Source organism: Coregonus lavaretus (assembly GCF_964263955.1).
Source record: "Coregonus lavaretus genome assembly, chromosome: 37".
Taxonomy (NCBI): Eukaryota; Metazoa; Chordata; class Actinopteri; order Salmoniformes; family Salmonidae; genus Coregonus; species Coregonus lavaretus.
Genome location: NC_140024.1, coordinates 23,421,211 through 23,693,211, shown reverse-complemented (window position 1 = coordinate 23,693,211; position 272,001 = coordinate 23,421,211). Strand labels below are relative to the sequence as shown.

Genomic DNA, 272,001 nt, shown 5'->3' with positions numbered 1-272,001 from the left:
ACACCCGGAGTGGGTCCTACTGTATGTGCACGAATAAACAAACAAACACAAACCAGACTGAATACACACACATGCGCACACACACTCGCACACTGAACACACACACACTAACACACACACATACACAAATTGAACCCACATAGGCTGCACCCATGCATACTGTGCATGGTAGCATATCCAGGTGTTGTTCTTCTCTCACACATTCACATAAGAAATTGTTAAAGCGGTTAACAAGGATTTCTAAGGAAATGCTCACGATAAGCCTAACGGATAACAGTGTCTGTCTTGTGAAACAGAGAGGTTACATGGTACACACTTAATAAGTGGAGAAAGCTCTCTCTCTCTCTCTCTCTCTCTCTCTCTCTCTCTCTCCTCTCTCTCTCTCTCTCTCTCTCTCTCTCTCTCTCTCTCTGCTCTCTCTCCTCTCTCTCTCTCTCTCTCTCTCTCTCTCTCTCTCTCTCTCATCTCTCTCTCTCTCTCTTTTCTCTCTCTCTCTCTCTCTCTCTCTCTCTCTCTCTCTCTCTCTCTCTCTCTCTCTCTCACGAGCCTCGCACTCACCATCCTTAGCTGAACCCCCATCTGAAATGTTAATGTGGTCTGTTTGAAGGCAAGCATTATGACTAATCCCTACTTAATATGCTCCCCTCCAACATTGTTTTTCTTTTTTACACAAGTACACAGAGACCTCCGGGAAGAAATACTAGTCAGGTAGTGACTCTTTTACCTCAGAGTAAGGAGTTGGTGAAATGGTGCTGCCAGCAGTAGAGAAAATATACAGACAGAATATAGACAGATATATACCATCTCGTCTTGGATCAAAACACTACTTGAACCCAGTAGGCTTAAATGATAGTGACCCTGAGAGTTTCCCGATGTGGGTTTCTGTACATGATACAATGACCTTATCAAAAGGGGGAGAAAAAAATACAATAAATACTACTGAAGCAAAGTACTTTTAGCATATGTTTTCGTTTCAGTCTCCTCCATCTTCTCTAACCAAAGCTAATTGTATGGATTTATTTTCTATTGATAATGTAAAATTAACCGGCGTACAGAAAGACTCAAGTGAAGGCGAAATTACAGAGGGATTATCAAGGTATTAGAAATCCAGGGCTTAAAAACAAAGGTGTCATTGTACACTGATGATTCATGTTTTCTCTTAAATCCACAATTTGGATCCCTCCACAGCCTCATTGAGGATCTAGATACATTTTCTAACCTCTCTGGATTACAACCAAATTATGATGTGTACAATATTGCGTATTGGATCACTAAAAAATACAACTTTTACATTACCGTGTAGTTTACCAATAAAATGGTCTGATGGTGATGTGTATATACTCGGTATACATATCCCGAAATAAATAAATGATCTCATTCCAATTTTTTTTTATAGAAAGTTAGCAAGAATTTAGTAATATCCCAGTTTACCTATTTGCTTTTGGTCTTGCCTACATTTACATTTTACATTTTAGTCATTTAGCAGACGCTCTTATCCAGAGCGACTTACAGTTAGTGAATGCATACATGTATTTATTTATTTTATTTTTTATTTTTTTATACTGGCCCCCGTGGGAAACGAACCCACATCCCTACCGGCCAAACCATCCCTACCTTGGACGACGCTGGACCAATTGTGCGCCTACACCTAGTGAACAGTTTTTTAAATTATATGAGAAAAAAATATTCAATTTTATTTGGAACGGCAAGCCAGACAAAATTAAACAGTTGCAATTTCAATTTAATCCACCAGAAATTACAGAACAAATAATGCAACAAATATTGTGGTTAAACTCAAATATACTAACTGATAAAAAAAAACATCATGTTTTGAAAACTTTTTTTAAAAAGGTATGATCTTTGTAAATTATATCATAGGTAGGACTGGTGGAGTTACAGTGGGGAAAAAAGTATTTAGTCAGCCACCAATTGTGCAAGTTCTCCCACTTGATGAGAGAGGCCTGTAATTTTCATCATAGGTACACGTCAACTATGACAGACAAATTGAGAAAAAATAATCCAGAAAATCACATTGTAGGATTTTTTATGAATTAATTTGCAAATTATGGTGGAAAATAAGTATTTGGTCACTTACAAACAAGCAAGATTTCTGGTTCTCACAGACCTGTAACTTCTTCTTTAAGAGGCTCCTCTGTCCTCCACTCGTTACCTGTATTAATGGCACCTGTTTGAACTTGTTATCAGTATAAAAGACACCTGTCCACAACCTCAAACAGTCACACTCCAAACTCCACTATGGCCAAGACCAAAGAGCTGTCAAAGGACACCAGAAACAAAATTGTAGACCTGCACCAGGCTGGAAAGACTGAATCTGCAATAGGTAAGCAGCTTGGTTTGAAGAAATCAACTGTGGGAGCAATTATTAGGAAATGGAAGACATACAAGACCACTGATAATCTCCCTCGATCTGGGGCTCCACGCAAGATCTCACCCCATGGGGTCAAAATGATCACAAGAACGGTGAACAAAAATCCCAGAACCACACGGGGGGACCTAGTGAATGACCTGCAGAGAGCTGGGACCAAAGTAACAAAGCCTACCATCAGTAACACACTATGCCGCCAGGGACTCAAATCCTGCAGTGCAAGACGTGTCCCCCTGCTTAAGCCAGTACATGTCCAGGCCCGTCTGAAGTTTGCTAGAGTGCATTTAGATGATCCAGAAGAGGATTGGGAGAATGTCATATGGTCAGATGAAACCATATGACCAGTAAGAATTCCGGCTCTCACAGAACTGTTAGTTTTTCTTTAAGAAGCCCTCCTGTTCTCCACTCATTACCTGTATTAACTGCACCTGTTTGAACTCATTACCTGTATAAAAGACACCTGTCCACACACTCAATCAAACAGACTCCAACCTCTCCACAATGGCCAAGACCAGAGAGCTATGTAAGGACATCAGGGATAAAAGTGTAGACCTGCACAAGGCTGGGAGAGGTTGGAGTCTGTTTGATTGAGTGTGTGGACAGGTGTCTTTTATACATGTAACGAGTTCAAACAGGTGCAGTTAAAACAGGTAATGAGTGGAGAACAGGAGGGCTTCTTAAAGAAAAACTAACAGTTCTGTGAGAGCCGGAATTCTTACTGGTTGGTAGGTGATCAAATACTTATGTCATGCAATAAAATGCAAATTAATTACTTAAAAATCATACAATGTGATTTTCTGGATTTTTGTTTTAGATTCCGTCTCTCACAGTTGAAGTGTACCTATGATAAAAATTACAGACCTCTACATGCTTTGTAAGTAGGAAAACCTGCAAAATCGGCAGTGTATCAAATACTTGTTCTCCCCACTGTATATATATATACAGTACCAGTCAAAGGTTTGGACACACCTACTCATTCAAGTGTTTTTCTTTATTTTTACTATTTTCTACATTGTAAAATAATAGTGAAGACATCAAAACTATGAAATAACACATATGGCATCATATAGTAACCAAAAAAGTGTTAAACAAAATATATATATATATATTTGAGATTCTTCATAGTAGCCACCCTTTGCCTTGATGACAGCTTTGCACACTCTTGGCATTCTCTCAACCAGCTTCATGAATTAGTCACCTGGAATGCATTTCAATTAACAGGTGTGCCTTGTTAAAAGTTAATTTGTGGAATTTCTTTCCTTCTTAATGCGTTTGAGACAACCAGTTGAGTTGTGACAAGGTAGGGGTGGTATACAGAAGATAGCCCTATTTGGTAAAAGACCAAGTCCATATTATGGCAAGAACAGCTCAAATAAGCAAATAGAAACGACAGTCCATCATTACCTTAAGACATGAAGGTCAGTCAATACCGAAAATGTGCAGTTGCAAAAACCATCAAGCGCTGTGATGAAACTGGCTCTCATGAGGACTGCCACAGGAAAGGAAGACCAAGAGTTACCTTTGCTGCAGAGGATAAGTTCATTAGAGTTAACTGCACCTCAGATTGCAGCCCAAATAAATGCTTCACAGAGTTCAAGTAACAGACACATCTCAACATCAACTGTTCAGAGGAGACTGCATGAATCAGGCCTTCATGGTTGAATTGCTGCAGAGAAACCACTACTAAAGGACACCAATAAGAAGAAGAGACTTGCTTGGGCCAAGAAACACAAGCAATGGAAATTAAACCAGTGGAAATTTGTCCTTTGGGTCTGATGAGTCCAAATTTTAGATTTTTGGTTCCAACCGCCATGTCTTTGTGAGATGCAGAGTAGGTGAATGGATGATCTCTGCATGTGTGGTTTCCACCATGAAGAATGGAGGAGGAGGTGTGGGTGCTTTGCTGGTGACACTGTCTGTGATTTATTTAGAATTCAAGGCACACTTAACCAGCATGGCTACCACAGCATTCTGCAGCGATGTGCCATCCCATCTGGTTTGCGCTTGGTGGGACTATCATTTGTTTTTCAACAGGACAATGACCCAACACACCTCCAGGCTTTGTAAGGGCTATTTGACCAAGAAGGAGAGTGATGGAGTGCTGCATCAGATGGCCTTCACAATCACCCAACCTCAACCCAATTTAGGTGTTTTGGGATGAGTTGGACCGCAGAGTGAAGGAAAAGCAGCCAACATGTGCTCAGCATATGTGAGAACTCCTTCAAGACTGTTGGAAAAGCATTCCAGGTGAAGCAAAACAATATATGGGGGATTGGAAGTGATGCAGACAATTACATTGATGGAAGCTCCAATCTATCTGCAATATAAAAATATAAAAATAAAAATATACTACTATTCCACTATAAGTGAGACCAAGTAAGCTCAAGGAACTATAAATGCCACAGTCAAGTTGAGGCCTAAAGACATAAGCCTCCTCTTCAGCCTCCTTGTTCCTCTCACCCAACACTACACGTCTCCATTAGACCAGACCTGTCCTGGCCTCTCACCATCCCTCCTGATCAACACAGCCATCTGCAATCAGTCATGGCAGACACAAGCTGTTCAGAGCCCCCACACCGCATCATCTCATCCCAGCACAACTGCATGCAAAGCAGGGACCCAGTGTTGTGGCTAGCTGCCAATGGAAGTATATGGACAGTAGTGGCCCAAGACTCCTGTTGTCCTGTGTGGCTCAGTTGTTAAGAGATTGTGAGTTAAATTCCCGCAGGGATCACATTTGTGTACTACAAAGTCACACAGCAGAAAAGCTCAGAAGAATACTTTATATACATGCATGCAGTATATAGGACTCACTCTAATACAATGGAAAAAGCCATGGCACTCTGCAGAGGTTATGTGTGCTATTCAGTGGGAAAGACAAGTAGAGTCTCCCTTGGGGCATTGGGACACATGCACACAGCCTGCCCCTTCAGCCAAATGATGGAATTAGAAGTGTTATGGGCAAGGTAGAAAAGGCCATTATTCATGTTGCATAATTGGCAGTACACTGACCATACAGAAGGTCATGCAACTCAGAGCAACTACAAGGAAGATCATCGCACCACTTGCTATGTACCGTTGTTTGTGTAAGTTGGACAGACACATCAGTGTTTCATACAGTGGAGGCTGCTGAGGGGAGGACGGCTCATAATAATGACTGGAACGGAGCAAATGGAATGGCATCAAACATATGGAAACCATGTGTTTGATGTATTTGATACCATTCCACTAATTCCGCTCCAACCCTTACCACGAGCCCGTCCTCCCCAATTAAGGTGCCACCAACCTCCTGTGGTTTCATAATCCAGAAAAGCAACACCAATCCATATTCTACCGTACTTGGTTTGGTTGGACTAGGCTATGTCCTTAAAGTACCCAGGCTGTGGAAAGCTCTGCAGAGCTAAACACACCCAACCTGGCCAAGTACAAAAAAATGAAGAAGCAGCAGTCTGATTCTAACCACCAGCTGCTGCGGAGAACATTGGAGAAGCTAGCCATCAACATGAGTTAGTGTTAAAGGCTCCACCATATCTAACAGTGTGTTCCAGCTGTACAGCATCTCTAGATACTTGATGTACATCTCACTCCATCCATCCCATGTACATGCACACTCCACTCCATTCAACCCACCCACAAAGACACACAAATCTGCTTCCTAAACCTTCCTTCACCTCTTCCTCTTAGGCTTTGTCTTGATGCCTTTCCTAATATTACAGTATTTGCTAGCCTATGGGTACACTCCATCAGCCTTGACTTTTTCCAGGAAATCTCCATAATGATAAATGAGTCTGGGTTTCAGGAAGCTGTAGGCATGGCATGTTTCAGACAGGCACCGTGTGACCAGTCTCATCTGACCTTTACAGATACCAGGACTGGGAGACACACTGATGATGAGAGACCCTCCGAGAGCTGCTGTGCTGTACTGTCAGCAGAGGAAAGGTCTCGGCTCTTTACAGTCGGACTAAACTGTGGTGTGTTTGAGGTTAACTGAGGCAGTAAACTAAAGAGTGCATAGAAAAATGATTAGTGAAATGGGAATGGGCTGTATTATGATATAGAAAATACACACATACAGTACGTGTCTCTTGATTTGTAATATGTTAAACGATATAACTTCCAGAAAGGATTTTCTAGGTATAAAATCATCAGGAATGAAAGAAAGTACAGTTTCAGTCCAGACATTTGCAAAAATGCCAACCACCTATGAAATAGCACCCTCTTCACAACAACAACAAAAACGAATTGTTCGGGCTACTAAACCTAGATGCATGTAATGGAGATTTCTAACAGATTCCTTGTTATCTTCTGTAATAGATGTAGTCTAATAGATCAACTGACCCAAGCATCCATCCATCCCTGTGTTCCTGTTCTGCTTTGAAAATACCCAACTACAGGAATATGACCCTGCTCAGACAGACACCATGTGCTTGTCAACCTCAGCATGCTGAACAACAGAGGCAGAGCCCTCCAACCTCCCCACCCTCCTGTTGGCATTGAATAAACAACAGGGTAAACAGCGACATGGAGAGAAAGATGAATGGTGCTGTCCTGCAACGAGAACCCGGAATCTTAAACAACTGAGCCCAAAGATAGGCTACAGCCCTACTCCACTAACTGAGCAAGACAGAGTGACAGAATAGAATTGGACCGACAGGGCACAGAATAAATCCATTCCCCTGGCTGGCTGTCACACTGACGGACAGAGAACAGTGAAGGAGAACTTTTCATGTACCATTAATTTTTTACGCATTTGGATAATGAGCATGGCTAGTTACATACAGCCTGCTGAAGACTAATAATTAAGTCACTGCATCAGCAATTGTTAATTAGTCTGGTATGTTTCTGCAAGGAAATGTTGAACTATCTTGTTTCTATCTCTTTATCACTCTCTCTCTCACACACACACATAGAGTGGGGAAAAATAGTATCTAGTCAGCCACCAATTGTGCAAGTTCTCCCACTTAAAAAGATGAGAGAGGCCTGTAATTTTCATCATAGGTACACGTCAACTATGACAGACAAATTGAGAATATTTTTTCCAGAAAATCACATTGTAGGATTTTTTATGAATTTATTTGCATATTATGGTGGAAAATAAGTATTTGGTCACCTACAAACAAGCAAGATTTCTGGCTCTCACAGACCTGTAACTTCTTCTTTAAGAGGCTCCTCTGTCCTCCACTCGTTACCTGTATTAATGGCACCTGTTTGAACTTGTTATCAGTATAAAAGACACCTGTCCACAACCTCAAACAGTCACACTCCAAACTCCGCTATGGCCAATATCAAAGAGCTGTCAAAGGACACCAGAAACAAAATTGTAGACCTGCACCAGGCTGGGAAGACTGAATCTGCAATAGGTAAGCAGCTTGGTTTGAAGAAATCAACTGTGGGAGCAATTATTAGGAAATGGAAGACATACAAGACCACTGATAATCTCCCTCGATCTGGGGCTCCACGCAAGATCTCACCCCGTGGGGTCAAAAGGATCACAAGAACGAACGGTGAGCAAAAATCCCAGAACCACACGGGGGGACCTAGTGAATGACCTGCAGAGAGCTGGGACCAAAGTAACAAAGCCTACCATCAGTAACACACTACGCCGCCAGGGACTCAAATCCTGCAGTGCCAGACGTGTCCCCCTGCTTAAGGCAGTACATGTCCAGGCCCGTCTGAAGTTTGCTAGAGTGCATTTGGATGATCCAGAAGAGGATTGGGAGAATGTCATATGGTCAGATGAAACCAAAATAGAACTTTTTGGTAAAAACTCAACTCGTCGTGTTTGGAGGACAAAGAATGCTGAGTTGCATCCAAAGAACACCATACCTACTGTGAAGCATGGGGGTGGAAACATCATGCTTTGGGGCTGTTTTTCTGCAAAGGGACCAGGACGACTGATCCGTGTAAAGGAAAGAATGAATGGGGCCATGTATCGTGAGATTTTGAGTGAAAACCTCCTTCCATCAGCAAGGGCATTGAAGATGAAATGTGGCTGGGTCTTTCAGCATGACAATGATCCCAAACACACCGCCCGGGCAACGAAGGAGTGGCTTCGTAAGAAGCATTTCAAGGTCCTGGAGTGGCCTAGCCAGTCTCCAGATCTCAACCCCATAGAAAATCTTTGGAGGGAGTTGAAAGTCCGTGTTGCCCAGCGACAGCCCCAAAACATCACTGCTCTAGAGGAGATCTGCATGGAGGAATGGGCCAAAATACCAGCAACAGTGTGTGAAAACCTTGTGAAGACTTACAGAAAACGTTTGACATGTGTCATTGCCAACAAAGGGTATATAACAAAGTATTGAGAAACTTTTGTTATTGACCAAATACTTATTTTCCACCATAATTTGCAAATAAATTCATTAAAAATCCTACAATGTGATTTTCTGGAGAAAAAAAATCTCATTTTGTCTGTCATAGTTGACGTGTACCTATGATGAAAATTACAGGCCTCTCTCATCTTTTTAAGTGGGTGAACTTGCACAATTGGTGGCTGACTAAATACTTTTTTCCCCACTGTTGGAATCATTAAAACTCGTTTTTCAACCACTCCACAAATTTCTTGTTAACAAACTATAGTTTTGGCAAGTCGGTTAGGACATCTACTTTGTGCATGACACAAGTCATTTTTCCAACAATTGTTTACAGACAGATTATTTCACTTATAATTCACTGTTTCACAATTCCAGTTGGTCAGAAGTTTATATACACTAAGTTGACTGTGCCTTTAAACAGATTGGAAAATTCCAGAAAATGATGTAATGGCTTTAGAAGCTTCTGATAGGCTAATTGACATAATTTTTGTCATTTGGAAGTGTACCTGTGGATGTATTTCAAGGCCTACCTTCAAACTCAGTGCGTCTTTGCTTAACATCATGGGAAAATCAAAATAAATCAGCCAAGACCTCAGAAAAAAATGTGTAGACCTCCACAAGTCTGGTTCATCATTGGGAGCAATTTCCAAACACCTGAAGGTACCACGTTCATCTGTACAAACAATAGTACGCAAGTATAAACACCATGGGACCACGCAGCCGCCATACCACTCAGGAAGGAGACGCATTCTGCTCCTAGAGATGAACGTACTTTCGTGTGAAAAGTGCAAATCAATCCCAGAACAACAGCAAAGGACCTTGTGAAGATGCTGGAGAAAACAGGAACAAAAGTATCTATATCCACAGTAAAACGAGTCCTATATCAACATAACCTGAAAGGCCGCTCAGCAAGGAAGAAGTCACTGCTCCAAAACCGCCATAAAAAAGCCAGTCTACGGTTTGCAACTGCACATGGGGACAAAGATCGTACTTTTTGGAGAACTGTCCTCTGGTCTGATGAAACAAAAATAGAACTGTTTGGCCATAATTACCATCGTTATGTTTGGAGGAAAAAGGGGAAAGCTTGCAAGACGAAGAACACCATCCCAACCGTGAAGCACGGGGGTGGCAGCATCATGCTGTGGGGGTGCTTTGCTGCAGGAGGGACTTGTGCACTTCACAAAATAGATCATGGCATCATGAGGAAGGGAAATTATGTGGATATATTGAAGCATCATCTCAAGACATCAGTCAGGAAGTTAAAGCTTGGTCGCAAATGGGTCTTCCAAATGGACAATGACCCCAAGCATACTTCCAAAGTTGTGGCAAAATGGCTTAAGGACAACAAAGTCAAGGTATTGGAGTGGCCATCACAAAGCCCCGACCTCAATTCTATAGAAAATGTGTGGGCAGAACTGAAAAAGCGTTTGCGAGCAAGGAGGCCTACAAACCTGACTCAGTTACACCAGCTCTGTCAGGAGGAATGGGCCAAAATTCACCCAACTTATTGTAGGAAGCTTGTGGAAGGCTACCCGAAACGTTTGACCCAAGTTAAACAATTTAAAGGCAATGCTACCAAATACTAATTGAGTGTATGTCAACTTCTGACCCACTGGGAATGTGATGAAATAAATAAAAGCTGAAATAAATCATTCTCTATACTATTATTCTGACATTTCACATTCCTAAAATAAAGTGGTGATCCTAACTGACCTAATACAGGGACTTTTTACTAGGATTAAATGTCAGGAATTGTGAAAAACTGAGTTTAAATGTATTTGGCTAAGGTGTATGTAAACTTCCGATTTCAACTGTACGCACACACTGGCACACACACACACATTCTCTCTCACACACTCTCATCAATAAATCAACCAATCAAAAGACTTGAGGATAGCAAGAAAAAATGGCAAGGTAAGAGGAATTTGTGAAAGAGTGGTGAGACTGTGCAATTCCAAATGAGCTGACCGATGAGGTGTCCCTCTGCAATATCATTGAGCTCTGCCTCTGTCTGTAACATGGCCGCTGTCGTTTTCTCTCTCTCTCTCTTTCTCTCTCTCTCTCTCTATCTCCCTCTCTTACTCTCCCTCTCTCTCTCACTCTCTCTCCCTCTATCTCCCTCTCTCTCTCTCTCTCTTTCTTTCTTTCTCTCTCTCTCTCTCTCTCTCTCGCTCTCTTTCTTTATTTCTCTCTCTCTTTCTTTCTCTCTCTCTCTCTCTCACTTTCTTTCTGTGTGTGTGTCTGTCTGTGTGTGTGTGTGTGTGTGTGTGTGCGTGTGTGTGTCAGTGTGTTTGCGTGCGTGTGTGTACAATACCATATTTGTTATTCAGGAAGAGAGGTGACAGGAGGTCAGAGAAGTCTGTGGGAGACGTCTTACTGAGCACAGATCATGTTCTTGGGGAGAGAGAGATCTTACTGAGCATAGGTCATGTTCTAGGGGGAGGGAGATCTTACTGAGCACAGGTCATGTTCTGGGGGGGAGATCTTACTGAGCACATGTCATGTTCTGGGGGGGAGATCTTACTGAGCACAGGTCATGTTCTGGGGGGGGGGGGGGGGGGGGGGAGAGGAGATACACACACACACTGGGTGGTGTAATGTACTATACTTACTGCGGGTTAGCCATGTTGGTGGATGGTTAAGGAGAGAGGAAGAGGAGGAGGTTATGATCTTCACTGAGTTCTCAGTCAGGCTATGCCTCTCTTAGCTCCTGAGTTCACCACACCAGATAGACTCTGCTGGACTCATGTTGAACCTGGGGATTGCATTAAATATCAATTACACCTGACATGTATTACAACCATATTACATCCTTATTACACTAAGATGTTTATGAGTTCAGTAAAACATTGTATAATGGCACCAGTATAATGGCACCAGAAACAGTATGGGGATACTGACACAATTAATAACTATAATTGTAGCTTGAAGAGTAACCTACAGCGGCAATTCTTCAAAGTAAAAGATGATTTATTCTATGTCTATGGTAAGAGCACATCACCTGCACGTCTGGTGGATAATACTCATGAAGAGCTGCTCTCACCATAGAATGAGTCCATTGTTGAGTTATTTCTGTGAAAATCCATTACGCTCGACACAGGACATGCATGAGTGAAAACCTACCCAGGTGCTCGGTCTTTATTTAGATATGATTGTTGACAGACAGTGACACATTATTATGGCAACCCCCTGAGAGTATGGTAGGCTATGTATGAGTCATTCAATAACACTTTAAATGCAAGACATACACTACAGCACCAATACTTTTAAATGGAGAAGATGTGAGAGACATTACAGGTCAAATCTTTCTGTGTTGCATCTCATTACATTTCAGATGGTGCTGGTGAGAAGGTATATTGAGAGACTTCTTCTAAAGACTACAACAACTGAAGGTTGTCAGCACATCCCAACTTACTGTATTAAGGGTTATGTTGAGCAAATTCTCTTGAATACCCTTTTTCGACCACTGCGTTTGAATGTTGAGAGTTCATAGACTGTGCTTTGCCTGATCAGCACAAAATATCAAGTAGAGATCTGTCCACTGGTCTCTGCATGACCTTAATAAGCTACAGTAGCCTATCAGTTCAGATCCATCTCTCCTCTGATCTTCTGTGGGAATGCTTCTCACATAGCACCCTACTTACTATATAGTGCACTACGTTTAAGTGACCCTATGTACGCCATTTGGAACATGCCCTGGGTCTCACACAGTTCATTGAATTGTAAAGTAGGCTAACGGCCCCCTTACTTCATAATTTAGCTTCATTTTACAAGGCTTTTCTGTTACATCAAATTCAAAGCACAACTCAGCCCCATATCCACGTCAAAACCAAACTGACAGGTAGCCTGACATGCAAATCTTTCCCTCCCTCTTCGGGAACTAATAATAATGTAATCCTACTGGAAATAGTAATTGAAACGGACTAAGCCAAGCATTAATCCACGTTAGGACTATACTTAGTCGCTGTAGTACCTGAATATAGAAGCAGACTGGAGAGACTATAGTAGCCTAGTGCGTAAAGCAGGGTTGTCCCCGTTGTAGTCTACACCCGAGGAGAGCCCCGGCAATGTACAACTAATCTATTATTCAGTTGAACCAAAGAATAACCTTCCTACCTGTCTTGATTTACATTGTTGACAGTCTAATCGAGCCTCCCGTTGGCCGCGTGCTCGTTATAATGTCTCCCTCGGTGATGATCAGCGTGAGTGAGGCTCGTGCTCCAAGCTCGTGGCGATGTGTAGGCTGCTGCCTTCCTGAGCACTTTTACATTGGACAAGCACCCCTGCCGCCGCTGCTGCTTAGAATCCTGAGCAAAACGAAAAGACTGGAGCCGAAATGCAAGCACTATCGTCATTCAGCAAAATCATATTAAGTGTCCCTGACTGACCATCAAATAACCAGCTAACAGCATCATTAGAGAGAGGAGGAAGAAAGGTCAGAACGTTGTGTGTGTTGTGTTGGCTACACCGCTCCAGATTTACTAGTGAGGGTTGAGGGCTTCCCCCGCGATCGCAGAAGGGACTCCTTGCTGCGGAAGGAGCTGTCCAGGTGCTGAAAACGTGATTAACCTCCGGCTTCTCTAGTGCCGCGCTGGGATACCTGGCTCTCTCTCCCTCGCAAAACCGAGAATAGTAGCCTAATCCTCGCGAAACGACGTCAAAAACATTGCCGTTTGTTTTCATGCCGAATAGTGGCAGTATCTTAGGCTATAACAGTGTCATTGCTTGCTTCGGTCACGACTCACATGTTTGCTCTCCGTGGATTCTGAAAGGGGGGTTCTAGTTCCAAATCCTGATGATAACCGAATGAAAACTGAGGTTCAGTCACCTCTCTTGAATTGTAGGCCTATAGCTTTATGCCTGGGTTGCCTTTCTCAATCTACATAGGCTTTAGGTTTTTTATCGTTTTCTACATTCAAGATACTATGGGAATATAAATGATCTTTCTACCAATTGGCTTAACAGTTTGTCATTCACCAGGAATGGCCAGTCGATGGTTAGAGCGCACATCAATCAATCTTATAGAGCCTTCGCAGCCTTTTATCAAACACGCCTGCTTGTCAAGGAGCTTAGGCTTTCGGAAATGAAGGAAATGGTCGATATGAAATAATTGTAGTTGTAGTATATTAAAATTATAAATAACCTACACTACATAGTCTATGATAGAGCAATTCTGAACAATTGGGCCTGTTATATAAGAAGACTATATATACATGGGAGGCTTACTATTCTATTAATCTTTCATTTAAATGTTAATATCAGTACATGGATACCTAAACCTGAAGAGTCCACGTATGTGACTCTTGTGCTGGGGTTAGAGAGAGAGAAAGCAAGAGAGCAATGAGACATTTCAATGGCAGTCATTTATTGAATTTGAAATAAATCAAACATATATAATTTGGCACACATACAGTTGAAAAGTGCTTGTAACCTTAAACATTTTGCTCATCATATTAAAGACAGAGAAAACTATTTAAATAACCATTTTAAAAGAATCCCATTAGCTCTACACAGAATGGTTGTGTGGTAACATTAGGTGATATACAGTGCCTTGCAAAAGTATTCATCCCCCTTGGCGTTTTTCCTATATTGTTGCATTACAACCTGTAATTTAAATGGATTTTTATTTGGATTTCATGTAATGGACATACACAAAATAGTCCAAATTGGTGTAGTGAAATGAAAAAAATTACTTGTGCGTGCATATGTATTCACCCCCTTTGCTATGAAGCCCCTAAATAAGATATGGTGCAACCAATTACCTTCAGAAGTCACATAATTACTTAAATAGAGTCCACCTGTGTGCAATCTAAGTGTCACATGATCCATCACATGATCTCAGTCTATATACACCTGTTCTGAAAGGCCCCAGAGTGCAACACCACTAAGCAAGGGGCACCACCAAGCAAGCGGCACCATGAAGACCAGGGAGCTCTCCAAACAGGTCAGGGCCAAAGTTGTGGAGAAGTACAGATCAGGGTTGGGTTATAAAAAAGATCTGAAACTTTGAACATCCCACGGAGCACCATTAAATCCATTATTAAAAAATGGAAAGAATATGGCACCACAACAAACCTGCCAAGATCGGGCCACCCACCAAAACTCACGGACCAGACAAGGAGGGCATTAATCAGAGGCAACAAAGAGACCAAAGATAACCCTGAAGGAGCTGCAAAGCTCCACAGCGGAGATTGGAGTATCTGTCCATAGGACCACTTTAAGCCGTACACTCCACAGAGCTGGGCTTTATGGAAGAGTGGCTAGAAAAAAAGCCATTGCTTAAAGAAAAAAAGAAGCAAACACGTTTGGTGTTCGCCAAAAGCCATGTGGGAGACTCCCCAAACATATGGAAGAAGGTACTCTGGTCAGATGAGACTAAAATTGAGCTTTTTGGCCATCAAGGAAAAAGCTATGTCTGGCGCAAACCCAACACCTCTCATCACCCCGAGAACACCATCCCCACAGTGAAGCATGGTGGTGGCAGCATCATGCTGTGGGGATGTTTTTCATCGGCAAGGACTGGGAAACTGGTTAGAATTGAAGGAATGATGGATGGCACTAAATACAGGGACATTCTTGAGGGAAACCTGTTTCAGTCTTCCAGAGATTTGAGACTGGGACGGAGGTTCACCTTCCAGCGGGACAATGACCCTAAGCATACTGCTAAATCAACACTTGAGTGGTTTAAGGGGAAACATTTAAATGTCTTGGAATGGCCTAGTCAAAGCCCAGACCTCAATCCAATTGAGAATCTGTGGTATGACTTAAAGATCGCTGTACACCAGCAGAACCCATCCAACTTGAAGGAGCTGGAGCAGTTTTGCCTTGAAGAATGGGCAAAAATCCCAGTGGCTAGATGTGCCAAGCTTATAGAGACATACCCCAAGAGACTTGCAGCTGTAATTGCTGCAAAAGGTGACTCTACAAAGTATTGCCTTTGGGGGGGGTGAATAGTTATGCACGCTCAAGTTTTGTTTTTTTGTCTTGTTTCTTGTTTGTTTCACAAGAAAATATATTTTGCATCTTCAAAGTGGTAGGCATGTTGTGTAAAACAAATGATCCAAACCCCCCAAATTGCAGGTTGTAAGGCAACAAAATAGGAAAAATGCCAAGGGGGGTGAATACTTTCGCAAGCCACTGTATACTGAACTGTGTTGTCTAATGAACATAATGAAAGTGTATAAGGTGACAATGTTCCTAAAATATCTGCTATAAAGCAAAGTTAGTTATCCAGATGAAAACCTTAGCAGAGTGTATAGTATTATTTGGGAAAAGTTAGGTCACAGAAAACTATGAACAGTGATCTTCCATTTCCCCCATTAAAGAGTATCAGGAGAATAGCCTGTATGCTATGCTGCAAAGTTCTACCTTACCATAGCTTATTCTAAACAAAAAAAAGAAGTAAGCAATCAAACCCATTTAGCCAAACACATAGGTTGGTAAAATTGCACATTCATCTCCAAAGAACTGTTTTGAACTTCCACATCTTTTTTCATATGTTCATACCTTCAGAAAACAAAACAAATACTGTCATAAGGAATGTCTTCAGAATTATAATATGTTCGTAAATTCAATGAATGAAGCAGAATATTGTACAGAATCCCGACTACAAAACTATGTTTGTACACACAAATCATATAATAGCGGGAATACCCTGTTGGAGAGTGGAACACGTAAAATAATAACATGAATTTTAAAACCATCAGTTCCAATGAAGCAAGAAATATGACCTTACAAGGTAGTATGAACGACACAGCAGAGAGAAAGATTCTGTCTAAACCACGGAATCCATTTGAGTAAATAGAACTAGTGAGGCAATTCCACGTTAACAGAATGACAGCACCAACAGCACAAAGCCTCTTTCTGTTACCAAACTTTGCATCTGCACTGTTCTTCAAGTATATGTTTTTGTAAAATTTTCTGTGGAATTTGTCAAAAGTCATCCTTGTGCATAGAGTTGTATGGTTTGTTAAACTTTGCAATCATTGGTTTTTGTTTGACATACATTTTCAAGTGAAACATCTGAGTCTCAGCATCACTCTATTACCATGGAATTGCCCAGTGTGTGAAATAGTCTTCTAAAAGGTAGTAGGAACAGGCCTTGATTTAATTGCATTTCAAAAAGGTTTTCTCCATATCTAACACTAAAAGAGGGGCATGTGTCAAAGCACATACAGGAGAAAACATTGAAATCAAGACAAACTAAATTTTTCTCAAAGGTTCAAAACATGTTCCTTTCCTTATCTTCCTAAATAAAAAGTGCCTGATCGGTATTCTCAACAATTATTTATAATAATTAATAACAATTATATTTGTTAATTGGGTAACAAAAGTGTTGGTAACTTTTCACCACAAGGTATAAGAAACCATCTGGTCAAGATTATTAGTTAGTTTCAGTTATATGTTTTGAATATGTGCATAACATTTGGGGAGTAATGTTTTACATGGGGAAGTCCACTGTATTATTTTGTAACAGAGGACTGAGATGAATGGACAGTATTTTCTTCTCTGATTCCCATCAGCACCTTGTTAAACTCACTAACATATCAGCAATATTTCCTATTCAAGTTTCAAACTGATCAATGCATGATCAAGTAAGTATTTGCTTCTATCGCAGCAGATAAAACATTGCATTTCCCCCCCAAAATTGACAAACTTAAAACTTTACATTGGGAAAAGTTGAACACAACTGAAAGAAAGACATCTACATGCTGTAATCCACTTCAAACACCATCACATACCACCATCGCTGAGAGATAACAAGAATGTTGTTGATCCTGATCGCTAGTCTGACCTAGACACCAGGGTTGTATTCATTAGGGCGCACAGTTTCAAAACATTTTGTGACGTAAAACGGGTGTTTCTTATTGGGCCAGTTAAGATAGTACCTCTCCGCTTCATACGGTTTTCTTCTGTGTCGTACCTAATCAATAGGAACCTGAAGTGAACAAAACAAACTGCAGTTTGAATGTAAATACGACCATCGACTCCTCAGCCAAGGTGAACTAGGGTCATAACAGTGGTGTATCCATGCTGCAGACTGTCCGTATCCGTGTCACACAGAGTATAGTCCTCCTTCACGATACGATCACACCCGATCTCCCCGTTACCAAAGAAGCCAAACAGTGGGATGTTGGGGAACACCTTGCGGAATGTGTCAGCCTCCACGTTACGCTGGTTGTTGTAATAGTTGTGTCCGCGGCCCACGCAGGCGAACATGAAGCCCAGGGTGTTCCTCTCTGGGAGGTTGGCGGCTTTCAGCCTCCGGATGGTGGCCTCGGCTTCCTTGGGGCTGCTCACGTCCTGCTCCAGGAGAACACTGGCCCCCTGGACCCTGGGACCGCTCAGAGCCAGACCCACCACGCCGTACGACCCCTGGCCACAGCTACAGAGAAAGACAGACCACAGTCACATAGCTGTATAGTAATACACTGAGCTAAACCCTAACCCTGGGACCGCTCAGGGCCAGACCTACCCCGTCACACGTTCCCCAGCAACAGTTACAGAGAAAGACGGAGGGACAGACAAAAACAAAGTCACAGCTGCATAGTAAGAGTAGGGATTCCCAAACGTTTCATGTCGAGGCCCTCTGAATATGATGAGCATCCGGCTGAGGACCCCCACCACCTTAAAAAATATGTTTTGCCGCTGGGTAGATTACTAGGAGGTCGCAATAAAATGACCCCCTGTTTGGGAACTCCTGACCTTTCTCAGCATTGAAAAGAACAGTTGCAGATCACTCAGGTACTCACCACTCTCTTTCAGGGGAGAAGACATTCTCCACATGGCCCCCAGCGATGAGAGCCTTGCTGCGTGCCAAAGGCTCCAGGACCTGGTTGAGGAAGCGGGCCGCTCCAGGTTTGTAGGCCTCATAGCCAAACAGCAGCACCACACGCAGATCAGGGTTATTCACCAGCCCTGAGGGGACAGGATGACAACAAAGAGAGTTCAGAGAGATAATCATATTATGGTGGACGGTTGGCTAGAGCCAAGGATGTGTTTAGCATACTGTAGACATGTTTGTTGCCATCTCTTTTCTGTAAATATTGGTATTTATCACTCACACTCATACACTAATCCTAGTATCAACTTTACACTGCAGGGTTTGTATTGGGCTAGAACAAGACCTGCACTGACACTTGAAAATACAAGACAGTACTGACCAGCTTAATGGTTGACTGTGGTACCCTTATGTGGGAGAGCGGAGCAAGGTATATTTCTGAACTGGTCATCATAACTTCAACTCCCAGTCGGTCACACCAACCTGCTTCCTCCAGGTGTGACTCTGAGATGGTGCGCTTGCAGAAGTGAAAGGGGCGGATGTCCACTCCCTCCATCCTAGGGAACATGATAGCGTAGCCAGCCTCTCCTTCTTGGAACTCCTTCGGTGGACCCGAGTGGGAGCCACTGGGGGTTACTGTGGGGGAAGATGAAAAGACACTCAGCAACTCTTGGGAGGAATAAAAAATATCTATGTTTTATGGTTAAAACCAACACGTTTTGGTAAATGCCTTCTTCAGGGTTACTGTGGGAAAAGGTAAACGGACAAATCATACTGTCAACCAATGTCCTATTTCCTTATATTGGTAATTTATCACTTGTATGATGTACATTTAAAGTAGTTAGCTAGCTAACCTTAATGCATTTTAACATATTGCATTGCTTTCCACCTATCTGGTTCTCTGAGCACTCAATCTATGTGACTAAACACCATTTAACAAATAACAAATCAATATTACCAAGCTAGATTTTTAGTTCACGAGCAGAGATACTATCTGCATACTTGGTTGATGAAGTGTCACTTCTCTCTAGGTTAGTGAATATATAGAGGAATACAGAGCACAGATCCTGTTGTCAGTCCTGGAAGACTAGGCTATCGATCGACATAAGAGTCCCCATGCTTCCCTTCCTAGCTCCAAAGCAGAGCAGAGCACCTTATGCTAATAAGGCAGGGGGAGATTAATGTGGACCATCCCCTGTTGACAGGTGACGCATTCATCTGTGATATTATTAATCTGTGAATTATGGCTAGCTATCGGAGGTTAGTGTTGAAGGAAAATGACGTGTTATAACATATTATAATACATGAAGTAGTTACCACACAGTGTTCTGGTTATTAGGGATTAGGAAGGGAAATATGAAAATACTGTGGTTCTTACAGACGACGCCAGGAGTAGCGATGCCCATGATGTCACATCCATTGGGGAACAGCCTGTTCAGTTCCTCCACTGAGTCTGGACTGTGGTGGGTCTTGCGTGCTGCAAGAGGGGATACAGGTCAAAACATGCCTTACATTTAGATTGTTACTGACCGAGTCTCTAGTATAAGCAGCAGGTTTCACAACTTGGCCTACAACTTTTAACAACTTACAAGTGTTTAGTAACATAAACTAAATGGAAGTTAGCTAGTAGATAAGAGGCCACTGTACTTTTTACTTCTCGGACCTGGATTAATACAGTGTGCTTTATTACAGAGTAGTAAATGTAACGTCTTACCCTTTTTCTGCTTGTAACAAGAGTCTTGTCCACTGACGGTCTCGCTGTCCACCATAACCAAGACTGTTTTGGGCAGCAGGTATACATTCTGCAAACATTAAGAGAGAAGTGTTTCTACAGTGTTCAATAATGTCTGACTCCACATACTGCACACAGACTGTCTTCCACTGTTACACTGTAGGTGCCAGGCTATAACTTTACTGTGTTCTACTAGCCTACTTGTAGGACTGTAGCAACAGCATACAGAAAGATATGCATTATGTAGAACAAACATGCCTCTGGCTAATCTCGGTTAACCCAGAACTAAAGTCTTGCCTAATTGGTCAGATGCTCGATTAAGTTCTGGGTCTGTACATGTTAAGAGAAGAGATGCTAGAACGAGGAGTGGAACCGGATTGAGGAGATCCACCCTCTCTCTTTGCAAGTTACGTGCAAATATATGGGCCAAATGTCCCCTCCCCTTCCAAAATTAGAAGAATGCTAACACCTGCGAAATCTTGATTTGTCCAAATATAAAACCAGTGAGGAAAAACCCAAGCACCGGAACTATTGCTGCTCGTTATCAATCAGTGCTCATAGTATAATGACAGATCTACGGTACCATTTACAGTTGAAGTCTAAGTTTACATACACCTTAGCCAAGTACATTTAAACTCAGTTTTTCACAATTCCAATGACAGATCTACGTACCATTTATGTTTATGTAGTCTGTACACGAGAGATTACTCTCTGGCATGCAATCATGTCTGTTCTATTCATGACACTTCTATCAATAACTTATGAATGTCCTCCTGAAAGAGACCCTGTTGTAATGTCTTGTGTATTTTCAGTAGTCAAACTGACCTCCACTTCTTCAGCCAGGCTGTGGCAGAGAGCATGGCCGTCATAGTTGGACGGTCCAGAGGCAGACACCCACGTCAACTTCTGCTGGACCCTCAGTACTCTCCGTGCACAGTTCATCCACAGTCTGCAAACACTGCACAATAAGGAAGACAGTCGTCGTTAGCTCTCACTCATCCTGGCATGACAAGGAAGTTGGCTAAAGAACATGATACCTACGACCAGTCTAGGGATAACTAGCTAACGTTAGCTAGATTCCAAGCTTTCTTAGGTTAGCTAATTTAGCTAATTTATCAGTCAGACACTAATCTGTAATACAATAATTATTACTAACATAAACTGTTGTGCTACATGTTAGCTAACTAGCGTTTGCTAGTCTCACATGGCTGCACGCCTATTTTGCAAGCAAAGCGTATACAGTTGACATACACATTTAGTGTAGATTGCTAGTTAGCTACATATCTTCAGCTCCAGTCCTGTTTAGAACTTGAAACGTGCATTGTTGATAAAACACTGTGCTGGCTAACGTTAGCTAGCTAGCTGACTGTGGCTAATCGGTCAGTGTTAATAGGAATCCTTGGGACGTCCCTACCCTAAACCCTAAAAGGGGGGATATGGACGTCCCAATGATTCCAGATAGCACACACCGTGGCTAATCTAGCTAGCTAACTATCTAACGTTAGCTAGCTAGCTAGTCACTTACCACGCAATTTGGAGCAGCGATTTGGTTGGTACAAACGTCAAAATTCTCTCCACTACTTCTGCCACATTACTGAGTATATATTCTGCCGTGCTTTCATCTGAAACGCCAGAAAAATCTGTATTTCCATCCATATTTCCTTCTCAAGATCTTGGCAGCTAGCTACGGACTTGTCTTTTGACCTTTCGCTAATGTAAATTGCATAGCTAAATATCGAAAGCAGTTTTCGGGAGAAAATACACTATTACTGCCACCTAGTGGTGAGTACACTTTATCTGCCTAGAATATACATAGTATATATCTATATTTTGTGCCATATATTCATGGCTTAAATTGTCAGTACATTGGCATTTGAGCAATAATTGTCCTCATAATAACCAACACTTTATTTCTCCAAAGAAGGTTTTTGCAGTTTCTTTATCACAGCAAAATAACACAAAAATAGTAGGCTAAGCATGGCCCTGGAAATATCCGGGGGGGGGGGGGGGTTTCTTCTTAAATTAATTGATTCAAGGAGGTACTGCATTGGTTGATTATAATGATTATATGCATTGAAAGTAGTATTAGCCTGTGTTTACACACGCAGCCCATTTCTGATTTTTTGGGCAAAAGAGCTGATCTAATTGGCCAAAAGACCAATTAGTGGAAAAAGGTCAGAAATGGGTTGCCTGTGTAAACGCAGCCTAAGAGAGCGAGATAATGACCATGGTGCAGCAGCATCACACCAACACTAGAGTGTAGTCTTCACACTCTACATCTGCTTCCAGATCTTTCTAAAGGGCATTTAGAAGTCACATACATTTCAACAAAATCACAGTTGACTTAGTGGAGAGTGTACTGTGATTCTGACTGTACCCCTTATCTACAAGTGTAATCACTGTAAAATAATAGCACAGATTACAGATGTCAGCATGTTTGTGGGTTTTTATTTATGTATTACTTTTGCATGGTATATTACATTCACATAATAAAATGAACAAGAGACACCATCAAATCAAACATGTATGCTATTTGACAAAAAAACATTCCCGCAGCGATGACATTGGACATGAAATGATCTAGGTTGATCTACTTGAGATTAAATGAACACACTGTACCTTCCTCCTCGCTAAACATTATGTCAGTGTACATATTGCACATGCTTACTTTCTTTTAAATATAAGTACTGTATATCACTGAGGCACCAGCACATACATATGAAGAATGTACATAAAGAAACATGGACAATAAATAACTCAAGAACAAGTTACAAAAGCAGAATAAAAAAGTACCCGTTTTAAACCTTGGCTTCGGTTATGGCTTAATTAGTCAACAGTGATCCTGTCCATTATTATAGCTTTAATAAATCAAGTGCACATTTTGTCAACTAAATCTCACTTTAACATGCAAAAATAAATGGTATATGAGTCAAGTGACAGCTCAGCCATATTATGTCTGCTTTGTTTTCTAGCTAACATCCAGTTCAAGTCCATTGTGTTTGTTTTCTCAGCCCTTCTGAGAGCTGAGAAAACAGTCAAGCCCCAGAGAGGGCAGGGAGGGGCCCTCCATGGCAACGGCAGGTAAGTGTTGGTGTGATCATGGTGTGATGCTGGACCAGGTCAGAGCAGGTGAGTAGTGCAGGTTTGTGTGATGATGGACCATGTTGTTACATTATATTGAGGTCCATGAGTGTCTGATCCAACATTTGACTCATGCCAAAGTTCTCATCATTAGCCTGATAGAGTTTGTCTGTCAATATACAGTACCATGAAACATGTTAAATTCATCACTATGTGTGTAACATAAAAAGGAAGCCTGCAGACCATTTATAACATTTGACCACAATGAAATGACTTAATTAACCAAGAGTTTCACAGACCCAATAATATTGAATGAAGATTGTTATAGCTAAAAAGGTAAAAGGTGGTCCCTGTGTATATCCTTAGTCAACCACAATCAGTAGATATTGTAATAATGCACACTCATATCAAGCCTTATCATACATTGTGGGTCAGTTTCACAGACCCAGATTATGCCCAGAATTACTCCTGTACAATGGACAATCTTTCAGTCATAGACTTACAGTGGGGAAAAAAAGTATTTAGTCAGCCACCAATTGTGCAAGTTCTCCCACTTAAAAAGATGAGAGAGGCCTGTAATTTTCATCATAGGTACACGTCAACTATGACAGACAAAACGAGAAAAAAAATCCTGAAAATCACATTGTAGGATTTTTAATGAATTTATTTGCAAATGATGGTGGAAAATAAGTATTTGGTCAATAACAAAAGTTTCTCAATACTTTGTTATATACCCTGTGTTGGCAATGACACAGGTCAAACGTTTTCTGTAAGTCTTCACAAGGTTTTCACACACTGTTGCTGGTATTTTGGCCCATTCCTCCATGCAGATCTCCTCTAGAGCAGTGATGTTTTGGGGCTGTCGCTGGGCAACACGGACTTTCAACTCCCTCCAAAGATTTTCTATGGGGTTGAGATCTGGAGACTGGCTAGGCCACTCCAGGACCTTGAAATGCTACTTACGAAGCCACTCCTTCGTTGCCCGGGCGGTGTGTTTGGGATCATTGTCATGCTGAAAGACCCAGCCACGTTTCATCTTCAATGCCCTTGCTGATGGAAGGAGGTTTTCACTCAAAATCTCACGATACATGGCCCCATTCATTCTTTCCTTTACACGGATCAGTCGTCCTGGTCCCTTTGCAGAAAAACAGCCCCAAAGCATGATGTTTCCACCCCCATGCTTCACAGTAGGTATGGTGTCCTTTGGATGTAACTCAGCATTCTTTGTCCTCCAAACACGACGAGTTGAGTTTTTACCAAAAAGTTATATTTTGGTTTCATCTGACCATATGACATTCTCCCAATCCTCTTCTGGATCATCCAAATGCACTCTAGCAAACTTCAGACAGGCCTGGACATGTACTGGCTTAAGCAGGGGGACACATCTGGCACTGCAGGATTTGAGTCCCTGGCGGCGTAGTGTGTTACTGATGGTAGGCTTTGTTACTTTGGTCCCAGCTCTCTGCAGGTCATTCACTAGGTCCCCCGTGTGGTTCTGGGATTTTTGCTCACCGTTCTTGTGATCATTTTGACCCCACGGGGTGAGATCTTGCGTGGAGCCCCAGATCGAGGGAGATTATCAGTGGTCTTGTATGTCTTCCATTTCCTAATAATTGCTCCCACAGTTGATTTCTTCAAACCAAGCTGCTTACCTATTGCAGATTCAGTCTTCCCAGCCTGGTGCAGGTCTACAATTTTGTTTCTGGTGTCCTTTGACAGCTCTTTGGTCTTGGCCATAGTGGAGTTTGGAGTGTGACTGTTTGAGGTTGTGGACAGGTGTCTTTTATACTGATAACAAGTTCAAACAGGTGCCATTAATACAGGTAACGAGTGGAGGACAGAGGAGCCTCTTAAAGAAGAAGTTACAGGTCTGTGAGAGCCAGAAATCTTGCTTGTTTGTAGGTGACCAAATACTTATTTTCCACCATAATTTGCAAATAAATTCATTAAAAATCCTACAATGGATTTTTTTTTCTCAATTTGTCTGTCATAGTTGACTTGTACCTATGATGAAAATTACAGGCCTCTCTCATCTTTTTAAGTGGGAGAACTTGCACAATTGGTGGCTGACTAAATTATTTTTTCCCCCACTGTATAGACAGTGATCCAGTTTATGTTATCTAAATCGAATTGCTGTTTATTAAATAACAATTCCAGATGTTGGTTAACTAAACTAAAATAGGCCTACTCTTAAATCCATCTGTAAGTCTGTGAAACCTGCCCTCTTTACCTGCAATGTGAGCATGCATTTCATTATGTGAACATGCATTTCATTTCTCTGATGCTCCGCATTAACTACAGTCCAATTATTTCTTCCTGATAAATATTATCCAGTATTTATTTATTTTGGTCTTTGCCTAACTCTTAGGTTTGTGTCAGAGACACACATTCGCCTATATTTCCATCACAGCATCAGACAAATGTCTATGGCCAATGACATGCCAAGACAATAAAAGCATTTAAATTTTGCACCACAAAGGAAGAGCGCCTTGTTTTTTTTATTTATTGAGCACAGTGCTAAATTCACAACACATCCAGTAATAGTTTAATCCTGATTTAACACCACTCTCAGTTCATTGGAAAGAAGACGGTTTTTCTCAAGCTGCCGGTACAGAGGGTCTTTGCAGTCAGAAAGCAGGTTAAGAGAAAATAGAAAAGAATAGAGAGAAGAAAGTGTGTTAGGACAGAAAGATAGAGACTTGTGTCATTCTACAGTGAGGGAAAAAAGTATTTGATCCTTTGCTGATTTTGTACGTTTGCCCACTGACAAAGAAATGATCAGTCTATAATTTTAATGGTAGGTTTATTTGAACAGTGAGAGACAGAATAACAACAAAAAAATCCAGAAAAACACATGTCAAAAATGTTATAAATTGATTTGCATTTTAATGAGGGAAATAAGTACAGCGATTTTCTATTGGGTTCAGGTTTGGAGACTGGCTAGGCCACTCCAGGACCTTGAGATGCTTCTTACGGAGCCACTCCTTAGTTGCCCTGGCTGTGTGTTTCGGGTCGTTATCATGCTGGAAGACCCAGCCACGACCCATCTTCAATGCTCTTACTGAGGGAAGGAGGTTGTTGGCCAAGATCTCGCGATACATGGCCCCATCCATCCTCCCCTCAATACGGTGCAGTCGTCCTGTCCCCTTTGCAGAAAAGCATCCCCAAAGAATGATGTTTCCACCTCCATGCTTCACGGTTGGGATGGTGTTCTTGGGGTTGTACTCATCCTTCTTCTTCCTCCAAACACGGCGAGTGGAGTTTAGACCAAAAAGCTCTATTTTTGTCTCATCAGACCACATGACCTTCTCCCATTCCTCCTCTGGATCATCCAGATGGTCATTGGCAAACTTCAGACGGGCCTGGACATGCACTGGCTTGAGCAGGGGGACCTTGCGTGCGCTGCAGAATTTTAATCCATGACGGCGTAGTGTGTTACTAATGGTTTTCTTTGAGACTGTGGTCCCAGCTCTCTTCAGGTCATTGACCAGGTCCTGCCATGTAGTTCTGGGCTGATCCCTCACCTTCCTCATGATCATTGATGCCCCACGAGGTGAGATCTTGCATGGAGCCCCAGACCGAGGGTGATTGACCGTCATCTTGAACTTCTTCCATTTTCTAATAATTGCGCCAACAGTTGTTGCCTTCTCACCAAGCTGCTTGCCTATTGTCCTGTAGCCCATCCCAGCCTTGTGCAGGTCTACAATTTTATCCCTGATGTCCTTACACAGCTCTCTGGTCTTGGCCATTGTGGAGAGGTTGGAGTCTGTTTGATTGAGTGTGTGGACAGGTGTCTTTTATACAGGTAACGAGTTCAAACAGGCGCAGTTAATACAGGTAATGAGTGGAGAACAGGAGGGCTTCTTAAAGAAAAACTAACAGGTCTGTGAGAGCCGGAATTCTTACTGGTTGGTAGGTGATCAAATACTTATGTCATGCAATAAAATGCAAATTAATTACTTAAAAATCATACAATGTGATTTTCTGGATTTTTGTTTTAGATTCCGTCTCACACAGTTGAAGTGTACCTATTATAAAAATTACAGACCTCTACATGCTTTGTAAGTAGGAAAACCTGCAAAATCGGCAGTGTATCAAATACTTGTTCTCCCCACTATATATATATATATATATATATATATATATATATATATATATATATATATATACATAAAAACATGGGGGATTGGAAGTGATGCAGACAATTACATTGATGGAAGTTACAATCTATCTGCAATATTAAGCTGATCTACCCCCCCCACCCCCCCCAAAAAAAAAAAGAAACGGCTCCCTCACCTCAATGTGGAGATGGTGTGACTGTGAAATGACTGAATTATATGTTTACAGAATATCCCCAATGTTACACAAGTCACAATTATCTTTTTGGCTTTGAACATTAAGCTAAGTGTGACCTCGGGACTACTGTGTTTTTCCGTTCTGAATTTTCTTGAAGCAGGGAATGCTGAGGATGCTGAAACAGGTCAATTTTCTGTTTCAGATCAATCCATGTAATTGAACTCAACTGGTTAAAGAAGTTGAAAGCATGCCTGAGGTTGTTCGAGAGGTTATGGCCGCCGCCCTCTGGACTTCTACAATCCACTGCCTGAGTGGGGTCAAATCCCTGTCCCACTGCACTTCTACACAATATATTTATCTATCACTCTCCCTCTTAATTTCTTGTCTATCCCTGTCAATAAACATTTTGATACTTTTTTTTTTTTAAGAAGAAGCTCTGTGGATGTGCTTTTGTCCAAATGTAAGCACATTTTAAGCTAATACTACTACCATAGTACCATAATGCCAACCAAAGTCTAATCAAAGACAAAAAAAACATAGGTTTGTGAAGAGGAGCTTTCGGTTTTATTCAAAGCTGCTCAATAATAAATTAAACACAGAGAAACATTTAAAGACAGGAAATGAAATTAAGAACTACAGAGTAGAAGGGTAAGGATGGCTGACATGGATGGATGGAAAGTTTATTTTACAGAAAGCCAAATGAGTCAGGGTTCTGTACAAAAGCTGGTCTATAGGACGGCAGCGGCAGCAGAGGCCCAACGCACGGTGGTGCTGTGGTAAAGAAGAGACGTGGAGACATAGGGGACAGGATGTTGGGCGATACTGCCATATAGTTGTAGTAGAGAGAGGCCTCTCAACCAGCGGGTGGCGTCTGTGATGGTTGTGAGATGATGTAAACAATTTAACTGGAAAAGAATGAGGGGAGAAACATAACGTGTTGGAGGGACAAATAATAGAAAGGCAGGTGACTGATATGACATGCAGGATGGAAACCACAGCATACAGAAGAGAAAGCAGAGCCAGGTACTCAAAAAGGGTTGAGAGATACACTATTCTGAGGGGTCAATTTAGATGTTTCTAAAAGCTTACAAAAAGGGATTGTGATTGTACAACTTTAATTGTACAATGCGTGTTAGGTTGAGAAAACTATATAGAATCTAACTAAAAAGGCACTAGCAAACTACAAAGGCAAGAGCTATTTGCTGTTGCATGGCAGAAGCGTAAAGTGAGTTGGTATTAGTAGGCACTGAAACTAAAATGTGAGCGGAAAAATCCAAACAGATGAAACAGACAAAACATATGCTACTAGAGGGAGTAGCAGTAAAATGGTGAGTGGGTGGGGCCTATGCACAACACACAAGCAGACACAAGCAGGTGATAGATTACATGGAGGTCATGTCGTTGAGAGCGTGGTCCAGTTCCTCGCTGATGGCCTTGTACTTCAGTTTCTGTGCATACAACTCATCTATTATGGGTGGAGTGGAGGAGGAGGAGAGGAGTGGAAGAGAACACATCGATGGGGTGATAATGAAGGGTGGGGACAGCAACATGATAGACAGAGCAAAGAAAGGAGGTGAAAAGGTAGGAAAAAACAAAGGATTATCCGAGAACAGAACTGAACGAAATAAAATACAATATCAAACCAAAAAATAATAGGGTAAAAATAGGATGTGCACAGGCCACTAATGCCCTGTTAGATTGTTTAGACCAAGCAGGAAATTACTAACTGAAACCCTGATGAAGGCACCTTGCTGTCGACATGTTTGTATCTAATTAAGACATATATTACATCGGAGTGACATAGTGTGTAGCTGCTTTCTTTTCCAGAAGGAAATGACAACATGGTCTCCACCCAAATGATATAGAGCTCCATTGTGAATGCTTTGTCTTTCCACAGCTACAGTAACACAGTCACACCAACAGCAGCATGAGAAATGCCTTTCCCTGGCCTGCACTAGCCTAACAAACACTGACTGTGTGTCAGCCATGGCACTGGCCTAGTCTGCCCAGCACAGAGCTGACTGTGCAGAATGTAGATACAGTATCTGATGACAACACAGAGGATGTGATGAAAGGTTAGACTTGACAATATTTGCACATTACTCTTTTAAAAATTCTTCAAGCTCTTGTCTTGGTTGTTGATCATTGCTAGACAGCCATTTTCCAGTCTTGCCATAGATTTTCAAGCCGATTTAAGTCAAAACTGTAACTAGGCCACTCAGGAACATTAAATGTCATCTTGGTAAGTAATTCCAGTGTATATTTGGCCTTGTGTTTTAGGTTATTGTCCTGCTGAAAGGTGAATTTGTCTCCCAGTGTCTGTTGGAAAGCAGACTGAACCAGGTTTTCCTCTAGGGTTTTGCCTGTGCTTAGCTCTATTCTGTTTCTTTTTATCCAAAATTGGTAGTTACAGTCTTGTCCCATCGCTGCAACTCCCGTACAGACTCGGGAGAGGCGAAGGTCGAGAGCCATGCGTCCTCCGAAACACAATCCTGCCAAGCCGCATTGCTTCTTGACACACTGCTCGCTTAACCCGGAAGCCAGCCGCACCAATGTTTATATTATTTTTTAAATATTTTTTGGGGGGGTATTTTACCCCCCTTTTCTCCCCAATTTCATGGTATCCAATTGGTAGTTACAGTCTTGTCCCATCGCTGCAACTCCCGTACAGACACGGGAGAGGCGAAGGTCGAGAGTCTTGCCTCCTCCGAAACACAACCCAACCGAGCCGCACTGCTTCCTGAAACAGTGCCCGCATAACCCGGAAGCCAGCTGCACATTTTTACATTTTTATATTTTAGTCATTTAGCAGACGCTCTTATCCAGAGCGACTTACAATTAGTGAGTGCATACATTATTATTATTTATTTTTTCATACTGGCCCCCCGTGGGAATTGAACCCACAACCCTGGCATTGCAAACGCCATGCTCTACCAACTGAGCTACATCCCTGCCGGCCATTCCCTCCCCTACCCTGGACGACGCTGGGCCAATTGTGCGCCGCCCCATGGGTCTCCCGGTCACGGCCAGCTACGACAGAGCCTAGATTCGAACCAGGATCTCTAGTGGTACAGCTAGCACTGCGATGCAGTGCCTTAGACCAATGTGTCGGAGGAAACACTGTACAACTGACAACCGTGTCAGCGTGCATGTGCCCGGTCCGCCATAGTAGTCGCTAGAGTGCGATGGGATAAGGACATCCTGGCCGGCCAAACCCTCCCCTAACCCGGACGACGCTTGGCCAATTGTGCGTCACCTCATGGGTTCTCCCGGTTGCGGCCGGCTGCGACACAGCCCGGTATCGAACCCGGATCTGTAGTGACGCCTCAAGCACTGCAACGCCTTAGACCGCTGCGCCACTCAGGAGGCCTGATTCTCCACATTTATCCAATGTAAAAAACACTATTTCAAATTTTGCTACATAAGACCGAATCGAGCCGGTCTGTCACATATGTTCTGTTTTACTATACAACACCTCAGATTTTCACATAGAAAATGCTTCACAATATATGAAATAAAAGAAAAGGTCCATACCCTCCAGATCATCAATGGTCTTCTCAAGCTTGGCCACGGACCTCTCAGCGAACTCAGCACGGGTCTCAGCCTGTAGCACAAGAGGCAGACAAGATGTGATGAATGTCTCCCATCCTCATCACACCAAAACATATGTTCCAACATAGATATAGATATATAATACAATGTCTGGTGTCCTCCACCCTTTCTATGGTCTTACTTTATCGAAGATCCAGTGGCTAACATGCTAACGCTAATGTCCCACTTGGTAAAGTGAATAGGAAACAGGGGCTAATATGCTACGCTAAAGGGAACTCACCTCCTTTAGTTTGTCTGTGAGAACCTTGATCTCCTCCTCGTACTTGTCCTCCTTCTGTGAGTACTGTAGTGACATAGTGGAGCGCAGGTCAGAGAGCCATCATCACAACACTACCGACATTAACTGGTTCAATGGATAACAGGCAGAAATGACTGGGCCTACTCAATAGAGTTACCTCACTTTATCTCTATGGCTATACTAGCAGGCAATGGGGATATAACCACTGACTGCAACAACCTGAGAAGACATACACCTGTCTAAACAGACACCTACCTTCTCTGCCTGAGCCTCAAGAGACTTCAGGTTGTTTGTGACTGTCTTCAACTCTTCCTCTAGCTCAGAGCATTTGCTGGTGTTTTAGGTATGGTTGAAGGAACAGAGGGGAAGGAACAAATGCCAGAGGAGGACCGACGGGAGGGAGAAACAGGAGTTATAACAGGGTAATAAGCGTAATAATAAAGAGCACGATCCAACTCCTCCTCAACCAGCTGGATACGTCTGTTCAGGGAAGCTACATCAGCCTCAGCCTAAGAGAGCACAACATGGAGAAACCACAATGTCAACCTGTTGCACACTCAAACAGTCACACTTTCTTACATAATGCACACCAGATACAGTATCTGGAGAGATGTGTAGTGTAATGGAGGAGGTTGGGGGTCACTTTTGGACACCTCTGTGGGGGGTTTCTTAACACTATAGGGGACTAAGATTTAAATGTGAGGGAAAGGGATAAGGGCCCAGACCATGCTGTAATTTCATCCTAAACTTCAGCATTATATATAACATTATATAAACAAGATTTTATAAACTATACATTTTATATAGGCCTGATTGGTATGTTTGGAAAGGCATTGACCAATATAAACATAATAAGATGCCTACTATGTAAATAGATGTAGCTACAGGAGGCATAGGATGATAGTGTATGATCGACTAGACTGGAGCATGCTGAAACTGCAGCAGCCTTGGCTAATGTGTTTATTTTGGAGCCTGCCTGGCACGTTTTACCATTAAATCATTTCTCACTTTCCCATTTCTTCATCCTTTTACGCGTATCACATGACAGACAAAACTTATATATTTTTTGCACTGTAAAAACATCCATATTCTGTCTATCGTTCTACCAAGCGTGTTGATCAAATGTGTACTAATACTGTCGTCAGGTATACTGCAGACGAATTGTCTTAAATTATTAGCTAGGGCTTACGGAATCCCTCGCATCCCTCTCCAGACCCAGTTCCTTCTGCAGCCTCTCTGCCGACTCTTCTGCACCGTCCGCCTGCTCTTGTAGTGTTTTTATTTTCCTTTTTACAGCTTCCAGCGACGTTAGCCCGGCCATTTCGCTTGTTTACTGCCTATTTTCTATTGCCTACGCCTTTTTCTAACGGTTCTCGGGCCAGAAACGCGCAACGATGCCGGGATGCGAAAATCTGCTCCCGTCCCTGTGTTTTTTTTCTACAGCTACTGGGGAGGCTGGGACTTGCGCTAAATGACACCGGAAGTAACACATTTCACACATTGCGCAAAATTGTCTCAAAATATCCCGAAATCTTCTGTTAAATAGGTTTTTATTTATTGTATCGTAGTGAGATAATATGACTATGTCATGATGACTTATTGGCCATTAGCCTATAATGCCCCTCCCCCCTTACAGGCTCATGCTAGTGGTGCTGTGATTGCGCATCTTGTTAATTTATTATTGAGGGGGAATTTAACCCATAATAAACGTTTTAAAATAAACATTTAAAACGTCTTTAAAGACATTCATTTTATTTTGAAAGATATCTCATACATGGTGCCAAAAGTAACATGATTATCCCAATTCATAATATTGATAGACCTACAGTATAGGCTACTTAAAGTATTTATTTATTTGTACAATTTTGTATAAATATTTTTTTACTATAATTACTATCATCATCATTTGGAGTTCTTTCTAAACTGACACAATAAAAATATCTAGATGCATGTTTCCTATAAGAACAAATGTTTATTTATTGGCGTCCCCTACAACATTCTCAATAAAAGGAGAAGTAAACGTTTTCATTTGACGAGTGAATATATAATGTATGACACCTATAAATCTAAGTTAAAGCTATTTAAAATATTCAAAAACTTCCACCAAACTTTTAACTGAAATTCTAAACGGGCCCCCATTTTAACCCAACAGGTTGCGGGGTGCACATGTTGCACTGCCTAAACCTGTCAGCTGTAACTTGGCCATATAAAGCACACAGCTAAATTTAACCTTCTGCTTGGATCTTCGAGGAGGGTGGCACACAAGGCACATTTGTTAGGCCTACAGTTGGTCTACTCAGTCTTATTTGGTTTCCATGAACACGTGGAATATTGCGGATGGCAGGCCTATGGTTTAGCTTAATGAAGACGCAGGTATTAACCATAAACAATTACGTAGGCTATTCCGAACTGAAATAATAAAATAATCTTAACTTATATGTATATGTATGTTGAGGTTCAATGTTAGCAGATTGTTTGTGGCCCCCCTGACGCCCACTAACACTTCGGACAGGTTTATGCCAACGCGCCTCTTCAAACTTACATCTGTGGCTTTCTTCTCAGCGAGTTCAAGTTTCTCCTGGGCATCCTTAAGAGACTCAGAGTACTTGTCCAACTCATCCTCTGTTCCCTTCAGCTTCTTCTGCAGCGCTACCAGGTCATCCTCAAGCTGATAGTTGGTGGAGAATATCATCAGTTCAATTGGGGTGTGCCATGAGCAGCAAAGAAGCACACACAGGAGCGCGAACGCACAGCCAGAAACAGACAAAAAAGGGAAGAAAACAAAAGCCAAGAGTTATGGAAAAAAGGCAAACACTTACAAATGCTTCAAGATATCGTCTTAGTCTTTGGACAAGTATTTACATTTCATTTATTCAATCCACTCACAACACTAGAGTGGCATACGTTAATCAATAGACTACGCTATTCATGTTTTATGGTAAAAAATATATAATCTAAGGCTATATCACGCATAACGCGGTGATATTAATCGACCAAACAATAAACGTTTTCTAAACCTTCCTGGAGTCCAAGAATAAAACATTGTCACGCCGCAAAAACAAATATATTCCCAATACGATTAAATACAACAATCAATACTGATCCTCATACTCTTCATCCTCTGAGACTTAATTTAATCAATATCGAGAGAGAGAGAACGCTCCAAAGCACTCCGTGCCCAAACATTTGACGCACAGTGCCAATGGCACCCGTGCGCAATAAGACAGAACACGATTTCTCTATGGATGCCGACCTGTTTGCTCTTGTCCTCCGCTGCCTTTTTGTCTCCCTCAGCTCCCTCAGCTCTGTCCAAGGCATTCTCCTTGTCTAGCTTAAGCATCTGCATCTTCTTCTTGATGGCGTCCATGGCTGCTGTGTTGTTGGGTTGGCCTCACCAACTGACAAAAAACAAACTTTGAGTAAAACCCTGAGAAGCTCCGCGCGTCTGAACCACACTGAACTTGAAGCTGTAGTGCAAGCTCGAGCCGACTGTAACTTGTCAAATATGTGCTATAGCAGAGGAGTTACTGGATCCCCATGGATACCAAATGCTTTTTGGGGAAACGACGCCAGCTGCTCTCTTCCGGGGGTCCTGTCTTTTTTATGGCTCTCCTCGCCGATTCGTTGATCCAAGACATTTTACCGTTGATAAGACTATATATGGGTTATGGGCGAGAAGGTGGCACCCCCTCCAAGACGTCTGTTCCTGTTTCAAACACTGTTCTGAGAGGTAGGCTACAGCCAGGGAAGGCAGTTTGGGGAGTTGGGGTCAGTTTAAGCACAAGGAAGTGAAGGTGGACAACAAAAACATGATCTTTGACTGGAATTGCTCATTTAATTCTGGAAGGATTACTTACATTTGTTCAAGACAGCAGTTCAAATAAGGCTTGAGAGAGTAATTTTTATAGGAATAAATCATGGCATAGTAATCGTTTTTATGTTACCATTCCTCCAACCAAATTCATGTTTAAAATAATTGCGTCGCCAAGGCCCACACTTAGTTTAGCCATTCACCACCACTCTTGATTATGAATCGTGTCTCCACTATGAACCATAACACCTGAGAGATGGGGTCATGTAACTCTGATCTCCAGAGACAAAATAAGCTGTTATTAAAGTTAAAGTTATTAATAATGCAGTTATTAAAGCAGTAAAGCAGACAAATATAGTCTGAGTGTTTAAGCCCCTGTGAAAAGAGATTGTCCCTGGGAGGGGTGTCATATTATTTGTACTGAAGTGTTCTGTCAGTGATACAACACAGTAGGGAGGAGCATGTCAACAAATCCCACAAGACATTGTTCACAATCTGAAGAGGGGCATCAGATAGTCTTGTATTCAACAGTGGCATATCATCCAGCTTGTCTCGACTCCTCTGTAGCTCATAAGTGCCTTGGAGTTCTTTCAAATTGGCCGCAGGGAAAGATAAGAGTGCTTTGGCATTTCAGCAATCCCCGTCTTCCTCTGTGACAGTTCACTGGTCTAGGAGAGTCAGTCACAGCTGTCACACTTGAACAGTAGAGGAAGAACCAGATACCTCTCCAAACACACTGTGATTGGCTGCATGGTATTAACTTATACCCTCAACTTTACTTTTACCTAAATCATTTCTAGGATACATTTTTATGGGGAAGATAATGAAAAAATAATGTCTAGTACTGACATTTACAGTCCATTTTACTTTACAGTACTCATTCGTACAGAACATTGATTTAAACTTTAGGTGATATCATGTGTGTGAGAGGTACTGCTCTTGTAAGCCTATACCCCATAAAGGAGAACAGAACAACAACACAAACAATTAAGTCTTTATATCCCCATATCCTTCTGGGTTGACCCAGCGACATCTACTCAAACAACCTCTTCTTCTTGTCCTCGCTGTTCCTCCCATGTTTTCTTGAGGGGTATTTTTAGGAGCATCTTGTTTGCACAAGTTGCACCTGTTACATACTGTACATAGCTCCTAATCCTACACTCTAAAAAATTAGGGGTTCAACAAGGGTTATTCTAAGATCCTCAAAGTTCTTTGAAGAACCTTAAGGTTCTTGGCACTGAGAAATGCCCCCAAAAGGTACTTAGAAGAACCCCATAGGAGGTGGGGTTCATCGAGGAACCTCTGTGTGCAATAATAGTGTTTAACATGATTTATGAATGACTTCCTCATCTCTGTACCCCATACATACAATTATCTGTAAGGTCCCTCAGTCAAGCAGTGAATTTAAAACACAGATTCAACCACAAAGACCAGGGAGATTGTTCAATGCCTCGCAAAGGAGGGCACCTATTGGTAATAAAAAAGAAGCAGACATTGAACATCTCTTTGAGCATGGTGAAGTTATTAATTGGATGGTGTAACAATACACCCCATCACTACAAAGATACAGGCGTCCTTCCTAACTCAGTTGCCGGAGAGGAAGGAAACCGCTCAGGGATTTTACCAATGGTGACTTTAAAACAGTTACAGAGAAAACTGAGGATGGATCAACAACATTGTAGTTACTCCAAAATACTAACCTAAATGATAGAGTGAAAATAAGGGAGCCTGTACAGAATAAAAAATGTGGCAAAGCAATTAACTTTTTGTCCTGAATACAAAATGTTATGTTTGGGTCAAATCCAATACAGTGGGGAAAAAAAGTATTTAGTCAGCCACCAATTGTGCAAGTTCTCCCACTAAAAAAGATGAGAGAGGCCTGTAATTTTCATCATAGGTACACGTAAACTATGACAGACAAAATGAGGAAAAAAAATCCAGAAAATCACATTGTAGGATTTTTTATGAATATATTTGCAAATTATGGTGGAAAATAAGTATTTGGTCAATAACAAAAGTTTCTCAATACTTTGTTATATACCCTTTGTTGGCAATGACACAGGTCAAACGTTTTCTGTAAGTCTTCACAAGGTTTTCACACACTGTTGCTGGTATTTTGGCCCATTCCTCCATGCAGATCTCCTCTAGAGCAGTGATGTTTTGGGGCTGTCGCTGGGCAACACGGACTTTCAACTCCCTCCAAAGATTGTCTATGGAGTTGAGATCTGGAGACTGGCTAGGCCACTCCAGGTCCTTGAAATGCTTCTTACGAAGCCACTCCTTCGTTGCCCGGGCGGTGTGTTTGGGATCATTGTCATGCTGAAAGACCCAGCCACGTTTCATCTTCAATGCCCTTGCTGATGGAAGGAGGTTTTCACTCAAAATCTCACGATACATGGCCCCATTCATTCTTTCCTTTACACGGATCAGTCGTCCTGGTCCCTTTGCAGAAAAACAGCCCCAAAGCATGATGTTTCCACCCCCATGCTTCACAGTAGGTATGGTGTTCTTTGGATGCAACTCAGCATTCTTTGTCCTCCAAACACGACGAGTTGAGTTTTTACCAAAAAGTTCTATTTTGGTTTCATCTGACCATATGACATTCTCCCAATCCTCTTCTGGATCATCCAAATGCACTCTAGCAAAATTCAAACGGGCCTGGACATGTACTGGCTTAAGCAGGGGGACACGTCTGGCACTGCAGGATATGAGTCCCTGGCGGCGTAGTGTGTTACTGATGGTAGGCTTTGTTACTTTGGTCCCAGCTCTCTGCAGGTCATTCACTAGGTCCCCCCGTGTGGTTCTGGGATTTTTGCTCACCGTTCTTGTGCTGATAACAAGTTCAAACAGGTGCCATTAATACAGGTAACGAGTGGAGGACAGAGGAGCCTCTTTAAGAAGAAGTTACAGGTCTGTGAGAGCCAGAAATCTTGCTTGTTTGTAGGTGATCAAATACTTATTTTCCACCATAACTTGCAAATAAATTCATTAAAAATCCTACAATGTGATTTTCTGGATTTCTTTTCTCAATTTGTCTGTCATAGTTGACGTGTACCTATGATGAAAATTACAGGCCTCTCTCATCTTTTTAAGTGGGAGAACTTGCACAATTGGTGGCTGACTAAATACTTTTTTCCCCCACTGTACAACACATAACTGAGCACCACTCTCAATATTTTCAAGCAAAGTGGTGGCTGCATCATGTTATTGGCATGCTTAAAATCTTTAAGAACTGGGGAGTTTTTCAGGATAAAAAAGGAACGGAATGTAGCTAAGCACAGGAAAAATCCTTGAGGAAAAATCCTTGAGGAAAAATCCTAGAGGAATCCTATAATCTTTTAAAGAATAATGTGCAAATGTTGCACAATCCAGGTGTGGAAAGCTCTTACAGACTTACCCAGAAAGACTCACAGCTGTAATGGCTGCCAAAGGTGCTTCTACAAAGTATTGACTGAGTGGTGTGAATACTTATGTAAACGAGATATTCATGCTTTTCATTTTCAATAGATTTGCTAAAATATCTAAAAACATGTTTTCACTTTGCCATTATGCAGTATTATGTGTAGATGGGTGAGAAAATAAATCAATTTAGAAAATAATGCTGTAACACAACAAAATGTGGAATAAGTCAAGGGGTATGAATACTTTCTGAAGGCACTGTATGTACTTTGAAGCAGACTAAAGCACTAGATGAATAGTTTGCAGTGCTCTCTAATGTTCTCCCTGGGGTGTCTGCCTATCTCTTTTTATGGCAGGCACTAGACAGGCAGCTCTCTTATTAGCCTGGGCTTTGTCCAACTGCTGCCAGGCACAGCATGCTGCTCATACACACAGGTCAAAGACCACAGAGACTTCTCATACACAGATATCAGATAGACTCAGAGCAGAAGCCATGCTATCCCAGGACATTCTGGGCTAATGGAGACAGATACTAGACACAGATACACTAACACAGTACCTGGCCAACTCATAATGGTTTAAAAAGTCTAGAAAAGCATCTAGGGCCTCTGATAGCCTGGTCCCAGATCTGTTTGTGCTGTATAGTCTTCTCCTAAACAGCTCTGGGACCAGGCTGGGCCAAAACAAAGTACACTGCTAAAAATAAATAAAGGGAACACTAAAATAACACATCCTAGATCTGAATGAATTAAATAATCTTATTAAATTCTTTTTTCTTTACATAGTTGAATGTGCTGACAACAAAAATCACACAAAAATTATCAATGGAAATCAAATGTATCAACCCATGGAGGTCTGGATTTGGAGTCACCCTCAAAATTAAAGTGGAAAACCACACTACAGGCTGATCCAACTCTGATGTAATGTCCTTAAAACAAGTCAAAATGAGGCTCAGTAGTGTGTGTGGCCTCCACGTGCCTGTATGACCTCCCTACAACGCCTGGGCATGCTCCTGATGAGGTGGCGGATGGTCTCCTGAGGGATCTCCTCCCAGACCTGGACTAAAGCATCCGCCAACTCCTGGACAGTCTGTGGTGCAACGTGGCGTTGGTGGATGGAGCGAGACATGATGTCCCAGATGTGCTCAATTGGATTCAGGTCTGGGGAACAGGCGGGCCAGTCCATAGCATCAATGCCTTCCTCTTGCAGGAACTGCTGACACACTCCAGCCACATGAGGTCTAGCATTGTCTTGCATTAGGAGGAACCAACCGCACCAGCATATGGTTAATGGCAGTCAGGTTACCTCTGGCGAGCACATGGAGGGCTGTGCGGCCCCCCAAAGAAATGCCACCCCACACCATGACTGACCCACCGCCAAACCGGTCATGCTGGAGGATGTTGCAGGCAGCAGAACGTTCTCCACGGCGTCTCCAGACTCTGTCATGTCTGTCACATGTGCTCAGTGTGAACCTGCTTTCATCTGTGAAGAGCACAGGGCGCCAGTGGCGAATTTGCCAATCTTGGTGTTCTCTGGCAAATGCCAAACGTCCTGAACGGTGTTGGGCTGTAAGCACAACCCCCACCTGTGGACGTCAGGCCCTCATACCACCCTCATGGAGTCTGTTTCTGACCGTTTGAGCAGACACATGCACATTTGTGGCCTGCTGGAGGTCATTTTGCAGGGCTCTGGCAGTGCTCCTCCTGCTCCTCCTTGCACAAAGGCGGAGGTAGCGGTCCTGCTGCTGGGTTGTTGCCCTCCTACGGCCTCCTCCACGTCTCCTGATGTACTGGCCTGTCTCCTGGTAGCGCCTCCATGCTCTGGACACTACGCTGACAGACACAGCAAACCTTCTTGCCACAGCTCGCATTGATGTGCCATCCTGGATGAGCTGCACTACCTGAGCCACTTGTGTGGGTTGTAGACTCCGTCTCATGCTACCACTAGAGTGAAAGCACCGCCAGCATTCAAAAGTGACCAAAACATCAGCCAGGAAGCATAGGAACTGAGAAGTGGTCTGTGGTCACCACCTGCAAAACCAGTCCTTTATTGGGGGTGTCTTGCCTATAATTTCCACCTGTTGTCTATTCCATTTGCACAACAGCATGTGAAATGTATTGTCAATCAGTGTTGCTTCTTAAGTGGACAGTTTGATTTCACAGAAGTGTGATTGACTTGGAGTTACATTGTGTTGTTTAAGTGTTCCTTTTATTTTTTTTGAGCAGTGTACATGGAATTATATTTACACAGAGTTAACTTATCTGTGTAAATTATATTTAGGTATTCTTACTGGGGAAGTGATAAACCATTTTACTACAGTGGAATTTCATGCCCATGCCTCGCTTCATATTTCAGCTATTCAGTCTCATAAAAATGCTTATCGAGGGCACTGAAGTATCTGACCCTCTGATTCTATGGCCCTCCATTACTGGGAACTTGGGATAACATCAAACTTACTGTATCTCTCTGTCAGTCATGTAATACATGTTCTACCTTGATGCCTCTAAGCCCATCCTAACAGTATACCCCTCAATCCCATACCACTGGTCTGACAATAGCATTGTGGTGAGTAGAGTATTCCCAGAATTCTCAGGGTGGTGGGAAGTATGTGGCCCTGTAACGCGGTCGGTCGTAACGCGGTCGTGGGTGAGTGTCAGCGTAATGGTCTCTGGTAATAACTATGTGAACCCTGCAGACCTCTGGCAGTCCTCTTCATTAACCAGGACTTTCTGGTATTTTGATAAAAAATCTTAGCACAATGGGTCAGGTGAAAAGGGGCTTTTAATGCAATAGACATTGTCTACATTCTCAGAGTATTCGAATTCCACAATGGGATCAATAGCTACATTTCATTCCTTCCAAAAGCTTCCATATGTGCCTGTATTGTAACACATGGGTGCAGAAAGGTTCTTAGAACCCCCCATGTCACTATAGTTTAAGAACTCCTGAGAAAGGCAGATGATTTCATCTTCACAACGTTGAGACTAGTTGAACAATTCCTGTTCATTTTTCACACCAGGTGGGTGCTCCGACAGACAGACACCGACACGCTAGATGATTGTTTGACAACAGCTACCCATCTAATTTACAATGTGGTTTGGGCGGAGCAGAACCTTGCTACCTCTGAGGTCACCCACCCACAGATAACATCCATGTGTGATGTGTATGTGTAGCTCTGGGTGCAGCATTCAAAAGGGTGGCTGCAGCTGGCCTGGGAACATTACGTCATTGGTGTGTCATTTTCCCTCTGCGGCAGCATGTATGCCAAGGAGTTGGGGTTGGAGGGTGGGAGGTTTCTAAGAGTCAGCTTGCCTCAGATGAAAGACAACAGCTGATTCAGGAAGTTTTATTGTGACGACATGTGGCACTATACCTCTTCAAAAAATTTAGCTACACTCCTATTGACTTTCAATTCCCAATATGTTTTAACAGAGACGTTTCCTTTGAAAACTGAGTGAAGGGAACACATTAAACCACATATAGCCCAGGCTTCTCACGCGTCAACAAGACGAGATTTGGAAGGGTGGCCCCGCGAGACTAGACCATATAAAGCTTACAGGCTATTTTATGGGGCTGTACAATTCCAATTGTAAACCAGTAGATTGTGCCATTTTGCCTTTACCTGTCCAGCACCATGAGATCAGCGATTATAGTATTGAGATTCACCCTTCCTGCTAAGAATTATGGGTACTATCCTGCAGAAGGAGGGAGCAGCTGTGCCAGTGTAATTTACAAATCACCTCCCTCAGACTTTAGAGCGGGCCAGAATTAGTACCTGTCTCAGCTCTAACCAACACCAGCTCAATATAGCACAAGGCTCACTGCTGTCTCAGAAATACCAATCTACCTTACACTCCACTGACAGAGGAGCAGCTTAAAAAGGGACCCTGCCTGAAGAAGTCTCCTCTAGAGCAGTAATTGTCTCTTGAAACCACAGGATCATGTTCTGTTATTGCGGTAGTAGTGCATGTTTTTATGTGCAGGATGTGATGCTATGATTTATGTGATTATTAAAGCTTTACTACAGTATACATGTCAGTAGTCTGTCACAGGCTTTCACCTCATCTTTAAACAACATGATCGAGGAATCCCAGGCTTATACGTTAGTAGTGCAAAAATACGACTCCTCTGTCATCTGTGACTTGATTTCCAGCTGGCCTGAACCTGAGAATGTAGATTAATCTAGGAGAAGGCTGCTGGAATCAGGCACAATGTTAGCCTGTCCATTCATGATCACATTCCTGTATTCAATAAGACAACTGAAAAACACAACAGGTAAAAACAACACAATTCTGCAGGCCATATTAATTTGAAAACCTTTATTTTCAGTGAATACAAAAAATATGTTTTCTTGTGGCCAGATAAATAGTTTACATAGTGTATGTCATTGTCACTTCATATCGATCTTTCTTGTAGTACTGCACTTTAATTATCATTGAATTCATTATAGGAAAAACATACAGGTATGAATAGTTTCTCCCTACCATTGAAATGTGTCACACTACATTAACAGTGACAGCTATATATCTTAATATCCTTATTACATTTATAATTCAAAAAAACTATTCATCGTGGCTTGAAAGAGAAAGAAGAAATGCAATCCATAAAACTTCTATGATTTACTTGTAACTTACAATAACCGAACAACAGACTCCAATCTGTCATACGTACATAGTTCAGAAGCCTTGGTACATGCCCATGGAATGCAGTACAAAAATGTGTTGTCTTCATATATATCATATACATACGTATACATATACTGATGGTACTTTTTACACAGCGACACATTCGTCTCTGCCCTCAAGGCCATGGGTGCATCAGGCAGAAAGATGGAGACAGAGGTACAGTTTATAGGACAATACAGTAGTACCTGTGAGGCCTCATGGATCTTGCCGTGTTTTTCATCTCTTGGTAATAGGCTATGACAGGAACAACTAAAAAACCTACTCATTGATACTGACCACACTCCATTATCCAGCTAGATAAGCTGTCACAAGCAGACCAGACGCTGTATGGGCTACAGACTAAGGCACTAATGACATAATACTACAAAGACCAGATGTGTGAACTCAGACAGAACTGTACCTCTGTTTGAATTGTAGAGTCCAGTGTCACACATCAATACAGAATAAAAAATGTCTAACGTGGACCATTTGTAGTTTGTTAGGGTTTATTGTCCTTATGTTCAGAATACCAATACCATTCAGTGCGTTGTGTACTGTAGGTGTATTTTCTGTTCCGAAAGTAATAGCAGAACCCCGAAGCCATGCACATGACTGACACCGCAAGAGCAGAACATTACCTCACAATAATTGTTAGTTTGCTAACCGACACTCACTGACTGTCCATAAAACTAATAAAACCAAACACTAGAACCAAACCTGGGTTGTGTTCATTAGGATTTTTAATATTTTTTATGAGCATTTCCTATTGGACAATTCTAGGTAGTCACTCCCGGTTTCAGTCAGTTTTCCTCCTTTTGGTGCCTAATGAACACAACCCTGGCAAAAAGAAGGTAAATATACTTCAAAAGTAGCATTTCCCACTACAGTTACACAGAGCACCATTAGAGTAAGCGAGAGACGGATTCAACAGGTGAACAATAAAAGGATGTGATCCACTGTAATGGTCCAACAGGCCCCTATGGAGGGATGGGGGACTTTGCCCCGTGTAAGACAGCAGGGGTAACCATCAGAAGCACAGTACATTGTGCATAGTCCGCTTCGCATTCATTCAAGAGGTCTGGGGTGTTACAATATGAGAGCCATCCATTTCAGTTTGCATTATGAGTTGTAGAGAAATCACACTTTATTAATGAGAATCTTTGTTATAACATTTTTCAGATTGCATGGATGTTTTTTAAATTCATCAATCAACTCCTAGTTAAAATCTTAATAAATGATCAAGACCAGCAGTTGTTTCCTACATTATTAGTATTTTTTCCTACAGTATCTGAACGGTTTTCAGAGGTGTAGTGTTTGAGGTTTGAAAAGAGCAAGCAAGAGGAGCTTCATTACATTGCATGTCAGGAGGCTGTGAGGACACCAATCACTGCCCCCTACAGCACCTTCATAGTATTGCATTATGAATGTCAGCTGTATGGCTCAATATCAACTGTAAACTAATGAAAATAGTAGAGGGAAGCCAGTTAACTGACTACCCACGGTCCAGGTTATGCAGCGCTAGGAGATCTGCAGTAGTGGGAGGGATGAGACCAGTTAAGCTTACTGTAAATGTCAGAGTATCTTAACTTGCTAAAATTGTATTCTGTAGTAACTCTGCCTCCAAATCACAGACATAACAGTAATACATTGTAATGCATCATAAGAGGTTGTAGTAAAGAGGTCTCTAGCTATTAGACCCAAGTTTAAGCGTTTATCAACACGATATATTTCAATCTTCAGTCTAAAAATAGGAGGGTTACTTGGTGTCAAGAGCACATCTATAGAAGGATGTTTTTTAAAGTGTCTACGCAAGCCGAACGGTCAATGCGACAGAAACGGTCACTGTAATGCATCCATTAAATAAGATCCATAAGCTATTCTTCAATATGGTCCACATACCTCAACTGTCTGAATTACTTGCTGTCTGACAAGGAAGCATAAGTGTCAAATTGCCCAATAAGTGTGAATTTCAAATGCTAGTCATGTGTATGAAATGCTATCATTTGTGACTTGTCTCATAAATAAGGAAATGAATAGCAATGTGTGTGTAAATGTCTACTGAACTGTATGCACCAAACATATCACATTCTCGCTTCTTCCTTTATGAAAGAAAGTCCGGTCAAAAGGTTTTAAGACCATGCTTACATCTAGAAACATCCCCTTAGTTTGGAGATTCAATGTCAACACTGGTACCTTCAGAGCTCCATAGATAAAGACATTCAAAGTATTTAGAAAGTACATTAGGATGCACATTTTCCAGCTTGTTCAGCTGTTACAAATCCATTGCTTCCAGAGAACACTTTTTTCCGGTGTAGGTTAACTGGCAGGTATTGCAGGGTAATAGACCGTTACAAGCCAAGTCATGTCATAGTGGTAGTAAACAATTGTTGGTAGTTAAAGACCACTGCAGGTGCAGTAGACAGGGGTTATCCACGGCCCATTCTGGGCTTGGACCCCACTGGTTGATTGGGCACATTAAAAGGCCAACTTAACCTTGTTGCACACTGAGGAAGTCAATTTGGGCCACCGCTCGTGTGTGTGGTAACATACTACATACACACGCACAGGCACAAATGCACTCAATACGCACACACCTACACACAGCGGCAGCATGGCAGTATCAGCAGGTTATAGGTCAGTTCTCGTCCTCCCGTAGTTCGCTGGGTAAGAACTTGTACTGCTGCTGTCTGATCTGAGCCAGCTTCTTCCTGGCCTCCTCCAGCTCTCTCTCCTTCCTCAGCATCTCCTCCTGGGCTGCTATGATCTGAACACAGGATAGAACAGGCACCAGTTAGTACACAACGCCTAGCTAATTAACACTAGGATAGAACAGGCATCAGTTAGTACACAACGCCTAGCTAATTAACACTAGGATAGAACAGGCATCAGTTAGTACACAACGCCTAGCTAATTAACACTAGGATAGAACAGGCATCAGTTGGTACACAATACCTAGCTAATTAACACTAGGATAGAACAGGCATCAGTTGGTACACAATACCTAGCTAATTAACACTAGGATAGAACAGGCATCAGTTGGTACACAATACCTAGCTAATTAACACTAGGATAGAACAGGCATCAGTTGGTACACAATACCTAGCTAATTAACACTAGGATAGAACAGGCACCAGTTAGTACACAATACCTAGCTAATTAACACTAGGATAGAACAGGCACCAGTTAGTACATAACACCTGATTGAAGTCAGCATCATGCAATCTATCTGGACACGAGATAGAACAGGCACCAGTTAGTACACAACACATGATTGAAATCAGCCTGTACAACGTGCTGTACAGTGCTGTCAGCTCCTGATAAATGCAATTGGAATGGTTCTTAATGTGTCCACTTACAGAACTGAAAGGCTTGACAAGAGTAAATCCTGTTTGAACAGTCAACATGTGACTGGAGTCTGACAGAGCCCTGAAGTCTCACCTGAGCGATTCCTCCCACAAACTTGGTCTTGACCACCACGTTGTCATCGTCTGCCTTGTCGAACGCTGCCTTCTGGGCCGCTCGCACCAGGTTGTCCGACGCCCTCTTTACTGCGTTACCAGCGGCCTTTGGGAGGACAGTCCATCAATATCATACCACATAACATGTTACACCGTACATGTTAAAACTAATACACAATGCTAATCATGAGAATGTGTTTGTAGGGTTCTCCTGAATTCCAAATGGCCCCCTAGCCCCTACTCCCCCTGCACCCCTGTAGATCTGAAACAATTAGATAGGTGTGTAAGATCTACAGAAGTGCCTAGGGGGAAAGGGACATATTCATCATTCTAGTACCTGTAGTCTCCTCATGGCCTCAGAGTCCTGGTCAGCCTTAACCTTACAGGCCACTAGGAGCTGGGCTGTGGAGGCTGCCACCTGCTTGGCTGACGAGATCAGCTTCTCCTCGCTGGCTTGGCCCTGGACCGAGGCATTAGCTGCCTCACACAGGTTACTTGTGGCTGCTGCAACCATCCTGGCCTGTAGGACAGAACACAGAGAGAACGGTTCATATACATTTCAAAGATTCATTCCCTTAGAATTATTGACGTGTTAATTCCAGCACTTCCAAAAAAAGGAGTGATAAAGGTTATTTAGAGGCTTTATTTAGATTGTGTGTGTGTGTGTGTGTGTGTGTGTGTGTGTGTGTGTGTGTGTGTGTGTGTGTACTCACCGCTGAGATGAGACCCTGGGACCACTGACCATCATCCACTGCGTTAGCTGGAATAGAGCCCACCTTGCCCTGAGCCACCAGCTCTCTCTGGGCAGCTGAAGCAGATTTGACCAAGGCACTGGTGGCTGCAGCGATGGACTTAGCTGCCTCCAGGATCTGTTCCTCAAAGTCCAGCGTTTCATCTGCTTGCTGAGGGGGAGAAGAGACAGTCACAACTCAGACGTCTCATACGAAGAGACAAAGATAGGCAGCAATCATATTACATGGCAAACATAATGATTTTGATGTTTGAGTTTTAGAGTATAGCTGTTAGTCTTTCAATTTCATACTAGTTCACCGACACAGATCTGATCACAAATCCGTACTGTCTGCACTACAGATAAACTTCTCAGTAACATCTGTTATTTGGGGCAAACTAAACGAAATAAGAACACAAACACTCACAACTATTCTATGCCAAGTTATTCAGTCTGTCATTCCAAGATTAGACCAGTCCCTCACACACACAGTCTGTAGACAGGGCGGGACACTGTAGGAATATGTTTGATATATAGTTGAATTGAATAACAACCTAATATATCAAACATATCAGACAGAGGCCTGCAGAGAAGACTTCCAGGGGTTATACTCTGATCAGAGGAGTACTGCTACTGTATATAGGGACAGACAGGCTACAACTACAGGACAGGAGGAGGGAGAGAGAGAGAGAGAGGGTGAGAGTGATAGAGAGTGAGAGAGAGTGAGAAGGAAGGAAGGAGGAACAGAAGGGTTAGAATCATAGACAGCAGGTAGTAAAGGGAGAAAGGGATTGAAAGAGAGGAAAATAATGAAGGGAAGGAGGGAGGGAGAGCAGGGAGGGAATGAGGGAGAGAGGGAATGAGGGAGAGAGGGAATGAGGGAGAGCAGGGAGGGAATGAGGGAGAGCAGGGAGGGAATGAGGGAGAGCAGGGAGGGAATGAGGGAGAGCAGGGAGGGAATGAGGGAGAGCAGGGAGGGAATGAGGGAGAGCAGGGAGGGAATGAGGGAGAGCAGGGAGGGAATGAGGGAGAGAGGGAAGGAGGAAGGGGTGAGCAGAAGGTCAAAGTCATAGAGAATAGAGTAGGGGGTTCCTCCTGAACAATGTAAATGATATCAGCTACAGACAGACTGATAGACTGGTAGACAGACCAAAGTACATACAGACGGGGTACAAACATGAATAAATCCAGAGACAGAGGTTGCCACTACTTTCACTGTATGTGAGGAGAGACAATACAAGTATTAGACATTCAAATAGTGAATAGAGCATCAGCCCATGGATCCAACACTAACTCACAGCAACTGATGAGACACTGTCTTTTAACAGACAGTCAAACACATAATGACAAACACACCAACAACAGACGGAGACAAGCACCAAGACAAAATTACTGACAGGATTGTCATTCTTGCTGCAACTTATGCATCCCACTTATGTTATTAGTGTGGAATTTGGGGGTTAAAAATATCCATGTGGCTTGTGAGGTGTATTGTGGGTGGTGTAGTCTCCTACCTTGGGCTTGGCTCTGGGTTTCAGCTGCTCCAGTTTCTTAGCCGCTGCTTCGATGGAAGCTGCCGCCCCCAACAGTTCTGTCTCTGCTATCACCGTGGGGTCCTCTGGGTCCACCCACTCTGTGCCTGAAACACACCCACACACCGTGAGTTACCACACACACACACACACCGTGAGTTACCACACACACACCGTGAGTTACCACGCACACACACACACCGTGAGTTACCACGCACACACCGTGAGTTACCACGCACACACCGTGAGTTACCACACACACCGTGAGTTACCACACACACCGTGAGTTACCACACACACACCATGAGTTACCACATAACACACCCACACACCGTGAGTTACCACACACACACACACACCGTGAGTTACCACACACACACCGTGAGTTACCACGCACACACACACACCGTGAGTTACCACGCACACACCGTGAGTTACCACGCACACACCGTGAGTTACCACACACACCGTGAGTTACCACACACACACACACACCATGAGTTACCACACACACACACACACACACCATGAGTTACCACACACACACCGTGAGTTACCACACACACCGTGAGTTACCACACACACACACCGTGAGTTACCACACACACACACCGTGAGTTACCACACACACACACACCGCGAGTTACCACTCACAAACACACAGCAGTGTATGAACAGAGCATGCCTCACAATATGGAGACCACATAGAGACAGAACACATGCCAAGGCATGCACAGCACATTAAGTGTGTTTAAGATTGTATCGCATTTATCTTATCAGTGACATAATATGCAAATGAAGAGCATCCACTGCAATGAACATGGTGATGAGCATTTCTGTCTTTTTGGTGAGATGGAAACTGAAATGAAGAGCATGATGGATGGATGGATGGATGGGGATCTTTTTAGACTGTAACGGGCCTGTAAAGAGTGACAATTCAAGAATGAATGGCAATGGAATGGCCGGCCCTGAATCACAACTGGTTACATTCTTAACTTACCTCCATCTGTGGCAAAGAAGGCAGGAACATAATGTTAATAGAACACTCTGGAGATATACAGTATATCTGCTAAATGATCATTACTGTACTATATTATGAACAAGGCGTACAGTAGTTCAGTGAAGTGTCTTCTCTCACCTTTCATGGCCTCAGCAGTTTGGATGAGTTCAGTAACAGCCCCCGCAACACGTTTAGAGTAGAACACCAGCTGCTGCTTCTGCTCTGCTGTAGGCCTCTGGAGGACCTGGAGACACAGAGTAGAGGTGGTTCAGGAAAACATCACCATGATCACTATTACCTTTGAATCTTTTTGAATTTAATTTATTTAGGGTAACCGACATATACAACAAAATGTACAATGTGGACCCAGAGGATATCACTTGAAAGTATTAATTAAAACGCTTGTTTCCAAAGTGGTCCTCGATGGTAAAAACAATAACACATAATGATTAAAAGGCAAGACAAAATGACAAACAACCATAATACATTCATTTATATTGACATCCTAAAAAGTGGCACTATTCACTGCACTTTTCCCTAACCTTAAAAATCAACCATATTAATTTCACATTAAAACAATCTATTCATTGCACAGCATACCTATCATTCAAATTTTGACAAACTTGTCCAAATGAAAACCTTTGCCTGCTTTTTAAAGCTATTTCTACTTTTTCTTTGCTTGATCTCCAAGGGGAGGCTATTCCATAGACAAATGCCTGTATAGAAAAAGGTGCTCCTCGCAGTACTGTTTACTCTTGGGATTTTACAAGACATAACACTAGCTCTGGTATTGTAACTGTGTTGGTTATTGACCATATCAATGTGGTTTTTCATATAACCTGGAGCACAATCATTTAAGATATCAAACATATGATTAAGTTTAAGTTGGTCCACTCTGGACCCCAAAGGCAACAAGCCCACCTCCAGGAACTCCTGTACCCCTATGTGGGTTCTAGGGGGGACAGTATATACCTGATAACATTATTTTGCATGACCTGCATTCTCTTTTTCAGCTTTTTTGATAGCCCACTATACCAAGCAGAGCAGGCATTATCAAAATGACACTGAATCAAGGTTGACACAAGCAGTTTCTTAACTTTGATGTTAAGATATCTAGTGTTACGATATAAAAATTTCAATTTGTTCCCCATTTTATAAATAATTTTCGCAGCAATCAGGTCTCCAGAAAGGGATTGACCTAGGGACACACCAAGATAAGTTACACTTGTTTTAGATTCAATCTCCTTGCCTGCACAGTTTACCTTTATCTTGTCAGCCCTTAGCAATCTACATTTTCAATCTATTGTCAGTCAACCAATCTCTAACAAAATGCAATTCCTTACTCAGGGTCTCCTCTATGTAAACTGTATCCTTCCCTGATACCAGTATGGCTGAGTCATCAGCATAAAGCAGGAGTTTGCACTTTACTGTATCTGGCATATCATTAACGTATATAAGAAATACGAGAGGCCCTAAAATTGATCCCTGCGGTACTCCACAGGATATTTCTTTGGCCTCCGACAGAACATCACCAACATTACATACTTGTGTTCTGTTGGTCAGATAAGACCTAAACCATTTCTGTGTTACATAATTTAGACACATGCATTTCAGTTTCATCAGGAGAATCTCATGGTCCACAGTTTCAAAAGTTTTCTGCAAGTCTAACATGGCCATACCTGTTTGTTCCCCTTCTCACTTTCCTGCTTGATGTGGTCAAAAAGGTGGATAAGGCAAGTATCAGTGGAATGAGCTGTTCTAAAGCCAGATTGGAGTTCATAAAGAAGTTTGCACTCGAGAAGGTATCCCTCAAGTTGATTAAAAACGAATCTCTCAACAACTTTGGATAAGGTGCTGAGGATCGACACAGGCCTATAGCTTCCTACATTTGTTTTTACTACTCTTCTTGTGGACACACACACATCTACACACGCACCCACAACCACACATGCACCCACACACACACCCACACACAACCTACCAGTAGTACATGCTCCAGTAGAACGATGTAACCTGTGGTGCACTCTGTCCCGTAGAGCAGCGCTCTGCTCCGTACGTCCTTGTTCACCTCCTGGTGGTAGGCTGCTTGCTGAGGGACACAGAGACACAGTGTTAGGAGTCAGATGTTTCACTTTCTAGGTGGTCAGTATGGATGAGATGAGCAGTAATATCAATAGTATCTGTTCTTCCTCTTGGGCCAGTAACATCTATAACGTTTAGGTACTAGGGATGATCAGAACCTTACATGTAGTCAGCATGTCGGAGATGGCCATGCTGGTCAGGGTTTAAGTATAAAGGATAGAAGGGTAGAGGACAGGGTGTAGTATCTGCCCTAGTAAGGAGTATGGATCAGAACCTTGCATGTGGTCAACATGTCGAAGATGGCCTTGCGACTCAGGTTAGCTGTGGAGATCACATCCTCCTGTCGTGCAGAGTTCCCAGCTGCCACTGCTTTGGCTGTTGCCGTGGTGATGCCCTTGGTCATGCGGATGAACTCTTCAGGCGTGGTCGACTTCTCCGGGACGTCTTTAGACTGGAACACCTGAAGAAATACAACACAACAACATTCAATATTTCTTAAAAACCTCATCGATTTTAGTAAATGATTTAATATATTAAACAGCTCTCCAAATAATCTTGAATTGTACAGCTATGTGCAGTAATACCCAATAGGGTAATGTCCTATAATGACCAAACACACAACAGGCATACTAATGTGTCCCAATGCAGCGACACTGGTTGTTGAGTTTGAACTCTGGTTTATCTTATTGATCCCATGGTAACAGCCTTGTTTAATTAAGGCTCTAATTGTAGTAGCTGCACTAGGAGGCTGTCCTGAGGGGATACTGATAAAGCTTAGAGTTAGAACCACAAACTAATGGAGATGGGTGGTCCTCTGTCACTCACTAAAGATAAGGATAGCAGGGAAAACACAGGGCCTTGGCCGTTATAGAGTTCAGAGCCCATCTAGTGACTAGCAGCTAAACCGTTTTGGTGCAATCAACGCATCGGACCGTTGATGATTCAATGTGTCAATGCTTTTATAGTATGTAACTAATAAAACATTTACAGCTTAGCTTGAGGACACGTTTAGGCCACAAAGTGTAACAGAGAGCATGTTCATTGTCATCTGTCTTAATCAAGTCATTGATTAAGTAAATAACTTTATAGATGACTGCTTACCGTGAGCTCCTGTTTGATGCATTCAATGGTGGCCTCCAGGGCTCTGGTCCCCCGCGTGGCCTCGTCCTCCACAGCCTTCACCGTCTTCAGCAGGGACGTCACGTTGGTCACCATCACCTGGTGGGTTACCAGAGGGGGGGACAATGGGGTGACGGGTCCAAGGATGTCAGTGGGAGAGACAGATAGGTCCACCGGTGTGGGAGTCAATGGGTGAGACAGCACTGGGGGGCATCAGAGAGACATCTTGCCTTTGGTGGGCAGAGAGATTAACCTTTTTTTCTGTTAACAGTTTGCATGTGCTGTGGTATTATGTACGTAAAACACCATATGGAACTGAAAGACAGGGGGAGCACAACACCCATCAAAAGGAACCACAGCACTGCAGCTTGAGCTGAAATTAATATGAGCCATACTCTACCTGTTATCTACCGTCTGTCTGCTTCAGGGCTTGGAGACTGTCCAAAAGCAGGTTAAAAGGACTGCCCTGGATAACTATGACTGCGTCCAAAATGGCATCCTATTCCCTATATAGTGCACTACTTTTAACCAGGGCACCAAGCAAAGCACTATATAGGGAATAGGGTACCATTAGGGACACACCCCATCAGTCTGTTAAATTACATTTCCACCACATGCGGTTGGTAGCGGCTAACAGTGATTTTAGATCTCACTGCCTTTCCGTTTGACTGGGTCATTGACTAGCACTGGATGAGATTAGAGCATGGTGTTAGCATATAAGAGGTATCTAGGATGTTGATTAATGGCTAGGCCTAAAGGAAGGGAAGGACATCTGCTGCTATGGCACACAACGACAACATGCCTTCATCTAGTGTACTGGAAGCGCTCACCAGAACACCCTTTACGCACATATCAGACTGAGGAGACATCCCGTTCACTTCTGCCATGTTTCTGGGGGACAACTGAGCGTAGATCACAAGATTTCATCTTACAAGATTTTATTTCATAGCACTAGACACAGTTCAAACCGAATGGGACGGTTGCCCGAACACAGATTAAGCCTAGTTCCGGACTAAAAAGCACTCTGTCAAAAAGAAGATATATAATAACTCCAGCATTTTCAATAGAAAAGCTACAGCCAGGAGGGATGATGACGCAACAATGCCTGTTAGAGACAGTGGCTTTAGAGTAGAGTCCTCTATGGGTCTCACTGTGTCTCCTACCTTGGCAGCACTCTTCAGCTGGTACATGGACGGGTCGTCTGCAGCCTTGCCCGCAGCACACTTAGTGGCTCCTATAAGGTCAGCCAGGGCTTTTGCCACATCTTTCACAGCGTTGATCAGAACCACCTATACAGAACACACACATATCATCAGATTTATAAGGACACAACCAGGGGTTGAGTCCATCCCAGGTTGGGTACATCAATAGGTCCCCTTAAATAGCTACAGTACTTCCTACTTTTAATAGCAGTCTCTTTGAAGAAAGGAAAGTTGCAGTATTTATTAATTAATTAAAAACAGTCTAAAATGGTACAGTAATTGTTCACTAAGGATTATTCTGGGGACAGAAGATGTCACCTAAAATGAATAAATAGGTCACCTGTGTCTCTGAGTCGTCAGAGCCGATGCTGGCGGCGCCCAGTTTGACCACTTCAGTGAGCTGTGTGATGGTCTTAGCTGACGACTGGGCAGCTTGGGCTAGTTTGTCCTGACCGGACGCTGCTCCAGACACCAACATCTTAGTGTCCTCCACCAGAGCCTTCGCTGTCTTCAAGATGTTCTCCCTGGGAGGGGGTGCGGGGAGAGGGAGGAGAGACAGACACAGACAAAGAGAGACCGAAAGAGAGAGCGAGAAAGACAGAAGGCGGTCAAATCTCTAAAATTCTACAGGTGTTACCATGGCTCATGGCTAACCATTAAGTTTTAATTTTTTTCCCCAATGGTCTTATTAATACCATCCTGCTATGAGATGACCCTCCACCAACACAAAGATCTCAAAACGCTTTTAACCCATTCAAAATGATAGCTCTTAACACTAGAACTGCTAAAGCAGTCATTTTGATTACTCATTATCTTTTATGTTTTTTTTACTCTACCATTGTTTAACTCTTGCCCCCTCCTTCCTCGACTTATCCTAAAGAAGGCTATATAACACACCACCATTGTTAGAAACCTAATATCACAAACAGAACTGGAGTTATAACCAGTTTTAGGAGTCAATTGATAATCCCCCCGACTGTGCCCAGTTGATAATCCCCCCGACAATTGCCTCGAACCTGAACCTAAACCGAAACTAATTTCACACATATAACAGATGAAATAAATTAAGTAAAGTATGATGGGGAGAATGGGTGAGTTGATGAACGAGGGGAAGCGAAATAAGCATAATTATGTAATCACCAATTGTGAATGAAGAACAGGGCGGGCCATTCTATTGTATTGATCCATTCTAATTATAGGTCTAATCTTAAAATGGTATGTACCCTATATATCAGTTCACCCAATCAAAGCAGTTTTATCAATCTACTCTGGCCTACTTGGAGTAGGCTACACAGCGAGGCCGTTCATAATTGTACATGCTGAACGGCTTTCAATCTCTGGGAAAATATCCACATCGGGCAGCAGGCACGAGGTTCGGCGAACGTGGTGATGAGGCTTGTGGAACCTTACGTTGGCAAGGGGAGAAATGTCACCATGGACAATTTCTTCACTTCAATGCCATTGGCGAACAAGTTGCTTGCAAAGAAAACAAGTCTGGCAGGCACCATGAACAAAGTGAGACCGGAGCTCCCTCCCTCTGCGCAAAATAAGGCGGTTGTACTCAACAACAGTGCAGAAGAATGACAAGACAACGGGACACAATCAAGAGAAAACCGGATACTATTACACACTACAATGAAACAATGGTTTGTCAAGGTGTGTCAAGCATGTGAAAGTTATGAAAATTGTGACAACTGTTAGGACAAGGGAAAACAGCTAAACGAAATCCAACTGATGCCATTGCGTGACGATGCACACAAGCTCGAGCTGACAATAATTGTCTATTGTTGACTGCTGTCAAATCAACACATATTCATTATTGCTGTTATGCCAAGTTTCACTATTTATCAAGACCACTTGGCGTTTATAATGACGTTTAGACTACTGATGTTTTCATCATTTGACCGCGCGTCTTTTGATTGGGCTATTTTGTATTTTATTTTGTCTTTATAAAAATAAGCTGTTACCATGTTCCAACGCATATGCTTTCTGTTTCATACAGTACCAGTCAAAAGTTTGGAAACACCTACTCATTCAAGGGTTTTTCTTTATTTTTACTATTTTCTACATTGTAGAAAGCAGCACTACATCACTCTCCTTCTTGGTCAAATAGCCCTTACACAGCCTGGAGGTGTGTTTATCCTGTTGAAAACAAATGATAGTCCCACTAAGTGCAAACCAGATGGGATGGCGTATCGCTGCGGTAGCCATGCTGGTTAAGTGTGCCTTGAATTCTAAATAAATCACTGACAGTGTCACCAACAAAGCACCCCCACACCATCACACCTCCTCTTCTCCATGCTTCACGGTGGGAACCACACATGCAGAGATCATCCGTTCACCTACTCTGCGTCTCACAAAGACACGGTGGTTAGAACCTAAAATCTCAAATTTGGACTCATTAGATCAAAGGACAGATTTCCACCGGTATAATGTCCATTGCTCGTGTTTCTTGGCCCAAGCAAGTCTCTTCTTATTGTTGGTGACCTTTAGTAGTGGTTTCTTTACAGCAATTCAACCATGAAGGCCTGATTCACGTAGGCTCCTGTGTCTGTTACTTGAACTCTGTGAAGCATTTATTTGGGCTGCAATCTGAGGTGCTGTTAACTCTAATTAACTTATCCTCTGCAGCAGAGGTAACGCTGGGTCTTCCTTTCCTGTGGTGGTCCTCATGAGAGCTAGTTTCATCATAGCGCTTGATGATTTTTGCGACTGCACTTGAAGAAACTTTCAAAGTTCTTGAACTTTTTCGTATTGACTGACCTTCATGTCTTAAAGTAATGATGGACAGTCGTTTCTCTTTGCTTACTTGAGCTGTTCTTGCCATAATATGGACTTGGTATTTTACCAAATAGGGCTATCTTCTGTATACCACCCCTACCTAGTCACAACACAACTGATTGGCTGAAACGCATTAAGGAAAGAAATCCCACAAATAAACTTTTAACAAGGCACACCTGTTAATTTAAATGCATTCCAGGTGATTGGGAGAATGCCAAGAGTGTGCAAAGCTGTCATCAAGGCAAAGGGTGGCTATTTGAAGAATCTCAAGTATAAAATATATTTGGATTTGTTTAACACTTTTTTGGTTACTACATGATTGCATATGTGTTATTTCATAGTTTTGAAAATAGTAAAAATAGTAAAAAATAAAGAAAAACCCTGGAATGAGTAGGTGTGTCCAAACTGTTGACTGGTACTGTAGTTGTAACAAAGGCACTTCCTGAATAAAATTGATTGAACACTTTTTTTTAGTTTTTACATATAGCCTACAGTAACATACACTACTGAAAATGCTATTGTGTCATTTGAAATAAAATACAAATCGGATTCTAATGTTAACCAAGGCCTTCATGACCACAACCTAAATATTATTTTTGCTATAGCATATATGAAATATATTAATTACACTGTTAGAATGTTGCAGTCAGAATGACTGCTCATTAGCTTGAAGGGGGGTCCATAGATGCCAAGTGGTTCTAGTGTTAAAAAGACAACATCATTGTCAGAGCATCTGCAGAGGCAGGGGTCAGGTAAGGTACAGTATGTCTTAAGTGTTTAATAGAAGTGTTTGATCTAAAGTACTGAGCGACTTCCTCTCCTCCCAGTCTGAATGATTTGTAGTGTGACTCCAGTCCAGACACTTCCTCCTGCCTGATCACTAGGCTATAGGTCTTCCTGTCACTGAGTGCAGGGGCGGAGGTTGGCCTAAGGCACATGTGTCAAACTCATTCAAAGGAGGGCCGAGTGTCTGCGGGTTTTCACTCCACCCTTGTACTTCATTGATGAATTAAGGTCACTGATTAGTAAGGAACTCCCCTCACCTGGTAGTCTAGGTCTTAATTGAAAGGAAAAACAAAAAAAACAGCAGACAATAGGCCCTCTGTGGAATGAGTGACACCCCTGGCCTAAGGCCTGATTCCAGCTGTCTTACACACACACGCTCTCTCGCACACACACACACGCTCGCACACACACACACACGCGCTCACACACACACACGCGCTCACACACACACACGCGCTCACACACACGCTCACACACACCTGTGGTCAGCGAAGGACTCTTCGTTCTCTGCGTTGAGTGTGCCGGCCGAGGCGAACATGATGGTGGTGTCCAGGTCAGCGATGATGCCAGAGACAGCACTGGCAGCCGTGATGCAGGCCTGAGTGCCCTTATTACCAGCCTGTAATGCCGACAGCACCATCGACACCTGGGGAGACACACAGACAACACATTCAATCAGCACCATCGACACCTGGGGAGATAGACACAGACACACTGGGACACAATGCTCAGCTTAATACATCCGGGGAGACACAGGCAGAGACAACACACACTGAGGACTCCTATAGAAGGAGCCACAAACAGACAAACACTCACAGATCACAGCCTCCCTTGACACTGGGCTAGATCAGAGAAAGGGAGTTGGTGTGACTGTCGGTGTGTTTCTCTTGTTGGTGTGTGTTTTCTACAGGACTCGTGTTGTAGGAGGTAGTGGTTTTCACAGTGGTTTATTTGATGGTTTTGTTGTTGTGCTCTTGCCTCATTCTGTTTTCTTTCACTGCAGCGCTCTCACAGATGTATTGATGTGTTGGTCTAATGTCTATCCATATCAGATGTATTGATGTGTTGGTCTAATGTCTATCCATATCAGATGTATTGATGTGTTGGTCTAATGTCTATCCATATCAGATGTATTGATGTGTTGGTCTAATGTCTATCCATATCAGATGCAGACCATAGGAACTAGAGGACCCGTCCAGTCAGAATTACAGCTACATGGCACGTTTATTTCCTCTGCTACCCACTGAGCTGAGAGAATATTTGGCAAATCAGTCTCAACTCAATTTGTTCCCACTCAAACCCAATGACATAGAAAATATATTTACTTGCGTTTCAAGGCTCAGTTCTCTTCACACACAAGTATACAAACAAATGGTGTTGGAAAGGCTTCAAACTAGACGCATGGATGGGCATGACTAGGGCTACTTCCCAAATGGCACCCGATTCCCTATTTAGGCCTCTGGTCAAAAGTAGTGCACTATATAGGGAATAGGCTGCTATTTGGGATGCAGCCTAGGTCTGTGAGAGGCTGAGAGCCATGGAAATCAAGGCAAATGAGAGGGGAGGAACAGCCAATCTGACAGGACACACACGGAGAGACAGAGAGAGAACATCTGTCCATTTCCCTACATGGAAATGTAAAGCAGAACCAATCAAATTCAACCACATTCACACAAACACTTTAGCAATGTCCTTGGAAAAGCATTGCCTCTTCGAAGGATGATCTGTGATAACAGCATAAAAGCAGAATACATAAAAGCAGAACAGCATAAAAGCAGAATACATAAAAGCAGAATATTGGTGTATGTACCTTTAGACAGCTCTTTGTTTTGTTTTACAACACCCCAATGTTTCACTGCACTGATTTAGTGCCAGTGGAATACTTATCATGTATTATTAAACAGGATTGACTGGAGACCCTGGCTCTACCGGAGGCCCTAAAGTAAAACTGTAATGGTGTTACAGATGTTTCTAAAATACTACTAGACATTCCTTTAAAGTTGCAGTGGTGAACCTGTAGGCAGGCCTAGAGATTATGTAGTCGTTTTAAAGTTCAATTTCTATTTCAATTCAAGAGATTAATCAACATTCAATTCAACAACCCAAAATTGTATTTATTTTCAAAGAAGATTTTTATTTTCATTACTCAAATTCCAATTGACTTCTTGAATTGATGGGAGTTGAAAAGGAATTGATCCCACATCAGGTGTATGGTCAACCAGGTATGTGACACTTTATTGGGATGGAAGACCTCTCCTACAGTACAGTACCTTCTCTGTGACGGTGCGGGCACACTCGATGAGCTCTCTCTTGGTGTAGCTGTCTGAGGGGGTGATCTGCAGCGCTCCAGCCTTCTGCACCAGGAAGATACAGCCATGACCCAGCTCCTGGACACGAGTCTTGATCTGGAAACCTATCTGGAGGGAGACAGAACCAGCATAGAAGAAACCAATCAACCCAAGACATAACTTCATGCTAACCTAATAAGGTGACAAAATAAAGATGTATTTGAATACTCCCTGGTTGTACATTTGGTACCAGGTTTGTTGAGTAGAAAGCAGATTAGAGTGACATAGTAGTCAAATTGGGACAATAAAGATGGTGGATAGATGGAAGGATAGATGGATTGACAGCAGTGGTTGGATACCTCCTCGGGTTCTGCAGTGTGCGCTGCAAGACGTCCCTGCAGGGCCAGCTGGCTGTAGTCTGTGGTCACCTGAGAGGCCAGACCCCCCAGCTCCTCTGGACACGTCACAGACTTGGTCATCTAGAGGGCAGAGAGACCAGTCAACATTAACACTTCCTGAATCCTTGAAAGTAATAGAGAAAACTGTACAACACAGAGCCTGCTGGAAGAAGTTTGTGGATGACCTGTGGTCCACAGGGAGAAAAAGGGGTTAAGTCAAGTCCTGAAACAAGACATGTTTGGATAATTTTTTCAAAAAATGTTGGCTATGTTACCGCAAAGCACTTTGTGACAAATATTGTCGTAAAAAGGGCTTTATAAATACAATTATATTGATTGACTGCTCTAGAGATAAATAGTAAAACAAAAATTAAAACATATTTCTGTCTGAATCCATTTACCATTTCCTGGGCGGTGACAGCGATGGCCTTGGAGTATTTCACCATGGTAGTCTGGTAGTCTACAAACGATCCTTCTGGTTCAGGAGAAGTCCCCTCGTCCAGCTGAGGAGAGGAAACACAAACATAGAAAAAGCCTTATTCAACCTAACATTAACCCTTATTCAAACATTTAAAAAAACATTCTAACCCCCCCCATAAAATCGAGCCTTAATCAACCAAACATTAGGCTAACCCTTATTCAACCAAACACACAAAACCTTATTCTAAACAAAAACCAACCCCTATTTAACCAAAAATTAACTCTTATTCAATCAAACAATAAACAATCATATTCTAACCCCCCCCCCCAAAAAAAAAAAGTATTAATCCTTATTCAACCAAACATTAGGCTAACCCTTATTCAACCAAACATACAAAACCTTATTCTAACCAAAAACCAAACCTTATTCAACCAAACATAAAACCCTTAAATCAACCTGCATTATCAACTCCCTTGTCATACTGATCTGTTTTAACATACTGCCTTACTAATGTCTTCCTGGCAAAGTATCCATCCACCTTTATAATCTGATAATGAATATGCACACCTAGCACATTTAAATCCATGATTAGCCCAACAGAATATGTGCATCAGTCTGTAAATCTACTGTCACTAATTAGACACCTGTCATTACGATGTCAGCCACTGTTCCACATCAACACAGAGTAAGATAGAAATGGTTCCCAAATGGATGCTTCTGGCAAGCTCGCTGGAATGTGTACTGACGATAATAGTGATTGATTGGTATCCACTAATGTTATATCCTGTAATTCACCTCCACTACAAATGCAGATTAAAGAATGCTGTCATCTCAGTGAATTATCTCAACAGATTATCCCCATTTAATCAAGTCAGACACATTTATTCTTACTTAGAGTTCATAGTAATGTACATTAATGATTCAATAAGAGCATCGATGATGTCGTCCCCACAGTGACCGTACGTACATACCCCAACCAAGAGCCATGGATTACAGGAAACATCCGCACTGAGCTAAAAGGGTAGAGCTGCCGCTTTCAAGGAGCGGGACTCTAACCCGGACGCTTATAAGAAATCCCGCTATGCCCTCCGACGAACCATCAAACAGGCAAAGAGTCAATACAGGACTAAGATTGAATCGTACTACACCGGCTCTGACGTTCGTCGGATGTGGCAGGGCTTGAAAACTATTACAGACTACAAAGGGAAGCACAGCCGCGAGCTGCCCAGTGACACAAGACTTCCAGACGAGCTAAACCACTTCTATGCTCACTTCGAGGCAAGCAACACTGAAGCATGCATGAGAGCACCAGCTGTTCCGGATGACTATGTGATCATGCTCTCCGTAGCCGATGTGAGTAAGACTTTTAAGCAGGTCAACATTCACAAGGCCGCAGGGCCAGACGGATTACCAGGACGTGTACTCCGAGCATGTGCTGACCAACTACAGGAAAAAAAAGAGGACTGAGAACGCCCCCATTCTCATCGACGGGGCTGTAGTGGAACAGGTTGAGAGCTTCAAGTTCCTTGGTGTCCACATCACCAACGAACTATCATGGTCCAAACACACCAAGACAGTCGTGAAGAGGGCACGACAAAGCCTATTCCCCCTCAGGAGACTAAAAAGATTTGGCATGGGTCCTCAGATCCTCAAAAAATTCTACAGCTGCACCATCGAGAGCATCCTGACTGGTTGCATCACCGCCTGGTATGGCAACTGCTTGGCCTCTGACCGCAAGGCACTACAGAGGGTAGTGCGTACGGCCCAGTACATCACTGGGGCAAAGCTCCCTGCCATCCAGGACCTCTATACCAGGCGGTGTCAGAGGAAGGCCCTCAAAATTGTCAAAGACTCCAGCCACCCTAGTCATAGACTGTTCTCTCTGCTACCGCACGGCAAGCGGTACCGGAGTGCCAAGTCTAGGTCCAAAAGACTTCTCAACAGCTTCTACCCCCAAGCCATAAGACTCCTGAACAGCTAATCATGGCTACCCGGACTATTTGCACTGCCCCCCCACCCCATCCTTTTTACGCTGCTGCTACTCTGTTAAGTATTTATGCATAGTCACTTTAACTCTACCCACATGTACATATTACCTCAACTACCTCAACTAGCCGGTGCCCCCGCACATTGACTATGCAACGGTACCCCCCTGTATATATAGCCTCCCTACTGTCACTTTATTTTACTGTATATATAGCCTCCCTACTGTCACTTTATTTTACTTCTGCTCTTTTTTTCTCAACACTTTTTTGTTGTTGTTTTATTCTTACTTTTTTGTTTAAAATAAATGCACTGTTGGTTAAGGGCTGTAAGTAAGCATTTCACTGTAATGTCTGCACCTGTTGTATTCGGCGCATGTGACCAATAAAATTTGATTTGATTTGATTTGATTTGAACTGGCAAGTGTCTTCACTGACATTTTCAACATGTCCCTGACTGAGTCTGTAATACCAACATGTTTCAAGCAGACCACCATAGTCCCCGTGCCCAAGGACTCTAAGATAACCTGCCTAAATGACTACCGACCCGTAGCACTGACGTCTGTAGCCATGAAGTGCTTTGAAAGGCTGGTCATGGCTCACATCAACACCATTATCCCAGAAACCCTAGACCCACTCCAATTTGCATACCGCCCCAACAGATCCACAGATGATGCAATCTCTATTGCACTCCACACTGCCCTTTCCCACCTGGACAAGAGGAACACCTACGTGAGAATGCTATTCATTGACTACAGCTCAGCATTCAAGACCATAGTGCCCTCAAAGCTCATCACTAAGCTAAGGATCCTGGGACTAAACACCTCCCTCTGCAACTGGATCCTGGACTTCCTGACGGGCCGCCCCCAGGTGGTAAGGGTAGGTAATAACACATCTGCCACACTGATCCTCAACACGGGGGCCCCTCAGGGGTGCGTGCTCAGTCCCCTCCTGTACTCCCTGTTCACCCATGACTGCATGGCTTGGCACGACTCCAACACCATCATTAAGTTTGCCGACGACACAACAGTGGTAGGCCTGATCACCGACAACGATGAGACAGCCTATAGGGAGGAGGTCAGAGACCTGGCCGTGTGGTGCCAGGATAACAACCTCTCCCTCAACGTGACCAAGACAAAGGAGATGATTGTGGACTACAGGGAAAAAAAGAGGACTGAGCACGCCCCCATTCTCATCGACGGGGCTGTAGTTGAACAGGTTGAGAGCTTCAAGTTCCTTGGTGTCCACATCACCAACGAACTATCATGGTCCAAACACACCAAGACAGTCGTGAAGAGGGCACGACAAAGCCTATTCCCCCTCAGGAGACTGAAAAGATTTGGCATGGGTCCTCAGATCCTCAAAAAATTCTACAGCTGCACCATCGAGAGCATCCTGACTGGTTGCATCACCGCCTGGTATGGCAACTGCTTGGCCTCCGACCGCAAGGCACTACAGAGGGTAGTGCGTACGGCCCAGTACATCACTGGGGCCAAGCTTCCTGCCATCCAGGACCTCTATACCAGGCAGAGGAAGGCCCTCAAAATTGTCAAAGACTCCAGCCACCCTAGTCATAGACTGTTCTCTCTGCTACCGCACGGCAAGCAGTACCGGAGTGCCAAGTCTAGGTCCAAAAGACTTCTCAACAGCTTCTACCCCCAAGCCATAAGACTCCTGAACAGCTAATCATGGCTACCCGGACTATTTTCACTGCCCCCCCCCACCCCATCTTTTTACGCTGCTGCTACTCTGTTAATTATTTATGCATAGTCACTTTAACTCTACCCACATGTACATATTACTTCAACTACCTCAACTAGCCGGCGCCCCCGCACATTGACTCTGCATCAGTACCCCCCTGTATATATAGCCTCCCTACTGTTATTTTATTTTACTTCTGCTCTCTTTTTCCTCAACACTTTTTTGTTGTTTTATTCTACTTTTTTATAAAAAATAAATGCACTGTTGGTTAAGGGCTGTAAGTAAGCATTTCACTGTAATGTCTGCACCTGTTGTATTTGGCGCATGTGGCCAATAAAATTTGATTTGATTCACGACATAAACCGCAGCATAGATGCAGATCGAATTGGAGACAAAACACAGCACGTCTGAGATTCTACAGCTTGCCCAGAGCACTTGTTCAGAGAGAGAGAGATCGAGATAGAGAAGGGACAGGAAGAAAGAGAAAGAGAGAGATGCAACAAGCTGTTTTAACATTCAAGGCTTCCTCTTCCTACACAGCCAAGGATATTGATTATTTACAATAATGGCAAAAGCACTCTCTATCCTTCTCATTGCCAGTCTTACAATAGTATGTTGACACGGAGCTGTGTTGCTGCGTCTTCCTCTCACCCTGCCCATGGCCTCAGCGATGGAGTCCACCATGCCCCCCACACCCCACTCATCCTGCCCTCCGTCACCCCAACACACCCTGCCCATGGCCTGAGCGATGGAGTCCACCATGCCCCCCACACCCCATTGATCCTGCCCTCCGTCACCCCAACTCACCCTGCCCATGGCCTCATCGATAGAATCCACCATGCCCCCCACACCCCACTCATCCTGCCCTCCGTCACCCCAACACACCCTGCCCATGGCCTCATCGATAGAATCCACCATGCCCCCCACACCCCACTCATCCTGCCCTCCGTCACCCCAACTCACCCTGCCCATGGCCTCAGCGATGGAGTCCACCATGCCTCCCACCATACCCCCTTCACTGGCAGCCTCGTTCAGGGTCACCATGATGTCATCCACCGCCTCCCTCATCAGCTGAGCAGCCTCCGCTATGGCATCATGGGTATGGGAAGCCTTCATACAGACAGAGACATAGGTTAGACTACTAGTCTTCACTTCCAAGGTTACATTTAGAAAAGTCTATATATTATTAATTATTGTTCAAACAATAGATGTATTAGTTCTAAGCAATTGCTTAGGTTATATTGCATAATCAATAAAGATGAGGTGAGTTTCCCCCTTGTGTTGTAAAGCACTTTGAGCAATTTATAAATCCAATCAATTAAAGTTGTTGTAATGTGTAATGATGGGAGGTTTTACATAGCGTTATTTTCAAAGACCCAAACTCCTGTGGTGGTTCACCCTGGGGTAGGGCTGAGCCATGTTTCGTATTTTAAGGTAGACTGGTATGGATCCACATACCGGTATGGATTTTTACAATACGGTCTATGATGATAGGTTGATACAGTGCTAAATAAATGAAAAGTTGGACTACTTCACTGTCAGTTTTGTCCTACTTAAGTATAAAACAATTAGAATGGAGAAAGCCCATTAAAAACACTTATAATTCATTTGTTGCCATCCTAGGGGCATGCACTACTAATAAAACATATTTAGAACTTGTGTTATTCAGATACTTTAAAATACCATCATAAATTAGAAAAATATTGTGACATGACATTTTGGCCATATTGCCCATATTTACCCATACCTTGGGGTTTCCTCCGCCCTCCTTGGCTGCGTAGATCATCTGCAGGGCGGACTCTGCCATGGTCTTAGTCTGGTCCAGGAAGGTCATCTGCTGCTGGTGGTCCTGCAGCTTGGATGCCACGCCCACCGACGCCATGATCAGAGGCTCAAAGTAGCCTGCCAGCTGGGTCACCTGGGAAAGACAGGGGTCAAGGTTAATGTGTTAGACTGACTATTGTTGCGTTCCAGATCGTCATTTATTGCAGTCAAGCATGTGTATTGCAGTCACAATGTTCAGGTGGGGGTTGTCATTTTTTGCAGCTGCGCTGCAGATTACAAGATCTCGCAACACCTGGAGAAGTGTTTAGTGATCTTCTGGGATGTGTAGCACAACTGCAAAAAATAAAACACACCTTGGAATGCAGCCATTGACTGCACCTGACAAGGTGATTTGGACCTAGTATTGGTAACAGTGATGATGCTGCAACTAGTTACCTTGTGTCCTAGTTGGGCAGCCTCCCCTCTGGCGGCTGTAGATATTGGGTCGATCAGGTAGCCAATCTCTTGCACTGTGGACGACAGCTGCTCTTGCAAGGCCTGATGGGATTGGCCAGAGTAAAATAATCAAATCTCAACATTGATCATTATGCAAGGCAAGTTCTGACACTCCCTGTCCAAACTGCTTTTAACTTCATTAAAATCAAAGATCTGTAGCCCACTAATGGACAGAGAGATTGAGAGAGAGATAGGTAAAGGGAGAGAAGGATGGAGAACGAGAGAGCGAGAGAAAGCAAGAGAGAGAGGGGGGTTGCCTGTGCATCAGCAGAGTGTGCAGTGTCTCATTAGTGATCAGTACCTCCAGTGAGATGTCATCCCTGCTGGCCAGGTTCTGGCTGACTGCGGCTAGCGAGGCCTGCTCAATGTTCCGAATACATCTGTTGATGTTATCTATGGAGTAGTCACACTCCCTCTGGCCTGGAGCCTTGTCCCTGAGAGGAGGAGAGAGAGAAACAGGGAATAGAGAGGAAAAGAGGAATAAATATGTCAGCTTTCAGGTATCCTATAAAAACAAAGAGAGTCTCCATATGTATAACCTACAGTGCCTTCTTCAGGGTGATGCCGAAACGTTGGTGTTTTATTACCCAATAAATTACTGGGAGGTTATACATATGGAGACTCTCTGTTTTTATAGCTTACAGTTTATTCACCGTTAGTCAGCACCTCTACACTAAATAATGGTCTCTGGGTGTACGCCAGCTCATGCTTTTTATTAGCTATCAGGCATACGACAGGATCATAGAGATCTTGAGAGATGGTCAATTTTGACAAACCTTGAGTAAGCCAATCAATAGCCTTCGAGCCAAATCAGCCAATCAGAGATCAAGGATGTACATTATGGTCTTGTCCAACCCTCTGAAGGTTATTATAGCTCTGTATCATAACTTAATGAGTTCTAACAGATGTCTATGTCCAGGCCATTAAGAGGTGCAGTGCTGTCACTGTACTAACCTGATGGCCGTGATGAGACCTTTGATGGAGTCGGACACAGTCCGAGAGTGGCCAGCCAGGACTGACCAGGTGGGCGGGTCTTTGGGGTTAATAACCAGTGAACGTGCAGTCTTCAGCAGGTGGGTGGAGCTGTCCAGCATGGAGCGAGCTGATTGGAGGATGGGCTCCTGAGCAGCAGAGCCCTGCACATAAACAAACGAAAGATGAACATCTCCATGACAACCATGAAAAATAAACTGTTTAACGTAAACGTTTTCTACACCCACAATGTCATTGCAGTTTGTCTCACAGAGTTCAATATAAGGTTTCAACTTTCACACAAGTTGAACGGAGTACCATGTTTAGAAATGGCCAGAAGTCTGTACAGTCATACCTCATTGCTGATCTGAGCAGGGACGCTGGCAAACTCTGGATTAGACGCAAACGCTGTGAGGTTCTCAACAGCCTCTATGAGTGGAGCTGTCGCCACCAGACACGTGTTCCTGTTCTCCTGAGAGAAATCCCCATCCAGAGCCTAGAGAGAAAGACATTAAGAAACATAGAAATACACACATAATGGGCCAGTCTGTCAGTTAAAAAAAAACTAATTGGAGTCCGCAATCTTACCTTTATAGTTTTAACCAGGTTGGCTGTGCTGTTGGCCACCTCCTTGGCAGACTGGACAAAGTGCCTCTTGGCTGTGGGGTTGGCCGTCTTGGAGGAGGCCAGGCGACAGGCGTTGCACAGAGCTGACGTGTGCTTCGCTACGATGGTGGCAGACGACAGCACCTGGAAAAACCCACCATAACATAGTCTCAGAAAGCCATACCCTAAACCGGAACATTGGTACGTGGTGGGAGGCAACCCGGGTGTCTAGACAGACAAATCATAACACATCAGATGAAGGACAACAACAAATCAGCAGCTAGTGATGATTTTTCTAAAGTAGATGACAAGAGGTAAACATGACAAAGGGAGCAGCTGATTGCTCATAAACATCTCATTTCAATAGGCTCTTCATATCAACCAAACCTGACTAGTTAGTAAACAAACAAAACCAAACAAACCTGTGTTATTATGTCCCAACTGACCTGTGAGGGGCTGCTGTCCGGATCCACCAGGTTCTGACAGGCCATCTGGATCGCCTGATTGGCTCGTGCAAACTGGATGGGGTCGACCAATCCCTGATGCCCTGCCTGACTGTTGGGGTCAGACACGCCCACCAGGTAGGAGGCCTGAGGAGAGGAGGAGAGATATCAACACACTGTGGCACCAGACGTGGGTCTCATAGTAGCAGAAAACAGGTAGGCTAGAATGTTATAAAATAGCAGCTTTTTACTGAAGACACCATCTGGTCTACCCACAGATGGACAAAGCCAACTCATGTGTGGTATATTGATGTAGTAAGGGAAAACCCTGAAATGGTCAGTAGTGGAAAAACAGCACAGCACTCCCTAGCTCAAGCAGAGAGCACACATAGGGTGCTCACATATTCACACATGATGATGACACACAGTATGTCTGGTAGGTCCAGAGCAGATACTTAGTCGCATGTGTCCTCACCTGTCCTGCAGCCTCAGTGAGCCCACACAGGGCCTTGGAGGCCACTCCCACACAGTCCCCAAACGCTGGCACGTCCCCGGTTTTACAGTTCTGAGAAATGCCAGCCATGGACTCTCCCAGGACCTGAAAGAACAGGGGGAACAGAGGAAGAGAGCAGGAGAAGAAAGGGAGGGATTAGAAGTTAAGCTGTTGCATTCCTCAGCCAGGCAGGTCACCGCTCTTTCTCCCCTCGCCCTCCCATCTCTCCACCTCTCCTCCTTTCCATCTGTCTGGAGGTTGTGGTTATGTTTGCTCGTTCAGCAGCGCTCAGGGTCGTGGCCCTCCCTACCTTGGAGTTCTCCATGACGCTCTCGATGCAGTCGAAGTAGGAGAGGTCGCTGACTGGCTCGTTGGGGTTGGCCAGCATTCCTTTCACCGCCTGAGAGGAGAGGGAAAACATCTCTTAAAATCTAGAGAAGGGAACTGGCTAATTTAACTAAAACCAGAGAAACCCATTATAGATTAAATTAAATGAGCTACATGAAAACAGAAAGATCATTATTAGGGAGTAAACATTGTCCTGGAGCACTCCCACAATCTATACTATTCAACATTTAAACATAACCCACTTTAATGATGCTATTATCCCATCTCTCATAACAACAAAGGCTGCAACAGATGACACTGCTTTTACTAACACCATTACTGCTCCAACTAACACTCCTGCTACCACCACTATGACTGCAGCTGTTATCAGTAAAGCTAATGTTATTGATGTAAGTTGTTGATGTTGATGGTACCTCCAGCTCTCGTAAGGCATTGTCACACTCTTTCTGTCCCGGGGCCTGCTGAGTGGCCAGTGTGATTAGCTGGTTAATGCTCTCTGTCACTGCTCTGAAACACAAGATGGGAGGGAAAGGAGCGAGAGAGAGTGAGAGCGAGAGCGAGAGAGAGAGAGGAAAAGTTCAAAATGAGAGGCACTTAGACCAGCGTTCAGCTCCATTACACAAACACAAGGTCCCAGGCTCCATTGGTTCCAAATCTAATAAGGTGCACTGGGTCCCTCTGGTCTCTCCCCCCTTCCTCATCCCTCCTTCTCTCTCTCTTCAGTGAGCCAGTCAAACATTTCAGTCACACCTCCCTCCCTCCCTCTTAAACTTCCAATTACCAGACAGGAAATTAACAGCCTCCACAAGCCTGAAGGGAGACAGCACTTCATCTACCACCTAGGAGGACATTTCTGCTGTGAAGTGGAGCTATACTGGAGGTGTGAGAGTGAGGAGCGCATGTGTGTCACATCAAAAGCCTTGCCCCTTCCTTAGGCACAGTGAAACCTCCCATTGCTTTGGCCCTGGCATAAGTTTATTGTAACACATTGCAAACGTTGAATGAACTGTTGGTGGAAAATCTCTTGTTCTAAATCAAACATGACATAATAAATAACCAATCAACAGGTGTGGTATTTTGAGAGCCCACATAGAGGGTAGTGTATGGTAGGTACCTTGCAGCAGCAGCCAGAAGGTTCTTGGCGTTAGCCGCCCCAGGGTCTACAGACAGAGACTTGGCTGCCAGGAGCAGCTTGCTGGAAGCCATGGAGATGTTCTTCAGGTTGCCTATCACCTGGATCTGGTCATCTTTCCTCTACAACATCCACAGTAAAATCACCAATTATTAGAAGTCCTGAACACTAGTTGTAACTCAATCGTATATAAAAGTCAGACAGAAATGTTGCTAACCTTTTAGAGGGGCTAAATGAACCCAAATCTGCCTAGTAACTGATCCATTTTTGTAGACAGATCATCTCCTCAGAGCAATGACACGGCTGTATAGCGCTAATCAATGCTGAAACAACTAGAAAATGTGACTATCCCTACCCTGGTCCTGGTACAAAACATCAGTCAGATTAATAGGAGAACGGTACCTCTGTTATTCTCTAGCTACTCCATTCTTAACATGTCCATTGTTCCCCTCAAACTCTGATCTAAACATAGATGCTATGGTTCCAACTCTGTTGCTGGCAGTCCCTGCAGTCACCTGGGTCTGATTTGGTAATCGGTGTCATGCCACTAAGATTTACTCCTTCCTCATCAGCAAGGCAGCCCGGACAAGACCTTCAACTGTCATCTTATTTAGACTAAATTTAACTGACCGCCACTCTGAGGCAATTAAATTAAATATTCTGTATCTATGAAGAAAGTTAATCAACAAATAGATTGACTGATGGTTGGCCAAGCTATGTCTTTTGAGGCCAATTGGGGAACTTTTCACCCTGCATTTTCCATCATATCAGCTTGATCAATTGTACAGTACAGTAGGGCCTTATATCCAAAAGGATTACGTAAATAAATTACAGTCACACAAAAACTCCTGTGTGGTGCCTCAGTCGTGTTCAGTAGGCACGGAACAAAACATATATATTTCTCAGAAACTGAGTGGAACTGGGAGGTACTATATGAACTGAGTGGAACGGGGAGGTACTATATGAACTGAGTGGAACGGGGAGGTACTATATGAACTGAGTGGAACGGGGAGGTACTATATGAACTGAGTGGAACGGGGAGGTACTATATGAACTGAGTGGAACGGGGAGGTACTATATGAACTGAGTGGAACGGGGAGGTACTATATGAACTGAGTGGAACGGGGAGGTACTATATGAACTGAGTGGAACGGGGAGGTACTATATGAACTGAGTGGAACAGGGAGGTACTATATGAACTGAGTGGAACAGGGAGGTACTATATGAACTGAGTGGAACGGGGAGGTACTACACTGCTAAAAAAAATAAAGGGAACACTTAAACAACACATCCTAGATCTGAATGAATGAAATAATATTGTTAAATACTTTTTTCTTTACATAGTTGAATGTGCTGACAACAAAATCACACAAAAATTATCAATGGAAATCAAATGTATCAACCCATGGAGGTCTGGATTTGGAGTCACCCTCAAAATTAAAGTGGAAAACCACACTACAGGCTGATCCAACTTTGATGTAATGTCCTTAAAACAAGTCAAAATGAGGCTCAGTAGTGTGTGTGGCCTCCACGTGCCTGTATGACCTCCCTACAACGCCTGGGCATGCTCCTGATGAGGTGGCGGATGGTCTCCAGAGAGATCTCCTCCCAGACCTGGACTAAAGCATCCGCCAACTCCTGGACAGTCTGTGGTGCAACGTGGCGTTGGTGGATGGAGCGAGACATGATGTCCCAGATGTGCTCAATTGGATTCAGGTCTGGGGAACGGGCGGGCCAGTCCATAGCATCAATTCCTTCCTCTTGCAGGAACTGCTGACACACTCCAGCCACATGAGGTCTAGCATTGTCTTGCATTAGGAGGAACCCAGGGCCAACCGCACCAGCATATGGTCTCACAAGGGGTCTGAGGATCTCATCTCGGTACCTAATGGCAGTCAGGCTACCTCTGGCGAGCACATGGAGGGCTGTGCGGCCCCCCAAAGAAATGCCACCCCACACCATGACTGACCCACCGCCAAACCGGTCATGCTGGAGGATGTTGCAGGCAGCAGAACGTTCTCCACGGCGTCTCCAGACTCTGTCATGTCTGTCACATGTGCTCAGTGTGAACCTGCTTTCATCTGTGAAGAGCACAGGGCGCCAGTGGCGAATTTGCCAATCTTGGTGTTCTCTGGCAAATGCCAAACGTCCTGCACGGTGTTAGGCTGTAAGCACAACCCCCACCTGTGGACGTCGGGCCCTCATACCACCCTCATGGAGTCTGTTTCTGACCGTTTGAGCAGACACATGCACATTTGTGGCCTGCTGGAGGTCATTTTGCAGGGCTCTGGCAGTGCTCCTCCTGCTCCTCCTTGCACAAAGGCGGAGGTAGCGGTCCTGCTGCTGGGTTGTTGCCCTCCTACGGCCTCCTCCACGTCTCCTGATGTACTGGCCTGTCTCCTGGTAGCGCCTCCATGCTCTGGACACTACGCTGACAGACACAGCAAACCTTCTTGCCACAGCTCGCATTGATGTGCCATCCTGGATGAGCTGCACTACCTGAGCCACTTGTGTGGGTTGTAGACTCCATCTCATGCTACCACTAGAGTGAAAGCACCACCAGCATCCAAAAGTGACCAAAACATCAGCCAGGAAGCATAGGAACTGAGAAGTGGTCTGTGGTCACCACCTGCAGAACCACTTCTTTATTGGAGGTGTCTTGCTAATTGCCTATAATTTCCACCTGTTGTCTATTCCATTTGCACAACAGCATGTGAAATGTATTGTCAATCAGTGTTGCTTCCTAAGTGGACAGTTTGATTTCACAGAAGTGTGATTGTCTTGGAGTTACATTGTGTTGTTTAAGTGTTCCCTTTATTTTTTTGAGCAGTGTATATGAACTGAGTGGAACGGGGAGGTACTATATGAACTGAGTGGAACAGGGAGGTACTATATGAACTGAGTGGAACAGGGAGGTACTATATGAACTGAGTGGAACGGGGAGGTACTATATGAACTGAGTGGAACAGGGAGGTACTATATGAACTGAGTGGAACAGGGAGGTACTATATGAACTGAGTGGAACAGGGAGGTACTATATGAACTTGTCAATAAGAAATGCACATTTTGGTTTTCCATTACTATTGTGTGCCCTAATGAACATTTTCCAGGTTCAGTACCACACAGACAGAGCACTGTGACTGCACCTGGGTGTGCCCAGCCATCTCAATGCCGGCATCCAAGAACTCATCAAAGTCTTCGCTGAACTTCCCAGAAGCGTCTGCGAGCTGGGTGCTGGAGCCACGGGAGGCGTGGACCACGTCTCCTGCTGATTGGTTCAGATCTGCTGCCGTCTGGTTCAGCTCGCTCTGGGCCTCCTGGAACGACTTGGTGGATGGAGGGAGCTACAGAGAGAGAGAGAGAGAGAGAGAGAAAGATAAGAGATAGAGAAAAACAGAGAGAGACAACAGAAAGACAGGCATAGCGAATCAGTGTTTAGGTTGTGGTGCAATAAATATATGTTTGGTGTAAAAACATTAGATAAGTGTTAGACCTAGCAGCAGTTTTAAATCCATAAATGGGTGATTAACTCTGGGGTAATCAGTGGCTTTACGTGAATGTTTATTCAATAAACTCATCTTTACTTAAGGAAGTGTAGAACTCACCGTTTCTCCCAGCAGTTTCTTGCTGGCCTCTCCAATGTTCCTGAGGGCCATGTCCACATCTTTCTGACCAGGCAGGCAGTTGACACAGTTATTCAGAGAGTGGGACACAGCCTTGGCCACCTGAAACAGAGAGAACAGGTGTGTGTGAGCACGAGTGTACGTGTGTGCGCGCGCTTGCGTGTGTGTCAAGTGTGATCATTTGTGCGTGAACTGAGGTGTTTTCCACAGCAGTGACGTTGTTGAGCTGCAATCACAATCTTAAAATGCTAATGAGCCAAGAAGCATAGCGGAGTAATTGATGTTACTAATTTGCACTTCTGTTTCCAACAGAACATATGCCAACCAATATGTCTGTGTCCCTGTGGGGCCTAGCAGCAGAACATGAGTCGTGCTGCTGAAAGGATTACTGAATGCACAACTAGGACTACCTGAAAATATACAAATGGACACAATTGAAGCCTTTTATTTAGTCAGATTTGAAAGAGTTAATCATCCAAAGAGGAATTCAAGGACTCACACACAGTTGATTTAATTGGATTCCATTCATTGGATTCCATTCAAAACCAAAGCGATCTTAGACACCATGTAAAATGGGCCCTATTTCTCTCTCATTTGCAAAGGAACAGAACAAACACCACAATACTTTGTCCAGTCTGTCTCTTTATCTCCATCTATAGATGCATCATTTATTCATCTGGTGGGAAGGATATATGGGGAGGACTATGCATTCATATTTGATGTGTGCTTAAGGCTGTACATCTCCTTCTACAGCAGCAGGAGGAGGAATACCTCACTGTGTTTGACAGGTGATCAATGTTATGTTCAGCTGGGCTGATAAAACGTAAACTATTATTTGTCTATGAAAAGTTAATCATTTTATTATTCACAACCAGGTACTGTAGTGTGAGAAGTGATCTGTGGAAGCACTCCAATAAAAATAGTTGCCTCTCACTTGGCCTTCACTGTAACACAAGCCAAGACTTTCTGAATAAAAGTGGTGACATTAAAACACAAGTAGCCCTTTGGTTCTGTAACTAAAAAGGCACCAACCACAGTCCACTCCATTCAGACAGAGCACAATTATACAACAAGACTGAACAGATGGAAAATATGGACATTAGCAGAGCCATATACATACACATAGCAGAGCCTTTTATAGAGATATCCAGTAGCTTCATCCCTATATGGATGCTCTGCACGTTATTGTACTGAAGTCCCCCACTCACCTGGGCTAGCCTCTGCTGGCTCTCTGCGTCGCCGGGGGAGACCAGGGCCTGCTTGGCCTCGTGGATCAGCATGGCAGAGCCTTCCATAACATCACGGGCTGAATCCAACATGGCCGCCGCTGCCTGAGGGTTGGTGGTAGAGGCTGCCACACCCCTTGCTGCCTGGGCTAGAGTCTTCAGGGCCTGGGCTGTCTCTCTGGCTGCTACCCCTGGAGGCAAATATACAAATGGTGAGTAGGGTTAGGAATGTTACAAACAAAGAAGAGTTATTACGGAATAAGCATATGCTGCAAGTAGCTCTCTTCTGCCGCACGGCAAGTTCTCTCTTCTGCCGCACGGCAAGCGGTACCGATGCATCTGGAACCAACAGGACCCCGAACAGCTTCTACTCCCAAGCCATAAGACTACTAAATAATTAACCAAATAGCTACCCGGACATCGGCAATGACCCTCTTTGCACTAAATCGTACTTTGTACCCCTGCACATCGACTCGGTACTGGTACCCCGTGTATATAGCCAAGTTATTGTTACTCATTGTGTATGTATTCCTTGTGTTCTTATTTTTTTCTATATTTTTCTCTCTGCATTGTTGGGAAGGCCCCGTAAGTAAGCATTTCACTGTTAGTCTACCCTTGTTGTTTACGGAACATGTAACAAATAAAATTTGATTTGAATCTTAAAATGTAGCTTAAGGTAATCATGTCTCAGATGTATCACACAGCAATTGAATGAAAAGGACTTCTTACATTCAGATGCGTCGAACATCCAAATACATTCAGAACATTGAATTAAGCCTTAATAAATGCATTTTATGACCTCCGATATCCATCGCCCTCTCATGTTGACAGCGTGCTATACCAGGCAGCGAGAGCCTCTGGTTTAGTTTAATAAGGTCTAAACTGCTGACTGCCTCAACAAGGGAATGGGACATTTCAGCTTCAACACAACACATTGGGGAGGAATCTAGTAAATTGAATCAGCTTGCATTACCCCATTCATCTAGACAAGCTTACTGATGGAATGTCACATCTACTGAAGCAGGGGAAGTTTTTTTTGCTTTAGTCTTTGTGCTAGTTTCCAGAGAGTAAAGGCTGAATCTAACTATCTCTACTGACCTTGAAGCTTCAAAATATGTTGAAGCTTTTAGTAACATTGTAGACAACAAAATATGTAGTAAAAGTGAAATGTGAAATATACTATTATAGACAAATCCTGGTGGTGCTAATGACTTTGTTATTTAGCTGTATTGCTCTCATTAGATTGGGAGCCCCAGGGCAGTAGTACAGTACCTGTGTAGTGTTCGTTGCCCTGTGCAGCACAGGTGAGCAGCTGAGCCATGGAGGATCCCACGGACTTGGAGGTGCTGCCCAGGTCCTGAGCACACTTCTCCAACTGCAGAGAGAACAGCACACAGTACATCAGACACCCAGACAAACAGACTCAGCAATGGATGAAAGAGTAATCACTAGAAGTAATGAAAGACGTTGATTAATTCAATGAATCATCAGATTTCCCTGACCGATTCTCCAGGTAGTGGTTTCAGCTGCCTTTCTATGGCAGCCATCTTGGCGTCTTGGAGCTCAGTCTTCAGAGTCTGGACGGCTGTGAGAGCTGAGTGGATCTCCATGGGGCCGCAGGCTTCGTGGGCCTAAAGAGCACAGGGAGAGAGCAGACCATTGAATTAGTCATTCTAGACTGACAGCTTTTAACCCATCTGAGCTGGTATTTAGTGTCAGAGTCCATCAGAAGCTGGCTAGTCTTAACAGGGGATATGTACCATCACAAAGTGACAGAGGTGAGTGACAGGTATGACTTAAGTGTGTGTGTGTGTGTGTGTACCTTCTGTGCTGCGGTTCTGAGCTCTGCCAGGCTGGTGGCCAAGTTCTTGGCACATTGACCCAGCTGCATAGCAGCGGCCTGGTCCATCACCGTGGGAACAGATGACTTCGCTGATGTCACCATCTTACTGCCAGGCTGTCATGGGAGAAACAGGAAGAGAAATGTCAAAATCATCCCTAGAAGATTAGGTTTTGTACCAGAGAATATATGTCTTTATTTGAATCTATTATGACTACCAAACACAGCCCTGCCCATGTATTAGACATCATCATCATCAATAATATACATTTAGAAGCTTTCAAGCACACACACATATCAGCACTGTACAATATATTGAGATTCCTTCATTCTATGTGTAGTGAGATTAGGAGCCAGACAAGCACCGGGGGTGTACCTGTAGGAAGTTCTGGCTGGCGATGATGAGGGCTAGCTGGGTACTGAGGTCTTCAGGCTGGACCTGGCTGCCCCTCACCCCCTGGACCAGCCGGGGAATGTGGTCTGCCACGGCCTAGAGAGCCGCACACATACGCAAACAGTCAACACACATACAGTACTGTATTCAACCACAGTTTCTATATAGCTGTAGTCAGTAGCACCATTATAGCTGTATAAATACAGTAGGCATAGAAATTGTTCAATGCAAGCATTAAGAGACATATTCCCAGCACCTTGCAGCTCTGCACCAGTTTCTGGTGAGCGGCGGTGTTCTTGTTGGAGGCTGCTGCATTCTGGGAGGCAGCGATGGTCTGGGTGGCTGCAGCTGCAGCTTGCTTGGCGGCATTCTGTTGGAATGTCACACACGTCAGGCATGTTCAGAATCTCTGCCTCGTCTAATCAAAACACACACACACAGGATTCCTCTCAAATGGTACCCTATTCCCTTTATAGTGCACCTATTTTGACCAGGGGGGCTAAAGGGAAAAGAGTGCCATTTGGGAGGCAGACAGTCTCCGTTTAGAGCCAGGGTTCCTCAGGTCAGAGATCAAATATTTGGTATGTCATCTTTAACGTCGGGCAGAAGGGTTCAAACAATTTCCTGATTTGGTATTTGGTATTTTATTAGGATCCCCATTAGCGGTTGCTAAAGCATGTGGTCCACACAAAACATGAACAATACAGAACATTAATAGCCAAGAATAGCTCAAGGACAGAACTACATCCATTTTAAAAAGGCACACGTAGCCTACATATCAATACAAACACGCACAAACTATCTAGGTCAAATAGGGGAGAGGTGTTGTGCCGTGAGGTGATGCTTTATCATTTCTTTTAAACCAGGTTTTCTGTTCATTTGAGCAGTATGAGATGGAATGCAGTTCTATGCAATAATGGCTCTATATAATACTGTACGCTTTCTTGAATTGGTTCTGGATTTGGGGACTGTGAAAAGACCCCTGGTGGCACGTCTGGTGGGGTAAGTGTGTGTGTCAGAGATGTGTGTAAGTTGAGACACCACTGTCCTCAAATGGTACTCCCGCCGGCTTTGGTCTTTGTCATGGTAGCTAGCAACGTAGGTTACACTGTTACTCCTGCAGTTCCAGACAGGGCAGGTCGCAGGGAAGAGTGGAAACAGCAACAAACAGCAGGGATCTATACAGCCACAAGCCCGGAACAATCCGCTGTCCCAGCCACAGCCTGCGTTCAAGCCCTCAAGAATACCCTGCTAGCTTGATAGGCAGCTAGCTAGCAGCTATGCCAAATAGCTCCTCAGAACCGGCCTTGGTCGGCAGGATCACTGGACAGAGAGTAGCAGTCCCAGCAACTGATGCCAACTGCGTCTCAGGATCCAAACTCAGGTAGCTAGATACTAATAAACGTTTTAATGCACTTTCAAAACACGAAACTTTCCAAAACAACAAACTGAGCTCTCCCTCATTCTGCGTTCAACAGTCATATGTAAAATGCTCCTTTTAGATTTCTGTGGATAGTAGCAAGACGATCTAAGCAAGATACTGCATGGTCTCTACTTCCATATGAAGGAAAACCTACAATCACTTCTCAGAATGTAAACAGGAAGGGAAAGGAAGTTTCTAGATCAGTTGAATGTACAGAGCGCAGACTGTAGCACTCCAAACACACTCAATAATGTCCTGTACTGTATATCCAACTGTTCTTGCATGGTTTACATCAACAGAAGTTATGACACTGGATATTAATAGCTCTAGTAATGTAATCACCTCTACACATTTCAATATTGTGGCAGATAACGTAAAGCCCCCAAAAATACAGCATATAAAATACTATTTCTAGACTTTCACTCAAAGCCTGATGTTTCCATGTGATTGACAATGTAGAGCAAGAGCTATGATGAGGAGAAGCAAGTGGATGTGCCTGCTTACTCAGCCCCAGAGCCATATACAGAGTTTTGAAAAGCCATTAACGGGACGCCATCTTGGCACCAAATTCGCCTAGCCACCCATAGCTATACTGTACATAAATGGCTCTGCCCAGCCCAATCCAACTGACCTCTAGCCTGTTAATGAGCTTCTTCTTGATGGCGTTCTGAGCTGCAGCGTTGGTGGCCACGCGTAACCCCTCAGCCGCCTCCCTCAGTCTCTGCTGCTGGTCCTCGTTTTCTGGGTATGCCGCTGCACCCTGTTTTTACACACACACACACACACCCCCGAGAGACACATACACAGACAGACATACAGACACAGAGAGACAAAGAAAGACACCTCATCCATCATTAAACTGGAACAGATGGAAATGCATCCAGGGCAATTGCTAGAGTCCAACTGTAATCATGTCCGTTTGTAATGACAGCAGCTCTTCTTTGTCTATCCATCAACATCTTGTTGATGAGGAAACGTCAAGATTCCTCTTCATTACCTCCTCCTCTGGCTCCAGCTCTCTATCCCTTTCTCTCTCTCTCTTTACCTCCCTCTTTCTCTCCTTCTCTTACTCTCCCTCTCTCCAGCTGTCTCTGATTGTATGTCACTGGGTTCAGTTCACACAAACCAATATCCCTAAGAGCCTCTCTGCGTCCTATTGTTATGTTGAGAGAATGGAGAGCAGCTAGAACCTAAGCCTCCATGCCATTTAGTTAATTAAGCAGCCAGGCGCTTCCCTCACCTGCTGCTGAATGTAACCCTCTACAGTACAGCAGCCATCTTATATCTCACAACACACACAAACAGGCTGAAAACATACCACCCACGGCCCCAACGTGATGTTTATAATAAGCCCAGACTAATGTGTAGAGACATTACACTACTAATTCCTCAAGAGTAGGAGAGGAATAATGTGATTGACTGTTGAAGTGGAAAAGGAAAACTGTTTTTTCATAACAGTGTGTCATGTTAGCCAGCCCAGTACAATCTATTATTGGGACTAGTCACTGCTTCCTGTACACCAGGTTAACTGTCACTTACCACTTATGTGTGAGCGGAAATTGTCACTGAAGGGAAAACCAATCGTATTCTAATAATAACAGGGATTGGAAATGAAACAGAGTAGTGTCTGAAATGAAACCACATGGCTTATGTCCAGATTTCTCAGCTTTGAGAGAAAGCCAAAGAAAGAGCTGCCCTCTCTTCTAACCCTACTGTGGACTCACCACTACTGACACAACCCTTTCTCTCCATGCCTCAGCAAAACCTTCTCTAACCTCAATCAATCAATTATATTATGCTTATATTAGTATCATATAATTGATTGATGTTTTGTTTTTTTGCATATCCCCCCTCAGAGAGTGGGGTCACAGCCAGGGATCAGCCATTGTTGACGTGACCCTGGAGCAATTAAGGTTAAGTGCCTTGCTCAAGGGAAGATCGACAGATTTTTCACCTTTTGGTTACTTGCCCAACGCAACTAGGGGTAGTGTTATAGCGCTAAATACAGTCCCCTTTAAGACAGTTACCAAGGAAACCATGGCTGGGCAAAGGTCTAATCCTCCATTGATAGTGATAAAGATAGCTGCTATAATGTGATTCATGTGGAATCAAAAGCATCTAACCAGCTGTAAGCTATGGCCCCATTTAGCATTCATGTTGGCAGGGACATTAATTATTGTCTGCAAGGCTGAGGAGCAGATGAAGAATCAAGTGGACTGCCTGAATAAAAGTAGACTGATATTTAACTTGACTTAACCAGGAAGCACCAAAATAGCACTGTGGAAAAAGCAACTAAGCCAACATGTTCTATTCTGCTCTGGTTTGAATGAATGTAATCAAATGCAATACAACCCCATTTGGATAACCATGTGATATCAAACATACACTGGCAGCTCTGCGAATTACAACCTGTAGTTTTTCACTGGGAAAGGCTATTTTTAGAGAAAGCACGACATAGCGACAAATAGCCAAATTCCTTCAGACCCCATTGTGATCCCTGTCCTCCTCCATTCAGTGAGAACTACTCAGTCTCTTGGTCTCTGGGTAGTGTTTAAATGTGAAGTCCACCATAGCTGGTCACAGCGGTACAATCAGTGGTACCCCAGATGTCACTGGGGGTTCATTAGTGATGAGGTCACTTCATGGGAACATGGTGATCTGAGGGACAACACGGGACATCCTGCTGCTGCCATACACGGCTCTGACTGAGACATTCTGGGATTCATAAACAGACGTCTCTCTCTAGGGACTCCAGCCGGGTCCTCTTTGCCCCAGCACATCCAGGAAGGCAACGAAAATGTCACTTTGTGTGTACAGGATGGGAAAAACTATTGACAGGACAGATCATCGGTTCTTGGAAGGAAGTTTGAGGAATTTCACTGCTCTAGTTGTGTAGAGGACGAATCAGTAAGATCCTACTTTAGTACAACCTACTTTACTAACCTTCCGTTTGGACAACTCCTTTAGTACATACATAATGGAGTATCTATGCATTCCTAGGGGGAGTCAAACGCATTCCATGGAGGGCCTAGTGTCTGCAGGTTTTTGTTTTTTCCTTTCAATTAAGACCTAGACAACCAGGTGAGGGGAGTTCCTTACTAATTAGTGACCTTAATTCATCAATCAGTTTGACATGTGCTCTAACCCCTTTCTACAAAAGAAATGAAAAGAGATCTCTGCACACTTGATCAGATGCAAGTTTCAGTGCTTAATGTTCTACGCTTTTAGTGAACAACGACCTTCATCAGACCGGTTCTGACAAAGGTTGTTGTTGACCGAAAGCTCAGCACAGTCAATAAGCCATTATGTACCTTAGCAGCTTCCACCATCCTGGCTGTGGCGTCTGCCAGTAGTTTAGCTGCAGCAAGTAGCTTCTTAGAGTTGTCAACATCCACCTCCACCTCAGCATCTGACCGCATGGCATTCACCAGGTCAGAGGTGGCCTGAGCCAGAACCCTGGCCTGACGAACCATCTCTCCTGAGAGGGGGAGACAGAGGAGAGACGGGGGAAAGAGGGGGATGGGGAGAAGTAAAGGGGGAGGCAGAAAGAGAAAGAGAGGGGGTGGAGATACTAACTTTAGGTGTCAGAGCAGCTTACCGATCACTGCACCTGTACACAGCCCTTCTGTAATTAGCCCATCCAACTACCTCATCCCCATATTGTTATTTATTTTGCTAATTTGCACCCCAGTATCTCTATTTGCACATCATCTTTTGCACATCTATCATTCCAGTGTTAATACGAAATTATAACTATTTTGCACTATGGCCTATTTATTGCCTTACCTCCATAATTTACTACATTCGCACACACTGTATATATATTTTCTGTTGTATTTTGGACTTTATGTTTTGTTTACCCCATATGTAACTCTGTGTTGTTTTTATTGCACTGCTTTATCTTGGCGAGGTCGCAGTTGTAAATGAGAACTTGTTCTCAACTGGCTTACCTGGTTAAATAAAGGTGAAATAAAAAAAAATATGTGTGAGAGAGAGAGCGAGATGTGTGTGTGTGTGTGTGTGTGTGTGAGAGGGAGGGAGGTGTGTGTGTGTGTGAGAGAGAGAGGCAGGTGTGTGTGTGTGAGAGAGAGTTGTACAACGTAAAACACCAAATAATGCATACAGAGCAGAATTAGGCCAATACCCGCTAATTGTCAAAATCCAGAAAAGAGCCGTTAAATTCTATAACAACTTAAAAGGAAACGATTCCCAAACCTTCCACAACAAAGCCATCACCTACAGAGAGATGAACTTGGAGAAGAGTCCCCTAAGTAAGCTGGTCTGTTCACAAACACAAACAGACCCCACAGAGCCCCAGGACAACAACAACAACAACAACAACAACACAATTAGACCCAACCAAATCATGAGAAAACAAAAAGAGAATTACTTGACACATTGGAAAGAACAAAAAAACTGAGCAAACTAGAATGCTATTTGGCCCTAAACAGAGAGTACACAGTGGCAGAATACCTGACCACTGTGACTGACCAAAACTTAAGGAAAGCTTTGACTATGTACAGACTCAGTGAGCATAGCCTTGCTATTGAGAAAGGCCGCCGTAGGCAGACCTGGCTCTCAAGAGAAGACAGGCTATGTGCACACTGCCCACAAAATGAGATGGAAACTGAGCTGCACTTCCTAACCTCCTGCCAAATGTATGACCATATTAGAGACACATATTTCTCTCAGATTACAGCGATCCACAAAGAATTCGAAAACAAACCCAATTTTGATAAACTCCCTTATCTACTGGGTGAAAAACCACAGTGTGCCTTCACAGCTGCAAGATTTGTGACCTGTTTCCACAAGAAAAGGGCAACCAGTGAAGAACAAACACAATTGTAAATACAACCCATATTTATGTTTATTTATTTTCCCATTTGTACTTTAACTATTTGCAAATTGTTACAACACTATATATATATATATATATATATATATATATATATATATATACACATAATATGACATTTGAAATGTCTATTCTTTTGAGTGTAATGTTTACTGTTAATATTTATTGTTTATTTCACTTTTGTTTACCATCTACTTCACTTTCTTTGGCAATGTTAACATACGTTTCCCATGCCAATAAAGCCCCTTAAATTGAAATTGAATTGAGAGAGAGAGAGCGAGAGAGATTCTGTGTGTGTGATAGAGGGAGGTGTGTGTGTGTGTGTGAGTGTGAGAGAGAGAGAGAGAGACAGAGGTGTGTGTGTGTGTGAGACAGAGGGTGTGTGTGTGTGAGTGAGTGAGTGAGTGAATGAGAGAGATACCGAGAGAGAGAGAGAGAGAGACGGAGGTGTGTGTGTGTGAGACAGAGGGTGTGTGTGTGAGTGAGTGAGTGAGTGAGATACCGAGAGAGAGAGAGAGAGAGAGAGAGAGAGAGAGCGACAGACAGCTAAAGACATACCGAGAGAGAGAGACCGAGAGAGAGACAGCGAGAGAGAGAGAGAGAGACAGAGAGAGAGAGAAACAGACAAAGTTAGGCTATGACTAAATCCTGCTAGTCCAAGGAGAAGAGAGATGGGTTCTCTATTAAAGAACACATGGCTTTAGACTACAGGCATCTGGCTGCCAGCTTCGAGAACTCAAGCGAATCTGCCAACACTCTCCTGGGAGAGAGAATGAGTATTTTTCCAATCCATTTTTATTCTCAACTGAGGTTTATGTCAGGTGTGACATGAACCCACATATTTGCTGTTTGGTGAAAGCCAGCATTCTTCAACTGGTTGGCTACACTACAGTACAGTACAGAATGAGGTTCCTTAGAGTAGCTGGCAGAGATTTAACTTGCTATACAACAAGAGGCTCTAAATCTAAATATTAACAAACATCATTCATCAATTTAAACAATTAAATCAAGCTTTATAGGCATTTAATTTCACAGTTCTATTTAGCTACTTCATCACTACCACTACTAGGGAATACCCACCTGCGTCTCCCATGGAGCTGAAGATGCTCTCTGTGACGGTCATGATGGTGTCGGTGGCCTGGTCGTAGCGTCCAATGGGCTCGCCGTGGGAGTCGTACTGGCGTACGTGGTCCAGCAGGTCCCCCAGGGCCTGACCGACCACACTGGCTGCAGCACTCACCTGCAGGGTGGGTCTCAATTCAGTTTCAATTCAACTTTCAGTCAATTCAGGAAGTACACTGACAATCCCATTCCAATGTTCCTCAATGCCTCTATATGAGAAAATTGTACTGAATTGAAATGGAGTTGACTCCAACTCTGCACACCTGCTTCAGCAGCTCCCCGTCGACTGTGGAAGACAGACAGGCCTGGACACAGCCCTCCACTGAGCGGTCCACCAGCTTCCCTGCCTCAATCAGCTGCCCCTGGCACACTGGGGAGCTGATGGTGGGACTCACCACCTGGAGGGACAGATGGAGAAAATGAGTGTATGAGAGAGATAGAGGGATATAGAGAGTTAGAGAAGTAGAGGAAGAGCGAGATCAGCTGCTCCTGGCACACCAGAGCACTGATGGTGAGAGTCACCACCTGGAGAGGAGGGGTTGATGGAGAAAAATGAGTGAATGTGTTAAAAGAGCGACAAGGAGGAAAAGAGCGAGTACATGGGGGAGAGATGGGTGAGAGATAACGAGTGGGAGAAAGATAAAAGAAAGACATGATGAAGAAAGAGAGAAAGAAAGAAAAGACAAAGCTAGCACAAGGCTCTGTTTGCACCCTGCAATGCAGAGAGAGGAAATATAAAGAGAGAGAGGAGTGCTTATGGGTAATGGGTTAATGCAGTTATGGGTTGAGGCAGGAGTACGGGCATGCTAACTAAGGAGAAGCAAGTACTGTGCACAGTAGGGGATCAATTAAGGCAGCAAATATTTCCAGGGCATGAAACACTGTCCAATCCCAATGAAGTAAACAAATAATACAAGGTTCAAAACTCTTCTGTTGAACATCTATGTGAATATTATTGAAGTAAGTGTTTTCACTTCACCTTACCTGGGGCTATTGAAGTGGAAGAATCAAAACGACATGTTATTGAATTTCCACTGTAGCACTACCACAAAACTTTAACCTTCTAACATCATTCTTATCATGATGAAATGTCAGTGAGTGTGTGAAAGGTCTACAGTGTTGTACCTTGGCACAGGCGACCAGCTGGGAGGTGGAGAGGGCACACTGTGTGGCAGCAGCGATGACTCTGTTCTGTAGGACCGTGTCGTCTGCCACCTGCGCCACATTCTTAGCCTTCAGCACCATCATGGCTGCCGCGTTGGCCACCGCCTTGGCCAGGTTCATCAGCACCTCCTGAAATCACCATCACCACTATTCATGTCCATCCCTCTTAATAAGCAAAGGTCACGCTTGAAATTCAGATGGGGTGTGAAAATGTGATTTTCAGCAACTGCAGAATAAATCACTCTAAATGTACTGAGTTTGAATCACATGTGAAACATGTTGTAATGAGAATAAATGAGAATAAACAGACTCTTACCTGGAACCTCTCGTCTGTCTCGTTCTCTCCTATCTGACGCAGCAGGTCCCCACTGGCCTGGCCTATACTGCCTGCTGCAGTCAGCACTGTCTGACGGGGCTGAGGGAACAGGAAGACACAGAGTACAGCTATGGCACAAAGGTTATCCCACCTGGGGTCTAGGTGGTGAACTAAATTACAGTTGGCACAGCATCTACTCTTAACCCCAGAAAGTCCACACACCAGACTACCTTAGATGATCTACTGTATTTCTGAATCAGCATCAGTGCATTTCCAAATTGTCAAGACAGAATCTCCCCAAAAAATTATAATCCCAACTGGCCTTGAAGAGAACATTGTGAGCATAAATAACTGGGCCTTCAGGTGCCGGTCTATGTGAAATCCATTATTCAACATGGCAGTGATGAATCATTCACAACAGAAATATCCTCACCAGGCTTTTTTTTTGTTCAACATGAACAGAACACACAGTAGCAAAGGAAGGCTAAATAGTTAAAATGGCCATCTTTTGTTATGGTTCTGCCTGGCTGTCTGTCTCTGGCCACCTGTCTCTGTTCTGACATGAGGGCAGGAATACAATAGACAGCCAACACATGATACACACACACACACACTCTCTAAAAAAGGGAAATATTAATCAAATTAAGCCTTGTAACTGGGAGGAGTGCCACCATATGAATATAGTAGGAGCTCAGTTTGTATTATTGAGGCCAGTGGTGCATTAGCGCTAAGTACAGTATAAACACTTCCAATCAATCAGAGGCCAAACCTAATGCACTCTACAGCTTTCTGTTACCCTCTCTTTATAGGCAATTAAACTGTGAAAAGGTAAACTATGTGATGTTTGTTCTGTTAAAGAGAAAATAAAATGCCTTATATCAGGGACAATGGAACTTAATGAGAGGTCCAAGTAAGTCTATAACATTGAAGCAGTAGGCCAATCTGCAGGCTTTTGTTTCAAGTGTGCTAGCTTTGCACTAGGCTGGAACAAAGCCCGGAAACACTCTAGGCTCTCCTGGAACAGAGTTGAGGCAAGTTATCTGCCTCCTCCAGCCCTGTCTCACCTCTCCAGAGGCAGGCTCCACAGCCTTGAGCAGGTCAGAGACGGCCCCAGCCAGGTTCCTAGCGGCACCCATCAGGTCATTGCTCCCGCCCGTGTCGTCCTCTATAAGGGCAGCCAGTAGCTTCACACCCCTAGACATCTCCGTCAGGTTGGAGGAGATGGTGGTGATTGCACAGCCCACTGCAGTGTAGTCTGTGTCCGTCGGGTCGCCTTTAAGAGGGAGGGAGGAAGGAGGGGAGGGGAAGAGAGAGAGAAAGGGAATAGAGAGTATAGTAAGTGAAAGGGAAGGAGAGAGTGGGGATGGAAAGAGGCAGAGAGCATAGAGAAGGAGAATTAAAACGAGAGACCGAGCTAGAGAGATAAAGAGAGCCCAGTTAACCATCTCAAGCCCTTCTGGCCTGTCCTCTGGGTACCTTACAGGGTGCAGTGCAGTGTGCCCAGTATGTGTCACAACAAACATTTAGCCACGTTACACTCAGATAGCCAGTCAATTCAGCATGTCACATTAGATCATTCTGTTTAGACATGAGACTGCTGGTGGAAATGACCAGAGGTTTAGATAAAAGGGGAAAAGGGTCAGGGTCCGTATAAAGCATCTCAGAGCGCTGATCCAGGATCAGGACCCCCGGTCCATGTCATCTTATTCAATATACGATGGTCTAAAAGGCCAAACTGATCCTATATCAGCACTCTTCTCTGATCGCTAGTGGACGCAGGGAAGTCCCCTTTTATTGAAACAGATGGTTGAAGCACGGATTGTCCCCTTGGCTGGGTTCAGCATGGCACCAAACCAATGATATGAAGAATACTGCCAGCTCGCTTGGCGCACTAGTACACATCACAATGGGGAACAGTTCACCATTACTGTAGATTTACACTTGATGAAAACCAGATCCTTAACTTGAAAAATGTAAAGTGTGAATAATTTCAAACCACAAGACATAAAAATTAAGAAAAAAACTGCTTGTAAAAATCTAAGCTCAAAACCTTTTAACTGTCACTTCAACAGCACTGGAATATTTAGCTCTTCCATTGAACAGTATGTCATTTTCCTGAGTCATCCCAAAGCCACGTACCAGCGGTGAGGTTGACCACAGAGGCCGTTCCTGCAGTGATGGCGTCCACCTGGGAGTGGATTTCATGTTTGGACTCATCCACCTTGTTCTGGATCCACACCTTGGACGCCTGGAGGAGAGATGGTACTGGTTTATTATAATTATTACATGAATGTCGTACTTGGCAGCTAAAAGCTGAATTGCAGTACACAGCACATTCAAGTAAATAAGAACAATTAAAACATCCGAAAGTCAGGATGGGAGCTGAAGGATGGATGATGATCTAGGAGCTGAAGCAGGGAGAACAGCATTGAGGGCAGAATACTAAGGTGAGCACTAAGGTAAGCATAGACGTAGTTATATTTCTTTTAAGTAGTGTTATGTACATACATTAAACATACCATTAATCATAAACATCACAAACGTCTGAAAATTACAATATAAAATGTAATGATTTGTATATGAAGCTTTAAGAGTATTAACACCTTAATCAGACGTTAATAGGGCATGAAATTGTCTGAGTGCTGTGTGTGCTTGTCCGTGTGTGACGGTCAGTATGCTGTATGTCCCCCTCACCATGTCCTGTCCCAGTGGAGACAAGTGTGTGTGTGTGTGTGTGTGTGTCTGTGTGTCCACACCATGTCCTGTCCCAGAGGAGGCAGGTTGTCCACCTCTCCCAGATCAGCCTGCGCCTGCTGTACTGCCTGCATACTGGTGTTGATGGTCCCCATCAGGGCCTGCTGTGCCGAGCTCTGGAGAGACAGAATAAACACACAGACACATGATCAATATCTACTAAACACGTATAGAGAGATAATATATATATATACACACAGTACCAGTCAAACGTTTGGACACACCTACTCATTCAAGGGTTTTTCTTTATTTTTACTATTTTCTACATTGTAGAATAATAGTGAAGACATTAAAACTATGAAAAAACACATATGCAATCATGTAGTAACCAAAAAAGTGTTAAACAAATCAAAATATATTTGAGATTTTTCAAATAGCCACCCTTTGCCTTGATGACAGCTTCGCACACTCTTGGCATTCTCTCAACCAGCTTCACCTGGAATGCTTTTTCAACAGTCTTGAAAAGCCGCCAACAAGTGCTCAGCATATGTGGGAACTCCTTCAAGACTGTTGGAAAAGCATTCCAGGTGAAGCTGGTTGAGAGAATGCCAAGAGTGTGCAAAGCTGTCATCAAGGCAAAGGGTGGCTACTTTGAAGAATCTAAATATAAAATATATTTTGATTTGTTTAACACTTTTTTGGTTACTACATGATTCCATATGTGTTATTTCATAGTTTTGATGTCTTCACTATTATTCTACAATGTAGAAAATAGTAAAAATAAAGAAAAACCCTGGAATGAGTAGGTGTGTCCAAACTGTTGACTGGTACTGTAGTTGTAACGAATGCACTTCCTGAATAAAATTGATTGAACACTTTTTTTTAGTTTTTACATATAGCCTACAGTAACATACACTACTGAAAATGCTATTGTGTCGTGTGTGTGTGAGTGAGTGAGTGAGACAGAGAGAGAGAGAGCGAGAGACAGAGCGAGAGACAGATCGAGAGACAGATCGAGAGACAGAGCGAGAGACAGAGCGAGAGACAGAGCGAGAGACAGAGCGAGAGACAGAGCGAGAGACAGAGCGAGAGACAGAGCGAGAGACAGAGAGAGCGACAGAGCGACAGACAGAGCGAGAGACAGAGCGAGAGACAGAGCGACAGAGCGAGAGACAGACAGAGCGAGAGACAGACAGAGCGAGAGACAGACAGAGCGAGAGACAGACAGAGCGAGAGACAGACAGAGAGAGAGAGCGAGCGAGCGAGAAAGAGAGAAAGAGAGGTGGAGAGAGAAACAGAGAGAAATACAGAATGAAGAGGGGAGAAATAGAAAGTGTGTGTGTGTGAGAACATGTAACATTGCATTCCTGCTCTCACCAGTGGTGGCATGTGTCCTCGGTGCATCTGTCCCATGGTGACCTGTTGCTGTGCAGAAGGCATGGTGCCCATGCTGAGAGACTCGGTCCCTATAGAGCCAGACCTGATCACCCCTGGTAGAGCCACAGAGCCATGCTCCACACGACCCACACGGTTAAACTGCTGCTGCAGTATCGTCGACCTGGAGATAAACGGACACAATAAATTCAACATTAATCAACTACGTATGATTTTATAAAAAACGCATCTGTGATACTTACTCAATATTTATCACATAATTATCTCATAGCAGAGAGAGCTTCTCCTTTCCCATCCACAGGTGGCCCAACTATCGAAGGATTGTTTGCCAGACTCCGAGTGTGTGAGAGAGTGCATGTGTGTGTGCGCATGTGGTGCTAACAGGAACCCCGGCCGACATCAAACCCTCATTGTGTTCTACCAGGAACAAGACTCTTTTGTTATTCTTCAGATGAAGCCTTCCAGGTTTGGTTTCCTGTGAGTTTGCAGTATTAATGCTTGTGTTTTGCCTTAGGCCCTCTATGCTACCCTCCACACTGACTGGCCCAGATAGGGGAACAACACAAGGGCTGCATCCCAAATGGCACCCTATTCCCTAATTAGTGTGCTACTTTTGATCAGGGCACATAGGGCTCTGGTCAAAAGTAGTGCACTGAATATGGAGCCATTTGGGAAACAACCAAGGCCAATATTCCCTCAGTACAGGAAAGGAAACATCAATTGAGACTAGACAGGAAAACAGCTTACGTTATTTAACGACAGCTCTATGTAGATAAAGGGACTAATACACGTGTAATTAGGGATGTCCAGATAAAAATGTTGTTTATCCGGACGGAGAGAACAGAGAAAAAGAGAAAGGATTAACTTCCTCTGTTGGAGTTTCTCTAAGGGACAATACTATCCACTGAGGGGAAGTGTTCATGTGGACAGTAAGATGTATTTATGAGATATATACATTGTAGCTGGAACATAAAATGGGACTGATGCCATGTTGGCTTCATTAGCCACCAAATGGAAGAAAACAGACAAAAACAGGAGAGACTACCTGGACTTCTCCAATAATAAACACTCAAATGTTTTCTGTTGCATGACCTAATGAACACAACCCTGGTCTGTAGGAGACTGCTATTGTATGTTACTGAGTTTATAGGATTTATATAACAGTTCACATACTTCTTTGGGGAGACCGATTCTTCCAGCATGGTGGATTCTTCATCTCCTTCTAAACCAAAACGGTCTTTACTTTGCTTCTACAGAGACAGAGAGAAAGAGAGAAATTCACAAAGTGACATTTAGATCAAAGTTGACAATGAATGGCTATTCTATCTCTAAAAGCCAACATACATCTATGTGTACACATATTGTGATTGCCAGATAAGTTTAGACATAACTATTTGGACATGCATGGGAGCATTGATGTTTTCTAGAAGCAGTGTTCCTCACTTTAATAAGTCACTGGTTGTAATCCGGCTTGAAGGAACAATAATCAAGCTACGATGGGAAAGGGTTTTCCACACTCACCTTTTTGAGGATGATGTCGATGTATCCAGCAATGAGCTGAGAGATTTGTTCTCCCTCAGTGGTCTGGACTGAGTAGTAACTCTCCTGGTACTCCCCAAAATCCTACAGCAGACAGGCAAACACAGAGAGCTTCATACTACATGTACATGCTGCATTTCATACTGGACAGTTGTCTGGACTGAGTAGTAACTCTCCTGGTCCTCCCCAAAATCCTAATATAGCATTTTATATTGGACTAATACAAAAGCCTACAACAGACAAACAGAGCCTTATACCAAATCCTGCACATTCCTACCAGAGGGTAACACACAGTGCTTCATACCAAATCCTACAACAGTCAAACACAGGCCAGCAACGTCAAATGCTGCATTTCATACTGGACTAATACACACAGAGGCCTCATGACAAATGCTCCAGCTAATACCAAACTGTACACAGCATTTCTTAGTGGAATAATATTAACAGCAAGATCCCAACCACTGCAGTGGCTCTTGCTTGTCATTTGTTTATATAGAGGACTTGGCTCAGTGTGTGGGGATTAATGTGAACGTATGGAATAAGTTAGTTATAACAGACGGCAGACATTGTGCTGCTGGAGCCTAGACGTCAAACTGCTAGCAGGCTGTAGCAACAGTCAGCTTAAACCAATTACAGTTAGAGCCGCATAAGGCACAATTTGTATGGAAGAAACTGTATGGCGAAAGAAGAAAATCACTTTGGATGCTAAATATCAGGAGACATTTCATAGAGTATCCTGCTATATTTTTTAGTCATATTTCTGGACGTCATCTTTTAGAATATGAAACTGATCTGACCCTGCCAGCAGGTGTTTGAAAATGGATGAAAGCATCCCAACAAAGGAATATGCATGATTGGTTGAATAAAATTGTATGAATATATTTCAAAGCATTCACCAAAAGGCACAGCTTAACTTCAATAGCTTCCTCAGTATCAATGCACAGAGGCTGCATAGCAAATGGCACCCTATTCTATCTGGTCAAAAGTAGTGCACTTTAAAGGGAATAGAGTGCCATTAGGGACACAGTCACAGAGGGAACATTCCTCAACTGTATCAACATAGAGAGGATGTCTACAAAAAGAGATATTCTAGATTAAGTATTTCTTTACTCACTGACTCTTAGTAAAGTCACAAAGGGCAGTCATTGGCAGGCAAGACAAAGGGGGTTTGTTCAATAAATTAAGTTGAACAATTGAATGAATGAAGAGAAGAGTCTTTATACTAATTGTTTATGAGATGAGAAACATTCAGATATACATTTTCTTTACTCAGAGCCTATCTAAGTGTAATCTACCTAAGAATAGAGCACAAAGGATATACATGATAGAGGGCAGATAATGATTGGTGTTTGCGTATAAAATATACAAGAGGTCACTGTGGACAGTTTATTAACAAGCAGATTGGCCCATTGACGCAAAAAGGAAGTCTGTTTGAAAAGTTGAAATATAAGGATATAAATGGATTGTTTTTCTCAAAGCTGAGTGTACTGTATACAGGTACGGCACACTATAGTCCTGTCAGTCTTGTAGTGGACTACAGGAAGTAGAGGCGGCAGCACTGAGGAAGGGGGTCTTACCAGACACACAGACACGAACACACACACACACTGCGGCTCTCACCAGGGTGAAGCTCTTGGGCGAGGCGGCCCATCTCTTCACGGTGGTGAGGGGCCACTCCTGCACCACGTCCTTCGTCTTCTCCTCCACCCTCATCACGGACTCTTTGGTTATCCCCAACAGCCTGGGGACCAGCTTATTCTTACTCTTCATCTTCTCCTATAAACAGCCATGAGAGAACAATGGGAAATATTAAGCAACAAAACCTTATTGGGGAACGATGGGAGAATAAGCAACAACTACCATTCATTAGAGAACAGTGCAAAATACACAACTCATTCATACTATTCATCTTCTAATACAAGTACAAACAGTCAATGGAAAACAATGGAAAATAAAAAGCAACAAAGCTTCATTAGAGAACAGAGCGAAATAAGCAACCAAAAGCTACTTAAACTTCGTATTCACATGAACGGTTAAGATAGTCCTTAATATGTCTAATCCATCAAGCATCATGGACTGCCTTACGCTCACACTTTCCTAAAATAGAAATAGCGTCCTTCTCTCTCTCTATCTCATGTGGCTTTTCTGACTGATCAGAGGGAGAGAGGGAGAGTTGATTGGGAGTGACACAGGGACAGAGGTGAGGAGTGTTTAAGAGTTGCTCTACGCCGCCTTGCTGGCGGAGTGGGTCTCTATGGGCTCTGGAGGGGTGAGCGCCAGGGGGCTGGGGGGACCAGGGGAACTGGAGGGATGAGGGCCGGGGGCACCAGGGGAACTGGAGGGGGTGAGGGCCAGGGGAACTGGAGGGGGTGAGGGCCAGGGGAACTGGAGGGGGTGAGGGCCAGGGGAACTGGAGGGGTGAGGGCCAGGGGAACTGGGGAACTGGAGGGGTGACGACCAGGGGGACCAGGGGAACTGGAGGGGTGACGACAAGGGGGGCGGGGGGACCAGGCGAACTGGAGGGGTGACGACCAGGGGGACCAGGATAGGCCCCTCTTATCTCCCTATGGGGGCTGCAGCCAAAAGGACAGACCCTGCCTGGCAGAGGAGCAGCCAGAAGCCACTAGTTAACTCTCCAGGTGGGCACTCTCTCCCTGCTCACAGGGAAATAATCATTACGCCATACTCCAGTGCATAGGCTGCAGGCACACAGTTGGTCACTTTCCAGGAACACACTGAACCTCACAGCGGAGGTGATGGGGGGAGTAAGTGTGTGTTCACTGCTTTACTACAGTTCTATCACCTCAACCAGAGCCGTTTTAATCCATCAACTATGACTTCTTTGTCTTTATATTACCCTCTCATAAATCTCTGTGTGATGTGTTTGAATCAAAAAGTTGATTGTTCTTCACTTCTACGTATTGCTTGAACTTCTACTTGAACGTCTATATCCTGATATGAAGCATTTGTATGAAACGTGTCTAACACTTATGTTTAGCTCACATCTACATAAGATTAATGGGTGTGCCAGAAACTATGAAATGTGCAATATTTCCTCAGTCTAATTCATTCAAATCATTAGCACACTGCCCTGTGTTGCTCTGCCATATCTTAACTAGGAAGGTGTGACTCCATCTTTTTGATCTGGAGTCTGAATAATGATGTCAGAGAGTTTTTCTAGCCTGGTCCTAGATCTTATTTGTACTGCACTAGCCAACTCCTATGGTCGTTGCTGGCAAGACAGCACAAATAGATCTGGGACCAGGCTAGAAAATGTGTACTTTGGTAGAAGCCAGATGAGCATATTTCTGTCATCTGGTTGGTCTTAAACCTAATGCTCAGGTGGGATTGGATTTTGTTCACTCCAAAGAGAAGACATTCCTCTGATATCAAAGAGGCCAACTGGAGGCCTTGGTGTTGCAAGAACATGAAAAGCTGCTGTTATTCAGCTGTAAACCACTCGTTTCCACACCTGCTAGTGCTACAGACATGCACACAAGTTCTTACCTTCACCAGGAAGAAAGACACTCCGTACGTCCTCAGGGACCTGGCTAGTTTCACGTACTTTACTTTAGCTTCTATCTCTGTCATCTCATCACAGTTCTTGTGGTCCTGTGAGTTTGAAAATAGAATAGGAATATATTAAAGCAGTAAGGCATGAGGGGGTGTGGTATATGGCCAACATACCACGGCTAAGGGCTGTTCTTACGCACGACGCAACGCGGAGTGCCTGGATACAGCCCTTAGCCGTGGTATATTGGCCATATACCACAAAGCCCAGAGGTGCCTTATTGCCATTATAAACTGGTTATAAACATAATTAGAACAGTCAAAATAAATGTTTTGTCATACCCGTGGTATACGGTCTCATATACCATGGCTTTCAGCCAATCAACATTCGGGGCTCGAACCACTCAGTTTATCATTTTATTTAGACTATCAGCAGTTGTATGGGACTAAGAATTATTAACAGAATAGGAACCCAAAGTTCAAATAATTAATTCAGGAACAAGCTAATTAATTGAAGATAAAATGGCAATATCTACTTATATAAGATTCATAAACAAACTGGACCAACCTGAAAGATTTTCTTTTCATTCCCTCGCTGCTTGATATATTCTTTAGGTAGAAACTCCTTGAGGCTAAAATAAATTAAAAGGTAGGTACAGGTTGAGAGTTCATACATAAAACCATGAAAAGTCTGCTGGCTTAAAACAACAACAAAACCCAATTTCATGTGGTGGGGATTTGTAATATGAAAACAAATAACACATTTCTATCAGTACCCTGAAATAACACATTTATATCAGTACCCTGAACTAACACATTCCTATCAGTACCCTGAACTAACACATTCCTCTCAGTACCCTGAAATGACACATTCCTCTCAGTACCCTGAAATAACACATTCCTATCAGTACCCTGAAATAATACATTCCTCTCAGTACCCTGAAATAGTACATTTCTATCAGTACCCTGAAATAATTCATTCCTTCCAGCTATATGTCTTAATTGTATTGAATAGCATCGCCTTCATGATAAAAATCATAATCGCCCTGTTCATCATCACCATCATTCTTCTCCTTATGTAAAGTTAAAGTAGTCTTCAGAAGGAAGTGATGCTTACTCCAGGAATCCAGGCTTGTGTTTGTGTTCTATGTGCGGTCCAAACTGGATCTGAGCCTGAATCCCTGCAAACTCACAAGCCTTGTCGAAGGACACAGGGTGAGAACCATTCAGGATGTCATCTCGTGCCTGGGAGACAGATAAATGAACACATGTTCAATATAATCACCATCATAAGAGACGCCACTCAAAGTTCTCCAAGGATGTTTCAATTCTTGAATGGTAAGAGATGAAAATGAAACCCAATATATCACCAGTAATATGGAGTGTCTGATTCCATTTTCTTTACATTCTTGAATGGGAAACACAATTCACATCCTGAAATGATGGAATTGACCCCCTCCATGGTGACCCATCAAAACAAAAGACGTCTCTAACACTAGTACCTCTAATGACCTCATCTGAACCCTGATCCCTTTATGGATGTTGTACAGTCCATCAGCCTGATAGAGACTAATCTCATACAGAGACTATGAGCACAGAACAGAGAGCCTGCGGAGTCTCATTTACCTGCTAATTGAACCATATCCTTTATCTGGCTGAACCATCTCTCACAGCTATTTACACACTACAACAACAGGTAATTACACACAGACAGCACAACATGACTAGCAATGGAAGTGGTGCTTTAGTCCTTTTGAGGAAGAGCAGAGGTCAGAGGAGAGGTGTGTGTTAAAGACCAGGCAGGACCCCTAGGACCATATGTCACAAAGAAGAGGACACTGTCAGCAGACAAGGGAATTGGGTCACAGTCACACCATGACTTGACAATGACACAAATTCAATATGCCAGCTGCACACATCAAAATACAATACATCGCAAATGCACTGACTGAAATGATTTAGAAATGCAGGCAAATATGCATACGTGCACACACAACTTGAGGCAGTAATCATTGCTGTGGTGATAATGAGGCACATCAGAGTGTGAAGCACCAGCTCTGGCTGTCTCTGTGTGTGTGTGTGTGTGTGTGTGTGTGTGTGTGTGTGTGTGTGTGTGTGTGTGTGTGTGTGTGTGTGTGCAATTATTATTATGACCAGCTAAATCGAGAATAACAGATGTTCTCTATCCATCAAAATTCATCCATTACAGCACGTTTCTGGTGAAGAGCTTAATTGCGGACTACTATGCAGGGAAAATAGAACAGAGGAGAGGGCATGAGATAGGAAAGAGGTAAGGAGAGGGGAGGGAGAGAGTGGTGGAGAGTGATGGAGAGTTACTGAGAAGGATGAGATAAGAAAAGAGAGAGTTAGAAAGAATAGGAGAGAGGGAAGAGGAAAGGATGAGAGACATGTTAAAAACAGTAGGAGAGGAGAGACCGCAGTGAGGGTCAGACCTGGACGTAGAGCAGGTTGAGCTGGACCGGGTCTCGTGAGTCCACGTTCTGGTCTGAGTAGAAGAACTTCCTCCTGAGCAGAAGAGTTTCTGTCTCCTCCACCCCCTGCTCACGGAACGTTCTGCTGTGGTCAAGCCAGTTGACTGAAAACACACACATCAATACTGAGATTAACTCATAAATGCACAGATTCAAATGTTCTCAATAAACTTACAAATCTAAACATAATTCTCTCCAATATAGTCAACCCAAGGGTTAACTCAATATTTTGTAAAACACTAAACCCAAATCCATGTTGGCGTCAGTGTTCCCCTGAAGGGGGGTAGTGATAATGTCAATAGTGGTGTTAAGCTGCCCATCAGTTTGATGGATGTGCCAATATCTAGAGGCTGGAGAGGAGCTGCCCTGTCCATGGCCTGTATGACTGAACACATCACAGCAGGCCAAGACAGATGTCTATTGCCTACAGCAGATGGGAAATGGACACTTCTGCTCAGGAAAAAGGAGGAAAATACTATTTGATGTGCGATACAGTATCCAACTCAAATCTCTATTAAAATAATGCCTTAACCACAAATGGCTGTCAAATCAATAAATCGGCAATGTTGCTGCTTCTGTCCAAACTCTTATGAAACACGCAGATGTATCAAAATGTATTTTCAGAACAGACGACAGAGCAATATGTTCAAGGATAGCAGATGCAAGTTAGCTAACAACTAAATAATCCTGCTACTGCTAACTTTATTCAAAACATATTTGGCTCATTTTCCTCAAATTATCAACTTGGTTGAATGATCAAAAAATAACGTTGAGGGAAATTAAATTGGCCATTTGTAGAGATGGCAGGTAGCCTAGTGGTTAAGAGCGTTGGCCAGTAACCGAAAGGTCGCTGGTTTGAATCCCCAAGCCAAATAGGTGAAAATTATGTTGATGTGCCCTTGAGCAAGGCACTTAACCCCAATTGCTCCTGTAAGTCGCTCTGGATAAGAGCTTCTGCTAAATGACTAAAAAGTTAATGTAGAGACGTTTAGCCTCAACTGAGACCCTATGGCCTAAACTCACGGTCGTCGTCTGTGTGAAGCTTGGCTTTGAGTTTCTCCATCTTCCTCTCGTCTCGGAGCAGAGTCCTGTCTTTCTTCAGGGTGCCCGTCCCATCCTCCTTCTTCTCCTCCATCACCTCCTGGATCAGAGAGTACTCCTCGTAGTTGGTGATGCCTGAAATCACAGGGAAACGCTTTCAGACACAACCTCAAACCACTGGCTCTCATATGACAGGTGTTAAAACAAATCATGTAATCCAGGTTAATTGTTAAGGTGAATTAAGTGTAGTAAAAAGGAAGCAGACTCACATTCTACTGCACATCATCACTTTGAGACAACCTCAACCCACTAGCTTTCCTATGATAGGTGTTTTTACAAATAATGGACCACTCACCTATTCTACTGCATATCGTCACTAGCAGCTCTCCCACGGTTTTGGAGTCGTCCACCATGATGGTTTTCACAGCCCCATCCAGCATTTTGATCTTCAATGGTCTCTGTTTCTTCTTGTATTCAAGGATATCCTGAGAGAGAGAAGAGAAAGAGAGAGCAAAAGAAACTGTGAATGTGGCGAAAAGGAGAGCGAGTGATCAAACATTTAGCCAGTCGAAGGAGAGAGGGATCTAATTTAACGGTTGCCTATTCCTTCCTCACAACTCTCTCATTTCTCACACACAGCAATATGAAAATGGTTTGCCTCTGAACTACATACTCTGTCATTCCAACAGGCCTGGCACTTCATCCTGCTTTAAACACACAGCACTTGTTTAGAGAGAAAACACCAATGGAAAACACATCCTATGAACACATGTTTGGTGTGTGTGATCTTTTCGGACAGACTTCAATCAAGAGTAGTGTCAGTGTGTGGCGTGTGTGTGTTAAAGTATGTGATCTGTCAACATTTTTCACCAGCACCATACATCTCATACTTTACATACTCTCTCCATGGCAACAACTACAAAGAACCCCATTTACAGTATAGAACCCTCGCTACAGTATAGAACCCTCGCTACAGTATAAGACTGGTCAGATCACTAGGGGTTACTGTAGGTATGCTTTAGGTAGGTTTTTACCCCGTTCCGCAGCATGTAATAATCCAGAGTTCTTCCTGACTGCAGCCAGATGCCTTTCCTGGGATCCTCATCAGAAAGGAACAGACCGTAGTCTGAGGCTGGAAGACAACAGGAATAGAAGTGTCCATTAGCATTAGGATGAATTATGCATTTCTAAGCACTTATTTCAAGTGGTTTTGAGAGGCAGGTACCATTCGAATTCTTCTAAAGTGCATCCTCCCTTCCTTGAGGTAATCAGTGCTAAGACATGACTGGACAGGTGAAAGCCATGTGGTGCCCTTGCTTTCACCTGTATGTCTGTGTGTTGTGACTGTACCTTGTCCGATCTGGGCCTCGGGGACCCTCTCTCTGATGATTCTGCAGGCGTCGTAGACGGCTGTGGACGGCTCAAACTGCATGGTCTTCACCAGGTTGCACTGGCGGATGCAGATCTTCAGCGACAGGGCCACCATCTTGGCGGGCGGTGTGGGGGGTGCGTCTACACCTGGGGAGAATGGAGGGTGAGCTCAGTATATGAGAACAAAGAAAATACATCTACTTAGTTATTTTCCATGAAGCTAAGACAGGTGTGACCACACCGCACTGCATTAGTAATACTTCACAGAATTCATTCTTGTGAGTTAGAGCCTATGACAAATTCACAAGTTTTCAAATACAGTCCATCTGTTGTCTAGGAAAAACGAAGGGGATCAAAACTGAAGTGATGTCTGTGTCTGGATTTAAACAATGTGAGAAGAACACCGCCGTCGGTCTGTCTGTCACTGAGCAGGCAGACCGGGCAGCCACTCAGACAACCTGAAATTCAATTTATCTGTAACCCAGACAGACAGAAATAAGCCATGTGCCACTCAGAGACGACTGAAAGAACATATCCTGCATATTACTCTGTGTCTGACAAGGATAAGTAACTGCACCTGGTTGATACACACTCAGAGGGTTCAAGTCTGTAATCAACAGTCTATATATCTAGACACAGAGTAAGGGGAGGATTGCCTACCTCATGTACAACCTCCCGGATTGACCAGAACAACCTGCTCAAGTTAGGAAATCACTCTCCAACGATCTATAGAACTATCTACCTGCCATTCCCAATACAGAGAATCTCACAGATATAAAAGCACCTCTGTTCAGAGAAGGAGAGTGGAGCCTTGGCCTTGAGGTTAACCTGTCAAACAGAACACTTCTCCTGGTCCTCCAGGGACACAAGGCCTCTCTCTGTGCTGACGGGTCAGAGGTTAACAAGGCCATGGTGGAAGTGCACCGAGGCCGTGTCCAAATACCCATACTAGCGTACTTAAACTACATACTATGTACTCATCGTCGCATCCTTTTTAGCATGTACCGGTTTTGTAAAAAGTATGCATTATGACTGGCTGAGTAGGTGGGGCGGGGCCTAGTGCGGGTGGATTTTTCCAAATTCAACAGACATGTATCGCATTAACCAGCCTGATAATAGCTTAATTCTAATTTAAATACATTTCTCTAAACTGGAATAGGAATGGAGTTATAGGCCTACTCAGGCTGGTTATAGGCAGACTATCACATTCAACCTATACTGTAGCCCATATAGCCCATCTATCCTATTTAAAAAGGTCTGAAGACAGAAACAGATCATTTGTGCCATTTCAACATTTTTATTAGTGAAACCAAAGTGCTGTAACATATATAAATTAAATCAATTAGCCTAGTACACACACCAAAACTTTTCAAATGCCTGTTATAAAAAGGCTATTGCACAGAAAAACGTGGACAGTCGGGTGGATCGCAAATTCAGAACCGCTGGACAGCAACATAAACTAAAGCACTAATCATCGGGAATGAGATCAGAATGATTGCTAATGCTTGATCCATAAATTAAATAGGTAGCCTAGCTTACAAAACTAAAACAATGCATATGTTCAAATCAAAAGGCCTGATTAACATGACATCAATAAACGCAGCCACATTCCTGAAACTCAGAAATCAAAAGATGGTTTAGTATTTAGTTTAAAAGCTCTGACGAAGGCCAAGAAAACAAGAAACACTTTTCAATGAGAAAACAGAAATCCACATTTGGTATAATAAAAAAAATATATGTATTTGTTTTCAAAGATGTAGCCTACGATACAATACTCGTGATCATTTTGAGAACAAATACCACTTATCCTACATTCGAACACCACTGCAGAAGCTTTGCTATTTGGCATCTTCCCAATAAAGTAGCCTAGTTTTGTTGTTTGGCTACTTGAAGAGAACTAGGGCCTATCACTCGCAGCCCATCTCTTACAATGCATTATGGAAAAGTGTGCATCGAATTCTACTATATGAAGAGCCAAAATGAGTATAACGTACTGGCATTTAAACCACACATTCCTTTCTCGCATAGAGAATGCGTCATGCACGATTACGTTGTTTCCCCACTATTCGTTGATTTCGGTAGCGCATCCCCATATGTAAATGATCAGTGGTTGTCAAAGCTGAAATGAGTATGACATCCGGGCATTTAAAGTATACTTGATTTTCGAAATGTCGCATACTATTAAACAAGTATGGGTATTCGGACACGGCCAGTTAATGCCCGTTACCCCCTTACACTGACCTCGTCTGCATCCCTTAGGCCTTCGTACCCCTGCACACGGACACTCATGGGGACCCACAGAATCTTTCTCCTCTGTGAGATGTGTTCAAGTTCAGAGGTGAATATGAATGTTTGTCAAAATGCCAAAAATTAAAGACGGTGGTTTCCCACTTGTCTAGAATAATCTAATTTGAGGCATACTAGTTTGGTTTGAGATAATCTATGCATTATTATGGTATTGGCAGTATGTATTGTCAAGGTGGTTTCATCCACCTCTGGCCTGCTGGCTCCCCTTCCTCTGCGGAAGCACAGCTCCCGCTCAGCCCAGTCAAAACTGTTCGCTGCTCTGGCACCCCAATGGTGGAACAAGCTCCCTCACGACGCCAGGACAGCGGAGTCACTCACCACCTTCCGGAGACATTTGAAACCCCACCTCTTTAAGGAATACCTGGGATAGGATAAAGTATTCCTTCTAACCCCCCCCCCCCCCCCCCCAAATTGTAAAGTGGTTATCCCACTGGCTATAGGGTGAACGCACCAATTTGTGAGTCGCTCTGGCTAAGAGCGTCTGCTAAATGACGTTAATGTGCCCTTGAGCAAGGCACTTAACCCTAATTGCTCCTGTAAGTCGCTCTGGTTAAGAGCGTCTGCTAAATGACTAAAATGTAATGTAAATGTTAGTAGGTATTGAGGCATAATAGCATAAAGGTTATGGTTATTATAATAGTTATGTAATCTATATTTATCCTAGTTCATAATATGAATACTGCGTAGGTATTCGACAGGTCAGTTTAAATAGAATCACTGACAGTATTTACACATACTTAACTCCTCCCCCTTCTTAACAAATGAAGATCATCCACAGTCCCCCCCAATCCATGTTGACAGAAATTAGCAATAAACTGAAACATCTATATCTCTTTATTAGGCTGCCAGAGGGAGCCTTAAAAAATGAAATGACTGGCATCAAACTGGAGAACTGACATTAATTTTATTTAGCTGCTAAAAAAACGATTGTTGTGGTTCCAAATTAATTTAATTTTGAGCTTGTCACCAATAATGTTCTTAGTAACAACCAACCGTCACTCATCATTTAGACAAGTCTTTATTATTGCAATAATAAATAAAAATATTTTGACATAAGATATACTTGGCATGAGACGACTGCGGCAGGCTTACGAGAGGATCCCCTGCTATCAAACATGGATGACCACACCAGCCTGCTATCCTTTCTATTCCCTCACTCAGACGAGGAAGGATTTGCTGAGATCTAGTAAGATTTTGAAACACCTTCCAGTACACTGCAAACAATCCCACTGTGGGAGAAAGGGATATGGAAAGTACAATGGACATGTCCAGTGAAATTATAAGGTAGAATAATGGCATCGTTCTTTATGATAATGTTCAGATTATTAGGTTTACAGTAGGTAAGTAAATGGGGTGTTTTTTATGGTTGTTTGTGAGCAGGCTCAGCCCTTGGCTTCCAGATGACCCCATATCCATGTCGGACTCCCTGCTACTGTGACGTCACCCCTATATATCCACCTGTCATTTTTCCTGTCCTGTCCTCCAGACCACATCCATTCAATTAACACCAGTCAATAAGGGCTGCAGCCAGCCAAGCCAGGCAGGCAGAGACGAGTACACAGGCAAGGACCTCTGCCTGCTCCGCGCTACCAAGGTCACCTCCAGCCAAGCGCTGTCTGACAAGGAGAGGAGCGAGGAAAGAAAGAGACTCACACACCTGATTCACATTTATCATACATCTCAATGTCTAATAAAGGATACGTTTATTCCTCATCACCAACCCATAGGCATCAGTATGACCATAGTTGAGAATAATATCTGTAGGCTTATGAATATCTGAAAGCAGACTAGTAGCTGAAGCATATAAGCCTACTCATGGTCAACAACAAAACATTGTAAGGAAAACAACCCAAGGTGAAATGTGACCCACCTCATTTAGCAGGCGTGAGAGAGGGATGAACAGAGAAAGAGAAAAGGGGATAGAGCATGGAGAGCGAGAGCGAGAGCGAGAGCGAGAGAGAGAGAGAAAGGAGGATAGAGTACATAGCGAGAGAAAGAGACCATGTAGTTCAATAGATCAATGGATAAGCCTAGTCCTGCTGGGAATCCCCAGGCCTGGTTTCTGGAACATGGTCTCTAATACAATAGGAGACTACAACACTGGAGGGCCACTGGGATGGGCATTCAATACACGGACAGAACACATCAATGTGGTCGCAAATACAATACTGTATGTGTGTGTCTGTCTGTGTGTCCACCAATACAATACAGCTTCATCATATAATGTCGGGCTGGCTCTATAACAGCACAATAGCACATGTCCTCGGGTTAACACAATGAAGGTTGGAATAGAATCACATCTACCTCAGATTTGATCAGGTTTCATTTTGCAGAAATCTAACCCCCATGGCCAATTCTACATTCAACCATGATGAACTCAAATTGGCCTACTGCAAGTTAGATGGATTTGTTTGGGGAGAAAGACGTGGTAAAAAAACTACTCAGAGAGCACATCTGGTGTGAAGCTAACAGTGAGTGACGCAGCAGGCTTCCTAAATATCTTCTTGATAAACTGAGGCTAACGTTCTAATGTATTCCCGGAGCATGTAGCGGATTATGATTCATCCATTTTACACAGAGCGCCTGTGAACAATAGCTTAGTGAACCATTTTTAATCACTGGACATTGATCACCGGATATTTGGCCAGTCTGCACAGCGCGTTATCGACCCAGAACATATCAGTTTTTCCGCCGGAATCACTGAATCACTGGACCTTTAACTCCGGATTCATCGCTACCAGCTGGCTACAACAAAACGGACGTAGCACACGCTAGCCGTGGCCTCTTACTCACTAGCGCTTCACCACCGGACCTTATGATAACTCAGCTATACAGCTGATATCTGCTGGACTGTTCCTTTTTACGGTACTACATCCTGTTTATGTTTAGCCTCAGCCCAAACATGGTTAGTTTATTGTTGTTTCGGTTATTTCTAATTGTACTATATCACTGTAGACCCCCCAGCCTAGCTAAACCTGCCTTAGTTAGCTCCTTTGTCCCTCCGCCCATACACTCAGAGACCGACTCAATTGATGCCTCTAGAGATACTATCTCTTTCATTGTTACCCAACGCTTAGGTTTACCTCCACTTTACTCATATCCTTCCATATCCTTGTCTGTACATAATGCCCTGAATCTTTTCTATAACACCCGGAAATCTGTCCCCTTTATTCTATGTACCCAACGCACTAGAAGACCAGTTCTTAAAGCCTTTAGCCGTATCCTTATTCTAGTCCTCCTCTGTTCCTCTGGTGATGTAGAGGCTAACCCAGGCCCTGTAGCCCCCAGTATCACTCCTACTCCCCAGGAGCTATCATTTGATGACTTCTGTAATCGCAAAAGTCTTGGTTTCTTGCACATAAATATCAGAAGTCTACTTCCTAAGTTTGAGTTATTCACTGCGTTAGCACACTCTGCCAACCCTGATGTTCTAGCAGTGTCTGAATCCTGGCTCAGGAAGGCCACCAAAAATTCTGAAATGTCCATCCCCAACTATAACATTTTCCGTCTAGATAGAACTGCCAAAGGGGGTGGAGTTGCAATCTACTGTAGAGATAGCCTGCAGAGCTCTATCATACTATCCAGGTCTGTGCCCAAACAGTTTGAGCTTCTACTTCTAAAAATCCACCTTTCCAGAAATAAGTCTCTCACTGTTGCCGCTTGCTACAGACCCCCCTCAGCCCCCAGCTGTGCCCTGGACACCATATGTGAATTGATTGCCCCCCATTTATCCTCTGAGTTTGTACTGCTTGGTGACCTAAATTGGGATATGCTTAATACCCCAGCCATCCTACAATCCAAGCTAGATGCCCTCAACCTCACGCAAATTATCAACGAACCTACCAGGTACAACCCTAAATCCTTAAACATGGGTACCCTCATAGATATCATCCTGACTAACATACCCTCTAAATACACCTCAGCTGTCTTCAACCAGGATCTCAGCGATCACTGCCTTATTGCCTGCGTCCGTAACGGGTCTGCGGTCAAACGACCACCCCTCATCACTGTCAAACGCTCCCTAAAACACTTTAGCGAGGAGGCCTTCCTAATTGACCTGGCCCAGGTATCCTGGATGGATATAGATCTCATTCCGTCAGTAGAGGATGCCTGGTTGTTCCTTAAAAGTAATTTCCTCTCAATCTTAAATAAACATGCCCCATTCAAAAAATACAGAACTAAGAACCGATATAGCCCCTGGTTCTCCTCAGACTTGACTGCCCTTGACCAGCACAAAAACATCCTGTGGCGTACAGCATTAGCATCAAATAGCCCCCGCGATATGCAACTTTTCAGGAAAGTTAGGAACCAATATACACAAGCAGTCAGGAAAGCAAAGGCTAACTTTTTCAAACAGAAATTTGCATCCTGTAGCACTAACTCCAAAAAGTTTTGGGACACTGTAAAGTCCATGGAGAATAAGAGCACTTCCTCCCAGCTGCCCACTGCACTGAGGCTAGGAAACACTATCACCACCGATAAATCTACAATAATCGAGAATTTCAACAAGCATTTTGCTACAGCTGGCCATGCTTTCCATCTGGCTACCACTAACCCGGCCACCAACTCTGCACCCTCTGCTGCAACTTGCCCATGCCCCCCCCGCTTCTCCTTCACACAAATTCAGACAGCTGATGTTTTGAAAGCGCTGCAAAATCTGGACCCCTACAAATCAGCTGGGCTAGACAATCTGGACCCTTTCTTTCTAAAACTAGCCGCCGAAATTGTCGCAACCCCTATTACTAGTCTGTTCAACCTCTCTTTCATAACGTCTGAGATCCCCAGAGATTGGAAAGCTGCCGCGGTCATCCCCCTCTTCAAAGGGGGTGACACTCTAGATCCAAACTGCTACAGACCTATATCCATCCTGCCCTGCCTTTCGAAAGTATTCGAAAGCCAAGTTAACAAACAGATCATCGACCATTTCGAATACCACCGTACCTTCTCTGCTATGCAATCCGGTTCCCGAGCTGGTCACGGGTGCACTTCAGCCACGCTCAAGGTCCTAAACGATATTATAACCACGATTGATAATAGACAGTACTGTGCAGCCGTCTTCATCAACCTGGCCAAGGCTTTCGACTCTGTCAACCACCGCATTCTTATTGGCAGACTAAATAGCCTTGGTTTCTCAAATGACTGCCTCGCCTGGTTCACCAACTACTTCTCAGATAGAGTTCAGTGTGTCAAATCGGAGGGCCTGTTGTCTGGACCTATGGCAGTCTCTATGGGGGTGCCACAGGGTTCAATTCTTGGGCCGACACTTTTCTCCGTGTATATCAATGATGTCGCTCTTGCTGCTGGTGACTCTCAGATCCACCTCTACGCAGACGACACCATTTTGTATACATCTGGCCCTTCATTGGACACTGTGTTAACAAACCTCCAAACGAGCTTCAATGCCATACAACAATCCTTCAGTAGCCTTCAACTGCTCTTAAACACTAGTAAAACTAAATGCATGCTTTTCAATCGAACGCTGCTAGCACCCGCCCACCCGACTAGAATCACCACTCTCGACGGGTCTGACCTAGAGTATGTGGACAACTACAAATATCTAGGTGTCTGGTTAGACTGTAAACTCAACTTCCAGACTCACATAAAGAATCTCCAATCCAAAGTTAAATCTAGAATCGGCTTCCTATTTCGCAACAAAGCCTCCTTCACTCATGCTGCCAAACATGCCCTCGTAAAACTGACTATCCTACCGATCCTTGACTTCGGCGATGTCATTTACAAAATAGCCTCCAACACTCTACTCAGCAAATTGGATGTAGTCTATGTGCAGTGCCATCCGTTTTGTCTCCAAAGCCCCATACACTACCCACCACTGTGACCTGTACGCTCTTGTTGGCTGGTCCTCACTACATGTTCGTTGTCAAACCCACTGGCTCCAGGCCATCTATAAATCACTGCTAGGCAAATCCCCGCCTTATCTAAGCTCATTGGTCACCATAGCAGCACCCACCCGTAGTCTGCGCTCCAGCAGGTATATCTCACTGGTCATTCCCAAAGACAACACCTCCTTTGGCCGCCATTCCTTCCAGTTCTCTGCTGCCAATGACTGGAACGAATTGCAAAAATCTCTGAAGCTGGAGACTCTTATCTCCCTCAATAACTTTAAGCATCAGTTGTCAGAGCACCTTACCGATCACTGCACCTGTACACAGCCCATCTGAAATTAGCCCACCCAACTACCTCATCCCTATATTGTTATTTATTTTGCTCTTTTGCACCCCAGTATCTCTATTTGCACATCATCTCTTGCACATCTAGCATTCCAGTGTTAATACTATTGTAATTATTCTGCACTATAGCCTATTTATTGCCTTACCTCCATAACTTGCTACATTTGCACACACTGTATATATATTTTCTGTTGTATTTCTGACTTTATGTTTTTTTACCCCATATGTAACTCTGTGTTGTTTTTATTGCACTACTTTGCTTTATCTTGGCCAGGTCGCAGTTGTAAATGAGAACCTGTTCTCAACTGGCTTACCTGGTTAAATAAAGGTGAAATAAAAAAATAAATAAAAAAAGTGATGTCAGACCATCTTCTCCATGCAGCCAGACCCCACATGAATGATTACAGAAACACACATGAGCTTCTCAGACTAAACAGGGTGGGCCATGTTAGTTTGATGGAGTGTGTGGACACAGCCCTTCTTGTGCTTGTGTACAGAATTGTGTAGTCCTAAGAAACACCAAAGGGTGCTCAGTGTGTGAGGACCAGGGCTCTAGGTGCGGTAGAGAGACAGTACGCCAGTGCTTCAGTGCATGGGTACCACACATGCAAACCTACTATGTACAATCAAAAGACAAAAACACACACTGTTGCAGAAGTTAGGTGGTGTGTGGTGACTATTCCTGCTGCATGTTCCTGCTGCATGTGGTGTTCCTGCTGCCTGGTTTCCTTGGTGATTTATCAGCTTCACATGTATCTCATTAGCACGGCATCTGGATTCCCTCCATCAACAAATACACACACAGTGGGCTACACACTGCATTCCATGTGTGTGAGTTGGGGTCAGGTGGTCTGTCAGTAGGCAGCAGCATTAAACACAGAGGTAAGGTTTCACCCAGAGAGGAGAGGAGCCTCTGACCCCAGACCTGTTGGAGGGTAACTAGAGAAGGACCAAGACAGAGGCCATCTCCTGCCTCATCTATCAACTATCTGTTACAGCCTCCCACATCTTCTCAACCCACTGTCTCTCGACGCTCCGTGTAGTCAAGGTTGCCCACAGGCACATATCTAGGATCAGCCTCTCCTGGTCCTAAATAAATACTTGGCATCTACCTCTAGTCGCTCCTACCTGCGACCTGATAGCTACTGACAGCCCACCTCTCCAACATGTCTGTTCAGTCATGGGTTGCCACAGTTACACAAACTGCTTGTAGTAATCTTTGCCCTGACATTATCAAAACAAAAAGAGAGAGGGGGAATGACAATGTACCCACAAACTGCAACAGTCCCAGATTGATAAGTATATTATCCTCTTTCAGTGGAGGCAGTAGAACCACATCAAAAGGCAAGGCAGTCAGCTTGGAGAAGTGAGTGAGTAAAATATACCCTGCAGATACTGAATGACACATTCTCTCCAAGACCAAAGCCCTTTACAGTACCATGAGGTCACTCACCCACACAACTCTCCACCCACAACAGTTGGAGGATTATGCAGGAGGAGGAACATGATCAAACCCAGCTACAATGCAGGGAAACAGGAAGAGGGAGTCCACTAAGATGTCAGGTGTAGATATCAAATTATAGACCAACTGAGTTGTATGATATAGTCCTGCATACAGGTAGTCTGTTTACTAGTCATGTCTGGTAAAATCCCTTCTGAGGGGCTTTTCGGGGAAAGAGAACAGTAATGTTTTCGTGTTTCTGTTCCACCAGCTTTGACTACTGTTTCCCCGCAGTCATAAGGAGGTTGTGAAAGCTTTTTAAAAGGACAGCAACGACAGGAAGTAAAAGGCATCAGGCATGAATCTCAGCTCCTGAACCGGTCACTCAACGAAGGGTTGAGGCAGAGCAGACATGACAGCAGCATTTGCAATCGCTGCCCCGTGGACCTCCTGAAACATGCAGTGTAAACACTGTCGATAACTAAACAGTCACACACACACACACACCTCTTCTGGTTCACACTCCACTACAGCTCCATGTTAACTGGAGGCACCAGGAGCTAAAGCACTAGATGAGCAAAATTCAGAAGTGACTCATTATACAGACCACAATATGGTTCTGGGTGGGTGTTTGTGAAGCCTGCCTCGCTGCCTAAGCATAAACATCATCTCCATACAGCACACATCAATCTCCCTGGAACACACAGCTTGCGTTGGGAAACATCCCAAATAGCACCCTATTCCCTATGTAGTGCACTACCTTTGACCTGGGGATATAGGGCTCTGGTCAAAAGTAGTGCACTAAATAGGGAATAGGGTGCATTTGGGATGCAACCTGGGAGACTCCTCCAGACAGAGGAATTCCTGAGACGCTCAAGAACGACTGCTTTTGCAAAAATGTGGCCACTGACTTCCCTACAGGAAGATCTCACAAAAGAATAGTACTACCAGTCTGTTCTGTAGACAAGAGTGTAGGTGGGATGTAGTCGTTACAATGCTGTAGGTTCACTTAAAATTCCATCAAAGAAGGCTGAAATAGTGCCTTCAGAAAGTATTCATACCCCTCGACTTATTCCACATTTTGTTATGTTACAGCCTGAATTCAAAATGGATTAAATAAATGTTTTTTTCTCACCCATCTACCCACAATGACAAAGTGAAAACAAGTTTAGAAATGTTAGCACATTTATTGACCATGAAACAGAAATCTCTCATTTACATAAGTATTCACACCCCTGAGTCAATACTTTGTAGAAGCACCTTTGGCAGCCATTACAGCTGTGAGTCTTTCTGGGTAAGTCTCTAAGAGCTTTCCACACATGGATTATGCAACATTTGCCCATTATTCTTCAAGCTCTGTCAAATTGGTAGTTGATCATTGCTAGACAACCCTTTTTTAGGTCTTGCCATAGATTTTCAAGTAGATTTAGGTCAAAACTGTAACTCGGCCACTCAGGAACATTCACCGTCTTCTTGGTAAGCAACTCCAGTGTAGATTTGGCCTTGTGTTTTAGGTTATTGTCCTGCTGAAAGGTGAATTCATCTCCCAGGTGTCTGGTGGAAAGCAGACTGAACCAGGTTTTCCTCTAGGATTTTGCCTGTGCTTAGCGCTATTCCGTTTCTTTTTTTTATCCTGAAAAACTCCCCAGTCCTTAACAATTACAAGCATACCCATAACATAATGCAGCCACCACTATGCTTGAAAATATGGAGTGGTACTCAGTAATGTGTTGTATTTGCCCCAAACATAACACTTTGTATTCAGGACAAGAAGCTAATTGCTTTGCCACATTATTTTAGTGCCTTGTTGCAAACAGGACGCATGTTTTGTAATATTTGTATTCTGTACAGGCTTCCTTCTTTTCACTCTGTCAATTAGGTTAGTATTGTGGAGTTACTACAATCCATCCTCAGTTCTCCTGTCACAGCCATTAAACTCTGTAACTGTTTTAAAAGTGACCATTGGCCTCATAGTGAAATCCTTGAGCGGTTTCCTTCCTCTCCGGAAACTGAGTTAGGAAGGCCGCCTGTGTCTTTGTAGTGACTGGGTGTATTGATACACCATCCAAAGTGTAATTAATAACTTCAGCATGCTCAAAGGGATATTCAATGTCTACTTTTATTTTATTTTTACCCATCTACCAACCCATCTACCCTTCTTTGCCAGGCATTTGAAAACCTCACTGGTATTTGTGGTTGAATTGGTGTTTGAAATTCACTGCTCGACTGAGGACCTTACAGATAATTGTATGTGTTGGGTACAGAGATGAGGTAGTCATTAAGAAATCATGCTAAACACCATTATTGTACACAGAGTGACTTGTTAAGCACATTTTTACTCCTGAACTTATTTAGGATTGCCATAACAAAGGGGTTGAATACTTATTGACTAAAGACATTTCAGCTTTTCATTTTAATTCAATTCAGTTGGTAGGAGAAGAGCATGTCAACAAGTCAAATTTCTAAAAACTTAATTCCACTTTGACATTATGGGGTATTGTGTGTAGGCCAGTGACAAAAAAAATCTCTATTTAATCCATTTTATATTCAGGTTGTAACAACAAAATATGAAAAAGGGTGTGTGAATACTTTAAAGGCACTGTACATGTTATCCATATAGAGAACTATGTATACACTATCCAATACATTACTTTCAATGCATTACACAGCCTACATATTTTCTCTCTTTTCAGTTTCAGCCCACATTTCCTATGACTTACAATACAATATTCTATAGGCTACATTCTACAGGCTACATTCTGTCCCTCAAGTCCTTTCACCATGTGGGACAGTCCCATGAGGAACACAGCAGCATGGCTGTTATCCTAAAAAGATGGGAAACAACACTGTCATGTACTAGATAGGTACACATAATCCTCCTACTCATGATTCCTCTCAAGCCTCATCACTGCAGCTGCTAGCTGGAGTGAGAACACACGGGACACATTCCAGTTCCGAAAGGCTTCAGCTCCAGTTCTGGAAGACTTCTCTCTGCTTGGCCTGCTTCCCAGTCCTGACAGGTGCAGGTACAGGCCACTGGGTTTCTGCCCAGGCTATACGAGTTGACTGTGATGCCCTGTGGAATGCACAATGGCCCCGATGGCATGGGAGTGCCTGGAAGGTGACAAACGACTGCCGCAGCTAGGGCATTGGCCTAGTGGCCTCTCACCCAGACCCAGCCAACAGCCCCAGCCTTACCAGTGAATTGAAAACCACTAGCAAGAAGACAGCTGTCGGTGTGTGTGTGTGAGAGCGTGACGGTGTGACCATGACTGTGTGAGGCAGAGGCCTGCAGCTACACAGCCCCCCAGATTCCTCATCGGGCATAATGCCCATGGTTTCACTTCAGAGCAATACTCAGACCATAAATACAGTTCACTGAACCTTCTGACAGTTAAATCCACATGAATTCATAACTACATTCCCTTGTAAAATGTATAGAGCTATTGACTTTTCCTTACTGATTTGAACAGTTTCATTGGATTAATACTAGAGAAGAATAATGAAAGAAGGGACATTCCGGCAAACACTTCAGTTCCTTGCACCCCTATGAAAAATGTAACCTGTCAACAGCATGACATCACTTATTTACAGAGCATGTAATTTAGCTCTTTTAGGAAACAATTAATAGCCTAACCACATCATGTACACCTCTTCAACACACAATGGCTCATAGCCGTTAGCTACAGTCCCACAACACTTGCCCTTGTCTCTTACCATTTTCCAACAACTGGTATTTTATGAATTGAGGTGGTTTTTTGTAGGTGGTTAAATGACCAAGTCACAAATAACCAACATCCAACTAACAGTCTTCTACAGTCCAACACTGTTGGATAGATTAATTGTTATTAAATTGAGTAGGTTTTCATGTTGTTTCATGTTGCTGGTAGTGTCATAAATTCTCTCAAAAATAAACATCTGCCTTCAAAAAGGTCCAGCCAGTGGACCACCGGGGGAAAAGAGTGAACCTCCTGTCCTTACTCCCAGAGAGGATAGTCTTGGCAGTAGCTTAACCTCTCCACTTCACATCACACGGCTCACTCTGTCTGGTCAGCCTTGAAATGAGCCTCCTTAACCGTCCTGATCCATCTCAGTCGGGCATTGTTCTCACTACAAATACCATTAAGGGCTCTTAAAAAGTGCTTAAAGGGGCTCTACACTGCAACACTCAATTGATCTTCTTGGCAAGAGAACACACAATCAAAAGTATAGGCTCAACCCTGGCAAAGTTGACGATAAAGGTTAAGATATCGTAATAATTCCATGCAGAAGCGTTCGAAAATACACATTACCAAAAGTATGTGGACACCTGTTCGTCAAGCATCTCATTCCAAAATCACGGGCATTAATATGGAGTTGGTCCCCCCTTTGCTGCTATAACAGCCTCCACTCTTCTGGGAAGGCTTTCCACTTGATGTTGGAACATTGCTGCGGAGACTTGCTTCCAGCCACAAGAGCATTAGTGAGGTCGGGCACTGATGTTGGGTGATTAGGCCTGGCTCGCAGTCAGTGTTCCAATTCATCCTTAAGGTGTTCGATGGGGTTGAGGTCAGGGCTCTGTGCAGGCCAGTCAAGTTCTTCCACACAAATCTCGACAAACCATTTCTGTATGGACCTCGCTTTGTGCACGGGGCATTATCATGCTTAAACAGGATCTTCCCCAAACTGTTGCCACAAAGTTGGAAGCACAGAATTGTCTTTATGTCATTGTATGCTGTAGTGTTAAGATTTCCCTTCACTGGAACTAAGGGGCCTAGCCCGAACCATGAAAAACAGCCTCAGACCATTATTCCTCCTCCACCAAACTTTACAGTTGGCACTATGCATTGGGGCAGGTAGAGTTCTCCTGGCATCCGCCAAACCCAGATTAGTCCGTCGGACTGCCACTGCTCCAGAGTCCAATGGCAGCAAGCTTTACACCTCTTCAGCCGACGCTTGGCATTGCGCATGGTGATCTTAGGCTTGTGTGCGGCTGCTCGGCCATGGAAACCCATTTCATGAAGCTCCCGACAAACAGTTATTGTGCTGATGTTGCTTCCAGAGGCAGTTTGAAACTCTGTAGTGAATGTTGCAACAGAGGACAGACTATTTTTACGCGCTTCAGCACTCGGCGGTCCCGTTCTGTGAGCTTGTGTGACCTACCACCTCGCGGCTGAGCAGTTGTTGCTCCTAGATGTTTCCACTTCACAATAACAGCACTTACAGTTGACCGGGGCAGCTCTAGCAGAGCAGAAATTTGATGAACTGACTTGCTGGAAAGGCGGAATCCTATGACTGTGCCACGTTGAAAGTCACTGAGCTCTTCAGTAAGGCCATTCTACTGCCAATGTTTGTCTATGGAGATTGCATGGCTGTGTGCTCGATGTTATACACCTGTCAGCAACCAGTGTGGCTGAAATAGCCGAATCCACTCATTTGAAGGGGTGTCCACATACTTTTGTATATATAGTGTAAATAAATTAATTGGACCAGCGGTGGAAGAAAAATTACGTAGTGAATGGTAGCAGTAAAGAAAGTTTGCCATAAAAAATAAATACAAAAATTGAGTAAATATCAGCTAACTACTCAGCAAACACATATCATAACTGTTTTACTGACATACTATTCATTTAAACATTTTTCAAATGATCTACAACCCCTTTATAACATGATTTCGCGACCGCTGGTCGCATTTTCAATGTCAAACCTGTAAAATCAGCAACAGCGTCCAATTAATGTGTTTATTTTCGAACGCTCTGCATGGAATTATTACATGGTCTTAACCTGTATTTTTTCAAAATCAAATCAATGTTTATTGGTTGCGTACACAGATTTGCAGATGTTATCGCAGGTGCAGCGAAATGCTTGTGTTTCTAGCTCCAACAGTGCAGTAACGCCTAGCAACACAAAACAAACATAATCCAAAAAGTGAAATGAAAGAAATTAAGAAATGTCAGAACAAATCCAATTAACAACCCAAATAGCACTGCAAAAATAATCCTAATGCAATCTATCTGCATCTACACCGGATAAATTTACACAAGATATAATAAGATGGATATGTACAGCAGTAGATATATTAGAGCGAGCTATTTCAAGAATCCAGTATATAAATATGTGGTGTGTATAAACAGTGTAACTTAAATACAATGTACAGTGTAGAAATATTAGAATGAGCTACGTCGAGAATACAGTATATAAATACACAGTACAAAACCCCATAGCAAAATGGATTGAATTGCAGGAAATTAGCTAAAGATCTGCGCTTTTGACCAAGCATCCTGGAAAGCTTATGGAAACCACTATTTGATTGAGTAGGAAACCACTGCTTTCCCTCAGGAGAGGTTAGAGCTCTAAATATGAAAATTAGAACTAATTTGCCTTGCTCAACTAATGCCCCATATTTAGGTAATTATCCATTTGTAAGTAATTATAATGAATGGATCTGTTTTCACAAATTGTTACACTAACAGTGTAACACAAACCACCTGTAAGAAGCTATTAGGATATCAATTTCTCCTGGCTGTGGAAATAAGCCAGAACATATGCTTCTAACATTGAATATCACCATGACGAAAGTAAATTACTTATGCCTAATTGAGAAGTAATGAAATGATCCCAAAGCATCGTACAAACTAGGCTTTTCATTCATCGCAAGGGGACCGAGCGCACAAAAGAGGCACAACGGGATTCATAGCAGTGAAACAGTCCCAAGTGGCTCAGTTGGTAGAGCATGGCGCTTGCAACGCCAGGGTTGTGGGTTCGATTCCCACGGGGGACAAGTAGAGAAAAAAAGTATGAAAAATGTATGCACTCACTACTGAAAGTCGCTCTGGATAAGAGTGTCTGCTAAATTACAAAAAAATAATTAAAACAGAAATGAAATAAACATTTAGCTGATAGTACAATAGCTTCAAATATGAAAACTAGGGCAACGTACAACCCAAGCAACAGTGCAGTCCTCATCTTGATTGAAAACAACCTTTACAAGTCTTTCCATACAGATATTTGCCCGTAGTGATTATGCTGTAGCCGAGCACCAACAAACATCTCACACAGCCAAACTTGGCAGATATCCAAGGCACAACTTTGATTACTTATCTACGAATGCAGGCAAAACCAAACAGGAAAGATGGCCACTCATCTGAGTCCAGTCTCACCACACAATTGGCTCCAGTCGCTCCAGTTCTTTTTACTGAGCATTCCTTCTCAAGATGATTAACTACTATTCCAGATCTATAAACTGTGGAAATGAAGGCAACTGAACTGTACTCGTGTGTGTGTGTGTGTGTGTGTGTGTGTGTGTGTGTGTGTGTGTGTGTGTGTGTGTGTGTGTGTGTGTGTGTGTGTGTGTGTGTGTGTGTGTGTGTGCATGTGTAAAGTGATTCATAAATGAAGAAACAACCTTCACTATGGTTTTCTAGAATAATGTTTTCTCAACCACAAAATATCTGCTACTATTATGGTAATGGTTCAATAAGTGATCCATTAGCCCTGAGAGCTGATGCCCTCAGGAGAACAGGGACAGAACAGACCTATTCTCTACCCATGATGCTTCACTGATTGACCATGACTGGAGTGGACACCACAGAGAGCTACGAGAGAACATCAGCAGGACTTTAGTTGACAGAGATGAGAAGGTCATTGAGATCCATTAGCGAGGTCTAAGTGAACATTTCCCTTATTGGTACCAGAGGATAGGACACTCAGCAGTGTGCTGATGACAGCCGGCATATTTATACTTCCCTAGTTTCCCCTCTTTCCCTTTCTCCCTCAGACCACCAGCCACAATGCTAATGACCCACACAACACAGCAACCACTGCTGTGGATATGGTATTAACGACACACAGTGGGGGAAAACAGAGGTGTAATATAGATCATTTGGCTATACATGTCTAGAACCATTTTATCCCCGCTCTACTCCTAAACTTAGCATGTATGTCTTTAAACATACCACGTAGCTCGCCAGCGAAGCAAAGGCTTGAATAGGGTTCCAAATTAAATCTTTCATATAACCCTAGGACTTCATTCATCTCAGAAAAACTCAGATACCCACAGCTCCTCCAACTCATTTCAGAATCAAGTCGCATCGAGTAGCTGAGCACTGTGAGCACCATACATCCAGAGAGAGTTAATTGCTCTGTGAAACCAGTTGTAGAGTCAGCATTGAAGTACAGCACCCCCAGCCATGGAGAAACAAAAGTACAAACACGCAGGGCTGCAGTCCACAGCCCCAGCTACACAGCTCTCCTCTCCTCCTAGTGTGTGTGGAGGCTGGCTGCTGACTATTACTACAGTCAGCTAGCAGGAACAAACTATTACCACAGTCAGCTAGCAGGAACAAACTATTACCACAGTCAGCTAGCAGGAACAAAACTATTACCACAGTCAGCTAGCAGGAACAAAACTATTACCACAGTCAGCTAGCAGGAACAAACTATTACCACAGTCAGCTAGCAGGAACAAACTATTACCACAGTCAGCTAGCAGGAACAAACTATTACCACAGTCAGCTAGCAGGAACAAACTATTACCACAGTCAGCTAGCAGGAACAAACTATTACCACAGTCAGCTAGCAGGAACAAACTATTACCACAGTCAGCTAGCAGGAACAAACTATTACCACAGTCAGCTAGCAGGAACAAACTATTACCACAGTCAGCTAGCAGGAACAAACTATTACCACAGTCAGCTAGCAGGAACAAACTATTACCACAGTCAGCTAGCAGGAACAAACTATTACCACAGTCAGCTAGCAGGAACAAACTATTACCACAGTCAGCTAGCAGGAACAAACTATTACCACAGTCAGCTAGCAGGAACAAACTATTACCACAGTCAGCTAGCAGGAACAAACTATTACCACAGTCAGCTAGCAGGAACAAACTATTACCACAGTCAGTTAGCCGCAACAAACTATTACCACAGTCAGCTAGCAGGAACAAACTATTACCACAGTCAGCTCGCAGGACTGAACTATTACCACAGTCAGCTAGCAGGACCGAACTATTACCACAGTCAGCTAGCAGGACCAAACTATTACCACAGTCAGCTAGCAGGACCGAACTATTACCACAGTCAGCTAGCAGGAACAAACTATTACCACAGTCAGCTAGCAGGAACAAACTATTACCACAGTCAGCTAGCAGGAACAAACTATTACCAGTCAGCTAGCAGGACCGAACTATTACCACAGTCAGCTAGCAGGAACAAACTATTACCACAGTCAGCTAGCAGGACCGAACTATTACCACAGTCAGCTAGCAGGAACAAACTATTACCACAGTCAGCTAGCAGGAACAAACTATTACCAGTCAGCTAGCAAGACCGAACTATTACCAGTCAGCTAGCAGGACTGAACTATTACCACAGTCAGCTAGCAGGAACAAACTATTACCACAAACTCTGCCGCTACACAGCGAATATCACCAAGCACAAGTGGAGAACATGGGGGAGTGTAGTGTGGGTGTGTTTGCAGAGAGATACAGAACAAGTCTGAGTGTGCATATGAAATAGTCAGCCATCGAGAGGGGTGGGCATGGAGAGAGAAACATGCAGAAAGAGAGAGAAAGAGAGCTGGGAGGGAGAGAGGGCTGAGAGAGAGAGAGGGCTGAGAGAGGGAGAGATCTGGACTGCCTTCCTGCTATGCTCTGTTAACTCTTTCCACTCACTCTTTTACCCTCCACTTCCACAGGTCTCCTAGGCAACCAGGCAATGTTCGGGCCATTCTTTGCATAACTACCCTCTGACTATACAAACGTGACACTCCTGGGGCCACCAACGGTGACGGGATTAAAGGTACGGATGTCATGTAGTGTTTAAACAACACTCACGTACACCCCTATGACATGAACAATAATATATGCCACTTTGTGGCTTTACAAGTCTGGAAGCATAGGAAAACTATACTTCTAAGTATATTCTTTGCAAATGTTTGGAGATGGAGATGCCATTTAATGAAAGGTATGAACCATGTTTCTGAAGCTTTGATTTTAAAACAATAACCTTCATAATCTCTAAAATATTCAGTGTCTTACCTTATTGCTGAGGGTAATGCAGCCTAGTATATCTGCAGATATTCACAGCTGAAAAGAAAAAGAAAACTCATGAGATAATGCGTACAGAGATCAAATATAAAGAGGTTTCAAGAACAATACATAACAGATGAATGTATCCCACATGTTAGCAGCTTTACTAAACTAGTTCATTATTATCCCATAAAGATGCTACTAAGAGGCGGAATGTTCACAACTAGATATTTATTGGCCCTGATTATTTGCAGTACCCCATATGTCATTCTTTAATAGGCAGTGCTTGAGAATGAAGACACTGTTGAACGTGTCGGATAATTATCCATCAGCTAACAATCAGGACACTATGGCTGGTTAAATGAATGACCATTACTTAATAGGAATCAAACCTCAGGTCACTACAAAACAGAATACATTGAAAAGCAGAGACACCTAAGGGCATGACAGTCAATTCATATAACACAAGATCATACTCAAATGTCAGTTTTCAAGGATAGCCCGAGGACCAAAGAAAACTAATTCAGGAGGAAGTGAAAAAGGAGGTCAAATCAAACTGCTGCATTCAGCTGAAAGATAACAAGGGGCACTGGACATTGTAACTAATATCTGTTGTGAATTTGATCACCTGCTTACTCATCATTACTTCGATTGCACACCTCAGCTTTTAACTCTATGGGGGCTAACCCCCACAACCTGAAACACTGCTGATGTGTGGATTTTAACGCTAGCATGGCTAGCACCAACATCCTGAAAGACCCAATTCTGAAAGCCAAATGAGCTCAATTCAAACAAAACTGCCAGAGGCGCGGCCGATAGGTCGGTTTTAGGTTTCTTCTGGTAATGGATCTACAGCACATCACAGTCATTTCTGAAACTCCTCTGAGACGCAGTAAAAGACAATCAGGAGACAAGAAGTCCAGTCACAGCAAGTGAGGACAGAAACTGTGGAAAAGAGCACCAATGTCAATATAGTGACGAGGAAATGAAACGGACCTGCTTCTCAGATGGGGGTGAGATTATTTATTTTTCATTTATTTAACTAGGCAAGACAGTTGAGAACAAATTGTTATTTACAATGACGGCCTACCAAAAGGCAAAAGGCCTCCTGCGGGGACGGGGGTTGGGATTAAAAATAAAAAATATAGGACAACACACACATCACGACAAGAGAGACACCACAACACTACATACAGTAGCATGCGAAAGTATTCACCCCCCTTGGCCTTTTTCCTATTTTGTTGACTTACAACCTGGAATTAAAATTGATTTTTGGGGGGTTTGTATCATTTCATTTACACAACATGCCTACCACTTTGAAGATGCAAAATATTTTTTATTGTGAAACAAACAAAAACAAACAAAAAAAAGAAAACTTGAGCGAGTCAATACTTTGTAGAGCAACCTTTTGCAACAATTACAGCTGCAAGTCTCTTGGGGTATGTCTCTATAAGCTTGGCACATCTAGCCACTGGGATTTTTGCCCATTCTTCAAGGCAAAACTGCTCCAGCTCCTTCAAGTTGGATGGGTTCCGCTGGTGTACAGCAATCTGTAAGTCATACCACAGGTTCTCAATTGGATTGATGTCTGGGCTTTGACTAGGCCATTCCAAGACATTTAAATGTTTCCCCATTAACCACTCCAGTGTTGCTTTAGCAGTATGCTTACGGTCATTGTCCTGCTGGAAGGTGAACCTCCATCCCAGTCTCAAATCTCTGGAAGACTGAAACAGGTTTCCCTCAAGAATTTAGCGCCATCCATCATTCCATCAATTCTGACCAGTTTCCCTGCCGATGAAAAACATCCCCACAGCATGATGCCGCCACCACCATGCTTCACTGTGGGGATGGCGTTCTCGGGGTGATGAGAGGTGTTGGGTTTTCCTCGATGGCAAAAAAGCAAAATGTTTGTCTCATCTGACCAGAGTACCTTCTTCCATATGTTTGGGGAGTCTCCCACATGGCTTTTGGCGAACACCAAATGTGTTTGCTTCTTTTTTTCTTTAAGCAATGACTTTTTTCTGCCCATTCTTCCGTAAAGCCCAGCTCTGTGTAGTGTACGGCTTAAAGTGGTCCTATGGACAGATACTCCAATCTCCGCTGTGGAGCTTTGCAGCTCCTTCAGGGTTATCTTTGGTCTCTTTGTTGCCTCTCTGATTAATGCCCTCCTTGCCTGGTTCGTGAGTTTTGGTGGGCGGCCCTCTCTTGGCAGGTTTGTTGTGGTGTCATATTCTTTCCATTTGTTTATAATGGATTTAATGGTGCTCCGTGGGATGTTAAAAGTTTCAGATAATTTTTTATAACCAAACCCTGATCTGTACTTCTCCACAACTTTGTCCCTGACCTGTTTGGAGAGCTCCTTGGTCTTTATGGTGACGCTTGCTTGGTGGTGCCCCTTGCTTAGTGGTGTTGCAGACTCTGGGGCCACAGACTCTGGGGCCTTTCAGAACAGGTGTCTATATACTGAGATCATGTGACAGATCATGTGACACTTAAATAAAGTCCACCTGTGTGCAATCTAACTAATTATGTGACTTGGTTGCACCAGATCTTATTTAGGGGCTTCATAGCAAAGGGGGTGAATACATATGCACGCACCACTTTTCCGCTATTTATTTTTTATAATTTTTTTAAACAAGTTATTTTTTTCATTTCACTTCACCAATTTGGACTATTTTGTAGATGTCCATTACATGAAATCCAAATAAAAATCAATTTAAATTACAGGTTGTAATGCAACAAAATAGGAAAAATGCCAAGGGGGATGAATACTTTTGCAAGGCACTGTAAAGAGAGATGGGATGTACTGTACTCCAGCAACCTAGGCCTCATAAGCCCCCTCAACATAGTGTCCACCTAACCATGGTTGCTTCTGAAATGGCACCCCATTTTACTTTATAGTGCACTACTGTTTCTTGCAAATAAAGTAGTGCACAATAGACTATAGGGTTCAATTTCTGAAAATCAGTTTCTCTCACTTACTAAAGGCTATGAATACCTGGAAAATGATAGAATGAGGTGATAATTAATTGATCAGCTCAGGCTTCAGCTAAATAAATATTGTGAATGCTGAATGAGACTGATAGAGAAGATAGAGAAGAACCTTATGTACAGATGTGGGATGTTCATTTGATCACCCTGTTGCAGGAAATTCAAACTTGTAGCGTATTTAAGGTTTAAAAGGGTTTCTAAAGTTTGTAATTTCCACTTTAAAATGTCAGACTCGATTTGCCCTAACTAAAAATGTATCAACCCCCACATACAGTGAGGGAAAAAAGCATTTGATCCCCTGCTGATTTTGTACGTTTGCCCACTGACAAAGAAATGATAAGTCTATAATTTTAATGGTAGGTTTATTTGAACAGTGAGAGACAGAATAAGAAAAAAATCCAGAAAAACAAAAATGTTATAAATTGATTTGCATTTTAATGAGGGAAATACCCTGGATTTTTTGTTGTTATTCAGTCTCTCACTGTTCATATAAACTTACCATTAAAATTATAGACTGATCATGTCTTTGTCAGTGGGCAAACGTACAAAATCAGCAGGGGATCAAATACTTTTTTCCCTCACTGTAAATTGCCATTAATTATAATCCACATTTCCTGTTGCTGCAGGATTATTTTCCTACAGTGAGAAAATTGTCAAATGAATATCCTGCATCTGTACTACATGAAAGACACCTGCATTCCTGTCATTCGTTATTCTAAAGCCCCAGAGCTTTGGGGATAAACACTAAATTGTGCTTGATACAGCATTCAAAACTCCACCCTGATGAAGCCTACAGAAATGTCCCTACCTTGATAGTGTACAGTACGGAAGAGTCGGTCAACAGGTAGCCTAGGTGCTTTGATTTGAAAGAGATGGTTTTAACTTCTATTTTTTGTTTTATTTTTTAACCTTTATTTAAAAATAGGCAAGTCAGTTAAGAGCAAATTCTTATTTACAATGACGGCCTACCCCGGCCAAACCCTCCCCTAACCCGGACAACACTGGGCCAATTGTACGCCGCCCTATAGGACTCCCGATCACGGCCGGATGTGATACAGCCCGGGATCGAACCAGGGTCTGTAGTGATGCCTCTAGCACTGAGATGCAGTGCCTTAGAACGCTGCTCCACTCGGGAGTAGTTGGCATCTTTGGCTGATTTGATGACATTTAACGAAATCCTGCTTTCAGAAAGTGTAGGGTAATATTTGGTGGGAACACCATCTCATTCCCTGGAGGGTTGTAGAGGTGGGGCACACAGGGTCATATCACCACTGCAATCTGAGGAGTAACAATGCACGACATGAGACTCCATTGTTGGGCTACATTTGTCAACTATTTCCACTGTTTTTCATACAGCAAGTTGGACAGATTGCGGGCCCTGCAGACAACGTGGTGCCAGGGGAAACATACCAGCCAGCGGTGAAAATAGCTTTTTAATAAAGCAGCACTCTATGGTATCCCAATTTAACACTATTCCCTCACCACTCCCATTCACTTTCAACAACAGTCTGATTAACACTAGAACTGCTGGGCCTCGGGGGACCAGCTTCTTTTTATAACAACATTTTAAAAATACCCCACAAAGATGCACGGTCAGCAAGATGCGTGGTCAAATGACAAACATCAGTAGCCTAAACATAACTATAATTATGTGAATATCAGCACAAAAGCAATAATGGCATTATACTGAACACAAGTGTCGATATGACAGCAGTCCAAGAGTCAATTATTTTCAGCTCGTGCTTACATGGTGTGCGTCTTCACGCAATGGCATCAGGTGGAGCATGTCCATGTTACATAAACAACGGAAGCCGGCGAGTGCGCTGCTGATGGTTTTTGCTTGAGTTGTAGGGCCTGCTCTCTCAGTGATGACATTTTGTGCTGATAATCAGCCTGTAGCATCGTCACCGGCTTGTTCGACCCAAATAGTGCCATCCCTTCCTCTCTCCGGTCTCACCGTTTCATTTGGTGGTGGCGCAGGCACCTGCTCAGTGCGCACCGTTATGGCTTTTTTTGCGCTTAGACCTCGGAGGTGTAGGTTCAGGCTTGCTTCAGAATCAGAAGAACAATCAGATGTCATTCATTTCTTCCCCACCATCAGAGTCATTTTCATTCAGATTTTGTATGAACGCTAACGCAGCATGTGCATCCATTGGTCTTGGTCTTCTTGCCATTTTAAATTACGCACACTCTCACTGTGTACTCCAAGTAGGCCAGCTTAGACTGATAAGACTGCTTTTTATTTGGTGTACCGATATAGGGTACGTACCATTTTGAGATTATAATTAGAATAGATCAATACAATGACCCTCCCTGTTCATCATTCACAAATTGGTGATTACATAATTATGCTTATTTCGCTTCCCCTCGCTCATCAACTCACCCATTCTCCCCATCATACTTTACTTAATTTATTTCATCTGTTGTTATACCTGTGAAATTATTGTTGGTATAGTTTAGGTTCATTTGAAGCAATTATCGGGGTGATTATCAACTGCGCACGGCACCTTCAACTGTCGGGAGAAGGAGGGGAGCAGGCCCTCCTGTTGGGAGAGGGGAACGGGGAAAACCATTCCGAAAATGACAAGCCCTTTAGATGTTGTACACATGAAATTGAGTAATTCCTAATTTTATCTACAACGTTCAATTCCATTTTGTTGCGACTCAAGCGATACCTTGGTCCATTCTACATGTAACTGCCAAAATAAAGGAAAAACTTAAGTAAATGAGGGATACAAAGTATACTGAAAGCATGGGGTGCTTCCACACAGGAAGTTCCAGACACTTGTAGAATCTATGCCAAGGTGCATTGACGCTTTTCTGGCAGCTCGTGGTAGGCCAACGCCCTATTAAGACACTATGTTGGCGTTTCCTTTATTTTGGCAGTTACCTGTAGCAGCAGGCTACACAGACAATGGAACAGCTGGATAGGGGAAACAGGTCGAGTCACGAAAAAGGGAAAGTAACGTTGCGGATAAAGTTCGGATTGACACAATTTCATGTGTACAACATCTAACGACCTGCATCACTATACTGAGAGCGTTGCCATTTGTAGATGGACGTTTTGGGGTGTTTTTGGAACCTTTGTTCATGTTTAAAAAAAAACATGAAATCACAAAAAAAGGTGTCTGAACCCTTCTATAATGTCATTAATATCAAAAATAGAGATTTGGTTGTAAAAAAGAACTTCTCCTTTAAGGTTCTAACAGTGACTGTTAGATAGACTTACAGTGCCTTCAGAAAGTATTCACACCCCTTGACCTTTGACATTCTGTTGTGTTACAGGCTGAATTTAAAATTTAGATTTTGTATCACTGGCCTGCCTGCAAACAAGACATGCATCCTGTTTGCAATAAGGCACCAAAGTCAAATTAATGTCCTGAATAAAAAGCATTGTTTGGGGCAAATCCAACACAACATATCACTGAGTACCACTTCATTTTGTCAAGCATGGGTATGCTTGTCATCGGCAAGGACTAGGGAGTTTTCAGGATAAAAAAAGGATTTCAGTCTGCTTTCCACCAGACACTGGGAGATTAAGTCACCTTTCACCAGGAAAATAACTAAAATCTACACTGGAGTTGCTTACCAAGAAGTCAGTGAATGTTACCGAGTGGCCCAAATTACAGTTTTGACTTAAATCTACGGCAAGACTTGAAAACCGTTGTCTAGCAATGATCAACAATGAATTTGAGCTGGAATAATTTCTAAAAGAATACTGGGAAAATCTTGTAAAATCCGGCTGTGCAAAGCTCTTAAAGACTTACCCAGAAATACTCACAGCTGTAATTGCTGCCAAAGTTGATTCTAACATGTATTGACCCAGGGGTGTGAATACGTATGTAAATGAGATATTTCTGAATGTCATTTTTCAATAAATTAGCAACTATTTCTAAAAACATGTTTTCACTTTGTCATTATTGGGTATTGTTCATGGGTGAGAAAAATGAAATATTGATTTAATCCATTTTGAATTCAGGCCGTAGCACAACAGAATGTGGAATAAGTCGAGGGGTACGAATATTTCCTGAAGGCCCTGTAGGTACAACATCCTTGTCTGAGATACATTTAGCATCTGGAACACATCCATGTGTGGGGTCGGCCCAGTGTAGAATTCCATAATTAAATTAACCATCATACATTGATATTACATTAAACTTGGTTCAGTAATAGTCGTTATGCTAGAACATATGGCTCTTGTTTGTTCTTAAATTATTGTACAGAAGCAGACAAGGACAGCATAATCATTCCATTGTTGTAGAACCAGGAGAATTCTGCTGTATTCAATGAGGTAATGTCTATGGCTATACTGGCCTATGCATCACTGAAACGTGATAGGCTAGTGTAGTCTGTAGTCCAATATGGAGTTACTGGGGACCTGATCCATTTAGTCAAAAGCCTGTTAAAAACAACAAAGAAATGTATAAACAAAAAATTAAAAACAGTTGGTCATGCATTCCAGGAATTGGGGTCAAAATTCGAGGAATTAAGTTTACAGGAAACAGAATTGACATTACGCAATCCTTTATCTCGTCATTGACAAACATCAGAGCTCATCCTGGTGTAGAGTTCTAGTGATGGGGGAATAAAATAAATAATACATGTCGGGATATTATTTTTGCACTAGTCGGCTGTACCTGCACCAAAAGTTCAGTATTTTTCCTTAGTAGCTTGTTCTCCATCTTCTTTTTAAATATGGAGACAAATTGTTTTCAGCACTATTATTTCCATGATTGATCAAAACTCGTTATGTCATGGCACTCTTGTCCTTCTGCAGCAGACGTTTGGGTAAGCAATATGTTTGGAACATCGAATCGCAATAAAATCACAGTATTGAATCGCAATACATATCGTATCGGCACCTTTGTATTTTGACGTCCCTGGCATTTCCCTGCCCTATAGATTGTTGCTGCTCAGTGCTCACTGAGGTCCACTAATTGTCTGGGATGCCTCCCAAATGGCAGCATATTCCCCATCTGGTGCACTGCTTTTGAACAGGGTGCCATTTGAGACGCATTCCTGGTGTCTTCCGCCCCCCTCCCTCCCACGCATCATAGCAGGCCCAGCTATGTAATTAGCTAAGTGGGGTCATTGGACTGTGGAATTTAGTAAATGCAGGGGAGAGATTCACGTGGCAAAAAGACTCATTGTCTAGGCCTACCACCTCTCACTACTTACCCACCTGTGTAATGTTTCTGGCAGCACAACTGATCATATTAACCATAGGCTTGCTTTGCCCAACTCATGTGGGGTGAAGAGACTAGCCTATATTAACCATATAACTCAGACAACTGAGCCTTTTGTCTGTAAGAAAGAATCTTGTATCCTTCAAAGAAAACCAGAAACGATCCAAAAGTGAACAGATTTCCTGAGGAATGTTCAATACAACAGATAAAAGGCTGTTTCTCTACCATGCATCCTTGTGAGTAATGGCAGTTGAGGAAACTGCAAATTCTGCACTTCAATAGGCACAGAACACAGGAGCAGGATATCGACCATCTACATCCACTGTTGGTTGTTTCCTCCATTCCTTACTGCTAGGAGCTGTCGTTTCTGTTTCCCTGTTTCTCTACATGGAAACCAGCTTAGGGCTGGGCGATAAGGCCTAAAAATCATCTTTTTTTTAACTTATGGACGATTCACGATATATACAGCTCTGGAAAAAAGTAAGAGCCCACGGCAAAATTATCAGTTTCTCTGGTTTTACTATTTATAGGTATGTGTTTTGGTAAAAATTATATTTTTGTTTTATTCTATAAACTACTGACAACATTTCTCCCAAATTCCAAATAAAAATAGCCATTTAGAGCATTTATTTGCAGAAAATGACAACTGGTCAAAATAACAAAAAATATGCAGTGTTGTCAGACCTCGAATAATGCAAAGAAAATAAGTTCACGTTCATTTTTAAACAACACAATACTAATGTTTTAACTTAGGAACAGTTCAGAAATCAATATTTTGAGGAATAACCCTGATTTTCAATCACAGCTTTCATGCGTCTTGGCATGCTCTCCACCAGTCTTTCACGTTGATGTTGGGTGGCTTTATGCCACTCCTGGCGCAAAAATTCAAGCAACTCTGCTTTTTTGATGGCTTGTGACCATCCATCTTCCTCTTGACCACATTCCAGAAGTTTTCAAATGGGGTTCAGGTCTGGAGATTGGGCTGGCCATGACAGGGTCTTGATCTGGTGGTCCTCCATCCACACCTTGATTGACCTGGCTGTGTGGCATGGCGCATTGTCCTGCTGGAAAAACCAATCCTCAGAGTTGGGGAACAATGTCAGAGCAAAAGGAAGCAAGTTTTCTTCCAGGACAACCTTGTACGTGGTGGCTTGATTCATGCATCCTTCACAAAGACAAATCTGCCCGATTCCAGCCTTGCTGAAGCACCCCCAGATCATCACCGATCCTCCACCAAATTTCACAGTGGGTGCGAGACACTGTGGCTTGTAGGCCTCTCCAGGTCTCTGTCTAACCATTAGATGACCAGGTGTTGGGCAAAGCTGAAAATTGGACTCATCAGAGAAGATTACCTTACTCCAGTCCTCTACGGTCCAATCCTTATGGTATTTTGCAAACCTCAGCCTGGCTCTTCTTTGCTTCTCATTGATGAAGGGCTTTTTTCTAGCTTTGCACAACTTCAGCCCTGCCCCTAGGAGCCGTTCTTGAACCGTCCTCACGTGCACTTCACCCCAGATGCCGTTTGCCATTATTTTTGTAGGTCACTTGATGTCATCCTACGGTTGTTGAGTGACATTCGAATTAGTTGGCGGTCATCCCGGTCAGTAGAGTGTCGTTTTCGCCCTCTGCCGGTCTGTAGCTTTGTTGTCTGCTAGACCTTGTTCTTTTGAACTGCCGTCTTTGACATTTTAAGGATGGAAGCAACCTGACGCTCACTGTATCTCTCTGCCAGTAAAGCCAGAATTGAACCCTTCTTTTCTTCACTCAAGACTTTCCTTTTCAACTCTTTTGGCATGGTCAATAGTTATTTTTTGATTAATATTACTTTTGAGATACTATTAGCACTGTTTTTGCCATCCAGCTGGTCCTATTGCAAGAGGATAGTGATGACCACAGCAGTGGTTTTTATACTTTTCCTCGTTAAATAAGATTTGGTTCAGGGGATCACCTAATCAGTACCTAATTCAGTAGAATGAGGTGTGCCTGTGTTTGAATTCAACAGACACTGGAATGGAACGGCTGTCATACATGTAGAGTTGCTGATTTTAGAAACATTTGCAGTGGTCTCAATTCTTTCCACAACTGTATATGTATATATTTTTTTTTGTATGTTCTCTCCAAAAATGTTTTGTTGTACAATTAAAGGTCAAATACACTGCATTTCAAACAGTCAACAAAAATCAAATGAATTCAGGGCTTGTGAAATTATACCTAGGCTAAATAAGCCTTCCACAACCATAAGACCGACTAATAATTGAATTATTTTATCAAAATAGTTTAACTTGATAATCACTGATCTGGCTTTCAAGTCAGTCTATGAACATCGTAAAGAAATGACTAGAACCATGCATAATGCAATTTCACTAATAATGACTAACTTCTTGTAGCAGGCATTATTAGGGCGGCAGGTAGCTTAGTGGGTAAGAGCGTTGTGCCAGTAACCGAAAGGTCGCTGGTTCTAATCCCCGAGCGTACTAGGTGAAAAATCTGGCGATGTGCCCTTAAGATCATGTAAGTCGCTAAATGACTAAAATGTAAATTATAGAAAATGAACACAGGTCTCAAAAAATCTCAAGCACAAGCCCAGGTGCTAGTGAGTAGCCAGCTAATCTTTATATTTCAAGTTTATGCAACTTGGATCTATTTGCTAGCTAACCAGGTAGAACAGTTGCATTGTTATGACCACACCCTTCTGTCCATCTCCAACTGTTTGAACAGCATGCTAGCCTGTCCACTTTGTTCAGATGTTGAAATCAAGTGGCCTACCTTATTTCTCAGAATGAGGACGAGTTGCCAATTCCTTATATCATTGTGTTTTATGCTTATTGCACATTTATAAAACACAGACTAGACAGCTAGTATACGTTTTTGGCTACAATGCTGCTAGCGGTAAGTGGTACTGCAATTCCGCACACGACAAACTGAACATGAATTTTCCAGAATCAATGTTCATTGATACTCCCATTTTAGTAGTGTCTGCTCTGTGCACTATTTGAGTAGTTGAGACATAAAAGGGGTATCGTTACAAAGGTTAACTTCCTCTATTAGAATAAAATAAATGTCTCAATGTGTTTCGGTGTCCATATGACTAATTCTGTTGGACCAAACCTAAAATGCAAATAGCGAGTTCAAACCGCTTGTCAGAGAGGAAGAAGTGATCTCTCATCTTTGTTGTTGGTAGTGGCAGGGGGAGGGGCTTGGTGTGTGTGTGTGTGTGTAAACAGAGAAGAAGAGGCGAAGCGAGAGGTTTCAAAATCTGTCCAAAATAAGGCCAATACATTTCTATGGGATTATTTTGGAGCTAAACGTGTCGCCTGCCTTCCCGCCTTTGGGACAACAACTCCCATTGTTAGAGCGGAGACATGAGCATTTCGTCATGATATACAGATCTCTGGTGTAAATGGGAAGGCATACACAGCACAGAAGGAGCGAAGGACATGAGCCCAAAAAGACAACATTAGAACAAGTGGACATACAGTGGGGAAAAAAAGTATTTAGTCAGCCAATATGTGCAATAAGCAATTCTGGCTTTACTGCCATCTGCCCGGTAGAGTAGAAACCGGGATTCATCCGTGAAGAGCACAATTCTCCAGCGTGCCATGTGGCCATCGAAGGTGAGCATTTGCCCACTGAAGTCGGTTACGATGCCGAACTGCAGTCAGGTCAAGACCCTGGTGAGGATGACGAGCACGCAGATGAGCTTCCCTTAGACAGTTTCTGATAGTTTGAACAGAAAGTATTTGGTTGTGCAAACCCACCGTTTCATCAGCTGTCCGGGTGGCTGGTCTCAGACAATTCCGCAGGCGAAGAAGCTGGATGTGGAGGTCCTGGGCTGGCGTGGTTACATGTGGTCTGCGGTTGTGAGGCCGGTTGGACGTACTGCCAAATTCTCTAAATCAACGGTGGCGGCTTATGGTAGAGAAATGAACGTTCAATTCTCTGGTGGACATTCCTGCAGTCACATGTCAATTGCATCTGTGGCATTGTGTTGTGTGACAAAACTGCACATATAATAATAATAATAATAATAATAATAATAATAATAATAATAATAATAATAATAATAATAATAATAAGCCATTTAGCAGACACTTTTATCCAAAGCGACTTACAGTCATGTGTGCATACATTTTTTGTGTATGGGTGGTCCCGGGGATCGAACCCACTACCATGGCGTTACAAGCGCCGTGCTCTACCAGCTGAGCTACAGTGGCCTATTATTGTCCCCAGCACAAGATGCACCTGTGTAATGATCATGCTGTTTAATCAGCTTCTTGATATGCCATACCTGTCAGGTGGATGGATTATCTTGGCAAAGGAGAAATGCTCACTAACAGGGACGTAAACAAATTTGTGCATACAATTTGAGAGAAATAAGCTTTTTGTACGTATGGAACATTTTCTGGGATCTTTTATTTCAGCTCATGAAACTTGGGACCAACATGTTGCGTTTATATTTTTGTTCAGTGTAGTAGGTTTCACCAAGGTAGCTATTTCTATTTCATGCACGTGATTTAATCCACTATCACAGAGGCTTCTCTCAGGATAGCGCTGAATCTGGCGATAGAACAGTGTATCCAAAAACACAAGTCATTTAAATTGGTGCATTCCTGAACCCTCGGGATTTCCTATAACCTTTTTCCTCTCACAGATCAGAGTGACTGTGGATGACACACACACACACACACACACACACATCATGGCATTGCATTGACCCTCTCAGTAAAGCAGACATTATCCCCCAAGGTGACTGAGGGGCATGCAAATGCCTCCAGCATGAGTCAAGGCCCATGGTATTAAGTTGCTCTCTTTTTCTTGTGGTTGGTCAGCTCTTCTTTCATTATCTACGTCCACATGGTCCCCTATTCCCTATATAGGGCACTACCTAAAAGGGCCCTGGTCAACAGTAGTGCACTATAAAGGAAATAGGGAGCCATTTGTGCTACATAGTGTTTTTTAGAGTGTTACAGGACATCTGTGGAGCAGCTGTTGCTATTGCTCCTCTTAGGGGGTCAGCATGGCAGGAGCCCTGTGTAGAGACACTATTTAATCATGGCTATGCAGTGTTTCCCCTACATCTTTTTTTAGCAGCGGTGGCAAAGGTCGAAGGGAGGGGCATGCCGGCCAATATTTTTTTGTAGAAGAACTGTGAAAAGGTCATTTCTGGTGACTTTTTAAAAAAGACGTTCTACTCCAAGATGAATGAAAATGAAATGACTGCGACACCATCTATAATCCCCCCCCAGAAATGAGCCCAATAACACAGTAAAAAAATGTTTTACTATTGCCTATACATGGCACAACACCTAATTATCAGGCAGGTGTGCTATTAGCAATAAACACAATTATTTTCTGGATCAAAAAGGGGCTACTTTCCTGCAATTCTATACAATGTTCCATGGACCTGAGAGACTTTTGCAATTGTAAAGCCAATTTTTTTAGCAATTCTACACATTTTGCCATAGAGCAGACAGAAAATGTTGCAGTGTGACAGCTAATTTCCTGCAATTCTACGCATTTTGCCATGGCTTAATGTGTGTTCTTCTTATGCTCAAACATAACAAAATCAATGAGGACCCCATTGGGGCCTCTGGGCATGTGCCCGGTCGGTAATCCAGCCATGCCAAAAGTATTCCTAAATTTATAATTTTATAATTTCATCGTTTTAGTTTTTATTTTGGTGATTTCTCAAAGATTATATTATTTAAAAAATATATAGGTCAATTGTCTTTTCTACAACATTTCTGTGTGGTTCTATTCATTGAAGTTCTTACTGAAAGCGTTTTCCATCCCAGAAATTGCTTATAAAAAATAATAATTCATCCATGTATTTTTGGGGTGTGGCAGCAACAATTTAGCTATGGCCAATCACTGGAAATCAAACAGTGTGCATGCACACACACACACACACACACAGAGAGAGAAAGAGTAGAGACACATACACCCCCCTCTCTCTGCTATACAAGGCCCTCAAAGCAGCCATCCCATCCCTCCCCCGACATCCAAGGAGAAGTGAGAGATTCTAAATGATTAGTCCTGCCCTCCCAGTGAGGAGGAGCACATACCATAATTAAAATGACTCCCTCAGTACCTCTCAGCCTTGCTTCCTCAGACCTCAGATCTGCGCTCAATGCCATGAATGGAATCAAACATCCGTTGAACTAGAGGGGAGTGACCGGCGGCTACACTTGTGTAGAGCTGGGAATTGCCAGGGACCTCACGATACAATATGTATTGAGATTGTAACGATTCTACAGAGGGCTTCAAAATTACTGGCACCCCTGACTGGCAATGCACAAACAATTAACAAATATAAACAATATAATTATAGAGATAAACTCAAAACACCAACATATGTACTTTATTAATGTTTCAATGGAACCAACCAAAATCATACAATTATTTAATACTAAATAAATGTCACCAAAATCAAGGTTTCATAATTATTGGCACTCCTCATTTAGTACTTAGTGCAACCACCTCTGGCAAGGATAACAGCATGGAGTCTTTTCCTGTAATGTTTGACAAGGTTAAGGAACACATTTGGAGGGACCATTCCTCTATGCAGATCCTTTCAAGATCCTTCACGTTTTTATCAACTGCCCTCTTCAACTCAGCCCACAGATTTTCGATTGGATTGAGGTCCGGCGACTGAAATGGCCATAGCAGAACATTGATTTTGTTGTCACAGAACCATTTCTGTGTGGATCTTGAGGTATGTTTTGGGTCATTGTCTTGTTGGAAAGTCAACCTACGGCCAAGTCCCAGCCTTCTGGCAGAGGCAACCAGATTGCCAGCCAAAATTGCCTGATACTTGGTGGAATCCATTATGCCATCAATCTTAACCAGTGCCCCTGGATCTCTGGAATTAAAACAGCCCCAAAACATCACTGACCCACCACCATATTTCACCGTGGGTATGAGGTGCCTCTCCTTGTATGCATCTCTGTTTCGACACCAAACATGCCAATGCTGTATCTCATCTGACCAGAGCACCTTCTTCCAGTCATAATTTAAATGACGTTTGGCAAACTCCAAGCGCTGTGTCTTCTGGCAACCCTTCCAAAGAGCCTGTGGTTGTGGAGGTTGCGTCTGATGGTGCATTTTGAAACCTGGTGACCCCAAGACGCCACCAAGGCCTGCAATTCTTTCACAGTGATTCTTGGGGATTTTGTTGCTTCTCTCACCATCCTCCTCCCTATACTGGGGGGCAAAATGCATTTGCGTCCTCTACCCGTGAGGTTTTCAAATGTTATATTTTTTAAAAATTTCTTTTATAATTGCCCTGGCAGTGCTCAGTGGTATATTCAATCGTTTGTAGATCTTCTTGTAGCCATTACCAGATTTATGAAGGTCTACGACCATCTGTCTCTTTTGAACTGCCAGTTCTTTTGTTTTCTTCATGGTGTAGGATGACAAAAGGGATATTGCATGCGTGTTCTCATTTTTATACCCTAGTGAACCAGGAAGTGATGTAATGGCTCAATATAGTTCCTTATAAACTTAAATAAGTGGAATTTAATTCCTGGTTTAATTTTGGTAGATGTTATTTACAATAATCTTTAAGGGTGCCATTAATTGTGAAACCTTGATTTGGAGGACATTGATTTTTAATTAAATCAATACATTAATTTGGTGGGTTCCATTGGAACATTAATATAGTACAGTATCTCTCACATGTTGGTATTTTGAGTTTCTCTCTATAATTATATTGTTTATATTTTTTAAAGTATTGTTTGTGCATTGCCAGTCAGGGGTGACAGTAATTTTGGAGCCCACTGTATATGTATTGCGCTTCGATAGTGTGATTTTATTGCGATTCGATGTTCAATACATATTGCTCACCATATGTCTGCTGCAGAGGGACAAGAGAGGGCCATGAGAAAACACATTTTGATCAGCAAATAAAAGTTCCTGGTGTGCTTTGGACTCTCTGACATGCCATAAAGGAAAACTGACAGTTTATTGAGGCACCTGACAGAGGTTATTGAGCAGCAGCTCAGGCCTGTCCTCAACACAACCATCAGCACTAGGGCCACAACAGCATCAGAGAGCAGATACAACACAGAACTCAAGATAGCAGCCGTTCAGAACAAAAAGAGGTTGATAGGGGGGTTGAACATCACAATGATTTAGGGAGAGCAAATAGGTGACACTGCCTTTCATTCTGCACACATGGGATTTACTAATTCCATATCATTTGAGCTGCTTGAAGATTTGAGGTGCGGGGTTGTGTACTACGCCACTGCTTATAACTAACTATAAAAGTTAAGTATAACTATAAGAAATCTAAGATGTGTCAAATAAATGATATCCAGCTCAGGGCTCCAGCTATGCATTTGGTTTGCTAACTTCCTAGCTAAGATGTCAAGTTCAAGCTTCTTTGTTACAACAGAGACATTCAGTCCCCTCCTGGATCAAGATCCCCGTTGCCTACATTTATTTGTGCATCGAATTAATTACATGTTTTATAAAAAAATTTAATAGTGCTCATCATCTTCCCCTATCCATCCATCTCTCTCTCCCTGTATCCGTCAGAGGCAGGGGCCTCCCAGAAGGCTTACAGTAGTATTCAGAGATGCTGTAACTCAGTCAGATGCTGGGACTCCTCAGCTTGTGGAGGTAGCAGCTGCCAGGCATTAATGACATAGCAGAGCAGCTTGAGCAGCAGTCAAACCTCTGGAATTCCATTTTCTTATTGCTGGCTGGCTGACCAGAGTATGATAGATAACACGCCTCATTCATACTCATCATAGCTGCTATGGGAAAATATCATTGTTGATTTGAAACAATATCAAGTAACAAAGTAGAGGTCCCACTCCGGTAAAGACCTTAATGAGCTTTCAGCACTGTGCTCAACATATAGCAGGTGGTATTATTACTAACGGAGGCTGTATTGCTCATTTGCTCTCTAGGCTTCATCTAGAATGATTACAATCTCTTCTGTTTTCCTATGATCTGAGTGAAAACAGACTAGTCAGAAAACTGCATGAATACTTTATCATGGAGACCTACTTAACAGAACAAACCAAATGGTTTCAAGCAAAACCAATGAGGTTGTGACTTTTTTTTTGATGCCTCCAAGGCTGTGTTTACACAGGCAGCCCAATTCTGATATTTTTGTCCACTAATTGGTCTATTGACCAGTCACATCAGATCTTTTCACGGCAGAACTTTTTCAGAGCTGATCTGATTGGACAAAAGACTAATTAGTGGAGAGAGAAAAAAAATCAGAATTGGGCTGGCTGTCTAAACGCAGTATGAGGAGGATATCCCGTTGGGTCTTTCGGCAACCAAGAACTCTTGCTGAGACTGTTCAATTCTGCATTGATGGGCCTGGACCCAAAGCCACGATGTAAACAACAACTGCTCCTCACCAATGATAAGTCTAATCTCTTTTATAAATCAGCTGTGGAGAGATAAGGGAGATCTCTAATCCTCTCTATGGGTGTAAAAGCTGAGTGCAGGACTGCTGGTGTTAACCGTCTGTTGCATAGCCTACTACTACTGCTTTATATAAACAGCCTTAGCGCTGTCTCCGACAACAATAAAAAACTTGGTCAACCGAGAGTAGTCTGTTTGATTGGTGGAAATTTTAAAAACATGTATTTTCCCCTATGTACAATGGCTTGCGGAAGTATTCACCCCACTTGGCATTTTTTCTATTTTGTTGCCTTACAACCTGGAATTAAAATGGATTTTTGGGGGGTTTGTATCATTTGATTTAGAAGTATGCTTAGGGTCATTGTCCTGCTGGAAGGTGAACCTCCGTTCCAGTCTCAAATCTCTGGAAGACAAACAGGTTTCCCTCAAGAATTTCCCTGTATTTAGCGCCATCCATCATTCCTTCAATTCTGACCAGTTTCCCAGTCCCTGCCGATGACAAACATCCCCAAAGCATGATGCTGCCACCACCATGCTTCACATTTTACATTTACATTTTTAGTCATTTAGCAGACGCTCTTATCCAGAGCGACGTACAGTTAGAGAGTGCATAAATTTTTTATTTTTTATGCTGGCCCCCCGTGGGAATCGAACCCACAACCCTGGCGTTGCAAACACCATGCTCTACCAACTGAGCTACAGGTGGGGATGGTGTTCTCGGGGTGATGAGAGGTGTTGGGTTTGCGCCAGACATAGCGTTTTCCTCGATGGCCAAAAAGCTCAATTTTAGTCTCATCTGACCAGAGTACCTTCTTCCATATGTTTGGGGAGTCTCCCACATACCTTTTGGCGAACACCAAACGTGTTTGCTTCTTTTTTTCTTTAAGCAATGGCTTTTTTCTGGCCACTCTTCCGTAAAGCCCAGCTCTGTGGAGTGTACGGCTTAAAGTGGTCCTATGGACAGATCCTCCAATCTCCGCTGTGGAGCTTTGCAGCTCCTTCAGGGTTATCTTTGGTCTCTTTGTTGCCTCTCTGATTAATGCCCTCCTTGCCTGGTCCGTGAGTTTTGGTGGGCGGCCCTCTCTTGGCAGGATTGTTGTGGTGCCATATTCTTTCAATTTTTTAAATAATGGATTTAAAATGGTGCTCCGTGGGATGTTCAAAGTTTCAGATCTTTTTTATAACCCAACCCTGATCTGTACTTCTCCACAACTTTGTCCCTGACCTGTTTGGAGAGCTTCTTGGTCTTCATGGTGCTGCTTGCTTGGTGGTGCCCCTTGCTTAGTGGTGTTGCAGACTCTGGGGCCTTTCAGAACAGGTGTATATATACTGAGATCATGTGACAGATCATGTGACACTTAGATTGCACACAGGTGGACTTTATTTAACTAATTATGTGACTTCTGAAGGTAATTGGTTGCACCAGATCTTATTTAGGGGCTTCATAGCAAAGGGGGTGAATACATATGCACGCACCACTTTTCCGTTATAATTTTTTTTGAATTCATTACACTATTTTGTGTATGTCCATTACATGAAATCCAAATAAAATCAATTTAAATTACAGGTTGTAATGCAACAAAATAATTAAAACGCCAAGGGGGATGAATACTTTTGCAAGGCCTATGTGTTATAATAAAATCAACTATATGTAGGCTAATGAACTTGTCTGATGCTTTGAGCCATGGTTCCCTACTGGCTCCCCGCAGGCCGAGTGGTTTTATTTGGCCCCAAATTAAAAAAATATATAAATACAAAAGGAAATGAAATCAGCTCCAAGTCATTTTAATTTGGGAAATCTGTTCAAGTATTTCCATTCATAATAGAGAGACGTGATCATATACAAATGTAAGCAAGGATTTAAATTATTATTATGTTTTAGTCAAATATTATATCTGTTTGGGCTTCTTGAGGTCAATTTGCAGTCTACAAATGATTTGTAATTACGTTCCGGCCCTCTGACCATCCGCTGTATCTAGTTGATGATCCCTGCTTTAAGCACACAGTGATTAAACAATTAAGAAAGAAATGACTCGAGCTCCAGAGATCAAGATAGCCTAACCAGAAGAAGAGAGAACTGTCCCTGACACTCTTCCTCCTGCTGCTGCTGGCCTTTGCAGATTCTACTGTTACGCTCCTAATAGGATACACCAGGGGTCGTCAACCTTTTCCATTTGGAGTGTCAATTTATCTTACAATTTCTACCGATCTGCGTGCCAGTTATGACTTTTATATGCACATTTTCGTGGAACAGTTTAATTTAATTATATATTTAATAATCTCAAAATCATTATCATGTGGTTAATCAAAATTCTAAAAGTTACTTCTATTGCCATTGCCAACTATGTAAAAATTGCCTACATAAAGCCAACAAATAAAAACATTGCAGCCTACAGGTAGAAAATATCCTGATAAAAACAAATATCCTATAAATCACATTGGCTATGCAAGGAACTCGAAATATTGTATCAACTATTAACTTGGGTCTGGCCTGAAGCTCATGCTAGTAAACTTGCAACATTGTATAACATATTTTGGGCCCTGGACAGACATAGCTATAGGCTATTTGCGCAAGGGATAAGAAGTAATCAGGTAGGCCTATTGTATGACATTTCCACCGGATCAGAGCATTACATTTTTTTTTCCCCTTTCACGCTGAGCGGTTATCGAAAGAGAGCTGGAAAGATTTTTCTAATAGGCTACGCTGAGGATCTATTGTCATTCTCAATGGATGTAAAAACAGACTTTGTTTACTTGCTGTTTGAGGTGAAGAAAAAAAATACTTTGAGAATTCCACAGTGGTGGTGAGTTAAGACAATCAGAAATACTATCAGATCCCCAAATGAGCACATTTATAAGCCAACATTTGCTTGCAGGCCAGGTAGCCTAGGACTACTTCTATGTATAATCAGGTGCGCATCCTTACTCAACATTGACAGGAGCTACTAACAAACAACAATTAATACATTGACAACTCCTAAATGGACTGAAATAAACCAAAACTTGTTCCTCACAAGTGCAGCCTAGGTTGTGTGTTCTCGACAACGAGAACGGTAAAAGACGGTAGTAATAATATATTGAAACATTAACAGAAATGACCGTAACCAAACAAACATTTTAGATTAGAAATGATGGTAATGAATGGTAAATGTACTACTGGTGATACTGGTGTGCCACCCCCGTGGCCTCCGCAATGGATTAGTCCACTCAGACTGGCGTGAATTAAACTGGCGTCTCATGTGCCATAAAAAATACTCTATATATTTTAGACTGCTCGACTAAAAATAATCTCGGTCGACCAACAGCCTATCAACTAAACAATCGACCAGTTGACTAAATGGGGTCAGCCCTAAAACAGCCTAAACCTAGAACAAAAGGTAATCAAAGCCAAAAGGTCAACACGGCCATCTGAGGTAATATACAGACTGAATATATCAAGGGTAGGTGCTGAGGAGAATGAGAGGATGACTACCCAGCACTCAGCGGATTTACTGTAACACAAAAACACTTAACATCTTAAAAAGGCTGTTGCTTTGCTAATCCTGTGAATATCCCCTGCGATAATGATCATTCCAGACAGGTAAGCTGACCTGCTGGAACCCAATTAAAAGGCCTCAGGCGCTGGGCTGGCTGGGGAGAGAGAGAGAGAGAGCGAGAGAGAGAGAGAGAGAGGAGGGATGCTGAAAGAGGAGACTAACATGACAAGAATGGCAAGCCGACGAACTCTGAGGACTGTGAATAGCCATTGTTGAGGTAACAATATAGGCATGGTAGCTCAGAGCGCCGCTGTTCAATCGTGTCTGCTGTGTAGAGGCTAGTTCTGCTCTCTCAGAAGGCTGGCAGGTTCTATTGTCCTGGACAGGGCACACTCTTCTTTCCATTCAACCAGTTTCTCAAAGACGGACAGCTTGAACAGCCTTTCTTGACAGCAGCAACGCTTTTCTGTCTGTGGCGGTTAGTCTTGTAACTAAGTGGAGCGGTTGTAAAATGCCACGCAGTCACAAATTAGTGCCCAAGTATCCCAGGGAATGGTTTGGAAATGAGAACAGAGACATGACACAAGGTTGGTATACAGCATGTGTAAGAGATAACAGAGGACGCAAAGCACTTACATCATGTTCCTGCTAAATGTTTCATTTACAGGATGCAACTTAGAATTACGTCAATGCTGAGGTTTCATTTGATAAGAGAACTACAACTTTAGTATGAAACTCCAGAAAGAGCCACCTATCAAACCCATTATGAAACCCAAACAGCAGCACATCTGGGTCTTTGACCCAACCTCTGACTTGGGGTTAGACTTTCCGACACAGTACAACCCTGAGTCTAGGAGGACACCGTGGGATGGGAAAATATGTCATCATCCAGACACACAGTGATACACACGACAGATGCAGTGGGGCACAGCACCAGGATTTTATTCATTAGATTAGAGCAAAGCGTTTCAGTCAGTTTTCCTCATTTTGGTTCCCCATGTCTCTCTATCTAATTGTTTATCCAGAAGGCGACATCAGCTGTCAAGCTGTTCACCAACTGCCATGTCATTATCATCCAGATCCAGTACATTATCCTCCATATGTATGATCTGCCTAAAACATGGAAGCAATCATTCTTTTCTGATCATCGTCCAAAAGGTTCTCTCAAGAGACTGTTTCCTGCACTCGTTGACAACTGGTCTCCTCAAATAGATAGTTCACACATAAATCAAGGCTTGTGATGTGAGATGTTTTCATCAAAGACATCCCACGTCATCTCCTCTGATGTGTAAATCAGAGATAGAGCTGTATGCGTCATCAAATCTTCAGCAGACCTAAAATTAATAGAGTTGATTGTCTCAAATGTAATTCTATAGAGACCTGCGGATCTCTCCTAATACATGTGACAGGATCTAGGGAACAGATGATGTGAAATGTGTCCTCAGTCAGCTTGACTTTAGACAACATTTGATGTATGAAAAAATGCTAAAAACATTTAATTTAGGACTATAACTATTTCTATAACGTGTTTGCCAGTGACGTATGATTGACTTCTCTGAAAGACACAGACTCGACGAACCGGTTAAGTTACCAGATGGCAGTCGCATGTCAGTGAAAAATGAACAGATATTGTACTATATGTAATGGATAAGACATTAGTCACTGGTATGTAAGTGATATGTATACCGTGGGGCCTGTCAGCCCTCTGTTGTATAGGAAATACAATGCACAGGCTGGAGGCTTGATTTCATATACACTGTTAAGTAATCTTATATTATACCACATTATGTAGGTCATTAGGATCACAGAGTTCAAGCTTTTTAGGTTAATCCTAGGCAATGTTTAGGAGCGTGGTGAGCAGAGTTTAAAGTGGTATCAATCGCAGTATCCAAATAACAGAGATGGGACAGCATGCCGGTAAACAGACTTAAAATGTACATATTTTTATTGCCGCACGAACATGTCGGGTATGAGCCCTTCCTCAGTGTGCAAAGCAATGGCAATCAATGTCACATCAACAAGACCTCACAGGTGGGCATAATTATAACTTCACAGTCAGTATTGGCCCAATCAAGAGAGAACCCAGTAAATCAAGAGAGAACCCAGTAAATCAAGAGAGAACCCAGTAAATAATGTTGTTGTGACATTGATTGCCATTGCCTTGCATGCTGAAGAAGGGCTCATACCCGAAACGTTCGTGCAGCAATACAAATATGTTAATTTAAGTGTATTTACCTGAGTGCTGTCCTATCTCTGTTATTTGGATTATATACAGGAGGATCCAGCAACTGATTTAAGTTCATATAAAGGTGGAGTCGACCACGTTGTTTATCTATTCATCAATCTCAGCATCCCCATTCCCAAATTAGGAAAGACCAAGTGATAGAGAATCAATTTCACTCCAATAAGAACAGAACGGCAGGCAGGCTACCACTGATGCAGCTTCCATCAGTACCAGACGGCCATCACACACACACGCAACAACAAACACAGAGCTCCACATAAAGGTGCATCATAGGGTGTTGTAAGTCAAGAGTGCCTATGTTCAGAAAGAGTGACTACATGAAATGTAGGACCAGTACCACTAGCTGGGATGCCAGCGGGGGGGTGTCTGCCCTCATTCTTCACCCTCTTTGAACCGTGCTGACAAAGAAGGAAATGACTGTATGCACCATTGAGCCAGAGGGACCACAGAGAGAGCCTGGCTGTAGGACAGTTGGCTGAGCGGAGAGAGGGGCAGAATTAGCCAGCATTGAGTGCCATGAGAAGAACAACTATATGACAAGGATCACAGCAGGTGATTAATAGACACAATAGTGCCATCAGAGTCCACAGATGTCAAAATGGCACATTGGAAAATACAAATCCTATTAAGTGAGTTGTTGCCATCGGACTTTTACATGACATGAGTGATGTTTGAGATGCCTGCCACAAGAGGAGCACCATAGAGGTTCTATCTGATCTCTATGTGGACCACTGCATTTTGAGGATACCCAGACAAGGTGGTGTTGGGTGTTGGTAAATGTCATGGACATGGGGGGGTGAACATTCTGCCCCAGCCCCTAAACATCTCAACCCCTCCAACACCTTCAGCCCCAATCCCTTCAGCCCCATCTACTCGTCTCCAACCCCTCTAACACCCAACCCCTCTGGCCACTAACACCTCCAGATCGAACCAGATGTGAGATAATTTAGGGTCTGTCAAAGCAACCTGTGACTTCCCTGTGACTGTAGCTGCAGCTGATGTGTTGACACTGTAGCTTGGAGGGCTAAGGAGGGTAGGGGAGAGAGGGAGATCCATGGTGTACCCCCATGGAAAGAGAGAGGGAGATCCATGGTGTACCCCCATGGAAAGAGAGAGGGAGATCCATGGTGTACCCCCATGGAAAGAGAGAGGGAGATCCATGGTGTACCCCCATGGAAAGAGAGAGGGAGATCCATGGTGTACCCCCATGGAAAGAGAGAGGGAGATCCATGGTGTACCCCCATGGAAAGAGAGAGGGAGATCCATGGTGTACCCCCGTGGAAAGAGAGAGGGAAAGAGAGGAGGGTAAGGTTGGGGAGTAGTTAGTGTTTCCCTCTAGGCCAGCAGACTGGGGCTGATTCCAGGAGTAGGCTACAGCTTATCTTTCAACAGTTACCACCTCAACTCACACCACGGGATTAAATGCATACTGGATAATAATGCTGCTGGAATTAGATTACGAACTGATGAGCAGACAACAATAGAGATGTCTGGGGATTGGGAGTGAAACTATTTTTTACAACAGACAGATATCCACCCTCCTGCTGAGATGTACCACTTAGGCTACCTCAGTCTCCCAGTCCCTGTAATTTGTACTGGGAATATGGCAGTTTGCTGTAAACAAATCACTGGGAATGATACAGTGAGCTTGAGTACACCAACCTCACTGGGTTGCCAGGTTGTGTTGTGGTGATGTTTGCCTACACTGTACACTCCCCCTCATTGACTGTTTGTAGTATTTACCTTCCTACTCCCCCTCATTGGGTTGAGTTTGAGTACTCTGGGTTGCCAGATTGTGTTGTGGTATTTACACACTCCCCCGCATTGGGATGAGTGAAAGCCTGTGGCAGGCAGTTGCAACATAAGCACTGGTCCAACCAGGGAGGGTTAAGGCACGGTCACACAGGTAGCATTTGCCGGCCGAGAGCACTTAGCACCTCAGAGTGCCATCGGTAATTTGCAAACCGATTCTACATATAGAATTGCGCGCACAGTAAATGTCAGCAGTCAGACGGCCAACAGCGGGTTGTCCCTAAAACACACAGCGCCTAACAAACGGCAGACGAAAGGCAGATCAACATTCGGTGCAGTGTGTGTGGTCCCTTAGAGTTAAGGATTGCCTGTTGTTAACCTGTGGGAATGTGTGTGTGCCAGTCAAGTCCAATTCCAACCCAGAACCCACAGCCTAGAACAGACATTCCAATCAGGGCCTGGGAGCGAGCGCCCATCCAACACCGCTAATTCACTTAACACTGAGGCAGGGCACACAGCAGAACAATGCCCACCTCCAGCATTAGATTTTTCACCAACAATGCCTACAGCCAGCCAACCACAGAGAGATTTCTCACTAGAAAATATAGTGAGCCACTCAGAATTAGGGATAATCAACAACATGCCTAATAAAGCCCAGGACAGGACTAGGAACCCTGCCTCTACCCGAGTCTGCCTCCCTTCTGTGTATTTGGGTCTAAAGTGTTTCTGCTCTGAGTTTGGGGCGTGAAGTGTACAGCAAGAAACGTGTATCCTTAGAGCCCCCATTGAGGTTGAGACATCATTCATCATGAGACATGTTAGAAGCCATGTTGATCTGCCCTGAGGAGAGCTGCCCTGAGGAGAGGTGGCCTGATGAATGACGTAAATGTAAAATGTAAAGATGGCCTGATGAGAGGTGGCCTGAAGAGAGGTGGCCTGAGGGTGTGTTGTAGTGCTGCACTGGGGGAAGAATTTATCCCTGGTTAATTACAAGATTTGATATGGACATGGGGTGCTCCACCTCACCTGGATCGGGAGTTGGAGGTGTGCACGCACGTGTAACCCGAGTCGGGACAAGGCTAGCATTCTTCCCCATTCCCTAGTAGTCCTAATGACAAATGCCTGAGGGCTTCAATGTACCCTTTATCTTTCTGCCAGATCTGAGAACAAACTTCACTCAGACAAGATATCAATATGAAACTGTGTGCTCAAACTTAAAAGATTATTGAACAATGTAATTTAAATTAGGCAAAGTAGAAAATAAATATTGTATTGGCTTATCTCAATTCAATTCAAACTGGGGACTGTAGTGATTAGGCCATTTGCAAGCCAGGGCCAGGGAAAATAAGCACTGTTGTTGAAGCATAGAAATCACAAGCTTTGCATTACTCCCACAGAAAGTATTACGCAGGTAGCCATAAATCAAATATTTACAATTGAGTGGGTAAGACTGACAGTTAGGGTTTCTCAATTCCCCTAACAGAGTACTGAATATTCTCAAACTATACGATAGTTCCTCACTAAAAACTGTCCATACACAGCAGTTTGTCACTCAGAGCATCCCACACCACTGCTAATAAAGATGTGTTACTGTTAAGCCACTCCCACCACTGACTTCCGCAAATTGCACCAAATTGAGCCTCCGCCCAATTTAACAACCACCCATCCAATAAACACAGGGCTTGTAAATGACTGTACAAACTGTTACTATACAGTACTTCCAGTCAGCTGTTCTCAGTATACGTTTTTAACTGGACTCTCTGGATATTAAACCCCATCGCAAACTAGCAATTCCAATGAAAATGAGCTCCCTCTCCTTCTCTTCTCTCAGCTTCCATCTGAGACAGACGAGTTGTTAAGCTAACGCTAGTCAAGTGTCCACTGAACCACAGGCCAGGGTACTTAACACGTAACACTTATTCACAAGTACCCAGAACATGAAACCAGAACTGAATTTCCTCGCAAACAATTCATAAACAATGCAAATGGTGTTAATGATCAGAATGGTATGGAGTTAGGGCTTTTTTTATTACTGTTGAATTCTACTGTATTTACAGGAGATAATCCACTGAAGGCCTCTGAGCCCAATTCAAAAATAATTCCATGGTACTAACTTCTGCTTGGTGAGTGACACTAAGACAGTATAAAAGTGCTCTAATAGACATGCCCAATCATATCCAAGCTAATAATATTTCAGTCCACAATCAGTTTGCACCGTTTAGTAAATCAGGAGGTGATTATTTTTGCCTTATTAAAATGGCTCCACTGGACTGCTGCCAAAACCACTAAGGCTCAGGCTAGATAGCCTGATGACTCACCAGGATTGGGGAGTAACTGATTACATGTAATCCATTACATGTGATCTGATTACAAAATAACTGTAAATCGGTTGTTACCAGCAAAAATATTGTAATCAGATGAAAGGTACTTTTGAAAAACTAGATGAGTACTTGGATTACTTTTCGATTTAGAAAGGATGTGTGCGAGAAAAAAAAAAGTGATACCTTTTTTCAATGACATTCAATTCAGCATTGAAAAAAGGCGCAAGTTTAAGTTTGTTCCACCTGAGCGAGTCTGACCAAAAGTACAAAAGCAATCCAAAAGTAACTGAAAGGAATCAGATTACGTTACTGAGTTTGGGTAATCCAAAAGTTACATTACAGATTACAATTTTGGACAGGAAACTAGTAACTAACAAATTATATTTAGAAAGTAACTTACCCAACCCTGCTACTCACAATAAATTATTCCGCTGCTCTGTCATTCGCTACATACTTTAATCTGAGACTGCAATCATTGAAGTTGTTTGTGGAGTTGAGTGACACGAGGGGTTGTACAAAACAAAGTGATCAGCGATTGGATTGTCTCTAACCAATCAGAGTATCAAAGCCAATGACGAATTTTCAAACTGCCGTGCGTTCTTACTCTGGCCCAAACCATCGGTTTCTGGACCAATCAGACGGCCCCGAATGTGTTCGCATTCGGTGAAGGGTTGGGTAGGTACTCCGATCCAGACTCATTATGGAGAAGAAACTAATGTCCGTTGGCATTTGGCCAGAGCAAGGAGTCTGGGTAGCCAGGCAACAGGCTAGTATCAGACGAGCCAACCAGCTAGCGAGCTAGCTCCTCATACCACACGGAGACCAGGGTCATGTTCATTATGGCACAATGTAGCAGGCTCTGTCGTAGCCGGCTGCGACCGGGAGACCCATGGGGCGGCGCACAATTGGGCCAGCGTCGTCCAGGGTAGGGGAGGGAATGGCCGGCAGGGATGTACCTCAGTTGGTAGAGCATGGCGTTTGCAACGCCAGGGTTGTGGGTTCGATTCCCACAGGGGGCCAGTATGAAAAATTAAAAAATAATGTATGCACTCACTAACTGTAAGTCGCTCTGGATAAGAGCGTCTGCTAAAATGACTAAAATGTAAAAAATGTAAAATGTAGCAAAACGTTTTGCAACGGGAAACGAAAACAAGGGTTAAGGTAGTCCCCTCCCTGTTTCAGTTGAGTTTCTCACGCCAGGGCAGCGTGCTACCTGCCCCTCAGTAGGTGTTGGATGGTCTGGCCTCTCTCCAAGGTCTCCTTCTCATCACTCTGCTGGATAGATATCAGCCACTGCCTCCTTACCCTCTGAACTGCTTGGTTCATCCGATGTTGAGGCAGTCTAATGTTAGCCGTTGTAACCATTTAGTTGCATTAGCCGAGCTGAGCTCTCCCCCTAGCATGCAGCGACATATAAAAGGCTATCTTCAGCCATTTGAATAACGTTGGCCTGTCCACATGTAATAGAATCCAGATGCCTCCCTGCCACATGACGCTGCTACAAACCCTTTTTTAGCCGGAGAGGAGACTACAAGTGCAGAGATAGTGGGTTTAAAGTAAAGGCTCTCTCCAGTCTCACTTAGCCTCTTTCTGTCTCAGTCACTGTTCCCATTTTGAAATCTGGAAGGGAGGACTGGCCGCACTCCCACTTTGTCTCCCCTCCACTAATAAACAAAGAATGGATTCCCTTATATAGGTATATTTAGTACACACAGGCAGGCAGCAGGCGACATCAGAAAATGCTCATACGACATACTGTCAGAAAGATAACACTGTTCCCAAATGGCACTATTCCCTATATATAGTACAATTTTTTGTTTACAAGCAAACGTCACGTTCGAGTGATGTGCACGCATCCTCGCACCAAAAAGCTCTGTAGCAGGATAGCTAACACTGATGTTGGGACCTTGCAAACTTAACAGTTTGTGAGTGATGAAAATGAAAACACACAAGGCTGATGGCTACAGCTAATCAGCTATGTTCAACAAGTATATTATTCTTCTGGCTTTATCTAGCTCTGTTGTTGCATAGAGCAGTCACAGTGTCAGATTGGTCATGTTTGAAAGGACTTAAAAAGCAAAGCAGCACTAAACATTTCAACACAATGTGTAAAATGGGGCCATTAAGAAAAGTTTGTCTTTGAACATCATGATGCAGAAGCCTGAAGGCACTGTAGGGCCTAGTCATTAGAGCCAAGCAGAAATAATGTATTCGTTTCAGTCGCAAGACAAGATCAAAATGCAACAAAAGCAATTAGGCAAAGTAGCTTAGTGGTTAAGAGCGTTGTGCCAGTAACCGAAAGGTCGCTGGTTCTAATCCCCGAGCCGACTAGGTGAAAAATCTGTCGATGTGCCCTTGAGCAAGGCACTTAACCCTAATTGCTCCTGTAAGTCGCTCTGGATAAGAGCGTCTGCTAAATGACTAAAATGTAAATGTAGAAGGTCCTTCAATTTCTGACTAGATTAGAAAACATTGGGCAAAATGAATAGATATCTTTCCCCACCAAACTCATACCATTGGTAGGTTTATCAAAGTTTTTATAATTATTTTCTATGATGCTACGCAGTCCTCTTTGAAAAGGAAATTCCATTGTAAAAAGACACCAGCATGAAAATGTGCCAATACTATTCCCAGGACAGGAAAAGGTAACAGTAATACATGTTAACTGTATGTTGTCAGGTCTGTATACACTTCAAGCAAACATTGACACGTGTCTGCAAAGTGCAAATTCCTGCACCATAGGATGAATACACCATCTACTCAGTGACAGTCAAAGGAAATTACCAACTATATAACTGGCCCCTGACGGCTCCACATATAGCTTAGAATACATTTGCATTAGGGGCGGGTGAATGGGTGCACGTCAGTCTATAAGAAATGGAAAGAACAGCACCTTCAGAAAGTCACACCCCTTTACTTCTACATTTTGCTGTGTTACAAAGTGGGATTAAAATGGATGTCATTTTTTGTCAACGATCTACACAAAATACTCTGTCAAAGTGGAATAACTATTATTTATTTATTTATTATTATCGAATATATCTTCATTAAATAAACATTCAATCCATGTTAGAATCACTTTTGGCAGCGATTACAGCTGTGAGTCTTTCTGGGTAAATCTAAGAGATTTGCACACCTGGATTGTACAATATTTGCACATTATTTTTACAATTATTCAAACTCTGGCAAGTTGGTTGTTGATAATTGCTAGACAGCCATTTTCAAGTCTTGCCATAGATTTTCAAGCCGATTTAAGTCAAAACTGTAACTACAGTAGGCCACTCAGGAACATTCAATGTCGTCTTGGTAATCAACTCCAGTGTATATTTGGCCTTGTGTTTTAGGTTATTGTCCTGCTGAAAGGTGAATTTGTCTCCTAGTGTCTGTTGGAAAGCAGAATGAACCAGGATTTTTGCCTGTGCTTAACTCTATTCCGTTTCTTTTTATCCTAAAAAACTCACTAGTCCTTGTCGATGACAAGCATACCCATAACATGATGAAGCCAACACCATGCTTGAAAATATGAAGAGTGGTACTCAGTGATGTGTTGTGTTTGCCCCAAACATAACGCTTTGCATTCAAGACATAAAGTTTATTTCTTTGACACATTTTTTGCAGTTTTACTTTAGTGCCTTATTGCAAAAAGCATGCAGGTTTTGGAATATTTGTATTCTGTACAGGCTTCCTTCCTTTCACTCTGTCAATAAGGTTAGTATTGTGGAGTAACTAAATGTTGATTCATCCTCCGTTTTTTCCTATCACAGCCATTCAACTCTTTAACTGTTTTAAAGTGACCATTGGCCTCATGGTGAAATCCCTGAGCGGTTTCCTTCCTCTCCGGCAACTGAGTTTGGAAGGACGCCTGTACCTTTGTAGTGACTGGGTGTATTGATACACCATCCAAAGTGTAATTAATAACTTCAGCATGCTCAAAGGGATATTGTATGAAAAATGTATGCACTCACTAACTGTAAGTCGCTCTGGATAAGAGCGTCTGCTAAATGACTAAAATGTAAATTTAATATTCAATGTCTACTTTTTTTTAAACCTATCTACCCAATAAGTGCCCTTCTTTGCGAGGCATTGGACAACCTGCCTGGTCTTTGTGGTTGAATCTGTGTTTGAAATTAACGGCTTGACTGAGGGACCTTACAGATAATTGCATGTGTGGGGTACAGAGATTAGGTAGTCATTCAAAGATCATGTTAAACACTATTATTGCAGTGAGTGAGTCCATGCAACTTATGTGACTTGTTAAGCAAGTCTAAATGTAATCCATTTTAAATTCAGGCTGTAACACAATTTGGAAAAAATCAAGGGGTGTGAATACTTTATGAAGGCACTGTACAAACCTTCAACATAATAGGGACTATTTATCAGACACACAGGGTTAGGCTAAGTAACCTCCGGTTGTGATTCAACAAACTAAGTCATCTCAAATGAGAGGATCAGTTTGAGCAGAACAAGATGCAGAATCTCTAATTAGATGAGGATTTATTTGGGAGAATCAGTGATTCTGCGTAGTCCAATGTACGTCGTCAATCTCAAACACACACATACTGTCCTCTGTCTCTAGCCTCTCAGGATGAGTAACCAACCTGTGGAGTGGGTGGAACAACTTGAAACCATGACCCTCCCTCAACTACCAAGGCAGGCGGGAAGGCTAGCTGGTAAACATTTGCAGCGAGAAGAGAATCTATCCTTATAGGAAAACCAAAAATAGAAGCCCTTGCCTGTAGCCAGGCTAGGGAAGAGGCAGAGCAGAGGGGTGGGTTCCGGTTCCAACAGCCACATGATCTCAACAATATAACCAGGGCCAGAAACACTTTGTGGGGTATTCCAACCAGGAATGCTATTTCAAGCATGGTTACCACCCCAATGGCATCAGAACAGAAATACATTTCTGATGAGTGATATGAATGGTAGAATTGTGTGTCAACAAATAACACACAATCATTAGAAGTCAATTTGTTTATGAGTTTATGAGCATTTGGGGATAAACAAGGTGACTTACAAATAATTGGTTTGAACAACCAACTGTTGACGGAATGTCCAATGTGTATCAAAGCTAGTAGCAATATCAGAATGAAAGCATACCCAAAAGCGCTTCAACCCAGCTTCAACAAAGAGAATCAGGTGCTCGACGAAAGTATTATTTACCCCACGACACTTCAACAGGTGACTATCCAGGAAAATAAAGAAATATAAATCAATATTATTTCGGGCTATAAGACTATTCTACTCAGAACAACCAGGTTTGACTTTCTCTCATGAAAAAGTAAAATTAAAAAAATTATGCAAACTGACAGTGGAGCTACTTTTTTCAGTCTTGCCGATCACAACAACTCTACCGGACAAAGTTTGAAGCTTGTCCACTCAGATTGAGTAGCCTTTATCCAAAGGGCTCGCTAAACTGAAATCGATTGCTGGATTGCTCCCGGGGCTAAATAAGGTCACAAGGATCAACGTGAAACAGGCAGACTACAAGAAGTGTTTCAGGCAGTGACATGGCTAATCATTGTAGCCTCTGAGCTCATAGCAGTGTGACACTATCATGGCTGCGTTTACACAGGCAGCCCAATTCTGATCTTTTGCCCAATTCTTAGCAAAAGATCAGATCTGATTGGTCAAAAGACCAATTACTGGCAAAAGATTAAGAATAGGCCTGCCTGTGTAAATACAGCCTAAGTAGTGAGGTTTTACACACCATAGCCAAGTAGCCACGGGATCAGACATTGCAATGCTGTGGTCATTTACCGTTAGCAGACACCTGAACACGACAGCCAAGAAATTGCAATGTGGTGATTGAATGTGTGTTTTTACACACCTTAACCAAGTAGCCACATGGTTGGACATTGCAATACTGTGGTCATTTACTGTTAGCAGACTACACGTGTGTCAGATGTCAGGTTATGACATGGCTAATCATCAACGACTATGAGCTAATAGCCTATGTGTGGTTTTAAATATGATAGCCAAGTAGCCACGCAGTCATTGCAATCCAATGCTGTGGTCATTTACTGTTAGCAGACACCTGATTATTACAGATCAGACATTTCTGTCCCGGTGACTAGGAGGCATGATCCCTGGCCCCCGAGGAGCCTGGTGACCATGCCAACCGTGGAACTCTGCCAATACCAAAATCCAGCAATAGCAGAGGCTCTCATCTGCAACCTCAAACAGATTTCTGAGCAGATCTGCTTTCAGCTGCGGTGATACAGTATGACAGTTAGTTCCCCTAGCCCTGGTCTGGGCCAAACCGCTAACATTAAGGAGGGGGTGTTCAGTGGTTGTCCCCCAAACAGCACCCTATCCCCTAAATAGTGCATTACTTTTGACCAGGGCTCTTCAGGGAATAGGGTGCCATTTGGCCCAAAGGCCAGTAAAGTGCACCCTCTTAAGGATACCTAATAATGTGTAATGGGAAAGTATGATATCCTGTGTCCGATTTTGCCATCTAAACATGTTCAGTAAAAGCTGGAGTTCCGTGGTGTGTTGTTCTCACTTCACAGGCTCTGTCCCTCATTAAATAAAAACAAACAAAAATTAAACGTGTGTTGTTAAATTACATTTTTATAATGTAAGTTGTTAGAACCCCCAATTGCTTTCAATTATGGAATGAAGTTACTTTGACATTTGTTTTCTAATGGTAGTGGATCACTGTAGGAGGAAAGGACAAAGTCAATACAAACTAATTAAATGTAAAAATTATTTCAATTAATCAGTGAGAAAAGCCAAACCACATCCAAGGTAATTAAAGTAATACAGTGAACAGTGTAAGTGGATAATTAGCTGATTCTAGCACAGAAGCTAATGTAACAGGTTGCCAACAGTTCCTAGAAGATACTACAGTAGTTAAAGACATTGAACGGGATCTTAAGCACTTACAAATTTGTAACATATTGTGCAAATTGGAATTACATCTTTTTTTTGCATGACGTAACAACATATTACACTAAATGGATGACATTGTACACCATTTTCGGGGACTCGTTTTGGCTCGTGATCGCTATTTTTAAAACTACTGACTGAAATTATACAAAACCTTTATAAAACACATCTTTAAGCACCAGTAAAATCCAGAACCAGTCATAATTCAAGTCATTTTGGTCTAGCGGAAGAGGAACAGCTACACCATCTAATATAGGAGGAGCGGTTGCTGACTTAGTAACACTAATCTCATTAGGCTACGGGCCTACCTTTGGGGTGCTGCATGGGTCCGGATATGAATCTGTAACTTTGCTTTTTGCAACTCTTCAGACTTTAATTTTCACAAAGACACCATAGGCTACAGCCAAATGAAAGATCTTATCGAAACAGAGCCCATATTTAAAACATAATTCTCACAGATGTTCCTTGCTGTTAGAACTAATGCACCTTGTCCTGTCAGTTTACTGGCTAAAGATGAAGGGCCATTGTCTCACATTACATAACAGTGAGGACCCTGCATGGCAAACACTGCAGACCAGAGAAGCTGTATTCAAGAGGCAATTACAAAGAAATAGCATCACTGAATCATCTTTAAAAAGGTACAGTCTTGGATCGGTTCAATGGCCATTTCAATTCTATTTAGTCCTACTTATTGATTGCATTTAGAACTCCATCTATGAATTTGAGAGGGGTTACATTTCCGCAGCCCCATCCCTCAGCTGTATACCAAAACAGTTGTTCTCTCGAATCTCAGAATGTAGCTTTAAGCCTGGCATCTCTTTTCAATTATAGGACTTCTTGCATCAGAACTGCTAAGAATGATCAGCCCTCACCACAAGCATGGCCTACCCTTGTGTAATGTACAGTATTAAAACAAAACAATTTACAAAAGGCCAACCAAGCAAAAATAGCTTTGAGACGTGCCTGGCAAGCAGCCATATTTGATTTGAAATGCAAATAGGAAGGCCTTCACATTACAACTCAAATGCATGGAGGCAGATGAGTGGAAGTGGAAGACACACAGTATGGGAAATATTAACTGGAATATGAATACCCAATTTCAACCTCCAACCGTTTGGATCCTGTGCATGTCAGAGGTGTAGTATTCTATCAGTTGCTGTTGGCAGGACCGTAGTCCAGCGAGCTGCGGCTGTGAGCCTGTGATACTTGAATGCCGTGTGTTGCCTGTTGCTAATTATAACTGAACATATGAGAATGTGACAGGGTGGGAGAGCACAGGAGTGCACCCACTGAGCTGTTGGTTTGGGTCACACGCTCTTAACTGTCTGGGTCCAAACTAAGGCGGAGTCCCAGTTCTCTACACTTCTCCCAAAGTGTGCCCTTGCACACTTTCTCAGATGAATTTTACAATGTTGGAAATTGCCTTCAGCCAACGATTACACCAATTCCATGCTTTTTAAATCTATAAACAGGGAATGTGCAAGTGTACACTTCCGGAAAAGGGTGGAGAATCAGTTCGTAGCCTAACTATGGGTTAAGCACAGGCAGGCACAGAAAAGCACTGGACTTCTAAGTTCAAAAGGAATCCTGACGCAGTATTGGAATCTCATTGGAATCTCGTGAATTGTCTCTTATGTTTAAGGTTACACATAGCTGGGCTGGGTCACACAGAGGTGTGAAATTCAGAGATATTGTTGTTAATGTGCACGAAGACAGCCCTGGGGCTGCATTCCAGACAGTGGCTGCTACTATGGACTGCATTCATATAGCAGCCTACCTTTTATGATCACAGCTAAAATGGTTCTTAAGAGCACAATATCGAAGTTAACTCACCTTTATACCCAAGGGTGTTACCTACTGGGTAATGCACAACGCATTTATCAAAAGACAGGTTACAACTCAAGTGATCAAATTAAATTATGTAGTCAAATAAAATCAATATGAGACTAAGGACACACAGTAGTTATCGTTGAGAATAGTTCTCTGCCCCAACCACTTCCTCCGCTCTGCAGTCTGCACACATCAACCAAGCCCACAGAGAGCTACTTCTCTTCCCCTGCACCTCCCACTGCATCTCACCTCCCTCCCAGTAGGCCTGTGTCCCACCTCTCCCCCCAGAATGGAGGCACCTGACTGGAGGCACCCCTCCACTCCCCTGGTCCTCCAGACCACCAAGTTTACATTGCACATCCGGCTGTCATTATGCTGCCTGTCGACAGAGTCTGGTTGCATCCCAAATAGCACTCTATTCCCTACAAAGCTCCCTATTGCCCCTCATCAAGAGTAGTGCACTATATAAGGAATAGGGTGCTATTTGGGATGTAGCGCCGCCTCCAGCCCTGCTCATTACTTCCTCTCCCTGGGTTGTGATGACAGGCAGCAGAGGCCACTCTGAACACAACACAGGCCGGATCAATAAATTAGCCCTAACACTCGTGATGAACTCCTCCACAACCGGATGCTATTGGCCTTAGAGGTCTTTATAAGCCATAAACACATTGGCCTGTGGCTGTGAAAGGCTCTTATTATCGCCTATAGTTTTTTCCTTTGGGAATGCTGGAGGAGTGGCACTATCAGGTTTAGTATGTAAAATAAAGCACAATGCATGAACCAGTGTTCAGCACCATGTGGGAAATGACATGGATGCCAATCAAACTGACATACTGTAGCCGACAATCATAACAGCAGAATATGCTTTAAAGCTTACAATCATATTGCCATTAACGCCGTAGAACAGACCCACATACAAAGTGTCAAGCATCCCATCACACTATCACATGGATTCATGTTAAACTACTGCTGCTAATGTGATGTATTCATTGTTCATACTAAACAACGTAAATATAAATACTGCATTCACGACTCTATTCATGGAAAATAGGGCAGCTTTACAGTCTATAGAGTCAAACAGCAGTTTCATAAAGGGTTTGATTGCTATTCTAAATACTGCCTCTTCATGCCACTCATCTCAGTGCTGGTAATTGGACAAACAGGCCCATTGAAACAGTAAGCATATTTGTCAATCACTGCTGCTTTGACATAATGTAGCTCACACTGCTAATAATGTAATGGATGAATACACCCATTTAAAAAGGTCAGAGCAGTTGCTAATACAAGGGGGAAAAGACTTTTGATTGATGTTTCGTGAATGTCAGATTTGCATAAGCATGAAAATGATAGAAGTTATTGCTGGCGATGACTGACCTGCAGTGCATACTAAGCATCAATAGGAACGGTTAAATGGTTATTATGGAGTGCTCTTACAACTTGCACAGCAATATTCCAACAATTTCATTCTAAATGCACATTTTAGGAATATTTTACAAATGGTTGAGTGGAAAATTAACCAGGGTTGCGTTCAGTAAGACAGAACGATGTGCAACGCTGAATTCAACTGCAACGGTACTGTACTAAACGACCAGTTGAAAAATGTGATTATAGTACAGTACAAGTTGTGATTTCAGATGGTCACACCCATATTGATCAGGGCACACCTCGCCACACCTACCAAATGGGAGCAAACATTCCTCAGACTGTTGATGAACAGTACGCAATGTTTTGGGGTAACGTGTCGTTCTGTACAAACCTTCATGCAACCTAGCAAACGTTGACGCAAAGTGAACGCTCCCCATGTGTATTCAAATACTTCATTGCTTTTCTATGATAGCATGGAAGACCAATCCAATGGGAAAAGCCATGCAGCCCCTCCATGGACTTCAACATTTACATTACATTTTAGTCATTTAGCAGACGCTCTTATCCAGAGCGACTTACAGTTAGTGAATACATTTTTATTTTATTTTTTCATACTGGCCCCCGTGGGAATCTAACCCACAACCCTGGCATTGCAAATGCCATGCTCTACCAACTGAGCTACATCCCTGCCGGCCATTCCCTCCCCTACCCTGGACGACGCTGGGCCAATTTTTGCGCCGCCCCATGGGTCAACAACTAGACCAGGGCCCGGTTTCCCAAAAGCATCTTATGGCTAAGTTATTCATTAGAACCACTGAGCTCAATGGTTCTAACAATGAACTTAGCCTTAAGATGCTTTTGGGAGCTGTTAAATTCCGGTCCTTGAGAGCCAAACACTACTTGTTTTTGATTCTACCTGGTAGTTAATTCCACTCTCCTGGTGTCCTAGGTCTAAATCAGTATTATATTAGAAGGAGAGGATGAAAAACAGAAGTGTTTTGGCCCTACAGGACTGACATTAAACAGCCCTGAACTAGATGAAGAGAAGGGAGGGTGCCAACCCCATGTAGCCTGACATTACCTTACCCTGGCAGATCAATGACTCATATCAAAGACATAACAAACCAATCCCAGTATGGTAGGTGTCCCAACAGAGCTATCAGTCTTCTCTGAGACATTACATACCCAGAACATCTTTACTAGATTTGTCTTTTTACTGACACACCAAGGACTAAGCTAGGGAGTCTTCTGAACGATTTACTTCTTGCCCATAAAACTGAAACCAAAAAAGCTACCTTGCACAGCAAACATTTCAAGCATCCCCCTTTTTCTGCCTCTCATAACAGTGTCAACCTTCTGCTTACCAGCTCAAACCATCCAGTCTACCTCTAGCCATACTCCAAGTGTGAAGTCCACTTATAGGCTAAAACACAGCAAGTTTGCCCGGCTTTACTAGTGGTCCTTAACTATTACAATAAAATAAGGATGTATCAATATATCAACATTTGAATAATCATTCACCACATGAAAAAAAATATTTAACATTATTTTGTATTATTTTGTTGAATCGTACGATATACCAAGCAATGGTAAGCTATACCGTTCAATATTAATGGTACATTGATGGTATTCTGCCTTTAATAGGCCCCGTGTAACTCAGTTGGTAGAGCATGGCGCTTGCAACGCCAGGGTTGTAGGTTCGTTTCCCACGGGGGGCCAGTATGAAAAAAAAGTATGAAAATGTATGCACTCTAACTGTAAGTCGCTCTGGATAAGAGCGTCTGCTAAATGACTAAAATGTAAAGGTAAATGTACACGATCACAGTTGTAACGTTCCATCAATGCAAGCCAAGGGGTGTGGCACTACCATGCGCTGCAATAAGGCACACAGCATCGTTAAAGTAAATAGAGTAATTCGTGGAATTCCACGGCCAACAACTTCCATATTCCTGGTTACAATGTTGCCGTTCTTATGATGACTGACACATTGATATATTGTAGCGAGCAGCACCCACGCACATGCAAAACTCACGGACGTGGAGAACTGCTGCTGAAATACTGGACGAGTGTGGTTGGATTTAAAATAATTCGACTGCTTATTCGGCCAGAATGAGTGCCTCTGATATGGGGAAACACAGCTTGGCACACTCTGTTGTGTTTCATATAAACATAGATACTTCAATAGTGTATCATGTATGAATGGAGATAATGCAAAGTTTTAAAAGGTGTCTAGTCTAGTGGTACTGACTTTGATGGTAGCGGCTATCAGGTTATAATATGGCGGCTTCAAATCTCACTCCTCCATGCAGTTACAATTGAATTGCCATAATCTCTACACATGCACAGCCTACATTTCTAACAAGAATGTAGGCTATTTGTTACATTGGATGAACTCAGTAATGTTGATTAAGTTTTACAAACGTGGTGTTATTATAACGACCTCAATCGGCAATCTCATTTCACATACAGAGCGACCCCAAAACACACATGGACTCCGACTCCTGCTTCTCTTCTTACCAAATGCAATATGTGGTCACTTAGCCGAAAATTTTAAATTGTGTGTAAACGACTTAATTTCCTGTTGTAGTTTGAAAATGCAATGAGGTTCATGTTAAATTCCTCAACAGGCAACATCCTCTGCAGCCTAATCTCACACCATGAAATGTGATTTTGACCATTAATTCCGAAAAGTAGTGGACACGTTCACGAATTGAAATAAGAAACTGCATGCACAACAGTTGAGTTTACATCCGAGGAAAAACTATGCATTACGGATAACTCTGAAACAAGACATATAATCCCATTGATTCGAGAGTCAAGCAAGGTTTCTACATCGCCTTGCTCACTATTTCGCAACGCACTCCAATCAAATCCCTAATTAAACCAAGCATGGACAGAGAGAATGTCTCATTTCGACGTCTATTCAAGCAGCGGACTGGACACACATTATAATCCGGCAGAAAATGCTATCCTACCTGCGAATCTTCTACTGTTTCATTGCATGCAGTTAGCCCTTCAGATGCACATATAGCCAGCAGTCCTGCTCTATGGAGTAAAAAACCCTCCTCGCTGAGGAAATATCCAAGTGGCCAAATAGTGAACAGTAGTGGTGGTTGGTGTAGCAGGGAGGGGGAAGGTACAGGGGGAGGTAGCGGGGCGTAAGGGATAGCGCTGGGAACGCGGAAAACGTCATAAAAGAGGGACCTTCCGGGCTTTGTAGTCACTTCTGCCCGTAGTTGTGTTCCATTTAGTCAAAACAGCTTTGAAGTCCATTAAGGGATATGAGCTGAGAGAGACCTCGCCATTGTACCACAAGCAGGGGCATAGTAGTGAAACATAATATATGAAGACCAGGGCCCGGTTTCCAATAGCGATGGAATTTAAGCTTACGAGTGTTTTAACGATGCATCTTTCCGACAACGGCCGAAGATGTAACATGCGTTTCCCAAAACATCACACAGAGGGATAACTGTCGCTAAGTGAGTCGTTGGAGCATGTGTCGATAATGATAGGATCGAAAGAAGGGGAGCGCTGCTCTCGGATCAGCTTCCTACATTCAAATATTTCCTTAACATTACAATTATTTCACAATACTGACGACGGATCAACTCCAAGAGAGATATTACCACCTACGGCTGCAAATATTGAGGCGGCGTATTCTAACGCTTACAACAAAAAAATACGAAATCAACGATTTGGCACATCATTGCGCACGTTAGGCTACACATCATGAAATATATTGAGACAAATTACAGACAGTAGCCTACAAGTATCCAAATATAACTCAATTGACTGAACATGAAATGTGTTTCAATATGATTGAAATAGGCTTAGCCTACTGTTTACATTATAATGCAGTCATCTCGATTTTCATTTGAAGCATCGTTTTATACGTCGCTTGATTTTATCAATTGCAAAGACATTGGCAACTTTGTATTTGTATTTAACTTTGTTCTGAAGTTATCAGCGGAGAGATAGGAATAATGTTTAGCAGATATCTTCTGTGTATAAAGTGACGGGATAGGGCAAAAAGCATCTCGACGCACTTAGCTGTTCTACGAGTGGTCAGGCGTTAGTTTACAAGCGTTTTCAAGTGCAACGTTAATAACGATGGTTTTGGGTAATGACTATAATGACTATAATTTGCTGGAATGCTTTGGTATTCAAATAGTCTATGTCATTTGATATCATCTGGGTTGGGTGACCATTAATTGAAATTAGGCTATATAACCAGAGAGGTTTGTACATTTTTATTTCATGTTTATTTTATGAATTTAGTTCATGTTTTGTATTGACTGAAATATAAATTCATAAAATAAACATGACATAAAAATGTAAGCATTTGCCTATACCAATCCTGGCAATAGGTCCAGTCAGCATGCCAATTTCTCCCTCAACACTTGCACATTTTAGAGTGGCCTTTTATTGTCCCCAGCACAAGGTGCACCTGTGTAATGATCACATCAGCTCATGAAACATGGGACCAACACATTATATGTTGCGTTTATATTTATACTCCTAAACAGCTAAATAATCTCACTCAGTCTGGATGTGTACAGTGCAATGATGTCTACCGGTATATGTCTATTATACAGCACCCTGGTGATGTTATATTTGGTGCAATTAGGCTAACTCAATAAGTGAGAAAATATAGAGGTACATTTACATAATAGCAGGGTATTAAGAAAAGGAAAACAATTTCCTTTGAAACCAGATCTCACAAAGATATTTCAAATCAAATCAAATCAAATTTTATTGGTCACATGCGCCGAATACAACAGGTGCAGACATTACAGTGAAATGCTTACTTACAGCCCTTAACCAACAGTGCATTTATTTTAAACAAAAAAGTAAGAATAAAACAACAACAAAAAAGTGTTGAGAAAAAAAGAGCAGAAGTAAAAATAAAGTGACAGTAGGGAGGCTATATATACAATAGAATAAAGTGACAGTAGGGAGGCTATATATACAGGGGGGTACCGTTGCATAGTCAATGTGCGGGGGCACCGGCTAGTTGAGGTAGTTGAGGTAATATGTACATGTGGGTAGAGTTAAAGTGACTATGCATAAATACTTAACAGAGTAGCAGCAGCGTAAAAAGTATGGGGTGGGGGGGCAGTGCAAATAGTCCGGGTAGCCATGATTAGCTGTTCAGGAGTCTTATGGCTTGGGGGTAGAAGCTGTTGAGAAGTCTTTTGGACCTAGACTTGGCACTCCGGTACCGCTTGCCGTGCGGTAGCAGAGAGAACAGTCTATGACTAGGGTGACTGGAGTCTTTGACAATTTTGAGGGCCTTCCTCTGACACCGCCTGGTATAGAGGTCCTGGATGGCAGGGAGCTTTGCCCCTGTGATGTACTGGGCCGTACGCACTACCCTCTGTAGTGCCTTGCGGTCAGAGGCCAAGCAGTTGCCATACCAGGCGGTGATGCAACCAGTCAGGATGCTCTCGATGGTGCAGCTGTAGAATTTTTTGAGGATCTGAGGACCCATGCCAAATCTTTTTAGTCTCCTGAGGGGGAATAGGCTTTGTCGTGCCCTCTTCACGACTGTCTTGGTGTGTTTGGACCATGATAGTTCGTTGGTGATGTGGACACCAAGGAACTTGAAGCTCTCAACCTGTTCCACTACAGCCCCGTCGATGAGAATGGGGGCGTGCTCAGTCCTCTTTTTTTTCCTGTAGTCCACAATCATCTCCTTTGTCTTGGTCACGTTGAGGGAGAGGTTGTTGTCCTGGCACCACACGGCCAGATCTCTGACCTCCTCCCTATAGGCTGTCTCATCGTTGTCGGTGATCAGGCCTACCACTGTTGTGTCGTCGGCAAACTTAATGATGGTGTTGGAGTCGTGCCTGGCCATGCAGTCATGGGTGAACAGAGAGTACAGGAGGGGACTGAGCACGCACCCCTGAGGGGCCCCCGTGTTGAGGATCAGTGTGGCAGATGTGTTATTACCTACCCTTACCACCTGGGGGCGGCCCGTCAGGAAGTCCAGGATCCAGTTGCAGAGGGAGGTGTTTAGTCCCAGGATCCTTAGCTTAGTGATGAGCTTTGAGGGCACTATGGTGTTGAATGCTGAGCTGTAGTCAATGAATAGCATTCTCACGTAGGTGTTCCTCTTGTCCAGGTGGGAAAGGGCAGTGTGGAGTGCGATAGAGATTGCATCATCTGTGGATCTGTTGGGGCGGTATGCAAATTGGAGTGGGTCTAGGGTTTCTGGGATTATGCTGTTGATGTGAGCCATGACCAGTCTTTCAAAGCACTTCATGGCTACAGACGTCAGTGCCACGGGTCGGTAGTCATTTAGGCAGGTTATCTTAGAGTTCTTGGGCACGGGGACTATGGTGGTCTGCTTGAAACATGTTGGTATTACAGACTCAGTCAGGGACATGTTGAAAATGTCAGTGAAGACACTTGCCAGTTGGTCAGCACATGCTCGGAGTACACGTCCTGGTAATCCGTCTGGCCCTGCGGCCTTGTGAATGTTGACCTGCTTAAAAGTCTTACTCACATCGGCTACGGAGAGCGTGATCACATAGTCGTCCGGAACAGCTGGTGCTCTCATGCATGCTTCAGTGTTGCTTGCCTCGAAGCGAGCATAGAAGTGGTTTAGCTCGTCTGGAAGGCTTGTGTCACTGGGCAGCTCGCGGCTGTGCTTCCCTTTGTAGTCTGTAATAGTTTTCAAGCCCTGCCACATCCGACGAGCGTCAGAGCCAGTGTAGTATGATTCAATCTTAGACCTGTATTGACTCTTTGCCTGTTTGATGGTTCGTCGGAGGTCATAGCGGGATTTCTTATAAGCGTCCGGGTTAGAGTCCCGTTCCTTGAAAGCGGCAGCTCTACCCTTTAGCTCAGTGCGGATGTTTCCTGTAATCCATGGCTTCTGGTTGGGGTATGTACGTACGGTCACTGTGGGGACGACATCATCGATGCACTTATTGATGAAGCCAGTGACTGATGTGGTGTACTCCTCAATGCTGTCTGAAGAATCCCGGAACATGTTCCAGTCTGTGCTAGCAAAACAGTCCTGTAGCTTAGCATCTGCGTCATCTGACCACTTTTTTATTAGCCGAATCACTGGTGCTTCCTGCTTCAGTTTTTGCTTATAAGCAGGAATCAGGAGGATAGAGTTATGGTCAGATTTGCCAAATGGAGGGCGAGGGAGAGCTTTGTATGCGTCTCTGTGTGTGGAGTAAAGGTGGTCTAGAGTTTTTTCCCCTCTGGTTGCACATTTAACATGTTTGAACATTTTCATGTTCAAACATGTTGCTTCCTCTAAAACAAGTAACCGCAGGCATCAATGGGATAAACTTCAAGGCTAGGGCCTGAATCCAACTTGACTGTAGATTAATGGAAATTGCTACATATTGGTTTTTTAATGCGGTGCTTCTGTATTACACACAAAAAAAGCGGAAACAGAGTGAAGACCGCTTTCCAAAATGTAACATGCTAATGTAGGTCTACCTGTGGTTATTGATAAGAGATTAGCACTGCTGTCTCAGTGGCTCCCTACCAGATACATGAAAGGTTCTATGAGTTAATCGTTCTTTTAAGGAAATTATTTTCATTTCGGGAAGGAAAAGTAACTTCGGTATTCCATACTTGTTCTAAATGTTTTTTTAGATTCTTTAACCTATGTTTTACCAAAACAAGTTAGCATGGCTGAGTTAAATTCCATAAATGAAGGGCTTGCCGCATGTGGGTGAGTATTAAAATAAGGCTATATTTGTCCATAGCCCTTCTCTGGTTATATGTATGACTGCTGTATGACATGTAAAATAAAGTAAATACTGACACCTCGTGGTTACACATGAGAAGTGCAAACATGTGTGGCACACCTGCTGCTTGTAAGAGGGTATGATTTTAGTACATTCCCAAAGACACTTCCTCTTTGGAAAGACATGCTGTAACCATCTGGGTTAAAAAGAGAAGTCAGATCATAGTTCCAGTCTCAAACATGATATGGCAGCTAAAAAGGTCAAAGGACTCAGTCTCACACAGATGGTTTGGGCTATCATGGATGCAATCGTTTTACTGAACAAATTAATCAAACATTAAGGTCTCTCTGAGACCAAGTCAGTTCTGCTTTGGTAATATCCTAATACTTGGCAGACCCGCTAGTAGGGCAACCCCTCTTCCTCCTCCTCCTCTTCGGATGCTTTGGGCTCAGGCTTCCTGATGGCCGACTCCATCCCAGGCAGACTTGTCCTCCTCCGGGCTGCCGTCTCAATCTTCTGCACCAACTCCACGTCCCAGGGGTGGGTGACGAAGCTGAGCACCTCCCCATCCTCCACGCTCCCTGCACGTCCCACCCGCCCCGCCCGGTGGATGTAGTCCGTGTGGGATTCTGGGAAGTCGTAGTTGACCACCAGACGGACCTTCTGGGTGTCCAATCCTCGGGAAGCGATGTCGGTACAGATCAGCACGTCCACCTATAGGGATGGAATGTGAAACGTCGCCTATAACGTGTATGTTGTTAATGACGTGTTATTTTTACTGGGTGTCTTTTTAAAGTGTTTCTTTATTGTGTGACATGGAGCTTGTCACACAATGTGGACATAGATATTGTCACATGGAGTTTGATAAGCAATTTGCAACTGCGCAAGCAGACAAAGTATAATCTCGTCTCCTCTCACCTGTCCCTTCTGGAAGGAGTGGAAGATTCCGGCCCGGAGGGAGGCAGGCATCTCCCCCTGCAGTCGGACATGTCTCAGCCCCATGTCCTCCAGGGAGTAGCCCAGCCAGTTGACTGTAGGAGCCCGGTTACAGAACACCAACACCCCAGCCTTGTCCTGCTCTGCTGTCTTCAGGGCTTGGTGAAGCTCCAGAAGCTTGTCAGCTCCCCTCACCTTAATATTGAATAATATAGATTTGTTATATATAGTATACTATAAATTATATTCTATCAATTATACTAACTCATTTAATACTATATATATATATATATATATATAATGTAATTTACAGTATTCTGTAAATTTTTTTTTTTTTTAATCAAGTTAAATCACAGGATTTGCTGTGATGAATCTCGATTAATCGAAAATTCAGAAATTCAGCTGTAATATTTTTTTATACAAAAAGCATTACAGAATATTGACGTCTTCATTTTGTCCAAAGTAACGCTAAGCAAAATCTGACAAATTGATGAAGAACTCTTTCTTTAACGTCAATGTCAACTTGTTTTGATATCGCATTGTTGTTTTTAGCTGTATAGATTCTGCATTTTTTATGCTTTCAGACAATGCAAATAATCCCTATAGAAAAATAAGTGTGCACTAAAATTACAATAAATTGAGTTAACGGATTCACTTTCACAGCTCTACTATAAATACATACAGTTGAAGTCGGAAGTTTACATACACCTTAGCCAAATACATTTAAACTCAGTTTTTCACAATTCCTGACATTTAATCCTAGGAAACATTCCCTGTTTTAGGTCAGTTAGGATCACCACTTTATTTTAAGAATGTGAAATGTCAGAATAATAGTAGAGAGAATGATTTATTTCAGCTTTTATTTCTTTCATCACATTCCCAGTAAGTCAGAAGTTTACATACACTCAATTAGTATTTGGTAGAATTGCCTTTAAATTGTTTAACTTGGGTCAAACGTTTCAGGTAGCCTTCCACAAGCTTCCCACAATAAGTTGGGTGAATTTTGTCCCATTCCTCCTGACAGAGCTGGTGTAACTGAGTCAGGTTTGTAGGCCTCCTTGCTCGCACACGCCTTTTCAGTTCTGCCCACAAATTTTCTATAGGATTGAGGTCAGGGCTTTGTGATGGCCACTCCAATACTTTGACTTTGTTGTCCTTAAGCCATTTTGCCACAGCTTTGGAAGTATGCTTGGGGTCATTGTCCATGACATAACTATGGTCCTTATGGGCAAACAGTTCTATTTTTGTTTCATCAGACCAGAGGACATTTCTCCAAAAAGTACGATCTTTGTCCCCATGTGCAGTTGCAAACCATAGTCTGGCTTTTTTATGGTGGTTTTTGAGCAGTGACTTCTTCCTTGCTGAGCGGCCTTTCAGGTTATGTCGATATAGGCCTCGTTTTACTGTGGATATAAATACTTTTGTTCCTGTTTCCTCCAGCATCTTCACAGGGTCCTTTGCTGTTGTTCTGGGATTGAAGTTCATCTCTAGGAGACAGAACGCGTCTCCTTCCTGAGCGGTATGACGGCTGCGTGGTCCGATGGTGTTTATACTTACGTACTATTGTTTGTACAGATGCACATGGTACCTTCAGGCGTTTGGAAATTGCTCCCAAGGTTGAAGCAGACTTGTGGAGGTCCACAATCTTTTTTTCTGAAGTCTTGGCTGATTTCTTTTGATTTTCCCATGATGTCAAGCAAAGAGCCACTGAGTTTGAAGGTAGGCCTTGAAATACATCCACAGGTACACCTCCAATTGACTCAAATGATGTCAATTAGCCTATCAGAAGCTTCTAAAGCCATGACATCATTTTCTGGAATTTTCCAAGCTGTTTAAAGGCACAGTCAACTTAGTGTATGTAAACTTCTGACCCACTGGAATTGTGATACAGTGAATTATAAGTGAAATAATCTGTCTGTAAACAATTGTTGGAAAATGTACTTGTGTCATGCACAAAGTAGATGTCCTAACCGACTTGCCCAAAACTATAGTTTGTTAACAAGAAATGTGTGGAGTGGTTGAAAAACGAGTTTTAATGACTCCAACCTAAGTGTATGTAAACTTCCGCCTTCAACTGTAGGTACTAGTACATGGGTTTTATACATAGCTTTATATATAGACACTTTACAATATAGAAGAACACCAAAGAAACAAAGCAATACTAATACCAAACCAATGAAAACAATAATAATAAGTTGGAAATACCTTCAGGAAGGTCTGTTTTACATGTGGCATGAGGAAGTGAAGATTCTTGCTCTTGATGGTCACCATGCTGCCCAGGTCCGTCACCTATAACAACAAGTCAGTCTCATTTTAATGTGCATTTTACATAATGAGGCAGGAATATGCACAACCTGTGACCAGAGTCCTATGTGGTAGTGCACTATAGTATAGGGAGTAGGGTCTATAGGGAGTTTGGGACGCAGACAATGTAGGAAAAGGGGAATAATAACAGAATGATAATGACCTGGCTGAGAACCTCTCCGACCCCTCCGGGGAACGTGGCCCCCACCACCACCAGCTGGGCCTTGCGGGTTGGGCCGGGGCCCCGGGTCTCTGAGGGGTCGCTGGCCACGCGGATCTGGACCAGGATGCTCTCCAGCATGCCAGAGAAGCTGGGATCAAACATGGTGTCTGCCTCATCCACCACCATGAAGCTCAGCTCCCCCAGGTCTAGGTAGCGTCTCCGCAGGGCCTTGACGAGGGCACCGGGTGTGGCCACCAACACATCCGGGGGACCCTTGGTGAAGGCCAGCTTGATGTTGCCCACACCTTTCCCACCTCCCACTGTCTTCACCATCAGCCCGAATGGGCCACACAGGCTCCTGGCCACAGCAGAGACCTGGTCAGCGAGTTCTCTAGAGGGGACAAGGATAACAGAGCGAGTCCTGGGTGTGGTCTCTATAGACTCGGAATCTGTTGCTTTCTCAGCCTGTAGTTTGTGAATGATGGGCAAGAGGTAGCTCAGGGTTTTGCCACTGCCCGTCTCAGCTGCGCACAGGATGTTATAGCCTTTCAGGAGCTTGGGGATGGTTTGTAGTTGAACGGTTGTAGGGTGAGTTATGTTGTCCTTGCCCAAAGTCTCCACTAAGTCCGGGCAGAGGTGAAGGTTGTGAAATGTAATAGGTTTACTCTTCTCTTTGGCTTTGTCACCCTCCTCATCCTGGATTTCTGTGACAAAGGGTGGAGTGCTCTGAGTGTTGTTAACCGTGAAGTAGTCGCCAAATGATTTGTTGTGTTTCCATCCTTTGGAGGAGAGATGGGGCTGCTCAAATTTCCCAAGTGTGTAGCCTGCAGACTGATTCAGTTCTGGGTTCTTGCTTTTAATTAGGAGCTTGCCAGCCTTGATGGTGTTGACTTTGTTCTTGCTTCTCACCTGCTTCACATTTTCTACCTGCTCCTGCATGTGTCTGGGAATACGAATGACCACAGGTTGTGCTGTGGTTGACATGGGATGAGCACCACAGGCTGAACTCATTGTACCATGAATACATGCTACTGCTCTGAAATGACCCGAGGACGAGTAGTTGTGTTTTGATATCAACGTAGACAACACTGAGTAGCCGACCTTCACAGACTGCATTCTGTTGGTAAATTAGCTAGCTTACGTTAGGTAGGAGGAATCAGCTGGTGCACGTCTTCACAAACAAATAGACAATACAGTTTCTGCTGTATTTCATTATAGTGTATACCGTGAATTTATCAAATGCTTTAGAGAACAAGATATATTGGATTATATATGTTTTTACCGGACTGTATTTTTCGTTTAATTTCAAACATTAAATTTCACATGCGTCGGTGGTGAATAATGATGACGTCGAGTCTGCTGATCCGTCGCAGGAGATGACGCGTTGCAGATTGAATAGAACGGTAGCCCAGATAGAAATACAATATATAGAATGGACATTTAAAAATCATTGCTCTCCAGTTGTTGTTTTTATGACATTTTTCTGTTTAGAAAGTATGTTAGATGTTATGTACATTATGGAAAGTTTTTTAATAGTACATGTCGGCTACCCGTGTAGTACTAGAATGGAACAGGGTAGAATATATGGGCCAACTTCCATCCACAGTGGGATCAGTGTTATATTCTCTGTGTTGTGTTAATGTATTATTGTACTTGAGGACAACTTGAGTTTGGCTGTGTGGATTGGAGACAGCCAGCCAAGTAATTATTGTGTTTCAATACTGGGTTAATTGTTAAATTCAATTATGCATGTATCTGTCTTCAGACCATTTTGAAATTGATCCTTACTAGTATTGTAAAATGTTGCTGTGTTTGTATGTGTGTTAGACTAGTTTTATGTGCTTGTATCCGTGCTGTGCCATTATGATACATGTACTAAATCGTTATTGTAGCCTATTGTACTGAAGAGCCACCGACAACCTGTGGACCAAAAAAAAAACAAGGAAGTCATACAGTTATTGAACTTCTCTCCAACCTAGATTTTACATTTCCATTTTTGTCATTTAGCAGACTGGGCACTGGTCCTTACAGTTAGTGCATACATTTTTTTATTTTTTTTTCATACTGGCCCCCCGTGGGAATCGAACCCACAATCCTGGCGTTGCAAGCGCCATGCTCTACCAACTGAGCTACACGGGGCCATGTAGATCAAAGCCAATGTGAGAGTACAACCCACGTGATGAGCTCACAGCTCTATTCACCCTGGACCTGATGATGAAGATTGCCTCTGATGATCTCTGTGGTTCAGTAATCACTGATCTGTCACCAGTATTGATCCCTCATCAGGCACAGTTCCCCTGCCAGTAATAGGGTGTCACGTGTTGACTGTTAGTTCAAGCATTGGGCAAAACCCTGACATTGCTATCCAGAACAGTACTGGTGGAAAAAAAATAGGAAAAATAGAAGAGCTTTGACAGTATTAGAGAGAACTACGGGAAAGAAGTGAGCAGTGAGGAGAGGCGAATAATGTTGGGTCTTGATTGGTTTTGTTGTTGTTCTTTCAGTAAACAGTGGAGGGCAGCATACATCAAGGATGAAGACCAGTAAGTCAAACCCGTAAACCACAAAACCTGTCATATGCTCCACTCGATACCTATCCTGTGTATGCATTTTACACTAGATCTTCTTCAGAATTTTAGTGCCAATTTCTCTGCCAATTTTTCCGGTATTCTTTTGCATGATGAATAGGCGTCTACATGTAGCTATTTTCACTTAGGTGTTCAATCAAAATGCCTTTTACTGTTATACTCAGTTCAGTTATGTTCCAATATTAAATAGATACATTGTTGTCATTTGCTTTCTTGTGGTTTTGTATTTGAATAAAACAAGTAGGCCTAAAGAAAATAATTTAGAATTCAGATAAAATACATCTCAAATAATCCTGTCTTCTCCGATATTTGGAAAGTTAGAAATAGGCCTCATTCCTCATCTTGTGAGGAATTCGGACAGATTCTTGTGCAATATAATAATAACAGTCAATATTTAAGCCATATTATGGCGCATGTCAGTCAAGGTGATGTATTGAAGTTCAGTGTGCTATGCTGTGCAGAAGCTCAAGCCTCAATCCTTGAAAGAGAGCGACACACACCTCTCTCAAACACAGGACAAGTGAGGGGGTAGAGGGTTTCTTTTTTCCCTCACAACTTTCTTTACGAGAACTTAATATCGTTAACCACATCCACACCCTCCCACACAATTTGTGTACATTGTGTTCTTTATCTTCTCCCTTTAAAGGTCATCTGAGAAGATAAGAGGCACACATGTAACCTGAATTAAGCAGCAACAAGTAGTGGGTCTGGAGACATGCTCTAACAGCATTGTACTCATGCAGACGTCAATAAAACAAATAATAACCTACCATACAAAAGAGAATGCATACAAATCAGTGTTTACAGTGTAGGACATGTTGTGAGGTAGGCAAGTGCTAAATCTGTTATTCACTTAATAAATCTTATTGGAATATTTTTTTGAATATGGTGTATTAAAACTGAACATCCAAAATAACTTTTTTGAAATAAGATCAGAGAACTTCGGTTAGTAAATCATGTTATTTCTCTATTTTGGTCACATAGCAACTTTGTACATAACACCCTTATCCTATATAAATGCGATAATTTCCCAATAATATCAATATTGCAGCTCTAAAAATCACTGATTAGTTTGTTGCCTAACGTATCAAAGCAGAGGGTTATGCTTCAACACCGAATTGTCTTTAGAATTCAACTGTCATTTCAAAATTAACTCAACCATGGACTGTCAAGGTAACATATCGATAGCAGTTTTATTAGTATGATCTCAAACAAGTATATTTTGTGATGGAATTCAATTTCGCCAGGTGATGGCATACAGTGAATGTCAATGAGGGTTACATGTAGTGAGTGCTTTTGCTTGGAAATTTAGACCACAGGAAATGTGACATTGCTTTCGCATGCATGTGTGAACTTCAGCGTCTGTACGCCCACATACGTCAAACAAAAACATTCTCTTGTTTTTTTCTTATCTTTGCTGTATATGTTATTTTTCACGAATATTCGATAAGAGGATTTTGTGTATGCAAGTGTTCTGTCTCATTTAGATATTATGATTATATATAAATATATATATATATAAATATTTCAGTGTGTACACTGTAACTTGTTGGTGACTGAGGGCTCTAGAGGCCAGGAGTGCATCGTGTTATTACGGCCCAATCAGTGCTGGACTGTCGCCACGAAAATCTAGTTAAGAGAGAAGGGTTGAAGGTTGTCTCTAATTTGGTTTAATCTAATGATGCACAGAATGGATGGCAGTGATACATTTAAAGGGATTGTGAAATCTGCTCAACACGAAAGGGTCAAAAGGTTTATTTGATCTGCAGGCCAGAAAAAATATCTGTATAGTCTATAGGGCAGGGTTCCCCAACTGGCGGTTGGTTTTATTTGTCCCCTCCCAAGTTTTCGGCTATTATTATTATTATTATTATTATTATTATTATTATTATTATTATTATTATTATTATTCTTTTTTATGTTGGTCAACACCAGCAAATCAGCTCCACGTGATTTTAATTGTGGAAATCTGTTTCAAATTATTCCCACGCATAATAGAGAGATACAGTATATGTGATCATATAAAAATGTAAGCAAGGTTTGAAATGATTATGTTTAAGTCAAATGTTATATCTGTTTGGGCTTCTTGTGGTCAATTTGCAGTCTACAAATTATTTATAATTATGTTCCGGCCCACTGACCATCCGCTCAAGAAAAAATTGGCCCGCGGCTGAATCTAGTTGATGATCCCTGCTATAGGGTATAGGATATATTGAACTAATCACCAAAGCAATGCATTCCAGGAAAGTGTGATGGCCTACTTAGTATAAGGACAGATTTAAATTCTATTGCATATGTCACAGACTTTATCACCGACATGCAGAATTATTGCATAGACCGTGGGGCAGTCTGTTGAATTCCTACAGTCCAATAGGCAACGTGAACACAGAACATTTAGTTAATTGAAGCCAGCATGGTCCGTTTTAACTGTAATTGTGTCCGGCAGAGATGTAGGCCAATAGTATATGAGAGCCTACATACGTTCAAAATAGGGATTGAGAAATTATAAATGAAAGGTCAAAAGGAAAATTAAAAAAAATGTGTGATGATCTCAGATAAAGTGTCACTTCATTCTGATTAAATCAGAGTAGGACAGCAGTTCTGTACATCTGGATAACTTTATTATTCGCTATAATAATGTAGGCCTAATAATAATTTCCTTTGCCACTGTCCATGTTGACGCAATGAACTTCAATATGAGATTTAACTACATATCCCAGGAGCTCTTGCCAGCCTTATCCGTGTTTGTGCGTGTGTGTGTGAGATAAATGTTTACTGTTCATTTCTGATTGTTTATTTCACTTTTGTGTATTATATATTTCGCTTGCTTTGGCAATGTAAACATATTGTATGTTTCCCATGCCAATAAAGCCCTTTGAGATGAATTGAGAGACAGAGCGTGCGTGCGCTCTGTTGTGTACCGGGGTTTGCTGACGTCACTGCTGGAACTGCCCTGTCACGCGCAGTTAGTAAAAGTTGGGATAGAAGGCGCTCGAGTGAGAGAAGAGAGTCAATTTTACAGACAACCTTGTCTGTCTTGTTGACACCAAACTGCGATAAATCAACTTGACGTTCGCAAGGACAAAAGAGTAGACTCGCTGTAGGACAATCAAAAGTTTAACGATCATTTTATTACCAAACGTCGCCGGGGAGGAAGAATAATTTTTGGATTTATAATCAAGGAAGAAAAACTAGTTCACGCGGGTCGATTGCTCGCTACAATTTTGATTTGCTAAATAAAACAAGTTTTGTTGTTTCAGTTAACGTTAGTTCTGTAAATGTTGTGACATTTAAAATACTATTTTGCATTAGCCGTCGTTCGAGTGACGGGTGAAGCCGAGCTGTCAACCCCGATGACTACTGCAAACTGCACTGGTAATGAGGAGCTGGACTTCAGGCTGATCTTCGGAGAGGACGGCCAACAGCAGTCGCTAGGCCCCGCAGGTTAGAATTTTCTCTTTGCCGCGAATACCCTGTAAACTTCTCTTGACGTAGAAGACTGCACAGATGCAATTACATTGCAAACAACAAGAACATTGCAGAAGCGGCATTGGTTGCAACAGCGTAGCTAATGTGAACAAGCTAGGGAATTTTCTGGCTGCAGAAAGTAGAATAAGTAGCCTAAACATCAACATTCGTCTTATTTCTATTTTTGTATGCAATTACACACGGACTTTTCACACAGTTAAAATATGGGGTTTTAGGAACGTGAGCCTACACAACAAACAAGCGCGCGACAGCAGCTGTCAAATAGCTGTGTCCTCATGCTAACTAGCTAATTCCCACAAAAAGTTGCAAAACTGTACTAAATAATGTATAAATAATATATTTAAATACTGCAGCACATGCTGAAATGTATGTGGCTTTTAACATAAAGAATAATGTAGCTAGCTAGAAATATATTTCAAAAGAGTAGCTTGGCAGCTGATTAGCTAAGATAGGTAGCTCACGAAAGGACACAGCTGTCAGTCATTCAGACACCTATAGCTTAGCAAGAATGCATTATACCTGCCTATCAGCTCTACTTGTTTCAAATATTCGCTCCAATCAATGCATTTTATTATCGATTAGCCTTAAGAAAACGAATTGAATAGGTTTTAAACAGCAATGCCAAGAACTTGGTAGCATTGGGAACGTCATATTGTAAGAAAGTTGACCATGCATGCATGTACAACTCTTCCACTTGTAACAAACTTGTTAGTGGTCCTGCAAGAGATGTTGATCATAATACTGAATAGAACTTAAAAAGTACAACAATTAGACATAAATAGCAATATAGTGAATGCAATAAATTAGTTATTAGTAATACAAGCAAGCAAATATTCTATATATTTTCCTGCTTAGTTTAAATGTTTGTCTGTTATTGTATTTCTAAATGACCTTCTCAGAAATTAAGAGGTTATTACATCAAGTAATATTACTGCCTATAACTATTTATTTGTAATGCAGATAAATGTGTAAGGTGTATGTTTAAATAAGGGTATTTGGTACGTTGACTATGCAGCTTGACAAAACACCATTACAACAATAAACAACACAATAAATGAAACTGAATTAATAAACTGAAACAATACATTTCCCAGTATATAAGACATCTCACAACCTAGGCTATACAGGTTTTTTTGTGTAATGTCTTTGGCCAAAAAGTCCAAAGACATCCAATAACCGTGTCACCCTGCTGCCATTTCAATCATCTCTGCAGATTGTGCCCAGTTTGCTGGCCACAGGGGCCCAATCCAGTATTTGACTCTCACAAATAGAGGTGTGTGTGTTTGTGAGAAGGTGGTGGTTCATATCAGCATCTGTCAGTGTGACCAGGTGTGCAGAGAAAGAACCAGATCTGTGGAATTCTGGTGAAGCATCATGCAACAAGATTCTATTTGTGTTTTGTTTGTGTATTTTGGACGGTTGTTTTGGAAACATGACTAGACAAGGGGTTTAACCATTCTGAGACAAGAGAAGACAAGCAAGCTGCCATTCATTCATTCATAACCATAGATCTAGGAGTTCCATGCTATTTAAAAAAAAACATCTCTCTTTCACCTACAGTTGAAGTCGGAAGTTTACATACACCTTAGCCAAATACATTTAAACTCAGTTTTTCACAATTTCTGACGTTTAATCCTAGTAAAAATTATCTGTCTTAGGTCAGTTAGGATCACCACTTTCTTTTAAGAATGTGAAATGTCAGAATAATGGTATAAATAATTATTTATTTCAGCTTTAATTTATTTCATCACATTCCCAGTGGGTCAGATGTTTACATACACTCAATTATTATTTGGTAGCATTGCTTTTAAATTGTTTAACTTGGGTCAAACGTTTCGGGTAGCCTTCCACAAGCTTCCCACAATAAGTTGGGTGAATTTTGTCCCATTCCTCCTGACAGAGCTGGTGTAACTGAGTCAGGTTTGTAGGCCTCCTTGCTCGCACATGCTTTTTCAGTTCTGCCCACAAATTGTCTATAGGATGAGGTCAGGGCTTGGTGATGGCCACTCCAATACCTTAACTTTGTTGTCCTTAAGCCATTTTGCCACAACTTTGGAAGTATGCATTTGAAAGACCCATTTGCGACCAAGCTTTATCTTCCTGACTGATGTCTTGAGATGTTGCTTCAATATATCCACGTAACTTTTCCTCCAAACATAAAGATGGTCATTATGGGCAAACAGTTCTATTTTTGTTTCATCAGACCAGAGGACATTTCTCCAAAAAGTACGATCTTTGTCCCCATGTGCAGTTGCAAACCGTAGTCTGGCTTTTCAATGGCGGTTTTGGAGCAGTGGCTTCTTCCTTGCTGAGCGGCCTTTCAGTTATGTCGATATAGGACTTGTTTTACTGTGGATATAGATACTTTTGTACCTGTTTCCTCCAGCATCTTCACAAGGTCCTTTGCTGTTGTTCTGGGATTGATTTGCACTTTTCGCCTCAAAGTACGTTCATCTCTAGGAGACAGAACGCGTCTCCTTCCTGAGCGGTATGACTGCTGCGTGGTCGGATGGTGTTTATACTTGCGTACTATTGTTTGTACAGATGCACATGGTACCTTCAGGCGTTTGGAAATTGCTCCCAAGGATGAACCAGACTTGTGGAGGTCTACAATCTTTTTTCTGAAGTCTTGGCTGATTTTCTTTTGATTTTCCCATGATGTTAATCAAGAGGCACTGAGTTTGAAGGTAGGCCTTGAAATATATCCACAGGTACACCTCCAATTCACTCAAATGATGTCAATTAGCCTATCAGAAGCTTCTAAAGCCATGACAACATTTTCTGGAATTTTCCAAGCTGTTTAAAGGCACAATCAACTTAGTGTATGTAAACTTCTGACCCACTGGAATTGTAATACAGTGAATTATAAGTGAAATAATCTGTCTGTAAACAATTGTTGGAAAAATTACTTGTCATGCACAAAGTAGATGTCCTAACCGACTTGCCCAAACTATAGTTTGTTAACAAGACATTTGTGGAGTGGTTGAAAAACAAGTTTTAATGACTCCAACCTAAGTGTAAGTAAACTTCCGACTTCAACTCTAGCTAGAATTCATGCTTGGATTCTGTGAAACTAAGAGAAGCACAACTGGATACTGTTTTAATTCAAACCCTGAATTCTGTGTAGGGCGAATGCATCTTCCATTTTATCTTGAAAGCTTGATTACCGGTTTTCATTAAATAGGGCCAATGTCTGCAGAGTTAGACAGAGTTAAGCCTAGCTCTGCCCTTTTCATGAAGCTATGGCAAAACTATGAATCCAAGGCTTGGCTAGTCCTCGCTCATCCACAATCAATTTTTCCCTAGATTATAAGAAGACTAATTTGGAGACGAGTAGGAAAAAGTGCTTTTGGAATAAGCGTAGGAATAAAAGCGCCACTGTGGTTTTAATCTGGTTGGACTGTGTGCCTTGGCCTGTATGGCCAGTGCCTGTTCACATTAATAACTGGAGTGGAACACGGAGACACAAAACCAGAGTAACGGTGAGTTGAACGGTATGGCACCAAGTTGAATTGCTCTCTCTCTCTCCCTTTCTCTCTCTCTCTCTCCCTTTCTCTCTCTCTCTCCCCCTTTCTCTCTCTCTCTCCCCCTTTCTCCCCCTTTCTTTCTCTCTCTCTCTCTCTCTCTCTCTCTCTCTCTCTCTCTCTCTCTCTCTCTCTCTCTCTCTCTCTCTCTCTCTCTCTCTCTCTCTCTCTCTCTCTCTCTTCCTCAGCCCTAGCCTCACTCACACAAGTCAGGGCTCGCTAGAACAACCTGGAGCACCTCTATTTCCTTCATTTTTTAAAATGTTGTTGCTTGAACTAGGCTGCTCTCAAAGAATTGGGCTATTATGTGATTATTAATGGGGTTTCCTCAGATAAAAAAAAAAAAGTAACTATGAACCCAGAAAAATAGCACAGCAGATTCTCCATCCTCTCAAATAGAACAGTACGCTATACCCTAGTTATAGGTAGTGACAGACATTTTATTCTATCAGTCACACTGAATCCCGTCAGTAAGGTATGTAGTACCCAACTGTTTGTTTACATAGCCTAATTGAATAGTAAACATTAGTGTAAGAACTATTGTAAAAAACACACAAACCTATGGAGTCTAGACACACCCCATTTGTTAACTTTTTAATCTGACCTCTACCGCAGTAGGTCTTACCTCTGTGTATAAACGTGTGATTAAGAAGACTGCACTGTGCCACGCTTTCTCTCTCTCTCTCTCTCTCTCTCTCTCTCTCTCTCTCATCTCTCTCTCTCTCTCTCTCTCTCTCTCTCTCTCTCTCTCTCTCTCTCTCTCTCTCTCTCTCTCTCTCTCTCTCTCTCTCTCTCTCTCTCCTCTCTCTCTCTCTCTCTCTCTCTCTCTCTCTCTCTCTCTCTCTCTCTCTCTCTTCCTTCCTTCCCCCAAAGGCGTTATTGCCATGGGAAACGTGTTTACATTACCAAAGCAAGTGAAATAAACAAAACTGAGAAGACACAAAACAACAGATTAGAATTTAACAGTAAATATTGCACTCAAAAAGGTTTAAAAAAAGATATACATTTCTTCTATTTTCAGCTATGTACAGTGTTTTAGCAATGGGCAAATAGTTGTAGTACGAATAGTAGGGGAAGATAAATAAACAGATAATATATTAGTGGTATTTATAATGTTGTTTGTGCTCCCTTTTCTCATGGCAACGGGCTACACATCTTGCTGATGGGATTGCAGACAGGTATTTTGCCTAACAGATATGGAGTTTATCAATGTTTGATTTGTTTTGAAATGCTTTGTGGGTGTGATCTGTGGGAAATATGTCTCTCTAATGTGGTCATACATTTGGCAGGAGGTTAGGAAGTGCAGCTCAGTTTCCACCTCATTTTGTGGGCAGTGGGCACATAGGCAGACCTGGCTCTGTGATTTGAAGGAGTCAGGCGCAGGAGGGTAAATCACAGAATACAGAGTTAATTCTGTAGTACACAGTTACGCTGGATAGCGTCAACAGTCCAGTGCGCAAAACAGGCACACTGGAACAAATACAGCCACACAGGGAAAATATACCCCGGCAATACAAAGTACAGGTAGCTCCACCGAGCTACACTCATCTCACATGAAACAATCACCCACAAGGACAAGTGGGCAGAGGGAACACTTATACATGTACTAATGAAGGGAATATGAACCAGGTGTGTGTAATTGACAAGACAAGACAAGACAAATGGAATGATGAGATTGAGCGGCAGTGGCTAGAAGGCCGGTGACGACGAACGCTGAAGCCTGCCCGAACAAGGAGGGGAGGCAGCTTCGGAGGAAGTCGTGACCGTACCGCCCCCCCTTGACGCGCAGCTCCAGCAGCGCGCCGACCCCGGCCTCAGGACAGTGTGGAGCAGGGCGAGCCGGATGGCGACGGTGGAAATCAGGCAACAGGGAGGGATCGCGGATATCCCTCAACGGGACACAGCACCGTTCCCCCCACCCAATGCCTCGAATCCAGGATGGTACGGATGGAGTACGCTGGGGCCCCCTTCATGTCCAGAGGAGACGGAGGGACCTCCCGCACCTCAGACTCCTGGAGTGGACCAGCCACCAATGGCCTGAGGAGAGACACATGGAACGAGGGGTTAATACGGTAAACGGGGGAGTAATAACCTATAGGTAACCTCGTTAATTCTCCTCAGGACTTTGAAAGGCCCCACAAACCGCGGGCTCAGCTTCCGGCAGGGCAGGCGGAGGGGCAGATTCCGGGTCGAGAGCCAGACCCGATCTCCCGGTACGAAGACCGGGGCCTTACTGCGGTAGCGGTCAGCGTTGGCCTTCTGACAACGCACAGCGTATTGGAGGTGGACGTGGGCAGCGTCCCACGTCTCCTCCGGGCGCCGAAACCAGTCATCCACCGCAGGAGCCTCGGTCTGGCTCTGGTGCCACGGTGCCAGAACCGGTTGGTAACCTAAAACACATTGGAATGGTGTTAGGTTAGTGGAGGAGTGACGGAGAGAGTTCTGGGCATATTCGGCCCATGGCAAGAACACCGACCACTCCCCCGGCCGGTCCTTGTAGTAGGACCGCAGGAACCTACCCACATCCTGATTTACCCATTCCACCTGCTCATTAGACTCGGGGTGGAAACCAGAGGTCAGGCCTTCCAGACCTCGGATGTGAACTGGGGACCTCAGTCAGACACTATATCCTCTCGTACCCCGTAGTGCTGGAAGACGTGTGTAAACAGGGCCTCTGCAGTTTGCAGGGCCGTGGGAAGACCGGGAAGAGGAAGGAGGCGGCAGGCCTTGGAAAAGCAGTCCACAACGACCAGGATGGTGGTGTTACCTTGGGAGAGGGAAAGATCAGTCAGGAAATCAACACTCAGGTGAGACCATGGTCGTTGTGGAACTGGTAAAGGTTGTAACCTACCCGCTGGGAGGTGCCTAGGTGCCTTACTCTGGGCACACACCGAGCAGGAGAACACATACACCCTCACGTTCGTAGCCAAGGTAGGCCACCAGTACCTTTCGGTCAGGTAGCGCACTGTACGACCAATACCTGGGTGACCAGAGGAGGGTGACGTGTGTGCCCAGTAGATCAGACGATCACGGATAAGAGCAGGCACGTACTGCAGCCCAGCTGGACACTGAGGTGGATATGGCTCTGTGCGTAACGCTTGCTCTAATCCGCGTCCATCGCCCATACTATCGGTGCCATAATGCAGGAGGCTGGGAGTATGGGGGTGTTGTCTCTGGGCCTCTCCTCTGTGTCATACAGCTGTGACAATGCCTCTACCTTCACGTTCTTCGTACCCGGGATGTATGATAGTTTGAAATCAAACCGGGTGAAGAATATGGCCCACCTGGCCTGGCGAGGATTCAGCCTCCTCGCTGCCTGGATGTACTCCAGGTTACGGTGGCCCGTTCAGACGAGGAAAGGGTGTTTCGCCCCTTCGAGCCAATGCCTCCACACGGTCAGGGCTCTGACAACAGCCAACAGCTCCCGATCACCAACGTCGTAGTTCTGCTCCGCCTGGCTGAGCTTCTTAGAGAAGAATGCACAAGGGCGGAGCTTGGGTGGCGTGCCCGAGCGTTGAGACAGGACAGCGCCTATCCCTACCTCGGACGCATCCACCTCCACTACGACAGTAGTGATGGATCGGGGTGGGCCAGAACTGGGGCTGAGGTGAACAGACCCCTCAGGTTACTGAAAGCCCTGTCAGCCTCAGCAGACCAGCGGAGCCGGGACGGCCCACCCTTCAACAGAGTATAAAGGTCATTTTCCAACAGTCGGGTCAGCACTTTGCAAACCAGGGACACGTGCTCGGCACGCGTAGTGGAATACACCAGAATGTCATTGTTGTAGACCACTACACCGCGACCAAGCATGTCCCGAAACACCTCGTTCACAAAGGACTGGAAGACGGATGGAGCATTCATCAAACCGTAGGGCATCACCGGGTATTCATAATGCCCCGTGGTTGTGCTGAATGCTGTCTTCCACTCATCCCTCTCTCGAACACGTACCAGGTTGTACGCACTCCTGAGATCGAATTTGGTGAAGAAGCGCGCCCCATGCATTGACTCGATCACTGAAGGAGTGAGGGGGCAAGGATAACTAAATCTTATTGTCTCCTTGTTCGGTGGTCGATAATCCATTTTTCTTCAGAAAAACTAAACTTGAGGAGGCTGGTGAAGTGGAAGGACGTGTATATACCCCTGGCGCAGGGACTCGGTGACGTATGTTTTCATAGCCTCTGTTTCAGCCTGGACAGGGGATACACATGACTCCTGGGAGGCACAGCGTCTACCCGGAGGTTTATCGCGCAATCCCCCGCCTGATGAGGTGGTAACTTGGTTGCCTGCGTTTTAGAAAACGCGTGCGCCAAATCGAAGTATTCGGGGGTAATGCGCACGTTGGAGGTACTGTCTGGACTTTCCACCGTGGTTGCACCAACGGAAACACAGAGACACCTACCCTGACACTCTCGCGACCACCACGTGAGAACCTTCTGCGGCCATGAGAAGGTGGGGTTGTGGAGTGCTAACCAAGGGATACCTAATACCACAGGGAAAGCAGGAGACTCAATAATAACAAAAAAAGTGACTTGCTCGCAACGGGTCTAGTGGGAAATCATGGTGACTGGTGCTGTAACTTCCCTAACAAAACTGGACCCTAATGGTCGACTATCGTGCTCTCGTGGGGAGTGGAATGGATAGGGGAACTAATGAAATGCCTAAACTGTGTGAGATGCCCTGTCCATAAAGTTGCCAGCTGCGCCTGAATCGACTAGCGCGTTACACTGGGGAACTAACATGTGTTCAGGAAAGTAGATGGGTAGGGTACAGTGTGCAGCAGAGGGCTCTGAACGAGTGTGGGTGTTCGATACCTGGGGTGATGCGTGAAATGGAGCGGCAGTGGCTAGAAGGCGGGTGACGACGAATGCCTGCCCGAACAAGGAGGGGAGGCAGCTTCGGAGGAAGTCGTGACAAAGACAGGCTATGGCGGCCACTCTCAATAATAAGGCTATGCTCACTGCGTCTGTACATAGTCAAGGATGTTCTTAATTTTAGGTCAGTCACAGTGGTCAGGTATTCTGCCACTGTGTACTCTCTATTTAGGGCCAGATAGCGTTCCAATTTGCTCCGTTTTTTGGTTGAGTCTTTCCAGTGTGTCAAATAGTTATCTTTTTGCTTTCTCATAAATTCGTTCGGTCTAATTATGTTGCTGTCCTGGGGCTCTGTGGAGTCTGTTTGTGTTTGTGAACAGAGCCCCAGATCCAGCTGGCTGAGGGGACTCTTCTCTAGGTTCGTATCTCTGTAGGTGAGGGTTTTGTTTCTCTCACTCTCTCTCTCTCTCTCTCTCTCTCTCTCTCTCTCTCTCGTGATTTGTTGTTCAGGAAATGTAGTTCCCTTTGAAGTGAGGCATTCCAGTGAGTGCTGTAGTGAAAGGCATTAGCCTAACTCAGTCAGTGCTGAAGGGTTTTCCCCCACTACTGTAGGCCTACAACCGTGTTGAATGGAAGAGGGAAAGTCCTTCAAATCTAATAACAATTGACAGAATGTTCAACTCTACTGCCAGGATTAGGCCTAGGCTGTAGTCGAAAGTAGCAACCTGTCATTTTGACAAGGTTATTAATTTAAAGGCATATTCACTTCTCACTGAAACTTGAGAGTAGTGGGAATAGGCTATAGATGTACTGTAATATGGTTGCTTTTTTTTCTTACGATATTTAAGAAACACATTGTTACTCTTTTTCTATCCCTAGCTAGTGTGCTCATGTGGTATTGAGCGAGGCTGTGTACAGTGAAAAGTGAAGACCTAACACCAAACCTTTTTAGGGCCTTTTGACTCTGTCTGCCTGTCATGGCCATCTGACACAAAAGGTGTCATAGAGAAGGTGGCTGGAGGTAAGGGGTCATGGACACAAGTAAGGCCCCATTGGGTGGCAGTCTAGAGGTGGTGTCAGTGAGGGGGTAATAGTGGGTTGAACAGTATGAGTGTGGTAGAGGGGGAAAAGTGTCTCTCTCTGGGTTGTAGAGGAGTAAGGCCTAGCAGATACAGTAAAGGTGTCTGGCACAGTGCCCAGACATGCCATGTGGGCTTCAGATGGCATTGCAATGACAGAGGGGAGCGGGGCAGTGGCCGGCTCTCTCCCTCCCTGCTGTTAAGGGGAACAGGGAAAGGTTCTGTCTCGCTCTCTTTCTTTTCTTTCTCTTTCCCTTTTTCAAGCCTCCGTTTTTGTCTCCTTTCTGTCTCTTTCTCTGTCTTCTGGTCCTTTTTCTCTCACATCCGGCGGCCTGTCTGGCAGCTCTGGGTCTGTCATCATCATACCACCTCAGAGCTGTGCAAGCCTCAACAAGGACCATGCATGCTTCCTCTCTTCTCTTCTCCCTCCCTCCTCCCATGAAGGATATGGGAGACCACAATTTGTTTCCGTCTAAGAGAGAGCCTGATCTAGACTAATGAAATCTCCAGATGTTGGTAATCTTGGCGTACACTAACTGTAATCAGGTTTGATTTGTCATTGGTGTAAGCTTGTACATCGGTTGACATGTTGGTACGTTATAGAGTGGAATTTGTACAGAGTTTGATGTTGTAATGTAGTATTGCATCATAGCTAAAACCCAGTGAAGAAATCAACTAAGTGACAGTCTGTCATTTTTTTGAGGAGATCTGTTGCTCTTGACTTTTAGTTTGTTCTTGTGCTTGCCCCAGCTTCATCTGTCTGGACTTGACTCCTGGCTCTGTCTGTCTCAGTCGTGGGAAAGACTGAAATTACATCGCTCTCATGGTGGACTATTTTGGGCTCTCCGAGAGAGTGGCAGAGGGCAGCAGGCGGCAGGTTTCAGACAGCTCTGTTAGATCAGGAGTCCCCCAGCAGCAGGCAGGTCTGAAGCTGTCCAGTCCACAGAGCAACACCGCTTCACCGTTACCGTTTAGCGGGAGCTAGGAGCGGAAGAATGTTGTGCGCCACGTCAACAGGTGAGTGACTGTGTGTCCGACTCCCAGACTCTGGCCAGATGTGTGTGTTGTGGGGGTGTAACCGGCTCAGATGAGGGACTGTGTCTGTGTTGCAGGACCCTTACCAAGTGTGTCTGGAAGACTAACAATGTATCAAGTAAAACATTACAAAGCATTATTTAGTTTTCTCTCATTTTGTAAAGTTTTCCTATGTATGTGAAAAATGAGTCACATTCATGCCTATAACCAAGGTTAAACTGAGTGCTGTAGACTTAAAGCTGCAATCTGTAACTTTTTGGGCGACCCGACCCAATTCACATAGAAATATGTGTTATAGATCTAATTCTCATTGAAAGCAAGTCTAAGAAGCGGTAGATCGGTTCTATGTGTGCTATTTTTATGCTTCTCTTTCTTTTTATTTTATTTTTATTGTATTTATTTTTTAGTCATTTAGCAGACGCTCTTATCCAGAGCGACTTACAGGTAGTGAGTGCATACATTATTATAAAAATAAAATAAAAATCATACTGCCCCCCCGTGGGAATCGAACCCACAACCCTGGCGTTGCAAACGCCATGCTCTACCAACTGAGCTACATCCCTGCCGGCCATTCCCTCCCATACCCTGGACGACGCTGGGCCAATTGTGCGCCACCCCATGGGTCTCCCAGTCGCGGCCGGCTACGACAGAGCCTGGATACGAACCAGGATCTCTAGTGACACAGCTAGCACTGCGATGCAGTGCCTTAGACCACTGCGCCACTCGGGAGTTCTTAAGTTTATTTTTTGCGTATTTCACTTTCAGTTTTATACACCAAATTCAAACAGCTGAAAATACAATATTTTTGTTTATGGAAAATATATTTCACAGAGCTTTAAATAGTACAATGATTCTCTACACTATACTTGCTTGTTTTGTCACATAAACTGAAATTAAGCGAACTATTAGAACTTTATACATTTACATTTACATTTTAGTCATTTAGCAGACGCTCTTATCCAGAGCGACTTACATGAGCAATTAGGGTTAAGTGCCTTGCTCAAGGGCACATCGACAGATTTTTCACCAAGTCGGCTCGGGGATTAGAACCAGCGACCTTTCGGTTACTGGCACAACGCTCTTAACCACTAAGCTACCTGCCACCCATATAATAATTAATAATAATAATAATAATTATAATAATAATAATAATAATATGCCATTTAGCAGACGCTTTTATCCAAAGCGACATACAGTCATGCGAGCATACTTTTTTCTTTTGTGTATGGGTGGTCCCGGGGATCGAACCCACTACCTTGGCGTTACAAGCGCCGTGCTCTACCAGCTGAGCTACAGAGGACCACTTTAGCAACCAGGAAATGGCGGAGCAATTTCTGCATAGTGCACCTTTAAACATACTATAACTACTAATACTACAGTTTCAACTGCTGTGTATTGTACTCTATGCAGGACCCCACATGTTTAAAGGACATTAGGTATTTGGGGCATATGTAGCCTATCTCTGTTCAGTGGAGCACACAGCTTAGAGTGAGAGGGTTTAACAGTTTGGTAGCCAGCAGTGAACCCTGGTTGGATTAGCTAACACTTTGAGGAGATGTGGGCTATTTGGCCAGGTGGTGCCCCCACCCCCTAACCCTCCAGAGTGGACAGTGTGGAGCTGAGCTGAGGGGGTCTGGCCAGGAGGAGCCCTGGTCTGGAGTGGTGAGAGAGATGTTTGTTTCCCAGGGTGAGGCACGAACAGCTATGTGTGGCATCTGTCTACTTTAAATTGAGTGTAACTGAAGCTACCACTGGCCATGCTGCACTGTATCAACATTCAGGGGAAGAAGAGAGAGAGTTGTTGAACTCTTGCATTTCGGTTTTCCCCCCCTCCCTGTCCCGTAGCTGTATTGCACTGGGCTCAGTAAGAGCTGCTGCTGCTGGATCCCAGTTTATTCTAGGCTGTGCCTCTAAGCCCTGTTTCAGTCAGTGGCTACTCTGCCCCACCTGTTTTGAGCCCCACCTGTTTTGCATGTTATTTTGGCATTAATACGTGTCACATATCAGTTTGCAACAATGTATTATTATTATAATATTTTTTTACAAATTAAGCTGCATACAACCATAGCCTCTTTTTTGCTTTCTTGAGTAAGGCAGCTCCAAAATGCAGGTGTTTCAGCCTAGCTCTGCTTTCTGTAGTGGTGGGGCAGCCAGCGGAAAATACGGAGTGTAGGGGTTGGTAATGTTCTCTAGTTGCGCTGTGATTGGCTCAGTGTTCTGTCACTCATGAGGACACTACTTCACCACCAAATCTAAGGGTATAGCTCGAAAATTCAAGCCCCTTGGGTGCTGCCATAGAGTTACATTAGAGGTACCCATCCAAGAAGGCTCAAGATCATTGGCCACAGATAAAATGATGTCAAATCACGTTAAATCTACAGCAGCTTTGATTGGACTGATCATGTCAACATCATACTTTCAAAATCTTAGCTAGCAAGCTAGCAGTCATCATCATAAATCAAGTCAACAATCTACTGGCAAATCCTTTTTAATCCTTGTCATGTGAAGATAAATAATGAAGAGAAATTATAGATAAAACGTATCGGTGCTCATTGGCCATTGGACATAAACATTATGCCCAATATTGGCATTACCCTCTGCTCTACAGTTGTTCTCAATTCAACATACATTTATTCTGTTTGGATATATTTGATGATGGTGCATCATTTGATTTGAAGTTAACTAAAAAACATTGAACGTTTTTTGTTTCTCACAAAATGTGTGGGAAAGTTTGGGCTTGTGATCAATTTATGACCTGTCAACTTATTTCGATATGGTTTGATGTCAGTAGCCTGTTGATGAGTAACACTTTCTGATTGTTTGGGGAAAACCATGCTACTTAGGCCTACATTTCAGTGTAGTTAATTTGCGTAACATGATGATGCAAGCCTTCTACAACTATCTGTGTAGTGTCTAGTGGATAGGGGGCCTTTGATAATTAAATTAAAATAGCCTTGATGAAGCTAATGTGAAATATAAATGTCAGTTTGTTTATCTACCCTCTGGCATTTAACATGGCCTTGTGGGTGTGCAGAGAAAGATCTCAGTGATTGAGCAAGGGTTCCCTTCCACTTTACAAGCCTCCAGACAGAGGCAGCATGGCCGTATCTCCACCCAGGGACACTGCACTTCCTTCTCACGGTCCCGAAGGTCCCCCTCCACCTCTTCCTTCTCCACTCCATGGTTGCACAATTTACTCTGAGGGCCAGCAGCTTACTGCTGCTGTTACAGTTGTGTAATTAAGCTGAGAGGAGGAGGGACATCATCACTAGTGACTGTGACTGGGGAGGAGAAGGATATTACATACAGTATTATGATGTTATTACATATTATATTCCTATTATACTGTATGATAAATAATACATATTATGATATGAGTCTGTTAGGGTCTCTGGGCTGAGACAGGATGTAAGGGATGCTGAGATAGTGAAGGACTCCTAATGCAGTAGGCCTTTGTCTTCATCTACTGAGCTCCACCTTGAAGTTGTTTTGTCAACTGACTGTGTAACAGTTGTTGACAGAGTTTTTTATTTATAGGAGACAAACAAATATTGTTGTCGAATTTCAATGTGATTACTTAGCACTAAGAGGTGTGCGCACATTCTGGGGCCACCCCATCCTTTCACACTGTATTTTGGCAGTTAGATAATATACCTATTCAGTTCAGTCTCTCTGCACTTTCCCAGTTTGCAAATGTCAACCCAGATTTCTCTCTCATGTGCACAGTCACAGTTATTCTCTCACTCCCGCACAGTATTTCTCTCCTCTCTGCTCTCTCCCTCGCTTTCACTATCCTCTCTCTCCCTCGCTCTCTCCCCCCTGTCTCTATCCCATCCCCCCTCTCTTTCTCTGGATCAGGCATATGCACAGTCAGCCCGGACAGGCATATTGTTTAAATGTCACCCTGGCTGGGATGTGCTGTGAGCAGAGCAGTAGCCACTGATGTTATCTATCTCCCCTGGGTTACTGCAGGCCGCTGGGCTGTGTTAGCGTCATTACTGCGTTTGCGGCTCAAAGGACAATCATCTAATATACTGTAGCTAGGGGTCACTGCTCATACTGCCTGACCACTGTTAACCAATGGATGCAGCTTGCAGTTTGACAGTCAGTGACCAACCACGGTTAACTGTATAAAGCCTATTGGTACATAGACAACTGGATAAATATATGTGATGTGAAAATATAAATACCTAGGCCTATATAAAAATAAAACAAACATTTTTGCAAAAGGGAATTCCCTGTCTTATGTGACTAATATTAAACTGATGAAATAAGTAAACTAAAATGAGTTTAAATGCTATAGTAGGCTATATGAATAGCCTTTGTCTGTGAACCTATTGCACTGGGGGCTTTTTAATTCAGGTGGCCACTCTCATTGTTTATCCTTATAATGTTATCATTGCATGAGATGCTTTATTTATCTAACAAACGTGTTAGCGTTAGCTAAGCCAGCCATCAGGTTCATTGGGTCTCGATGGTGCCGGATGTACTACTTCATACCGTTTCAGACCAACATCAAAAGTATGGATTATATCCCTCACGCTCCGCATAGGTTGAGTAATAACAACATCAAAGTCACGCCAGTGCGAAGCCTACTATCCTATCAAATCTTCTATCAAATAAATGGTAGATTAGGCCTACCTAGACCTGTACTGCACAAGTTATGTACAGCCCATCACAAAATGGAGTGGCAGGTAGCCTAGCAGTTAGAGCGTTGGGCCAAATCAAATCAAATCAAATGTTATTGGCCACATGCGCCGAATACAACAGGTGCAGACATTACAGTGAAATGCTTACTTACAGCCCTTAACCAACAGTGCATTTATTTTTAATAAAAAAGTAGAATAAAACAAAAAAGTGTTGAGAAAAAAAGAGCAGAAGTCAAATAAAATAACAGTAGGGAGGCTATATATACAGCCATGTTTAGCTGTTCAGGAGTCTTATGGCTTGGGGGTAGAAGTCTTTTGGACCTAGACTTGGCACTCCGGTACCGCTTGCCGTGCGGTAGCAGAGAGAACAGTCTATGACTAGGGTGGCTGGAGTCTTTGACAATTTTGAGGGCCTTCCTCTCACACCGCCTGGTATAGAGGTCCTGGATGGCAGGAAGCTTGGCCCCAGTGATGTACTGGGCCGTACGCACTACCCTCTGTAGTGCTTTGCGGTCGGAGGCCAAGCAGTTGCCATACCAGGCGGTGATGCAACCAGTCAGGATGCTCTTGATGGTGCAGCTGTAGAATTTTTTTGAGGATCTGAGGACCCATGCCAAATATTTTCAGTCTCCTGAGGGGGAATAGGCTTTGTCGTGCTCTCTTCACGACTGTCTTGGTTGTTATCCTGGCACCACATGGCCAGGTCTCTGACCTCCTCCCTATAGGCTGTCTCATCGTTGTCGGTGATCAGGCCTACCATTGTTGTGTCATCGGCAAACTTAATGATGGTGTTGGAGTCATGCCTGGCCATGCAGTCATGGGTGAACAGGGAGTACAGGAGGGGACTGAGCACGCACCCCTGAGGGGCCCCCGTGTTGAGGATCAGTGTGGCAGATGTGTTGTTACCTACCCTTACCACCTGGGGGCGGCCCGTCAGGAAGTCCAGGATCCAGTTGCAGAGGGAGGTGTTTAGTCCCAGGATCCTTAGCTTAATGATGAGCTTTGAGGGCACTATGGTGTTGAATGCTGAGCTGTAGTCAATGAATAGCATTCTCACGTAGGTGTTCCTCTTGTCCAGGTGGGAAAGGGCAGTGTGGAGTGCAATAGAGATTGCATCATCTGTGGATCTGTTGGGGCGGTATGCAAATTGGAGTGGGTCTAGGGTTTCTGGGATAATGCTGTTGATGTGAGCCATGACCAGCCTTTCAAAGCACTTCATGGCTACAGACGTCAGTGCTACGGGTCGGTAGTCATTTAGGCAGGTTATCTTAGAGTCCTTGGGCACGGGGACTATGGTGGTCTGCTTGAAACATGTTGGTATTACAGACTCAGTCAGGGACATGTTGAAAATGTCAGTGAAGACACTTGCCAGTTGGTTAGCACATGCTCGGAGTACACGTCCTGGTAATCCGTCTGGCCCTGCGGCCTTGTGAATGTTGACCTGCTTAAAAGTCTTACTCACATCGGCTACGGAGAGCGTGATCACATAGTCATCCGGAACAGCTGGTGCTCTCATGCATGCTTCAGTGTTGCTTGCCTCGAAGCGAGCATAGAAGTGGTTTAGCTCGTCTGGAAGTCTTGTGTCACTGGGCAGCTCGCAGCTGTGCTTCCCTTTGTAGTCTGTAATAGTTTTCAAGCCCTGCCACATCCGACGAACGTCAGAGCCGGTGTAGTACGATTCAATCTTAGTCCTGTATTGACTCTTTGCCTGTTTGATGGTTCGTCGGAGGGCATAGCGGGATTTCTTATAAGCGTCCGGGTTAGAGTCCCGCTCCTTGAAAGCGGCAGCTCTACCCTTTAGCTCAGTGCGGATGTTTCCTGTAATCCATGGCTTCTGGTTGGGGTATGTACGTACGGTCACTGTGGGGACGACATCATCGATGCACTTATTGATGAAGCCAGTGACTGATGTGGTGTACTCCTCAATGCTATCTGAAGAATCCCGGAACATGTTCCAGTCTGTGCTAGCAAAACAGTCCTGTAGCTTAGCATCTGCGTCATCTGACCACTTTTTTATTAACCGAGTCACTGGTGCTTCCTGCTTTAGTTTTTGCTTATAAGCAGGAATCAGGAGGATAGAGTTATGGTCAGATTTGCCAAATGGAGGGCGAGGGAGAGCTTTGTATGCGTCTCTGTGTGTGGAGTAAAGGCGGTCTAGAGTTTTTTTTTTCCTCTGGTTGCACATTTCACATGCTGGTAGAAATTAGGTAGAACTGATTTAAGTTTCCCTGCATTAAAGTCCCCGGCCACTAGGAGCACTGCCTCTGGATGACCGTGTTCCTGTTGACTTATGACCTTATACAGCTCATTCAGTGCAATCTTAATGCCAGCATTGGTTTGTGGTGGTAAATAGACAGCTATGAAAAATCTAGATGAAAACTCTCTTGGTAAATAGTGTGGTCTACAGCTTATCATAAGATACTCTACCTCAGGCGAGCAAAACCTCGAGACTTCCTTAGTATTTGATTTTGTGCACCAGCTGTTGTTTACAAATATACACAGACCGCCACCCCTTGTCTTACCGGAGTCAGCCGTTCTATCCTGCTGATGTAGCGTATAGCCCGCTAGTTATATGTTGTCCATGTCGTCGTTCAGCCACGACTCGGTGAAACATAAGATATTACAGTTTTTAATGTCCCGTTGGTAGGATAACCGTAATCTTAAATCATCCAATTTATTCTCAAATTATTGAAGATTGGCTAATAGGATTGATGGGAGCGGCAGTTTACTCGCTCGCCATCGGATCCTTACAAGGCACCCCGACCTACGTCCACGATATCTCTGTCTCTTCCTCATGCGAATGACGGGGATTTGGGCCTTGTCGGGTGTCTGTAGGATATCCTTCGCGGCTGCCTCGTTGAAGAAAAAATCTTTGTCCAATACGAGGTGAGTAATCGCTGTCCTGATATCCAGAAGCTCTTTTTGGTTATAAGAGACGATGGCAGAAACATTATGTACAAAATAAATGACAAATAATGCAGAAAAACACACATAATAGTACAATTGGTTAGAGGGCTGTAAAACAGCAGCCTTCTTCTCCGGCGCCATTATTTTATCAATCAGTTGCCAAAAGTTCGCTGGTTCGAGTAAAATGTGTCAATCTGTCGACGTGCCCTTGAGCTGTATCAATATGGCTGACCCTGTAAAACAACACATTTCACTGCACCTATCCATTGTATGTGACAATAAAACATATTTAAAACAAAATATTTAGCAATTTTCTATTTCTATATATCTCCTTTGCTATTTTTGTCTCGGTCTCTCTCCCCCCTCTCTCTTTCCCTCCCCCTCCCACACACGTAGCCGACATACAGAGTTCAACGGGAGGTTTGAGGCATCCCCACCCCTCCCCCCTCTAGTCAGCGTTGAGGGCCACAGGTGTAGGCCAGCCCTACTAACACTAATATACGGTACAGTATGTGTGCCGTGTGCGTCACAGCCTCTGTGTTTAGAAATGGGGGCAGGTGGCCAGCCAGGCAGGCAGGCAGCTCAGTTCTCGGAAAGGCAGAACAGAAAGGAAGAAATTAAATGTCACTATCCAGGGAGTCACTATTGTCTGATAATGATGATACAGTTGAAGTCAGAAGTTTACATACACCTTAGCCAAATACATTTAAACTCAGTTTTTCACAATTCCTGACATTTAATCCTAGTAAAAATGCCCTGTCTTAGGTCAGTTAGGATCACCACTTTATTTTAAGAATGTGAAATGTCAGAATAATTGTAGAGAGAATGATTTATTTAAGCTTTTATTTCTTTCATCACATTCCCAGTGGGTCAGAAGTTTACACACACTCAATTAGTATTTGGTAGCATTGCCTTTAAATTGTTTAACTTGGGTCAAACGTTTCAGGTAGCCTTCCACAAGCTTCCTACAATAGGTTGGGTGAATTTTGGTCCATTCCTCCTGACAGAGCTGGTGTAACTGAGTCAGGTTTGTAGGCATCCTTGCTCGCACACGCTTTTTTAATTCTGCCCACACATTTTCTATAGGATTTGAGGTCAGGGCTTTGATGGCCACTCCAATACCTTGACTTTGTTATCCTTAAGCCATTTTGCCACAACTTTGGTAGTATGCTTGGGGTCATTGCCCATTTGGAAGACCCATTTGCGACCAAGCTTTAACTTCCTGACTGATGTCTTGAGATGTTGCTTCAATATATCCACATAATTTCCTTCCTCATGATGCCATCTATTTTGTGAAGTGCACCAGTCCCTCCTGCAGCAAAGCACCCCCACAGCATGATGCTGCCACCCCCATGCTGCACAGTTGGGATGGTGTTCTTCATCTTGCAAGTACCCCCTTTTTCCTCCAAACATAACGATGGTCATTATGGCCAAACAGTTCTATTTTTGTTTCATCAGACCAGAGGACATTTCTCCAAAAAGTGCGATCTTTGTCCCCATGTGCAGTTGCACACCGTAGTCTGGCTTTTTTATGGCGGTTTTGGAGCAGTGGCTTCTTCCTTGCTGAGCGGCCTTTCAGGTTATGTCGATATAGGACTTGTTTTACTGTGGATATAGATACTTTTTGTACCTGTTTCCTCCAGTATCTTCACAAGGTCCTTTGTTGTTGTTCTGGGATTGATTTGCACTTTTCGCACCAAAGTACATTCATCTCTAGGAGACAGAACGCGTCTCCTTCCTGAGCAGTATGACGGCTGCATGGTTCCATGGTGTTTATACTTGCGTACTATTGTTTGTACAGATGAACGTGGTACCTTCAGGCGTTTGGAAATTGCTCTCATGGATGAACGAGGTCCAAAAAATAAAATCTGAGCTCCTGGCTGATTTTCTTTTGATTTTCCCATGATGTCAAGCAAAGAGGCACTGAGTTTGAAGGTAAGCCTTGAAATACATCCACAGGTACACCTCCAATTGACTTAAATGATGTCAATTAGCCTATCAGAAGCTTCTAAAGCCATGACATCATTTTCTGGAATTTTCCAAGCTGTTTAAAGGCACAGTCAACTTAGTGTATGTTCACTTCTGACCCACTGGAATTGTGATACAGTGAATTATAAGTGAAATAATCTGTCTGTAAACAATTGTTGGAAAAATTACTTGTGTCATGCACAAAGTAGATGTCCTAACCGACTTGCCAAAACTATAGTTTGTTAAAAAGAAATTTGTGGAGTGGTTGAAAAACGAGTTTTAATGACTCCAACCTAAGTGTATGTAAACTTCCGACTTCAACTCTATATCAAATCCAAGGCATTATTTCATAATTTGACCAAAATCCAAACCATTGAATAATGGTTATAATTGTGTAACGATGTGTAATTATGCTATTACAGACGGTAATAAAATACTATTTGCTTATTAAAAATACTGCTGCAAAACGTTGAGGGTAGATAGATGGCCTTTTATTACAGTAAGTAACAGGAATGATGGGCTAGAAATGGACTGTTCTTTATGTTATTTCAGAGGTGGTTGGAGGGCTAATAGTAGTCAATACCAGTCCTGCTTCAGTCAGTGAGTCCACCAGTGTTCCAGCCCCTGGCTCTCTGTTAGTCAGCAGCTCTTGAGGAGAGTAGAAAGGAGATCCAGGCCCTGTACGAAGCCCAGTGTGCAGGAGGTCTAAACAGAGACGTGTCTAATCAACCTGCCTGGACACACAAAGGGAACCCAGGGTTAGGTTACTACTGTTACCTCCAGCCCTCACACACACTGACTGAGCCCTGTGTGGCGCAGGTGGCTCTGGAGGACAGGTAGAGTGCACGTACGTACGCACTGACTCGTGCATGAGCGCATGCACACACAGCACAGGTGTAGCAGCACAGAGAAAAAGGGTCAATGAAAGAGCAGTTCATGGTGATGGATTTGTCACCAGAGAGAGAGAGAGAGAGAGAGGACAAGAGAGCAGTAGATCCCCTTACTATAACCGGAGGCTGTTTCTTAGGACATGATGTGTGTCAGTAATAATGACCAGAGGACCCACTCCAGGCCAGGGTAGACCGCGAGGAGAGCCTGTGCCGGGGAAGGAGAGGAGAGGAGGCGTGGGCGGCCAGGCAGGTCGAGATCACCTCTGAGGCCTCTTAGCTGGGGCCGCCCGTCAGGTTGCCTGGGGATGGTGGAGAACGCAACATGGATGACCCTGGGTTGTGTCACGGAGAAGCCTATATCGCCTATAGCAAAACTTCTCGTTAACTCCACTGCCAGGCGATTTCCAGCTATTATTAGCTTAGGAACAGCAAAGCCTCTTAGGGCTCTTTATTTAACCGGATCGGCAGTGATGTGGGGGCACTTCAGTTGTGTATGACGCAATCCTCTTGCTGCCTGTCAGGAGTGGAGGAGAGGAGAAAAGAGGAGAGGAGAGGAGGAGACGAGAGGAGAAAAGAGGAGAAAAGAGGAAAGGAGAGGAGGAGAAGAGAGGAGAAAAGAGGAAAGGAGCAGGGGCCTCAGGCCAGACCAGACCAGGCCAGACCAGGAGTAGAGTAAAGCAGCTGTGCTTTCTATTCATTGTCTGGTTAGATTATGAGATGTTCTGATGAGATAAAGGAGAGCTTTCAACTCATCTGACCTCATCTCTTACCAGGAACTTGTCCATTTCCAGAGGACTGACTCATATCTCGTATGAGGCTCCGTCAATGTCATAAATCATAGATCCAGTAATTCAACCTTTGAGCATGTGGGTCGGTGTGTGTGTGCGCGTGTGCGTGCATACGTGTGTTGGCCTGAGTGTGTGTGTGTGTGTGTGAGGGACTTTTAATTATAGTGTGTTAATATAATGGTCCTAAAACAGGGACAGGAGGGGTGTGGTCATGTTGACCAGCTTTCTTAGACCTGTCTGCTCCACATGCATCCCCGGCTACCCTTTCCTCCTTCCCCCCTCTCCTCCTCCTGAGAGCAGGTGGTTGGGGTCTGGCACTGACAGGGTGCTTTCCCCCCAGATGAGCCCCCACGCCAGGTATTAGGTGGCGGTCCAGTGGGCTAATCTGGTCCCAGAGAGGGGTGTGAGCCAGGGCACCCGGTCCACTCCACTCCTCCCACCCCCCTGCCTCCCCCCAGAAGTCCCCCCCCCCCCCCAGCCCCATCACTCTTCTCTCCCTTCCCCTTCTGTCTTTCTCTCTCAACCCTCCCCCTCTCTGTCTATAAACCTCTCTCCCCCCCTCCTCCCCCTAGAAGACCGTCCAGTGTGATGAAACCGTGGCATTAACAGGAGGGTTTCAGATCAGTCATCTGAGGAGGCTGGAGGAGCTGGTGGAGGCCTGATAAAGAGGCCAAGAGGATTTCCACATCATAAAACATACACCTAATTAGCTCTTAGACTGGTCAGGCAGAGCATTTAGACACACCTTCACTCACATACAGACTGTAGCCTATATATGCTGTATACAGTAGAGTCAGACTTCACAGGCCTTTCCAATGCCATGTGGAAGTAGCACAATGATGAGAATTTTGACAGTATCTAGGTTTCCATTAGATTGGCGATAGATTTTCATACGGATATTCTAAAATCCACATTTTCCCGCCAAAGATGTGTTTCCATCAAATTGACTTGTTGCAAGTAAAAGGCTGTGCGTGATGTAGCGCACATAAAAATGACTTTTGAGATTCAATTCTCATGTACCGCATTAAAAAAAAACTAGTTAAATGGGTTTCCATGGCATTTTAAACTATACTGATGGTTTTGTTACAAAAATGTTTGCGTTATATAGGGAATTGTGCCCCAAGGTTTCCGTTTGGAAAATGTGGTTCCGGACATTTGACCGGCAACATTTTCATTTACCCGGACATTTGAGAAATGTACCAGACTGCATATGCATATGGGTGCGTAACCTGATTAGGGCTAACACCCACGGTGCTTAGAATGACAGAAATAACATTTAGAATATGGTAATTAATATTAACAAAACATGCAAGCCGAGGATGCAACAATGTATGGTCCTTCCTAACGAATTCTGATGTGCACTTTGAACATGTTAGAATAACTGTCCACATTTACTGTATCTTTCCTCATCCAACAAGACGAGTAACGAACAGCAAAATCATCACACACCATATCATCGTTTGACTCAACGTTTACTTCAACATAATGGTTGTTAAATCAATATATTTGCATGAAGGCATTTCCACCGCCATTTCCCACATAATTAATTTGACAGACCCCAAAAGATCCCATCTGGCCTAGCGTATTTTGTTTTGTCGACATTTTGAAAGTTTACTGACAAATTTGCTGTTTCCATCAGGCCTGTCATTTAAAAAAATATACCTGACATGTACTTTTACTCACATAAATAGGTTGGATGGTAACCTGGTTAGTGGTAAGGCACCTATCTGTCGGTTATTGTGATACATTATTTTGTAGACAGTTCTTGATTGAATAAAAAAAAAGAGCCCTTAATAAGAACCAGAAGACCTTTAATGTCCCACTGCTGGGCAAATTGGATTGAGATCAGATGGCTTCACTGCTTCCTTTGCTAATTAGCTCATGTGTTGTGTCTGACTCTATTCTAGCTGTATCTCTGTCAGTGGTCACACACACAGACAAGACAGGGAGATGACCATTTCTCTGTCTTTCTCTCCTGCATCTGCACTCTCTCTCTCTCCTCTCTCTCTCTCTCTCTCTCTCTCTCTCTCTCTCTCTCTCTCTCTCTCTCTCTCTCTCTCTCTCTCTCTCTCTCTCTCTCTCTCTCTCTCTCTCTCTCTCTCTCTCTCTCTCTCTCTCTCTCTCTCTCTCTCTCTTTCTCTTTCTCTTTCTCTTTCTCTCGTCTCTCTTCATTGAGTGAGCGATGTTAATGAACTGAGCTGGCAGCCTGCAGTGTGGTAGGGTTGAGTATTAATTGATGGCTGGCCATGCCACCTCACTCATTTAGAACAGCATTTAAATGAGGGGGGGATGTGAATTTACAACACAACAACAGGTGGCTCACACACACACACACCACACACACACACGTACATGTACAACACAACTGGCAGTTTTTTCTCTCTCTTTCCAGCAGGCTCTTGGAAACAGAGAACATTCAATAGATCTTTAATAACTGAGGTTTATTTGTGGACCCGCTCTTGTTCATTTAATATGTAATTGAAAATGCCTGCCTTGAAAATAAGTCCCTCTTAATATATACGAATTTGGTAATGAATATGGGCTTCTTTGCACTTTAAATATCCAGGCAAATGTATTTTAATTGCTTACGTCTGGCTGTAAACTGACTAGTTTTCCACTTTCAATTTTACCTCCCAATGGATTTCTTTAATGCAATGTGATTCGCAAAGTATTAGCCATTACAGGTTTGTCTAACTCGATTTCTACCGTTGAGAATTTATTGAATACATTTATTTAATTGTGTGGGAAACAACCAGGGGCTGTCCAATCCTGTGCCTTTTGAGGAGTGTTGTCATGATACCGGTTTTTCTATTTCGATACCGATACCAGGTTTAGTATCACAATACTCGATACAATCACGATACCAAAACGATACCAAGGGGAAAAAAAAGGCGTATTATCTAGAGTCACAGAATGGCACTTGATCCAGACAGATCTTTTGAGTTCAATGTTTTTTTGAATGTATGCATTAATAGGTCAATTATACAATCATACAATCAATTTTACTTTATGGTAATCAGTTATTTGAATGGCAAATCTGTAGTCTATTGATTTAAACTGGGTAAATCAAGATTTAGCCTAGGCCTATTTACAATACAGGTGAATGCATATTCAATAGGAGTGTGTGCATGCCTAGATAAAAAAACTATGTTTTCCTTCCATTTGGGACTTATTTTATTGTACTGATTAACAACATTTACAGAGAAAAAGCAATCTCTTCTTTGATAAGTCTGTGCTGTCTCTTTTAAGACCCATGACGTCATACACACACACACACACACACACAGACAAAGATGCTCGAGCAAAGATTATCTTGACTGGGAGAAATTGTGAGGCGGGGGAGATGAAGTGAATGAATAAAGTTTTTGGTGACAATCAGCTTTGAAATCAGCAATATTTTTGCAGGATGGTTTGCCTACTGCATATTATCACAAACAAGGTACTAGGGTAGTGAATTGATGTTAGCTTCAGCTGTAAGCTAGCAAGGAAAGTTTGCCTACAAAGCTGGAAGCTACCGGTAACGTTATCTTCTTGCTTTGTAAAGTGTTCTAGCCTGTAGCTAAAGGACATTGTTTAGCGAACAGTAATGAACAGTTTTCAACATTTCTACATGCCGTTTAGCCGTTTAAGCGCGTTAACTTCTGTGCAGCACAAGTGGTGATGCAGCCCAGATTCCCAGTGAGTGCAGTGGTTCCTCAGGACAGGCTAGTCTAGAGCTAGCAGTGAGTAAGTGGAGCAGGCACCGTACTCTCGTACTATAAGGGGACATCGGCTGCACTTATAGACAGACTTGATCCTCTCTCAATCAGTAGACGCCGTGAAAAAACATTTGACAGAAGTACCAAAAGTAAAACTAATTCTACGTTTCGGTATACCGTGCCACACTGCTTTTGAATGATTCTTTTTGAAACTTGACTAAACATTAACGGAACAAGAAAGTAAATGTGTGTGTTTTTTGCCAGATGCTATGGAGAGCTAGGCCTACAGTGTATAACTATCCAGCCCGATAGCAGTGCTTTAGTTAGTGTATCCTCCCACATACTGTACGCCATGCCTTTGTTAGTGTGTTGTGTCTTGTCCTTCCTCTGAGGGCTCGGGGGGGGATGGCGAGGCGGTGCAGTGCAGCAGGCTGTTGACCCTCTGTTGTCCACACACACACACACACACACACACACACACACACACACATCCTGTCTATCCCTCCTTCAGTCAGATGCTGTCTCCCTCTGTCGTCACAGGATACAGCAGTCTTGTGACATTGACAGGCAGGCATGGCCAGTGTGCAGCTGCTATAAATAGACTGCTGCTTGAGAGGGAGGGAGAGAGAGGGGGAGAGAGGGAGAGAATTCAGTAGGCTGCTCCTCTCCTAAAATGTCCCTTTTTACAGGCTGATTCTGATATTCTGATTTCATCTTTAGCTTTAGAAGACTGGTTTTCTAAATGTGTTGAAGCACTGGATTTGTGTCTCGTCTGAAGATCCTTTGAAAGTGTTTTGTTTTGAGGAACAAGCTTTTTTGCGTAAAGTGTTTTGTAATCTAACAGCAATTTCACAACCCCCATTGCCTATGACATGAACTCTGGGGTGTAAATATCATGATTATGTGCACCTTTGGTTAGGTTATTTGTATTTCACATAGAGCACAACACAACAATGTTACGTGATTTACACTACTGCTGCAACACTAGTTCAAATGTAACCAAATTTTCACAAAGTTACAAAGGTTCAATATTGCAAATTCTCTTCATCTTTGTACTAAGTCCTAATATTGAACAGAACTATCGAATAGAACGTGACAGTAGAGCGATTCTCGTGTCTTTCTCGTGACGAGTCCAGGGGCGTGTAGTGACGCTGTGTCCTGTGTTCGTGTCCCAGTTAGGTGCAGCCAGTTTATCAATAACTACTAATAGAGTGGTGTTGGTGGACAATAGGTTGTTGTCTGTGTGCCTGTGTGTGTGTGTGTGCCTGTGTGTGCCTGTGTGTGTGTGTGTGTGTGTGTGTGCGCCTGTGTGTGTGTGTGTGTGTGTGTGTGTGCGCCTGTGTGTGTGTGTGTGTGTGCCTGTGTGTGTGTGCCTGTGTGTGTGTGTGTGTGTGCCTGTGCGTGTGTGTGTGTGTGTGTGCCTGTGTGTGTGTGTGTGTGTGTGTGTGTGTGTGTGGCCAGACCATTGCTGAGGCAGGGCCGATGTGTATTATTAGAGTGCTGGTGCTGCCGTGATGACAGGAGAGAGCATGCACCGTTGTGTGACTTTGTTTCCTGAGGAGCGATGCTCATCGGTTATCCCTCTTGGAACCATGCCTGTTTTCTTTCTGCCCGTCTAAACACACACACACACACACACACACCTCTGTCGTCCCCCCCGCCCCTCTGGAATGGAGGACTATGTCTGGAATGGAGGTAGCCTATCAGTAGACCATAATGCACCTACTGTTATAGATGAGGACTATCCTTGTTTGCAGCGAAGCAAAGTAACTCTGTGTGTGTGTGTGTGTGTGAAGCCAACTCCTGTTCAAGGCTAACAGAATGAAGACCACAGCATAAAGCACCAATAAAGGAGTTGGTCAGGGAGATACTGGAGCTGCCAAAGGGATCTGTGTTTGCCTGTGTCTTTCCTTATCACTCCCCTGGCGGTGCAGTGGCACTTAGACCTTGAAAGAATAAAGCTAAACAAACACATATTTATATCAATCTCAGAGGAATAGGGGAAAAAGTCATCTTCTATTGAATAAATTCAATTCAAAGGCATTGTCAGATCACAAGTATTAACATCCTCCTCATATAATACAAATTGGTATTATATGAACTATAGAGCGGTTATTGTGATGGTGACTTATGGTTCCTTTTCTCTCCATCATTCCCTCCACAGATCTGGAGCCTGATGACAATACGTCGTTCTACATCCTCAATGTGGGCCAGCAGGTTGTGGTCAACAACCAGTCTATGGGCCAGTCACGCCATGGCAGCATGCAGTCTCACTCCCACTCCCAGGTCATCAACTCCTCCCCCCATCAGCGCCTGCAGTCCCACAAGGTGTACGACCCCAACTATGAGGTCCAGGACAATGTCAACAAAAACAAATACAGCCCTGCAGGTGGGGGTGGGGGGCCTCCCAAAGCCTTTGAGTGTCCTAGCATCCAGATCACCTCTATCTCCCCCAGCTGTCAGCAGGAGATGGACGCTAACGAGGATGATCTTAGAGGTAATGATGGGGACTACCACCACGGGGACCGGCCCCTGTCCAGGGACCACCTGTACTTGCCCTTAGACCACTCGTACCGGGACTCAACTCTCAGCCCGTCCCCCTGCAGCTCCCTGTCCTCCAGGAGCTGGTTCTCAGACGCCTCATCCTGCGAGTCCTTCTCCCACGTGTACGATGACGTGGACTCTGAGCTGAACGAAGCGGCCGCAAGGTTTACCCTGGGGTCTCCCCGCACATCCCCTGGCTGCTCTCCTCAACCTGGGGTCCTGGAGGAGGGTCAGTGGGCCGGGCAGCAGCACCACCATCCTGCCTTTCACCACTCCCACCACTCCTCCCACTCCCTGTCCCCCCGCGCCTCCCCCTGCCACTCCCCACGCACCTCCGTCACCGATGAGAACTGGCTGAGCCCCCGGCCGCCGTCCCGCCCCTCCTCACGCCCCACCTCACCCTGTGGGAAGAGACGCCACTCCAGCGCAGACATCTGCTACCCGGTGGGCTCTGTGTCCCCACACCACTCCCCGATCCCCACCCCCGAGCCATCCCCAAGGGGCAGCGTGACAGAGGACACCTGGATAGCAAGCCCCTCCATGGGAATGTCCCCGTTCCAGTGCTGCCCTTCCGAGGCAGACATCCCCTCAAAGACTAGAAAGACGTCCCAGGATCGGACAGGCTCCATGGGGGGCAAGGGGGACCTGGGCCTGGATGACTCTGGGAACGGGTCCCCCCTCATGGACTCTCCCTCGGAGGACACCCTGCACTCCCTGAAGAAGGACGGGCCAGGGGAACAGTTTCTCTCAGTGCCCTCACACTTCACATGGAACAAACCCAAACCAGGACACACACCCATCTTCAGGTATGTCACTTCCTGTACCTGCCCTCTCAATCACAAATAGAGTTGGAAAATTCCACAAACTTTCCCAGAAATTTCGGTTGGAGGATTCCCGAAATCAGGAGGGAATACGCAGGGAGGGAATCCTCCAACCAGGATATCTGAAAAACCAAGGAAGATATTTTGCAACACTAATCAGAACTCATCTTTGGGTTTAGTCCGCATTTAGCATGAATACACACTTATCAGAGTCATTAGTATTATTAGGTCAAGGTAGAGTACATGAAAGGTACAGAAAGGAACCTTTATGGGACCTTTTATAGGATTAGTGGTAAATTAACAAAATGTTCAGGAGCCTGTTTGATCCCGATAAGAGCATTAAGACACTGTTCCTACTAGTATTTTATGAAGGAAGATAATTACATTTAATCAAGTTTAATAGCAATAGATTACAGTTCACTCCTGGTTATGCAATGGCTTGGGACAGTTGGGCAAGCATTCCTCAAATTTGAGCTTGCAGTCGGATATCCAGAGCTCCAGAGTTAAAATTATGTAGCCTAATTGAATTAGAACAGGGGAACTACCCTGCACTTATTCTGCACCTATCAGGGGTGCACTATTGTAATATTCTGTGTCATATATAATATGACTCCCAATGCTCTCGAATTTTAGGTTCTGGGAAAGCTTCACAAGTCTATTCTTTAGTCACGTCTTTAGACACACATGGCCTGAAACATTTAATGAGCCACAGAGACATGATGCCGCTGTTTGAAGTAGCACAACAGTGTAACATAAGGTTGTTGGTGCCTGGGGGGAAGTACATGCGCACGTCACACACACACACACACATATACTTTTTATCGGGAAATCGGCAACCAGAAGCTCTTGATCGTCGTGACGCACTGACTTCTATCAGAAAGAGAGGGTTAAAGTTTCCCTTCTCTGCTCTCACAATGTGTGCAGCAGATGAAGTCTCAGCTCTGGTCCCTGGCGCTATAAATCAGCACAGGTCACATATTGCTGAGGGGTCACACCACCACCATCTAACCCAGCCCTCCTTCTGAAACATCACAGTCTTGGCTGCCCATTCACAGACACCAGAAAGGGGTCAACAATGTACCTTGTTATAGTGGTCTAATGCCCTGCTACAAGAGTATATTCATATCTAGGATAAACCACGATGTATCAAATGATTAGTAGTTAGGACTAGAGTAGGCGTCCACTGTTGGATGTAGTGAGTGCTGTGACTGTGGGGTGATCTCTCCTGTCTGCTGTAGAAGGTTCTGGAAGACTCTCCCCCAGGTTTGTCACCATGATACCAGTATCGCGATACTCCAGAAGTATCGTGGCAATGAAACAAAACATGAAGCAGACATCATTTCTTGAGGAAAACAGTCCTATAGTAGAAAAAAAGTTGAGTCTGCTTCCTGTTCTTTTTTTTGCCAAGGAAAATCTGGTATCGTAGTATCGCCATACTGGTATCGTGACAACCCTAGTCCCCAGTCAGAGAAGCTGTGTCTGTGAGGTGTTCTGCTGAACAGATGGTCCAGGCGTCTGTCTGCTGGGTGGCTGTCACTGTTCAGTGGCTGGTGGTGGAGGAAACAGAGGCATGGCATGGGGCGGGGGGCTCCGAGTCTGAGCCTCAGACAGACTTGGGGGTGGATTCAGGGAGCCCTCCCTCCCAGTCCCTCCCTATAGCCTGATCCCAGATCTGTTTGATGTATAGACAATTGGCATGACAATGACCATTGTAGTTGGCTACACTGCACAAAAAGATCTGTGACCAGGCTAGTCCATCCCACCTCAGGGCTAACCATAGACATACATATTCACATACTGGTATTCAGGTTGATAGGACATTTATTGGGGCTAAGAAAGGCTTTAGAGATGTAGAGGAGGATGTACAGGGGAGCGGCTGTAGGCCGCAGGATGTGACTGGTAGCACCAGGCTGGGAGCTCCAGAGCCCCGCGGTACGGAGCAGGATACCTGAGAAAGGTTACGCTATTTCAGGCCTCCGGCCTCTGCTCCAACCCGCTCCCTCCCTCCGCCCACCACAACGCTCAGGTTTTCCTAGCTACCAACCCCCTCTCCTGTTACTGTGGCCACTGGCCGGGGAAAACATACACTTCCGGTGTTATGTCGGTGGCATTGGAGGGTACGGGACAAGCCAATGTCACAGCCACCTTTGTTTTAGGCCTTAAACCTTTAGAGATGGTTTCCCAGACCTAGATTAAGATTACTTCTGGACTACAAAGCATGCTCATTGGAGAATCCCTATTCAAAAGGCTTTAAAGTCCAGGAATAGGCTTGATCTGGGTCTGAGAAGCCAACCTTTTATTTAGAATAGTCGTGACTCGTGCAGTACGTCTTTATAGTATGCAATGTGATAGTATTCATAGGGGCTTTCCTCTGCCATGTGCTGTGGGGGAATCTAGGCTACTAGGACAGGCTATCCTATAGCCTACTTTGATGTCTCCTGAGTGGCGCAGGGGTCTAAGGCACTGCATCGCAGTGTTAACTGTGCCACTAGAGATCCTGGTTCGAATCCAGGCTCTGTCGCAGCCGGCCGCGACCGGGAGACTCATGGGCGGCGCACAATTGGCCCAGCGTCGTCCAGGGTAGGGGAGGGAATGGCCGGCAGGGATGTAGCTCAGTTGATAGAGCATGGCGTTTGCAACACCAGGGTTGTGGGTTTGATTCCCACGGGGGGCCAGTATAAAAAAAATATGTATTCACTAACTGTAAGTCGCTCTGGATAAGAGCGTCTGCTAAATGACTAAAATGTAAAATGTAAATGTAAATTCAAAATCGCTTGGGAACAGATGCTAGTGGTACAATACCCCTCATTGACCAAAATGTTAGAGATATGTGCTTCTATTTTTCTTCAAACGTCATACTTTCCTCTTGTACTTGTTTTTCTCATTCCTGTCAGAGGACAACAGTTTATTCAGTGAACCGGCTCCAAAGAAAGCCAGCCAGCACATTTCTCCCATTTAGCCTGACTGATGCTGTCCGGAGTCAGCCAGAAGCCCAGCTTCTGGTGGAGGCATGGAGTGGAGGGAAAAACTGACGGACTCATTTTTTACGCCTCTGTTGAATTCTTTTTGATTTCCCTGGCCTTTAGCAAGTTAACATTTTGATTTAATTTGGTGCCTGTGATCTGCATGCTGTGTGAGGGCTGAGTGGAGGGCATTTCTGTGTGGCATGTTTGCCTGGCATAGCATGGCCTGTTGAAAGCACAATTTTAGTTTCGCCACGAGCTGACAGGGGCACATAAAGAAACAATAGACAATGGTTAGTGACTTACCTTGACTAGCGGAGAAAAGAAGCCATAGTGGTTAGGCCAGTTACTGTAGAGAGAGGCATAATGTGGTGTAAATGTCTGCCTGCTTCGACAGCTTACAGTGGTGTGTATCATTCCTCTTACTCATAGGCCATGCACGCACCCACACACGTTTTATTTCTCCACTTGCATACTGCACAGTGCTGTGTTAGAGGAAACTGTGTCTCCCTGTAACTGTTAACAGACCAGGAACACCTGTATCATGCTGTATGGAACACATACTGAGAGCTCCTTAAAAATTGGCTCAATGTAGCCCAGTCTTTATAACTGGCTCAATGTAGCCCAGTCTTTATAACTGGTTTTATGGAGCCCAGTCTTTATAACTGGCTCAATGTAGCCCCGTCTTTATAACTGGTTTTATGGAGCCCAGTCTTTATAACTGGCTCAATGTAGCCCAGTCTTTATAACTGGCTCAATGGAGCCCCGTCTTTATAACTGGCTCAATGGAGCCCCGTCTTTATAACTGGCTCAATGGAGCCCAGTCTTTATAACTGGCTCAATGGAGCCCCGTCTTTATAACTGGCTCAATGGAGCCCCGTCTTTATAACTGGCTCAATGGAGCCCCGTCTTTATAACTGGCTCAATGGAGCCCCGTCTTTATAACTGGCTCAATGGAGCCCCGTCTTTTTCATGAAGATACAGTGTGTATGCTAGTAGATTATGAATTACTAACAACCTAAATCGTTTTTTACAATAATATGCCTAAATAGGTTTTTAGAACAGATTATTTCTCTCTAGGTTGTAGCTCAATAGAGCCATAGACCAACCAAGCTACCCAGAGAGACTCACTGAGACAGTTTGTCTGTGTGGAGGGGCATGGATGGAGTGTTTCTTTTTGAATGCAGCTGTTCAAATATGATTGTGCCCTACATAGATAAAAACACACAGAGGAAAAACACCCAGCAGCCTGCAGCCTCTCCTGTGACACAGCCTCTCATCCATACTACAGTGCTGAACAACACAACCATACTCTCCATCCATCTAAATACTGTTTATAGTGTAAAACCCCTTAATGATTCACTACTAGTTACAGTCCCTAAATGAGCTATTACAAGTGTGATTTTCGAGTATGGTTAGCCTAATGTTTGTGGGAATTCCTATGATTCACTGTCTTTTCTGTCTGATTGGGTTGAACACATCACATAGCCTCTTCAGCCCCATTTAGCCACTGTGCTCTGTGTGTCACTCAGACCTAGTGTAGGCCTAGAGTGATCCTCCACAGTGTTTCCAGAGGTCATGATTCAGTTCAACCTGTTGTGCTCTCACTTCTTTACAGTATATTAGCATACATAATGTGTCATTGCATTGGTTCTTCCATTGGTTTTTCCATTGGTTCTTCCATTGGTTCTTCTATGTACTTATTATCTTTGATTAAGGGCAGTCAAACCTACATTTCAGTAGCGTATTTAAACGCACAACCTCTTTTCCCTGACCAAATACAATTGCGATAGTTGAGTGGTTCTGTATGCTCAAATTGACTCATCTTACAAGTAGATGCTCTTAGTTCTCAGAATAAGATATGTGGGTGTGCTGGCCTGGCAGTAGTTTGTAAACAGAGGTACTGTACTGTGCTGCCAAGGCAGGTTTGAATGAATCCAGACGGTTTAGCTAGCTCTAACCTGTCCCAGCTGGCTAATATGTTAGACCTAAATCTCTGATTATAGTCTTTTTGTTATCCATAGGATGAGTATGTAGTCACAGCGCTTCATAGATATCGCCTAGGTGATCTGTATCTTGTTGTTATCCAGACCAACAGTACCCTTATTGTCTTATGTATCGGTTTGTCCCCAGGACCTCATCCCTGCCCCCCCTGGACTGGCCCCTGCCCCACCAGTTTGGCCAGTACGAGCTGAAGATCGAGGTGCACCCCAAGGCCCACCACCGAGCGCACTACGAGACAGAGGGAAGCAGAGGGGCGATCAAAGCCTCATCGGGCGGTCACCCTGTTGTCAAGGTAAGACATATAGCTTATTGTAGTCTTTCCCCTAGATTGTTTTCCAGACAGGGCTCAAAGGCCCCTGGCATCAACATTGTTCATTGAAACCAATAGAAGCCAAACTGTTTTAGGCTGGGTGCAAAACAAAAGAGCTACTGAGCTAGGCGGGTGGACCTTCCTCACTAATTCACTGGCCTAGTGCATGGTCAATGAATAACCCATAGAAATCAGAATAACCAAAGTTATTACCAGCTGGTGTAACCAACCACACCTAATAACTGGCAAAACACAGGTCAAATGGCTCTTTAGGTCCTAGTGTAGGTCATGGCCAGTTTGTTGTGCCAATCTGTTAGCATGATGCCTGACTGCCCTGCATTGTGTTACATAAGGTAAACCTTTCCGAATCTAACCTATACCACCAGGGAAACTATCACCTTAGTCACGTAACCATGGTGTTGGCGTGGCAACCTGGACGCAGGAAGTAGAACTTGAGAAACTCTCTGATGTAAACTACAAAGGTAGGGCAGCTCAGTTCAGTTCAGGAGGTGACCTGCATCTATACTGACAGTGACAGACCTCATTCAGATTGATAGACAGCCCGTGCCTTGTAGAATCAGGACTGGTGCCAAGACTGGGACGGTCACAGCATGCAGTACCTCAACTGTCAATTCATCAATTTATATAGCCGTCTAGGTTTACGGCAGCCAATGCTAGTGAATTAAACTACAGAGAAGTGTCTCAGTTTACCTGGTGAGCGTGTAAGTATTATCAGACAATGACCGCCCCACCCCTCCCTCTGTACAGGTAGAAAGGTAAGCTGCTGCAGCAGGCATGCCAAGCAGGGCAGGATACATCATCGGTGTCACCGTCACCGAAGCCCAATTAGTTTGTCTGTCATGTGAAACCCCTGGACACTGAGGCAGAGTGAGCCTCAGAGCTGGAGCAGTGAAACCAATAATAATATAATAGTAATATATGCCATTTAGCAAATGCTTTTATCCAAAGTGACTTACAGTCATGCTTGCATACATCTTACGTATGGGTGGTCCCGGGAATTGAACCCACTACCATGGCATTACAAGTGCCATGCTCTACCAACTGAGCTACAAAGGACAAGTTCCAAAGGTGCAGACCCTGCCTAACTACAACTCAACTCCAGGCAGGCTCAAGAAAAGGCTCCCAAGTATTTGAAAGATTTTGAATACTATTTGAACCGAGGTCTGTTACAGTACCTATGTAGCGCAACATTCCTGACCCAGGGCTCCCGTTCTGTTATCCAGCTGACAACCAGAGCAGAGCCAGGCAGCGGGTGAATATTTTATGCTCATGGGACAGGGATCCTTTGTGTGGTGACTGAAGCCAGGCGGATGGCATCATGGGCCATGACCACTGTTGTGTAACCCAACAATGCCCCTGCTTGGAGTGTGTGTGTGCATAACCCAACAATACCCCCCTTATAGGAGCCAGGAGACGGCTTGTCATTCCAGTCCACTCCCTCAGGATAATCTTTTAGTTGGGGTTTTAATGGAACTATACGCTGGTACCCACAGCAACCCCAATGTCATACTCTAATTGAAGTGACCTTTAAGAATGTGGACCAGAGTAAGACCACAGTTTGGTCTCCAGAACCGCTCATTTGTTAAATCTTTCACTGGGGTTGTCATCATTGGTTATTTTGATGCAAATGTTGTTGACCAGTTGTTCCATACAGCATATTTTCTTAAAAACTATGCCAACTCTCATCTCAGGGCTAGTTATACAGACTGGGTCCTGTTCCTCCATCAGTCAGAGCTAATGTTGAACCATTCCAACTGCAACCCCTCCAACTGCAACACCTCATTATACCCCACCATGTGTGACGATGCATAATTTAGCTTTCAAAATGTTGAACCCATACGGGCATTGGCTGTGTTTGCCCTCATTCCTAGTCCAGAAGGGAGCTATTTGGCTATAAGATAATTTCATTCCTTCTTTTTTTTGTATCGCTCCTCGCTTTGTCTTTGTGTGTGTGTGTGTGTGTGTGTGTTTTTGTGTGTGTGTCTTGTCTTCATGTGTGTTATGGGGCACCAGACCAGTGTAACACTAGGAGCATGTGAGGATAGATGATATCATCTCTGGTCAGGCAGGTCTAGTGGTGTTGTCCTTGTTTACTAAACAGAACCTCCTCATTGTTTCTCTGTTGACACTCTGTTTCATGCCCCCTTTAACACCGTGTGACCAAGAGGCTGTCCTATTATAGTTGTTTTCACAGAAACACTGTTGTTTTTATTACAACCTAAACACCTGCCTTACTGATACAGGTCCAAGACACAATGTGCTGCTAGAGTATTTACAAAAAGTCTCAGGTAAGAAGTGCTGATCTAGGACCAGGTCCCCAACGGTCCAGAAAATCGTATTCATTATGAATTCATGATGTAAAAGGCAAAACTGATCCTATATCAGTGAATATACAGCAGGCCCTGGTGAATAGGGATGAGTCATCAAGGGTCAGTCACTAGGTTAACAACAGACTGACTAACAGCCTTTTCCCTCCAGGTGTAGGTCTGTAACTAAGCCTATAGTCCCTAGACGTAGGAGGACATTGGTCCCTCAGTGTCTCAGTGTGTCACTGCATCCTTCTGCTCTCAATGGCTCCATGGGAGCGCCAGTCTTCCTGTGGGGTCCACTGACTCAGGTGTTGGGACTCGTGATGTCATCAACTGACGCAATGACTGCCATCTGGCCGTAGTGTGGCCAGCTTCCTTTTGTGACTGTTGTGTTTGTTGTCTATATCAAGACACACACACACACACACACACACACACACACACACACACACACACCCCAGATCAAGGAGCCACAGAGCTGCTATGTCAACAGAAACAAGAGCATGACACTGGGAAGGGGTCCATGGTAGAGCCCTGCACAGGCAGGAAATTGAATCCCGAGCCCTACCCATGCCCTACCCTACCCGGGCCCGATTTGCTTCTGACAAATTTAAGGCCCTGCCTGAACCCAAAATCAGAAATACATTTCTTCATGAGCTGCTCATCTTTGTCTGTTCCCCTGCTCCGTCCCTGCACTGCACTGCATCTGCTCCATGCGCTGTCTGCGTGTGTGAGTATCCATAGCAACGCCCCAGCTTGGGCTGCTCACGAGACGTGGTAGAGCTGTTAGCTAGCAACTTTTCGTTACTCTAAACTACTACCAAAACGTACGGAATATTATTATTTTCTGTGAAATAATATCTCCTGTCGACTCGGACAATGTTCTGGTTTTATATTTTATAAGAGGTTGAAGCACTTCTGACACCATGTTATGATAGTAAGATATGACTGTACAGAGACCCTGCACAGCAGAGCAGGAGGGAGCAAATGGCTCAGCTTCAAAATGTTAGTGATCAATTTAATCATTCTTGAAAATAATACCCAAGCCCGGCCCGTACCCTGGTAGATGAAAAAACGGGCCTTAACCTGATGTATAATGTTGGGGCCCTTCAGGCTCGGGTCAGGTAGCATAACCTAGAAAGGGTAAGCTGCTGCAGGGCAGGAGAAGGACAGACAGGGTGTCTGAGTGTGTGTGTGTGTGTGCGTGCGTGTCTCCCCCTCAGCCAGCCAGCCTACATTATTCATGCTACTGTATCTGCTTTATGCTAATTGTACCGGTCCTGTTCCTGAAGCGCTTGCTGGCTTTTCCCCCTATTATCTCTCTCTTTTTCTAGACTCTCTTTGACAGAGCCCAGTTTATATGGCAGAAGCCAGCCAGGCTTTGTCTGTTGTTTTCTCTGATCACAGTGGGCCACAGATGAGCAGTTATAATGGTAGAGGTTGTGTCCCTGAGGCGGGAAGCTGTTAAAATATCCTGGTCCTCCCACCACCTGAAAGGGAAAGGTGGACTTGTCTCTGTTTTCTGTTACATTTACATTTACATTTTAGTCATTTAGCAGACGCTCTTATCCAGAGCGACTTACAGTTAGTGAATACATATTTTTTTGTTGTTATTTTTATTTTTATTTTTTAAACTGGTCCCCCGTGGGAATCGAACCCACAACCCTGGCGTTGCAAACGCCATGCTCTATCAACTGAGCTACATCCCTGCCGGCCATTCCCTCCCCTACCCTGGACAACGCTAGGCCAATTGTGCGCCGCCCATGAGTCTCCCAGTCGCGGCCGGCTGCGACAGAGCCTGGATTCGAACCAGGATCTCTAGTGGCACAGCTAGCACTGCGATGCAGTGCCTTAGACCACTGCGCCACTCAGGAGACTGTTACTGTCATGATACATGCTTTTACTGCTGTATGTTGACTTGCTGCAAACCAAAGTAAAAGAAATGCAGCTTTAAGGCATGCCACTATATAGGACTAGTACTACACTGATAATGCAGCTCACCTAGTTTGAGCAACAGGCGTTTGTTTGCTTGAGGGGCCTCATCGTAAATTAGTGGTTTTATTTTATCCCCCATATTGTGTAGTAGATTTGAAAGTTCAAGAATGGTCGCTAGCTACAGGGTCTCCTTCCCATAACCCCAAGGGTCACCAGGTTATCAGGCAGGGCAGCGTCATTTAAATGAGAGGAACATGCAAGACTAACTGATCTTATCCACACTGTGATCAAACAGCCACCAAACTGTTCCCATGGACTTACATGCACATACATCTCCTACCATAAGTTAATGAGTAATATAAGGGAGTCAAAAATGAAAAGTCTCCTCAGTCCGTGTCTCCCCCCCAAAATAAACCATAGAGTGCAACAGAAAGAAAGCCATGGGTCTGCATGTCATAACAGTAATCTTCTAACTAAAACCTACAGTAGCCAGACAAACAAAAGCGAAACAATGTGACACTGTTTACATGGCACTGTTTGGACAGAGGTGATTCATACCACTGGGTTCTGTGTGGAATGCTGCTTATTCCAGTGGATACCACGCTAGGCTATGCTAAGCTAAGCTGTTCTTATGTAAACAGCCTGGGTTATGCTAGGCTAAGCTAGGGCTTCTCCTCAGGGGCTAGCCTAACTGCTGGGCAGGCAGACCATAATTGTAAGGCACACCTGTTGCTAGGAGACGGGTAAGTCCAAAGCCTCTGGCTTAGGAATCTGTGTGCGTATTTAACCGGCCTAATTGTGCGCTTGCTGCTTCGACACAAAGAGAAGGAGATCCACAGTGTTACACAGTGGGCCATGGATACAGGGAAACACGCATGCAGGCAGGATACACACACACACACACACACACGTACACACACACGTACACACACACACACACACACACACACACACACACACACACGTACACACACACGTACACACACACACACGTACGTACACACACACATACACATACACACTTTTACAGTATTATTAGGTAAAAGGCTTCTGTAAACAAAAACATTAAGGCTAAGTTTCTAAATATAACATGTTTTATATTGCAGCCCTTGCATTTAGTCTTTAACGTTCAGCCTTTTTAATAACTCTTAATGAGGCCATGGTGTCCGATAATGGGATTTGAAAGGCAAGATGGGCTGAGGCTGTCCAAGAGCGCATTATGTTTCCCTCTCTGGCCACACAGAATGATTGTGATACATCACGAACCCCCTCTCTGACTACCAGCGACTAGCTGTGGTTCTATTTCTATACAACATAACCATCAGCTTTTGTCACATAATAAAGCATGTGCCTTGCTGCGTTGTCACTTTTCTACACCAGTGCTCCTCTGCTCCACTGTGTGTAGTCTTTATTCCTCTGTGTTGTTGTGGCATGCCTTTGTTGACTCTTTCAATAGGTGTGGATGTGTAATAAAGAGGGAGACATGCGACGCTCTCCTCTCCTCTGCTCTCCTCTGCTCTGCTCTGCTCTGCAGTTTGCACTGTGTGAACCGACCGGAGCTGTTGTCCTGCCCCAGGCTCTATTTGATGTAAACATGATGTAGGCTGTGAGGCTCCGCTCTCATTTCATGTAATCAGGGTTAGTGTACAGTGAGGGAACTGGGGGGTGGGAGAGAAAGAGAGAGCGAGAGAGTAATGTTTACTGTTCATTTTTGATTGTTTATTTCACTTTTATTTATTTCACTTGCTTTGGCAATGTAAACATATGTAAACATAAATATGTTTCCCATGGAGAGAGAGAGAGAGGGAGAGAGAGAGGGGAGGGGGAGAGAGACCTTCAGCTTTAAGTAGAGGGGAGAGGGAAAGGGGAAAGAGAGACTGAGCTTTGAGCAGACCTGCAGAACCATACTCTAGCTGAGGATACAGTAGACGTTGCTCTGCTCTGTGTGTGTATATTGACCTTGTTTAAACAAACGGCTGTCTGGGCCCTGGTGTGCTGGCTACAGGCCTGTATGTGAACAGGGCTGTGCGCGTCCGTGGGCCCAGACACCACTGGACGTCATGGGCCAGAAGCCGCCCATGACCTTGACCACCGCTGTTCCCGCTCCTACATCTCTCTCTTACACACACACACACACACACACACACACACACACATATATACACACACACACACACACACACACACACACACACACACACACACACACACACACACACACACACACACACACACACCCTCTAAGGGCTGTTTACACCAGTGTGAGAATGCACTCATATATACACACACTCAAATACACATGCACAGAGCCTTGCCATGGCAACACCAGAGAAACACAGGGAAACAACTTGGCAGAGGCATGCGCCTAAAGAAAGTGTTGTGTTACAATAGGGAGGGAGGTAGAGGGTCGGAGCTGAAGGGGGTGTGGAGGAAAGGGGAGGGAGGGTGGATTTAGGCATGATGAAACATGCCGCTCTCACTGTGAAGTTTGGCGGGCTACGCTTCTGTTGGTGGGACTTCGCCCAGCCCTAGCCCCAACCCAACCCATCCCTCAACACTTGTGTTTTGCCTTTTCATTTTTGCAAATGTCAAACATTTGAGACCGGGGCTGTTTTACATTTCTCCTTGTTGCATGTCACCCTCTTCTCTCCGGGCCCCGCTGGCCAGGCTGTTTTCTCTTCTAATACTGGATCAGTGGAACAGATGCCACTGAGAACCAAAATAAGCCTCTTTATTTAGACCTGAATCTGTAACGGTATCCAGCAGTTTTATATTTAGGTAACCTAGCAGGCAGCCTATGGTTGTGTTCCAAATGGCATTATAGTCCCTACATAGCGACATGCTTTCGACCAGAGCCCTGGTTGAAAGTAGTGCACTTACTGCACTATGTAGGGAATAGGGTGCCTTTTGGGATGCAGACCTATATCCAGCAGCAGCAGTGCGGCGTGTGTCAGACATGTGACTGGTATTAATGTCAGCAGGTTTAATATGACTACTGATTGACATGATCCATCAGGTCTTATTGACCATCTGGTCCCAGAGGATTTGAGGAGGTTAAGAAAGTGCAGAGACCACCCTCCCATAGTATTTCACACCAACCATGGATTTGGTGGGGGATGTGAGGCGAGGAATGTGAAACAAGCAGGCAGAGGGTGCGTGTGTGTGTGTGTGTGTGTGTGTGTGTGTGTGTGTGTGCATGCATGTGTGTGTCTGTGTGTGTCTACTCTGCGTGTGTCTACGTGTATGTGTGTGTGTATTTTTTGCTTATTCGCCCTTGCATGTGTTATGTGTTTACATAACACTTTGCGCATTACAGTATTTGGAAAGGTGTAGCCTAGCCTTGCTATGATGTTGGGACTGAAAGGTGTAGCCTAGTCTTGCTATGATGTTGGGACTGAAAGGTGTAGCCTAGCCTTGCTATGATGTTGGGACTGAAAGGTGTAGCCTAGCCTTGCTATGATGTTGGGACTGAAAGGTGTAGCCTAGCCTTGCTATGATGTTGGGACTGAAAGGTGTAGCCTAGCCTTGCTATGATGTTGGGACTGAAAGGTGTAGCCTAGCCTTGCTATGATGTTGGGACTGAAAGGTGTAGCCTAGCCTTGCTATGATGTTGGGACTGAAAGGTGTAGCCTAGCCTTGCTATGATGTTGGGACTGAAAAACGGAAACCGCAAAGAAAATAGTTATTTTGGATGTAGCTTTAAATGTCAGATGTTGCTAAATTAGTCGGCTCTGTCTTCTGTTTCTGTTCTGTTTGACAGTGTGGTGTTGACTCACTGGGAGTGCTGAAGTAGGTATTTTTCAGACCCTAATCAGTTTTACTTCCTGTATTATTTCATTTGACAATATGGTGGCTCACTACCAGACCTGAGCCTCGTGTTGTAGACTCTAGAGACTGAGAGGCCTTTGTGTAGTAGGATATCTTTACAGAAAGTTATACTCAAGGATGAGCTGCACGTGTTCAAAGTATTTTATGTGTTCAAAGTAGTTTGTTTAGAGACGCGAAAAGCACCACAGCGCGAAACATGGTTTCACAAAACAATAACAATACTTGATTTCTGACCACGTTTCGTGCTGTAGTGCTTTTCACGTCCCTCCCTCCCCCCTCTCTCTCTCTTCCTCCCCCCCCACGCTGTCACAGTTTCACAGAAACATCAAGTCGCTAAATCATGTCTGGAACACACATGGTGTGCTGTGAACAGTGAATGAACATTACAACGCCACACACACACACACACACACACACACACACACACACACTCCCTCAGTCTGTCTGCACTCACTTCCATAGTCCGCTTTCCATATCTATACTAGTAATGACAGACCGGAAGGCACCCATAAAACCAAGCCTAATGACTTTGAGCTTTTTGAAAGTAGGATTAAGGTTTTGTTTACAACCACAGGTTATTGTAATGATAATATAGATGGATAATTATCACTAGTTAGTTATTAGATGTATTTCACGTTGATATGGTTCTCTAGGGCTTGAGGATGACCCCATAATAGAGGGATATTATACAGGATGTCATGTTGATCGTATAAACTACTTTCAGCACATCTTAATATATTCAATTGCCCAAAAAGCTTTTTTGACATTTTGAGTTGCAGTCAGAGTCCGCACATCCATTGTCTCAGAGATTCGTTGCACTCTATTTCTTACGAGGCTTTACATTTCTGCTAGTCTCACCCGGTACCCTACAAAGACTAAACCAGTAGGGACAATGTTAGTGACTTCCACTATAAAGAGTAGGCCTGTAGGGACAACATTAATAACACTATAACAGCTGTGTTTCTGTACTCAGGTAGGGTTAAATCAATGCTAGTTCTCCTATTTGCAGCTGTAAGAGGCCATTAGTGCACCTCTCTTCCTCTCTTTAAAAGCTCTGAAGAACTAATCCATTACTAGGCTGGACTGTTCACCAACCCTGTCCGCTCATCAGGGTGCCAATGTGTTGTGGATGCCACAGGCCCTATCCCTGACTCTGGCTTTGTTTCGATGGGCGAAATGGCACTGCCTCTGAGGCTGATTGTCCGAAGTGTGAGTGTGTGTGCGTGTGTGTGTCACAGCGAGACAGGGATGTGACCTCGCACACTTCGTCCCGGCCATCCAAAAGCCTCTTAGCGTAGTCAGGGCAGTGTCAGGGAGGAGTCAGATGGTCTCCTAGGTATCAGCCTGTAGCCCGTAGGCCCAACAGGAGCAGACTTAGAGGGCACACACACTTCCAAGACATCCAGCTAGGAATGACTTTAGGGGGCTTTTCCTGTCCCTTTAAGTTCAAACCGAAGCCTGTGTGTGGCCCTCTGCCATGTGCTCTTATGTGCTCTTTACTTAAAGGCCATGTGCCATTGTTCTAATGCATGCAATAACAGATCAACACACTTTGGTTTTTGTTCATTAAAGCAGTGGGTGCATTTGATTAGTAAGCACCCAGTACTTCAGCATGAACAATACATTGTGGAACTGGAAATTCTAACTGAGACAAATTGTCCAGTACCACATCAACCTTGAATTGAAATTGGAAGCAGGCCTACTGCTCAGCTGTAAGGTGTTTGCCGTGTGTTGAAAGATTAAGAAACAAGAATGAAGTCCAAATGAAACAGAACAGGTGTAATCACCCATACTCTGTGTAAAGGTCTCCATGTGTTGCTGGTGCTTTCCTAGATGTGCCTGCCTGTATAAATAGGTGGAGCTGCAAAGCAGAGAGGAGAGTGACCTAACCTGGTTGAGTTGAGCCAGGCAGGGCTGCAGTGGGCAGCTGCTGGGCTTGTTTTTTTTTTGTTTTTTTGTTTTTTGCCAGCCACCCTGAAGATGAATTAACCAGCCAGACCAGACCAGCCGGGTGTTGTAACCTGTAACTAGGCCTATGAGGAGCCAGGTCATCCTAAACCCTGCCCCCTTTCACTCACACACACACACACACATACGTACACACACAGAGGTTAGAGGTCAGGGAGAGGGGGTGGGTTAGTGTTCACTGCGTAAACAAGGCCCCTGACCAGCATCGTCTTGCAGACGTTGTGTCTCGGCTACCTCACCTCCCTACCCCTGTCCAGAACACTGAGGCTTTAAGCTAATTAGAACCCTGCTCCTGTCTTCAGTGTTATGGTAGTAGAGGTGTAGAGGTCTTTACCACCCTGATACCCAGGGGACTCGTCTTCTCTCCCAGACCTCTAAACACAACACATCGTTTCCACTGGCTCTGTCTGACCCCAACAGGCCCCCATACCTCTATTCTGACCCCGCTGGATCCCATCTATGTGTTTTAGTCAGAGAGAAAATAGTCTGAAAATTAAATAAAAACCAATGGAGTGTCTGGTAGGATCTCTTCCATTTAAGCGGGTACACACCACCACAGTGCAGCTTTCAGTTGGAGATGGAAAGGAAAAGGAAGTCCAATAATTGGTTTCAGAGAAAGTAAATATTTTGAAACCAAGCTGCATGTGATTTTTAGTGGTTGGTGTTTCTCAGGTACACTTGTTTCCATCCAGACCATAATTTCACTGTTTTGGCTGCTGTTGCTCTGGGAACCAACCGCATAATGACAACTCCCACCCTCAAACCCCCCTCTCCTTTCTTTTCTCTCTTTTTCTCCTTCCCTCCTTCCACACCTGACCGTTTTCTCTCTTTTCCCAAACGGTAATGCCGGTGTGTGTGTGTGTGTGTGTGTGTGTGTGTGTGTGTGTGTGTGTGTGTGTGTGTGTGTGTGTGTGTGTGTGTGTGTGTGTGTGTGTGTGTGTGTGTGTGTGTGTGTGTGTGTGTGTGTGTGTGTGTGTGTGTGTGTGTGTGTGTGTGATGCAGGGTGGGGAGCAGGGTTCACCCTCCAGCTGCAGTGGGGCCAGGGGTTGGCTGGGTCGGGGAGGTGTGTCGGGGGGAGGTGGTGGTGGAGGGGGTACCATCCTGCCGGCACGGCCCCTGCCAAGCACAACATTCCTAACAGTAGTGGGATTGTGTGGCCGGTGTTTTCTCTGTCCCTCTGAGGAGAGGATGGAGGAGAGGGCCTCTCACCTGCATGGCAGGCTGGTGGCCATTTTGGTTCCTGAAAGAGCCAAGGAGGAGAGCGGCTGCCCAGGGCTCAGGCCAAGCTGGCACTGGCATCACAGCTGGATCAGGGTCATGGGCGTTGGTTGGCAATTTCACTGACAGGTTTAGTCTAGAACCCAAAACCGCAGCTTCACCAATAAAAGTTGCTTTAAAAGGTGCACGATAGACCACACAGAATGAGTTGAAGATCATATCCGTGGTGACTTGTTTTTCCAAGCTTGCACTCCATTCAGTAAAGTTGTAGGCACATTTTTTCTGGTACTGTGGTGCACCAAAGTATGTCTTTCAAGATTATAATTTTTTTCACTCACTGTTCTTTCTCCTTTCTCTCTCGTGTTTTGAAAACGTGTCTCCTCGTTTTTTGGCTTGGTCTTTTTGGGTAGCTACGACCTGTTGGGGGTTTGTCTCGGAACTGGACTAAGGTCGGAGATGGTGGTTCCTCTGCAGAAGGGATTTTGGAGGTAATTGTGCACATGCAGGTTGGGATCCCTATTAAGACAGAGAGTAGATGGGGGAAATGATAAGGGTCTTTAGTTAGAGGAGGAGAACGTGCGTATGTGTGTGTGTGTGTTGACCTGGTTGGAGGCCAAGCAGATAGATCCAGATGAATCTCCAGAGATCCTGCCAGAAATGTCTGACTTACTGGGGTTTTCACTTGAACGTTTCAAGCTGACATTTAGGCTAGACTCGCTCCAGAAAAGAGAAAAGTGGGCATTGGGAAGCAAAGGAAATGTGCAGATTGTCCTGGAAGTGCGATGCTCATATGGACTCTATCTACATACTCATGTCTTTGTTTTAATTAGTTATCCCCCCCCCCCCCCCTTCCCTCCATATCTCTGTCTTGTCTCAGCTGATGGGCTACAACGAGAAGCCTGTCAACCTACAGATGTTCATCGGCACGGCAGACGACCGCTACCTCAGACCTCACGCCTTCTACCAGATGCATCGGATTACTGGGAAAACGGTGGCCACTGCCAGCCAGGAGATCATCATCTCCAGCACCAAAGTTCTCGAAATTCCTCTGCTTCCCGAAAACAATATGTCCGCCAGGTGGGTGTCATGGTCGCTCAAGGATGACATTACTCAGAGGAAGACCCTGAGAGTGTAAAAATAACAGTTCATGCAGGATCGTAATATCCAGACATACATACATACATACATACATACATACATACATACATACACACACACACACACACACACACACACACACACACACACACACACACACACACACACACACACACACACACACACACACATACATACATACATACATACATACATACATACATACATACATACATACATACATACATACATACATACGCTAGGGATTTTATTAGTCTTAATTCAAACCAACAGGAGGGTTAAGTTCAGCAGGAAAATGAGAATTTCCCACCAAGCAGAATATGCTTCTAATACACTTTATTTCCATATTTATGGATTTAAATTGACCACAGTATATATTTAGGCTTTTATTTCGAAGGCTCTGGATTTTCATTTATAATCTGAATTCCGAGCTTTTTTGTCTTAGATTTGATGTTTCCCCTCATAGCTGTAGCATTAATAAATCATATTTACTGCTGTCACGCTCTGGTTCCGGGACTTGGTATTTTAGCCAGAGTGTGTTAAGTATTGTTGTGTTTGGGTTGGTTGGGTGGTTATTGGTTGTTTCTGTGTTTGGTTGAGTGACTCCCAATCAGTGGTAACGAGTGTCAGCTGTCGGCTCGTTATCTCTGATTGGGAGCCATATTTAAACTGTCATTGTTCACCTTGGGGTTGTGGGTTTTTGTTCATTGTTCAGTAGTTGTCACTGAGGACTTCACGATCGTGGTTTGTTTTGTATTCTCGTGTGGAATTATTAAAGTCAAGATGTTCACTCCCAACGCTGCGCTTTGGTCATACTTCTTAGGAGATCGTGACAGAAAAACCCACCACAACGAGACCAAGCAGCGTTTCCAGGAGCTGGATGACGAGTGGTGGAGACAGAAGAGCGAAGGTTGGGAGAGGACTATAGAGGCCTGGTCGACCGAGAGGAGAGACCCCCAGAAAATTTTTAGGGGGGGGCTCACGACGTCGGGGCAGAAGGTGTACGGCCCGGAGGAGTGCAAGAGGTTGGCAGATATGGCCGCCAGTTTAAGGGGGCCACTGGTTACGAAGGGGATGGAAAGTGTGGAGGCACGGCGAGAGGTACTGGGGTGTGTTTCCAGTCCGGTCCGGCCCGTTCCTGATCCCCGTGTAGGGCCAGGGGTGTGTGTCCCCAGTGCGGTTCTGTCTGTTCCTGTTCCTCGCATTGAACCTACGGTGCGCGTCGCCAGCCCGACTCGGCCCGTTCCTGCTCCCCGCACCAAGTCTGTGGTGCGTTTCGCCAGCCCAGCCCGGCATGTCCCTGCTCAACGCACCAAGCCTACGGGGTGCGTCGCCAGCCCAGCTCGGCCTGTTCCTGCGCCCCGCACCAAGTCTGTGGTGCGTTTCGCCAGCCCAGCCCGGCCTGTTCCTGCGCCCCGCACCAAGCCTACGGGGTGCGTCGCCAGCCCAGCCCGGCCTGTCTCTGCTCTACGCACCAAGACTACGGTGTGCGTCGTCGGCCCAACTCGGACTGTTCCTGCCACTCGCACCAGGCTAAGGGGGCGAGTCGTCAACCTGGTTCAGCCTATTCCTGCTACTCGCACCAAGCCAGGGAGGCGAGTCGTCAACCTGAGGAGGTCCGTTCCGGCTCCACGTACCAAGCCGAGGGTGCGTATCGTCGGCCAGGTCCGGTCCATCCCTGTCTCACGCGCCAAGCTAGGGGTGCGCGTCATCAGTTTGGATCCAGCCAGCTGGGTTGGATTGGACCGGGGCCATTACGGGGGGAGTTATGTAGGGTGGTGGTCAAGCCCGGAGCCGGAGCCGCCTCCGAGGAGCAACACCCACCCAGCCCTCCCCTATTTGGGGTTTTGAGGCGCGGTCGCAGTCCGCGCCTTTAGGGGGGGGTACTGTCACGCTCTGGTTCCGGGACTTGGTATTTTAGCCAGAGTGTGTTAAGTATTGTTGTGTTTGGGTTGGTTGGGTGGTTATTGGTTGTTTCTGTGTTTGGTTGAGTGACTCCCAATCAGTGGTAACGAGTGTCAGCTGTCGGCTCGTTATCTCTGATTGGGAGCCATATTTAAACTGTCATTGTTCACCTTGGGGTTGTGGGTTTTTGTTCATTGTTCAGTAGTTGTCACTGAGGACTTCACGATCGTGGTTTGTTTTGTATTCTCGTGTGGAATTATTAAAGTCAAGATGTTCACTCCCAACGCTGCGCTTTGGTCATACTTCTTAGGAGATCGTGACAACTGCATTTGCACTTTGTAATTTGACTCAGATGTATATTATTTTCACAATATGATGGCAAAGGTTTGTTATGGCATTAATTCAGCCTTCCATTCAGCCTAATTAATGTCTTCATTGATACCCAATCGGGGGTGTGTTGCTTAGCTCCCCTCCCTATCTCTCTTGCAGTATTGACTGTGCTGGCATCCTGAAGCTGCGGAACTCGGACATTGAGCTGCGGAAGGGGGAGACGGATATTGGGCGGAAGAACACGCGTGTGCGAGTGGTGTTTCGTGTTCACATCCCCCAGACCAATGGGAAGGTTCTCTCTCTACAGGCTGCATCCATCCCCGTAGAGTGTTGTGAGTGTCCAGATCCTGTTCAGATGCGCACACACACACATACACACACACACACAGCCCTTTTCTCTCTCACTCACTCATCTCTCTTTTTCTCTGTCTCTTTCTATCTTTCTCATATGTACATTGCTGCCTATGTAAACCCCTCTCCTCTGCTCTCCTCTATCCTCCCAGCCCAGCGTTCGGCCCAGGAGCTTCCCCAGGTAGAGAAGGCCAGTCTGACCAGCTCTCTGGTCAGCGGGGGAGAGGAGATAGTCATCACAGGATCCAACTTCTTCCCCGAATCAAAGGTCATATTCCTGGAGAAGGGCCCTGGTAAGAGATTTGTACACACAGCGTCTCACACACGGGGGAAGTCCTTGGGGACATCCTTGCTGAGGATTGTGATTGTTTTTCTTGATTATTTGTATTATATTGTATTTTACTTTATTTAGTATATTGTGTATACAGTATGCAGAGCTCCCTTGTAAAAGAGACGTTGGTCTCCATGGTGACTCCCTGTTAAAATAAAAGTAAAATAAATAAGATAAATAAATATTGCTGACCCACAAGCTGACTCATAATTCACATTGTCGAACAGTCCAAAGGATCAGGACAGATTATTTTTTAAATTGTCCTCTTGCCACAATGGTCTTATATCAGATATATAATACTGTTTAGTTAATCCAAATTAAACAGCTCAAAGAATATCCACAGTAGCAAATACTCTGTAGTTGGGATCCAGTGAGTTGACCCAAGATCTGTGTTGATTTGGGTACTGTAGCTCCATGTTAACGTAACCATTGTTGGGTAGAGAACAACGGGAGTGTAAGGAAGGTCCCTTCTCAACATGCTCTGGATAGAACGTCACCATCACCAATCACCTCTTGCAACTTAGAGTTCAAACAGGTTCCAATAGCTGATTTACTGACAGCGGAGGAAGAGTCAGACCCAACTAGATAGAAACACCTGGGAAAAGAACAGTCACATGCCTCCTACAGCCCTGGGGAGCGTTCCACACCATGCTGCTATCCCGCCCACTAGCACTGCTCTACTATTTAAAGCACCTCTCTTTTTCTGTCATCCATGGAATGTTACTACTGAGTTATGTGTTACAATACACACATAGCTCAAGAGCAAGAGCCACTAATAACGGATCTCTATCTCTTTTCTGATTGTATCTGTCCGTCCCAAGAGATAGATAGGTAGCGTATCTGGCTGCTGCTACTGACTGAAACACAGGTCATCACACACCCACACAGTACAATCTACTGCTTACACCTGGCTCTTCAGTCTCTAGTCTTTATCAGTGTTAATATGTAGCCCTGCCCTGTTCAGTGTTGTAACTTAAGAAGAGAGAGTCTCTCTGAGTGTGGTCGGTCCTTCTACTCATACTGGACCTCTTCACTAATCGCTTGGGTTGAACTTAACTTATAACAACCCACTATTTAGCCTCTCTCCCTCCTCTAACTCTCTCAATAATAAAACACAAGGATGGGCGGGTTCCAGGATGGAAACTGTGAAAGGGTGACAGCATTCTGTGAACCAGTCCCTGCCTGCCCACTGTAGCTTTGTGAAAGAGGCCAAACTGAATCAAGTTCAAACACGGAGGAGAGTCAAGGGTGCTGTTACTTACTGACTAAGATACATTATTTTGAGAAATTGAGTGGAAACCTTTACCCTAGGAGTGGAAACCTTTACCCTAGGAGTGGAGAGTTTAACCTAGGAGTGGAGTGGAGGAAACTTGGGCCCCGCAAACATGATGTGTGTGTGTTTTGAGGTTGAAAGAGAGAGATAATGAATGATCTGGTTTGTATAAATTGTCCCTCATCACGGCTAATCCAGCCGCTTATTGCAGACCATGCCTGATTGGAGGGAGCGGATGGAGGGATGGAATAAAGACAGGAGAGGAAGAGAGTAGAAATGACAGAGTTTTCCACCTCCTCCTTCCATAAACAGAGTACAACAGTGGAATCACGTTGAGCGTAAAATACAGGTTTATTGTGGTTAGTTAGTTAATGCATAGTCAGTGTTTCCCCTAGGATTCTTTTCAGCAATGGTGGCAGAGTTGGGGGGGATGGGGTCTAGCGGGAGCTGGGTCTTCCTGCGGGGGGGGGGTCTTCCTGGGGCATATATAAAAATAAATGCAGTGGAAGCGCCACTGCTAAATGCACATAAGAGGAGGGGAGGGTTCGGTAACAGGGATCCCTAGCTCCAGGCACCAGTTCATAAGAAGTACTACATTACTGTTTATGGAATCTCTACTGGCCTCTTTACTGGACTCTCTTCTTGACTTATTATATTCCCATTTTTAAAGATGATAAAAGTAACTTTGAATAGAAAAGTTTGCTAAATTACCATATTGTTTTTATTACAAGCAGTAATGGAGGTATTTTAGTGAGTTGGTTGACTGTTAGTTAGGTCAATGGACTTGACTGCACTGCAGTGAGGATAGGGGAGGAGGGGGAGAGGTAGTTGAGGTGAGGAAGGGGAAGTTAGCCATGAGGATGCAGGCAGGCTAACTCGGGTCTGTCTAGCTACAGCAGGTCTGTCAGTGTGAGGTCTGGTCTTTGGCTCGCTCGCTCATCACCTCTTAATGCTAGGAAAAGCAGAAAGGGCCTTTCCATCTGTCCAGATGAAACAGGATAATATCCAATGGCTTCATGCTGACTTCTATCACTTTATTACCTGCTCGGAGGGAGGGAGGGAGGGAGGGAGGGAGGAAAGTATGGCTCAGAGGAAGGGGAATATGAAAAATGCATTATTATTCTGAGGGAAAAAACATATTATTTGACCAGAGTGAACCTCATCAAACAGAGGAAAGGGGTCCCTAGTTGGACTGACTGACTGCCTGACTGACTCTACTGGCTGACTGACTCTACTGACTATACTGACTGACTGACTCTACTGACTGGCTGACTCTACTGGCTGACTGACTACTGGCTGACTGACTCTACTGACTATACTGACTGACTGACTCTACTGATTCTACTGCCTGACTGACTCTACTGGCTGACTGACTATACTGACTGACTCTACTGACTATACTGACTGACTGACTCTACTGATTCTACTGGCTGTCTGACTCTACTGACTATACTGACTGACTCTACTGATTCTACTGCCTGACTGACTCTACTGGCTGACTGACTATACTGACTGACTCTACTGACTATACTGACTGACTGACTCTACTGATTCTACTGGCTGTCTGACTCTACTGACTATACTGACTGACTGACTCTACTGATTCTACTTGACTATACTGACTGACTACTGATTCTACTGGCTGTCTGACTCTACTGACTATACTGACTGACTGACTCTACTGGCTGACTGACTCTACTGACTGGCTGACTCTACTGACTATACTGACTGACTGACTCTACTGATTCTACTGGCTGTCTGACTCTACTGACTGACTGACTCTACTGATTCTACTGCCTGACTGACTCTACTGGCTGACTGACTATACTGACTGACTCTACTGACTATACTGACTGACTGACTCTACTGATTCTACTGGCTGTCTGACTCTACTGACTGACTGACTCTACTGATTCTACTGCCTGACTGACTCTACTGGCTGACTGACTATACTGACTATACTGACTGACTGACTCTACTGATTCTACTGGCTGTCTGACTCTACTGACTATACTGACTGACTGACTCTACTGATTCTACTTGACTATACTGACTGACTACTGATTCTACTGGCTGTCTGACTCTACTGACTATACTGACTGACTGACTCTACTGGCTGACTGACTCTACTGACTGGCTGACTCTACTGACTATACTGACTGACTGACTCTACTGGCTGACTGACTCTACTGACTGGCTGACTCTACTGACTATACTGACTGACTGACTCTACTGATTCTACTGGCTGTCTGACTCTACTGACTATACTGACTGACTGACTCTACTGATTCTACTGGCTGTCTGACTCTACTGACTATACTGACTGACTGACTCTACTGATTCTACTTGACTATACTGACTGACTACTGATTCTACTGGCTGTCTGACTCTACTGACTATACTGACTGACTGACTCTACTGGCTGACTGACTCTACTGACTGGCTGACTCTACTGACTATACTGACTGACTGACTCTACTGATTCTACTGGCTGTCTGACTCTACTGACTATACTGACTGACTCACTCTACTGATTCTACTTGACTCTACTGACTGACTCTACTGATTCTACTGGCTGTCTGACTCTACTGGCTGACTGACTCTACTGATTCTACTGGCTGACTGACTCTACTGACTATACTGACTGACTGACTCACTCTACTGATTCTACTGGCTGACTGACTCTACTGACTGACTGACTCTACTGACTATACTGACTGACTCTACTGATTCTACTGGCTGTCTGACTCTACTGACTATACTGGCTGACTGACTCTACTGACTATACTGACTGACTCTACTGACTGACTGACTCTACTGACTATACTGACTGACTCTACTGACTGACTGACTCTACTGACTATACTGACTGACTCTACTGACTGACTGACTCTACTGACTATACTGACTGACTCTACTGACTGACTGACTCTACTGACTATACTGACTGATTCTACTGACTGACTGACTCTACTGACTATACTGACTGACTGACTCTACTGACTATACTGACTGACTAACTCTACTGACTAACTGGCTGACTGACTCTACTGGCTGACTGACTCTACTGGCTGACTGACTCGACTGACTGACTGACTGACTGACTCTAATGTAGGGCCTTGATGAGCGCAGAAGTTTACACAAGGGGAGTGGAGAATGACGTAAAAAAAAAACAGTGGTTGAATTGAAATTGCATTTAACACACCAGGCATCAGTGTTTTTCCTTTCTTCTATACAAAAGGTCTAAAAGCTATAGTTATTATAGCTGTCTGACTAGCTTAGCCCTCGTTGTTTTGGTAGATATCATAACACATGGACGTGTGTTTTTAGCTCTCTGAGAGGGGAGCATATAGAACATGTTTTCTCTCGGAGAGAGGGGTGGATGGATGTGTGTTTTCAGGTGGGGGGTGCGATATGAGGTTCCTGTTGGAGCTTGTTTTGTGCTGGGCGGAGGACGGTGGCAGTACATGTGGGGCCCTCTACCTCCTCTCTCCTGCCTATTGAATGTCAACATGTGCTGCAGAAATACACTCAGTGTGCTGTATGCTGAAGTCAGACAGAGCTAAGGCACCCAAGGTCATTATTCAGTCATTACCAGAAAGCTGTCTGACTCAGATGGCTAGAGGAGTAGCTAGAGCCCTTACACCAAAAGAGAGGGAACCTCCCAATAGAGATACAATAGCCTAGAGTGGTTTATGTCATAAACCTGTTCCTTCTGTGGGACGGTGGAACCTCCACTGAGCTCTATGGAAGAGTCTAATGCACCACAGGATTACTGGGACAAAGACTGTCATCTGCCTCTGTTAGGATGAGATCAGGGGCATTTCTAAGCCTTCCTAACTAAAGTAGTATGTTATCAGTTAAGAGGAGATCAGAGTAGGGCCATCTACTATAGATGGCCATTAGAAGGGGAAGCCTTTGGAAAGAAAAGCAGAATACTGTAGATGTACAGGACTTAGCCTATAACTACAGTACAGCTATAAGATCCCATTGTATAGATGGGGAGTCTTTCAGCAGGCATTAGGGCAGATCGGTTTTGGGGAAGCCCTTTGGTTAAGTGGAGAAGTAACACAGGTGCAGTCAGATGTAATCAGGCCCATATTGTGAACAGCATGAAACAGCCCCATTTGCAATTGCAAGTTAGTGTGGCATCATGCCATTTAAAAAAAGGTGTAGCTACTTACTACTGTAAGTGACAGCAGTAGTTGTGCAGTAGTAGCTGAAAATATCTCTTTATATAGTAGTTGTGATGATCGTGACTTCTCCTGAACCGCAGCACCAGCCCAGCAGCCCGTTATAATTCTCTCAACTGCTTTTCTGAATGGCTGGATGCCTAAGATGTCTGGCCAGATCATTAGATCTGTAGTAGGAAAACTGGAAAATAAGGGGATGTTTCCTTTCCTAAGCCAGCCAGAACTCTGGCAGCACAACGCAGCCCAGCACGTGGTGGACCAACCGACGGAGGGAGGGAGGGGTTTTTAAATAAATAGACAGTTATTCCACTCTTCTCTCCATAATGTTAACCAGGCAAGACAATCAGCAGGATATTTAGACTTTGATTACTTTTTAATAGCTGTAAAAATACTCTCCACAGGGTTTCTGTGTCCATAAAGATGACATCATTGAGATGTTTCAGGTCCCCCAGCCAGAACCAATTGAAATCCCTCTGCTTTCCGAAGATTTTCTGTGGTTCATATTAAGCCATGTCTGCTGGGGCAGAGAGAGTCATACACTGACATGATGATCATTAGGAAAATAGACAGTACCCCAAAAGATAACTTCCAAAATATTACACAAGACTTAAAGATGGGTCTGAAAAATAATGCAATGATCATAGATCTTCCTCATAATTAGGTTGTGTGGCCGGAGTGTATTGCATGTTACGTGCATTTAGCTACCTGACTTATTCAGCTTTTTTCAACTCAACATTACTGTATTATCTTTAGATTTGATGGTCTTGGTTTTATAAACTATTTGACAGATACTATAATTCACTTCCTCCCAGATTCACATTGATATAGGAATTAGTCCAAAAGCTGGCAATTCAATTAGGGGAGGATTTGATGGAGTCCTTTGTGTCACATTTGTCTGTTGACTCCATCTGTTTTGTGGAGGAGTAGCAGGATGAGGAGGAGGGGGGTTGACTCTATGCTGAATCCCTATGGGTGCCATTCTGCTATTAATTCACACATTATTTGAAAAGCAGACAAAGAGCCGAATGCATTGTCTCTCGCCAGGCCCAGACTGGAGTGGGAATGCTGTGATCTTGCTGTCTGTCACAATGGAGTCCTACAATGTGTTCTACTCATCTATCATGTCTTCTCCCTCTTTTTTTCTCTTTTAGATGGAAGACCACAGTGGGAAGTGGAGGCGAAAATCATCCGGGAGAAAAGTCAAGGAGTAAGTAGAACATATGCTTTCTACACGTCTCTGTAGCTTAGCTGTCATATAAAGGCAATATTTTTACAGCTGTTAGATTTATGTAACATTATGAATTAATTATTACTAAAGTATCCTGACCTAATGTGAATGTCTGTGAAAAGTGGAAACGTTGACTGTGTTGGTTCCTTCTCCCAGTCGAACATCGTGGTTGAGGTCCCTCCCTACCACAGTAAGACCGTGACCTCGGCTGTTCAGGTGCAGTTCTACGTGTGCAACGGGAAACGGAAAAGGAGCCAATCACAACGCTTCACTTACCTGTCAGGTAGGAGGATCTACATTCTACACAAATCATAGTGCTTGAATTGCAAGTATTTAGAATCACTGGTGGTTGTGTTCCAACCCATCTTAAACACGGTCACACTGTACAGATTACTAGATCTGGCAGCACTTGGTGTTAAGCTAACATCTCATGAACCACATTTATATGATATAGCAATTTTGTCATGTGTGGCAGTGTTCTAAAGACTTACTGGAACACAATCATGTGCAGTCACGTTTAAACCTCCAGTTGCTTCTCACTCCTCTGTTGGCCTCTCAGGGTGATTGACAGAAAGCAGAATCAGCCATGGAAAGCAGCAACACACACACACACACTGCCGAGGCTCCTGTTGTTTTGGAGAGCTTTGAACTTTCCCTCCCAGTTTGCATAGCTGTGGTTAAAGAAGGGGCACCTCCACTAGCAGTTCCAGTTACATGTGCACCTGCCAACCGTTCATGTAAAGCACCATTCAACTCTATTGCTGACTGTTTCTGATGTGAATTTGCATTGACGTTTTAGTATGCAAATCCCTCTGCTCTCCAGGAACATTTTACTGCACACAGGAATTGTGGGAATTTCAAATGGTGTTGTTTGCCTAAAATAAAATCTCTGCATCAAGGCTGAAAATGAGTGTTTTTGACATGTGGATTATGCAGTTTCCTAATGTTTCTGATTAAGTCAAATCGCTGCGTAGTTACTTGATATTGTTATTGTTTTCCAACAATAACGTCAAACCAACATTAGTCAAAACGAAAACTGCGTTGGTGGAATATAATGACAAGTAAGCAATTTCTGACATGTACCACAGGAGTGTGTGTGTGCGTACGTTTAAATGTATGTGTGTCCCTCCACCCACTCTCCGTTTGCAGCGCGTCGCCCACTCATCAAGTGCTTCCTGTTTTCCACGCTACCCTACCAGGACAGCCAATTAGAGCACAGCACAGGAAGCCTGCTCTGTCAGTGTAGATGCCACTATTGTTACCACGGACACCGCACGCTTAATTGTGGCATCACCGGCCCACCTATCACACTGTGCTACCTAGTGTGCGTGGGTAGCAGGGGCCCTGGCTGGCCCGGTTTAGGGATGAACTGTGAGAAAAGAACATCAGTTAACTTATGAGATCTCTTAAGGAGGATGTCATGACTAGAATGAGTAGGGTTCTGAGTTGTTCCTGGTCAGGTCAAGTGGTCAACACAAGAAAAACTTAGTCATTAGGGTTGGCTAAGTATGAATAGATGCAGTCAGCATAATCCAGAGGAAGACCCTTCTGTCTCTACAATATCACAGTGCCTTTCCTCCAAAACAAAAACATGTAAAAAAGCACCCTTTAACCCATTCTACCACAGTATCTCAGTCCCCTCCCCCTCAGAAACAAGTCTTCCTGGCTGTGTTCTCTCAGTAACATTCCTGTCAGATGGAGGGCCATGGGAGGTAGTATGGGTACTAGGGGCTGTGAACTGGTTTGTCCTCCTCCTGGTTTCAGCATGGCTGGAGGGCATTCTGCTTCTCCCCATACTGCAGACAACATGATGGCACCCAAACCTAGCAACATATGCTCCCTCTCTCTGATTCAGAGCTGGGTCAAAATAAAACCCTGCCTGTCACAAGCACCAGATTGGGAAATAGGTTACTGATTGGTACACAGCATAGTTTTGCTGTGTGCTATGTGCTGTTATAAAGGTGTTCCAATTAAGTAAAGATTTCTAATCTAGTTAACACATACATTCTGGTGAACTTGGGTGAACCACAATGCTTTGACACGGTGGATGTTGATTGGGAAGTTAATCCTGAGATTCGGCTATTTGTGGTGTTCCAGAATGTGGTAAAACAACAAATGAGTACTGCCTTCTTTGGTTTCCCATACTGAGTGTCTCTCTCTCTCTGTCTACCGCACTCCCTCTCGCTCGCTCTCTCTCTCTCGCTCTCTCTCTCACTCGCTCTCTCTCTCTCGCCCTCTCTCTTACTGTCTCCAGTCCTGGTGAAGCAGGAGCATAACAGAGAAGAGATGGAAGGGCCCCCTGCTGTGCCCCCCATGCCCGGTATGTCCATGCCCCTGGCCAATGCTGCCAGCCTGGTCCGCAATACCCACACCCAGCTGCCTTCCCCTGAGCAGGGCCACCCGCCGGACGGCCTTCTGTCCAGCTCTCCCCGGGGCCTGGCTGCGGGCCCCGGCCCCAGCCTCCATACTCTGCAGCCTGCCTGCCCCCTCATGGGCTCCCCCTCCTTCCAGCACCTGCCTCACCTCCAGGGCAGAGGCCTCCACATGCCTGCTGACTGCCACATGACGTTCCATCCGGGCCCAGCTCCTCCCAACAGGCCCTCCTACCAACACCATCCTATGCAGCAGAGTCACAGCCATCCCGGCCACCTAAGCAACCTAAATCACAACCTGCCCTACAACGGCCAGTCCAGCCTGCCTATGAACATGAACACTGGGGCTCCGCAGGGCTATGAGAGGATGCCTTACCACCAGCAGCAGTCTGACCCCGGGGCCTCTCACCCCATGGGGCTGGGTATGGTGTACCACTCCTCCCCATCCACCTCCGCCCAGCAGGCCTCCAGCCCCCACAGCCCCATCCCCACTGCCCTCCACAGCCAGCCCATGACCCACTCCTCCCACTCTGCTCCTCACCTGCTCTCCATGGGCTACCACTGTTCCCCCAACCCCAGCCAGGTGCCCTCGCCCACCCACCCCAACCACCCCATGGGCCAGCCCTCACCCACCCACCCTAACCATCCAATGCAGCCCTCCCCCCAGCTGCAGAGAGCTATGGGGGGCTACCACCCCACCAGCCAGAGGTCTGCCTCCTGTCCCACTACCTCCAGTGCCCCTCCAGCCCACATTGTGCCCTCGCCCCACTCCGGGCCATCCTCCCCCCAGCTCCACTCCCTGCCCTACCAGTCACCCACCTCCCCCTCCCCCACCGGCAGCCCTCTGGGCCCCCCAGCACACAGTCCCCAGGCCAGCAGCCCTGTCATGTCCAGCCTGTCCCCAGGGGGACCGGGGCCCCTCGTGCAGCAGCACCCTCTGGCCCCCCAGCAGGGCCCCTTCCCTACGGAGGGGGAGAGCATGAACATCAAGCAGGAGCCGGAGGAGAGCGAGCCCACCTTCAGATCCATCGGCCTGCAGGACATCACACTGGACGACGGTAAGACACGGCTATGTCTATGTCACCCTCTCCATCTCTCCATGTGTCTGTACTCTCTCTATATCTCATTCTCTCTTGATTAGGGGGAATTTAAAAGCCCTTAAATTTCCATTATTTTAATAGCCTTTTAGGATTTAAAAAAAGTTCCATTACATTACATTGTTGCATAGCATCCAGCTAACACGTGTTATACAAAAAAGCTTCTGTTTTATAACACTGTGTAAAAAGATACTTTCCACCAGTTGCTGAATTCTCCTGGGTGAAATTATGTCTCATTATAGTGATTGTATTTCATACATACATCACTTAAACCGGCAGTTGGGTTTTGTACACAGTAGGGTTGTTATTGAATGGTCCTGACTGAGTACAGGAGGATTGGACATCATAGCAGCACAATAGACTAATGACTCTTCACACTAAAGGCCTCATCACAAATAGCTCATCCCCATCTGACACACACACACACACACACCAGTAAGGAGATTCATTACACTTTGGGTTCAGCTCATTTGTACTGACTGGATGTTGCAACAGTGGGAATACTAGGAAAATAGTTTTATACCACAGAGACCACAGCCGCGTCGTTATGCTGCTGCAATTACTGTGTGTGTATGCGGGTGTGTGGGTCCTTTCCATTCTTAATTTGGATGCTGAAGAGGACTAATGTACCTCTATTTACGGTGGTATAACAAACTGACTTGAGAATGATGAGTCTAACTCATTAAAATTCGTAATTGAGTGCCTCTTCACCTCAAGAACACTACAAATCCTAACTCAGCACAAACCGTCAGAGAAACCACCATTCCTCATTTAGTTTCTAATCTGCCACGCACAGCCACTTCTGCTTCTCTGAACCCTGGTCCCGGTCAGTCACATATTCAAATCAACAGCAGTCAAATGGCCCATAGTTAATAAACAGCCTGAAGAGACTGCGACATAAAGTGTGTGTGTGTGTGTGTGTGTGTATGCATCAGCAAGTGCTGTATTGTGTGCTAGCAAGGGCCAGGCTAATTAACACGGCCCATTATCAATAAGTCATGTATGAAAGGCCATCAGACAAAAGTTAACCAGCTGCATAATACACTGCATGTGTATTCATACACACACTCATACACTCAGACTTAGTCGCACAGTTGTGTGTACGCACGCATAATCATAATCAGTATATCCTTAATTATTCGCTCTCTATTTCTCTCTCTCTCTCACACTCACACACACACACACACACACACACACACACACACACATTGTTAAAGTAAAGGTCTGGCTGCCTCAGTCAGTTTCCCTCAGACGGTGTAGCTACAGGTAACTGCCAAAATAAAGGAAACCCCAACATTAAGTGTCTTAATACGTAGGGCGTTGGGCCACCACGAGCCAGAACAGCTTCAATGCACCTTGGCATAGATTCTACACGTGTCTGGAACTCTATTGGAGGGATGCGACACCATTCTTACATGAGAAATTTCATCATTTGGTGTTTTATTGATGGTGGTGGAAAACCCTGTCTTAGGCGCCGCTCCAGAATCTCTCATAAGTGTTCAATTAGGTTGAGATCTGGTGACTGAGATGGCCATGGCATATCGTGAAACATCAGCAAGTTGAGCAGTCTTCGTCACTGAAGCTCCTGCTAAACATGCCCCAACATTCACCCCCCAAACTCACTGAGATCTATTCTAGCCATGGTAGCCAAAATAATGGGGCAACTGGGCCTGCCCAGCATTTTTATACATGACCCTAAGCATGATGATGGGATGTTAATTCCACACCAGTGGAAGAAGAAGAAGTGTGAGAAAAGTTATTGACTGAAAAGACTGACATGGTTCACCCTGGGATTAGTAACTCCCTGTCTGAATGAGGCCTAGAAATAGCTTCTGTGCCATGCAGGCTCTGTAGGGCATCCACACACACACACACACACACACACACACATACACACACACACACACACACATACACACAAAACACACGCGCACACTGGCGCTGTAGGACATCATGAAGCAGTGAATGACTGAGCAGCACAGTGCAGCAAAGGAACGGCTGAGTTTTTAGGCGGTCAGAGCAGCACATGAAATATACCACAGAGCAGACCAGGGTTCATGTGTATTTGAGTATTTGTTATTTAAATACCTTTTTTCTGTGTATTTGACTATTTTCAAATAATGTGGCCTGAATTAACTACTTCTATTGGAAGTATTTTAAAGTATTTTCGGTAACACTTTATTTGGATAGTCCATCTGTAGTTGCTCTACTGACTATCAGTAACATTTCAACTAACTATCTACTAACCCTAGCTCTAACCGTAACCTTAACCCTTACCCTAACCTTAACTCTTACCTTAACCCTTACCATAACCCTTATTCTAAACCTAACCATAACCTTAGCAAGCAGTTGCTTATCAACCGATAGTTTGTTGATAGTATGACTATCTGTAGAGCATCTACAGAGGGAAAATCCGGACTATCCAAATAAAGTGGGACCGTATTTTAAAATAAATGGATTAAATGCATGGGAGTGTATTTGAGTCAGTGTATTTTAGTATTTTAAAATACTTTCCAAGTGTATTTCCAAATAAATTCCAATATTCAACTACTTGAAATAGTATTTGAACCCTGGTCTACTAGACTACAGCTCAGCACAGACGTCTGGAATGCTAATTTACATAGCATAATTATACCACCACTATTAATTCTGCATGAACTTTACAATCTGCATGACTGTCTGTGAGTGTGAATACTCTGTCGGTTGGGTTGTTTATCTGTGTGTGTGTGTCTTTCTGTTAATGTCTGTATGTATGTTCTAGTAGTCTAACTAAGAGCAGGGTCAGTCAGTGCTGATATGTACATTTTAATATGATAGTCATTCCCTGGTAGGATTTCAGTATACTGTAGTATCACAAGGGGCGCAACTTCCACTGGGGACGGGGGGGACGGGGGGGCGGGGTGCCACATTCTGAAATTGTTTTATCATTGGAATGTGATACAAAACGAGGCAACGGTGTGCTTTAGGACCGTGCGAACGCCTCCGAGCGGTCGGGTAAGCTGTTTGGAGTGTTTATCCTACTATTATTATTGTGTGTATATATATATATATATATACACACACACACAGTGGGGAGAACAAGTATTTGATACACTGCCGATTTTGCAGGTTTTCCTACTTACAAAGCATGTAGAGGTCTCTTTATCATAGGTACACTTCAACTGTGAGAGACGGAATCTAAAACAAAAATCCAGAAAATCACATTGTATGATTTTAAAGTAATTAATTCGGATTTTATTGCATGACATAAGTATTTGATCACCTACCAACCAGTAAGAATTCCGGCTCTCACAGACCTGTTAGTTTTTCTTTAAGAAGCCCTCCTGTTCTCCACTCATTACCTGTATTAACTGCACCTGTTTGAACTCGTTACCTGTTTAAAAGACCACACGACCTGTCCACACACTCAATCAAACAGACTCCAACCTCTCCACAATGGCCAAGACCAGAGAGCTGTGTAAGGACATCAGGGATAAAATTGTAGACCTGCACAAGGCTGGGATGGGCTACAGGACAATAGGCAAGTAGCTTGGTGAGAAGGCAACAACTGTTGGCGCAATTATTAGAAAATGGAAGAAGTTCAAGATGACGGTCAATCACCCTCGGTCTGGGGCTCCATGCAAGATCTCACCTCGTGGGGCATCAATGATCATGAGGAAGGTGAGGGATCAGCCCAGAACTACACGGCAGGACCTGGTCAATGACCTGAAGAGAGCTGGGACCACAGTCTCAAAGAAAACCATTAGTAACACACTACGCCGTCATGGATTCAAATCCTGCAGCGCACGCAAGGTCCCCCTGCTCAAGCCAGCGCATGTCCAGGCCCGTCTGAAGTTTGCTAATGACCATCTGGATGATCCAGAGGAGGAATGGGAGAAGGTCATGTGGTCTGATGAGACAAAAATAGAGCTTTTTGGTCTAAACTCCACTCGCCGTGTTTGGAGGAAGAAGGATGAGTACAACCCCAAGAACACCATCCCAACCGTGAAGCATGGAGGTGGAAACATCATTCTTTGGGGATGCAATGGGGACAGGACGACTGCACCGTATTGAGGGGAGGATGGATGGGGCCATGTATCGCGAGATCTTGGCCAACAACCTCCTTCCCTCAGTAAGAGCATTGAAGATGGGTCGTGGCTGGGTCTTCCAGCATGACAACGACCCGAAACACACAGCCAGGGAAACTAAGGAGTGGCTCCGTAAGAAGCATCTCAAGGTCCTGGAGTGGCCTAGCCAGTCTCCAGACCTGAACCCAATAGATCTTCTTTGGAGGGAGCTGAAAGTCCGTATTGCCCAGCGACAGCCCCGAAACCTGAAGGATCTGGAGAAGGTCTATATGGAGGAGTGGGCCAAAATCCCTGCTGCAGTGTGTGCAAACCTGGTCAAGACCTACAGGAAACGTATGATCTCTGTAATTGCAAACAAAGGTTTCTGTACCAAATATTAAGTTCTGCTTTTCTGATGTATCAAATACTTATGTCATGCAATAAAATGCAAATTAATTACTTAAAAATCATACAATGTGATTTTCTGGATTTTTGTTTTAGATTCCGTCTCTCACAGTTGAAGTGTACCTATGATAAAAAATTACAGACCTCTACATGCTTTGTAAGTAGGAAAACCTGCAAAATCGGCAGTGTATCAAATACTTGTTCTCCCCACTGTATATATATATATATTATGTCCCACCCACTTCTAAAACCAAAGTTGCGCCCCTGAGTATCACTGTAGTATCGCCTGCATAAACTCTGTGTGTGTACCACCACGTCACAGTTTAAACTGCTGTGGTGATCTAACAGATGGCCTTGGTGACGTATGCCAGCGTATGGGCCATGCAGTAGTGTGTGTGTGTGTGTGTGTGTGTGTGTGTGTGTGCAGTAGGTCTACTCTGTGTGTGTGTGGGGTCAGGAGCGGCACAGACTTACTGACAGATGGACAGACGAGTTGAGAATCCCACCCAACTGGCAGTATGCACCCAAAAATGCTTCCCCACTTCTCATAAACTCCTCCTAGCCGAATTCTCATCTCTAATAAACAAGTTTCTATCTAAGAATATGCATTGAGCAGTAAGAGGCAGGAGGAGGCCGTTTTTCTGCTAGAACTAGCACCTGAAAGGAAACTGCTGTGTACAGGACCTCTGCTTCTTTATTGGTAGGTACAGTTGTCTAGATTTGGTTTAGTGTCCATATTTAGTGTCCATATATTTCCAGTCTTCCTGAACAGTGTTAATGTGAGTGCACTATTAACAGGTACAGTAACTGTACAGTAGTGTGTATAGCGTGCTGTAGGTGTGTGCCTCCTTGCTCTCTCCCTCCCTGTCTTCTGTGAGCGTGAGTGAACCCTCCTGTGAGGGTGATTACGGCCGTCATGGTGACAGACTGAACCACTTGTGGTGCCGACCCGCGTGTTTATCTAATTAATCAGCTGACTCTGGCCCTGTGTTTGCACAGACAACACATACACACACATACATACACACACAGTGCAGACGGGTGGGGGTGGGGGTGGGGGGGCTAGCGGAGGCTGTGTGTGTGACACGGCGTGCCTGCGTCTTTTGTTTGCTCTCCTGCTCGGGCCACAGCTGCCTCTCGCCGTGAGCACGGCATTCTGGGTTAATAATAGGCCGGGCCTGCTGCTCCCGCTCTCCTTGTGAGAGACAACGACACAGAGCAGGCACACACACTCACTCACACACACTTAATTCTACCGCCGTCATAGTGTACACACACACACACACACACACACACACACGCGCATGGAGACACAGGCACATCGCACACACAGTAACCAGCACACAGTAAATGCACCCATCAAAAACAGCCATTTTCACATCAGTACTATGAGTATGGAGCAACACATTGTAAACACTGTGCACACAGTAGTTAAACACATACTTTAGACAGTTTTCCCAGGCACAACTCTATATACAAATACACAAGATCAATGGCACTTACAGAGCATGTGCACAGTCTCTATTGACATAGCATAGCCAACACACAGACATAAACACACACGTCTACATTTAAAACATGGGGTAATCTGGGTCTGTTACTAAGGCTGCTGAAACATCGTTGTCACCAGACTCCATTCCCCTCCATGAGGTAGGCCCTGTCCATCTCTACTACTAGAGACCCAGGGATCCAACCCCCATTTCTATAGACAATGTGTAGTCTGCAGGTTGCACTACCACTAGACGGAAGTCACAGAACCCTGGCACCATGGTGCTGGTCAGTTTTGGTCAAGCAGGCCTCAGTCTCTGAGTCCTGAGTTGTCCCCAACAGTGGAAACTCCCCTCTGGTGCTCTGTGGTTTGGTGGCTTTGTGGCTCGGTCCAAGTCCCAGCCCAGCCAGTGGCTGCTTCTAACTTCGAACCGAGCATGGAAGATAAATAACACAACTCTCTATTCATGTGAGGAAAAAACAACAGTGGTAGGAAAATGCATCAGGCCTGGACCAAACCAAACTCAGCTAGATAAATACAATCACAAACGCACACCGCCGGCCTTGGAACAAGTGGAAACTGGCTTTGTCATCTTTCCATACAATTAAAGACTTAGGAATGTAATGAAGGCAGAGGTCTTGGCAGTGTAGCGCAGGGCTCTAGGGTTCAGGTCCTGCCATGGGAGCCTTTCTCTCTCTCTGTGTGCGTGTGTCTGTGCGTGTGTGTCTGTGCGTGTGTCTGTGCGTGTGTGTCTGTGCGTGTGTCTGTGCATGTGTGTCTGTGCATGCGTGTCTGTGCGTGTGTCTGCGTGTGTCTGTGCATGTGTGTCTGTGCATGTGTGTCTGTGCATGCGTGTCTGTGCGCGTGTCTGTGCGTGTGTCTGTGCATGCGTGTCTGTGCATGCGTGTCTGTGCATGCGTGTCTGTGCGTGTGTCTGTGCGTGTGTCTGCATGCGTGTCTGTGCGTGTGTCTGTGCATGCGTGTGTCTGTGCATGCGTGTGTCTGTGCATGCGTGTGTCTGTGCGTGTGTCTGTGCGCGTGTCTGTGCGCGTGTCTGTGCGTGTGTCTGTGCGTGTGTCTGTGCGTGTGTCTGTGCGTGCGTGTCTGTGCGTGCGTGTCTGTGCGTGCGTGTCTGTGCGTGCGTGTCTGTGCGTGTGTCCGTGCGTGCGTGTCTGTGCGTGTGTCCGTGCGTGTGTCCGTGCGTGTGTCCGTGCGTGCGTGTCTGTGCGTGCGTGTCTGTGCGTGTGTCCGTGCGTGCGTGTCTGTGCGTGTGTCCGTGCGTGCCTTTCAGTGGGTTTCTCTGTCAAGATGTTGGCCAGCGGCAGGTAGACGGGAGAGCCCAGGCAGGCCGGAGATCCTTGGTAATGTTGGAACTTAACATTTTCCTTCAGCCAGGAAAACAGAAAGAGAATCCTTTTATTTGTGTTTACAGAATAGAATACCCTCCAAAGGAAGTCCCATATCATGTTATGTCCCTATTAAACCCTGTAGTGTGCTTTGTGTGACAGCTGCTGTAAGGGGAGTGTGTCTGTCAAGTGTCTCAGAGAACTGTTGAGTCACTCTGCCCTGCTCTAGTAAACAGTAAAGTCATGTGCATTGCCATCACACACACCGGACACACACACTCACTAGTAAACAAAGGTCCACTGTAGCTCAGTTGGTAGAGCATGGCACTTACAACGCCAGGATGGTATATGCATGCATGACTGTTAGTCGCTTTGGATAAAAGCGTCTGCTAAATGGCATATATGATTATATATGACACACACACACCATAACACATCTCCACATGGCAGTCAGCTCACTGCAGCTATCCGCCATTCTAGTTATGTGGATCCAGGAATTCTCCTAACTCACTAAACAAGCCTCCGGTCCGGACACTTCTCTTAAAATGCCATTAGGTGCCATTAGATGTTTAGTCACTGTGAAATGCAGCAGACACACATAATAATAAATAATAATAATAAGCCATTTAGCAGACGCTTTTATCCAAAGCGACTTACAGTCATGCGTGCATACATTTTTGTGTGTGGGTGGTCCCGGGGATCGAACCCACTACCTTGGCGTTACAAGCGCCGTGCTCTACCAGCTGAGCTACAGAGGACCACATGGAATGTGTCATTATCTGATCCCTACTGCACATCCTAAGGTGATGGTCTATTGTGGTGGAGGTTTAGATGAATCCTGTGGTTCGCCATTCCGGATCCTATTGGCTTCCATTCCAACGTTTTTGGACGGCTATTCCGGCTCCAATCCTGTTGGCTTCCACCTTGTAACTCACTCTTGTGGTCATCTGATGGCTTCCTGTGAGCATACATTATAGGGGCCGGATCAAAAGACATGGGTCTTGTGAATCACTTACAGGCACATCAAATGGGAAATCCACAGATGATTCACAGAGATGAGTGACTTTGTTAAAACTGCAACAGTGATCTAATGAGGCTATAGTGTTCTCACTGGACCTCTACTGTAACTGTGATCTGTCCAGACTAGAGTAACAGTCTATACATATCCTTTAAAAAAATATATTTCCCTTTATTACTTTCCAACCCCACCACCCCTTCCCTAATTGGAGTAAACTAGTGAACAACAACGCTTAGGCCTCTACTTCCAGCTTATATGTACTATATACATTTTATGGACACAGTCAATTTTACAATAAGTCTATTTTGTTTGTTTTTTCTCCTGAACTTCTTCTACTCTCAACCTCTCCGATAATTTTCATGATGTCCATCCGGTTTGCTTCTATATGCCATATTGTTCTAACTGTGCTCTTTCACAAAAGCTCCCAACCTACAACCTATATACTTATTATGGACACAGTATGCTTACATTAGTTATCTTGCTGTTAGTTGTTATTAGTCCCATCCATCAGCTCCATTCAACACCTCCCATCTATCTCTTAACACCATCCATATAGGATTTATATTTGCCATATATATTATCAACTGTACTGTGATGTTTCACAAAAGTTCTGAACCCTTCTATTCTCATTGTTTCTACAGATTGTAAATTGAAAATAAACATTTTTGCTAAAAGTATTATTATATTATTGATCGATTGACTATGACTTTTCAGATCACCCAGTAGTGCTATCTGCAGGGTTAGCTCCAGGTAAATATTGCAATCCTTCAGCCAATCCTGGACCTGTGACAAAAAACAAGCTACAAATGGACAGTACCAAAACAAATGATCTAATGATTCTGTCTCTTCGCAGCAAAATCTGCAGAGCTGGAAAGAGTGTATCCCCTATATAAATAACATTCTGTTGGTAGCAAGAATTTTGTATAATAATTTAAAGTTATTGAATCCGGCGTCGTTTTGCGTATCAGTTCATAAACACTATGCCATGGAATCGGTACGTCAAAAATCTCTTCCCAATTATTTTGCAATCTATATGGGACGGCTGTCAATCCTTTGGTCCTTAAATGAAACTGGTATACTTTTTTTATTTATCACAATTTTCATTAACCAATTATGTTCTCTAATGCAGGGCCGACAGACAAGTTCCTTACTTTTTCCCCCTTCCACTTTCGTCTTCCATTTTTGCGGTAATGCTGCAATTATTTGGTTGTAATTTTGGATAGAGCAGACATTTCCATATGTTTTTGTTAGCTGCATGTGCGACATAACTCCACCAGTCCTACCTATGATATAATTTACGAAGATTATACCTTTTTAAACATGTTTGAAAAACATTTTTATTAGTATATTTGAGTTTAACCACAATATTTATTCTGTCGTTTCTGGAAGATTAAATTGAAATTGCAACCAACTTTCTATGACTTGTTTTAGAAATAGTGATATTTGGGAGATGATTTCCTTTTCAAATAACTGAAAGTGAGAGGTTGTAATCTGAAAAGGGAAAAAGGCCATTCTTGAACATTGGGTGAGACAGTCTTACTAATTTGCTAGAGAACCTGTTCGGATTTAAGTATAACTTTTGTATGACTGAAGCTTTTAGTGATAGGTCTAATGCTTTAATATTTAATCATTTCTGTCCTCCGAATTCATATTCATTATATAAATAGGCACGTTTAATTTTGTCTGGCTTGTTGTTCCAAATAAAGTAGAATATTTTTTTCTCATATAATTTAAAAAACTGTTCGCTAGGCGTTTGAGTTTGAGTTTAAGTTTATTTTTACAGGGACAGTGCACATTAATCAACGTTTCAGTAAAAGTGCCGGTTTTAGCCAGCCGGCTAATTTTCAACCGCAGTCCCTGGGCAGGTTATTAAAAACAATTACAATATAGACAATAACAACATAGAACAAGACATAGCATACAGACATAGCAACATAGGACAAGCAAGACGTAGCATACAGACAGAGCAACATAGAACAAAAAGCAGCAAGACAAAATTCATAAAAGCAACAAAGTGTTTCCACACCTCACAAGTTACAGACAACAGACATGGAAAGCGGCAACACACAGCTAGGGAGTAGGCAAGACCATAAGCAAAAACAGTGAGGGGAAAAAAGTATTTGATCCCCTGCTGATTTTGTACGTTTGCCCACTGACAAAGACATGATCAGTCTATAATTTTAATGGTAGGTTTATTTGAACAGTGAGAGACCAGAACAACGCATGTCAAAAATGTTATAAATTGATTTGCATTTTAATGAGGGAAATAAGTATTTGACCCCTCTGCAAAACATGACTTAGTACTTGGTGGCAAAACCCTTGTTGGCAATCACAGAGGTCAGACGTTTCTTGTAGTTGGCCACCAGGTTTGCACACATCTCAGGAGGGATTTTTTTCCACTCCTCTTTGCAGATCTTCTCCAAGTCATTAAGGTTTCGAGGCTGACGTTTGGCAACTCAAACCTTCAGCTCCCTCCACAGATTTTCTATGGGATTAAGGTCTGGACAATAGGCCACTCCAGGACCTTAATGTGCGTCTTCTTGAGCCACTCCTTTGTTGCCTTGGCCGTGTGTTTTGGGTCATTGTCATGCTGGAATACCCATCCACGACCCATTTTCAATGCCCTGGCTGAGGGAAGGAGGTTCTCACCCAAGATTTGACGGTACATGGCCCCGTCCATTGTCCCTTTGATGCGGCAGAAAAACACCCCCAAAGCATAATGTTTCCACCTCCATGTTTGACGGTGGGGATGGTGTTCTTGGGGTCATAGGCAGCATTCCTCCTCCTCCAAACAAGGTGAGTTGAGTTGATGCCAAAGAGCTCAATTTTGGTCTCATCTGACCACAACACTTTCACCCAGTTCTCCTCCGAATCATTCAGATGTTCATTGGCAAACTTCAGACGGCCCTGTATATGTGCTTTCTTGAGCAGGGGGACCTTGCGGGCGCTGCAGGATTTCAGTCCTTCACGGCGTAGTGTGTTACCAATTGTTTTCTTGGTGACTATGGTCCCAGCTGCCTTGAGATCATTGACAAGATCCGCCCGTGTAGTTCTGGGCTGATTCCTCACCGTTCTCATGATCATTGCAACTCCACGAGGTGAGATCTTGCATGGAGCCCCAGGCCGAGGGAGATTGACAGTTATTTTGTGTTTCTTCCATTTGCGAATAATCGCACCAACTGTTGTCACCTTCTCACCAAGCTGCTTGGCGATGGTCTTGTAGCCCATTCCAGCCTTGTGTAGGTCTACAATCTTGTCCCTGACATCCTTGGAGAGCTCTTTGGTCTTGGCCATAGTGGAGAGTTTGGAATCTGATTGATTGATTGCTTCTGTGGACAGGTGTCTTTTATACAGGTAACAAACTGAGATTAGGAGCACTCCCTTTAAGAGTGTTCTCCTAATCTCAGCTCATTACCTATATAAAAGACACCTGGGAGTCAGAAATCTTTCTGATTGAGAGGGGGTAAAATACTTATTTCCCTCATTAAAATGCAAATCAATTCATAACATTTTTGACATGGATTTTTCTGGATTCTTTTGTTGTTATTCTGTCTCTCACTGTTCAAAAAAAAATTATAGACTGATCATTTCTTTGTCAGTGGGCAAACGTACAAAATCAGCAGGGGCTCAAATACTTTTTTCCCTCACTGTACGTAAACTGGGATAATACTAAAGAGTTAATCAGGGTAATTTTTCCACAAATAGACAGGTATTTACCTTTCCATGGTAGCAAAATCTTATCTATTTTTGCTAACTTTCTATTAAAATGTATTGGAGTGAGATCATTTATTTCATTTGGGATATATAGTCCGAGTATATCCACATCACTCAGAGATGTTAGCCTAGCAACCCTGGAACATTTTTAGTCATCTAGTTTCTGTTACTGAAACTGACCATATATTTCCAATGAAATATGATCATTAAGTGGACTTATCCATTTGACTTGAACGTCTCATGTTTTCTCTTCTACCCGAGGCTCTCTGAAGACGTGTGCATGTCATTACAAGACTTCCTTTTGACATTCTCGTTTTCAGGGAAACTGAATCTTGGCTTGCCTGTCCCGTGCCTTGCACAAGTGTTTTCCATTGTAACATGTTTTCTTCATTTGGTAGAGTGGAGGGAACAATCACTCAGTCTTCTTGTTATTTTCATAAGCTGGTTCTCTGTTGGAGCGCCCTACATGCCCTTTTCTACTGCACACTTCAGTGTTTGTCTGTCAGGGAAGGTTTTTTCAATCTGTCAGAAGGGAACCAGGGTGATTACCCGTTTTCCATACTAACTGACGACTTGTTTATCATAGCAAATCCACATCAGTTTGACTGTTTCACTTCTGTTTCTCACTGCAGAGATTATTTTAACAGATCTCTTTTAGACATGAAATGTATACATCTAGACATGATGTTAAAGATCACTGTGTGATTCGAAACAAAGAAAATAAAAATATTTGGGGTCAGAAAGGACACACTATGTAGATTTAATGAGGGGCAGTCTGTTTCTCCCCTCTGACTGGGTTAGGTAAAGTGATTAATGTGAGTTTCCCCTTTTAAGATAATGACATGACACACACTGAGACAGACCAGCAGAAAACCTTGTCTTACTGTAATTGGCCTAAGTCACAGTGATTGAAGGGTTCGTTCCCCCCTAAAGCACTGTCTGAGAGGTGACACCAGTCCGATGGGGAGGGAAGTCTTGTTCATGGGCTGGTTTAGTCACACATTCAGTAAAGTAGGCTAGCCCTACACACTGGGAAAGGACCAGAGAGGTATACCTTAGAAGCAAAATGACGGCTCACTGTAGGAGGAGCAGTTCCCTGGCTTACCAGGGACCCCCCCTCCTAGTCATATAAAGAGGATCTCCCTTCTAGAGGGTGAAAGAGACCCAGGGTTCTCTGCAGTAAGCTGGGCTAAATCATCAGGTTTCTGATGCAGTCATAAAAACAAGTCAATCTGAGACATTGGTTCAGGTATGAAACTACCGAAGCCAAGCACAATTGAAAGACTTTTCCCAGATCTAAATTACTTCAGAATATAGGCCTAATTAATAATATTTTATGAAACTGTCAGTATTGTTGGAGCCAATTGGAAACCTTACCAGTAGTCGATGAATAGGATACCTAACGGCCGTGTGAACGTTTGCATCGTTTTGAAAACTTGGAGTGTGATGTGTGTGTTCAGTGGAAAGTTTTCTAAACAGACACACAACTGCAGATAGACATTGTGCTTGAGACTTACATTAAACTCATACAACAATAATAACGCTTCATTTTTAGTTCAACATTTCAGCTGGTGTGCTGTATTTAGAACATCGATACATTGCTGATGTTTTATGTAAAGCTGTATGTCACAGTTAACCTCTCTCTGTGAGAAGATAGAAATATAGTATCTGTGTGAAGATAGATAGCAGTGTGTGATGGGAGAGGAAGAGCCATCCGCCCACGCCAACAGGATAGAGACGGTGGCTAGCCAGCCAGGCACAAAGGCCTGCCCCTCTCTCTGTCACATCAGCAGTAGTAGCAGCTCGCAAATCACACAAATAAACAGCTCTATTTCTATCATGGAACCACCAATACGTTTTCACTGCTTTTTTTAATGGTAGTCGAGAAAAATCCTAGCAAGGACAGTTGAAGCTACAGTATTCAATGTGAATACTATAAAAGGATGTTAGAAATAGTTTTTGTTCTTTTTTCTGAGACAGATTTCTTTTGGGGGCTTTTTTGAGATTGTACCTGTATTACAGGATTGCAATGTCTTTGAGATGTTGTAATTGTTTTCAGATAAGTAGCCGCTGATTCTTAGGAATGGGGGTAACAGTTGAAGAGAGGATTAGGTCTAACAACTGGAAAATAGAGTATCAAAGCTTTTAATTCAATTAAATTGATGTCGTAGTGCTAGCTGTGCCACTAGAGATCCTGGTTCGAGTCCAGGCTCTGTCGCAGCCGGCTGCGACCGGGAGACCCATGGGGTGGCGCACAATTGGCCCAGCTTCGTCCAGGTTAGGGGAGGGTTTGGCCGCCAGGGATGTTCTTGTCCCATCGCGCACTAGCGACACCTGTGGCGGGCCGGGCGCAGTGCATGCTGACTCGGTCGGCAGGTATACGGTGTTTCCTCCGACACATTGGTGCGGCTGGCTTCCGGGTTAAGCGGGCACTGTGTTAAGAAGCAGTGCAGCTTGGCAGGGTCGTGTTTCGGAGGACGCACGACTCTCGACCTTTGTCTCTCCCGTGTCCGTACGGGAGTTGCAGCGATGGGACAAGACTGTAACTACCAATTGGATATCACGAAATTGGGGAGAAAAAGGGGGTTATTTTTTTTTTGGGGGGGGGTGTAATTAATTAATTAAATTGATGAAAAAGTGTAATTCTTGATTTATGTTAATGAATAAATTATTATTTAACCCCATACACAGCATAATTTGGTTAAGAAATTTAAAGGGAAGATTTTAAGATGAACAAGATTCATTAATTTTAAGACTCCCTAATATCTCTATTATACTCTGGATTTGTTGTCAGTGAAAAACTGGTAATCTAGACATGATTCGACATGGATGTGTTTATTTTCTGTTTATCACTCCATCTACCAAATAACTACCACAGATATAAATACCCATATATTATATTACCCATATAAAGCAGATGCTGAATGACACCATGGACCAAACTTGTCCATCAGACATGTCTGGGCCAGGGGCCAGTCTTCAGACATGCTGGGCCAGTAAATGTATGATTTCACAACAGACAGTTGCACAAGAAGTGGCCAGTTGTAGGTAGGAGAAGAGAAATCCCCAAGCAGCAGGGCTGGTACTGTTACTGTGGTATATGGACAGATCTGCCTGAATTCCTGCGTATCTTATCTGTCTCAATGTGCCAAAGTCAAACTGTCAGAGCTCAGAGGACTCACTCACCATCTCCTCTCTCTAAACCAGATAGTCAAACCCTCTCCTCTCTTTGCCCTCTGTCTCTCTGACCTGCCATGACTTTTGACACCTATGTGCCACATCAGGAAATTAACGGTATATGAATGCCGCTGCTGCGCGAATGCAGATCTAGCAATCACTGCTGTGTGGAAAATATCTTCACTTTTTCCACAAATACCAAACCAGTCTACTTATCCTCTCCTCTCTCTCCATTTCTTCTCTCTCTCTTTTCTCTCTCTTTTCTATTTCTTCTCTCTCTTTCTCACCCTCCTTTTTGTTCCACAGGTACTGTAGTAAACCAGATACAGCTTACAGCTTCAGTTTAGCGTGATATGGGGGTTAGAAGTTGATTTACCTTACGGCTGTGGTTTTTACAGGCTCCCTGCTGGTCCTCCCGCTGAGCCACGCTGGGCCCGGTGTGAGCTGAAAACAGCTTCGGCACCACTGTAACATCTCCAACATGCCCCAACGCCAGAGCGAGAGAGAGAGAGAGGGAGAGAGAGAGAATAACTTGTGTTATTTATTTAATATCAGGCCTAGCTAGCTCTGCCTGGTAGAGTAATTACCTACAGCACTGTGCTTGAATGCCTTTCTGGGGTCGACAACATGTGTTTTAACAATGGATTAGTTTTATACAGGCCCGTTTACTACGCTCGCAAACCCGCAATAATAGGCCAGAGGAAATGTACTCAAGCTCCATTAAGAGATGGAGGTAATGAAGAAACATAATAGAGAGCTTGTGCTCGCTAGCCATTATATAAGTGGAGGATGATATTTATAGGAGTCGACATGTTGTGGTGGTAAAGACGAAATATCATGGACGCTGTCAAAGGTCAAGTCTGACAGTAATGACACACGGCAGTGAATGGAATAGTTTCCCCTCGCTTTCTGGTTGTTGATGGTGTTTTTTTCATTCCAAAGCTGTGAGTTGAACCTCTGGGTCTTGCCAGTGTATGTATGATTGAGTTTTTCCCCCTCTGTCTCTCCAATATGATATGCTGAAGCTGAACTTTTCTGTGTTCAGAGTAGTCAGTAAGTGAGCTGGGCAACATCGCCCTCTGCTGGTAAACGTGTATTTTCTCACAGTCCGAATGCATTCAGGAACACAATTTAGATTTGATTTCTTGATAATCTATGAGAATCAATGTGTCCTCAAACGTTGGGTCAATTGAAGTAGAAGAAAGCCTTGCTAAGGTTTAGTAGCCTATAATAAACCCTCTGGACTGTGTTGTTCAGCTGTAGTGAACCTGTATCTCTCTCTCTCTTTGTGTTTCCAGTGAATGAGATCATCGGCAGAGACATGTCCCAGTCCCCTGGCGGCGGTGCCCAGTCGTAGCACTGTCTGCGGCCTCCACACACCCAGCTGGGCATAGCAGTGTCCTCACCAGCCCCAACACAACCACCTCCACCACAGGACTTTACCATCTGCCTCTAGGCAGGACAGACTTGGCTGAGATTCCCCTTTACACTTCATGGACCTACCAGTCCACAAGAAGACCCTCCAGACACACATGAACACACCTTTCATATACTCACATGGCAGCAAAAGAGCTCAGATTCACCCACCTACACATGTATACATCAGATTATAAACAGGAAAACACCGCAGGGTGGTGACAAGCTGTGGGATTATTGGGGTCAGTGAGGGGCAGAAAGACGAGGAACATGTTCTCTGTTCAGTTGACTTCGGGTTCTTTTTTAGGATTAGTTCTCAGTTCTCAGGCCTGGGCTCAGATCCCCAGAGGTGATCACTGGTTTAGAGAGTGATCACCTCCTAAACGGTTTCTATGCAGCAGAACTCTCTGCTCAGGGGCATCTGATTGGAGTATGTAATCTATCCTCTCAAGTCAAAGTGTAGCCCCTAACAGTGTAGTGCTCAGTGAGGAAAAATAGGATGCCCACAGTAGGAATAAAGAAGGGTTGAATACTGTTCTCATGATTTTCTCACCAGCATAGACCTCGACACGGTACAAATCACCCCGGTTGGTTGAGTGATGTCACAACAGTGCCCCGTGGGGGTGTATAGGTAGTACTGCAGCCCCACTGCGATGACCCCCCCCCCCCCCCCCCCCCCCCCCCCCTTATCACCCTACTCCTTCTCTGTCTCAGGTCTCTGGGTGCCTGGGAGCCCCTCTTCTTCTCTGGTGCTGGACTGGGATCTGTAATATGCAACATTCCACACTTCTAGTGACCTTCCAGCCATGTAGATACAGTGCCTTCAGAAAGTATTCACATCCCTTGACTTTTTCCACATTTTGTTGTGGTACAGCCTGAATTTAAAATGGATTAAATTGAGATTTTTTTGTCACTGGCCTACACACAATACCCCATAATGTCAAAGAGGAAATATGTTTTTAGACATTTTTACAAATTAATTAAAAATGAAAAGCTGAAATGTCTTGAGTGAATAAGTATTCAACCCCTTTGTTATTGCAAGCCTAAATAAGTTCAGGAGTAAAGAATGTGCTTAACAAGTCATATAAATAACATGATTTTTGAATGACTACCTCATCTCTGTACCCCACACATAAAATGATCTGTCGAGTGGTGAATTTGAAACACGGATTCAACCATAAAGGTTTCCCAATGCCTCGCAAAGAAGGGCACGTATTGGTAGATGGGTATAAAAAAAAAGCAGACATTGAATATCCCTTTGAGCATGGAGAAGTTATTAATTATACTTTAGATGGTGTATCAATACACCCAGTCACTACAAAGATACAGGCGTCGTTCCTAACTCAGTTGCCTGAAAAGAAGGAAACGGCTTAGGGATTTCACCATGAGGCCAATGGTGACTTTAAAACTGTTACAGAGTTTAATGGCTGTGATAGGAGATAACTGAGGATAAATCAACAACATTGTAGTTACTCCACAATACTAACCTAATTGACAGAGTGAAAAGAAGGAAGCCTGTACATAATACAAATGTTCCAAAACATGCATCCTGTTTGCAACAAGGCACTAAAGTAATACTGCAAAAAAATTGGCAAAGCAATTCACTTTTTGTCATGAATACAAAGTGTGATGTTTGGGGCAAATCCAAAACAACTGCATCATGTTATGGGTATGCTTGTAATCATTAAGGACTGGAGATTTCTTTAGGATAAAAAGAAACGGAATGTAGCTAAGCACAGGCAAAATTCTAGAGGAAAATCTGGTTCATTCTGCTTTCCACCAGACACTGGGAGATTAATTCACCTTTCAGCAGGACAATAACCTAAAACACAAGGCCAAATCTACACTGTTGCTTACCAAGAAGACAGTGAATGTTCCTGAGTGGCTAAATTACAGTTTTGACTTAAATCTGCTTGAAAATCTATGGCAAGACCTGAAAATGGTTGTCTAGCTATGATCAACAACCAATTTGACAGAGCTTGAAGAATTTAGAAAATAATCATGGGCAAATGTTGCACAATCCAGGTGTGGAAAGCTCTTAGAGACTTAACCAGAAAGACTTGCAGCTGTAATCGCTGCTTAAGGTGAGATATTTCTGTATTTCATTTGAAATAAATTAGCAAACATTTATAAAAACATGTTTTCACTGTCATTATGGGGTATTGTGTGTAGATGGGTGAGATTTTTTAAAATATTTAATCAATTTAAAATTCAGGCTGTAACACAACAAAACATGGAATAAGTCAAGGGGTATGAATACTTTCTGAAGCCACTGTATCTGTATATTATTACTACCCTCTCCTCCTGAGTCTCCAATCCTCCTCTTCAGGTTGAACAAATGCCTTATAAACATTGTTAACTAGCAGCTTTGAATGATAGGATGGTAAAAGCTTTTGTTGTTTGTTTGCACAGTTGACTCTTCATGCAGAGTATGAGGTTGATTTTGATAGAAATTAGGTGGATTTATGAGTTGGTGATATGGAGACGCTTGACTTTCGATGAATATAATGTTTTGTGCGATGGATAGATGAACACTTTGGTTTGGTCCAGACTGAGGTAGCCCGTTAAGACGAGTAAATATATATATTTGTAACTGTAAGTAGACTCGTTGGAGTTTAATTAAAGGTGGTGTTTGAATTATCCACAAAGCGAGACGGACCTGTGTTCCTCTGAGCTCTGTAATGCAATAACTGACGTGCGTCTGAAATGGCACCCTATTCCCTGTATAGTGACACCCAATTCACCAAACAGGGAATAGGGTGTCATTGTGGATGCACACTAACTGTCCTGATGCCCTGGGCCCAGTTTCTCAAAACCTTTAATCTGGATAAGAATGATCCGGATTCTGTAATCCTTTTTTTCCAGGATCAGATTGCTCTGGCTGTTTTTGGGCCAGTTTTTCAGAAAATAATTGGATAGGATCATTCTGATGCACAATATGAAGGTCACAGAAGCCAGATTTTCAGTGCTTTCAACAGGCCTACACCTTTCCATTTATTGGACAGGTTATGGTACTACTTCTACACTGTCAGGGAAACAGAGATGAGTAAACTACATGAATAAAGGTAACTATATTACAAATAATAGAGCCTGCATATCACTTATAAGTAAGTACATGCATTTATTTGACACTTCTCAATATAACTGACCACATACTTAATACTGCGGTCAATTTAACTTAATCAACCTTTGGTTTTCAGATGTAAGAATGTTTTTTAAACCTCCTCACCTTAGTTACTTAGAAGATTATTGGTTGTTGTGCCTTTCACCTTTCTAAATCCACCCTGAATACACCCTTCCAGTGGGATCAAGATAATCCAGATTTTCGGCATCAAAATGATCCAAATCACTACCTTTTGAGTGAAAAAAAAGAAAAACGACATTTAATCCTGATTAATGGTCAAATTGGATTACTAAATCCGAATCCCTATCTGGAGGATCAGAATCTTTATTTTTATTTTTTAAACCCAATTCTAACATGTAATTGTATGTGATTGCAGAAATCCGATCAGATAACTTTTGAAAAACTGGGCCCAGAGACCCTTGTGTGCCTTCCACTTTGTAACAACCACACCTTTCTGAGGGTAAAGCAGCTTCAATCCACATACTATTGGAAATAATATGATAACACATTGAAAACTGTGCAGATTTCAACTGTTGATAAAAGTATTTTATATGTAGTCCTTTATATATACTGTATTAATGTATTGCTCCCTCCCCGACGAACAAGGTTAAGTTAGTTTTGTAAAATTACGCCCACTTTTGACTGTTGTTGGTTCTTCCACGTCCCCTGTGTGTTGCACATCACGACAAACGATAATTTTGTCTTCAGGATGTTACCTTAACAAAAATATGTATTAGTCAATCTTCCTCCTTGGGGCGACATACAGACTGCGAATGTATGGAATATTGATAGCAATAATAAAAATATTCTCAGTTTGCCTGAGAATTACAACAACTAGAAGTCCAAAGAAAATGTTAAAAAGCGACATATTCCAGTACAACAACATCATAAGGATGTTTACAGAATGTGATTCTGAATGCTGGATAGATGTATGCCATACATTACGTAGTCATGCTGTAATACAACATGTTTATTGGTCTGGGTAGGAACAACTCCTATTGCCTTAACATGTTCTCTGTGATTGAACAGTGATATGTATATTCTTGCATGTATATTTTTTTCTCTGAGAGGATGTTGCTAATAACAACTGTCAATCATGTTCAAGTCCAATTGGAAGTAGAAAATAATTCTGCTATACACAAAAAATCTGCCTGATGCCTTTAAAAACATAAAAAGAAACAAAAAAGAACCTTGATGCCTATAGTTGTAGATGCAGTAGAGATGCTTGGTTCTGTCACTTCAAGGCTGCATTTACACAGGCAGCCCAATTCTGATCTTTTTCTCACTAGTTTGGCTTTTGACCAATCAGATCAGCTCTGAAAAAGATCTGTGATTGGTCAAAGAACCAATTAATGGAAAAAAGATCAGCATTGGGCTGCCTGTATAAACGCAGCCTTCTAGAGTATCAGCACAATACTTCTTATTACTCCTGCATACCAGAGGGCCAGTCAGTGAATCTGCCTTGTAAAGGACACAGTGCAAGCGTCTTAGTAGATTATATTAAGTGTGTGTGTGGATGTGTGCGTTTGTACCCAATAAACTGTAGATAAGTGTTTTTTGAATAATGAATTTCAGTTCTGTACAATACAAGCACACCGATGCATTAGGCTACTATGCAAAGCATGACAAAAGCAACATGACAACGTGATATTTGGCATCAAGTAGAAAATAACTGATTTGTTTGTAATAATCTTGTGGCTTGTGTTTTATGTGTAAAACCTTTTCAAACAGTGAGGAGAGAATGTCACTATTTTGTTTATTTAAACTATAGGAATGCCTTAACTCATGTTTTTAATATGAATTACTGGTTGGTTTTCTATATGCTCTTCTGGGTTCATCATTTACTTGTGAGAATATTAATTTTGGACAGCAGGACGTTAGTTAGAAGAGGAGAGGCTGGCTCTGGGGCTGGTTGTGAGACTCCGTTACCTGATTCACAGTATAGAGCCGATCAGAACCGTACTGTGCTGGCTTGGATGTTTCATTTTCACATTGTCCTTTCCAGCACTATGTAGATGCGTAACCAGGGCAGCCCAGTATAGATAGGCTTGGCTCAGTTTGGCCCTATAAGTGTGAATGAGGCATATGAGTCAAGACACGAGCAGCATTAAATTCAGTAAGCGTTCACTCTCTGCCGTCCTCTTCTGTAAAACCAAAGACCGAACAATATGTTCCCATTTTACATACTGATAAAAAGCAACACAGACTGACTTTAGAACTCTATTTTTGATACTTTGAAATGGATGTCATTCCTAACGGTTGGGGACATATATCTATAAATATATGTTTTGTAAAAGAAAAGGGAAATACAGGTTTTAGCTGATGTTTACGGAACCTTGTATTGTCATGTCATGTACATTTTGTATTTTAAAACCATTTTGTAATTTAAGACTGCAGTGCTTTTTGAACTTATTCAAAGGGAATACCTTGCATTTAGGCTCTTACAGTAGTGTATCAATAAAAATAAAAAATGTCCAACTATGGCTTTGTGTTTTTCTCTTTCTATACTGAACAAAAATATAAATGCAACATGGAACAATAAAGATTTTACTGAGTTACAGTTCATATAAGGAAATCAGTCAATTGAAATAAATAAATTAAGCCTTAATCTATTATTTTCACATGACTGGGAATACAGATACACATCTATTGGTCACAGATACCATAAAAAAAGGTAGGGGAGTGGATCAGAAAACCAGTTTGCTATTACCACCATTTGCCTCAGGCAGCGCGACACATCTCCTTCGCATAGAGTTGATCAGGCTGTTGATTGTGGTCTGTGGAATGTTGTCCCACTCCTCTTCAATGGCTGTGCGAAGTTGCTGGATATTGGCGGGAAATGGAACATGCTGTCGATCCAGAGCATCCCAAACATGTTCAATGGATGACATGTCTGGTGTGTATGGAAGAACTGGGACATTTTCAGCTTCCAGGAATTGTGTGCAGATCCTTGCGACATGGTGCGTTACCATGCTGAAACATGAGGTGATGGCGGCGGATGAATGGCACGAAAATGAGCCTCAGTATCTTGTCACGGTATCTCTGTGCATTCAAATTACCATCAATACAATGCAATTGTGTTTGTTGTCCGTAGCTTATGCCTGCCCATACCATAACCCCACCGCCACCATGGGGCACTCGGTTCACAATGTTGATATCAGGTAACTGCTCACCCACATGACGTCATACACGCTATCTGCATTCTACAGTTGAAACGGATTCATCTTTGAAGAGCACACTTCTCCAGCATGCCAGTGACCATCGATGGTGAGCATTTGCCCACTGAAGTCAGGTCAAGACCCTGGTGAGGATGACACGCACGCAGATGAGCTTCACTGAGACAGTTTCTGACAGTTTTTGCAGAAATTCTTCAGTTGTGCAAACCCAAAGTTTCATCAGCTGTCCAGGCTAAGATGATCCCGCAGGTGAAGCCGGATGTGGAGGTCCTGGGCTGGCGTGGTCTGCAGTTGTGAGGCCGGTTGGACGTACTACCAAACTCTCTAAAATAACGTTGTAGGCGGCTTATGGTAGAGAAATTAACATAAAATTATCTGGCAACTGCTCTGGTGGACATTCCTGCAGTCAGCATTCCAACTGCACGCTCCCTCAAAACTTCAGACATCTATGCTATTGTTTAGTGTGACAAAACTGCACATTTTAGTTGCCTTTCGTCCCCAGTACAAGGTGCACCTATGTAATGATTATGCTCTTTAATTAGCTTCTTGATATGCCACATCTGTCAGGTGGATGGATCATCTTGGCAAAGGAGAAATGTTCACTAACAGGGATGTAAACAAATTTGTGCATACAATTTGAGAGAAATAAGCTTTTTGTGCATATGGAACATTTCTGTGATCTTTTATTTCGGCTCATGAAACATGGGACCAACACTTCACATGTTTATATTTTTGTTCAGTTTGGGAGGAATAATAATAATAATATGCCATTTAGCAGACGCTTTTATCCAAAGCGACTTACAGTCATGAGTGTATGGGTGGTCCCGGGGATCGAACCCACTACCTTGGAATGGTGGTGTTGATCCTGGAAGAGATTGCCTTATCACTGGTTGACAATAAATCACTTTATTACGCAGGGCCTCATTTCATAGGAGTCATCTATACCTACACTGGAATATAAAGTATGTATAATTTACTGGATCAGCCTTTCAAATAGCCTACTAATAAGGATTACTAGAAGACCTAATTTATGAACGCGTATGTGCCATTAAAGAGCCGAGACATCTTTTGCGCCACTAGTTTCCCAATTCAATCCAGTGTAAAAATACACATTTCATTGGTGCATGCCGCCATACATACATAAACGCTTTTCACAGCAAAAACCAAGTTATACTAGTTATAAGTACTGACTTGTTCAATAGAATTTCATTGATTTAGTTCAGAACAAATTAAGGCTGTTTAAACACTGGGGCAATAAAGTTTCATTTATTTATTCAAACAGTTATATACACATACAGTTATAAATTCATACAAGTCAAGTCTCAAACTTGCTTAAAAGAAACAAACAAAAAAGTCCCCTCTGCCACCAGAGGTCAGCCAGGCCTCAGAGGGGGCTGGTATTGCACTCTGGGTAATGTAGGCACAGTGAAGATGAGAAACCAAAGACACTAGTGTTCTCAGCAGCCCAGTCACAGGAAAAGGAACAACTCATTCACTTTATTTATTTTTTAAACAGTTTGTCGGTCCAAAACAAGGGAGAATCGAAAGCATGCTGCAGAAGACCGCGGTTTTCAAGAACAGTCTGGAAGAAAACTAAAGAGATGGCACAGAGATCTACTCTCTTTAAAGGATAAATGATATTGCTTAAAGATTATGCAGACCAACAGCCAACTCTTTTCACATTTACATTTGAGAGTTTATTTTGGATTAAACAAAGAATCAATATTTGTCATGCTAGTATACTACAGAACTATATGAGACTCTGGCTACTTGAGCCTTAGCCTACTCTGATTAGAATGGCATGCCATACATAAATGCTTTTTACAGCAAAAACAAAACACTGTTACACAAGTAGTTGTCAATAAGTGCATCACCCAGCATGTTACTGTGGCTCTCACTACTGTACATAGTGGCCTTGTCTTTTCTAGTTCTCCAAAAGCCATGCCAGGGAGTAGTGGAATGAGCATCTGATTTCCCTTCTGCTATCCAGTACAATAGTAGTTTCAGTTCCAGTCAGTCTATATGGCTGTTATCTATTATCACACTGTACAGGTCAGCATTGGAAGGCACATCATTTACGACACTAACGTGCATACAGTACATACGTAGTGTTTGAAGACATACACACATGCATACGGTAGGCTACATACAGTAGTGTTTCAGACTGACAAACCAGACAGGGGAATAGATATTTTGTTTGGAGGTATGAACATCTTATATAGTGGGGTTGTAGTGGTCATTTTGCTAAAACAAAGGGAGACGTGGTTTCATGCTTTAGGTGAGTGGTAAATATCATTGTCATCGTCGGTGGATGTTATGGAAGTATTAACACAAGGCACTTCGAGCCAGACACACAGAAAGGATGACGTGCATCATATATAAATATGTGTACAACCTAGTGCTGTGGGGAGAGGTGTCTGTCGGTCTGTGTATGAATGTTGAGAGGGAGCGTGAAAGAGGGGGGGGGGGGGGGGGTCGGCGGATTGTTTGTGGGGAAAAAGAGGTGTGTCCATCAGTAGTGGAGGGAGAGGGCGAGGGAGTGACGAGGGAGAGAGAAACGGTGTCAGCAGTTGCGGTCCTCGGCTCATCCCTCCATGGTCGCGGTCAGCTGGTCACGGTCAGTTGCAGCACACCAGCAGGTGGACGGGGAGACCAGACAGGGGGTGGTTGGAGCGCTCGGCCACGGCCCGCCTGGCTGACTCCTCGCTGGGGAAGGTGACCAGGGCCTCGCCACTACGCTGGCCGCTGAAGTTGTACAACAGGAGGATGGAGTCCGGCTGGAGCTGGAGGCAACAAACCACAGGAGATGGAGGAGGGATGTAAAGAGGTGTGGAGCGAGAGAGAGAGGGGATAGAAGCCACACCGCTCAGTCATTAGCACCATCCCAACACCAGGGGGCCACAATCAGGCAAAGGAGAGAGGAGATCCTGCACTGATCAAACCAGTAGAGTTAGAGGAGATCCTGCACTGATCAAACAAGTAGAGTTAGAGGAGATCCTGCACTGATCAAACCAGTAGTTAGAGAAGAGATCCTGCATTGATCAAACCAGTAGTTAGAGAAGAGATCCTGCATTGATCAAACCAGTAGAGTTGGATGAGTCAAAGACGAGAAACCACAGGCCAATGCAATTCCTTCTAATGCATGCTTCCCTTTAGAAGAGCTTCAGTCCAAAAGCAATCCCCTGATCAGTCTGTGGGAGCAGGTTAGCAATTGTGTTAATAAACTCAGAAAGAACACCACTAGGGTAGCACACTCAGGTCAAGGGCTAGATAAATAGTTAGAGAGGAGAGGAAGGGAGATAGAAAGAGAGAGAGATTCACTCTGGAGCACACTGTTGATTTGGTGTTCGGCAGGTGGACTGGCAGGCAGGCAGACGGGGGGGCCATGCGAGGTACAGGGGGTTGAGGGTGTTAACTTACCTTAGTCTCCCTACAGACAGAGCCACTCTTTGGGCTGGATCAGACTCCTGGTCTGTCCCTGACTCATCTGAACCATGCTGCTGTAGTCTTCAGGAGAGTACTACAGTGTAATGAGTTTCACAGTCAGACAGGTGGACTCAGTAGAGCATTATATACACACACACACCACATAAATAAACTCACAGTTTAAAACCTAGATACACACGTTTTAAATGTAGATACACCACACTACAAGTCCCCAACAACTGTCATTGGAACATACATGCATACACTATAAGTGTAATGTATGTAAGACACCAATCAGAACAGTTTCTCACCCAAACTGAGTGCTCAGTCAGAGATAGCACAACAAGTTTATAATTGAGCCAGATAGCAAAAACCAGGGGATAATCAGTCAGGATGAGATTACAGTGGTTTAGCCAAGAGTCAGGACTGAACACAGCAACACACACTCTTTAGCACACACACACAGCGTATGACTGAAAAGCCTTACAGTAACTGGTCAGGTGATCTCACATGCTGGGAACTTAAGAGTTAGCCCCAAGGAAAACACATACCTATGACATTAAAAACCAGCAGCAACTTTTCTAAACAAACCTTTAAGAGCACAAAGAGACCCAAACCCTTTTACAAAAACATCCCAGCCCCATCCCTGTATCCTAGAACACCTAATACACCTTGCCCAACCAGCCCAGTCAGTCACAGTACTGTGAGAGTTCAGTTCATACCTCCTCTGTAGACTCACTCCACCTACTCAGCCAGTCAGCCAATGAGGGAGAAGTAAGAGAAGGGGAGAGCACAAGTGCACACGTGTTCCTTATTGAATATGCAGCACGGCTGAACCATGCTTGGTTGCAATAAAGCATTCTGGTAGCTAATATATGAGCATAGTGACTGGTCAATGGTGAATGATGGTTTGCCTACAGGCTTGTAGTTAAACATAAAGCTGGTTTTGTCATGAGGTGGGGTTATAGTTTGGGGAATTATACAAATATGCTATTATGGAATAAGAAGGGTTTGGACAGTTTGTCCAGGTATTTCTTAAATTAAAAATTTTGGGGGATTTGTGTGTATTGTTAGGTATTACTGCACTGTAGGAGCTAGAGACATAAGCATTTCGCTGCACCCGTGATAACATCTGCAAAATGTGTACGCGACCAATAACATTTTATTTTTACAGTTTATGTAACACAAGTCAGAGCCGCACTCGCCCCAAACCAATTTAGAGCCCCATCTGACACCAGGACAGATTTTTCTCCTCAACCCGACTCTCCCGCATAGAATTGTTCCGAGAGCTGATCTGTGACCCACCCAATAACATCAATTTTATTGTTTCCATTACTCCAGAGTAGTAGGCCATTATTCCCTCCCTGCATGAATTCATTTGTTTGCATGTCTATTGAACATTTGGATAAAAGGAAACCAAGCCGATATCTTTTTATTTTTACAATTGACAACTCAAATCACTCTGAAACAAGGGCCTTCTAATTAGCCTTCTTACCTAATGAAAGCCTTTAGCTGACAAAACTCGTGCAGCACCTGTTTCCACGATGGTGTATTTCATAACCTTTATTTTTATTTTTCCAGTTAGGTCTATGTTAGACATTTTTGCCTGAGCTACGCTATCCAGGGAAATTACACTTGGCAACATATTCCAGCACCACACAATGGATAGTTCCCTGATCCACTGCGTGCATGGCTGGTAGCCTACATGTCTGTCTCACCGCTCACAGAACGGAATTCTCAACACAATAAGCTCCTGGGTTTGTAAAAAAATATTTTATCTTGATTTAAAATGCTTCCGACCCGCAATATAATTGTTCTGAACCGCAAACCGACCCATGGGTTGAAATAACGTTTTCATTGCTCCCGCTAGCTGATTTTTTTGCAGGTCAACCGCGGGGAACCGACCCGATGCAGGACTCTAACCGACAGCCCCTAAACCCTGCAAAAACTAGCAGAACATCCTGCTTTGCTATTGGCTGTCACACACAGGCACAAACATATACCCGCATCAGACAGAAGATGTGGTATGTTACAACGCAATGTTTATATAAGCCCCTTTCAAACAGCCTGTTATTTACCACTCAATTGCAGGTATACTCCTTTTATACATGTCAGTGGGTAAATGGCAAATTGGGAGGGATGGGGGTGTTGTTAAACCATGGGGGCTGTTTGCATTTCAAATTAGGGAGGTGTTAAAACAATGGAAGTGTTAATGAATTTACCTGCAAAAAGCAGAAAACCAATCACACAGACCCAATACCTGTATTTTGGTTACAGCGTCTGAAAATGCAGGAATCATGACTAGGTTTTTAGGTGGCTTTTAATTTGCCATGTTTTTACCCCCTACCCCTACAAAAAGCTGCTATGGTAAAATAGTGGGATCTTAGTCTGTATATGAAAAGGGACAAAACACACAAAAAATAGTGGCAAAGAAATCACCAAGACACACATTAAACTGCAATGGAGATTGAGGAGTGGGACTGGGGAGACTGGAACTAAGGAGACTGGGGGTAGAGGGAGGGAGGGACTGGGGGTAGAGGGCAGCAGAGACTGTTTTAGGGGACTATGGAGGGAAAAGGAGAGGGTTAGTAGTGGGGGGTATATTGGGGGTTCTGACCTGGTATCCCTGGAAGAAGCTGAGGATGTCTTTGACCCCGGCATTGTAGGGCAGACCCTGCATCCTGACTAGAGCGCCGTGCTGGGGCATCATGGGAGAGGCAACATGGCCTTGGGCATGGGGCTGCTGGGCCGCTAACGCTACTGACCCTGGAGGAGATGCAAAGTAGCTCACCGTGGAGGGAGAGACTGGGGGGCTAGAGCAAGAGAGAGAAACAGATAGTTTTTTTTACTTTGGAAGCAAGTGTACATTATCCAGAATATGTTGGGTATTGATTTTGACACTGGAACATGGCACTTTGAACTGCATACACACATGACACAAGAGGATATACAGTTCATATTGACAAAACCCCAGAGGGAAATGGTTGTGTGGTTTGTACACTAAGCTGGGGTAGTATTCAGTGTAGTTTACACTAACCTGGGGTAGTATTCAGTGTAGTTTACACTAACCTGGGGTAGTATGCAGTGTAGTTTATACTAACCTGGGGTAGTATGCAGTGTAGTTCATACTAACCTGGGGTAGTATTCAGTGTAGTTCATACTAACCTAGGGTAGTATTCAGTGTAGTTTATACGAACCTAGGGTAGTATTCAGTGTAGTTTATACTAACCTGGGGTAGTATTCAGTGTAGTTTATACTAACCTGGGGTAGTATGCAGTGTAGTTCATGTTCATGTTCATGTAGAGCTGTGCAGGGTGGTGCTGTGGGGGGTAGTAGGCCAGGGTGGGGTGGGGGCTGTGTGGGGGCTGGGGGGTTCTGGGGGTGGCCAGTAGGGGGGGCTGGTACAGAGCAGCCTCAGAGAGCATGGCAGGAGAAGGGAACGCAGCATAGGCCGGAGGAGCCAGACCTGGGGAGAGGACAGAGAGGGAAGTTCAGAATTTCAGATACAGTAACATTCAACTACACAGGAATATTGGATCCTTATCATAATCTCAATATTATTACACCATCATAACATTATCATGCCTAAGCCTGCACATCAAACACTGAACCATCATACATTTACATTTTAGTCATTTAGCAGACGCTCTTATCCAGAGCGACTTACAGTTAGTGAGTGCATTCATTTTTCATACTGGCCCCCCATGGGAAATGAACCCACAACCCTGGCGTTGCAAGCGCCATGCTCTACCAACTGAGCTACAGGGGACTACAGCTCCATGTGCCATACAACATCAATCCAATTGATTTATAAAGCCCTTTTTACATCAGCAGTTGTCACTAAGTGCTTATACAGAAACCCAGCCCAAAACCCCAAAGAGCAAGCAATGCAGATGTAGAAGCATGGTGGCTAGGAAAAACTCTAGTTTTTCATATGATTGATAAGACTGTATATATTAGTCACATAAAAGCCTCAAGATAGTATCCTACTCAGAAAGTTGCTCCAGGTCTGTCCTTGGTGCTGCCCTAACCCTACAACATAAACACACTGAGGGACTGAGGGACAGCGCATTTATACACAAACAGGCTGTATGGGTCTGTGGGCCACATTGACACAAAACACAGTCAGATGACCTTGTGGGCTGAGGGTGGGTTTGCAGGTACACTCCCCTAACCAATCTGGCAACTTAAGTGACCTTGTTAGGCTGAAGGTTGCCACGTATTGTACACTCCACTACAATCTGGTAACCTGAGTGACTGGTCACCAAACTGGCAACTCAAGTGACCTTGTGGGCCTGAGGGGTTAACAGGTGGACTACACTCCGCTCACTAACCTGGGAACCTGAGTGAGAGTGACTGACCTTGTAGGGTTAAGGGTTGCCAGCCAGGTAACGTACACTCATCCCTACCCAATCTGGCAACCCAAGTGACCTTGTGGGGATGAGCGTTCTAGGTACACTCGGCTACCAACCTGGCAACCTGAGCGAGGGACTGCCATAACTCCAGGTCAAACCAGTGAGATTACAGTTGATGTCAAACATGAGGTTGAATAAAGGGGAAAAAGTCAACAGCAAACAGAAACCGCCATTTGAGTAACTGCTCTCAAAGTGTGGCCATCAGAATTCACAACAGCCAATGGTGACACCAGACGGAATTCACAACAGCCAATAGCCACACCAAGAGCATGCACTGCCTTCTAGTGATATGATAAGCAGGAATCTAATCTCTATAGCAACAGGGCACTAATAGAACAAAGTACACTGGGATAGACACCCACTTTAACCGTGTGTATGCAAACAAACCCTTCATAGTTTTAATTGGTGTGTTACACCACCCTACATTATACAACTAATATGGAGGGCATAATTACTACAGCTGACCCTGCCTGTGTAATATGTTCCCTGAACAAACCATTAAAAAGGCATAATCCTGACTGAAACATGTCCGTTTGAATAATAAAGAAGCATTTCTGAAAGCTACTTCCGCTGTCCTCGCTACATATTCTCTGTTCTACGTGATATGTTGTAAAACATCAATGGGACATGCAGTGATTCAGCTAGATCTATTATAGACTTACAGGGTAGTTTGCAGGGTGGAGGGGACAGGCCGCTGCGGTTGAGTGTTCCTCCCATCAGGACGAAGCTCATCTCCTCAGTAGAACACTGGAACACCTCCACATAGCGATCCTTCATCATCTTCTTATGGCACTTCTGGGCCACCATGAACGCCCTGTCAGCTGACTTCATCTGGATGAAGGCGTCACCTGAGGGACGACCCTGGAGAGGAGAGGGAGGTTAGAGATGAGAAAGATGGGCTGTTGGAAGGGTTAGGGTAGGAACTTTGGTTGCATCTCAATAGTGTAAAGCTGCTTCCGATTCCTCGGCTTGTACCCATCACTTCATCTGCGCTAAGTGTTTAATATAAGATGGGTGAAAGTATCATGGCACAAGCGCACGTGTGTGTGTACCAGTACCTGTTGGTTGAGCACCATATGAACCCCATGTGGTTTAATATCAATAGTGTGTTCTCCCATGAACTCCAGTATATCCTCTATAGCAGCGGTGTATGGTAGACCTCGCAGACGGACACAGTCCCGCGTGCTGCCAGTCGCCAGGTAGGGGGGTGTGGCCAGGACCGGCATGGGGACCATGGAAGAGGAGGGCAGCGTGGAGATCAGAGGGGTGGACATGTACCGGTTCAGGACCTAACAGAGAGGGCAGAGGTCAAAAGGTCAGACGACAAAGTCGTGTTTCTCTGTTGTGTTGAGTCATGTTGATCGTCATTTACAATAAGCTTTTATCTAATACAGTCAAACTAACATCTCTGGTGTCACGACACAAGCACCATCCTCCAGCCAACTGACTCATGGGGACCACATTCTATGCTGTGTCACGTATAGTCCTTCTCCAACTTTAGTCATGTCTTACGCTGTAAATACAATACTCATTGCACAACATGTACAGTAACACTCATTTCAGACGAAAATAAGAGGACTGGTTAAATATGGAGAAAGAGGTTTATCTCCAGTAGTTCTCCTTTCTAAAGAAATGACCTCAAGTGACAGGCAGTGCCTGGAACACTGTACCCGTTGGACCTCAACTGTACTTCTAAAACGCTCTATGCATCTCTACCTTACAGTGACTGTCTACTATAATGTAATTGTTGCACCGTGGCTGCAGTACAAGGGAACAGCTTGATGCATCTCTGATAGCAGGATAAGTAGTAAAGAAACAACCCCATTAAGTCCCTAAACACCACCTGCTGCACCTCACCTGCAGTACTTATGAACATCTCTACATTCTACTACACCATACCTGCTGCACCTCACCTGCAGTATACTACACAAACCTGCTGTATACTACACCATACCTGCTGCACCATACCTGCAGTATACTACACCATACCTGCTGCACCTCACCTGCAGTATACTACACCATACCTGCTGCACCTCACCTGCAGTATACTACACCATACCTGCTGCACCTCACCTGCAGAATACTACACCATACCTGCAGTATACTACACCTCACCTGCAGTACCTCACCTGCAGTATACTACACCATACCTACTGCACCTCACTTGCAGAATACTACACCATACCTGCAGTATACTACACCTCACCTGCAGTACCTCACCTGCAGTATACTACACCATACCTGCTGCACCTCACCTGCAGAATACTACACCATACCTGCAGTATACTACACCATACCTGCTGCACCTCACCTGCAGAATACTACACCATACCTGCAGTATACTACACCTCACCTGCAGTACCTCACCTGCAGTATACTACACCATACCTGCTGCACCTCACCTGCAGAATACTACACCATACCTGCAGTATACTACACCATACCTGCTGCACCTCACCTGCAGAATACTACACCATACCTGCAGAATACTACACCTCACCTGCAGTACCTCACCTGCAGTATACTACACCATACCTGCTGCACCTCACCTGCAGAATACTACACCATACCTGCAGTACCTCACCTGCAGTATACTACACCATACCTGCTGCACCTCACCTGCAGAATACTACACCATACCTGCAGTATACTACACCTCACCTGCAGTACCTCACCTGCAGTATACTACACCATACCTGCTGCACCTCACCTGCAGAATACTACACCATACCTGCAGTATACTACACCATACCTGCTGCACCTCACCTGCAGAATACTACACCATACCTGCAGTATACTACACCTCACCTGCAGTACCTCACCTGCAGTATACTACACCATACATGCAGTATACTACACCATACCTGCAGTATACTACACCGTACCTGCTGCACCTCACCTGCAGTATACTACACCCGACCTGCAGTATACTACACCATACCTGCTGTATACTACACCATACCCGCTGTATACTACACCATACCTGCAGTATACTACACCCTACCTGCAGTATACTACACCATACCTGCTGTTTACTACACCATACCTGCAGTATACTACACCTCACCTGCTGTATACTACACCATACCTGCAGTATACTACACCGTACCTGCTGCACCTCACCTGCAGTATACTACACCATACCTGCAGTATACTACACCATACCTGCAGTATACTACACCATACCTGCTGCACCTCACCTGCAGAATACTACACCATACCTGCAGTATACTACACCATACCTGCTGCACCTCACCTGCAGAATACTACACCATACCTGCAGTATACTACACCTCACCTGCAGTACCTCACCTGCAGTACCTCACCTGCAGTATACTACACCATACCTACAGTATACTACACCGTACCTGCTGCACCTCACCTGCAGTATACTACACCATACCTGCTGTATACTACACCCTACCTGCTGTATACTACACCCTACCTGCTGTATACTACACCCTACCTGCAGTATACTACACCCTACCTGCAGTATACTACACCCTACCTGCAGTATACTACACCCTACCTGCAGTATACTACACCGTACCTGCTGCACCTCACCTGCAAAATACCATACCTGCTGCACCTCACCTGCAGAATACTACACCATACCTGCAGTATACTACACCATACCTGCTGCACCTCACCTGCAGTATACTACACCATACCTGCAGTATACTACACCATACCTGCTGCACCTCACCTGCAGTATACTACACCATACCTGCAGTATACTACACCATACCTGCTGCAGTACTTATGAACAGCTCTACATTCTACTACACCGTACCTGTCAGACCTCAGCTGCAGTACTTATGAACAGCTCTACATTCTACTACACCGTACCCGTCAGACCTCAGCTGCAGTGTTTCTGAACAGCTCTACCTCATAGTGACTGTCTACTACATCGATAAACAGTGACTGTGCTGTGTTTTACCTGTTGGACCTCAGCTGCAGTGCTTCTGAACAGCTCGATGTATCTCTTGCCCAGGATCTGCTTGTGTTTCTTCAGGGCGTTCAGGGCGTACTCCTCACAGGAGAACAGGACGAAGGCGTCGCCTGTGGGCCGCCCATCGGGGTACTTTACGAAGAGTAGGCCCTCGCTGGCGTCCGTCACGGGGCTGTCGGCCCCCAGGAAGGTCAACACGTCCTGGGGAGAGGCGGTGAAGGGAAGACCCCTCATCCTGATGATCACCTGGTTCTCCTTGGACAGGAACTGGGCCACCTCGTTGGATGTGCCTACAGTCACACAGAGGGAGAGGAAACGGAATTAACTAGGAGTTAAAAGTTCACACTTTAGCTAATTACTTGGTCCCTTTTACATGCAGATTATTCTGAGGAGTTGATTGTTGCCACTAATAAATAAAATGATCAAATGCATTACATTACTTAAAATACAAGAGTAGACATTAAAACAAGAGCAGTGAGTCAGAGTCTAGGGCCGACAGTATATGCCGGAAGTACAATGTTTTGTCAGACATTATAGATCTCCAGTCGTCTGGCTAGAGTCCACAGACAGACACTAGTCTCTCCCCTGCCCTCTCTCCTGTATCAGCTCTGCTCTTTGTCTATTCACACCCCCTTTGTGTGGCCCTGAGCTGGGCCTTTCACTGGCCGCCGGGAGGATGAGGTGAGACACTGTCGGCCAGGGGTAAAGTTACCTTCCACCAACTAGCCTCTGAGGGGTGAGAGAGGGGAGGGGGTGAGGCTCACAAAGCGCCTTTCATTCCCCCAGGATAAGCCAGAGAACCGGAGCGGTACAGGGCAGGGGAACAGGGCCAGTTCCTCTAGTCTCTACTCTATACTCTCCGCTCTGCTCAGGAAAGAGCTGCTGTTTGAGAGGCAGGGGGGTCTGTCTTGGGTCTGTCTGGGATATGGGGGGGGAATGTAATAGAAAGCTACACTACCACACACTAACAGAGAAACGTTCAACATGGCTTCATAGGAAGCAAGGGAAGAGACAGGGAAGGGGGAAAAGTCTGAAATCTGACCTCCAGCGATCTTGAGGAATTCCTCTCCTGTGGCTTTGTAGACCTGTGAGGATGAGAGGAGACTTTTAGCAACTCTAAATGGCCTTTCATCTGACCAATGCAACATGCACTGTGTGCTACAGTTGGAAAGCATTACTTTTTTTCTCTGTAACAGTATTGGCTGGATAGGTGATGCTGTAACGGTATTGGATCCATAAGTGATGCAACAGTAATGGTATGGCTGTGTTAGACGTAGGGGCTGCTGTCTTAGACGGATGCTGACCTCAATGTATCTGCTGCCCATGTGGTGTTTGTGTCTCTCCAGGGCCAGGTCTCTGTGCTCCTGGTTGATGAAACGAACCAGGGCTTCACCGTTCCTCCTGCCCTGGGCGTTCAGACAGAGGGCCACACCACCCCTAGAGATACACACAGGGAGAGGTTGGAGGAAGGGTAAGCACAATTTGACCCTCTATGGAGACAAAGCTGCATGTACAACTTATTGTGGGTGTTAGTCGCCCATTCTCAGTGGAAACATGGCTTAATCACATGACACACACACAGTCATGTTTTAGTAACGTACTTGGCGATGTTGAGGCCCTTGAAGAAGCGGGCGATGTCCTGGTCAGAGGATTGCCATGGCAACCCTCTGGCTCTGATCACTGTCTCACTGTCCACTGGTTCGGTCTTACTGCTGCAGGGGACAAACCAGAGGCACGGTCAACATGGGGAATGGTGTTTAACTGTTACACACTGAACTCACACAATGCTGCATGAGACAACAGAGAGAGAGTAATGTTCAGAAACTCTTTGAAGACAATGTAAATGGCTTGAATAGTACTTCTATATTGTTAAAAAACCAAAGTGTTTCAGTAAGTCGTCTTCATCAAAGAGAGACATGGTAAAAATTGGGACTTATGCAGTTTAACAGTCTACTTCACACTACTCTAACACAGCAACACAAATTCCAGGGGTTGTCAAGGCAATGGGTATTGGACACCGTAGTGGGATTTGTGTGGTGCTACTGTATAGCCAGTTGAGTACTTAATGGCAAAGTTGGAGTGGTTTAATGACACGCTTGTGGTTTCTCTTGTTGCTGTAATCAATGCTAAGAGCCTGGCTCTGAACATGGGAGGGACGGTTAGGCTTCAACTACAGT

General features: G+C 43.8%; 6 protein-coding genes across 8 annotated transcripts in view; 1 reads left to right on the top strand and 5 right to left on the bottom strand.

Moving 5' to 3' along the window:
* Positions 1-16,237: 16,237 nt before the first annotated feature.
* On the bottom strand, positions 16,238-21,905 carry LOC311111549 (F-box only protein 22-like). Its single transcript, XM_084154301.1, has 7 exons — positions 21,736-21,905; positions 21,036-21,168; positions 20,193-20,280; positions 19,857-19,955; positions 18,962-19,114; positions 18,450-18,615; positions 16,238-18,082 (listed from the first exon to the last, which is right to left on the bottom strand). The coding sequence occupies exons 1-7, from the start codon at positions 21,864-21,866 to the stop codon at positions 17,689-17,691; spliced, it is 1,164 nt and encodes a 387-aa protein (XP_084010427.1). The 5' UTR covers positions 21,867-21,905; the 3' UTR covers positions 16,238-17,688.
* A 7,064-nt stretch (positions 21,906-28,969) lies between these two features.
* Positions 28,970-34,804, bottom strand: LOC311111380 (tropomyosin-like; the record flags this gene model as incomplete). The annotated part of the gene is made up of 7 exons (XM_084154097.1): positions 28,970-29,052; positions 31,122-31,191; positions 31,420-31,482; positions 31,693-31,768; positions 31,828-31,946; positions 33,980-34,105; positions 34,691-34,804. The coding sequence occupies 7 exons, from the start codon at positions 34,802-34,804 to the stop codon at positions 28,970-28,972; spliced, it is 651 nt and encodes a 216-aa protein (XP_084010223.1).
* Positions 34,805-45,866: 11,062 nt separating this feature from the next.
* LOC311111668 (talin-2) lies at positions 45,867-161,516 on the bottom strand. The gene is made up of 58 exons (XM_084154457.1): positions 161,432-161,516; positions 121,025-121,072; positions 101,050-101,217; positions 100,734-100,831; positions 100,055-100,184; positions 99,682-99,834; positions 98,620-98,762; positions 97,284-97,411; positions 96,735-96,798; positions 96,164-96,268; positions 94,277-94,432; positions 92,639-92,740; positions 92,291-92,367; positions 91,100-91,280; positions 89,785-89,898; positions 89,168-89,276; positions 88,093-88,301; positions 87,029-87,127; positions 86,674-86,841; positions 85,812-85,946; positions 85,507-85,666; positions 82,883-83,049; positions 80,203-80,331; positions 78,405-78,518; positions 78,131-78,244; positions 77,737-77,871; positions 77,417-77,545; positions 77,187-77,289; positions 75,897-76,105; positions 74,671-74,790; positions 74,212-74,409; positions 71,048-71,187; positions 70,347-70,440; positions 69,896-69,985; positions 69,568-69,690; positions 69,096-69,239; positions 68,632-68,793; positions 68,399-68,539; positions 68,026-68,207; positions 67,373-67,505; positions 67,012-67,113; positions 66,539-66,709; positions 65,755-65,901; positions 61,089-61,190; positions 60,649-60,768; positions 60,272-60,418; positions 58,481-58,647; positions 54,775-54,958; positions 54,396-54,521; positions 53,215-53,331; positions 52,388-52,573; positions 52,013-52,120; positions 50,170-50,275; positions 49,014-49,138; positions 47,483-47,671; positions 47,107-47,289; positions 46,750-46,875; positions 45,867-46,075 (listed from the first exon to the last, which is right to left on the bottom strand). Exons 3-58 carry the CDS (start codon positions 101,183-101,185, stop codon positions 45,947-45,949), a joined length of 7,629 nt encoding a protein of 2,542 aa, XP_084010583.1. The 5' UTR covers positions 101,186-101,217; positions 121,025-121,072; positions 161,432-161,516; the 3' UTR covers positions 45,867-45,946.
* Positions 161,517-166,460: 4,944 nt separating this feature from the next.
* On the bottom strand, positions 166,461-170,948 carry LOC311111760 (putative ATP-dependent RNA helicase DDX28). Of its 2 annotated transcripts, none has more exons than XM_084154579.1 (4): positions 169,575-170,926; positions 169,313-169,396; positions 167,090-167,302; positions 166,461-166,912 (listed from the first exon to the last, which is right to left on the bottom strand). In XM_084154579.1, the coding sequence occupies exons 1-4, from the start codon at positions 170,688-170,690 to the stop codon at positions 166,886-166,888; spliced, it is 1,440 nt and encodes a 479-aa protein (XP_084010705.1). In that variant the 5' UTR covers positions 170,691-170,926; the 3' UTR covers positions 166,461-166,885. The 2 variants fall into 2 exon arrangements, with proteins under 2 accessions (XP_084010705.1, XP_084010704.1); XM_084154578.1 differs by having other exon boundaries at positions 166,462-166,885; positions 169,575-170,948.
* Positions 170,949-175,417: 4,469 nt separating this feature from the next.
* Positions 175,418-235,238, top strand: LOC311111850 (nuclear factor of activated T-cells, cytoplasmic 3-like). Its single transcript, XM_084154751.1, has 9 exons — positions 175,418-175,606; positions 203,165-204,350; positions 209,462-209,624; positions 221,799-221,998; positions 224,411-224,607; positions 224,779-224,919; positions 231,575-231,630; positions 231,808-231,934; positions 233,906-235,238. Exons 1-9 carry the CDS (start codon positions 175,516-175,518, stop codon positions 235,162-235,164), a joined length of 3,420 nt encoding a protein of 1,139 aa, XP_084010877.1. The 5' UTR covers positions 175,418-175,515; the 3' UTR covers positions 235,165-235,238.
* Positions 235,239-259,281: 24,043 nt separating this feature from the next.
* Positions 259,282-272,001, bottom strand: part of LOC311111577 (epithelial splicing regulatory protein 2-like) — a 21,573-nt gene continuing 8,853 nt past the window's right edge. The window contains exons 8-17 of one of the 2 annotated variants that reach the window (XM_084154335.1): positions 271,426-271,536; positions 271,129-271,261; positions 270,867-270,909; positions 269,813-270,114; positions 266,931-267,161; positions 266,535-266,733; positions 264,719-264,923; positions 264,075-264,270; positions 261,452-261,551; positions 259,282-260,814 (exon numbers count right to left, since the gene is read on the bottom strand). In XM_084154335.1, coding sequence (XP_084010461.1) covers positions 261,462-261,551; positions 264,075-264,270; positions 264,719-264,923; positions 266,535-266,733; positions 266,931-267,161; positions 269,813-270,114; positions 270,867-270,909; positions 271,129-271,261; positions 271,426-271,536 — 1,510 coding nt within the window. In that variant the 3' untranslated portion in view covers positions 259,282-260,814; positions 261,452-261,461. The remainder of the gene's footprint in view (positions 260,815-261,451; positions 261,552-264,074; positions 264,271-264,718; positions 264,924-266,534; positions 266,734-266,930; positions 267,162-269,812; positions 270,115-270,866; positions 270,910-271,128; positions 271,262-271,425; positions 271,537-272,001) is intronic. The other variant, XM_084154334.1, reaches the window with a different exon arrangement.

What these genes read in the sequence shown, in the direction of transcription:
- LOC311111549 (XM_084154301.1), bottom strand. Translation starts at nt 21,866, where the DNA reads ATGGATGGAAATACAGATTTTTCTGGCGTTTCAGATGAAAGCACGGCA. An exon ending in TCGCTGCTCCAAATTGCGTG is followed by an intron (nt 21,169 to 21,735) that starts GTAAGTGACTAG and finishes CTTATTGTGCAG; the next exon opens with TGTTTGCAGACTGTGGATGA. An exon ending in TTGTTACAAGCAGAAAAAGG is followed by an intron (nt 19,956 to 20,192) that starts GTAAGACGTTAC and finishes CCCCTCTTGCAG; the next exon opens with CACGCAAGACCCACCACAGT.
- LOC311111668 (XM_084154457.1), bottom strand. Translation starts at nt 101,185, where the DNA reads ATGGTGGCCCTGTCGCTGAAGATCTGCATCCGCCAGTGCAACCTGGTG. An exon ending in ACACTGCAGAACCCGAGGAG is followed by an intron (nt 60,419 to 60,648) that starts GTATCCAACCAC and finishes GTCTCCCTCCAG; the next exon opens with ATAGGTTTCCAGATCAAGAC. An exon ending in CCCAGGGTCTCATCTCAGCG is followed by an intron (nt 47,290 to 47,482) that starts GTGAGTACACAC and finishes TCTGTCCTACAG; the next exon opens with GCCAGGATGGTTGCAGCAGC.
- LOC311111760 (XM_084154578.1), bottom strand. Translation starts at nt 170,690, where the DNA reads ATGCAGTCTGTGAAGGTCGGCTACTCAGTGTTGTCTACGTTGATATCA. An exon ending in TCGGAGAGGTTCTCAGCCAG is followed by an intron (nt 169,397 to 169,574) that starts GTCATTATCATT and finishes TTGTTGTTATAG; the next exon opens with GTGACGGACCTGGGCAGCAT. An exon ending in TAAAACAGACCTTCCTGAAG is followed by an intron (nt 167,303 to 169,312) that starts GTATTTCCAACT and finishes TTCAATATTAAG; the next exon opens with GTGAGGGGAGCTGACAAGCT.
- LOC311111850 (XM_084154751.1), top strand. Translation starts at nt 175,516, where the DNA reads ATGACTACTGCAAACTGCACTGGTAATGAGGAGCTGGACTTCAGGCTG. An exon ending in ATCCATCCCCGTAGAGTGTT is followed by an intron (nt 224,608 to 224,778) that starts GTGAGTGTCCAG and finishes CTATCCTCCCAG; the next exon opens with CCCAGCGTTCGGCCCAGGAG. An exon ending in TCCGGGAGAAAAGTCAAGGA is followed by an intron (nt 231,631 to 231,807) that starts GTAAGTAGAACA and finishes TCCTTCTCCCAG; the next exon opens with TCGAACATCGTGGTTGAGGT.